The sequence below is a fragment of the Melozone crissalis genome, unplaced genomic scaffold (assembly GCF_028551555.1).
Source record: "Melozone crissalis strain CALT ecotype California unplaced genomic scaffold, PUWL_Pcris_2 ptg000002l_1, whole genome shotgun sequence".
NCBI lineage: Eukaryota > Metazoa > Chordata > Aves > Passeriformes > Passerellidae > Melozone > Melozone crissalis.
In genome coordinates, this window is record NW_026535780.1 from 7,658,725 (window position 1) to 7,906,239 (window position 247,515).

Below are 247,515 nucleotides of genomic sequence, written 5' to 3' on the forward strand. Positions count from 1 at the left end.
TCCTTTCACCCAGCTCTGCAATGACAGAAGTGTGGTTTTTGAGTGACCTGTGATTGTCTGGTTGAAATTGGTATGGCCTGTGCTGGGTCCAGAAACCACCTCCAGCAGCTCCCTTTGCATCTGCTGTCCTTCCTGGTGTGTGAAACAGGGGAAGGACAGCTCAGATCATAAATCCCTCAGGAATGGAACAGGAGCAGATAGAGTAGGTGGCAAATCTGCTTCTGAGTCTGGAAGGGCTCTTGGGTGTTTTGGCATCTCTACAGGAGATACCAGGAAAACTCCCCCATCTGGAGGAGGAGAACCTCCCATGAAAACCACCAGCAACCTGTAAGGCTTTGCATTTTATTTTATTTTATTTTATTTTGTTTCGTTTGAATTTTATTTTAAAAAATAATTCTATTTTTTATTTTATATACCATTTTATAGTCCATATTATTTTATCTTTATTTAATTTTATTGCATTTTATTTTATTTTTAGACCCCTTCTATCCTCCCAAGGTGTAGCTATGAGAACGCCCAGCCCTGAAGGCAGGTTTTTACACGACAGCAGCGCTCAGAGGGGATGTTTCTAGCGCGTTGTGGAAGAAATCCGAGGGCACCAAAGGTGTAAGGCACACAAAGCTTGTCTCTTCCCTTCTTCCGTACAGCCTACAAACGGAAAGGAAAAGGGTCCGCGCTGTTGACCACATCCCGCCCGGTTTTAAGCCCGAAGATGGACCGGGGCGCGGTTCACAGGGCAGAGCGGAGCGAGGGGAGCTCCGGGGTCGCAGGCTCGGGGTCTCAGCTGGGCTGGGACCGGCGCCGCTCCCGGCAAAGCCTCCCGGGAGGGCACGGGAGCGGCATCTCCGTGACAGAGCCGCGCTCAAAGGCGCTGCCCGGTGGGACCGGGGCTGCCCGGCCGTGCTGCCCCAGCCCGGCCCGCGGGCGGAGGCTCCGGCTCGGCGCGATCCACAGCGGCCGCCAGCGCCTCCAGCCGCCCACTCGCTGCCTCTCCCGGCATCCCTCATCCCCATCCTCCGCTCCTTCCTGCTTCGGCGGTGGAAGCAGCCCCCCGCCGGGGGCCGGGAATGCCCTCCCCTCCCCTCCTCTCCCTCCCTGCAGCCGCAGCGGGGGAGGGGGGCTGTGATGCTGCAGGGGGATCCCCGGGAGCCGAGCGGGGTCTCCCCTTCCGCCGGCTGCCGGGATCTCCCCGCTCCGCGCCGGCGGCGGCTGCTGGGGGGCGGCACCCGGGGGGTGGGGGGACACGGGGAGGGGGGCAGTGCCGTGGCGGGGGGCCGGGGCCGGTGTCCCCCACACCGCGGATGACTCGACAGCCGGGGCTGGGGGAGCGGGGGGCGGGCGCCGGGCTATTTGCTGGCTGCATACAATGGGCCACTCCCTAACGTGAGGGCTGGGGGGAGGCAGGAGCTGGGAGGAGGAGGAGGAGGAGGAAGAGGAGGCGGGGTGGGGGTGGGGGGAAGAAGGGGCTCGGGCATCGGGCTGGTAAATAAACTCCGCGATGATTCCCCTCCCTCGCGCCGGCCCAGGTGCGCGCCGCGCTCCTGCCCGCCCGCTGCCCGCCGGCGGGGGTGACCTGACGGGGATGTGACCGCCTCCCCTGCCCACCGCTTCTACCCCCTCCCTCCAGATATATATATATATGTATACATATATATATATACACACACAAATACATTCACAGATGAATATATCTATATAAATATATAGAGAAGTCATTTTGGGGGGAGGGACGGGGAGCTCGGATCATGGCCCTGGGGCTCCCGGGGCTGTCGCCGCCGATCTGCAGCTCGCCTCCGGGGCCCGACCATGGGGCTGAAGGCGCGGCGCGGCGCGGCGGGCGGTAGCGCGGCCGGCGGGGCGGCGGCGGCGGCGGGGCGGCGAGCGGCGGCCGGCGGCGACCCCGAGCAGGGCTCGCTGGCCCTGGGCACCGGCGGCGACCGCGACGGGACGCTGCTGCTGGAGGGCGGCGGGAAGGAGGAGGGCGGCAAGCGGAGCCCGCCGGGACTGGGGCTGCTGGCGAAGACCCCCCTGAGCCGCCCGGTGAAGCGGAACCACGCCAGGTACCGCCGCATCCAAACTTTGATCTACGACGCCCTGGAACGACCCCGCGGCTGGGCGCTGCTCTATCACGCCTTCGTGTGAGTACGCGGGGCGCAGAGCGGGGCTCCGGGGGCGCGGCTGGGGCTGCCCCGGGGGGTTTATCAGCAGCGTTTTGCTTTATCATCCTCGGGGTGAGGCGCTCCGGGTGCCTGGAGCAAGGGTCTGCTACGGGGTGTGCTGCTGAGCGGTTTTATTTCTCTTATGTCGTCGGGTTTTCCAAAAGGAGCAGCTGCTCGTAACTCTGTGTTTCTGACTTGCCCGTACCTCCACGTTGCCTTGGAGTGGCATTCCCGAGCCGGTGTGTCTGAGGCACCGGAGGAGGGATGCCAGAAAAACCCAAGCTCCGGGCGGGTTTAAGGCTCGAAGTGCTCCAGGGAACGCGGCCAGTTCAGCTCAGCCCGGAGCGTGAGGCTCAGCTGCTCTTGCAGACCGCGGGCGAACCGATCCCTTCCGTAGCTAAAAGCGTCAAATGAAAACCATCGGGTTTCGGTCCGATAAGCATCACCCCGCAGTGCATGAAACCCGAGCATTGCAGCGCTGTCAACCAGAAAGTTACACTGACCACAAGTGAACCGAGAGGAAATAAACTCGTTTTATGGCCCATAGGTGACAAGTCAAGAGAATGACAATTGGTTTGCATTCCTAAAAATTCTGTTGCCTTAAGTTGTCGTAAGGAATATCAAAAAGATCATTCTGTCAACATCACGGAATGGAGTTGGCAGAGTCGTATTAAAATAAATGTTTGTTTTAGTGTTGTGAATGTGTTTGAGTGATCACGGTGATAGTGTTTTTCTTTGGCACTAGAAGGTGTGCAGAGCTCTATGTGACAGAGGATTTAAGCAGTGATTTTTGAAATTGGTTTATTTGCCAAAGACAAACAAAGCTCTCTAGGCTGCATGGGTTGTGAGCCTGGCTCTCGGGAAGTACTGATCATTGGTATAGTCCTTGCACCTGCAAATAAACAACTTGAGTGTAGAGCTGTGATTTTACCTTCAGGCACGTTTTTATTATGTTCACAGTGTTTTAGCCCTGAGCAAGAGTTAGAAGGCAACCATCACTACAGAGTGCTGCTTGCGTACCACTCATTCACTGCTGCTCCCCTTTTTTCAGTGTTTATTCATCAAGTATATCTTGGGACTCAGGTCTTGTTTTCCAGCTTAAAATCTGAAACTGGAAACTGCGACACTTTTTTGGTTCTTTCACCTCTTTTTGCCATAGGAAAACTCATGCTAGCAAGCAGGCAGTGGCAGCACTTGAAGTGTGTTTTGCTGGGAAGGCTCTTAGGTCTGGAGCTTGCTGTTGTGTTCAGTATTGCATAATCCTGCTGGAGAAAGTGACAGCTGGACAGAGGGACACCCCTTTCATCCTGCCTTGGCCAGCCCACACCCCTCAGTGAGGCTTTAGCACACAGCAGAGCATTCCAAGCAGTTTGCAGCCCTCTGTGATAGCTGGGCTCATGTCTGGATATAAGCAATGGGACAGTGGATGTGTCTGGAGAGGCTCAGGTGAGCTGAGAGATTCAGACAATTGACAATACTGTAACTGAATATTGAATTCATTGAATTGAGTTGAATTGAATATAATATAAACAATTGACATTTATTTACAGTGCTATAAGAATTTCCAAGTTAGAGCATTCATTTTAGATAACTCTTTAGATGTGTGGTTGACCTTAAGGTGCTTATGCAATATGGATCACAGAATGGGGAAAAAATGATGACATTTGTAAGGTTTGATTCTTCTTAGGAGTGGACCTGACACTGTGTGGTCAAGTTCTCTTTGATGACTACTCACTCCTGCAAAACTGAAATGTCAGTCTGACTCACAAAAGTCAGTAACAATCTTGTGAAAACCATCGGTGCCAAATTCAATATTAATGAAAATGAAACAAAACACTTTTTGAAGTCTTTATCCTTACAGGAAGTAAAACACACAAGTTGTCAGCCCAGCATAGACACTCCATCCCTCCCCAGGACATCCAGAGGATCTTGCTGTCCAAATTGGCCCCACTGAGTTTCTGTTCAGTCTCAGCTCCCTCTGAACTCAGATGAAGCTGTGGGGTCTTACCTCACTGTAGGATCCAACCCTACAAAAGGAATCTGGTGAGAGTGATGGAGGAGTGTGCTGGGATGTGGCTGACAGAGCTTGCTCCTGCCACTGGAGGAGGAGGACCTGCTTGAGAGCAGGAGCTGTGGGGAAGCAGCATCTCAGTTGATACCCAAAGTCTTTATTCTTGCCTTCAAATGGATTGTCTTTTAACCTTTTTTCCTTCTTTAAAGGAGTCTCTCTCATTTGGAGGTGCTGCTGTGACACAGTGTAGTTCCATCCCAGCAGTCTCTCCGTGTTTCTTTTCACACTAGAATAGTTTACACTTTTCCTTGGGAAGGTGAGAGATTGCCAGTCTTCCCATAAAATCTATAAATTTCATCTTGTTTTAATTTTCAAGAGAAGTCCCATTTATGTTATCTTAATGACATATTATTATTTGTCTCATCTGAGTAACTTTGCAGTAAGTGCCATGCACCCAAAATTAACCAGTAAGATTGTTGCTGTCAAATACAAATAACTAGAGAATAAGCAGCTGAGGGCCAGAAGGGATTTGAGGATGGCTGGATGTGATGAATTCCTTGTAGATCCATGCATTCAGAGGTGTTTAAGGAAGAGATGATGCAAAGCACTCCAATATTGTGTGTATCCCAGGGTCTGGGAGGCAGGGAGCTGCTGATGCAAGAGGGTTGAAACTTTTCCATCCTTGCTGAGGGTGTTGTGTGAGGGGCAGGAGGGGGCTGTGGCAAGCTCTTGGTGAAAACTCTGCATGCCACAACTTTTGAAAGAGTGGCACTGATGGGATCTCGTTAAATCATGCAGAGATGCACATCTGGCTGCAGAGGGGTCCGGATCCTGTGTGGATCTCACTGCTGTAATGAGCACACAAAGGAGGCTCCAGGGTCCTGTGTGGATCTCCCTGCTGTAATGTGCACATAAAGGAGGATCCTCTGTGGATCTCACTACTGGAATGTGCACATAAACAAAGATCCAGGATCCTGTGGATCTCACTGTTGGAATGTGCACATAAAGGAGGCTTTGGTTGCCATTGGGTGCTCTGAAATAATTCTGTTTGAGGAAGTCATTCAAGGAGAGCTCATAAATGGGATCAGGCCCTGCCAAGCCCTAGGGACAGAGGTGCAGTGGAGAAAGGGAGTAATTCCTGATGGAAATTATAGCATTCAGCTTTCACTGGCATTAATTAAGAGAAAGTGTTGTGAGATACTTTCCTTGTGATTCTTCCTTCTTCTTTGTTCTGCACAAGTGAATTTATCCAAGCCTGTCCTTGGGGATTTGGTCCCTAAAGAAACCAGCCCTGTTTCCTTCCCCATCTGAAAACATTTGCTTTCTAGTAGCTCTACTAGACAAAAGATTTATCTTTTATCACTCATGATGTGCCCCTTTGCTGGGTCATCAGGGTTCTTGGTGTTCTTGGCAATATGGCAATGTCTTAGTGGTCCTACTTGGTAAGAAAAAAATGTTTTTCCCCATGAAAAACTTCATGTCTGTAAAGCTAAACTCTAGCTGAACATTTTCAGTATAAAGTAAAATAAAATAAAATAACCTGAGATTCTGAGATATTTAATTTGGAAATGTCTCTTGGGAGTTGCAGGTCAGGCTACAGCCTATCCCTGTTCTTTTCTGAGCTCATGTCACTGTAGGTACAGCTGATGTTCCCATGATATTCTGTATTTTCCTTTGTGTTAGGCAGTGCAATATTTTGTAGGAAACCCCTGCAGTTGTGCCTCGTGGGATGTGTGCTGTGGTCAGGGAGACAGACTCAAGACCTGTCTGCCTCCACAAACCATCCAAATGCTTTATTTATGCACAGAAGCATTAATAAGTAGAATGAAAAATTGAAACAAGTAAGATTTTTTATTTTTCCAGTGTTTTTTTTAGCTGTAAGCACAAAATATTCGGTGGATAAAGGGCAGAGTACAGAAAGGTAACATAATACAGATTGTTTAGAATTGCAATTTGTGGAAAATTTTTAACCTGACTTAAAGAGAGGATGAAGGAGAGGTAACTAGGAGATATTCTCATTTTCATATCATCTTCTGAGACAACTACAGCCTTTACTTTCACGGAAAAAAAGACTAGATAAAGGTTTGGGATTAGATATTGCTTTTGGGGAAGTGTGCAGCATCACCTGCACTCTGCTGGTGTAGATCCCCACGATGGCCCTGCTGATGTGAGGGGGAAGCCATGGGGAACATTAGAGAGCCCTTCTCTGTTTGCCATGCCATCTTCTCTCAGTTTTGCCTAATACCTGGAATAAGAAGAGGAGGCAGAGTCATGAGATCTATCAAATCAGCGTTTCTGGGAAGCACCTCTTGCCTGACTGACTGTAGGTGGGCTGCTTGCAGGAAAGAGTGTCATGGGATTGGGGAGCAGGGTGAAGGTCTGGAGGCTTTCCATTATTTTCCTCATCGCCCTTCAGGAGATGCTCCATAAGATGTGCTCTCCCTCTGTGAGCCATCTGGAGGGAGATGGGAGAAGGTTTGGGGTAAAAAGAGGGACAGCTATGAATCCTTTCTTGGCTTTTTTGGCTTGGACTTGTATCTGAGTGAGTCCCTTGGGCAGCAGAGCCAGCCTGGTCCATTAGCAAGTGCCCTTTGCTTATGTGTGTGCCAATATGAGTTCTGCTTTAATTATTGATGCTAATTCATCATAATGCATGGATAAATATTCTGCAGTATACTTTGTAAAATCTAATGAAGTCTTAGTCATTGGAGACCTCACCAGACACCTCTGCTCCTGCAGCTCCACCGAGGCTTGAGGAGCTGCCCTGGGATTGTGAGTGCCCTGGGGGATGTGGCTGTAGCTCAGCTGCTGGCATCAGCTGGCACAACAGAACAAAGCTGGGATTTGCTGGGGGAAGGACAAGGGGTAGCACAGCCTGGGGAAAGCAGTGCCTGGGTAGTTGTGGGAACTCAGCACATCCCTTCGGATGTCCAGAGTTGTTGAGAATCCTGTCAGGGGGCTCAGACACCCTGGCATGCTGCCTGGAACACCTAGTGGCTTGATTTTGACCCTTCCAATGAATTGCCAGCCTGGTGTAGGGATGTCAAAGCCACACAGGTTTGAATGGTGTAATAATAGAGTATTCACAGGGTGAAAATATAGATTTTAGGATTTTTGGTATAGGGGTTATGGGAACAAGATGGAGGAATCAGGGCGTGTCTAGTCCTTCTTTCTTCTTCTTGTTCTCCATTTTCTGCAGTGATGTTGGCACTTGGGGATTGGTTTAGAGTAGAGGTGCACTGTCTAACATAGGTGATAGGTATTGGGAATTAAGAGTAAATATGGTATACGTATTATAGTTTGTAGTATAAAAAGACAACACTGCCCAGGGGCAGTCAGAGTCCTTGTAGCTGCCTTGCTTTGCAGACCTCGGCTGGGCAAAAAGAAAATTTTGTAGATAAGAGTTAATAAACAACCTGAAGACCGAGAAGTGAAGAGTCCAGACTCATTCTTCGAAAGCATGGGCTGCTGCAGAACCATCCTGTGCATCTCGGGGCAGAGAACAAAACAGCCCGCCCGAGAGGTAATGGGTGGCTGGTGATCCCCAGCTGCAGCTCTGGAGTCCCCTCAGCAGCTCACAGGTGCCCAATGCTTGTTTAACCATCCAAACTTCCTTTGAAATTATGGACCAGGCCCTTTGGTGGGAATAAGTGTTCACCTGCAGCCCCAAATCTTTGTGAAAGGGCATCAGTGCTCAGAGCAAGGCCCACCCCCCAGTGGGTGCCCCCAGGTTGGATTGGTTTGCCCTGTAATCCATGGTGCCATTACTGCACTGTCCCTTGCCAAGTTTCTGTGCTGCCATGGCTCCAGGGCTGCCTGGTGCACAGGGTGTGCCTCAGTGTCCCCCAGGCCCTGCAGGTCCCTGAGCACCCTGCTGCAAGTTTGCTCCCCAGCTCAGAGCAGCCTCCTCTGGATGGGCAGGGGAATCCCTGCAATGTCAGGGGAAGCAGCACTGCCAGTGCCAGCAAACACTCTGCAGCTGGGCCTTCACTCTGCCAGCTCAGCTGAGGAATAGCTCCTCAAATAGAAGCCACAGTCCCTGGTGTTAGGTCTATAAAACTGAACAGTCCCAAATTTAATCAGTTTGACAAGCAATGATATAGGATAGCCACTGCAGCAGGCAGAAAATCACTTTTTTTTTGTCTTTTGAGAGACTTGGTGTGAGGAGCAGCAGCAGCTCAGTGCCACCCCAGCAGTTCTGGCGACACTGTCAGTGGGAAAGCCCAGGACCAGATTTATCTCAGGTTCTCCAGCCTGGGCTCTGGTCAAAGGTATCACTCCTCATAAAAGCCATCCCAGCCTCTTCCCAGCCTCTGTTTGTTCCTTGCTGCAAACAATGGATCATGGGAGGGCACAGCAGGGTCTGGGACAGCTGCTGGGTGCAGAGGACACCTGAGCTTTACTTCTTGTTTTCATCTGAAAGAGAGATTCGGGAAATGGTACAAAAATGAGCAGGGAGAGGCTTTCTATGCTTGTTTTGCTCATTTTGTTGTAAAATGTAGGAACACTCAAAACAAATTTAATGGAAATAAATAGGAACTAAAGCCTAATTTAACACCAATCCATCTTAACAGCTGGATTAAAAAATAATACATACATATAATGCCAGTCATCTATCAGTGTGCTTTTGTGTGCAGGTGAACATGAAGGTGCCCCAGCCATTCCTACTTCTCCCAAAGGTCACCTCAGAATCCACTCAACCAGCACATTTCTTTTTTTTTTTTTTGATAGCCCTCATCTTCAAATATCACTTGATTGAATAATTTTTATTTATAGCCTACCCAACATGCAAACCTGTGCATGTATGTAGAGCATAATTCTGTATCCCTTGACTGTCAACAAGTCCTTTGTGGCATTGAGATGCATGTGGAAGGTCAGACAATGGCATATTCAAGGACAATGCATATTCTAAACAAGGTCTGAACTTGAGGAATTTGATTTAATAGCTGGAAGAAACTTTCTGATCAAAATTGATCAAGTGAGCCTTAAGATAATTTATATGTTGTTTACAAACATAAATGACTGGTGACGCTAGACACAGCCAGGTGGCTGGGTGCTACCATGATCAGCCTTGCATGATATCAATAAATAATAATGTTTATTCTTGTGTTTAATAACATTATAGTCCCTTTTTTACTTAAGAATGCCATACTCTCTTGTGCATGAAACTTTACAGAAAGAATGGAGCCATGCATCTGCTATTGCTTCTGGCAGATCCTGTATTAAATGGGATAACTTAAATATTAATAGTTTTGCAGGGAATAAGCTCTACGAGATCTGTTAAGTGTCTTAGGATGGTAGCTGGGAAACTTAGCATTTTCTGTGGAGAGAGGGACATGCCCTGGGATATTTAGGTTTTGGTAACCTACTTGGAAAAAGGCACTTTTGGAGAATTTCCAGGCTGGAAATCTGTAAATTGCCTTCCCCAGTCTTAAGTGAGCACATTGCTTAAATGTGTGTTTAACTTGGAGCAAATATAAGGTCCCTCTGAAGTCAGGAGGAATCTGTCCAAGGTGGCACTGAGATAGTCCAGAGCAGAAGATTGTGACTGGGATTTGGTGGAAAGCAGCATGAGGTACCATCATCATCTTCCTCTGTACAGCCAGCTCATTGTTCTGCTCAGGCCTGGTGGAATCCTCCTGAGCTGCAGTTCTTCACAGGATCCATCACCCAACTTCAGCCTTCCCACAGCTCAATAACCACCTCTGGCTGTAGTCACCAGGACACCACCTTGTCCTCCTCAGTGGTGCAAGCCATGCAGAAGGGAAGCTGTAATATCTCTAAATATTACACCACTATTACACCAATCTCTCTGCTAAATCTCTCTGTGGAGAGATGCTGAGACCCTGACATGAGGCACCTCTGGTGTCTCTTGAGATGGCTTTTGCTTTGACTCCCTCTCCCTCATGATCAGTCTTGCCAAAGTCTTCCCTGCTTCGATTTTCCTCAGTTGCTGGTGCATGGAGTTGCAGAGATCAATTGTATGGCAGTGACAGAGGGGGAATCCTCATCCTCTCTGGGTTTCTGTTCTCTTTTATTTCCTTTGACTTCCCACACTTTATTTCATTCCATGGATCCCTGGATCTCACTTGTCCCCATGTTTCCAGAGCTGTGGCTGAGAGCTGCAGGAATGTGCTTTGCACTCCTTTGGCAGCCTGAGTTAGTTTGTGATTGTCATGTTGACTCTCCAGTGGTGCTTTTTTAAAAATCTCAAGTGCTTTTATATTTACGTTATTCTGTTCTCACTAGTGTTTTGATCACCTTCTAGATTAGTACCTCACAATTTTGCTAACATTCAATTTAGTTCTTTTTCTAGATCATTAAGGAAACAGTATGGCCAGAACTAAAAAACACAATTCAGCATTTTATTAAATAATAACTTCCCTGCTTCCTGGCTAATACAATGTAATTTGTTAGGGTTTTATTTATAGCTCTGGATCCAGTTTTTAGTGTCATATACTTTCTCCCAGTCATCTGAATACTGGGAGAAACTTAGTACTAAATACTAAACCAAATACTTAATAGTTAATAAAACTAAATACTTAATAGGAAACCAAAGTTTTATGACATATTGCACCTGTGTCAAAACTGCAAATATTTCCTCATTTATTTTTGTTCAAACCTGAGTTTCAGGCTATGTTTATCTGTTTATTTCTGTGATGTGCTTTTAATTGTTATCTCTCCATCTCAGATTTTTCATGCTTTTGACATGGTGTGTGTATCAAACAGCAAAATAATTAATTGTTCCTGGTGCCATCCACCACTGGAGTAGAGATAAAGCAATGCTGAAAGCTTAAATATCCCAAACCATCCAGGTCCTAGCCTAGCTCTTCTATGCTTTATAGGAGCCATTAGAGTTGGGCCATACCTAACTTTGGGTCAATGACAGAGATGTTAATCTTAAACCAGAACACTCTTTACAGGACATTCTCCACTGACTGTAAATTCAGAGTGTAAAATTTTCAGCTTTCAGTGGGGATGGAGGAGAAGCAATGCAGCTGCTGAGAGGCTGATAGTGAAACCCCCAGAGCTCCTGGTGGGGAGCTGCCCACGAGTTCTCAGCAGTGCAGAACCAGCTCTGCTTATCTTTGCTGCCCTCATGCCTCTCCATGCAGGCTCAGAGGGTTTATGAGGAGGGATTACACCTTGAGGAGGGAATGTCAAGAGCAGCTGATTGAAATTGCAGGGGAATTTGTTTAGGAAGGTAATTACACCAACTGGAATTTGCTCTTCCACCTTTGCTAGCACTGTTGCTCCTGTGAGATGTGCTGTGAGAATCTCAGTGCACACAGCTGGGGCTCCCTGATCACACCCAGACTCCTTCTGTGCCTGCACCAGGACCAGCCCTGCTCTGCAGCTATGGCAGCAGCTCTGCCCATGCCCAGAGCAGTCATTGCCATGTCTTGGCTGATTGTCAGAGCTGTTCCGAAGCAGTGACACACTCTGGCTGACAGCAGGACACTGCTGGGTGGTGGATTTGTTGGTGACTGAGTGACTGAGCACAGCTCAGGTGCTGCCACAGACCTGGCACCGCTCCCAGGAGGAGTCTGGGGAGCTCCCTGCTCTGGAGGTGAGGTCAGAGGTGTGGACACTGCTCGTGCCAGCTGGCCTCAGGGACACAGAGCTGGGATGAGCATCCTTGGGTTAATAGAACAGACATAATTCTTATATGTGAAATCTTACCACTTTGAGGTTTTCCTCCTGAGTCCATGCAAAAAGCCACTTTTGGGATAGAATCTTTGTTGGAAGAGACCTTTAAAAGTCTAGTCCAGCCCTGCTGCTGTGGGCAGGTGCACCTTCAGTTTCAGCAGGTTGCTCAAAGCCCCGTCCAAAGTGGCCTTGAATGTTTCTGGGGATGGGGCATCTACAACCCGTGCCAGTGTTTTATCACTCTCATTTTAAAAAAATTCTTCCTTATATTTAGTCTAAGTTGATGCTCTTAGTTTCAAACCATTACCCCTGGGATAAGACCTTTCACTTAGACAAAGGCCTAATAAACCCTACCCCACTGAAACAATACAGGTTGCACCCTAGGTGAGTGTTCAGTACCATATTTTACATTCTGCATCTTTTCTCCTTCCTGTTCATGGGACTTTGCCATGGCTTTTGCCTCTTCTGTTTCAATGCTGCTTGTGCTGCTCAAACTCCCATGGAGGTTTCAACACTTCACCCCCACATCTTGGCATATTAACAAAAAAATACATTTTTGTGGTAGAAATCCAGGAGGAAGAGCCCACTGATCATTCATTAACAATCTTCTGGTGTAAAATGTGAAGATGTTCCTAGTTGTGTGGATGCTGATATTTGGATATTTCTCCTGGTTGTATCTCACTCATTATTGTAGATGTTGCTCCATTACCTTGTCAGGTCCTGGGTGCAGAGATGGGATCTGGCAGAGGCTCATGACAATTCCTGCTCTCAGAATATGGAACTATCACACAGTACAGTGTCAAATCCACTGCTCTCTTCAGTGTTAAATTCCTTCCACAAACTGCATTTCCCTGCTCTTCCTCAGGGCTTGAGTGTCAGTCTTTCCACAGTGGGATCCATCCATCTAGCACATTATCTGAGGTAGCTGTCTGGAATTCTTTCATAGCTGCTGAAGAAAAACAGGAAATGGAAATTTCTGGAGTGCAATTAATCTCATTCTAAAGACAATTTGAAAATGGGTGAGATTAATCACATCTTGCAGTGCCTGAAACTCTTCCCTGACTGCAAAGGAGACCTCATGGGACTAATTTAAATTTAGGGATTTGCACTGAAAACACCTGAGGAATGGGAAACTTTCTACCTGATCTGAGGGGCAAGGATCAAAGCTAAATGTAAATATGTTCATGTATAGTTCTGTGTGTCCAGTAGGTATTTAGCTTCTCTTTATAGTCAGTGGAGATTTAGTTAATGCAATCAGTAGATTTTAGGGTGGAATTCATCCAATCAGATGTGAGGGTCTGCTTTACATAGAGATTAATCACAGCTTCAACTCCACTGAGCAGCTCTCCCTTGTCTATAGCAGGAACTGAGCTTTGGTAAATGTCTGCAGTAAAAACCATGTTCAGACAAATGATTGTACCTGTAAAGGCAAGAGGAATATGATTCTTATTATTACAGTTTTTTAATTTTTATTATTACATTACAGACATTTCATCTTAAGCATCCCAGCACAATTACTGTAGCTGCTACTACTTCTGTTGTGTTACATTATGATCTTAAAAATACAATTAAGATACAAGTAAATCTCCTTTTCCTGATTTAATTCATTGCTCATTTGCTTATCTGTTGCTAAAATTAAAAAAAAAGAAAACCTAAAAAACAACAACAAGAAAACAGCAACACCCAAACCTATCATATTCCTGGCTATACCTTGCAGTCCTACTTAATCACCAGACAAGAATATACAAAATCATTGATTTAGCCCGCATTTTGCAGCTAAGATACAGTCTACAGCTGTCTTCTAGAAAATTCTCCAAGTTTGGTTTAAAAATGACAAGTGGAAAATTGATAATTTCTTGCGCTAATTCTTTCAGCAGATTTCTGATCTGCTATTAGGCCTTATGTATAGCCTGAATTTATCTTGCATCACCTTCCAATCATGCTATATCGTCATTTATGCAATTAAAAAGCCCTCTAGTAAAACAGAAACTTCATCTTCATAGCCTGGAACAAACACTGATGGAAATCTCAGATTAAGGCTAATAAACACATTATCTACTTCAAGTTGCTGGGAAATTAACTCATGGTAGAGTAAGTGAAAACGAGCATTGCCAATGAAGATAGGTTTCCATCTGCTCAAAATCTCTTTTTCTTCACTCCTCCTAATGATGTTTTCTTTAGAGTTACTGTTTCCAGAAAACTATAAGGTATTATTCTATAACAGCAGATTTTCCCTATGGTGTCCAAAGAAGCGCTGCTTTGGAGGTGATTATGTCCTTCTTTGGTCTCTGGAAAAATGTTCTTTCTCATCCCATTTGCTGGGGAATGTGGTGACTCAGGCATTCAACCCTGGCTCAATTGCTACAGAAAGTTGCTGTCCATTTATTGCCACACCAAGAGCTCCCATCTTTAATTTCTTGGTCATCAACCCCAGCAGCAAATGGAGCTGCAAACCAGGACATGGTGTTATCATCCTGACTCTGGGAGCAGCAGCTGCAGCTGTGATACCAGCTGTGCATGAAATAACTGCAGGTCATGGATTATGCTGAGCTCCTAAACCACTTCCTCCCACCACTGGGACCAGGGACAGACATTAGTCCCACTTGTATCCTTTCTGGGAAGATAAATGGGTGTCCACCTCCACTTCTTATTCCCTCTTCCTTGAGAGAACAGCTGAGTCACCCCAAGGAAGCTGTTACCTCCACAGGTCTTCAATAAATCACTTTTTCCCAACACCATCACCACCCCTGGGCAAAGAGTGATCAGGAACTGTGACTCACAGGTGTGTGGGCCTGGATCCCAACAGCTCTGTGAGCTTCTCCTACAAGGATTTGTTTGTGTAGGGACTCAAAAAGCCTTGCCCAAAGTCACAGGGGGCCCACTGGAAGGACCTCACCCCTGGATACCATATTCCCATCACAAGGTGATTCAGAGATCATCTTGCACCTAACCTACCTTGCTCCACATGGATAAAGGAATTCTTGATGAGTCCTGACTCTGGGGGAATAAGGGCTCAGTTTTAATCCTGACATTGGTGAACTCAATGTCAAAATCCAAAAAGTTTAAAAAAGAGGGGTAGAAAAGATAAAAAAGTAAATACAGCTATGTATGAGTAAGAGACAACTTGACATGTCAGCTCCATCACCCTGCTATCAGCACTTAGGTTGAGGGATTTTAAGTCAAACTCAACTCTGCTCTCCCAGTTTGGTAATGTAGGAAAGGCAGAGATGGAAGATCCAGTGATTGGTGCTGTTCTTCAGTAGTGAGGTGATGAATGCCACCAAGGAAAAGAGGGGAGACAGGATTGAGTGAGGGACAGGGAGAAAGAGATGGGAAAGAGAGAAGGAGTTGTAGAGTTGAGACTGAATGATTCTTCTGAATGATGAAAAAATGGTGGAAATAGCAAATGACAACATTTGTTAAAAAAAAAAAAGTCATTGGGAAAGACTTCCTGTCTTCAATGAACTCTACTGGTTAATGAAAACTATACCTAGCATTTCCCAGTGTCAGTACCCCAAACACAGACAATACTGGTTTGGGCTAGCCTAGAGACACACAACTTCCTCTGTAGATAAATATGAGCATTGATTGCTCTGCAGTGGCCTCACCTGCCCAGCATCTCTGTCTAGATGTTACACCTCACTTCTGTCCATGCATACTGAGGATTAAATGGAGTGGGGAGGAAGAAAACTCTCCGTGATTCTGGGCCCAGAAGTCTGCACACTATGCGAAACACATTAAACAATGTATTCTGCAAAGAGCAACCAAATTTATTGTTCCCCACAATATAATGGAGTTCAAATCTTGGAGATGCACAAAACTCAACTGGAAACAGCCCCGAGCAACCTTGTTTGAGTTTGAAGTTAACCTTGCTCAGTGAACTGGAGAGGAGACCTCTAAAACATTCAATTTTAAATGGTTTTATGGTTGCGGTCACCAGCTCCCTCCTACAGCCCCAATATCAGACATGACCTACACCAAGAATTCTACACAAGGCTGTGCAGAAACACAGCCCTTTATTGCACAACTTCCCCACCTCATCTGCACTGGATTTGTCACCCAATGAACTGGGTTTATGAGAGAGGAAATAATTCTCTCTCATCTTTGAGGAGCAAGGAGGGAAGGAAAGCCTCCATGTTTGGATAAACCAGCTCCCAGCATGAAGGAAACAGGCTGTGAGCACCAGGGTGTGAATTCTGGCAGCTATGGGATGGGTTGGTGCTCACTTGGTATTCTGCCAGGGGATCTCCATCTCTCCTATCTACCTCACTCCTCAAGCTGTCTTACACTACCGGGAGGACAAGTGTGTTGTGTGCAAGACCTTGATCCTGGCCTCTGGCACTAGCAGAATATCCATAAAGATAAAAAGATTTTGTACTGGGTCCAGAACAAGCTTGTGGTGCAGCAGCCAAATCCAATTGTTTCTCTGACATGACTAAAAGCAGTTGCTGGCTCAGTATTTCTGCAAAAACAAGCAAAACACAAACTAGCAGCTGTTCAAGGAACACACCACCACCCAAATACACTTCTTTATGTCAGGGCATTTGCATGCATTCAGATTTCATGCAGTTTTCCAGTGATTTTCAACATTAGGTTCAATTACGCTGGTGTCCTGCTTCAGCTGGTGTATGAAAGTGAGCATGCCCTTGAAAATACTGAGTGGTGCTTGCACATCTGCAAAGTCTCCAATTTTATACAGAAAACTGTAGCCCACAAATAAAAAACTGTACGGGCCCACAAATGACCCTCATGATCCCCCTCATTCACACCAGGTCATTCAAATTGACCTTCCACACTTGTTACAGGCTTTAAAAGGACAATGTTCAAGACACCCTCAAAATGTTTTCTAATCCCTAAAAGGCCCCTAGAAAACAGTGATGCCTGTTCATTGATTTTGGGAGGTAATTTTGGGTGATGTAGTCAAGAGGACCAATGCAAATGGACTGAAATTCAGGAATAGGAAGAAGGAGGACTGATGCTGGCAAATTCCCAACACAGCAGCTCCTGTGCCCAGGTAAATACAAGAGACAAAGGGAAAACCCAATCAATCACAGCCTTAGATGTACAACAGGTACTGGGTTTGAATATGACCTCAAGATCAACTGCAATTACCATAAGAAATCAAAAGCAAATTTATGTGAGAGCTCTGGGAGACAAAGCCCAAGGCAAAACAGAGAACAAAAGGAAGGTGGAAAGTTAAACTCAATAATCTCAACTAGAGAAAGACCTTAAAACTACTGAAATGTTATTTTCATTGGCATAATGTCAGGGATGACTGTAGGCTTGTCATGGCCTGGTATAATAAGTAGTAACATATATAAAGCTCTTGAGGAGTGAGAATTAGAACTAATATAATATAGATATAACTAGAATTTGTATAATAAAAGTCTATGTAATAATAAGAATCATATTCCTCTTGCCTTTACAGGTACAATCATTTGTCTGAACATGGTTTTTACTGCAGACTGTAAATGTCTAAATGTGCCATTTCAATTTCCTCAGATGCTGATATAAACCATGGCCACAGGAGCATTGCTGATCTTGAGCTCATCCTGAAGTGAAGGAGACAGTGATTTACCCCACTCTGATTGTGCCAAGTAAATAGGGATCCCTTGACTGTAAGAGGAGCTTCAACACATGGCTTAGGTGTAGAAATCTACATTGCAAACCCTGAGGTGAATCTCATCCATATCACGTTGTTGAAAGCCTTGTGAGGATTATAACTTTGTGAAGTGCTCTGGACACAAGGATAAAACAAGCCAGCCTTTTTGGCCTTGAGGTGACTTTGCCAAATGCTAACATGCCATGCAGTCTAAAATCTGAAACACCCTTCTAAAAGCATGAGAATGCATGAACCAAGATAACCAACTTTCTGCAGTGCTCAATTCTGACTCAGTCTTGTTCCTAAATCCTTTTGTGATGCCATTTAGGCTCACCTTATGGTGACCTCTGCTGATGTCCCCCTGGTTCCATGAGCATTCAGAAGGTAAATCTCATTTAACTCATTATCAGGTTTGCAGGACTGGGTTCAGAAATTGTTGTTGGTCTTTCTGGTCAATGTAGTCCCTACCCTGATGGCCAAATAATGATTGCCAGAATGTGGTGTTTTGGTTTTATTTTTTTTTTCTCATTGGAAAGGGCTCTAAGTCAATGTTATTGTATTCAGAACACAAACACCTAGCTGTATCTCTTCAGTTACTTTAAAAAGCAATTGCAATATGGTGATTTCTTCAGCTGTCAGCTCTCTTGAAGAGTGGGATGTAAGTTTTAGGTGTCCATGCAGTCTCTTTGCTGCTGATCCTCTAAGGAGAACAGATGGACCTGTCTGATGTCTGCCTTGTCCAGAGGGAGAAAATAATGATTTTCAGCCCACTTGGGTAAAAAAAAAAAAAAAGGCAGAGGAAAAAATAAGCAATAAAGCCCATGTTTTTCATGTTTTTCAGAGTGAGGTAAGACAAGAAGACAGCAATAGCTCAGGGAAGAATCCAGCAGCTTTGAAAGCAGCTCCAGTGATGGTGACAACACAGCAGCTGAGCTGCAGAAGGAGGCAAGGGAGATGTTGGAAACAAACTGGCAAAAATGAGAGGCAAGAGGAATGACCTCATTGTAACATGAAGAAGACAAGGAGGAGGGGAAATAAGGCTACTCTTGTAGATCAACATGTTAGAAGCACTTAAATGAAAGTGCTGCTTGTACAGAGGAAATGACTGAATTGCCCACCTGGTGCTTTGGGGGCTGTTTTAGGCAAGTTCCCCATTTTTGTCTAATCCCAAAGTGTTTGCAGTGTGCAGCCTGATGTTGCTGTTGGTCTGCAGGAGACTCTGTGTGCTCTGGGTGTGCTGAGAGCAAGCCCAAGTGGAGGAATCCAGCTCTGTGCTGTTTGCACTATTCCTGCTCTGCAGAGAGCCAGGGCTGTGATTTCATTTCAGGGTGGCTCCACTGTCCTTGCACATGTCATGGCTGTCCTCTGCTCCTGGCAGCACAGGGCTGTGAGCTCTGTCCTGACACCCCAAGAGCAGGAGATTGAGGCTTTGTTGGTTATTCCAGTGCAGAGCTGAACGCTCAGAGCTGATCCTAGGAGACAGAGTGTGCTTGTGGCAATTTGGGCTGTCCTGGAACAGGAACCTCCCTGTCTGCCCTACAAGCTCATGGGTCAGCTCCAAGCCTGGGGAAAGTGTGAAGAATAAAGAGAGACACCAAAGCAGCTGCATCTTCCAGGCATGGTAAATGTCAGATAAAAGAGGAATAGCTTAGAATCAGTCATTAAGGTTAGAAAAGACCTTCAGGGTCACCATTCATTGAATACCACCATGCCCCCTAAACCATATCATGAGGTGCTACATCTATGTATTTTTCAACATTTTCAGGATGGTGGCTCCTCTATTTCATTCTCAAAACTGACCTTCATTCTCAAACCTGAGATTTCTCAGGACTGGGAGAAGCACATAACGAGGTGATGATTTCAGCTGTTCTCATGGCCTGACAACAGTTCTCTTCAATAAATTTCAGTTTCTTTACTTCTATGTTTCATAAAATGCCCTACCTTGCAACAGGGCTATCAGGGTGCAAGATCTTTTGTAATTTTCTGTTATTGCTTTTATAAAATTTGACCACCTGCAGAGTGGTCATTGTTTGTTGGGTTTTTTTATATTTTTTGTAATTTTAAGATGAGGCAAAGTCACTGGCCTCTCTATAAGTCAGCAAATCTACCGTAAAATTAGAGTTTTAGTCTGAGATTAATCTTCATGTCATGGCACCCTTTTTAAGCTCCCAAATAATTTTTAGTGGCAATAAAGACATTATTAGCAGTGTGCAGTCATGTGATAAGTGAAAATGAATAGGAGGCGAATGTGATGGCACAGGTTATGTCTGACACACCTGTGAATGTGTGTTTGCAATGGTGTAGTACCACACAGCCACTGCAGCCCCTACTCCTCTTTGGATGTAGCAAGTGCTTTTTTTACTAACTCAGAAATTATTTGTAGTGTATTTATATATATTATAGAAGCACCTTCAGGGACAAGCAGGGATGAAAACCCTTTGGGATGTGCATCCTTGTACTCCCAGAGTATCCCAGGTATCTTCCAGCCCTTCTAGGTCCCACCACAGTGCTTCCATGAAATCTCCAGCCTCCTCCTGATGAGGTGTGAACACCCCTGCCCTCCTCAGAGATGCTGTTCACCCTGCCCAGACATCCCTTGGGCTCTGCACTGCCCAGACAGAGCAAAGAGGATCCTTGTCCCAAGCTGGGGCCAAATTTGTACGTAACAGGACACAGAAAATGACTGTGATTACCAGCTGGGACAAGTATAATTCAACAAGAAAGCAGTTGTACTTACTGTAATAATTGGTATTCCCAGTGCTTCAGTATTATTATTAGTGTTTTTCATGTGTGGCACAGAGAAAAACATCCTGCAAGGGAAGACTGGAAGGAGCATAGTGCTAGATTTTTTGGCTCCCACAGGCTGCTCCTGCCTTGCTCAAATGACAGAGAAAAGGACAGCCTGAAAAAAGTGGCCAGTGAACAGGAGAAGATGGTATCTCTGGTGGAAAAGAGAGTGGTGTCTCTCCAGAACCAGCAATGGTTCAATATTAATAAATGCTCTTTGATAATTTGGGATTAAACCCTTCATGGTTGTTTTGGGAAGATATTGGGAGTTAAAGTTCAGGGATCACTGGAAAGACTGTCCCCTCTAACTGCCCTTTAAATGATGTTCAAAGTACATCTGCAAGGCTGGCATCCTCACTGGCAGTGTCTTCCCTTATGCCACAGATTAAATGACTTTCTGAAGGCTCCTCTGCTTTGTCACTGTTCCTGAGGTGGGGCTCAGTGAGAGTGCAAGTTGTGGACACACAAATTGCTGATAATCCTGCTGTTTTCACTGCCAGGGGGAGAAGACAAACCAGCTAAAGGCTGTCATATTTCAGGGCTAATTCAGCTTCTTTTGTATCAATTCAGCTCACCATGGATGAAGGAGCTACTGACTTTGGGACCTGAGAACTGCTTTGCTCATAGTGTGAAGAGACAGGAGTGAATATTTGATGACATTAATTCAAGAACATGCATTGTTCTATGGCTGGTGTGTCACACATGGTCAGTCTCCCAGCTGCATTCATATGCAGCTAGCTGCTCATACACAGCTTGTGATGGGGTGGGATATTTTGATTAATCCTCCTCTTTGCTGAGTGGTTGGGTTTGTGTTTCTGGAGATCCCATCCGTTTTATTCTCAAACCATGTTTTTCAGCCACAACTAACTCAGATTCATATGCAAGCTCCTGGTAGATTAGGTAGATCTATTTGATTCACTTAACCTGAAATCTGTGGTTCCATCTCATTTTCCTTGGCCTATTGGAACTAGGAGAATGGAGGGTTTAAAATTGCAGCCGGTGTGCATCCTCTGCTCCTACCTGTGGACTGTCTCAGCTCTGCCCTTCCTGCAGTGACCCATCTCTGATGGAAACGCAGAGGATTTAGGGAGGCAATCAAAAACAGAGACTCATATCACACTGAGGTTTTCTCCCTTTTCTGGGCCACCCTGAGCTGTTGAACTGTAACCTTTCATGGCAGCTGCTGCTGCATTTTAGTGATATATGGACTAAATCTGATGTACAAACCTCAAGGTGGGTTGTGATCCTTCGGCTGGCAAGTGCTCATGCATGTTGTTTTTATTGTTGATTTATGCAGACAGGCTGAGGTTGGCTTTGTTTCTGGCAAGTCTGGAAAGCAAACCCTGTTTTTGTGTCTCTGGATCCTGCATGTGGTGCTGCTGCAAGCAGGGAAGGGGGGCAGAATTGGCACATTTAATGAAATTCTGGCCCATCCAGCTCTCCCAGTCTGCATTGTCTCAACAAGTGGGTTTTGCTGCACAGTGTCTGGTACAACTGGGGAGGAAAGTGACTGTGAGGAGAGAAGGGGGCTGGAAGGGTTGGAAAGGGAAATGAGGTTTTGTCATTGATGCTCAAAACTTCTTGAGGTGACAGCGGTAACTGCAGCCTGGAGGGTCAATGGCTGAACTTTGCTAATTTTTCTGTTATTTGGGAAGGCAGAGCAAGCAAGGAAAATGGAAGGCCTGTTCGTGGGAAGTAGCACTTAAAATATTTGTGTGTCAGCAGTAGCAAGAACCTAGTTATGGTCTGTGATTTCACTGCAAATGCAGATAAAAACTGGTCTTTGCCCAAAGACTTTACAATTTTACTGTAATGGGGGTATTTACAGGTGGATCCAGAAGAAGAGGGGTGAAACAAGAAGCATTAGCTTCTCACTAAACTCAAAGTTTGCCCTCAGTATAAACTGTTAATAATGTTGTATATACTACAGGAACAGCTTCTTTGGAGAAAAGCTATTAGAAAAGTCAGCAAGGCAGCTTCATGCATCTTTGCCTCTTCCAGCTTATGCCAGAGCAACTAATAGATTTGGGGTGAGTGCAATAAAGATCTGGCACAGGATCAATAAGGGCTGGCACAGATCTGTGAGGAGCTGCTGTTCCCAGCAGGAGGAAGGGAAGGCACAGCAGAACCATGACTCAGGGCTAAGCCAAGGGGTTCTTGTAGTGCTGGGGCTGGGCTCTGGCACCAGGGTGAAGCCCAACCCTCAGTAAAGCTTTCCTAAGGACAGTGTGCTGTGATTTAAAAAATTGTGGGTGCTCCTCATGGAGCTCCTATGCTCCACATCAGCTCCTCAGCCTTAGCTGGAAATACCAGGAGGTAGATCCTGGATGAAACTTGCAGGGTCCAAAGGGCTTCCTTCAATAGCAAACAAATGGGCACTTTCTGCTGGAAGGTTTTTGTCGTGTCTCAGGGAAAAAAACCCAACAAACTATGAGCCCCATTAGCTCTCTCAGTTCAGCTGCAGAAGGATTTTCCAGAAGGATCCTTTTCTCATCTGTAAATACATTGGAGGTTATCCCTGACAACAGGAAAGAAAAATGAGTGAGCAGCTCTGAATAGGGTGCTGGAGGCTCTCAGGAAACAGTGTGACTTCAATGTAGCATAAGCTGAGCTGAAACTTGGCTGAATATTCTGGTGAAGATGAAGGGAGCTAAAAGATAAACTGGCTGAAGAGAGGCTTGTAGTATATAAATGCCAAAAATACGTTTCTGGCAAAGCTGTAAGACATCATGCCTGTCTTTATCGTTCAGTTTTGTGTCCTTTGGCTCTGCAGCCTGAATACTCCAGGGAGGAGCAGAGGTGGGAAATCAGAATTATAAGTGTGCAACTAATTTTAGAAATGCTGCTATGGCACATCACTGCTCACTGATTTATTTAAATCTCTGGCTAGAAAATTGCTGGTTGTGGAGGAATGAGCTTATTCTGGAGACAACAATTGGAAAACATTAAAAATGAGATGGACAAAATGTCTTTCGGATTTCCGTAGTTTCTCATTGCAGTCAGCTATTAAAAACCCAAACAGCTTCCTTCAAAAACCCCAAAAGATTTCCAAGGTGCAGACAGCTTGTATGCTACAGTTCTGAGTTGGAGAACTGTAGAGGAGCCAGAAGAAGCTGCTCAGTGTCTACATACAACATTAACTTGGAAGTCTGACCATTTTAAATGTCACTATTGATTTCACAAATGACTCTGTTGATATTGAACAATGTGGCCAGATAATACACAGATTATAAACAAGAATAGTCTCTGGTTTTTTCTCCATTTTGGTGTTTTAAGACAATGTAATTTAAGCAGCCATTATTTCCTGTTGCTCTGAACATGCCGTTGGTAGGATTTTCCAGGATTATAGCACAATGCTGATATCTGTCAAAGGACAGTGACTATCAGACTTATCTCTCTGGTGTGTAATGCACTTGTTCAGGCACTGATAGCAACAGGGGCACTCCTGTAAACCCAGACCTGCAAGGCACAGGCTCAGCCCTCACAGCTCAAAGGGAGAGGTGTTTCCATGCTGTAGCTGTTCCTATTTCTGCCCTACAGTCACCTCCCAGGCACCTCTCTGGCTGTGCAGGGGAGGGAGATGCGGTGGCTGAGCCAAAGCAGGGACCTGGTGCCCCTCAGAGGTGCCACATCCTTGGAGTGTGTCCCTGAGGTTCTGTGCCTGCAGCTCCAATAAACCAGGGAGAGCTTCCCTGTGAGCCTCAGCTCTGTGACAGGACAGTGAATTTAATGGCATTGTTGCCATGGCAGGGAGAACTGAATGGGTGCTTACAGCACTGGTTAGGCTTTGCTGCCTCTTTCCACTTTAGGTAATCCTAGTCTCCAGAGCAAAGAATATTCTACCCACAATTTTTATTTTCTGCTTTAAGTTGTCAGTGCCTTTTCAAACAGAGAATTTTCTATAAATTGATTTTTTTCCTGGATACAATCAGTTTTTGGACATGAGGGGTTTTGTTTGGGAGGGAGCTTTCCTTGTCGTTTTAGGCAGCACAAATCCTTGGATATATGAGCTCCTAAATTCATTGTAAGGTACTGTATTGTTAGCAAAAGAGATTGATATTCCAAATTTTCTGGACTACCTGGGGAACAGTAGTGAATAAAAAATGCAGTTCCAGAGGAGGAGAGGAAAGCCTGTAATGGAGCAAACATCTTTCACTGTTGTGAGCTGAGTGGTAACCAAGGCAGGTAGATGCTGCAAACAATCAAGTGTAATTGGTCTGTTGGCATTTTAATAAAACCTTTAAAGCAATAAAAAATGTTTTTATGAAAAACAGGTTTGGGCATCTTTTTTTAAGGAGGTCTTTAGCTGCTGGTTTAAATGTTAATTATGGTTTTGTGCAGCATCTCCTCACAGCAGGTGAGAAGCAGCAGAGAGGAGGCCTGGTGCAATCAGCCCTGTCCCTTTGGAGCTCGTGGTTCCACTGTGGGTCCTCCTTGTTTGTGTCCATGCTCTTCATGAAATTTGGCCAGGGAAGGTTTACAGACCCCTCCTGCAGACTTCTTGGGGTATTCACAGTGTGTAGAAATGTGAGGAATCTGTGAGTTTGCTGTGTCATGTGAGTGAGGGCTATTTATAGCCAGGGAAGCTGAAAAGGTAGGTATTGAAAATAAGCAGATTATGTAAAAATCAGTCAAATAGTCATTTTCCTTCAGGTTATAAAACAGCCTTTGTTAAAGTAGAAAAGCACAATCTTTAAGATACTTTTTTTCTGGCATTGCCTGTATCTTAGTGTTTGGAGAAAGCACAGGGATTCTTCTACAAAAATAACTTTCATAGATGTTGTTGCTAGCGCCGTTTTAGGAGTTAAAAATTGCAAAGCCATTTACAAAGAAATCTTTCTTTTGTATCTGCTTCTACTTAGGGAAAAAACCTAACCCAACCAACAAAAACCCCTTTAGACCTATATTGTCTCTATTGTCTTATTAGGCAAAAACACTATAAAAGCAACTTAGATAAATTTGTTTATTGAATTTTGAATTCAATAGCCAGGTGACCTGGCTATCTCTTAAAAAAGGTCTCTGAGTGGTGGTGACTCCCAGTTTGAGTACCAATCCTAAGATACTTGCAAAGTTTCTTGCAGTCTTAACCACAAGGGGCCTTTTGTGACAATTATAGCAGCTTTTTACATATATGTTAATCTTCTTTATTTATTCCTTTTGCCTTTGGAAGGTTTACGTTACCAGGCAGTCAGAAAGATGTAAGTGAATGTATCAGCTTCCCAAAATACTGGGAACTGAATACTTCCAGCTCTCTCAAATTTGCTTTTTTTAAAGAAAACTTTGATAATATAGAAATCATAAACTTCTCATTTCTCTTGAGGGCTCGGTTCTGATTTTGCCAGTGAAAGTCTGCTGCTGTTGTATCTTTCCAGAAGAGCAGAAATGCAGTTTTTTTGAAACATAACAGATTCCTAGTCTAAAAAAATATAATGGTGTGTGTGAGATTAAGAGGGCAAAAGAAGAAATAGCTGATACAGTAAAGTGGGAAAAAGTGACAAGTCTGTTTAGAAGGTATTGTGTGAGCCAATATCCCATTTACCTGTGTGGTGTTACAAGTGCTCCTGGTCAGTGGGGACTGCAGTGGGCTGCTCATTGCACAGCCACGAGGTAAAATTGGTCCTTCCCTCATAAGCTCAGGCATCTCTGCCTGGGCATCAGGAGACACTTTATAGCTCTCAGACCCCCTTGGCAAGCTAGTGACAGAGGGATTTGGAGGAAGGAGTTTTTAATTTGTTTCTCTGAAAGGAAGCAAGCACCTGTAGAAGAATCCAGGACAGGAAGGAAATCTTTGCAGGGACTGAGCTCTGTCCTCTTCTGTCTGAGGCAGGAACATTATGTGGTCTTTTCCTTAAGTGGGTAAAGTCTTTGTGAAGGCTCATGAGGGTCTGTCCATACTGGGCTCAGAGCAGGAGTGCGGTGCACCACTGGGCTGGCACTGGTTTGGGATGACGAGCTCAGGTGTCAGGAGCAGCTGAGAATGGAGCTCCACGGGGACCATGAAGGAGGCTGAGAAGGATGCAAAAGGCTGGAATACTCAGCAAATTACCCCAAACTGAGGCCCATGTTTCTGTAGCCAGGCAGTTCCCAAGAGTGAGCAGTGCTCAGAGAGCCTGGGCACATCTGCACATCCCTGCCGGGCGCGCGGATCCCGCTGCTCTGCTCCCACGGCTGCTATTTGAAGCCTGTTCAAGGCTTTTGCTATTTTAGTGGCTCAAAACCTTTCAAATCCATATCTATATTTATGCACAGCCTGTGTATATTCATTTCTGTCTTTTGCCAATGCTGGTTTTCAGTTCAAACAGCTCTTCTGCTTCCCCCATTCCTCACTTTCCCAGCATAATTAAAGGGAATAGTCATCTTCTATCTTAACGGCTTAGAAACACAACGTTTGTGTATCTAAGGGGAAAAATACCCTAAAAGCAACCTTGGGATCCTTTTTGGAATTTCTTAGCCATTTTTTGTGACCTTGTTTTATAATATTTTATAATATTTATAAACATGAGGGACCTTGATACTGGATGTACTTCTCTTAAAGGTTTCTTGAAAATATTTAAATTTAAACTTGGGTTCTTTTTGTACCCTTATGATTTATTACAGAAAAAATAATATAGACAAGAAGAGTGCCTAAAAATATACATATTGCTTTTTTTCTTACTTTATATTTTAGAATATTGGAAATGTCAAGGCTAATCTTTGTTATTATGGAGGAGGCTCTGGCATGTGTTGGAGCCCAGCTGCTGGAAGCTCCTGAGATCTGTCTAGCTCTGTTCCCTGAGCACTGGGAAGCAGAGCCAGTGGCACTAGAGAGTCCCTTGGTGGCCAATGCCTCACTGACACCTCCCCTGCATCAGCAGCAAAGCCCACAGCCTTGGCTCAGCTGCTTTACAAGAACAGGCTGCAACACTGATCCCCTGAGGACCTGTCAGTGACTTTGCCTCTCTGATTAGCAGTTCCATTTGAGCTCCTTATGAATTCCCATAATTTTCCCTATGAATTTCTCCAGACAGATTGAAGATACTCCAGGTATAATTCTGGTGATGTTTTGCACTTTGCTTAATCAATTTCTTTTAATATCTCCTCCTTAGGTAGGTCTGTCCTTGATTTCCACTTCTCTATATACTTCCTAACAGATTAGTATTTCCTCTAAATGATAACCTTAATGGGACAAATTAACTTTTAAATTTTGATTTAACTTCACGTATGAATGATTCAATGCATGGGACTGTTCAGTGAACCTAAGCCCCAGCATTAGGAAGGGACCAGTCAAACAGATTATCTTTGCACAGATGTCACATTTATAGTCTTCCTTTACCATAAACTGCTAAATTGACTGCAGACATGGGCTCAGGTGTGACTGAGCTTCACTCTTGATCCATGGTCAGAGCAGTCCAGGTTGCAATGAGCTGCTGTGTCAGTAGAGGCAATGCCACTGGATGTTTGTGACAAGGCGGGGCCCTGGTTTTACAGCATTGGGTTCAGGTGGTGGGAATGCATTAATTGCAGAAATCTGCTCTGTGATTTCTGGTTCTTGTCACAAGGTAGTTGCAGAGGTGGGGGAAATGCATAAATCATTTTGCAGGAATGCTGAAGCCTCCCATCAAAGCTTTCACAAGAGCAGTGAGACAGGTGATGGGAGCAGTGCACAAAGGGGAAGCATCTGACGCTGTCTCCAACAGCTTTTGTTTTTAAAGCTGTGCAGATAAATGGTGACAGAGACAGCAGATAAAAATGGTTGTGATTGACTGGCCCCTTTGTGTTAAGTTTGGGGCCAATGATTTAATGGAGAGGGAGGAGGAAAAAACCCCAAGTAACTAATAGGCATCCTGGATATTTTAATTTTTTTTAATAGCTTCTAAAATTTCATTAGAATCCAGTGGATGATTATCCTGTGTTATTAATGAGCTTCACTAGATGTCATGTGGAGTTTGGGAACATTAAAAAGCCACTGTAGTGATATAGGCCTGGGAAAAAAAACATATCAAAAGTAGCCTTTTCTCTCCTCTGGAGTCCATTTTTATTAAACTACCTTGGAGGGTAATTTTTCTACTTTGTAAGGGAGGAGGCAGAACTTTGTGAAGAAGGCTTTTTGAAACCTCTGAGGTTTTGCATTTTTAAAGCACTGTCTTGAACTCTTCCAGTCTTTTAATGTTCTTCTGACATGGAGAGGACTACACTACCAGGTATAGATATAAAGATAGATACCACCAAATTCAGTGTAATCTCAAGATTGGGTGGGACCTTAGCTGGTCATCTTGTCCACTGCTAAACTAGAAACCAAAGCACACCAGCATATCTGGGTCATTTGTGAAAGGTATTTGTCCAATCTCTTCTCAAAAGTCAGAAATCATGTTGAGTGACTAATGCTTTAGACCATTTACCTCTGTTTCATTATGTTTTCTGCTGGACAGCTTTCCTCCATGTCTATTTGGAACCCATTTCTTCTCATATTTGTCTCTCTACTCACTTTTGTTTGATCATCCCCTTTTTATTACTGCAGCTAGAATTCATGTCATGACCATAATCCATGAAAAATTTCCATCTGAATCACCTTTTTGGGGTTAATGGTTGACTTTTTAGCTGTGGTAGATGGTGGTATTTTGTAGTAGTGGCTTATTGTCCTTGCTTTCTACCTCCCACCCTGTGCATCACTTCAGGCTTCCCTGGTAAAAGCAATCTGTCAGTCACCAAAGAGCTAAACCAAATTTCTCTCAATTTTTTGTTAATATAGTCTAGAATTCAGTTTTATATTATTTACCCAGGATCAGAATTAGCTTGGTTAGTTTGTAATTCTCGAGTTCATCCCTTCTATACTTTTGAGCATTCAAATGATGCTGATCATCCTGCAGTCATTTGAAATTTTGTTTCCTAAGTTTTGTTGAAATTAACTTTATCATGAGTTCCTCATCCCTTAAAGGCTCTTGGTGCAAGATATGTGTCTGTTGTTTTTAAAAAATGTTTAATTTTAGCAAATGCTACCTCACATCCCCTTTTCATCACAGATGGCAACCTTTCTGTTCCACCCTCAGTATAAAATTCCTGCTCGGTTTGATATACAGACAAAAATATCTATCCTCTGAAAATTTTTACTTTTTTCTGCTTTCCTAAGAACAGTTTTTGTGTGTACCTGTAGCAATAGCTCATGTTGAAAAAAATTGCTGTAATTATTTCTGTCTGTATTGGTCATTTAATTGTTCCCTTCATTTCCTTATTATTAGTCAAATGTTTTGAAATTATAATTGTCATTTCCTTTCCATTTTCTTCCTGACTCTATAAATATATAAAAATTAATGCTTACTGCTATTTCCATATTCCCTTTCAATATTTAAGAAGATTATTTATTTTCTTTGTAGAGCACTGACATGACTGGAGGTTTCTGGCTTTTGGAGTCTCCACCAGGAAATTTGAGAACAGTTCCCACTACAGTCTTCTTTTAGGATTTCTTCCTTTAAATTTCTGTTTCTGTCAGTGATGCTTACAATCCAAGTTGTCCAAAATCAGCCCTATCAAAAATTCTTACACTACTGGTCACTGGTGTTTTCTGTTTGCACACAATAAAAGTAAACAGATTGTCCCCATAATTTTCTGTACCTAAGCAACCACTCATTTTTAAGTCATAATTGATTTTTCTTTGTCCATCAAAATGAGGTCTAGTATTAAGTTACACTACGCTAGGTGGAAAATTTGCTCTTCCAAGAAAATACCTGTTATTTTTAGAATGTTTGGAGAAGTTTAATTGTTGCTTGCACTTGTTCAAAAAAGGGATCTCGAGTGAGGTCACCTGTAATGAATACAAAGCCCGTAGATCAGGTTTCTTAATTCTCCAGTGAGATGGAGAAACTGAAAACAGGTAGTATCCAGTTCTCCTGCATCTGTGAAATTGTGATCCAAAGTGTTGTGTTTGTTTTCCTCAGGAAGTTGATGGCACATTTAGGTAAGTTTACTCCTACCCTGTCACTGTGCTCCACCTAGGAAATATCAGAGCGCTGAAGTGAGGGCTGTGGCTGCTTCTGGATTCTGTGTGTTATCAACCTTCCCCCAGGTGAGGCTCAGCAGCTGAAAGACTTTACCCCAGGTTTCAAAAGATTGGAGGTGCCTGTTTCTCATGGCAGCACGTGGCTCTTTAGCTCTTTTCAGTGCCTGGGAAATCCTGAGAAGATGAAGCCCATAAACTTTTAATCTGAAAGTCTTTTTTTCAGCCTCCTGAACATCACATACCTCTTTCAGGTATCACAGCAGCATTGTGTGGTTCTTGCTTTCATTGCTGAGTGTTCCTTCAGCAGGAAATTGGAGTTACTGCAGGCACTGGGGGCCTGCTGAGCTATTTCCCTCTTGGTAGCCTGTGTGACTCCACATTTGCTGTAATTTCTCATGTTAGGTAAATATTCATTCATTTGAAGATGACACACTTCCTTGAGAAGCAGCAGCAAACCAGTGAAGGATTGAATACCATGAGTTTTTGGGACCTGAGGTCCAGAGATGACAGCTGGCACATGACATAAGATTAGGCCTCAGACCTGTTTTCTGAAGCATCTTGAGAGTTTGGGGAAAACAGGAGAGATGGAGCTCAGTCTTGGCGTCTTGTTGGCAGCTTCAGGAGAGGTTCAGTGTCAGGAGAGACTCATCCGGGGCAGGGGATGCTGGGCTGGGTGATGCTGCTGAAGCATCAGCTCTGCTGGAGCCCTGGCACCCCAGCTGCTGTGCTCTGCAGCCCCTCTGTGTTTGGGGCTGTGGCTTAGGGCGTTGTCTGGTGGATCCCAACCTGCAGGGCAGGACATGTCCAGGGTCACACAGAAATTTACCCCAGGGCTTGCAGTCACACCCAGGTCTCTTCTTCCACATTGGCACAATTTCACCCTGGAATCTCTGCTCTTGTACAACACAGCTTTCCCTGTCTGTGGTACACAGCTCACACAGCTGTATTTGTGTGTGCATTTTTTCATGCCACTCTGTCTTATCCTTGGTACACCAGGGGTGGAAAAGCAATTCTGCTCCTCAAGCTCCAAATGAATATTGAAACACACTTATTTATTTGTAGATGCTAATGAATATTATGGATAAGGGATTCTAGGGGATTTGGGGAGGGAAATAATTTCAAATAAGCAAATTATGTAATTTAAAATTACATTTACTATACATAATAATGGACAGCTTTCTTGTGGTGCTTTGCAACTTCAAAGTACTTTGCAACTATTAATTAATTAACATGTGCATTTTTGGAGGTAGGAAACTAATTATTAACAGCTCAGTCTTTCACACAGAGAACTAAATGACAAACATTCATGTTATTTAAACAATTTAGCCATTGTAGTGCATGCTCAATTTATCTCTGCAAGTACCACTTCTCCATACATAATGTGGATTAATGCATATGCAAATGAAAAACTTAAACAACTGCATTCATACAACACATTATGATCATCATGAATAATGCCCAGTGATTTGCCCAGTGTATTATATCTTAGAACTCCCTTAAAATGACAATTAGTCATCCTTGTTTGTGTTCCCTGAAGGTCATTTGAGTGGATATTTGTTCCCAAATGGGAGCTGAAAGATGACCAGGAGCTGTCTGGGAAGCTGTCCCAGATGTAGAAGGTTGTGGAGAAAATCCTATAACATGATGGGAAGAAAAACCCCTTAGACTGAAGGTGTTGTTGCACACAGCTACACACACTCTTGTTTCCAAAACTCCCCAGTTCAGTCCCAGTTAGGACAAAGGGGGAAAGCTCAGTAGAAAATCCAGGCTCATTTTGCTGGTGGCAGAGCAGAGACGCAGTGGCTCAGTCAATGTACCCAAGCTCGCATTGCCTGCTCCTTGTGGTGCTGTTCCTGTAGGCAACCTCAGCCAACCCTCATTTTAGCCTGTGCACAAATCCTAGCAGCCTTATGGCAGAGAAATCTCGGAGCAATTTAGGGAGCCTTCTCTGCCAAAAATTGGTCCAGGGACAATGCTGTAAAGATGGGTGGGACAGATGATCCTGCTGGAACGGGAGCTGAGCACCAGGCTTGTGCCTCAGCCAGGAAACTCTGCTTCTGTGGATCATTTGTGGAGGGTGAACTTGCATTTCATCCTCCAGGAGCACCAGGTGATCACCCAGAAGTTTGTGCAATGTGGACAGGCAGCAAATCTAAGTTGAGGTTGCTGCTGCAGAGCAGCCCTGACAAAGCTGAAGAAGCAAAGTGACCTCCTTAGGGTCCAGCACTTACACACTTTAACAAGTTATTTAAGGCAGGTTGATAATTTTTCTTCCCCAATGTCCATTTGGGGTTGGAGATGCTGGTGATGAGAGCTGATTTTCATCACAGGCACAAGCAGACACACACAGCTTATCCTGCAGTGCTGCCAGGAGCAGAAGGCAACATGGAACTTGTGATGATCTTCCCACCTCTCCCTGATGAGGAGAGAAGCTGTGCCAGGGAGATTTAAGACTCCCTGAAGAAAACAGAAAGGACATAAGGAAAGCTGAGGAAAGCACCCTTGGGAAGGCACAAAAGGAATGCGACAGCTGAGGCAGGAGAAGCAACTGCTAAGTAAGCAGGAGTGTTACCAGGCTCAGACACTTGGAGAGCTCAAAAAAGGCAACACGAATGAAGCACCTGGGAGTGTGAGAGAGCCGGGGGGATCTGAACGGAAGTGAATCTGTGCAGACCCTCCTCAGGCTCCCAGGACACCTGGTCTGTGGGCTGGTGAGAAATTTCCAGCATGGTCTTCTGATCTCTGCATGGCTGTGTGTGTTCCACAAGGCTTTCTGTGCTGGAACATGGACTGTCCTTATCTCAGCTCCTGACTGTTCCACTAACAGTTTGCTTCAATTTTCCTATCTGTCAGTAATCTGATTTCCTTTTTCATAGTCTTTTAAAACTCAGCATTGCCTCTCTGTCATCCTTTGCCTTCCCAGCAGCTTCCACACCCTCTGTTTAACCCATCCCAGATAGAAACCCAGACACACACAATTCATGACCCTTGGATGACACTTGCATCTCTCTTTGCAGCTCTACTGCTACCTGCTGTTCCTCCCCCATATTTTTATGCCACTTCTGATATTCTCAGCTTTTTCTGCTGTACACTGTCCTGTCCTCTTTATACAGCTCCTGGCATACTTATTTCTGTTCCTACCTCAAGTCTCTAGGCATTGCCTTCATGCTATTAGCAATAATGACCCTGTGGCTTTTTAATTTCTTGATGCATTTTTAAGAAAACCTATGTTTAGCTCTTAATCCTGGCATAGACAGCATGTTCTTGTAGATAATTGGCCTATTAGGTTATGGGTACAGCTGAGTAAATTCCATGCTTATAAAACTGCTTGAGCAGGCAATGCATTTAGCTGACTGCAGACTGGTATTTACCTACTTTCAGGAGAGTAAATAAAGCTTTGGGTGGCCATCATCATAACCTTATTTTACCTCCCTCCTTCCTTCACTCTCAATTTCATGCAAAAGCCCAATCTCATGAACAGTCTCATTCCTCCAAGAGGGTGTTCAATTTCTTGAGCTGCTACCAAAATGAATGGCACTGGGAATGTTCTCTGCCCTCCAGGACCAGGCTCCAATTCTCAAAGTGTAAGCAGTTATGAGATTGTTCCTAATGTCCATTCCCACCACAACTGATGACGTTCAGTGCAGAATTGGTAATGCCTTTGCCTGTTGAGCTCCTGTTGTGGATTGTACTGATCCCACTCAACACCATGTCAGGGGAGTGTTTTGGAATGCTGGGCAAAATTGAGATTCCACATTTTTTTCTTCTAATATTTGTGGTTGGAATAACTTTTCTGCTTCTACTTTTCTTATCTTGTAAGTGATTTGCAAATAAACCTTTTACAGGAAATGTTTATTCTGAATTCATTAAATAGAAGGCTACAGCCCCCTGTATCCCCCAGGAGAAGTCTACGTGCTTGTTGCTATTACTGTCTGAATGCCAGCTCTGTAAAACTCTCAACATGTGCATTGCCTTCTTTCAGTTTTAACAGTTTAGGAGCATCAAATCATGGCATCACTGAATGATTTAGGTTGGAAAGGACCTTAAAAATCCCCTGGTTCCAGCCTCTTTGTCATGGGCAGGGACACCTTCCACTAGACCAATTTGTTCCAAGCCGCACCCAACTTGGTGCACTTCAGGGATGGGGCAGCCACAGCTGCTCTGGGCAGCCTGTGCCTCACCACCCTCACAGTAAAGAATTCCTTCCTAATATCTGTAATATAAATTGACTTTCTTTCAGTTTGAGACCATTCCTCCTTGTCCTACCACTCCCTGCCCTTTTAAACAGTTCCTCTCCACATAATGTTCCTTTCCAGAAGATTTATCTAAAGATGCATGAATGGACCTCTTCAAACTTCTGTGTAGGTTTGAAATTAAGCACAACATTGTAATCAATGTCATCTAGGTCTGTGTCTCCAAAATGTTGTCCTAAGCAAAAACTGATCAAGTGTGGTTCCCAAAATAATGAAATCTATCTGTTTAATAGAAACCCACCATTTTTTATGATATAGGAATTACCTGTCTTGGTACTTAAAATAAGCTGATATAGGCAGAAATGAAAGCACATAAATGTACTAAAATTCATTAAAAGCAGATTTGTAATGGCAGTCAACAGCCTAATTATAAGAGACTTAGAAAGATATGGAGAGTTTCTGAAGGTAATGAGACCCTGGCAGCTGCTGGCACTTTGGAACAAGCCTTGTCTATTCCCAATGGACACCAATAACTTACTAGCTGATACCAAAACAATTGCCCAGTTGCAGACATACAATTTGCTTGGAAAAATAAACTGAAATTAGGTTGTTGTGTCACGTAAGATGCTTGTAAGAGAGTGTGTGGAGCCTGAGGAAAAATGAGAGTCAATCAGTCCCTCTGGAAAGAGGAGCACAGCTGGAAGCAGAGTGAGCCTACAGAAACAGCCAAGAAACCAGATGAATACATGACAGCATGAACTGCATCTTAGCTGGAGATTACAGACACTTGATTTTATGGTCTCAGTATTTCCCAGCCCAGCACATCCTTTTATGAGGATTTCCTCTGTCTTTTACCATGTTGCACTAAAAGTGGAGGTTTTTTGCTTTTTCACTGCAAATATCTCTTTCTCTTTCACTTAAGCAAAAATAACTGACTGGATTGCAGAAAATTTGTGTGTCAATTTCTGTGTTACACCACGAAATCAGGGCAGACAATACTAATGGGTCCCCCCAGATTTGCCTGCACTCCCCCCATTATGATCAATCAGCCTGGCCTCTCATGCCATGTGGATTGGGGATTGCACAGTGGGGATTTTCCAGCAGCAACCCTGTCCCTTCTGATCTCCAAATGGATGCTTCTCACTCTCCCAGGCTGACACATGGAGACAGTTGGTGCTTGGAACAGAGTAATCCAGATCTCCTCACTCCCACACCCCTGCTGTGGTGCCGTCCCTCCGGCAGAGCAGAGCCACAGGCAGCAGAACAAACACATGGATCAGCTCTTCTGGCTCCAGAGAGCTGCTGGTTCCTCTTGGCTGCACAGGCTTAGAAAAGACAGGGAGAATTTTTCACTATGAATTATTTAAAATGAGCCTTTTTGACCTCATTTTCTATATGCATCTCCTAGCAGAAAGTTGAAGCTAAAGTCATTTGTCACGGCTGAGTGTAAATCCAAGGGGAGCAGATGGGGGTTTCCCTGCCACGTAGCCATGCAGGCAGTGTGTGCATGAAAATGGACTGCCTGGGATGAAGCAGGCAAAACCTCCACAAAACAAAATGGAGCTGCAGCTAAATGCTTCAAAATCAAACCCCTAAATTTATTGGTGGGACTTCATTCTCCTGTGAACCTCGGCCAGGTTTTGGTCAGCCTGGAGGCAATGTCTTCATCAATTAATTCAACATCTTCACAGATTTTTTTTCACTTTAAAAAAAATTGCTGTACAATAAACTGTTTTTCTTTCTGGGATGTGCTGGTACTGGCTTTGTAGCATACTGTGGAAAGGGCTGAGGAATTTTCTGGGGCTCAGTAAGAGTGTGGAAGATTCTCTGTCATTTGAAATCTTTACATGCAGCTTAGTGCCTTCTTGTGCTGTCATGCATTTACAGACTTGGTGAAGGAATTATTATCATATAATCAGTGGGTTCCTAATGGTGATAGAACAGCTTTCTCACTTCCAGGGAAGCCCCTTTTCGCTTTCATTACTGTGCAGAGCTGCAGAGCCTGCCAAGGAGCAGTATTGATTCCTGCCCTTTGGGCAGATCAGGGCTGGGTTTGTTGTGCAAATAACAGCCCAGCAGCAGCACTGCAGGCACCAGGAGCAGAGTGAGACTCAGGTCTGTGTCAGGCATTTGCATTTATTCATTCTGCCTGCTGTTTGCAGTGCAGCATGGTGAGCTGCCTGAGTCTCCACGCACGTTTTCCATACGAGCTCTTTGCACTGTGGGGACTTGTGGCTGTCAGCTCTCAATGGAGCATGCCCTTGGAAAGGCTGGCATGAGCTCTTAAAGATGAATTATTTAGACAGCTTCACAAACATATCTGAGCCAAAGCTGGAGATACATCTGCTTGTCATGGGCAGTCATGAAGCTGTGATGAGAGCAGAGGGGTTTCCCCGTGCCCAGCCCAGACTGTTGCTCTCTGCTGCAGTGCTGCACAGCAGGAGGAGCAGGAGCTGTACGAAAGGGAATGCTTTACCCATAGCAGGGGTTTGCACAACAGGAGCATCAGCTGAATCAAAATGTCACACTCTCAGACCTGGGTTTTGCTGAGTTTCTGGCTGGTCAAGTGCAGGACTGGTTGGTACTGGGAGCTGTCACTGGTGCCACCCCTAAGGCAGTTTGCATGTACAGGCAATGTATTTAATCTGGAAATAGACTCTGCTGGGGTTTGCAGCAGTGTAAGCCCTGCCTCGAGCCAATGCAGATGACTGCATTATAGATTTTTCACTGATGTGGTCACATTGTAGGGAGTTTCCTCAATGCAAACACAGCCCTAATGTCTCAGGCAAATAATTAAGCATCCTGTTCTCCTTTAGCTCTCAGAATGACAAGGTGCTGCCTGTCTGCCTTGGGTGATGAGCAATTCCTTGTCATTTTAGCTTTGGCTTCCAAAGAACGTGAGGTTAGAACAAGAATTTCCTTTAGGTTGTATTCCTCTGTTCTGGGCAGCTGTGAGATTTCTGATACCTTTCTCTGAACTCTCCTGTGGGAGATGAGATGCTGCAACTGAGGAGACCTAAGGTTGAGCTGAACTGGCACTTCCTCCCCTCCTGCTGGTCTGGGAATTAATTAATATTTTTATGCTACGTGCAGTCGTGCAGTGGGAAAGTAAAATTATTAGTGATTCATCACTAAGCTTGTTTTAATGATATTTCTTGGTGCAAAACCTCTTTTTGACTGCTCAGAGCTGTATTTTGAACTGCTATGAAGCCTGTCTGGAGGAATTGTAGTAGTACTAATAATAATAATGGTAATAATAATTTCTAGCTCTTGTATAACCCCCCTTTGCAAGATTTCTGGAAGTGCTTTTACAAGGAGAATAATGTGTTAACAAAAAGAGAAAATTATTTTCTTTGGATCCTTTGAAGCTCATGTGATACAGGTAGGAGTGGAAGTGGATTTTTTAGGCTTTGTATCCTGGCAGGCACCACCTCTGGGGACACCAGCTGTTGTAGGTTACTCCTAGAAATTGAAATGAGGTGTCTGAATTGCTGGTACAGTGGGTTTGGACTGTTTGTGCAGGCTGCAGTGGGAAACTGGGGAAAAGAATTATAGATGCCTCACCTGCAGGTTTTAGGAAGAGAACAAAAGCCTCTGCACATCTCAGTCTCTCTGCCCCAGTTTTCTTCTCTTTTGCCTGGGTTCTTCCATAGCTTCAGTAATTAACATCCTGGGTGGGAGGCATTAAGTAGAGCGATGATGACTCTGATGCCTGACTCAGTTTGACATTGAGTGTCAGGAAGTGGTGTATTTTCATTGGGGAACAATGAAATCTAAGTCAAAGTTAGTCTTAGGTAGGAAACTTTAGGACCACGTCTCCACCAGTGCCAGGACTCAGGGTTTAGCCCTGCCAGTGCTCCTGGACTGAAAAGGGCAGTAGATTACAGGAGCTTTTGCAGACTAGCAAAATACCAGAGGAAGAATCAGGCCTACTCCTCATTCCAGGGATAAAAGCTTTATCCCATGGACAGGTACCTTCAGAGCAGAGATCCTGAGGGAAAATAGCTGCAGGCAGAAAAGGGGGCATGAGGCAAGGGAAAAGGGGCACACAGGGACAAGCACAGGAGGAGTGCTTGGACCCACATTGTTCCCACACCTCTCTGGGGCTGTTAAAATGGCTCAGTGTCTGTCCCAAAGAGGATTACCTGAGCTGGTGGCTCCCTGAAGGAGAATCAGGACCTTCTGGACATTAATCAAAGTTAATTCAGAGGTTAATCTCCTGGAGAAATGTGATGCTGAAAGGCAAGAAGATTGAATTCCCCATTTTGGTACCAAGATACAGAAATTCTTTGAGGGGATATTATTCTGTGTACAATTTGAGAAGAACAGCTGAATTCAGCTTTTAGTTAGATTTTCAGTTTTATTCAGTTCTCACTCAAATGTTGTGTATTAAATGCTGTGTGCAGGCTCCAATGCACCATGAGTCAGCATTGCCAACAGGTGTGCTGCAGGGTTCATGTGCTGTTCTCATGGTTTTTTAAGAGCTGTTGCTTCTCACAGGAGCAGCACATTCTGGTGAGATACATTTCCTGCCTGTTCACAGAGAAAAAGAGAAGATTTGAGGATTCTAATTTATTGGGAAGATAAACAGTTTCCGGTTAGAATCTTAGAGCTTCTTTCCTATTCAATTCCAAAATACATATGCTTTTCTTGCTGTTGAAACAAAAGATGAAATAGTTGCTGGGAAGATTGAATATGTTATTTTCAAAACCATTTTGTTTTGATGTTTTGAGGAACAGGGAGTGTACATTTGAGAACGGTTTAATTTTGTTAGAGAATACTTTTGTTTGTTTGATCTTGCTTTTTTTTTATTAGGTTATTAACAATCTTTTGTTATGCATTATTAAAACAGATAAGAAGATACAATTCTTGCTCCAGGGTATTTTCTATCCTCACAACTAAAGGCTTTACAGCTAAAGAAACTACAATTAACAGGTCAGACAAATGAGGGAAGGAAAATATTATTATCTCCAGTCCTGAGGTGGGTAGCAAATTACAAAAGATTTAGGTTAGCAAAACTCTTAAATGCATATACCATGCCTAGATCCAGTCCACAAAGGAAATGAGGGTGTCTTTAAGTCTTGTTGATCCTGGGTGATTTCTTAAAAGAGCCATGGAATCCAAATAGCACAAACAGTCAGACATGAATTTGTTAGTTAAAGATATGCTTCTGGATATTTGAACTTTATTATGCAGCCTGGGATTAAACACATGCTTAAAATGGGACTGGATTGGGTTAGACCTTTGGGCAGGGATTAGATGAGATTAGATCTTCATCGAAGATTTCAGGTTCTGATGCTATTTTTGATGGTTACAGTGTGAGTGCTTCTTCTAGGACCTCCTATTTTCTTGTCTCATCTGCCAATATGGACAACTTTCCATCTCAGTAATGTTTTTATCTTGATCTAACACTTCCTGTTACTCCTTTGTCCACAGGAGATGCAGTTTCATTCTTTTGAGATGTGCTTCAATGTGACTTTAAAATCACTATTGATACAGATAATTCCCTTTTCAGGATAAAATAATCCCTTGTAGTCTCTTGGCCAAGCAGCTGAAGGGTAGGTCAGGCATACTGATTTTTTCAGTTGGTCAATCCTAGATATGTGTTCTATCTACTCTCCTTTTTCAAATCCTTTAAATCTCTCTAAACATGGTTTAAAAAAGGCTGTACTATTATTTTTTTTGCATCCATCAAAAGACAAAATTTCCCCTGGACGCTTTCTGCTCTTGCAGTCAGAGTCTGCATTGAATTCTGCCTTTGTTGTTAGGTCTGTAGATTTATTTTCTAAGCTTTTATCTGCTATGCAAGGGATATATCAGCTGCACAGCCTCTGCTGTGGCCCTGGCTGAGTCATTCCTGCATTCACACACAGTCTCTGTCCTGCTGTGCATTGATAATATCAGTGCTCATTGATGACCATTGCTGGGGCCCCTGGATCTCTGTCCTGTTGGTGCTGTCCCACTCTCCTTTCAGGCCCTGCACAGTAATTCTGAATTTTCCTCTCCTCTGTGCACTTTGGGGTCTGACCTCTGATGAATTTTCTTCTCCAGGGGATGGTCCTGCAGTGGTGCCTGGTGGGAGCCACATCTGGACAGATGATGGGAGGAGGTGTTGACAGCACACAGGTGTCATTGGATGGTGCTGCTGGAGTGGGGGAAGTGCTCCCCACCTTGGAGGCACCTCCTGACCCTCTGCCACGTGCCAGGCTTCTCTCCTACCTCCATCCAGCACATTTCTCTTGAGGCCTTTCCCTTGCATGCTGGGGACAGCTGGCAGATGGCAAAGCACTTCTGCCTGTTCTGAGATGTCTGGGGACATCCCTGGTCTCACCGTGTTAAATCTTTAAGGTCAGTGTATTCATAGGTTCAGTATCAGTGGTGACCGATGGCTTTTAAGGTCAAATCAGGTTGGTTGATTTCATCTATCATGTAGAGGATTCGTAAGGACGGTAAGGCAAGCATGACTAGAACTATGGCTGGGAGAATCGTTCAGATGAGTTCGATTACTTGTGCGTCAGCTGTGCTTGATGATAATTTTTCTGTGAGTGGGTTAATAGGTAGAGAACTAGGCTGCAGATTGCTAGTGCAACCATTAGGGCGTGGTCATGGAATCCTATTACTTCTTCTGTGGTAGGTGAGGAAGCGTCTTGGAAGTTAAGTTGTGAATGGTTGGCCACGTTTGGGTAGAGATGTGCTGGGCTTTCACCTGCAATTTAGTCTTGACAAGGCTATGTAATTATTTTACTAACATCTCTTTATGAGAAAGAAGCATAAGTGGTCTATGTGGTTGGCTTGAAACCAAGGAGTAGAACCAAATATGAGGGTTCTACTCCTTCCTTTCTTGGACTTGGATGAAGGCAGGTTCTTCAAAGGTGTGGAATGGGGGTGGGCAGACATGGATTAATTCGTCATTAGTGCTTGTTAGCTCTGGCTGTAAGACTTTATGTTTTGATGCAAAGGCTTCTCAGATGATGAAAACTAGTGTGATTATGGCTGTCAGGGAGATAAGTGATCCTACTGAGGAGATGGTGTTTCGTAGTATGTAGGCATCTGGGTAGTCTGAGTATCGTCCTGCAAGGATGTGAGGTGCAGGCGTTGTTTGGAGAGGGGGCAGCAGTTGTGTGAGCCCTGTGCTCTGTGTTTAACCTCTAAAGGTCTGTGGGACAGAAAGGTTTCATTTTCTTCATTTTCTGCTCGACCTGAGGCACAAATGAGGTCTGTCCCAGCCTGGCAGTGCCCTGTTGCTGCACACACCCCTCACAATCCCTGCTGGGCTCAGTTTGAGGGATGCAGCCCTTGCTTGAGCTCCACACTTGTGCACCCCTTGCTGTTGCTGCCTCTGCTGCTCTCAGTTAAGCTCCTGCTGGCAGTGACAGTTCCCAGATCGCTTTTTAGCCCAGAGAAATTTGCTCCTGAGCACATCCCCTGCAATATTGCCTCAGGAGACAGAGCCCAGCAATCCTCCCAGCTTTGCCTTTTGAATACCTTGATTTTTTACCCTATCATAGTCCTCCAATCACAGCATGTGACTTGGGCTTGTGGCCACTCTTTTAAGATCATCCATAAGTTTTCTCAGCTTTTATCTCCTTTCCAGAGCTAGAATCAATTCCTGAAGATGGAGTAAGTAAGTGAAGCAAGCTAATTTCAATGTGTCCTTCCCAATAACCTTATTTGCACAAAAATAGCTCAGATATTGTCATTAATCATTCCTTTATGCAATCACTTGGACAGCTGTTTTCTTTCTTCTGTTTTCCTGGTCAACAGTTTTATAACAGACTGCTCAGCTGAGCAGCCTGGGGCAGGATGAGGAGGGGAGAAGTGGGGAAGGGGGTACCTTGTTGCTAAATCTCAGCTAATTTGTCCTGCTCTGTGAATGACAGGGTGGTGAAGGGGTTGGTTAAAACTTTTGCATCCTGTAGTGCTCCAGTGAAAGCTCTTTGCTCGATAATGAGCATTTCCTACCTGCAGATCAGACACCTGAGCAAATATTTTAACAGCCCTGGAGGGTTTAATAGAATCCCAGAAGATTTTGTGTTGGAAGTGACCTTAAAGATCAGCTGTTTCCAGCCCTCCTTCCATAGAGAGGGGCACCTTCCACTCTAGAATACTGGGGTTGGAAAGAGGCTCAGAAAGGTCATCAAAACTCACTCCTGACTCCACACAGGTGAACATGAAAGTTACACCAAGTATCTAAGGGGGTTGTCCAAATGCTTTTTGAACACGGGCAGGTGTCGCAGACATATTTTCTGAAAAATCCTTTTGCCAGGATCTTTTCTCCTGAAAAGCTGAGAAGCTTCAGCTTCTCCATGTTTTGCTGCTTTGGAATGTGATTTGGAGAATTGTTTACCCAGCATGTGAAATTGTTTTTACTTGATGTCCAATGACAGCCACCTGTGTTGAGGCTGTGAGCAGTCACAAGATTTTATTATCATTCCATTCCCTTCTATTCCTTGCCAGACTTCTGATGAAGTCCTTTCTTCTATTCTTTTAGTATAGTTTTAATATATCATTTTCTTTTAATATAATATATATCATAAAATAATAAATCAGCCTTCTGAAACATGGAGTCAAGATTCTCATCTCTTCCCTCATCCTGAGACCCCTGTAAACACCGTCACAGGCAGGCTCTGGGTTATGACCACTTGCCCAGGGACCTTGTTCAGTGCTCATCCATCTTTTCAGTGCAGCTCACTCTTCAGAAGAGCTGTGTGAGAATCTAAGCAGAGGTTTTGAATTGTACATTGCTGGCTGCAGTGGTAAAAATATATTGAATTATATTAAATTCCTGATTTAAATCCTATATTAAATAGATCTGATTTGCGAGAAAACACAGAGAGAAACACAGAAGCAAGGCTGCTTTATTTTTTCATGAGCTTTAAATGCCATGCAAGTGATAACTAAGATTACTAGATGCTGTCTCCTTTTCCATAGTGAAACTTTTTGGTAGTAGGATCTTTCTTCCAAAAAAAAGACCTTTGGTTTGTTAAGGTATCCTTGTTTAGGTGCAGTTGCTAATGTCACTCACAATGAAATTGTATTTACAGCAGAGCATCTTACAGTTACTCTACAAAGGACAAGACTCTCTACCCAAATTTGTCCCATTCCTGGTCCTGCACCAGGATTTCACTCCTTTGCTGTTTGAGGTTTGTTTACCTGCTTGGCCACTTCCTTCCCCACCAGTGTTTCCCTTCCCAAATTCAGACCATGATGCTCAGCACCCTGTTCGTCCTGCCTTGAACACTTCCAGGGCTGGGATTTGCCTCTCCAGTTGGAGGGACACCATCGCCATTAGGGATATTAAATTGGGTAAATTGGGTGCAAAGTGTGAAGAGAGCTGTGCCAGCACTGATCCTTGCACAGAGCATCTGAGGCCAGGGGAGCCGGCTGTAAATAGGCAGATTTTTGTTTTTCTTCCCTGAGTGCAAGCACAGAGGTTTGTTTTCTCTCATTTATTTGCATAATTCCAGCACATATTTTGACAAATATCTTTCCCTCTTCTCATTTTAATTAGATTATTTGTGGGAAATGCACAAGATTTCCCAGGCTGTTGCCATGTGACGTGTGCAGGGGATAACCTCTGCATCTCAGCTCTCCTGTTGCCATTTGAAGCTCCTTCCTGGTTTCCATTCAGCCACAGACACAATTAATTTTTAGCATCTGGCTGTAAACAGCATTTTGTCTGGCTGTGACAGGCAGGCAGGGAGCCCAATTAACACTGCCTTGAATATCTGTTAGTTTGCTTTCCAGACCCATTTCTATTCTGTGGCTTCTATTCTATTAGAAGGCTTAAAGCTTAGAGCAAAAGGAGAATAATAAATTCTAGATGCAGTACTGTCTTATTTAATATTAATTTGTGAATATAATATGATAAATACTGTTGAATTCATTAAACAACTCTTTCTCTTTCATGCAATAGTGGTAATTACATGTGCAGAATGCAGTGAAATACTCCCCCCAGTGAATTGCTTTCAGAGTCATTTGGTGGGAATTCTTAGCCAATCAATAGATAACAGGGAGAATAGGATCCTGAGTGTAGGAGTAGGAGAATCTTGAGGAGGGGGCTTAATTTGGTGGACACTGCACTGTATCTAACTTTAAAAGAGCTTGTTGAAAAAATAAGAAAGGTTTTGGTAAAGTATTACAAGACATATTTGAGGTTTTCAGAATGTCTTGTTGAAAAACACATCTCAGAATATGGAAGTATTTAATTTATCCAGGGAAGGTTTTTTAGTTTTGTCCTAAATTTATTTAAGAGTAGTTTGTGGAAACCTACATGGGGCAGACATGGCTGGGAGTTGATGGCCGTGGCAGAAAAAGCAAAAGTGAGACAGTGGTTAGAAACTGAGGCAACTACTATGAAAAAAGACATAGAGATGATATCTTGTACTGAAAATATCTTAGTGGATGTGATACTGTTAGATTGTCCACTGGTTTTAAAGTTGGCTTGGATTATGTTTCTTGCAGAAAACCAGGCACAATATCAGAGACAAGGTGGTGTTTTAAGCAAGGTCTGTGGGGAGGAACCTGCACAACCTTGAAGTTACCTCAAGGCTTAAAAACTCCATTAGTCAAAAACTCCACTAGTGTCTAAAATATTGTTTCTCTCAGAATGTGTTTAATCAGACCAATAGAGCATTTTTGGTTGTGGTGCCCTCAAGAGAATATCTGTAGAAACAGAAACTTCCCTTTTCCTACTTTGTATGTTTTCCTGACTGAATCACACGAGTTTTGGACTGTAGTGTGTCCACTTCAACCACTTTAAAGCTGTGAGTAATCATCAAAAAGCCTGGACTTGATAAGGGCATTTCAATACTCTGACTTTCATCTCCAGCCCCAACAGGGTTTTTTTTCAGGGTCCATGAGAGGAGAACACAGGTTGTCTACTTTTCAGTCTTTCTCAAAATAATGCAAATATTCAAATAGATTCAATTATCATAAACAAGATTGTTATTTCAATAATTGAGACCTACTGACTCTCCTGAGGGTGCTTTCCAGGATCTGGATCCAAATAAAATTCCTGCCGCTTGAAATGGGATCTCAGCACAGTAAATTGTGTCAGGATCATCATAAGGGCTCAAAAGGAACCTCTCAAGCTTTGAGGAGTCACATTCCAAGTGGAAAAATGTCCCAAGACTTCCAAAAGTCAGGAGATAACAAAATGTGTGGCTGTTCTTCACCTGTATTTGAGCCATCAGGCTGCTCTGGCTTTTCAAGAAGCTGTGACAAAAGCAGCACAGTGAAGATTCATCTCAGAGCAAGGTTCCTCCCCTTATGTTTTCATTGCCATCAGAAATTATAAAATGTAATGGAAGGTGCTAAAGTCATCTCTTTGGCATGGGTAAGAAAGTGCCTGTGCTGCAGGACCAGACCCTTTAATTGCAATCTCAAGTCACAGAGACATTTTTCCATTTTTAAAATATATTTGGACACTTACAGCATGACCCTCAATACTTTCTGTTGAATTTTGTAAAACTGATAGACCTAGTGGAGATATTTCTGAAATGAGCAATTTTCATGCAGCAGAAGGAATGTTTCATGGAGAATTTCATATTGAAGGTCATTCTAGAAAAAAAATCTGGTTTGAACCTTTCTCAGCTGTAGGTGAAAACAGCAGCTTTCTGCAGGCTGGTGTAGAGAAGTGGTTTGTGCAGGAATAAAATGGACTTACTGCAACATCTGCCCCACTTCCCACTCACTGCTTGAAACCTTTTAATCACAGACTGACAGCTGAGTCTTTTCTGGTGACTCTTGTTGGTAGAGGAGGCAAATGCATCCTGATACACAACTGAGTGTCAGCAGTACTGTTATGAGAAAAAGAAGAGAAAAAAAAAAAAGTATGTTCCGAGATTGCTAAATTCTCCATCACCTACTTTTCTGCCAATTGCTAATTCTTCTTCTGGGCTCATTAGCTATTCCTTAGTCAATTAATGAAGCTCATTTTCCTGAGCTAAAACCCCTTTATTCTGCTCATTTGTCTTATACCAAGTGATATCAGTAGCTGAGCTGAGACAAAAAACAACCCAAAACTTGGTCACTATGACAAGTTTTAATGTTTTTGTGTATTTACCTATAACTGGAATGTAGAATTAAAATTATATTCTTGGCGTTTTTTTAGTTGTGGTTTGGGGGTTTTTTTGGTTGTGTTGTTACAATTTTTTGAAAGTGCTCAAGAACATTTTGAATGGGAAGCATCAAAACAAGAAGTATCAAGTTCTTGGACCAAACCAAAAAATATAATTGACTCACCACTAAGCATTTGAGATGCTGATTTGCAAATGACTTTTAGCTGAAACTGATGTTCTTGAATTTAAATTTCTTTGGGTAACTTAAGGAAGCACATTTGAAGGAAACATAAAATGCTACCATATCAGTTTTATTTTGCTTGTGTCAGTGTTCCCAAAGCAAAGGGTTGTGTCTCAAATTTCCTCTTAAGACCTTAAACGCAGATTGTGCAGAATGCCACAATTCCCCAGCTGAGATTCCCAAAGATAACCAAAGCACAGCTGAGGAGCAATTCCAGCTGATGCATCTCCACGGTTGCTGGGCTTCAGGCTGTGGCCAGACAGTCTAAAATCTGATCTTTGGCTAAAAAAAAACCCAAACAATTCACAGAAAATAACTGAAACACTGGGGGGTTTCTGGTAGGAGGGAGACTTTCCCAGTGTGATCCAGTCCACTGATGCTATTTTAGGTCCATGTGGTTTGAGAGAACCTAGCAGGGGTGTGTAGGGTGGAATGATTGCATTAATGCCTGAGTTTTTGCCCACACACACTGTCATATTGATTACCTGTGTCAGTCTCTAATATACAGCATCTAATATCTACTTTAGCATCCCAGCTTACTGCAGCTGAGAGAATTGTATTAAATACTGGTTTTTGAGAGAAGAAGGAGCCCACAGACAGGATGGGGGAGAAGCCAATCCTTAGCAGCCCCTCAGAAATCAAAGTTGAGCCAAACTTAAGGGTCACATCCACGCTGCTGTTCCAGGGGGTGGTCACCAGGGCATAAAGTGTGATACTAAGCTGTCTGACAATATAAATGTACTGGAAGTGACCAATTGAACAAGAACATTGAAATTTTTGTCAGTGTAAGCATTCTGTGTGTCATTTGGATGAAAGCAATACCCACCCTCCACCTCCTGTGCCCACCTTCCTGCTCCATTCAGTCACGAACAGGGCACTGAGCAGATGCAAACAGCTGCCCCCACACATATCCTGTTCAAGATTTACACTATCAAGCATTAACATATTTTAATAAATCAGTAGATTAGACTTTTCTTCCCACCTCTTCCCAATAATTGACTCTTAGATCTAACTGTTGTCTCTGAGATGGTGGAGGTAAAAACCTCAGTTTACAAAATGCAGGACTAAATCTGGGATGTTGTGCAGGCACCTTTTCCCCCTTTCTGTTTGGGCACCCTCCACTCTTTACTCCCTGTGAAAATGTCCTAGTCTAAATTAAAATATAGATGGTAAGAGTAAACAGAAGGTTCTTTCTGATATCAGCTAGAGTACATTGGAGGCACACTGCCACCAAATAAACCCCAACAACTCTATTTTAAACAAGTCTTCTTCCACTGCATTAATCCCTTAATATCTAGGGAATGTTCTTTCCCTGAATATTCTCCCATCCTTTGCTAGAGCATGCCATCTGCCTCCCCATGTGGAAAGTGGATGTACAAGTGGAGAGGCATTAAAACATTAACATTCAGAGAGTTGTGGTGCAAGGGGATGCACATGAGAATGGCTGTTAAATCATGAGAGGTGAAGGACATTCTCTGAAGACTGGGCACTGCACAAATTTAGCACAGGTCCATTCTTACTGAGATATTCTGTTCAATGGAGTGTTGATGTTTAAGCACTCATACTCTCATACTGAGTAGCCCTTAATGCAAACCCAGAGGTCCTCAGGCTCATTAACATAAAAAAAAAAAACCATGGTAAAATAAAAATTAAAAAAGTAAAAATATTGCCAGCCAAGCAGTGCAGCTGTGCATCACAGGGCAGTGCTCAGCCTGAAGGAGCAGCTCTCAGTGCTCAGCTCTGCCTGTGCCCTGCCAGCTTGCCCTGAGTGTGGCTTGGCTGCCCCAGTGATGGTGGGAGATGGAGCTTTAGTTTCATGAGTGCTTCAGATGAGCAGATGAAGGAGCTCTGTGGGAGCCCACAGAGGAAGCCCTGGCCCTGCAGGAAGGTGGGTGGGAGTTGTTTGCTCAGCCTGAGCTGGCTGTGCAGCAGCCCTTGCTCACGCTCCCCTCTCAGCAGCTGCTCAGCTCACGTTTGTGCAGGGCTGCTCTTACTCAGCTCCTGTTTGCCTCAGGCTGAGCAGAGCAGTGTCATACCTAGCTGGGAAAGCACTGACAAACCCACACTGCTTCGTGCCATAGTGCTCTGAGTGTTGCCTTTGCTTAGCACACTGTGAGCATGCAGCAACTTGCCAGCAGCCACACACAAGTTTAGATAAACTTTTCACTGAAAAGGTGGCCAAGCATAGGAACAGGCCACCAGGGAAGGAGTGAAATCACCATGCCTGGAAGGGTTCCAAAGACATATAGATGTGGCACTGTAGGAACATGGTTTAATGGTGGATTTGGCAGTGCTGGCTAATGGTGGGGCCTGATCTTACAGGTCTTTTCTAACCCTAAAGATTCCACAATTCTCAGAGCAGGTAATTTCAATGGGTTACCTGACTTTTCAGAACCCTCAAGCAGATAACATTTTTTCATGTATGTTACTGTTAACTCTTTTGCAGTTCCCTTTTCTAATGGTTTTAAGGTGCATGAGAACCTGTCCTTGAGCACTTGTCCTTCCTAATCCCAGTCCCCTTTCCCTTCAAGGCTTAGGAGAGACTCACCTTTGCCTGAAGTGGCAGCTGGAAATGATGCTACAGCTTTTAATGAATGAGCTGAGTCCTGACTGCCTGCAGAGGAAGTCCCACACTGAATTTTGGGGTGGTTGCATCAGCAAGAGCAGCAGGAGCCAGCAGTGCACAGAGCTGGGATGCTGCGAGGCAGAGCCAGCAGTGGGAGCTCACCCAGCCCTGGTGCAAAACCCTCCTCAAGTTTCTGGTGCCTTGAAAATCACATCTCAGCTGTTCTCCTGCTCTTGGCAGGTAGTAGGAGAAACAAGAGACTCAGTGAATAGAGGAATTTGGTTTTATGAAGAAAAAAATTTTTAAAGCTGCTGCACTTTTGTATCCCTTAGTGACAGTAAGTAGGCAGATCCTTCTGCATCAGATACAGGCAGGACTGGTACTGATGTCTGTCACTAACAATAATTAGACAGGACTGGCAAAATTTTGACCATTGTCCTCATTTGAAAATCTGATACTAGCCTTTTAAAATTTTCAACAAAAAACAGCAAGCTATTTCAGAAAATGAAATCAGGACATATTTTTTGTTCATGCTAAAAAAGTATGCTACAGTGAAACTTATCAAATTTTTATGACTGTGGGTTTAGCACTGGTTAGAAGTATTGCCTTTATGTTTGGGATAATTAATTTGCTGTTCCTGTAGAATTTTCCATATGTGAAGAAATTATGAACTTTGGAAAATTCTGGTTTGTTATAAGAAACTCATTGAAATTTGGCAGCTGTCTTCTTCCGAGATACTCCCAGCTCTGATTCTGCTTAAGGTGGAGGGTCTTGGCTGGTCTTCCCTAGAGAAAACATCTTCCCAAGGACTGTCAGAAGGTTGGAAGAGGAGAGTTGCCTTACTTTCCTCCGTGATGCCCCAGGGAGGAGGAGGAGGAGGAGTGGGTGTTCATGTGGGAGGAAATGGGACAGCACTTGTGCAAGTCAGAAGTGCTCATCACTTCCAGCTGCAGCCAAAGCCAGAGAGAGCTGTGCTGTGGACTGATAAAAACCTTGAGAATAGAAAAATGAAATATGGTGTCCTTATTCTGAGATGTCAAAAATTAAATTGTTCTTTTGATCCGGTCCTCCCGGCCTCGGTTCCTCCCTCAATAAAATAAATCCAGGATTGCTCTGATGTCACAGCAGATTTATGAGAAGGAATTTGTGTGTGTCTGGAATTTGTGTGCAGGGGTTTGCCAAGTTGGGAGTGAGGAAACCAATGGTCTTATTTCCATCAGGGTTTTGAAGTATGCAGCAAGGTTATACCCAGTGCAGATACAGGGTGCAGAAAGGAGGAAATCTATTCAGAGCTTTGCCCAGCATCCCTCACTCTCTCTGTGCCTTGAGTTGTGAAACCTGTAAAAATAATATGTGCACTAAAAATTAAAGGCTTCATCATAATGCATGAGTACAGGGGAGGAAAATGAAGGTTTGTGCAATCATTGAATAACTTTCTAAATTGCAGCATCTTGCTAAAGCAGCAGAGGTTCAGGCAAATTTAGGGAGTCATGGAAAAGGTCTAAAATATTCTTCTGTGCAGGAGTTGCCCCCTGCAACATGATTTCATTTTCTTTACTAAGACTCGGTTTATTTACTTCCATTTTTATTTTCTGGATTCAGGAAAGGGAATCTGAAAATATTTCTATGGTTTTTTGCAGGGCAGAGACCACTTGCTGCTTTGCAATTGTACATTACATGGCACCAGGGCCACCATTCTTGGTGGCTCTTTGGTCCTGCCCTATGAAACATAAGAAGTAATATTTTGAGAGCCAGATTGCAGTGTGATTTGATGTTTAGGCATATATCTAAGCTCATGTGCTCTAAAGAGTGCTGTACTTTAATTTACTGTTATGTTTTCATTTAATGGCCACAGTTAAATGGAAAAAAAATATTCTTTTAATGGAATTTTCTAACCAACTTTTTCTCAGGATGTATGTATAAAATTGGATAGTGAGCCCTTTCCAGAATCTCAAAACTGAGTTGCCTTTACCTCAAATAAGGACCATTTGGATCAAATTTCTATTTTTGTGTGAAGACATTGGAGAAGAGAAATAGGAGTGACATCCTGACTACACATAAAATTAATTTCTGCACAGCTTTCAATGAAATTGGAATTTTGCCTTAAGTATAGGGAAGAGCATTTAGCTGTAAACATTAAGCCTTTGTTTGCCTTTCATTCCCTTGAAAAGGTGAATACAGATATTTCTTAGTCTCACCTGTGTGTATTTATGTGGCTTCTGAAGTCGATGCTTTTATGCAAAAGCAGTACCTGCCTCCCATTTTTCTTGCACAGAAACCTCTACAAGGCTGAGATATGCCTGAAAGAATAAACTAAGAAAATGCATTTACAGTGGAGGGAGCTGCACACTTGACTCCCTCTCACTCTTTAATATCCCCATCTGTGCAGAGCACACCATAAGATCAGGTACTGCGTTCCTGGACTTGCAGTGGACACTGGAGGGGTCAGACTCTGCTTCCAACAGGAGTATGAAACACTCAATACTGTTTTTCTGGAGCATTTAGGAGGCCTGGGCAAGGTTGTGGCAGCATAAAACAGTTTTGTGTTTGTCTGGTTTTGTTCTGTGTTTGTTTTCTTGGGGTCTGAGAGGAAATCACTGTGCTGAAGTCTCCATTTTAGTGCAGGTGAATTGGGTGCAAATGCAGCAACCGCACAAAAATTCATTTGCTTCTGCAGCAGCTCAAGTGCCCCTTCCCTGGAAATGTTTAAGACCAGGTTGGATGGACATTTGAGTCACCTGGTTTAGTGGAAGGCAGGGGCTTGGAACTAGATGGTCTTTAAAGTCCTTTCCAACCCAGCCCACTCTGTGATTCTATGAAAGCCATTGTGGGTAACTTTCCAAAAGGATTTTGATCCCTGACACTCACCTGTCAAGTTTCTTTCCAAATCAGCTGAGAGAGAAACCTGAGAAAACTCTTCTGGGAAAACGTTAAATATGGACAAATTCTGGTGTACCACCAAGATAGCTTGCCATCCCCAATATGGGAACAAGGCCAACATGAAAAAATATGGAAATATGGAATAAGCTTCCATCACCCCTTGTAAGGCACATGAGATGTTTCACACAGGCAGTTTTATTACATTACCCTCTGTTCTTATTTTCAAATTGGAGACAGAAAGAGCAGCCCATGACAGAGAGGAAGATGACTTTAGGATGCTTGGCAGTGCTGCTTGGATTCATTGCAGTGGTGCCCAGTGACCTTTCTCAAGGATAAACTGATCCACTGGTCAGTGTGGAAACTGTAAAATATTCACCACAGTCTCTGTCCAGGGAATCTCACAAGCCATACATGACCAGTGGTCAAAGCAGGGAGGTGAAGAAAAACAAGAATTAAAGTTAAGCAGGACCTTTCCCTGGCAGCTGTTCTAGATTACAGAGGTGGGCAGTTCCATTGAGGTGATTTTAAGAGTCTTTGTGGTTTTTTGCTGGATTCTTGGTTTTCCTTTGTTGCAGGACATGTCTAAATGTCAAGAGAAGTTTGTTCCAACATATTCCTTTCCTTGGCTTAATAAACCAATAGAAAGATAAGAAATTTAATAATAACATAATTTTATTTTTTGAATTCCAGAGGCCCAAAAATCTAATAAGAGAGGAACACTGCATTTCATGTTATTTATTTATGTTCGACCTTTGCTCCAAAGTAACTTCAACAAATAAAACCAGAACAGCATAAAGGCAGAAGGAGCATCCTGTAGAAAAATAAATTGATGATCTGGGCACAAATCATATTTATTAGAATGATTAGGGTTATGGATTTTGAGAAAATACAACATTAAAAGCAAGTTTTCAGTCTGTGCAACTGTGAATGGTGGTCTTGTTGGAGAGAGCCTGACCTTAAATTGTGCAAATGGGCTTGCAGATAAGAGTCACTTTTTAGAAGCCAATTAAGAGTATTAGTGCTCCAACCATGGGATTATATTATAATGTCAGTTTAGACAGCAGAATCTTCAAATGCCCACACATAAGCACTGCTATGCTTATTAGGGAATCATCTGGAAGCTTATTAGGACAAAAGTGATCTGGAAAAGAACTGGAAGCAAAAAACTTGGTTCTGTCATTGAGTCTTTCATTGGTTTGTTTGGTGTAACTTATCTTTTACCTCTTTGGGCCCCAGTCAGGATGTGGGGACTCATGAGAGTAATTGTGGCGCAGAGGAGATGACAATGCCACCAGAATCTCCTGAGTGGCTCAGGGTCTGTTATATGGAAACAAGCGGGATAGTGACTCCTACCAAGCAAAATAAACTTTTTTTTCCTCCAAACCTGAAAATTTTTCAGTCCCAAGGTGACAGAAATTGGGAAAAAAATTGCAAGAAATGGCTCCTTGGTAGATTGAAATCCATTTTGACATCAAAATGGAATTTTGGCAGAAAACCTCCTGGCAGCTGCACCTCAGTCTCTTTGGAAGGAGCAGGTGGTTCTCATGAGCAGATGTAGGTGGCAGAGAACAGTAAGTAGGGCACAATCATCTGTGGGCTTCTTGTGCTGGGCTCTCTCAAGGAATTCCTGCCAAGCCTGTGCTCTGCTCCTCCTGGCTAGCACAAATATCCTGAGGCATGTACATGTACACTGAGAGCAGAGACAAATATTGCTTCTGAGGTAGAAGATTTTCAGAGGCTCTGTTGAGCTTCCTCTCTGTAGTTTAAAAAAAGGTCTGATGAAATTAAAGCATTAGTTGTATCATGATATTAAATTCTTTTTCATTAGTAAATTCAAGAAGTTCTTAAGTTGTGTGCATGGCTGAGAATGCTTTAGTGGTTGTTTTTATTTCCATGAATAAGATCCACTTTAACAGTAGCACAATATTTATTTTCTCACAGAGGGGTTAATGTGTCATAATATAGTGCAACTTTTGTCACATTGCTATATTCATGGCCAACTATATCCTGATTTGAGATAATGTATAGAAGTACATTGGGGAACATCTGATTTTATAGCTTTTAAATTCAGTACAATAAAAGCTCAGCTCTCTTACTGAAAATTAAAGTCCTTGCAGGACAGAGGATTTTTGAACAAAGAACAAATCCATTATTCATTATGCAGAGATCCAGACATAGTGTTTTCCTTTAGATTCATTGCCTTTGTGCAATAGTGTCTTTATTTGAGAAATTTCGGGTTTTTCTCATAATATGAAAGTAACTTCTCTGAGTAGTGATTTTTATCTTGATTTTTTGTTTTTTTTTTTTTTTTGGTTTGGGGATCTTTTCCTTTTTTTTTTTTTTCTTTTTTTTTAACCAAAATGTTTCAAAGAGATTTATTGGCCGTGTTAGGTGATACTGAGAAATCAGGAGGAACATGAAATCTGAGTCCCAAACTCTTTGCATGTTTGAGACAAATCAGAAATCATGGATGTACTTTTCAGTGTCAAAGGCAGTTCCATTGTTTGCTACAGAAACTCTTTATGTTATATCCAGGGACTGTCTATTAAGTAAATAGTTCCCAAATAATGAGCAGTAAATACTATCAACCTGTGAATTAATTAATTCCTGAAAGAAGTGTTTAGGAAATGCAATTTAAGCCTGACTAAATACAAGTTTTTATAACCACATCAGAAGAATTAAACTTTTAGGAATCAATACTAAGAGCAATCAGATCAGTGAGGCAATTCTTATTTGTGGGATCAAGACTGTGGAGCTTGGGGAAGGAAGTGGACACTGATTCTGGAAACTTCAGCATGAATTAGGTAAAAAATGCTTCTGCAAATGCATTGCTTTGTTTCCTGTCTAGATCTGAATTAAATAATTTTGATTATTATTGTGCCAGTTTTGTTTTTCTCTCTGGACCAAGATCTTGCTAGACCCCAAGAAGAAGCTATAGGCTGTGTTGTCTGTTCCTTAGCTTAGCAGGAGCCCTCCTGTCAGAGAAGGGATGTTCTTTTCTCCCCTTCACCAAGCCTAATCATGAATTCTAACCACTTGTTCTTGAATGGAACACAATGTTTTTCAGTCTGCCTCATCATTCATTTTGTTGCAAAGGGAAAACTAATGACTCTGAGGAGAAACCTTTGTGAGGAGATGTGGCATTTTCTGAACTAACAAATAGTCAACAACTTCATTTATATATTTCTTTCTTGGCTTGTGCTTATTGCTGATGGGATGTAGCATCAGAGTTTGTTTTGCCTCTTGCTGGCACTCCCACATTCATTTCACTCAATTACTCATACACATTGCCCCTGTATGTTTCAGTGTATATTGAGGTATCTTCCCCTTTTAAGTGACTAATAAAGTGCATGGTGACCTCTGATCAGATGCCTTTGTAGGATGTGACGGTATTCACAGGGGTCCCAGGATGAGGGAAGAGACGAGGATCTGACTCCATGTTTCAGAAGGCTTGATTTGTTATTTTATGATATATATTACATTAAAACTATACTAAAAGAATAGAAGAAAGGATTTAATCAGAAGGCTAGCTAAGAATAGCAAAAGAAGGAATCATAACAAAGGTTTGTGTCTCGGACAGAGAGTCCGAGCCAGCTGACTGTGATTGGCCATTAATTAGAAACAACCACCATGGGCCAATCACAGATGCACCTGTTGCATTCCACAGCAGCAGATAATCATTGTTTACATTTTGTTCCTGAGGCCTCTGAGCTTCTCAGGAGGAAAAATCCTAAGGAAAGGATTTTCCATAAAAGATGTCTGCAACAGTAGGGAGCCTGGAAACAGAGAACAAGTTTTGAGCCTCCAGGTTCTGTTATCAGAGATCACAGATGTGCTGGCAGCTCCTTAACCACCCTCACATCCATTTTCCCTCAGATCAGAGAGCAGACATGCAATCTGCAATGCAATGGCATTTGCAGCACACAAACATTGGAGTATGGGAGCTTACCTGTGACAAACTAGAAGGAAATGAAGTTTGCAAAATGTGAACCCCCTGCCTTTGGATACACAATGGCTTGATACTGTTTTGGTACTTGCCAGTTGGTGGAAAGCTTCAACAATGGCTTTAAATAATTTTCCTTGCAATTATTATTAAGTACTTTAAGTGAGCTTCACCTCCTGATGTATCTGTGATATATTTAAGGACGTGTTTTTTTCCTTGAGATACCAAAGGGAAATAGAGAAGTCTTGGTACTAAGCTGGAGAAAATAGCCTGATACTGATCATTGACTATAAAGTGCTTTGTGGACCAGTGGCTGACAACTTACAAATGGCATCTGTGTTGCCATGACTGTGAAACTCATTATTTGGGAACTGCCTATTTAATGGACAGTCCCTGTCTGGTTTGCTGCAATGTCCATAAATAACAGTTGTAACCAAAAGGAATTTTGTAGCAAAAGGTAGAGCTGCCTTTGACCCTGAAAATCTCATTTATGAGGTTGGTAGAGATCAGTTTGTCTGAATGTTGTTTTAGCTGAGACTTAAAGTAGCTGAAAGTTTATTGAAAAAATTATTTTCACAAATCAAGCAGACAGTTGAAGTCATTGCTGTGAATTCAGTGGGCTCTGGAAGGAAACTTTTGTTGTTTTGATTGATCTGAAGGGTTTAGAGAAGCATTTTCTTCCCACAGTTTCCCCCCTTCATTTTATCAGCAGCTCTGCTTTCTCCTGTGATCCCCGCATCTGTTTCCTGTTCTTTCTGGTTCCTTTTCATCACTGAAAAAGAAAGGGTGAGACAAAGAAAAGAGACATGATGAAGGTAAAGGGATGTTATTAGTTTAACATTTTTTTGGGAACCTTTTTGATTTCAACTGAAGGTATTTTTATTTTTTTTACACCCAAAGGAAATAGTTCATTTTTACCAGCCTGTCTTGCACAGACTAGTGCTTTCAACTTCTGTGGAAGATAAATGAAGTGAGGCTCATCTGCCTTCTTTATGTGTGAATATATGTAACTAAATTCACACTGCCTGAAACATGAAAGGGCTCAAACAGAAAGTTTAGGAATAGCTTTGCAACTGGCTTTAGTGATGACTCCACTGACCAAGCATGCTGGAGTCACCATTCATCGCTCTGAGCCATCAGAGCTACCTTGGGAGATCCAGGCCAGGCTCCAGCTGCCTGTCCAGAAGGATGTGCCATGCTCAGAGGTCTCAGATACTTCAGAGCATCTAGATGGCACTAGCAGCCTATATTTGGGCACATGGATTGAGCCCCAGGGCTATGATTCAGAAGTAGACAATTGGATGTCTGTGTTCTCTTGGGGTCTACACTCTCATGCTGAGCAGAGACCCAGGTCTGACCGTGTCTACACAAATCCAAAGCCCTAAAGGTATGAAATGTCCAGGAGCAGCTCTGTGGGGCTGGCAGATGCCAGAGTGGGTGAGCTGGGCCCTTCCAGCTGCCCTGGGTCCCTGCATGTGTCTCCCAGCTCTGCTGGAGATGTTTCCATTGGGAATCCCAGCCTGGATCTGGCAGCCCTGGGGGCACCTGGGCTCTCCCACCCTGCAGGCTCAGCCAGGAGCAGATGGGGAAGAGCTGCAGAGCCTGTCCAGGCAGCAGCTCCGTGCAATGACAGCCTTGGCTCCTCCTTTGACAGCTGATCTTGAGAAATCAAGGCACAGAGCCAGGATGCCTCAGCCTGGGTGGGAGGAAGGAGCATCACTGTTCCCTCTGACCTGAGAGCTGATAACAGCCATGGCCAAGTGACTCCCTCTAGCTCTGAACACCTTTTCTCCTGCTGCTGATCTGAGTTTGGCAGGCAAACTGATCATAAAAGTGATTTATAAGGGAAGAGGTCACAGGAAATCCTTTTAAACGCAGTTGTGTATAACTAGGAGGTCAGGGCAAATGTTTGACACATGCTCCCAGGCTACTTTTTGGAATGATGAGTGGGTAAATGTGCATCATTCTCTGAACTGGACTGAATTAACACTGCACTGGGAAATGATCTCATTGTGGAGATTCTTGCCTGACTCCCTGAACTGTATCAAGGCTAATAGTTTCAGGATCACTCTTCTGAGATATAGGAATGTTGAAAAATAGAGAAAGTTTGAATTTTAAGTAACTCAGAAAGTTACATTTGCAGGGAGAAAAAAAAGTTACCTGTATATCCAGGTGACAGAAAACCTTGAGAAGTTATGCAATGAACCCTAAACCACTTTTTTTTCCCTTGTTTTCTCACACAACAGATAGGGAAACTGAGGCATGGTACAATTGCAATTCCTCAACTGGAAAGGCTGATGTGAGCCTCACATGTGCATCTTTACATTGATCTCTTCTGCCCAGGAGTCATGTTGGAGTGTTATGATTCTCCTCTCTAGTAAACCCCAAAATGCCCCAGGAGAGTGTGGGCAGTTAATTACTGAGCTCAGTTTAAACTTTTCTAACTAAATCTCCATAGTGAAAGTGCAGGAGCACTCCAGAGTAGGAGCCCTAATGAAGGAAATTCATTCCTTTTCTTAGAGAGTGAAATGAAGTGGAAACTTCCTCATCTCTTCACTAAATTCTTGATGAGGAAGACTCAAGACTAATTTTGCAAGTTCCCAACTGTGAAATATTACACACTTAATATTTTAATAACACTATAACCCTCCCACACAGGGGAGGAATAGATTATAACCCTCCTTTTCACAGTATGCCTGATTTATACCCATGTGAGATGAGAGACTCTGGAGGTTCATCATAAAAGTGATGACCCAGCAACTTGTGGGGCTGTGATAAATATTGCATGATATATCCATACATGAAAAAACTTTTATAGAGCATTAATCACTGCTAAGTTAATGCTGTGGGATGTTTTACTATTTTGTAAGTACTAAATGATTCATTAAAAAAGCTGATTTACTCTGAACTCTGACCCAAACTTTTGGAAGGGTCAGAACACAGACATTCAGCAGCGCCCAAACTTCACTTTGCATGTGAGTTTCCTCTCTTTTTTTTCCTGTCCTTTTTTCCTTCCCATAATCTTCCTGTGGATTTCCCACCTTAATGTGTGGGTGAGCTCACATCCCACTTAGAACCACAGAGTGTGAACACTCTCTCCTTTAATTTATAATGCTGGACCTCAGACACTGCAGCAGCACTTCTCATTTTCCCTTGCAAACCTTTATTCCTCTTGGTACTTTTCTCTTGCCCCAGGCTTAGCCCAAGCCTTAGGCAAGATTCATCAGAGTGAATGCAAAGGCAGCATTCATCTCTGCAAAGGCAGAAATCTCCCCTGACAAGTGTGTCACCTTGAACTTGTGTCTCCTCAAGCCTTTCTGCAGCTAGAAGGGGGATGTAGAAAGGAGCCTTCACCTTTATAGCCGTCCCCAGCAAATACTGCTCTGCTCAGATGACATTATGTTCTTGCAGTTGAGAAATTCCAATTTTAGCTAGGCTACCCCACATCTGAGCTTCCCATCTAATCAATGAAGAGAAACAGGTCTTTTGGGGAATATTTCTCTCACCCTAAAATAGGGCAGAGAAGCTGTGAAAGCTGTGATCTGCATGCACCTGCTTCTCTTCACAGTCTTTAAAAAAAAAAGCCAAGGCAATTTGCTCAGACACAGACATTTATAGATAGATGAGGTGATCTCCTCCCTCAGCATCAGTTTCAGCCATATGGACCATGTGAGATGCTTTAGAGCATTGTGGCTACCCCCAGTTTCCCCTTTTGGAAGATTTTGATCCTGTCCTTCCATCAGCCAGTCCTGCAGCTCTCTAGATTATGTGATCTCCCTTGGACATCTCCAGTGGCACCTGACACCCATATGTGGGTAAATTAATTGAGTCCTTGGTATCATTTATTTTTACTCCTCCACATACCTTACACAGTGCTTATTTGAATTAGCAAAATAATCCCTCTTCCACATTTTAATAAAGACATTATTTTTACAGAAACCTGCTGCAAATGCAGCAAAATAGAGTCAAAGTTGAACTGCTGAATTGTGGTCTCCAAAAATCAGGCTCCATTTTACCACTGCCAGGCCAGCAGATCAGCAGCTCGTGCAGTCCAGGTGCAGAGCAGTGGTGTCCAGGCTGGAAGGGTTTTGTGGCTGGCTGAACAGATAACAGACATCTTCAGCATCCTCTGGACCATGGCTGACCTTCATGTGCTTGTTTCTTTTCTTGGCTGACCCAGTTTATTTCCTTCACTCAGTTTGATTTCCTTGGCAAATGTGGAAAGTTTCTCCTTGCTTTTCCTGCTGCCCCGGCAAGCAGCACCTGATGAGCTGTGGGCAGCTGCCAGCTGCAGCTCTGGCACAGGCCTGCCCTGTGCAGGTGTCTCATTGCACTCTCATCTTACAGCTCAACACCTGGGTGGCATCAGACATTCAAGGATTTATGGAAAGCAGGACAGTATCTGTATGGAAAAAAAAGCTTCTGGTTTCAGTATTCTTTTTAATTTTTGATGGGAGAGCTTGAAACAGAGAATTTGGGTGTCTCCTGGGGGCTCAGTGGGGCTTTGCTTTTTTTCCAGAATATCCTTGCTAGCAAACTGTATAACTAAAACAACAGGAGTTTATGACTGCACCAGATTAGGAAACACACAGAGAGGTAGGAGGAACAGAGCAGACAGAGTAACTTTTCTCTTTTTATAAAATGATCAGTGCATGTCACAATTTAGACTTGATTCTTCATACTGAGTATAACTTGACCACAGCAAACCTTTAACACAGACCAGAATGCACAGATGTCCTTTTATTTGATTCTGGGTAAAGTAAGTTTTAAGATAGAAACCACTCCAGCTAATTCAGAGATAAAAATACAGAGAAAACCTTTTCTTCATTTTAGCAATGCTGGAATGTCTATCCCTTTTGTTGTAGACTTTTTCCTGTCAGTGTCTGTATTTTTGAATTATCTCAATATCCAACCACACAGAAAAACTCATACTTTAGGTTGGCTTAAAAGAAAGGTAACCTTGTAAACAATTTGCTGGAGGTTTTAAATGTTGGTGAGCCAGAGTGAAGCTCTTGCTGTGGGCAACCCATGCATCCCTGAGAAGTGCAGACAGCAAGGAAGGGGAATCACAGAGGATGGTATAATTATCTGTAATGGGCTGGAATTACTGAAGGGGAGATTTGGGCAGGTTTTAGGAAATGTCTGTGAGCATTGCTATGATGGGGCTGTTCTCTGGATTGCTTGGACCAGCACTGCTGCAATGGGTAACAGATAACCTGGGTAAAAGCCAAGGAAGTGTCCCATAAGAAAAAGCTGTGCAGCAGCAAAATACTGTATTTAAAGAGTGGTTCTCTACATCCAGGCAGCTTTTTTGGTCCTATCCCTGCAACGTGATAATTTTATATCTGGCAACATGAGAAAAGGGAAGTGAGGAGCTGGTTACCACCACTGAAACTGTTAATTTCTCTGTCTGCTCTCTGCCTCACTCCAGAATGCTCTGAAGGACAAAGTTAACCAATCATTTATTGCTCCTGAGGTCAAACCAGGACTCCTGGTGCATGTATAATGAAAAAAATGTGCATTGAATGTTCAGTAAATTCAGCATTTCTAGGATACCTTAAATTTACTGAAGAGATTCCCTGTGTTGTCCCTACACCAGAAACCTAACTCACTCAGAGGAGGAGCCATTGCACAGAGCTTTTCATACCAATGCATCTTGATGAGCAGTCCTTCCCAGACAAAAAACTGCATCATTGGTCAACATTAGAAGTTTTAAAAAGAAAATTCTTGTTCTTTGAGATGTTTTCCTCTCATGAGGAGAAAGGAAATAAAAAAAACTGTTTAAATTTAATGTAATTTGTTAAACAAGAAGAAATTGTGGCTATTACTAGAGTAAAAGAAGTGGTTATGTTCATGCAAAATTATAAAAGGTTGGAAAGGACATTGTGATTCTGAAGTCAGACTGGACTGAAATCTAATTGCTAACATCATTCTAGAAGAAACTAAAGCTATTAAAGAAGTGATTTCCCACTTGGGAAAAGTGTGTGGAAGGCCAGACTTCCCTGCTTCTTATCACAATTAAAGGACCTTTTTAGAGACAGAATTTTCTCAGGTGATGAGAGTCAGGACCTGAAATTCTTCCTGCTCTGTCTGGTTGAAATCATGGGCCTGACCTCGAAGCTTTACTTTCTTAGGTGAAAAAGAACCATAAAAGGAGAGTGAAAATTACCCTAATCTCCATGTGGGAGCTGTGGAATCAGTCACAGGTGGTGTGACAGCACCTGGGGTTGATGGGGAGTGAAAGAGGCCATGGCAGCAAATGCACAGCCTGTCCTTTCCTCCCCTCTCCAGGTCAGCAGTGGTTGGGAATGCAAAATGGAGCAATTCCCACAAGAAGTTCGAGAGGCCAAGGAGAGCCTGGTTGCTGGAGGGGGTTTATAATCCAATTTCTTTGTGCTGTCTCTCTCTGCCTTTTGCATTTTAATCAAATGTTTTGTTTCTGTTGAAATTGGTACAGGCATCCCTTAAAAATGGCCCCATTGTGAAAGATTCTCATTTTCCTGCCAAAAGTCGTTTTAGTGGGACATGCTGGAAAATCCTTTTGTTTGCTGGCAATCCCTCCCTGTGGAAGGGCAGCTGCTCATTCCTGGTAGCAGAGCAGGTATTAATTCCTCAAGGGCAATGCATTGTCATGGACAAGCCCAAAAACAAGTCCCAAAGCCTGGGGAAGCCACTGGGGAGGATTGCACAGGTTTAAAGACAGAGATTTTTGATTTTTGGCTGCAGCAGGGTCTGGTTTTGCCTAGGACATGACTCATGACCTTGTGGCACTGTGCAGGGCACCTCCTCCTCTTGTTAAGAGCATTTTTGGCCATGCTGGGCCCCATCACATCAGCCTGTGATGCTTCTTTGGGCCTTTGCCATTTCTCCTCCAAGTCAGGAGCTTCTGACTGACACCCAGTTCAGCCAGGTCTCTAGAAGGGGCTGTGAGAAGCACACCTGGGCAGAGTGGCCTCATGGGGACACAGATGGTTGATGTCATCTGTCAGGAAATCAGTCAATAGTGTACAAAACTCTGAGCACTGCAGACTTATTGGCAGGAGTTTCAGAGGCAGACATCCTACAGGCACCAATGAGCCTATAACACCTAATAAGACAATTTTCTCACCAGGGGCTGTTTCATTCCTTTTATCTAGTGTCTCTTTTCCTGGCTGCTCTTCACTTCCCTCTTCCCTCCCCTCTCTTTAGTCAAAATAAGCAGAATTAATTTCTTTCCTTTATTATAGATGTTGGTTGTCTTGGGAAAAACCTGCTTCATCTGTCTAGGTAATGAACCCTCTGTTAAGAGCTGTGGTATTTTTCAGAGTTGCTTGCATACATAATCATGCTTTGCATTGCCATGTATTCTATAACATACCAGATTTTCCAACATTGTCAGACTCTCTCTATTTCTTCACTGATAAATAGGCATGTATCTCACTGGCAGTGATGATAAGCTTAGCTGAAGGAGCTACAAGAGTAGAAATCAGAGCCCAAACATGACTTTTTTTGTATCAAAAATCCTATTTTCCATCATTGGGCTAATGCTGGGTGAGAGGCCCTAGACTTACTCAGGGGAATTTGGAGAATATAGATTTTTGAGAAACTAAATGTGTCACAGACAGTGGCAGCAGCTACCCTGCACTTAACTCAGTGAATGCTGGACTGCTTTGTCTCTGAGAGGAAATAGCTCAATTAATAAATAGCTGTATGCCTCTCCAAAAATAAGCTCTAATCTGCAATTAAAGTGAAAGGTTTCCCTTTTGAGGGTGTGGGGAGCTATTAGACAAAATTATAGGAGGACCAGATGTGAAAGGTACTATTATTTAATATATTTAACAATGAGGATAATTAAAAGAAATGAAATGTATAGACTCTGCCTTTAAAGGGGAATGCATTTGTGAGCTCCCCTGCTAACATCTGTATCACTGGGGAGAGTGGAAGGACTGGCTGTGCCACATGGCAGAGATGACTAATTACAGAACATGCACACACTTGGATTTCCTTAATATAATCATGAGAATTTATTAAGCAGTGGCAGGGATCAGCAAGCTCAGTGCTGCAATATTATCATTATAATTATTATTATTTATTTCTGTTACAGTGCTGCACATAGGAAGGAATGGAAATGGGAATGCCCATCGTGTTGGGTGCTGCATAACCTCAAATTGGGTGATTGGCTCCTGCAGCTTAAACACTGCTCTCTGTAGCCATTCCCTGTGAGGATTAGAGCTCTGAGGATAGGTAGAGCATTTAGCTTTTCCACTTTGACTTGTGGGAATCAATTTCCCATTAGGTGTGTCAAAGGTTTGACCAGTTGAGCTCTAGCAGAGGGATCACGTAGATCTGAGGGTGTACATGAAAGGGTAGAAATGGAAGGTGCATTGGATAAGCAGGCTGGTAGCACAGGCATATAAATTAAACTATTCATAAACCCTGGGTGAGGAGGTTGGATTTTTGCAAGAACTGCTTATTTCAGGGAAACTTAGAAATTCAAAATTCCTGTGGCTTCCTGTGTATCCCAGAGACTATGAAATACCTAACAACATGCCTCCATGATGTAACCAGATCCTAACCCTTTCTCTTTTGTTGAGACAGGATTTGCTCCTCCTCCTGGAAAAGAAAGGGATTTGAATAAAAAGGAGCCCTGGACCAGTCTAATCCCAGGTGATGGGCAGGAGACTCAGATTCTTTTCCCCATCCCTGTCCCCTGCTTTGGGAGCACAGGGCCAGGCTCTCCCTGCTCTGTGGGCAGCCCTGCAGAGGCTGACAGCAAAAGACATTTCAGAGGAGTCCCACTGGTTAAGGCTCATTCCCAGTGCAGCCCTGTCCCATAATCCTTCTGCTGCCACCTGTGAAATGAGACAATGTGCAGAATCTCACCTGTGAGGTCACAAATATATCAAGAAGTTTGCCTGCAACTGAGACATCTGTCAAGGGGAGAAATTTTATTTGGATGGTATTTCCTTACACTAGGAAGTCTTGGGTCTCTTGCAACCCTGCTGATTTGCAGCCTGTGATGTAGATTGTGTAGAGCAATAATTGAGAAAAGAAATCAGGACACATTTAGGTCATTACTGCCACCAGTATTTCTTTGTTTCCAAAGGACACTTGCTGCATTTATTACACTTGCACTTTGCTAATCTAAGAGACTTCATTATCAGAAAATATTTAGAAGTTCAGGATCTTCTTCCCAATCCTTACCTGAAATAGATGCAAAGAAAGAGATTAAGGATAACTATATCCTGATCTTTCCCCAGGATCTTTTCCCTGTTTTCTAAGACTTTTGGCTCTGTAATTTCCAGATTATTTTTTTTTGTAAAGCCCATCTGTTTTTTCTCACATTATATAATTGATTCTATCTACAGCCACTTATAAGCATGGCATGTAATGAATGATCTCATTTTTTCTTAACCTGGTTTAACTTGCTGGTCTTATGTTATTCCTTTTATTTTGTTGGAAAAGGCAGCTGGAAGTTGTTCAGCCTTTCACTGTCTCTTATGTGAGACAATTTATGACATCACAGAGCTTTTTCATATCAGTTGTTTCATTTCCAGGCAAGTAAATGAAGTAGCTCCTCAAATGGAGAGTATAAGTGTACTTTGAGGTGTATAAAACTGTCTTGGAATGAATATTGTTTGTTGGGAATGTAATAGATTTCCTTTGTCACTAACTGGAATGTGTATGTAATCGGGTTTACTTTGGGAAGTCAGCAGTGATCAATATCTTTGGTCAGGATCCAGTATTGACTCCATAAAATTCTGGAGTTACCAGCACTGCCTCAGCATGCAGTGCAGCTTGATGGAAATGGTTCAGCTTCCCAAACACAGGTGTGCAGTGTGGGAAGTCCTGGGATATCCAAGGTAAAACAGGAAAAATGAGATGGGGTCTAAAGGGAAACTGAGATGCTGGAATCTGCTCTGGGCTTTCTCAAGGCCAGTGAGATAATCCAGGACATTTAGGTGATATATTATGACTCCTTTTATCCAAGTGGTTCTTCTGTACACTATGGACAGCAAACCCTTCTTTATGAAGGCACACACATAAGGAATTAGGTGCTAGCTTTCAGATAATTCAGTTTAAGATAGTTATTGCCATAATTCTCACTTACAGACTTTTTTTATCCTGATCTATATGAATAGAGGGAGAGTTGCTGTAAGCAACTGTTTAATGAATCCACATTTGGTTAGCATTGCTGTCATTTCTCTGGATGCTCTTGTGTGGCTTGCTTTGTATGTTCTAATTAAAAGAACTTAGAAGCTCTTGCATGTCTTTTTTATTTATGCATCTTTTAATTAGAAAATTCAATAGTTAAGAACTGGGGCATGTGAAGATTCAGCCATTTCATCTCCTGCTGTGATCTTGTTACATGTCCCGAATTAATTGATACCAAGCCAAGTTAGAACTGGATAAAAATGCCATTAGGGATTAATCCTGGGAGTATTTTCAGGTCAGGCTGATGATTTAATATGTGTCAGCTGTAGAAGACTGCTGAGTCTTGCATTTGTTCTTGTCTTGTGGTGCCAAACACCCTTGTCCTGGAGATACACACTCACTCAACACCCTGGGGTGCATTTTCCAGAGGAGGAGGTTTTGGTGTGTATGGTCCAGTCCATTTCCAAAGGCCTTGTGGCATCCAGAGCTGCTGTCACACCTGTGTCAGAGGGACATGGCTCTCCTTTGTCTCTGCCAAGGCCAGGGAGCTCTGGGGCCAAGGGAACTCTGCCAGCTGAAATGGGCACAGCCATCTGGTCCAGCTGGGTGCCACAGATCTCCTCAGAGGGACCATCCTCCACTCCCTGCAGATAAATAATCACCTAAATCAATTGGATCCATGAGAAAAATTCCTTTTAAAAGCACACATATGATGATGTCACTCCTTAGAGAAGATCTCTGTGCCCCAATTTGTGGTTGTAGGAAGGAAAAGCTGCTTACAGCAGTGTTTTGGACACTTTTATCTCTCTGTTGCCATGGATGAGTGAAAGGAACAGATCTCTCCCTGCTGCTGTTTGCCTGGAAGGAACAAAGATGTGGACAAAAGACTCAGCTGGTTGAATACCCACTCACTCCTGGAAGTGAACCAGTATTCAAGCAGCTGTTTGGATGGCTGCAAGGGTAAAAGGGATCAAAGGGCTGGGGACTCCCACAGGTTCCCAGCCTGCTCAGTTTCTCAACCTTTTTCTTCACTTGCAGCCTGTGAAAAGGAAACACACTGACAAATATCATGAAAGACAGCATAACTCCACAGCAGTTTTCCTGCAGAGAGCTGAAATTAAGTTTTTCACCTTTTCTCTTGTGCTGCCCCTGAAAACAAGGACAAAAGAGCCATTGTTTCTGGCAAAGCTGAAACTTTCACCTGCATTCTCCTGACAGTGATTCTGTGTAGCACAAATCAGGAATTATGCCAGAAGAATGCTTTGATACTCTGCTATTTATATGTATGCAATACTAAATGAATTAGAAGCTATCTTAGATGATTATAATGTGTCAGCATCTTGGAAATGATAGAAGTGAATGACACCCTTGCTCACAGACAATACTGAGGAAAAGGCTTGAATGTGCAAAAAAAAAAAAAAAAAAATGGGATCCCCATTTTCCCCAAAGGAGAGAAGGCTCAAAGTAAAGGCCATTGAGGCAAATCCTGCATCATGATTACTGCTGCTGTGTCTCTGGACTTGATTGCAAATATTGTTTCCTGTCAGGTCCATTTCCCTGGTATTCTTCTGCTTAGTGTATTCTGAGTTCTGCCTTTGGCCAGCTTCTCATGCCATTAAATAAACAGTATATCAAAGTTATCTGTCCTTCTCTCACTCAAATACCTGTAAAAATGACAATTGAAATTGATCAGAAATTCATGGTTGGGGTCTCACCACCAGTTTGCACACGCTCATAATCTGATCCTAGTGCTGTTTTGTTTGGTTTTTAATTACTTTCATTTGATTTGAAATCTCTTTCTAAAGCCTTTGTAAACATGTGTTCTTTAATTCTATTTTAAATTCTCAGTGGACTAAGAATGTGTCTAATTTGTCCCTGCATAATGTGGCTAAAAGAATGCTTTTCAGTGCTAAAATGCTTTATAGAGAATTTTTAAAAGCCTTTCTGGATACACTAATGGAATTTTCCTCCTTTCTACCCAGTATTCCCCTTTCTAAAACTTAAAAAATATACCAAACAGCAAAATGTAGAACATGAATTGTTTAAAATCAGGCATCTTTCCTCTCTCTCCTTCCCCCATGTAAAGCAATTTTCTTTTTAAATGTTTCAAAATTTGCAGCTGTGCACATCTAACAGGATGTCCTTAGCTATGGAAAACATATGAGCATCTGTATGCTTTCTGACTCAAATTTTTTTAATTCAATTTTAGTGTACACTTGATGTGATGAATTCAAGTCATGTAACTATTGAATAGGCATTGGGGAAGATGGATGGAGATGGGGAAAAGTAATGTGTCATCAAATGACAAATTTTCTTCCACCCTATCTCAATGTCAAGGACATGAAAGGGAATGAGTTGGTTTGAACAAATGTGCTCAGAGATCTGTATTCTTTTATCTGTTGCATTGGTCCCAGTTTGAATTCAGACTGTCAAGGATGCATCTGGGTACTGAACTGAAGATTTACAGGGAAGAGGTAGGAGCCAAGGGAGAAGTATGAATAATGGGGCTCTTGGTGACCTCTCTGCAATGTTTTATATTCACTGGAGTTGCCAGTGCTGCCTTTCTCCAGGTTTCCTTTGAAATGATGAAGGATGATCCCACGACCAGACTGCTGTCAGCCAGGGAAGCCCTGCTGCCTGTTCTTTTTTGTGTCACAACATTTCCAGGTGATCTTGGGCTGACCGCACAGCCAGGCTTTGGGCACAGTCCTGGGAGGGATGGGAGTGAATCAGTGCAGCTCAGTGCATGCTGGGCTGCCTGGCCACGTTTGTGATTTTGGCTGCCCCCAGCCCCTGCCCCAGGAGGGGCTCTAGAAGCAGAATCTGTGTTTTGTGTCCTGTCACCACTGAAGGGTCATCTGCAATGTCATGGTACATAATAGGTGTGAGTAAGAATCTGACAGTACAGTGTGTTCAAAATTATTATCTATTGGTTTTAAAACAAAACTGACAGAAATTTAGTTAAACTCATCCTGATTTATTAATTATTCAACAGGACACTTCAGTTCCAGTAAGCGAGGGAACAAACTCCATATTTCATCTTTTGAGGGACTGGGGTCAGAATTCTGATTCAAGGAAGATTCTGGTTGTTTAATATTCATATTTAGAACCTAGTGCTGCTGTAAATACTTCCTGTGTTGGTTAGTTAACTGGTGTTTTGTATTTCTGATGTATTGATTGAGAGATTAAATTAAATAGCTTCTGTTAGATTAGCAATTGTTAGAGCATGGTGTAAATAATGCTAGGGTTATGGGATTGGTCTCTGTGAGAGCTGGACTTGATCCTTGTGAGTCCCTTCCCAATGGATCCCCATTGGTCCACAAAGGCAGACCTGGTGTTGTGATGGATATGCAATGAAAGAGCCTGCCATGTGTGCCTCCCAAAGTTTGGACGGAAAAGCTTCATAGGAGGGGAAACATGGCAGGGTAAGAGCATGAATCTTCACAGTTTCTGCTTCCAAAGGGGTCAGGAAAGCAGTCATGACATAGCAGAGAATCACTGACTGATGGCAATGTGTGACCACTGCCAAGAAACTCCAAATCTCAACAGCTTTTCCCTCTATGAATTCCACTGATTGCCTTTCTGAATATGATGGGTCTTCATCTGTGCTTTGCAAAGTGCTTTGCAGGTCTTCTCTGAAATGTACAAAATGCCTGATACTTGCAGGACAGACTTGCTTAGGAAGGACCTGACCTTGGGCCACCAGCAGCTTTCATTCAAGGCCTCTGTTCACTGACAGCAGAAGTGACCTGGTTCCAATCCAGGCTTGGCTCAGACCAGGTTTTCTCACAGACTTTTTTCCATACCACGTTCAGTAATTATTTTGAATAAGTCACCTGGTACCTCCCTGAATCTGTTGGGGATTTTGTTTTGTTCTATTTTGTTTCTTCAGCAGCGATGGATGGGGGTTTTGAACAAAGCTGCTCACAGCAAACATGTCAAGTTTTCCTGTTCCTCAGCACACAGCCAGGAAAGCACCTCTGCCAAGAGGCACCTGGCATGCAAACAACACCCAAAGAAAGGGGTGGCCCCAAGCAGAGCTTTCAATGCAGCTGGTTTTTAATGCATGTGAATTAAGGAGGCTCAGGGACGCATTGCCACCCTCTACAGCTCCCTGACAGCGGGTGTAGCCAGCTGGGGTTCACTCTCTCCCAGGTAACAGTGACAGGACCTGAGGAAAAGGCCTCAAATTGAACCAGTGGATATTTAGGTTTGATATTAGGAAAAATTTCTTCACTGAAAGGATGGTTCCACATTGGAACAGGCTGTCCAGGGCAGTGGTGTGATCACAGCCCCTGGAATCAGAAATGGGTGGGTGTGGTGCTTGGAGATGGGGTGGGTTGGGCAGGTGGGCGTGTAGGGTCAGTGATTGGACTCAATGACCTTAGAGGTATTTTCCGTCCTTAACAATGCTACAATTCTATTAATTGCGATATTACCTGGTCTCAAAACAGCACAAATTTCCCCTCCCTTTTCTCTATACCTCAAGCCAAATCCCATAAGCCAAATCTGTCACTCCACATAATTCTTGTAGGTATTTCTTAGATAAACCCAAATCAAATTGCTCCCTGTCCAAAACCAATTGCTTTTTTTAAAAAAAATATAAACATCTAATATATCAGTATATGTTGTATACTAAGGAGATAACCACAGTTATAAGGCAATCTGATTTTTGTCCAGAGGAAAATTACAGACTTAAAACTGTGAAATACCACACTCCTGACAAAAATAATGATAATTAAAAAAAGGCCAAGATCTCCAAAGTGGAATCAGATTTTAGGTATATACTGTGTTCAATGGACAAGTATCTGATTTTTTAGATTGCTTTGAAAGACAATAATAAAAAAGGCAAAGAGCTCCTCAGAAGTTCACCATTAAGATGCAAATCTGTGGGCAAGGGGACGTGGTTTGTAATTATCTGCCAAGTCAAATAATAGGGACAAAGCATACCTGAAGAGAATTTGGATTCGTTGCAAACCATGTTTTGTCAAGTCAAAATGGTTAAAATTTTTTCTATATTTATATTTTTTCCAATGTCTGGAAGGAAAAAACTGAAAAATGTCATGTATTCACCCAGGAAAACCCTATACTCTGCAGAGGCTGCATTTAGCAGCTCACAAAGTGATTACTTCATCCTTTCTCTTTCTCTCTCTGGGCTCATTGTGCCATCAGATACTTTTCTAAGCCTCCCATGATGGTGTCAGCATCTCTTACACAGGGGAGCAGTTTTGTCAAGATAAAATATGTGGTATTTTAACAGCACTATTGTGTTCTAAAGAAGTTCACAGCCCTGTCTGGGTTCTCCCCACCATGCAGGGCTTCAGCTGCACTGTGGATAAAATGGATGAATTTGCTGCTGTGGAAAAAACTGCTCAAGCAGGCAGCTGGGATTGCCTCCTCACTGAGGTCCCATTCCCCTGCTTCAGGCTCCCTCCTGCCTTTGCCACCCAGAAATTTGCTCTTACTGCTTCCCATAGCACCCCTCACCCCTCTCTGTCCCATTAACTTACTGCACCTGCAAAAATTTATGTTTTTCTTTTTGCTGAGGTTCACTCTTCAGCCAAAAAGCTCAGCATTTGCAAACTTTCATAGATGCCCTCCCTGGGGTGAGGTGCACTGGGGGACTCCCTTGTTTGCTCCATTATGAATTTCTGAGCTGGGAGAGGCAATAATTCAAAATCTGTATTTCAGCATTTTTTTCTCCCTTGAGTTCTGTGTTATTCTGAGGACTGTCCCAAGCCATTTGAGAAAGCAATTTACCTGTGTGCAGTTTTTAGTGAGATGAATTGTCCCATGTGTTTTGTGTCAGCTATTATGCCAGATCAACTCTCTGAGGACTTTGCTGTTCCTGTTAGTGGCAAATGCTGAAAAGTTACCTCAGTGACATAACTTGATTTGCTGAGGAAGCTGCTAAGAATTGGAGTCTTGTCTATTACTGAGCCCATCCATCCTTTTTAATTTTGTGCACAGTGGCATTTTCTTGTTATATAAGAGTTTGCATGCCAAAGAGGTCAGCTTGGTAGAGACTACAACAGGGGATTTGAACACCTCTTGAATTTTGTGGAAATAGAAACCAGACTTTGGGGATGCTATAGAGCTTCAAGTGAAAGTTGGGGACTTTTCAGGTTTTAGCCTTTCATAACTCTTTCCTTGTAAAGATATTTTGTTGTTTTTCTGCTGATTAGCAGAGGAAATTAATCATAAAGAAGAGCAGGAAATTATGGGAAAGTCTGCTTTCATGGCATAGCATAAATAGGCATGAAGGTTCATCACACAAGGAGTGAAAAAATCCCTAGAGGGTGAAGTTTAATTAATTGAGTAACAAAACTCAAAAGAAATTGAAGAGCACCCTCTGAGGCTGAGCTGGTGGGTGGAGAGGACCCAAAAATTGGCTACTAGATAAAGCCTTGGGGTCATTCTCCCAAGAGAGCAGGAGTCTGTCAGAGTTTGTGATCTGAGCTTCTGCCTGTGGCTTTTGGTACCTGCAGCCTGGTGATGGCTGGGCACTGACAGGTTTGGGAATTTTGGAATTGTGCAGTACAATTTCAGCAGGGGAATTCCTATCACAAGTTTTCCTCACCAGAGAAATTCATTCAGTTCTTTGTCCTCTTTCTGGACACCAGCAATCAGGAATCTTGTGGGAATTTCTGTCTTTAAGGTTTTCTCTCCCATCTCTGAAGTGTTGGAAGAAGGTTGAAATGCAAGAGGAGAAAAGGGTAGAGGGAATCAGACTAATATGTGGGAATGTGATAATGACAGCAACGTTTTCAATGTAAAAAATATAAATATTAGAAAGATAAATAGATTTAAAAAGATAATTGTCCTAGCAATAGTATGTTTTTCTTTTCAGTCTTGTACATGCTTGCAGACATCACAGCATTTTTGTAGTTATTTTTCTTTCTTTTTGCTTTGTTCCTTGCCTCTAGCACATTTACTTTTTAAGCCTAGCAGGTTCTTGGTGTCTCAACTTTGCAGCAGCTGCATTATTCCTTTATTTTTTTAGAAAACAGACACACAGCTGAAGAGATGGGAACAAACCTTTTAGCAGGGCCTGCTGCAATAGGCCAAGGGGTAACGGGTTTAAACTGAGGGAAGCTGGACTTAGCTTAAATTAAAATAAATGTTTTTTAGAATGAGGATGATGAAACCCTGGAAGAGGTCTCCCAGAGAGGTGATGGATGCCCCATTCCTGAAAGCATTCAAGGTCAGGTTGGATGGGGCTCTGAGCAATCTCTCTAGTAGAAGGTGTCCCTGCACTTTGCAAGGAGGTTTGGGCTTTTTAAAGTGGGGATTTAAATGTCCCTTCCAACCCAAATAATTCTGTGATTCTAAGATGCTTCAGATGGGCAGCACTGGGCTTTACCATAGACATGAGCATTTCTACCTGCCTTGTCAGAAGATACAAATCTGACTGCAAATACTGCAAAAGGAGGATTCAATGTGAGTGCATGATCTGGTGAAAAAACCCCACCCTGAAATCATAAAACGCATCAATGCAAAACTCCCCTCTAATGCCTTAAAACCAAAGTTATTGCCATTACCATGCTCCAGCTGATGACTTTTCCACCAGGGCTCCACAAGGGAGCCTTGTCCCTGCTGTCCTGGTGGAAGCAAAGCTCAATGTCACCTTCTGCTTTCTCTTGCCCCTCCTCTTCACAGTCTCCTTTCAGTGCAGGTCTAACCCAATTCTGCTTAGTTTGTAAAGCTTGACAAGATCCCTGCTCAAGGTGCTAAGTTTGTAAGGTGCATTCATTTTTCATTTCAGATTTTGCCTCTCAAGCTATGTGTAGTTCAGCATTTAGGCAGCACATAAAGCTGTGGCTGGTGAGCTGAGCAGAAAAAAGAGATGATAAATGAGTTAATACTGAGTTTGTCACAAGGCAATTTGCTGTATGAATTAAAACACAAATTGGCCCATGGGTTTAGGGTTTAGCAGCCCTGCTACAAAATATGTTAGTGCAGAAATCTGGTGATAGTGTGTTTGAAGGTCTATCTTTGTTGGCTGCCCTCTCCTTCTGGCACAAAGTCAAAAGAATAGAGAAGAGCCCTGTGCTCATATGAGTGATGCTTTAAAAGGGGAGTGTCATATACATGCATTAAATTAATCTCCTCTGGTCAGGGGAGCTGTCTGCTGAGCAGCATCTGTCCATAAAGTATTATGTACTTGTGGTCCCATTTCCTGAGGTCTAGTGCTTTTTTATGTTTAATGGTTCTCTGAGCTGGCCTTCTCTTCTTTTGGCAGGCACAGTGACCATTGCTGTTCATTAAAGTAGTACCAGAGGGCAGGACCCCGTGCCATGGACCAGTCCATTCCTACAGCTCACAACGAGGACAACCTAGATCTGTAGGAGAAAGGATTTAACATGGGAAAATGATAAATGCACATTAATCTCAATTTTTAAAAAATTTGATGCAGTGCAAACATGTCTAAGAGGGCAGCTCACCTTGCACTCCCTCTCTTGCAGCCTGAAGACATCAGGCCTGGGTCCCTGAGCTTTGTGCTCCATCACAGTATCCCTCCATCTCAGATTGTCTCTGAAGGGCTGCACTTTCCAGCCACCGTCTGGCTTCACTTGGTGACTAAAAGTCATTTTATCCTGTGACAGCCTCTTCAAAACTAATAATTTCCTTTTCACCCATGGCAAACTGAATAATGAGGAAAGGAGCACACAGCTGTGTGTAGATTTGGTTAATGCCAACCATAAATGTCCTAATGAATTCTCATAAATCCCAGCCAGTCTGGGAAACTCCATCTCAATGCATGAGAGTCTGCAGTGACATATTCTTCCCTCTTTTACATGTCCCATGGGCTCCATGTGCCTGCAGCGCATCCACCAACACTGAAGTCTTTTCACCACAGGGCAGCTGTGGTAAAACATTCCCTAGATCCCTGCTGTAAGCTTGGGAAGAACAGGCTGTGGAGAACAGTAGGACCTTTCCGTGAGCTACACCACCCTCTTGTTTTTCCAGGAATTGATCACTGTTAATTTATTAATTTTTTTTTTTAATTTACCCAGCCATCCTGGGCAGTAATGCATACATGTAAAATGAAATGCTTGTTTAAAATAATATGCAGGACTCCCTCAGTCTCCTGGCTGCCTGTTAGGTTACCAAGCATGCTCCCAGTCATGGTGCATTTATTTTCCCTAACCTGCCTTCAGATCAGGGAGCACTGCCTTATCTTTGAGAGGGGAAGCTGAAGCAGAGTGGGTAAAGCCTTGATCCTCAAAGATGCATGGGTGAAATGGGATCCAGAGGAAAGCAGCCATTCTAATGATGAGATTCTTAACTAACTTGAAAGTTTTGGGCCTATGAGACTTCTCAAATTGTCTGTGCAAAAGCAGGGAGCTGAGCCCAAGGTTCTGTGTGCTGAAACAAACACTTTGTGGTGATCCAGACTTGATTATGCATAGGAAAAGGTAAGTAGCTATTCAAGTGCTAAATATTCTTTTTTCCTGAGTGAGTTTGTGAGGAGCTTTGTCCTTGTCAGCTGCAAATGTGAAGAAGATTAAGCCCATGGAATGAGGGTTCTTTGTTAGATGTCACCCTGGGAAGTTTTCTAAGCAGCAGATCACAGAAGGAGGCTTTCCTGCCTTGAAAGGCAGGTGCCAGCTGTGGCTCTTAGCTCCTCTTGGGGTGTTTCATCTCTGAAAAATTGCCTGGATCTGTCAAAGATCTGAGATCTTAATTTCTGTGGCCTCCTGGAGACTGAGGAGATGAATTCTCCCACAGGTTCTAATTATGTTAAGCTCCATCCTTCCTCTGCTTCTTCTGCTGTGTTGTTGTGATTTGCATCCAGCCTGTACCCCGTACTGCTGAGTCAGTGCCAAAGCAGAGGCCCCTGTGTTCCTGATCTTTGACACTGCTGTTTGTTTGCAAATACTCAAAAGCAGAGTGACAAGTGTTAGTGTTCCCAAACCCTCTGATTTTGTTACCAACACAGTGTAGAGAGAGAGGGGAAGAAGCTCTGTCTCACCCCTGGGAGGGCTGGGTGTTAGGGAAAGTTGTCAAACAATTAAATTGTTTTAAACAAGATTTCCTGGTTAACCAGAGGGCCACCTGCACAAAGTTGATCCTCACTTAACCTTGAATCATATTTTTATTTAAGAGTGGCAAATTGTAATTTGACCCCAGTGGTCCTCCTTGATGAGGGATGTAACACTTGGGGCTTGGGTTAAGATGAAGAAAGGTCAAGCTCTGGGATCTTCAGCTGAAATCTGTGGGAACTGGAAACAAGATTTATGGACCTGAAGTTACTGGTGAGTTAAATGTATGAAAATCAAGTTTTTTAGTTCTAATTGGCTATGATTCAATGATCCTGGGTGGAATGACAAGGCAGGAGATTCCTGGAAGTGATCAAATTGTGCTTAGATAAGACACTTGTGAATAGTAAACAGAAATTATTCTTGCAAGTGCAGAATTGATTATATGGGCCAGTCCTTTTAGTGTATTTATTTTGGAAATGTCTTATATAAGGTTATGATATATAAGTAGTAATAAATTATGTTTGCTGGGATGTTCACATAGAATCACAGGCCAGCTGGAATATAGAAACTGAGCAGAAGAGCCTTACCCAATCCAGATGAAGATGTCATTGCAAGGATATTCACAACAGATCCCCACCACCAGTGGCAACAAGAAACTCCATCTGTTTGAGAGATTGACCCCTCACATGTGCTGTCTTGGGCCAAGATCCCAATAAACTGCTCTCCTCTTCAACAAACACTGTCCATGAATGTCTGTGGACAGAGGTGCTACCAAAATGTCCCAGAAGGATCAATCCATGGACATAAAACACCGGGCTCTCAAAGCTAATGGTGTGTTTAACAGTATCTCCCTCAGCCCCAGTTCCTTGTGTTTAAAATAGGGATGTTAATATTCTTGAAGTCCAATGAAAACAGGTCCCTCTTGAAGTGCATAAGACAATCATGATGAACTCAGAAAAAAGTCAACAATGAATTCAAACTGTGCAGAGTTTGAATAAGCCATGACAAAGATGGTGTAGAGCTGCCATTGAGCAGAGCCATTGAGTTGGAGTTTTGGATACATACCTGGTCTTATGTGCAATGAATGGGGTGGGGGCCCAGTGGAAAAACACATCTGTGATTAAGTCATTAAAGACTTTCACAGTAACCTTAAAGAATTAATAAAAGGGAATGGAAAGTTACATGCTTGTTCCATTTTTGGTATTTTCTTGCCTATTTAGTGCTTTGACTGTAAATCTTTCTGTTGTGTCACATACATTTCTGGACGTTAGTGGTAATAAAAATCAGTTCATTAGGGCCAAAAAGCTCATTTACCATATTCCCTTAGAACTTCTTGATGGAATACTTTGTGTCCCATGAGACTGGCTTTATAAGAAGTGGAACATTTCTTTTTCTTTTCATAAAGTTTTACCATGACACATGCAATAACAAACACTGTGCTATACCAGGGTGTGTTTGTGTTTACTCTGCCTGAGATTCCCCATCAGCCCTCACTACTGTTAATAATTCTGTCAACGAAGCTGAGATTTCCATGGGAAGCGTATAGGCAAAGTTAAACAGAGTGAAGGACTAAGGAAAAACAAGCAAATTGCATCATGGAAATCTGTCCCTGCTGTGTGCTAACAGCATACCAGCATATGGAAGAGTTGCCAAAAAAGGGATTAGGGAGCTTCAGAGTTCCTTAGAGAGGAACCAGGGCAGACAGACCTCGCTAAAATGTAGATTGTTTTTTTTCTTGTGGATGCAGATAATTCTTTTCTCTGAGCTCATTTCTGTCTTCCTTCATTCAGTGTCACTCGGAGTGTCTTGATGTATTTCTATATTTCTGTCTGAGCTACCCCATGATTTTAGATTTATTTTGGCAACATTTTATCTGAGCTGATATCTCTGCAACAGCTATGTTTAAAAAAAAAATCAACAAACCATCAAAATCCCTCACAAAACCCCAAAATACCAAGCGGTGCTAACGTCAAGTTTGATTTAAGAATCAAGTGGACATACCCACCTCGAGCAGGCATAAAGCAGTCCATAGCCTGGAAGTTACTGCTACTGTGAGAAAAAGTAGAAACTTCCCAGATATTAATGAGCACCTTGGAATTGCAGAGTTCAGGATTGGCAATGAGATATTTGTAAGTAATGCTGTGTTAGTCATGAGTTGCAGCTTGCAATTGTTTTACAGTTAATCCTGAAAGACAGGAAGGGATGTATTGTCCTTGCTGTGCAATTGTGTTACAGAGGTTCTTTCATTAAACTCTGCAGTGGCAGCTGAGCACTTGTTGTGCAGTGGGTGCTTGTGAATCTCAGCAGTGACCCTGCTTTCAACTGCACTTCAGGGGACCAGCAGGAATGGGCATTCCTGCACATGCAGCACAGCCATGGCAGAAGAGAAGAACATCCCAGAGAGAGACACTTCTGTGCTTCTGGCTGAGTCGTCCAACCCTGTTTGCCCCAGAGCAGACCACAGAAGAATTAAAGATCAGACATGTTATAAGTGATGTGTCCCTGTACAAGACACCTCTGAGGCTGGTGATGTTCTTTGCCCATCATCAATCACATAATGGGAGTGAGCCCTTGCTGGGCAGCAGTCTTTATCAGCTACTGAGTTTAGACCCAGCAGCTGGGTGCATTGCAGGTGAGATCATACTGGATTACAGAGATGCCAGCCTAGAAGAAGGCTCATCTTTTAAAGTTTTATGACATTGGTTTGATAGGGGGAGTTTTCTCCTCCATTCATGCTGAAATTCTAGCCAACACAGACAGGTACTTACCTGCTCTTCAGTCAGGTTCTTTCCCAGTTCCTTCCCCTGCAAACATCATAAATTCACAGGATGGTTTGGGTTGGAAGGGACTTTAAGGATCAACCACTTCCAACCTCCCTGCCTTGGCAGGAACTCCTTCCACTGGACCAGGCTGATCAAAGTCTCATCCAGCCTGGCCTTGAACACTTCCAGGGATGGGGCATCCACAGCTTCCCTGGGCAACCTGTTCTACTGCCTCACCACACTCACAGGAAAGAATTTCTTCCTAATATCTAATCTAAACCTATTCTGTTTGGATTTGCCATTTGCCATTTGCAAGCCATTGCCCCTTGTCCTGTCACTACATGTCCTTGTAAAGAATCCCCCTCTTGCTTTCTTTTATGATTAAAGTGGTTTTCCCTGGTCTGAGCTAGGTTGGCTTGTTAGGACAAGTGCTAAGGATCAGGAGATGTGAAAAGGGTTCAGCCCCCCTTTGCGGGCTGGCTCCTGATGAGTGCAGGGAAAGGAGCAAAGCAGAGGAGATCAAGCTGTCTGACATTGCATGTTCCCATCAACCTTTATCTGGGCAGGCTGAAGCCTGCCAGCTATAGCCAGGAGTCAGAATAAGCTTCCTAGCTGGAGCTGTGCATTTTAATTAGCTGATGTGCACTTGGTGGCTGAGCAGTGACATAAAGCAGCTTTTTTGGCTGGATTTTTAAAAGCTTTGAAAAGATACTTTACAGAGATGATTTTCTCATTTTATTAATTTTCTTTGGGAAGGTGCAGAGTCTCTTTAGGTAAATATTTCTTACAACAGGAATGTTAAATTTTTTATGTGCCAGATTTTGAGACACTGCACACCAATACCGTGCTGTTGAAGCCAGGAGTTATTCTGATTTATTTCAGCAGCAGATGCAATCTGCTCAGGAAAACGGGGGGAAAAAGTAAAAAAAAAGATAGAATAGGGAAAGTGAAAAGGAAAGAACAAATTCTGGCAGTTTGCTGTTTTAATTAACTTTACTTTTCAACCCCCAGAATATTAATTTGGCCCCATTTGCCCTGCTGAAGTTGGAGTGTGATAGCTTACAGGCAGTCATTGAAAAACCTTTGGCTAAGCTTGGTGGAGCTGATGGAAAGGTTTGCCTCATTTTAGTGAGTCTGAGGGTAGACACTGGTGGATGTTTTCAAAGAAATACAGACCTTTATCAATTTTTTTCTCCTGCTGTGCAGGGGAGATGTCTTAGGGCTGTTGTTGCCTTTGTTCCTTCACAATGCTCCTCTGCCAGCCTCAGTGCTGTCAGAGGCTTCTTGCAGGGGAGGATTCCAGCTCCGGAAAGTGATTCCCATTTCTTTTATTTTTAGCATCAAGATGTCTTTTATTCTGGCTGAAGGACAAAATCCCTTTTCAAGAGTCTGCTTGAACAGCAGAAATGAGTGGCTATTAAAAGAAGGCTTACTGTAAAATAGGATAATAACCTAGTTATTTTGCATTTCTAAGTCATTCTTGAATTGATATTTCCTTTCCTACAATGTACACCAATTAAAAGCCACTGAGCAGTAAAAAAAAAGCAGTCCATGCAATAATCTGACAGAGAATCATGAGCTGTGAAATGAAAGAATTATTTTGTTGCATTAATGTAAGAAACCATAGCGAATTCTTACAAAGCACACTTTGTCCTGGACTATTGCTACAAATGTCTTTTAAGTCTTGTAAATATCTTGTATATTTTAATGCCTTTTATGTACAAATAAACATAGGTGACACATTAGGTTTCAAGGACAGCTTCTCTTCTTGCCAGTCCCCTCAATGCTCCTTGAATGTCCTTCATACTTCCACTTGAGCACAGGTACAAGGTCTGTGCAAGGCTCTCTTAATCCTGATGCATTAGATCAGACAATACAAAAATATTCCACTAGAATAAGGGGGGGATTTTTTTTTTGAGGGCAAAACAATGACTAGGAATGGATGTAGCAGGATATTCTCTATTAATTGCTAATAGTTAAGAATGATGCATTTGAGTGCCCCTGAGGTTAATGGGAAGGTTGGGGCAGCCCTCGGTCAAGCTGTTTAGCAAATATCACCAAACCCCAGCCGCAACTGCGCTGCAGATTGGGATGCAAGAGTGGAAGAGGACAGATGAAGCTTGTAAACAGACAAGGCACTCATTATGCTAACTTGATTGTAGCTAATTAAAAAGGGATATTAGCTGATTGGATTACAGGGGATGGAGCAGAATGACCCTTTGTTCATGCCTGTGCTTGCATCAGTAGGATTCTCTGTTCTGTCCAAGAGCGTGTCTGCATTATCCTCATTCCCGTTTCTTCTCGCCTGCTTTCAGGGACAGATGCTCCCTCACAGTCTGCTCTCCAGAGCAGCATGCCAGGCTCCCCAGAAGCTGCTGTGCCAGGCTGGCTGGTGCTCTGTTGCTGTGCTGTCAGGCCGTGGCAGGCAGAAGCTGCCACAGCGCTGTGTTGCTCGCGGTGTCTGCGTGGGTGTGCAGAGCTGCCTGCTCTGATCCCAGCTTGGAGCAGAGGATCAGGAAACCACATCCAGCACCTTTCAACACCATGCCAAGCAGGGCCCTTATTTCTTCCATGTTGTTTGACATCCTCAGTTTCCATAACAGGATCTTTTGCCACATCCCTGTCAGCGTTCAAGGCCAGGCTGGATGGGGCTTTCATCAAGTTGGTCTGGTGGAAGGTGTCCCTGCCCATGGCAGGGCTTTGGAACTGGGTGGTTTTTAAAGTGCCTTCCAACCCAAAACCTGCTGTGATTCTATGAAGTTTCTTGTGCAAACTTTATAGAATAATTAGATGGAATTATTGTGCACCTACTCCATGTGAGACAGACACTGTCATTCAGGTTAGAAAAGCAGCAATAACAGAATATGAATTTTGGAACTAAATATGATAAAAGCTTAAACAAAGCCTGACATTCCTGTTTCAGTTCTTCATACAAAATAACAGGATACCATTGCATAATCTTTTTAGTTCTTGACCTGTGAAAACACAGCTCTTAGAAATGCAGTCTTGGCTGTGTACTAATTCTCTTGCCTTTCAGAGGACTGAGGTTGTTATGATTTGCCATGACTGTCTCCTGTTTTAAATTCAGAGCAGAATGGCAGACAGACAGAGCTGCCAGAGCAGGCAGCAATGTTAAGAAGCCTGAAGAGAGGCTTGCATATATACTGGGCAAGGAGAGAGGGATGTGAAGTCTTTTTCTGCAAAGAGATGAGCCAAGCAAGGCTATTTCCAGATTTTCTAGCTGTCCATGCCCCTCTCATTCTGTTAAGAAGGCAGACACAGAATCACAGTATTGACACTAGAAATTGCTCAGCTCATTGATCATTTGAAAATAGGGTGACCACCAGAATTACAAATATAAGAGTAATGATAATTAAAAAAATTTGGCACTGCTTATTTATTGATGAACCAGCATATCTTGGAGCTGGAACCGCACTATGGCTGATTCACTGTGCATAATTGTTTGTTAAAAGCATTATTTTTACCCCATTTGGTGTTTCTGTCTGTTAAAGTCACAGAACATCAGTTCAGATCTCATCTGCCCCATCTTTATCCCTGTTGATGGGCAGGTCCCCAATGTGCACAGCTCATTTAGGCCCATGGGACAAGCATGGAGAAAGGCCAGTGCTTTCAGAGGGCTGGGATCTCAGGACAGGTGTCTAACACAGTTGAACATATTCTCTTCTGGAGATGCCCTTCTCCATAAACTGCAATTATCAACCTAATGGCTTGGTACAAGGACACTCTTAGATATCCAGGGTAAACTTGGCTGACAGAATCTTTAGGTATTTATGATCTGATTTGAAGATTTTATGAGACTTTTGTTATAGTCAAGGCAAGTAGAGTGTGACAATCATCTGAGGTCTTCTTGAGATCATCTCAGCCTGTGTGAAGATTATTCCTGTAACTCATAGTTTGTACGAATAATAGGATTAATTTACTAGATCTCTTCCTAAATTCCACTGAATGCCCTAGTTAGGTGTCTGTTGACTACAAGGAAGTTTTTGGTGACTTGCTCAGATACAGACATTCCCAGTTGTAGATCTTCTTGTGAAATAAGAAAAATGCTATCTCACAATTGATCTGAAGTTTCTTATCAAGAAATGTGTTGATCACTCAGTAGTGAAAAAGTTTGGATTGCCATTATCCCATTGAGAGATAGAAAAGTTGTCATAGTGCATGCAAACATCAAGATCTGAGAACACAAACCCATGATATTTTCATTTTTAGATCACAAATATGGTATTTGATTTTAAGGCTACTGGTTATCTAATTTTGCCTAGGAAGTTTAGTTTCATTCAGGGATCTGGAAATGCAGAGAGAAAAAAGAATCCCTTTTAATAACAAAGCATCAGGACCTGGTATTGAAAGAAAACCTTTGATATGAGGAGGATTCAAGAATGATCCAAGAGCTGTTAAGGGAATCTCAGTCAGATTCCAGAGATGCTCCTGGCATTGTGGTTAGAAATGAAAGGTGCTGACATTATTACTCCTCTGAATCCTGGTAGATTAGATTGGTAACAGCATACCCTGATATAACAAAGTAGGGCAGACACAGCAGGGAGCAGGGCTGCTGAACAGTGGATTTTTGGCTGCCCTAGGACAGGTGAATAGCAGCAGGTTTTGTAGTCAGAAAATAGAGCACTCTTACTGTGGGGGCCATGTGACCCAGCAACAGCAACCTTGTTTGAAGGTAAATGTGGTCACTGATGTCACTCCAAACAGCAATGCAGGCAAGGGAGGACATGGAAATCTGCTTTGAAAGATGGAGATTTATTTTTAAAGTGCTTTGGCTTTTTGTTGGTTTTTTCCTTTATTTTTTTTTTATTTGCTGGGCTTTGAATAAATATTTAAGCTTTCTGCTTTGTGTGGATTGGTGCCTATTTCATGTTGAAAATACCATTTAGTTGCAAATCCTGTGAAGGCAAACTCATTGCTTTGTTGCCTGGATAGTTTTTTGTTTCACCTGCAAGGTCTAAATGAGAATTCTTCCACAAATATCTCTCTCTCTTCAGTGAGAAAGTAGTGATAAAAGAATTAATATACAAAACCTTGATCCAGAGTTCCCTATTCTGCTTAAGTTCTGAGTAGTGTCAATAATGTTGCTTTGGTTTCTCACAGATCCTTTCCAAGTTTGCTGTTTAGAGTTTTTACAGTCTGTCTAAACTTACATGAAGTTCGTGTCCTCTGCTCTGAAATGGGGAGAATTCAACATCTAAAAACATTTCAGTAAGGCATTTTAAATTCAGTAAATGTGTTGATTTTAAATTTTAAAGTTCAACTGAAGGTGAGGACCTTGGAATGATTGCTTTGGAAAGGTAAAGTAGCCTAGCATGAGCAGCTGACACATCTAAATTATATATTTTACTCTTGAATGCTGTAATTGGAAGAAGTTTGGATAAGAGTGGATTTTGCTGCATGAGTGTACACAAGATGCCCCTTTAAAGACCTTTGCCATCCTATTTTCTGTGATTCTCACTGTAGAATGAATTGGAAAGTATGTAAGGAATTTGACTGAAGAGTTTCATAAACCCCCAAACTTTCTGAAGGTCATTTTCTTGACTGAGTGCCTGGACATACAAATTTGGACCACACTGACAAACAGATTCCCCTGAATATGGGATTGAGATAGAATGGCTATAGAACAGTTTAGCTACTTAAATTCCAATGCCTGTTTCCCACAGCTATGAAAGTCATCAAGTATCTACCCTACACTATCCTTCTAAAACTTGAAAATAAAAATTTCCTACAATTCCCTGAGAAGTTAAAAACAATAATGGGTGACATAATTTCAGAATATTCATCATGAGAATAAACCTTTGGTTTAGGTTATTTTTGTTGTTGGATTTATTTGACTGTTGTTTTCTTTGGTGATTTTTTTTTCTTTAGTAGAAATAGGTGAGATGAGTTGGTACAATTTATTTCATCCTCCTGTTAATGATAACCGACCTGTCCATCTTTACCTACATCTCATCCAAACCCTGAGGTTTATTGATTTTGAGAAATGGTCCATGTTTTGTTCTGGAAGTGAAGTTATTGTCAAACCATACTGAGAGGCTGGATATTTGATGGCTCTAAGAATTCTGTCTTTAGGACATGCCAGAAACCTTTTCTTTCTTTTTTTCTTTTTTTAAAATTTTTTTTTTTGTCTGTGATTGACAATTTCAAGAAGAACTACAGCTTTCCACCTTCCTTGCAGACATTATCTCAGTGAGGCATCAGTTGTTATATTTTCCTTTAACTTTCTGTGAGTTATGTGCCATGCTTCCAGTGGCAGAAGAATCATGCCCCCAGATGTCTGTGACTGTGAATCAAAAACAGCTTCTCCCATTAATGGATTATTGACTAGGAGAGCCTGGAATTGCTGTATGATTCATTTTGCCATTCCTGTGAACACTGAGCTTCAGTGTGTCATTTGACCTACATACTAACCTGGGAAACTGCTCTACAAAAGACATTCAAAGTCAGATTTTGCCTAGTTTATGTTAACAGAATTCCCCAGAGATTTTTATCGTGCAGTTGATTAATTTATTACTAGAACACATTATAGGCAGCACTGAGATCATTCTTTTAATTTACTTCTTGTGACCCATTCTGCCCTCCTTCTATTTCAGTAAATTTTATTCTCTGTCTCTGATTAGTAGTTTCAGCTTAGGTTCATAGAGTCTGCATTTGAAAAATAAGTATTAGGTCATCTAGGACAACTTTTGTCATTACTAAAGCTGCTGTGTAGGTAACACATGGGGGCATCATCAAAGGCATTTCTGTACCAAGGATGTGTCAGAGTGTTTGGCAGTGAATTCACATCACAGGACAGAGTTAACCAGACTGTTTTCCATCCCCTGCTCTTTGCTAGGTGCCTCTGCCTTGAATCAGTCACAGAGTGAAAATTCATCTGATCCTCTGATTTGACCCATATTGCTTTTCTGAGCTACCTTGTAGTGGATTTGAACACAAATCACACAATAAATGGCTGTAGAAATAAAAGAAGAACCCAGGGATCTGGGTGAATATAGTATTTTGTGAGTCATTAGATCTGTCTTTTCTGTGTGATTCAGGCACATTTCTTGTCTGCCACATTTTGAGTCTGAGTTTCACAGAGTGAACTTGTCTCTCAATAAAGGAAGCAATAATATTCAGCGTCATGCATTACTATCAAAAATACCCTTCAAAACAGCTAAATTCTGATCACAAATATCTTTATTCCTGGTGAAGAGGAACTAGGCAGAAAGGTCACAATTTGACTTTCAGATCTCCAATTATATCTGAAAGGCTGGCATTTGGTGCATGTGTGTGAGATCATTTCACTTGCAAATCGAGCATATTTATTGACGGATTCTCCTTATGTCTGCCTCTTTCATACATCTCCTTGTCCATCTCATTCAGACATTCTCAGAATAAGGATTACATTTATGCACTGGAGGGGTGAAAGAGAGTTACCAAATGCCAGTTCCAGAGCTGTCATTTCATACTGCCACTTACTTGAAGATATCAAGCTCAGTCTGAAAATATTTTAAATATTTCACTCTCACAAGTTCAAAATTAATGTTAGTTATTGGAGTACCTGATATTTAATAACCTTTGTCTATATGCTCTTATTCCCCTTAGCTTTTATCAGTGTTGGTTTATGGCTTGAACACTTCATCTTGCTCTCTACTATTTACTTTCCTGATTAATTGAAAAACCCTAATTTAGCAAAACTGACCAGATTTTTACCTAGTACTCTCTTCTTAGATGAGCCTCCATTTTCTTCTCCATGCCATTGATCTGTGACTCACTTTAGCATGGACTGCTTTTGCTTGAACACCAGTGACCCCACCTAGACATGTTTCAGAGGCAACTATACCAGTTACACACCAGTTTGCAGTCAAACAAAAATTGAGAACTAGTATCTAACCCATATATTCAATAATATATTGAAACAGCTTTTAGAGCAATCCATCCTTATAAGGGAAGAAAATAAACAGATAGAAACCTTTTTTTTTGAGACTCAGGGGAATTTTAGTAGTGTCAGGTGTTCAGTCTCTTACCAGTGCATGAATAGAATTAAACAGTAATATTGATGTGCCTTGGCACTTCCATCTTCAATAACCTTTGCTAGCTATCACTTGTTCTTCACTGCATACATGAAAAGTAAAGAATGATGATTTCTTAACAGAGACACCCTAATTATAACATCAATGAAATAATTTGGCTATTTAAAATAGAAATATTTCAGAAAAATGTGCAGTGACAGAACATAAAAGAAAATTATATGCTAAAAATTCTATATCCCAAAATAAGAATGGTGAACACCTTCCCTGAATTTTTAATTCTTTTTTTGAAACATTACTAAATTAAAAAATTACCAAAATGAATAAAAAAGCCCCTAAACTATTTTGAGACATTTTTTCATAAGAAATATAATATTTCTCTTTAACATTGGTGAAATGCTGCAATAGTGAAGCAATATTGATGATGGAAGAGTATGACCCCATGATATCAACTTGAACCCAGTGCACCCTTTGACTCCCCAGCTCTATGCCTTAAAACAGGCAGGAGTTTCAGCCGTCCTGGGCCTGACTGTGGCTCCTTCCATCCTTTTAATACTGGTCATGGATTTATTGATCAGCTGGCAGGAGAGACCAACCATGCTGGAGATGGAGACCCTAATGCCTCATGTTGGGGTCACTTGGTCGCTAACTTCTTGGGGCAGCCTAAGAGCAGCTTCCAAACACAAACCATGCTTTTTCTTGTCTCAGAAGATCCAGATCACCTCACTAACCTTGAATCTGAGGATTCTTGGGAAGGGCAAGTTCCTGTGAGATTAATTAAACAAAAAAAGATATCTAAAAGTCAATCCCTGGCCTCAGCTTGGGTTTGAGCTATTATCTGGATCTAAGAGTCTTCGCTCATTATTAAGGTATGCAAACTGTTCCCAGTGATGATCATCTCAGAACAGCAAGAAACAGGGAGGAATCCAAAGCTCACTGGGTCAAACAGGCTTTGCCAGTGGATTTTTTCAGGGATAGCACCATGGTGTCCTAAATTAGATATCAACAAGTCTGACTCAAGTTGATCCGCAAGACTACAGCCAGATTGTAAACCGTCTGCTCCTGATGGGAACAGATACTTCTGAAGAGATTTCAGTGTGCTCTTGCTATCTCTTTTCTGCTCCTTAATATAATTCCTAGATCAGGTAGGATTTCTGTATATATTCCAAATTTTCAGATAGAAAATGATACCACCAGGGTTCAGATGGTTTCCTAGACCATGGAGGAACATACAATTAAATACTTCTGTAGAGGTCTAGACTCAACAGCACCCAAAGTAATTAAAGATTGATTCAGATTGATACCAGAGATGGTTCAAATGTCAGCAAGAGCTGAAGACAGATCACCTATATCCAAATAGAGGTTTATGGATGCCAATTAAGGACAGTGCTGAGACCCTGTTTTGTAGACAACTGTAGAGCTGGAAATCAGTAGATTAAATTGGTGTATTGGGAAATAGGCCTAACTAACAAAGAATAAAATGAGTCAATGGGACCTACAACATTTTTTCACAGAATCATGGAATCGTAGAATACTTTGGGTTGAAAGAAGCATTTAAGATCATACAGTTCCAACCCCCCACCATGGCAGGGATGCCGCCCATGAGATCAGGCTGCCCAGGGCCCCATCCAACCTGGCCTTGAACACTTCTTGGGATGGGACATTCACAGCATTCCTGGGCAACCTGTTCTGGTGCCTCACCTAACAAGGTTTGTTGGGCTAATTTGTTTGACATTATATGAGTGATAACTGAAGAAGAGGTGGAAAGGATCAGAGTCATTCCTTCTGTCTGCTGAACTCCAAAAATCATTGATGTTGCTGAACGTTCATATATTCACTTTGAGAGATGACTGGGCAAATTGGATGTGAAACATGTTTAGCTTTTTTTCCTTCTTTGTCAATTGGCTTTTGCTAAAGCTTGAATGGCTCAAGGTTATACAATCTCTATCTTATCTTCTCTTTCCCTTTCTACACTTACTTTTTCTCTTTCCCATTTTTTCTTGCCATGTGCTTAAAAATGGATCATGTTCAGAGAACATTTGGCTGTGAACTCATCACCAAAAAGGCAGCTAAATAGCAATGTTCTAAAGAGCACCACAATGACATAAGTTTGCCAGGTCTCCAGGTGGCCTGAAAGTATGTTGTGTCTGTCTGTCTCCTACAGTGAGCATGTTTACAAGAGTTAGCACCAAAATCAGAAATGGCAGGTTTTATCCTTGCTGTTCTTTTCTCTCTCCTATGTGCATCCTGTTGTTACTCTGTCCAAGGAAACTGCTTACAACTCAAATAAGAGCAACAGAGATAATTCTTATCTTATTTTTTTCTTCCCTAAAGGCAATTGCATTTGAGGTCAAAGGCTCTTTCTTGCTATTACCTGCAGGAGAAAAACTGGGGGATGCTGTTTTTCCAAAGAAGAAATTTCAAAATCTGGCAACAATTTACTATGAAATATTTGCATTGCTTTCCCCCTCCCCTTCATTCTCTCCTTCCTCATTTTCCTGAGGTCCAGCATTGCTCTGAACCAAACTATCAGTCCTGTAAATTTTAGTAATCTGGTGATTATAGGCTGTTATGAGTGCACTACTGGAATTAAAGAGTAATGCTGACGTGCCTTGGCACTTCCATTTTCAATCTTCCCAAACCTGAGATTGTCCTTCTTCAATCACCAGATTTCACAAGGAAACAAGCTTCAGGCAGAATCCAACCACATGAATAAAAAAGAATGATTCACAATGTGAAATCTGCTGCTGACTTCAAAGTAACAAGATTTCAGACTTCCTGAGCCATCCCCTTGCTTTTTGAACTGATGGAGATGTTAATGCTTGTGACTAATGCATCACTGCCCAAGGCTGGCTTGTCCTAGTCAGACTGTATATAAGGGTGTCTCTGTCTCCCAGTTTCTGAGGTGAAAGCACCATTTTAGATGGAAAAAGCTTGTTCAACTACCTCCAAAATCAGAGAGGTAAAAGCAATGTGTTTTCCATTCTGGGGTAGCCACCTGTACAGGCTCTTCTCTTCCATGGCAAGTCTGAGTTTCAAAAACCTGATCCAGTGCCACAGGAAAGAAAGAAAAGTCTGTCACTGACTTCACTGCACTTTTTGTCAGGGTCTGAGTGGGTCAGATGTCAGTGGCCCTTCTGGCTGATGTCCTTTGGGAAGATCAAAATCAACAGCCATAAAACACAAACCCAGAAAGGGGCACAAATATGTCTAAATGTGAAGTGATTTCATGGTGTTGTTTTTACCTTTAGCTTTACCTGGTACATAAATCCAAGGCAGAGCATGCTGGGCTGCTATTGAGCAGTGAATTATGGTGGTTCTTGAGGAGGAGTGTGGGACAGATGTACCTGTCTGATTGCTCTCCTGTGACTCAGTGTGGGAATGAAAACCTGATCTGACATCAGAGCTAAGGATGGAGCATTTCCCCTGGTTAAGCTAGAAGGAATCTCTTTTCTATTGCTTACTCTCATCTTTTTATTACATGTTTTACATGGTGTTTGTCTTCAGCGTTTCCTGAAAGTGTATGCTGGGAACCTGATCCTTTGACATGAATAAGCCTTTAGAAAATTGACTTAAACCCACCATATTGACTCTGCCATTCTCACTGCTGTTTTGGAGTCTTGAATAGTCTTGAACTTTTGAAGTCCCTCATCTCATTAGTTGTCTGTGGCCATGTGATGTTCCCTTTGCCTTTATGAAATCCAAGTACAATATAAAACTCTTGTTCACTATTTGCACACACGCTCTCAGCCAGTGTGGCTGCTCTGTTATTTCCTATTACATGGAGAACCTGCTTGGCAACATCAGCCTGACCAAAACTTGTCTGAATTTGTGTGCCTCACAGCTGACCTCCAAGGAAATTGTTGTTATTTTGGATGCACTCAGTGCATCAGCATCATTTACAGCAAGGGAGATTTTCATTAAGAAGCTGTAGATCTGAGAAATGTCCCTTCAGAGAACAGGAGATCTCTCTCTCTCTCACACACACAAATTTCTTATCTCACCTGAAGCACTTAGGAATAATACTCATATTTTCACTTACAGTATTGCAAGTGTGCAGAAGGCCAGAGAATCTTGAATATGCAGAAAAATATTCTACTGTTCTGGCAAGTTTTATCACAGAGCAATGGAGAAATAACTTTCTCTACTTTACTGATACACAGAATAAAGTTTTCAAATATTGATGTGTCAGCATTTGAAAAACTTAAAAAAATTAAAAAATAATGTTGCTGGACATTTGTTCTGAAATGGAAATATGAGAGAGCATTTCACAGTTTTCTGCTGTATTCACTTGCACATCCCATGGGTTTTTTGTGATTATATCTACATGCAGACTTATCTATGATGCAGGAAATACAAAAATATGTAGACATTGAAAGCTTATGGTAAGTAGAAATGTGTTTAAATCTTATCCTAGACATTAAGTCTGGAGAAACTTGCCCTCAATAGCTTAAGCTGGAATAAGTAATAATATCTGAACTAATAAACTAAACAGGGGTTTAGTTTATTAGGGGTGTAAGAATTGTCCAGACTGTGCAGTGTCACCTTGCTCCTTGGTATGGTTGTGACCAGGGCAGGTTCCTCAAATATCACACCCTCAGGAGCAGGGATGAGGCCAGCCTGTGGCAGGGGTGCAGAGAAGTGACCATATGGGGCAGAGAATCCCAGAATCCCAGAAGGGGTGTGGTGGGAAGGAACCGCAGTGCGTTACCTGGTCCAACCCAGAGCACGTGGCCCAGGATTGTGTGCAGACAGTTCTGGAATATCTCCAGTGAGGGGAGACCCTCTCTGGGCAGCCTGTAATGCAGTGCTGTAACCATGCAATGCTATGCCAAGGTCCCATTAGCAAGAGATGCCTCTGCCCCAGTTAAGGTGCAAACAAGACCGTACGCTAAAGACAATAATATGGATTTTATTTAACTGTGAATGCGAGGTAAGGAGAGGAGAGGAGAGGAGAGGAGAGGAGAGGAGAGGAGAGGAGAGGAGAGGAGAGGAGAAGAGAGATGAGATCAGGCAGAATATTGTCACCATCCATGGATCCAGCAGTATACCATTGGTCCTTCGTCACCCTGATCTTCTTACTGGTTTGGGTCCCAGAGTCACTCTTCTGAGGCTACCACCTTTATACAGTTCAATTATGGGTGTTGCTGGGGTGGTTGTAGAAGCTGTTCCCTTGACTTGGAGTGATATGTGTAGGAGCAGTGGTTTCTTTTCCCATACTTTGCCACAGTGGGAATTTCCATCTGGATACGTTAACCAGGAAGCACTCACCAGATCTTGGCTTCCCCAGGCCTGAAATTTGTGCCTCACTGTTAGAAATTCCTCCCTTCTGTGCTTGTCTCCAGTTCCTGCTGTGGTGGCTGATCTTATGGCAAGTTCCTTCTGTGGCTGTGATGGTGTTTGAGACAGTCAGTGTGGTCTTTGAGTCCTTGCATGAGGGGCAGCTAATGAGTTCTGGTCCTTTTGTAGACTCATACAGATGTAGCTAGTGGATCCTCATGAACTGTCTGGACAAAACAGGTGTCTAATGGCAGCAGCAGCAGCTCTGAACTTCTACTAATGAAAACCCTGAGACACTATCAAAAGGACGTACTGGAGGAGCAACCTAAGCACAGAGCACAGAGAGGAGCTGCTAAGTGGCTCCTGCTGAGCTGAACACATCAATTAATGCCTCCTTGGTCACTGAGGGACTTTGCTCTGTGACTGACAGACAGAAGAAGACTTCCAAACCCCTCAACATGGTTAGTTTTATTCCCTTGAACAGCAAGGAATTATTGTTTCTTTCATCCATTCCTATGGGCCATGTCTTATTTGAGAGCAGCTTTACAACCTCCTGCTAGAGTTAAGAGGAGGTGAGGCTACTTTGAGCTCGGTGTCCAAACTGAGGAGCCAGGAGGCTCATCCAGTGCCACAGAAAGGGCTGGATGAGGATGGGAGCTGGAGGGCATGGTACTCTGCACTGGAAACTTGTCAGAGTGCTCCAGAAGTCTTGCTCTACCAGTGGGCAGGGTAGATGTAAGAGATATCAAAAATGTTGCAGTGATTGAGGGCTGGACTATGCTTGAATTCCTTGAAGAGATGTTGAATGGAGTCTGGGACCTGAAAGCACCAGAAAAACAAAACAGGGTCTGAAGGAACACTCCTAGCCAAAAAGAGGAATGATCAGCATTTCCCAATTAATTTTGCTCTGTTCTTCCCTCTCAGGGACTCCAAACAGCACAAGAGAAGGCAAGAAGCTTAAAACTTTGGGTTTCCACCTACTGTCAGGGTAAGCAAGCGGAGCCCAGCTGGGGTTGCTGTTTGTGGGGTGCTGCTCTGCAGCAGCTTTGCTGCACTGCTCACAGGGGTGTTTTCTTCTTGGTGTGCTGCTCTCAGGGATAAACAACATTATTCTCCCCTCAGCTAGATGTTATGAGGAGCATTAGTCTTACTGTTTCCTTATATTGTCTCTTTGTTTTCCATCTTGATATTGACAGCTCTGATGTGCTCAAGGAAAGCAAATGCTCCTGCTTTGGAGCCCTTGTTTTAGGGAAGGTGCTTTGTGTCCATGGACCCTGTGCTCTGAGCCAGGTTTCTTTGGCCAGCAGCGTGGTTGTCTGTCTGAACCAAGGGCCAGGCTCCTCTCTGGGGAGCTGAGGTGTCACACACCATCTGCACAGAGAGCCTGAACCAGCCTGGAGAGAAACCATGTCCAGCCAGAGCTGAACTGCACACCTTGAAGATAAGGAAACCAAACAAAATGCAGAACACACTTCAAACATCTTTCTTGCCTTGCCTTCCTTCCTCAGTCCAGGCTATTCTGGGCATTACACATGTGGGCATTACAGATCTCAGAAGTAACCACATTTCTAAATCTGGACAGTTTTGGATGTTTTTCTGTCCAAGCTTTACTGCATTTGGCAGAAGACAGTAGCACACTCATTCTTGGTTTAGGATTTGATTTGCTTTTTTAGTACATAGGCATTAAATTTTAGCCCTCACTGAATCCCTCAGGAACTTCTTATTTTCCTATTTATTCAAAACACACAAATCACAAGCACTTTCCCAGCACAAATGTAACTCATTCTAAATCCCTGCTAATTCAACAAGACACCAGTTTTCCTAATTGCCACCTTGATTAATCAAAATGGAAATAATTTAAGATGCCATCTGCTTCCAGATAGACAGGTCATTTAAATTTGTTTAACTGAGTTTGAAATACAAAATTTGGCCAATGTCCCTCTATTAATCAAGCTCATATTGTATATTATCATTTTGCCTTCCTGATTACCTCTTCAATAGGATCATATGGTTGTGTTCATGACTTCAGCAAGGATGGGGACTGTTGCCTAAGGCCTATCATCCTTTCTAGAGGGCCCAGCAAACTGAAAATATTATTCTGCTGGCTATCAGTGTAAGCTTTTAAAAGACCCAATTTCTTTAGTCCCATTGGAGAGTTCAGCTCCAATGTGTTTAGATCTCAAAAAAACCCAAAAAACAACAACAACAACAAAAAAAAAAATCCAAAAGAAACCAACAAAAAAAATCCCCCAGTTTAGTTGGGGAGATGAGATTTGTCACCATCACATTGGGCATATACCCACAGATACACTCGGGGATGGGAACAGCAATTTAGAAGTTTTTGGAGTTCATCTGTCCTGCAGCTCAGGTCTGACAATGCAGTCAATCCCTGGGAGTGCTGGCACAGCTCAGCACCATTGATTGGTGACACAATCTGCCTGCTCCAAAGGGAGTGTGGGCACATCACTGTGCCAGGATGGATCTGTTCTTATTGATGGGAGTAGTGACACATTGCTCCCTTATAAAAATTTCAAATGAAGGGTCACATCAGGCCATAAGCAATCTGATACACAGCCCCCGGATACAGCTGGTCAGACTCCTGCTGGTGTTTGTGGGGTTTTGGGGTGTGTTTCTTCACAAGAGGCTGCTGTGTGAAAGAAACAAGTGCTTCATTAGTTTCTCCAGTGTGCACTGGGAGAGCTTTAGGGTAGAAGCTGCATTTTGACAGCAAAATTCTCCTATTGAAGTATCTTTTATGTACTTTGATCACAGTGCTCAAAGGATGTGTTGGCTTTGGTCTTATCTCTTACTCTCTTCCACACAGGCATTAAGTGAAGGATTTAAAGCAGTCACCAGTGTCTGTTTAACAGGAATATTTTCTGAACTGACTTTTACAGGATTTTAAAAATTATTATTAAACACTAGGAATATCATATTTGACAGGTCAACAGATTATTGGGTTTTGGCTTAAATATCAAAAGCCACAATTCTTGGCACATTTCAGCACGCTGAGGAAATGCTTGAAATTCACAGCAAATAAAATATTTAAAAGCTGATTGCCTAATCTTCTGCAGGGAGACTGATGGGGAGGCATGCTACAACTTGGCACCATGTTTAGCTGAATTTTTAGCTTCTTACTTACTGATCCACTTTTACAAAATGTATGTGGGAATAATGTCTCATGTCTTGGAGACTTCAGCAAACGTGAGGGTATTTCAGGCCTTTCTATCTCTCTGTCCTCCTGCTTCTGTTGGAAGGGACCTTAAAGATCATCTAGTGGCATTTCCAGCATTTCCATTTTCATGGGGATGTGTTGTGATGAGGAAAATGCACAAAGATTATCCACCTATCACACTCTTCCCAGGAATAGTCCAACAGACCACTGCTGTGGTCTCTGCCTGCAGACTCCTGTTCAAAGAACATGAGAGGCAACTCACAAAACAATGAGAGAAATGGGATGAGACCCTGCTAATTTCAGATGTACAAGATCCACTGACTTCTACAAGCCTGGAACAATTTAATTCAGCTGAGGAGTTGCCTTAACATCAGATATTAACAGTGACAGTCTCTTCAAGCCTTTTCCACTGATCTTTGTGGGAAGTTTGCCATTGCCTCTATTTCTTGGCTGCTGGACTGGAGTTCAGGCACATTGACCAAGATTCACAATGCTCTGGTCTCCCATGAATTTCAGTGGGATTCAGGCAGTGAAATTACTTTATGAATCTGGGCCTTCATTCCAAGAAATTTGGAAATTTGAAGAAGCTTATTTAGCACACACTGTCCTCAGAGACTGTGGGTCATTCTATTTGTTTGTTGAAGCCAATCACTCTTTCACACAGCTAATGCACAAATAAATGGGATTAATGGGCACGTACCTTCTCCCTGGTGTCAGGGGACTTTAGATACCATTGCTGGCTCTCCTGTTAAAAGCACAGAACTTGGCTTTTGGCATAAAATGTTGGTCAAATCTCAGAAGCAGAAGGTCAGAGCAAGGCCAGGTGACAGGTGAAGAACCATCCTGGCAGGAGATATAGTCACAAACTCCAACACCACATGTACTTCTGAAAACTGTTTTTTCATGGGTTTCCCTTTCTTTTTGAGCTTCTGGCAAATCATTTAGGTGGACTGATGAGCAGAGTGGGGTTGAAACCCAGGGCTTCTCAAATTCCTACCCAGCATCATTAGTTACCCTTATGCTCCCAAAGCTGGTGGGCTTCAATGATGCAGCTTGCCTTAAAATGGGAGAGAGGGTCTCTGTGACTGACATATTTCTCAGACAGTCTTTCCTGTTAAATCTGATATTTTTTTCTGATGCATGACACGTACAGAGGTTTCTCTGTGCAGTTGTCCTCACAGTGTAGTGGACCAAGACCAGTACACATCAGGGTGGCATCTTAAGGGATGCATCAGAGAAGGAAGCAGCTGGGTAAACTTCTGAGCAAGGAGTTTGGGACCTGGCTGTAACCCAAGGCTTTTCTCTAACCTTCCTGCAGCCACTTTAACAGGGACAGATAACAGGGGAGAGATCCCATGTTCATCTCTGCCTCAGCTCTGCCTGGCTTTCTATTCCTGATTCAGTGTAGAAATATGACATATATGCTAGAGAAGAGCTGCCAGAAACAGGATTTTCTCTTTTTGGCTCTGCTGGCCCACCTTAGGCCCTTCAGACTAAAGGAAGGCTGGAGAGCTTTTACCTATGCAGGGCAGCAAGTAGGGAAATGATGCAGTGGTTTACTGCTCTGTAAAGACAGACACCCCAGGGAGAGCAAAGTAAAGATACCCTGGATCATCCCAAATGACACTGGATAAAGGCCCACATGGACTGAAATGAGCCCATTGTGCCTCAGGACCTCACTGCTGTCCCTGGAAGTGCAGTCAGTGAGGCTGAGACAGCCCAGAGAGAATTCAGCTCACCCTGGAATGGGCAGCTGGTGTCTGCATGGCTGGGTCACTCCTCAGGCCCCATCAGCTGTATGCACTAAAGATCTTTGCTGCAAAAGGAGTTTAAAATAACCAGCATTTAGACAGGTACCTCTGAGGACAAATGGGTTTCTTTACTCTTGAACTGTCTTCCACCCAAGACAGCTTTGTTTTTTTCCAGGTGAATGGTTGAGTTCAAATCACAGGCAAAACTTCAGCTGTGAGCTCAACGTGAAAAAACAATTCACGCCAAGAACTTAGTTTTATGTATGGGACAGGTATTTATACTCCTTTATCCCACCTATAATATAAAAAAAAGAACAAAAGTTCCCTGAATCAACACATTTTTTGTGATGGATTTTAATTTGATTTTAATGCAAGCACCTTAATTGGGAGCATAATTCCTCTTTTGGAACTGTTAAGTCAAGGAATAAGGACTTTGTTTTTGACTAGGTGAGACAGTAACACCAACACAAAGATGCACTCAAAAGACTTAACAGCCCACATCAAAAACAAACAACAGAAGGAAAGGAAAGATGGTGTTGGGAAATCAGTCTGGCAAAACAGGAAACTAAAGGCAGTGTGTTTCAAGTAGGATCTAGGCAGGGTAGGGATTAACAGAGAGCCTTAGATGAACCTGGAGGGAAAGTTTTGATTTTCAAAATATGGCATGGCACCTCTCCCAAGGTACTGGTATGACAAAATAATGCAAGACCTAGACATAACTGATTTGAGAAAAAAATGCTTGAACATCTCTGCACAACAGCCTGGAGAAAGTTACAAAAAGGTTTTATTATGAATGGAAGTCTGCACTGGCCTGTCTATTAGTGTTTTCACTGAAACCCTGGAGGATGGAATAAGAAACCTACTTAGGCAGTTTGCAGGTACCACCAAGTGGGGTCTGATTAAATCTGCTCATGGGTGGTTAACTTCATTCAATAGGAGTTATCTGAGAACTTTTTAAGAAACTGGAGACATTTCAGTGCAGAAAAGGTTTCAGACATAGCTCTTAGGCAGAGAGTCTCAATTATACAAATAAAAGTGGGAGAAAACAGCTCTGCAAGAGAATTTCTGGAAATTGCAGTGGGTGAGAAGCTGGCCTTTGCGTAACCAAACTCATGCTCCTACAGTAAAAGTGGACACAGGAGGACAATAATCATCCTATGAGAACGACCTCAGTCTGAGGTTTTGTGAGGACCACATGGAAACAGAATTTGGGGAAAGCTGGGGAAAGCCCAGGGAAGAGCCACATGTCAGCCTGAGACACTGTACTAGTGACATGCATTGGGAGGTGGACAGCACTGGGGTTGCTCAGTCTGGGGAAGACTGACAGGTGTCAAGAAACAGGGGTCAATATACAACAGATTGCTGCAAAAATCATCTATTTTCCATGTTCATTCCATGTGGGACTTGATACAATGAGGAAATAACTCAAAGAGAAGACTTAATTTGGAAATTAGAAGAATGGTTTTTAGCAGTGAATCTAGCTAAATAAGCAAAAAGAATGTGGGAAGACAGGAAATGTCTCTTCCAGGAGGCGCAGCATTTGGTAGCTGTCTATGCAGAACAGATTCCAGCCTGGGACTGCCAGCTGTTTGCCCCCTCCAGCCTCATTTCACTCTAATTCCACAGTGCTGTAACATGGGGATGGCAGAATTGATTGATGTTCATCAGTAGATCTTGACAGCCTGCTAATGTAGCACAATACCACAGGCAGCCCAAGGATCTGCCTGCATACAGGAAATTCAGTAGATAATTTTGAAAAGAGCTTAAAGCTTTAAGGACTGTTCATTTGTTTTCCTTTAGATTTCATTTTATATTTTATGCTGGTTTATTTGTAAGCAGGATGCTCCATGAAGGGCAGCTCTGTTGTGTCCCACAGGCTGATGTCCCTGTGGTTATTCACCCTTGGGTTTCTTGGGACTGTCAAGTCAGTCCTTTCCAAGAGGGTTGAGGGCAGACACCTGCAGGTGTTGCCTGCACTCTGCCTTGAGTGAGGAGAACCTCAGAGAGAGCAGCACAGGGTGAATGAGGCTGTGTAGGAACGAGTCTGTGCTGGAGTTTTTGGTGTCTCATCCAGGGTTGGCCCTGCTGGGCATTGCCAGGGATGGCTGACAGCACGAGCCAGGCTTTTACCAACATTTAATTTAATGGACCTAAACTAACACAAGTTTGGGTATTGGCCAAATTAACAACCTGAGGAGTAGGTTCTAGTTCAAGCAGGCCATGGAATTTAATTATCTTGCTGTCTCTTGTCACTCCTGCAGTTTCATTAGAGGCTGTGTACATGGATCTGGCTCTTACTCACTTCCTAATGGGAAGAGACAGAAAGGCTGAAAAACCAATAAGTATAAAAAAAAAAAACCTTAATAATTTTCCCAGATCTGCTTTATCTTCAGTTTAGACTGTGTTGAACAGACAATCTCTGACTGGCAAGAATAATACACCCATAATCCTGAGCTCAGGCCAGTAATAGAGCTTTTCAGTAATAAAGCTTTGGTGAATTGATTTCCAGCTGCCTGCATTACCTTTCAGGGGTCCCTGTCTGGGCCACATTCAGCTCTTGTTTAAAAAACACCAGGTGGGTAAGGTTCTCATGGGTCAGGAACTGAACTTGGACAGGTGTTTATGGGCTCCTGTGTGTGTCTAAGCCTAAATCACCCCAGCTGAAGCACTACAGAGCTATCTGGGTGTGACGGTGTTCACAGGGGTCTTAGGATGAGGGAAGAGACAAGAATCTGACTCCATGTTTCAGAAGGCTTGATTTATTATTTTATGATATATATTACATTAAAACTATACTGAAAGAATAGAAGAAAGGATTTCATCAGAAGGCCAGCTAAGAATAGAAAAAGAAAAAATAGCAAAGGCTTGTGGCTCGGACAGAGAGTCTGAGCCAGCTGACTGTGATTGGCCATTAATTAGAAACAATCAACATGGGCCAATCACAGATCCACCTGTTGCATTCCACAGCAGCCGATAATCATTGTTTACATTTTGTTCCTGAGGCCTCTTAGCTTCTCAGGAGGAAAAATCCTAAGGAAAGGATTTTTCATAAAAGATGTCTGCGACAATAGGGAGTCCATCTATGTTTTCTGTGTGGTCTTTGCCAGAGGGTGAAGGATGCCCTTGGAGCCAAAACCAAGCCAAGTGGATGATATGGGCTGATAAGAGAGCCTAAAGTGACTAGATGCTTATTTCACATTGTGTAGATGGGTGCTTAAAGCCACCCAGGTTGAGTCCTGGCCAGATCTGTTCCCTTCCTCCTGTGCTGCTTTGAGCCTTTCCCTCTCCAGGGTGACTGAGTCCTGCAGTGGCCACCCACACCAGGATGACAAACACCACTGGGAATGCCACTTAGGCTTTTTGGATCTCAAGACAGATGGAGTGGAATCCCAAGTCATCCCAAGTGGGATCCTAAGGGAAGTCAAGTCCTTGAGGAGGAACTGGTGACATCAGACTGGGAATGGAGATTTCCTCCACAACAGGAGATGGAGTCAGAAGCAGTGAATGTCTGCCCAGATCTTCTCAACAATAACCTAGGAGAAGGGAAACCCCTCCCCTCAGAGGGACACTTTTCTTCTCTGGGTAGAAATCTGCCTCTGACATCCGTGCACAGGAGGGTCATTGAAACCTGGATTGCTGTAGGACTGAGCCCTGTCTCCTGCCCCTGAGCATGACAGGCACTGGAGGCATCTCTGTATTTATGTTTTTTCTCTCAGTCTCAGCTTTCATTTCTGTCTTTCCTGTACACAGCAGATAGCACCAGGCAATACATTTCTTGAGCACCACATAAGGGGAATCATGCACTAGAACATGAAATGATTGCATTTCTTGACTTATGGTCAGCCATTTGTGCAATTTTTCATTCCAACAAAATAATACAGAGTCTTGAACAAAAGAATATAGGTAATGTGCCTCAATTTGTCAGAAAAGTTTGGAAACTGTCAGGTCCTGCCTGTGACCTGATAGAGTAAAAAAACACATGATGTGTTTTAAAATTGGCATAGTTGGTCATTCAGACAGGAGCTAAACAAAATTTACTTCTGTCCCAGTCTTGCAGAAAGGACAGTCTTGCAGAACTGTCCCTGTGTTTACTGGGTAAATCTGGAGTCACCCCAGGCAGATTATGCAGATACATATCAGTGACTAGAGGGGAGAAATAAACACCTATCTTGGTAGCAAACTAAAAAAAAAAAATCGTTAGCAACTGCATGATTTTTTGACTGAATTCTGAATTTTGTTAATCAGTATGTTCTGCTAAAACTTGAATCTTCCTAACGTTATCTTTGCTTTTATGAATTAGCTTTTGTTACAATTGGTCTTGTTGCAAAAAAAAAAAAAAAGAAAAGAAAAAGAAAAATACTGGTAAAAATCTTTGCTTCAGTGTTTACAGGGCTCTGCATGTATAAGACACTTGTGAAACCATTTTCCAGTGTAGAGCTCATGAAATGGCAGCATTTTATACAGCAGTGGGTAATTAAACCTCAGAAGTCAACACAACCTTTCTAAGCAGGCTGAAATTGCAGTGGGAAGTCTCATTTCTCTTTCATTGATAGTAAACAAGTGACATTCACTTGGGTGAGGTGGTTATCTACAGCATCCACACCTGAGCAAATGTCCTGCTCCCCACTGTGTCCAGGGCAAGAGCTGGGCAGGGACATCAGCAGAGTTCAGGATGAATTTTCCTTGTCCTTGGCCTCCTGCCCCTGGTCCCTGCTGACTCCATTGGTTGGATTCTGGCCCAGTGCTGGAGATCTGAGGTAGCTCAGGTGTAATAAAGCTGGGAGATCTTGGGTCTGTGTTTGCTGTGTCTGAATTTCCCAGCAGTGGGACAGAAGGAATTTTGAACATATTAAGTGGAGAGAAGGCACCTGCATTTACCTGAACTCAGGAACAAACTCAGGTTTATTCCAATAAACCAATGACCAATAAACGTGGTCAGCCTGTTCCAGAGCAGTCTGTAGCTCTCACAGATGTGGGGAGAAGTTCTGCAATGCCCTTCTGCACTGCACAGTGACCCCCCAAATCTGCTGTAAGAGCAAAGACATTTCAGAAATAATTAGAAAGGCCTGCAATGAGCTAAGGCAGGTTTATTTCCCTTTGCATCAAGAGTTTATTGGCTTCAGGGTGAGCTGTGGGTGTAATTCTAAAAAGGTCAGCAGCATAGCAGAGAGAGTGAATCACTATAATAGCTAAATAAAGGCTGACAATGGCCATGGAATGGTGCTTCCCAGCCATGAAGGAGTGTGGTGGCCCTAGATGTATGGCTTTGGTGGGGATTGATTGTGAATCCATCCTTGCAACTGTGGAGGCTGCCTGGGACTTTGCTTTGCAAGGAAGGAAGATGGAATGTGCAGGGAGGAGAAAGTGGCTTGCAGAGAGGACTGTAATGCTGCAGAGGCAGGTAGAAATATGTCTTGGGCTGCCCTTGAGGCACCACAGCTGTAAAGAGGCAAAGGCAAACTGAAAAGTTCGTCAGAGAATTAATAACCAGTGATTGCTTCAGCTGCCCTTCTTCTGACACCCCAGACCAGTACCTCACTGCTGTGACTCTGGCCTCTAGACTCTGTCTGCTGTGGCTAGAAGTTAATGGCAGGAGTTCAAAAATATTGTACCTTTACAGTTAAGCCAACTGGGATCCACTAGTTCTTTCTTTTTTTTTTTTCTTTTCTTTTTTAAATTTTTAATTAAAATTCTGTCCATCTTTATAAATAATTGGAAAATGTTAAATAAAAATAAAGAGGTGTTAAAAGCATATTGGTAACAGAAGTAGCCATACTTTATGCGTGGTACAATCCCATCACATTAGCAAACCTGTGGACCTCTTAGATTATTAACTGTCATACCCACTGACCAACCATTTATTGACAGTCATTAAGCATTTATTATCTCTGCTTGAATTGTTTCTAAATGTTTCAGTAATATAAAATTTTCTTTCAAAATTCAGTAATGCAGTTGAACCTTACCTGCAGTGCTGTCTTTGCCCAGCATTTAATATGTTTAAAATCCCCTCTGAGTAAAAAATTTCAGTAAGAAAGTCATTAGAAGGAGAGTGTTCTTTACCACAATAATCCCCCATGCATGTTTCTCTGTTAATTGATCTACTTTTCTAGACAATGTGGTAATTATAGCTCATTGAAGAGCATCAAAGAGCTTCACTGTTATTTTACCCTGACATTTTCCCCATCAGTGTGAAGGCACACCAGAATAATAGGGATTTTCTCCTTTGAATCACAGGGCACAGGTGGGAACTGTGTTGTTTTGTCAGTGAAGGGAAAGTGTCATAGGCACAGGCATTTTTTTGCATAAGATAATTTTACACAATCCCTTCCACCCATGCAGGCACAGCCCAGACCACACTGAGCTCTGTGATTGTGAGGCACCTGCCTTTGACAGCAATTCTGTGTATCAAAATCGCCAAATGGATTAAAAAAAAAATCTTATTGTTTTTATCTTATGATATTTTTAGATCACAGACATGTAACTGTGTTTGCAGAGTGGGATTTCTCAAGTGGTGAGCCTGACTGTAGAGTTTGGATTTCCTTTTCACGTAAGACAAACCCAGCCAGGATGGGTTTGTTCCTGCTGGAGGCAGTGGTTGGACCCCCATTGTTCTGGCCAGTGACTGTACAGGGAATCAGATTTAGCAGGTGCAGCATCTTTGGTTTCCTGAGCTTGGAGCTGTTCTGCTTCACAGATCAGAGACACCACAGATGAACATCAGCAAAACACGAAAATCAGCTTAGTCAGAGTACAGGAACAGGACATGGAAACAAGACTTCATGTTGAGTTGTTTGAAATGTTTAACATGTGAGTTGACTTTTGTGGTGATTAGTTTTCCTGTTCTAATAATTTACTTGATCATTAAATCTGCTTCTCTTCCAAAGTTATGTAATTCTGGATCTAACTTCTGGAGAAAAGCCAACTCTTTGCTTATTAATCAATAGTCACCTCTTAACAGTATTGGGTACTTGTTAAAACTTATTTGAGTAATGTACATGCATGGAGGAAGTTTGTTAAGTATATATTGGATAAGAGTTTTGAGGGAGAGAATAGATCAAGTCAAGTAATAACAAAATAATTTCAAAGTTAATTAGGTAAGGGCCACAAAAGTAATCATTATTTATCAGCATCACTTCAAAGCATATCTCCAGTAATTCATGCTTCTCCCATTACCATAAAGAAGAATCCAGAGAAGAACTCCAAACTCCAGCAGGGAACTGAAGCCAAATTAAGGATGTGGTGGCTAAAGGTTGTTGTTTTCTAATGGACTGTGTGGCACATACTGAGCTGGATCCAAAGTGCTGCTATTAAACACACGGTGTAGTTGGCAGTGTTGGTGATGCCCATAGAGAAGGGTTTTTGGATCTGGATGTTGGCCTGAGCCTTTGTGAATGTCTGGCAAAGCTCTCTGGCACCTGACAATCCCCTCAGCAAAGTAGGGGACTGAGCAAGCTCCCCATTAGAGCTGACTGTTCTGACACAGCTTTTCCTTGGTCTGTGCTGTGCCTTCTCACTGCTCCCTGCGCACCCTGCCAGGGCCCATCCTGTGCCTTGCACTGCTTGTTTTGGTAGCACTGGCTGCCAGCTCCTTGTCCTTGCAGAAATGCTGCAGTTCCTCAGGCACAGCTGGGCCCAGATCCTGCAGAGCCCAAGGAATTGTGTTGTGAGCTTGCAAAAGAGGCTGGAGGAGCTTGCAGAGCTATCAGCCTTGTTAGATGAGCCAGAACTCATACAGCTGCTGTTGCTTTGTAAACTGGGAGCTTTCAGCCCCACAGTAATTATATCTTGCTTTAAATTACTTTGGAGTGGCTCTCAAGATGTTGTCATCAAGGCTGTCATCTTAAGGGACGAGCTCAGGCACCAGAGAAATAAGCTAAAGTGAATCAGACAATGGTGGTGGCTGAGTTCATTTCATGGAGCTTCTGCAGTCATCTTGACCTCTATAAAAGTTCTCCATTTCAATTTCTCTCTGCTGAGGAAAAAGCTGCATCCTTCCCCTTCTGAACTTTTTCAAGTGGAGGAAAAGTAGGAAAGATGTTTTTTTTTTCTTTTAGCCAGAAACAAGAGAAGCCCATCAATGCTTTGACAATAAAACCCCACTTAGAATTTCTTGTTGTTACCTGCCAGGTAAATCAAATTTCATCTTACCACTCATTTCATCACAGAGCTGACAACTTTTACCCTTTCCTCTATGGCACATGTGAAGAGCAGTGTAGAGATCTGATATTTACTGCTGAAATTTTTACTGTGGAAGTAAACATGATTTAATTATTGCTCTGGCCACTGCCCTTTTAAGCTGCATCTTGGACAGGATGCTGTTCAAATGCCCTTCTGGATTCTGTTTTGTAACTCTTCATCTCTAAACAATAATGTGCTTAGAAGTGAGATCTGTCAGGAAAGTTCTAATGATGCATAGCAATGGTAAGCAGCCTTTAAAAAATGTATTTTCTAATGAGATACTAAGGAACAAAAATAGTATTCTGAATCTCTGATGGTCTTGTAATTGTAGCATTTAGCTCAAAAACAAGACAAAAATGAACTAGTTTTGCTCCATTATACTTGGTAATTTGGCCTTTGCAATTAGAAAAATCTGGAGTAGTGTATTTTGTACCTTTCTGTTATGAAGGATTATAAAGGCTCCATGAACATACACAAAAGGAGCACTACAGTGAGTGAATTTCTGCCTCTGAACATCTCCCTGTATTCAGTCTGACAACTGAAAATATGAGGGTCTCTGAGGCTGCCACTATGCTCCATCATGTTGATGATCCATGGATAAGGAACTGGCACAAGCACACTGAAGAGCTCTAAAGGAGCTGTAATAGCCTACCTTGTCAGCAGCCAGGGGCTGTGGATTAAACAGGAGAGCACTGAGCCACACAGACTCCCTTGCTTGTCCCATGCTCTTCACCTCTTAGGATGGGAAGCTTGTCCACTTTTGGAAAGATGGTCATCAACAACTGTTGGTGAAAACTGGATGCCTTTTTGTCATAAGAACTTATGTAGGCCAGCTAGGGAGAAAACTCTTGCTAAGAGTGATCTGGTGGTGGTCTGTCCATTGCAAATGGGTTTGTGATCACTGTGTTGCTGTTATGTGGCCAAGTGCCCCTTCCCTGGTCACCCCCCTGGGCTGTTCTCCAGCAATGTTGCCAATGACAGTCCCTTGCCAGGTCCCTCAGCCTGCCCAAGGACAGCCATGCCCCTGGCAGGCTCTGCTGCAGGCACCTGGGGAGGGAGAGGGAGAACAAGAGAATCTCCAGGGCTCGGTCCAGGTGGCTTTGCACAGAGCAGCTCAGATGCTGAGCAGCACTGCTCCCTCTGCTCTGCCTTCCCAGTGTTTCCTCCTCTGGGACAGCAGCCTGGCATTGCAAAGGAGCAGGCTCTGTACATTTGTGTAGTGGTACCTACCCCTCTTCACCATTCTTTGGGGCTGCAGGGGGCTGGAGTGACCAGTGGCTTTACAAGGAATAATCCAGATCCTGCAGAGCTGCACCTGAGCACTGATGAGTCCTGCAGGACCCAGAGTGACTGTACAGGGCCAGATGGATGCAGCTTGTATCTATATCACCAGTTTCTTCTGTTAGTGAAATTATCTGAGCCCACCATCACCCTGGATAAATGAGGGTTGGTCTTTAAGATCATAACCTCAGTGTCATGGCATTTTCAAGACATTTTAGACTTAACCAAAGGAATTAGGTGAAATAGTAATTGCTCATTAAAGTTTTATTGGGATCCACCTTAGAATTTTGTAATGAAACAACATTTACCTTTGGCCACTACTGACCTGGAGCAGATCCAGGACCAGATCAATGACCTACATGGGAAAATATCTATATCTATTGCTGAGCATGAGCCAAACATTCCCTGCTGCAGAGGATTTACAGTCCTTAATCCTGGAAATAAATTCAGAGCAGCAGAGTTTTATCACAAGGCTAACACTTGTTGAAGGTCTGAGGTTTCTCTGAGAAGAAGCAGGGACCACAGTCAGGGCTTTCAGGAAGAGCATCATATCTGTGTCAGGTAAATCCAGGATGCTGCAGAACACTGTATGATCCAAATCTCAGGGTTTTCAGGCACACAAAGTCAGAACTATGCACTGCTGTATCAAAGTTTGATCTTTGCCATTTATATCTTAGTCCCCTCCCCTCCTCTTTTTTATCTTCTCTTCTTTTTCTGAAGTTTAGTGGAAAGACAATTTAATTCCAAATTCATAGCAGTTGCATTTTTAATCTCTTCTATTTTTTTATTTTCTAATTTATGAGACACTGTTAAATTAATGCTACCTCCATTAATCTAGCATCACTTAGAATGTCTGTATTCCTTGGAGAAGATAAATAATAGTCACTCTATTATTGCTATATTTTTCCTCATATGCACAGTTGTGAATGTCAAGACCTGAAAGGATCCTCTGAAACCTACTACAGAGGGAGAAAGAGATGATCTTTCTGCAGAGGGAAATCCAGTCCACCTATGTTAGTGATCTGTGCCACTGCTTCATGTTAAGATGTTTTTTGTATTATTTCCAGTCAAAACTTTCTGGCCAGCTTTAGAACCCTTTTGCATTTTTCTGATTATTAACATTTTCTTTTTCTTTCTTTCTTTCTTTCTTTCTTTCTTTCTTTCTTTCTTTCTTTCTTTTTCTTTCTTTCTTTCTTTTTCTTTCTTTCTTTCTTTCTTTCTTTCTTTCTTTCTTTCTTTCTTTCTTTCTTTCTTTCTCTTTCTTTCTTTCTTTCTTTCTTTCTTTCTTTCTTTCTTTCTTTCTTTCTTTCTTTCTTTCTTTCTTTCTTTCTTTCCTTCTTCCTTCCTTCCTTCCTTCCTTCCTTCCTTCCTTCCTTCCTTCCTTCCTTCCTTCCTTCCTTCCTTCCTTCCTTCCTCTCTTCTCCTCTCCTCTCCTCTCCTCTCCTCTCCTCTCCTCTCCTCTCCTCTCCTCTCCTCTCCTCTCCTCTCCTCTCCTCTCCTCTCCTCTCCTCTCCTCTCCTCTGTTAGTTCCACTATGCCTTGGAAACCAATGCACATTTACTCCCCTTCACATCTCTCAATCACATTGCAGTTACATAAGAGATGTAACTATGGTTATAAAATGTCTTGTACTCTGAAAGAAGGAGTTTCAGTACAATGGGACTGAAAGAGACCTTGGATTTTTATATAAAATAATTTGATTCTGTACTTTTTGCACTCCAAATCATAGGCATGCCCCATGTTTTTGTCTCCATCACCCCTTTTGTAAGACTGTGTGAGAGCTGCTGCCGCATCATTGTTAGCTATTCTGTAGCCTAAAGTTTTCATGGCCAAAATTTACTTTTTTTTTATTTCAGTTTTTGGAGAGGATGGTCTCTTACCCCAAACAGCTTCTTTTGCTTATCATTGTTTCTACCTGAATCATTGTTTTCATCTCCCTTGTTCAAGGAGATTGATGGTTTCTTGTATCAAACAATGCAGGTTCCATCACATTGGCATTTATGAAATGCCAGTACTGCAGTGTCAATGCAGGGAAATAGTTCTGAAATATGGTGGTTTTGTGTGTTAGATACACACCCCTGCCTCTGTGCAGTCCAAAAATTCACTGTCTGTAATGCCTTCATCCCCACTCAGCCCTTCTGTCCCCACAAGAGGTGACCAAGTGCATTGTCCACTTTGGAAGGGGAAGTCTGGGGTCCCAGAGGGAGTTCCCCATGGGCCAGGCAGCCTCAGCACACAAGGTCCTGGCTGCAGGAATATCCTCCCTCCCTTCTGAAGTTTTCCTAGTCACTTAAGGGATTTCATTCTCAGTCATCATTAAATTGCATGGGATGAGGGCATTCAGACATCTGAAGTTTGCTCTGAAAATCTCAGCTGTAAAAGGCAGCTTATTAGGCCATTTCCCCCATATCTTACAAGCAGAAAAAGAAGAACCATTGTGAGTGAAAGAGAGAGACCAGTACATCATAATAAATAAGAGAAATATCTACTATTTTGTAATTCAATTGTATCTTCCTATTAAATTTAATAATGCATACAGTTTAACTTCATTTTGTTCTTATTAAGAGAAAAGAAATTGGTCCAGGGAAGCAAGCAAATAATTAAATAGAAATATTTAAAAATGCATGAACACTGTAGAGCTTAAACATGTATCACTTTTACAGCAGCAATGATTTAGAATTTGAGTCCCTAAAAATGAAACATTCTTCAAGCTTTTGAAAGCTCTCTAGGAATTCTAGCATCAGAAATGAGCTTTCACCATGCCAGTACCTCTAGAGACATGAGGTTTCTTATTTTTCCACTGTGCCCAGCATGGGCTTTACTAAACACAGGAACAGCAAGGGAAGGATCACACCAAGAGATAGAAGAGACCACAGCATGGCACTGGAATTACCTGAGCTGCCTTTGAATCACCTGGGATATTTGCACCCTGCTTCTCACTAGGCTGGTGGAGGACTTGCTGTTTTCCAACTGAAGCAGCAACTTCTCAACACAACAAAAATCCCAACAGTGCCCTGCAGTGATTGCCTGATGGAGCAGCCCTACCCAAACAGACCACAACATTCAGAGTCTGAAAATAGAGACATCAAAAAAGTCACTGAACAAAATTCCAGGGCTCTCTAAGGGGCTTCATGCTAAGAGGAATTTGCCTGAAGAGCTTGAAGGGCAGCCAATGGGGCTCATTTCAGGCAATTTTATCTTTATAAATACATCTAAACCTGACCTTTTTTAGGCCAACTCGCATTTGCTGCCAAAGGATTTTCCAAACGTCACAGATATCCTTTTTCACATATATTTCTTCTTCAGGCAGAAAGCTTTCTGTCCCCACACCTGACAGATAAAACAGACAAAAAAAGGACAGGAACAATTAAATACACATACAGAAATACCTACTTAAGCTGATTGGCCTCTCACCTATATGCCTGTTGAAAACTTTCTTATTCTTTAAAAAAAATATCCATTTGCAGTAGATAAACATTATCTGGATGTTCCAGATCAAATCACTGCCAAAAAAAATTAAGCCTTGACATTGAAATGACCAGAATTATCCTGTTAAGGAGAATTGAACATTAATTCTTTAATAGGCCTCGATCATCTTTTATATGCAGAGTACAAGAAATGCTGCTGCAAGGCCAGACAGAAAGGCAAGGCACAGGAGAGGGAATCTTTGCTTCCCCAGTGCTATCTCTGCAATAAATGTTCACCTTGATGGTTGAAATAAACTTTACAGTAACAATATTCCTCTTTATTTCCTTTCCTCTGCTGGGGAACATTACACTGCATCATTCTACACTCTGATTACAAGTCTCTGTGGGAAAGGACAAAAACCTATGATTCCTTCTGCTTTAAAATAATTTCTGTTCTGCTGCCAGTGGCCCTGTGTGGTATCCAAGCACTTGGGGGGAGCTGTGTGAGCTTTGCCTTTGAGTCTTGTTTTCCTAAGGGGTTTGTGGTAAGGTGAGGGTCAGCCCCTTCTCTCAGGCAGCTGGGAATAGGATAAAGGGAAATGGCCTCAAATTGCACCAAGGGAGGTTCAGGATGGACGTTAGGAAGAATTTCTTCGCTGTAAGAGTGGTTAGCATTGGAACAGGCTGCCCAGGGCAGTGGTAGAGTCTCCGTCCCTGGAAGTGCTCTAAGAATGAGCAGACTTGGCATTTGTAATGTGGTTCAATTGGCAGGTGGTGTTGGTCAAAGGTTGGACTGAACAACCTTGGAGGTCTTTTCCAATCTTAGTGGTTCTATGATGGTTTGTAGACATGGCTGTGCTGTTTTGGGTCTGGAGGCATCCCCCTGCACATAGAAAGTCTAGAAGGCTTTATTTTAAATGCCAGGGAGTGTAAGCACTAGAAATTAGTGACTACTAATGGCCTTTAGTGTTGTTACTAATTTGTGTAAGATGGAGTCATTAAAGGCAGCTAATACAAGCACCATAAGTGGGTCAGGCAAAACAAACATCCAAAAAAGCCAAAATAACTCAATGCTTTTAGGGAACCCCCACAGCAGACAGGGAAGAGTGGAAGTATTGATCAAACTTAATGCTGCACAAAAAGGAAGAAAAGTGGTGTGAGGTCAGAGCACTGAAAGGGAGGTGTGTGTCTGGGTAAAGACTTGCTCAGCAGTGGAGGTGTCTTTTACCAAGGGAGGATCTGAGGAGCTGTACAGGCAGAGCCAGGGGTGCTGTACATTGCACTGCACAGCTGGGAGGCAGATGGGGTTTCAAAAGAAAATGTGTGTCCCATTTGCTAAGGACAGCCAGAGCAGCAGGCTGACCACTGACAGAGGGGAGAGTCTAATTTTGAGGTGTCAAGGCAGAAGCAACAGGACAGGCCAGAAAAAAATATCAGTGAGATTGCTGTAACTAGGGGTGAAGTTAAAAGCCTTCCCAGCCCTTTGTTCTGTTGGGTTATTTCCCTCAGTGACACTGGGCTTTAATGCTGTAGGATGCACAGTTTTTGCTGGCTATTTCCTAGTGAGCACAGAGGTTCTGGGAATAAAAAATAGTTTTTGATTTTGTACCAAATTCTACAAATCACTTTGAATTTCCAAACAGGTGAACATTATTCATGGCAATACATGGCCTGAGCCTGAAATAGAGCAGGACATGGCTTTGTTCCTGTCTCAGTCTTGCAGTGGGGACAAACCACATGAGAATGACACAATCAAAGGTGAAAGAACAAAAACATAAAGCCATGACTCCAGAATTTCACAGCCTGAAAAGCAGATCACAGGGAAATCCTTTCTAACCATCACAGCAGGAGCAATATTTGCCTGTCTTTTATCAGCCCAGTGAGAAAATCAGGACAACCTCTTTGCCTTGGCAACCTGCCTTGCCACCACCTAGGGCTGTGGTTGGCTCAGAATAGCAGCATGTTTGAAGCACTCTGCAGAAAAGCCAATTTTTAAATTACATAGGGTCAGGCTCCAACCACCCTAGAATAAATGGAACTTTTATCTTATATTTAAGTGAGGTTTAGATTAAGACAAAGAAATGTAATTAATTTATCCCAGAGCTTTTGGAAACCTCCATTCAGAGAAAGTTTGTCAATGAAAGTTCATTGATAAAGAGGACCCAGAGAACTGGACTATTGGTTGAATAAACTTCTTTATGTACTTTGAGGTTGCTGGTAGAATATCTGGTCTTTTGAGCCCACATTCAGGTATTTATTTTCTAAAGAAACTCATGGTTTTTATTATTAAGAATTACTTTTTTTCTGTAGTTTGTGTCATTATGAGTCCAATGTTCTCCCTTAATGTTGCAATATACATTTTAAAATAGGGCAATATTTTAAAATATTAACTTATCGACGTTGAAGAATGTATTAGTAAGAGACACAAACATATATCTTTATGGGAGAATTAAAATTATAATCATATACCATTTTTGCTATGTATTCTAGATTTAGAATGAAGAACAGAGATATTCCAGTTTGAGGTGCAAACTAAAGCATCAGCAGGATAATTTACTGTGCCCTGAAAAATCAGTCATATTAAAAAATAAACTGGAAAAAAATTCTGAGTTATTTTAGAAGGCACTTGTTTTAATTTAAATAAGAACAACTTAAAATTTTTTAAGTTGAACTTTTTTAAGATAGAAGTATCAATAATCACCTATGACTTATGAAAAGATATTTCCTTTCCATTAGGCAGAGAAGGCTGTGATGACGTTTGTTGCCTCTGCAGCTCTGGCAGCAGCAAGATCTGGAGTCAGTGTGTCTGGTAGCTCTGGCAGCTCATAGGGACATAAATCAACAGCTTGCTGACCTCAGAATTGTCTGTCCTTTAGCCATTTCTATGCCCTTCACTGATTTATTCCTTACCATATTTTGTCTGGTCCAGACTAGCTGCCTGTTCTGAGTGCACTGGTTAAATATGAGTCTGATTCACAGCCCAGCAGATCCTTGCTTTCCTGATTTTCATTCCATATTTTCTGTCTCATATATATTGTTTTCTTTGGCATTTCCTTCACCCACCATGCTGTTTGTTTTCTCTGGTAACATGACAGATGCACTTTTATAAGGTGCAGCTTTGTAGTTAAATGCTGCCTAGATTTACACTGGATTTTGTCAGTGCAAGCCAGGAGCAGCACTGAGAGTCCAACCCACTCAAGGATTTAATTCTTTTTCCCACTGAGTCCCTGTCCCACTGGAGCAAGACAGTAAACAATTGTGTGTTAACAGTGAGTTCTGATCCTCCTCTTCTCTTAGATTGTGCTCATCCAACAACTGCAGACTCAGATTTCCCAAGTGAGAGGATAGGGACAGCCTCTTTCATCCCTGCAAACTCATGGGACTGCCACAGTCCTGTCTGCTTCTCTGCCATCAGTGATGAAGGGGCTCATTTTGGTTTTTTCGGTTGTTTTAGTAACTTCCTTGATTTAAGATTTAGCTCATGCTGGGCCTAACAGAAGAGACAGATTTGGAGGTCTTAGGTTATGCTATAATTTTTTATAGGTTGTGCTATAACTTGTCTCCTTTCTATAAGAAGGGGTGAAAACAGACAGCAGTGCAGAGTCCTTAAATAGCATAAAGAATTATTATAATTTCTGATTTAGATGTTAAAGGGAAATACCATCAGTGAACTACCAGTGCTTCTGAAAGAATAATTTGATATAGCAGTTTTTATAAGACTGAGATTGCAGCATTTACAATTGTGATTTTTCGATAAACACTTTATCTTCATCCTCACACCTTGCTAGATCCACAGCCCTTTTCACTCCCATAATATGGGCTAAGCTTTGTTAATCCTTAAAAATGCTTCCAAATAAGACTCTGGTGAGAGCTACCTGGTATTTTGGTATTTAGGAAAAGCAATCCAAAAATTAAACATGTACAAAAATCTGCAAGAAATGTATTTTAAGTGAGGGATTCTGTAAGGAAAGCTTGGTGATTGTAGAAATTTCCAACTCTGCTGCCAGCAATTATTAAATCTTCAATTGCTTTGCTCTATTCAAGGCAGACTCAGACAAGGAATTATTCTAGTTATGAGTAGATGGATATTGCCTCATCTATTTTATCAGAATGGGGTTATCAAGGCAAAGCAAAACAGAGAGATTCTCGTGGGGATCAGAAATAGTGAGTATTAGAATCTATACAGTGTTAAGAAAATGAAAAGCATGTCAGGTTCAAATGTGAAAAGAACAAGGGATAATCTAAAAATTGCAAATATCAATGCTATATTCTTAATTTTCTATAAAGCAGGAAAAACATTTTGCATTCAACTCTATTAAATAAGTTTCACCACTTTCAGCTTTTGACAGCTTATGTTCCAATGTAATGTAGTTTAGATTAAAACAGAAATGTTTGACAGATTCATTCCAGTACTTGAATGTACAGTGAAAAGTCTCTTGTGCCTTTGCATATGGTGAGGTTTGGAAGAAATAATTTATACAGAAAGCAATTGAAACTGCAAAATATCTGCATTAGCAATTGAAACTGAAAAATATCTGCATTAAGCTGGTAAATTAAATAAGGTCTGGATACTGCCATGCAAAAACAAGTCCAAAACCAAGTACAGGCTGTGGGAGTTACATTTCAATATGACAAAAAAGGCAGAGTTTTTGTGTTTCATTTCTGTTACGTGGTTGTATGTCGCTGTGGGAACTGGACTAAGTATCCTGATGGACATTGTGCCTTCCATGCAGACTAGTGGATCCAGTTGCTCCAGACCAGATCCTACATCTATTGAGAAAAAGCTTGGAAGTCGATTACAGTGGATTTTACCAGGGATATAGGATCTGCTTCGTGTTGTTTTTCACTGCTTAATTGCACTGAGCAATTAAACCAAAGTGTCAACTTAAGTTCGCCATTTTATGGAGTTTGGGGGAGATTTAGTCTGGAAATGAGCACACAAACAAACACACAAAAAACCCCACAGTCATAGTTGCAAAAATCTGCCCATGCTCCAACAATCATCCAAGTGGAAATGAAGGCTCTTAGAAAAGCCAATGGAGTCCTTTACCAGGATATGATGTAAAATCCCAGCTGTTCATATGAAGAGCTTTCTAAGACAGATGTTATGATTCTGATTCTTGACAAGTGTTTCTGGAATTCACCATTTGAATGACAACAGACTTGTGCCTTAAAAGCCATTAGCGTGAGCTAACTTAGAATTAGAAGCCTGTTCTTTCAAAATATATTTATTATGGAAAATAAAAAAATAGGCAAAGAAGGGAAGGCAGAGGTGGTAAGAAATGGCATCCATGTATTTCAATAGGTAGCTAATCGAAAGGTGAAATATTACAGTCTTGTATCTATAATTCAGTTGACCTTACTGTCAAACTGGCATCCCTCCAATTTAATTCTAAAACTAAAATTTCAAAGCCAATGTTGAGTAAAAGAAAATGAACTATTAGTCATTACCTCATGGATTTATTTATAACTGCAGTCAATTTTCCAAATATATGGCAGGCAAAGGGCGAACCCCATCCTGGACTGCATCAAACCCAGCATGACCAGACAGGCAGCAGAGGTGATTCTCTCACTGAGTTCAGCCTTGGAGCCCTGTGTGCAGGGCTGGGCCTCACCAGTTCAGAAGGATGTGAAGGTCCTTGAATGTGTCCCAAGGAGGGTAAAAGAGCCAGTGAGAGGGCTGGAAGTCATCCTGTGAGGAGCAGCTGAGGGCTCTGGGCTTGTCTGGTTTGGAGAAGCGGAGGCTGAGGGGTGACCTCGTGGTTCCCTACAGGGAATGGAGGTACTGAGGGTTTCTCTCTGAGGTTCAGTGATAGAACATGGGAAAATCACCCAAAGCTGCATCAACAGAGGCTCACTGTTGATATTGGAAAGCATTTCTTTACTGAGAGGATGGTCAAACAGTGTCACACAGTTCCTAGAGACATGATCAGCAGCCCAAGTCCATCACTGTCTAAGAGACATATGGACAATAGAATTAATAATAAGCTTTAACTTTTGGTCAGCCCTGCAGTGGCCAGGCAGTTGGACTAGGTGGTTTTTGTAAGTCCACTTCCAATTGAACCATTCCAGTCTACTCCATTCCATTCCATTCCATTCCATTCCATTCCATTCCATTTCATTCCGTCACAAAGAATTTCAATTACACAAAAGGACCTCACAACTGGACAGCCAAAGTGAACATTTTTTCTTAAATTTCTAATTTTGCTTCTTGTTTCAGCTGTTTTTCATATGAATGGCTTTCCACTTGGAAAGTGCTAACTTAAGGTTTGCAAGCTCCAAACCTGCAAGAAAGACTGTTTTTTTAAGATGGAGCAGCATTTGAATTTAAATTGTTCACAGTCCCTGGAGGTAATAGCCTCATTCACTCTGTAACCATTCTGGCTGTGGTACCAGCATTGCAATGTGATGCATAACACTGGGTCTGAAATACTAATGGGCACCGAAATACTGCCCAAGTCATATTTCTCTTTTGCAGCAATGCTAATAAAGCAACTATGGAAGGTATAAACTGCAAGGGGGGGAAAGTTACAACTGTGCAATGTTTCAGTGAGGAATTTGAGATGGCTATAACAGTTCCACAATCCATCAGTCATTTCTGTAAACAGGAAAAAAATCAAAATCATGATGATATGTTCTGAAGATTAAAAAAACCTCTCAGTCTTGGGAGTGAGCAGTAACCTTTGCTGCTAATTTGTCTGCCTGGCAAGTTTATCAGCCTGCTGCGGCTGAAGACTGAGACAAGCAGATCTTTAAGGAAAGGTTTTAATATATTTTGGGTGTTCATTGCTTTATTGACAGAAAGTTCCTACCTTTCTAGAGCAGAGAGAGACAAGGCTGAGACTCAGTTTGTGCCCTAGAGCTGCTGAGCTCTGGCTGGGGCTGGCTCTTCCTTGGGAGTTACTGCACCCAGACAACCTGCAGCTCCTGCCTTGCTCTGCAGTAGTGTTGCTAGGCAGTTGCTAAGGCTGTTTTTGCTCCAGGCTAGATGATCTACCTGTTTACTGCACTAAACTCTGGGATTTAGGCAAGGAATATTATCCCAAGCCTGGGTAATGAGCCCAGGGCACTCTTGTGGATAAGCAGGATGCCTGCTTGCTGTGCCCTGGCAAAGGTCTGCATAGCTCTAACACCTCTCACCTGGGGTAGGGGCCAGGCTGCAGCAGGAGACTCCCAGGGCCACAAGGAGGGATTTTCCTTGTGGATTTGCTCCTCAGGATGAAGACTGGGATTTGTTCCTCTGAGAGCAGCTGTCACAGGTCAGCACCCATGTGTAAATCAGTGTCATGTAACAAGGATCGATTGTTCTGCCTGAGTTTTCCTGGGAGTCATGGCTGATTTTGTTCCTCTAATGTTTTATCCAGTTGTTCTAGTCATACCCAAAGCAATTTTCACTTAAATAAGCAGAGGTCTTTTATGCCATAGAGAGTAGCTTATATTCCTTTAGTGATTAACAGCATTTTCTGAAAAGAATTTAGAGCAGGGCCAGGTTGGTCAGATCTATGTTCAACCACTGATGACAGCACTCGTTTTTCTATTGCCAAGGCATTGCCCTGGACTTGCATCTGCCTTACAGATAGATAAATGGAATGTGACTATCCCTCAGTCCTGCAGTCCCAGTAGAAGTTTTGATAAAATTTAATCTGACAAATTTGATTCAAGACATCTGGGATTAATTCTCAGTTCAGGTTTTGCTGGATATCTATCAAATGAGCCTATCAGGCAAAGATCTGTGCACTCTCAGGTAGCTCACTTAATCCACTTTATGGTTCCTCCTCAGTGAAATAAGGCCAGTACCTTATAACTACCTTAGCAGAGGAGTCAAAAAGCATTACTGAATATGAACTGTTCAGATGTTTGGAGAGCTGTGAGGCAGAGAGGAGAGGATCAGCATTTTTTTCTTATTTAGTACTGTGATATTTTCTAAGGGAGTGTTCAGTTATCAAATTTCATTCCAGAAGAAATATTTCACATGGCCAAATAATTCTTTATCAAATCAATTCTTTATAGTCCCTTTCATGGAAGGCTCATTTTACAGAGCTTTCTCTGTTCCATCTCTTAATGTAGTTGACATCCCACTTGGTGCTTCATCACTTCTCCCCACTCAAAGTTTTCAATTAGTTTTCGTTTCCCTGGTGAATTATCATGATCACCGCTGAAAGATGAGAAGATGCAACAAAGCAGAGATGCTTCCTCTTTTCCTTAAGCCACAAGTTTGCATTTTTTTTCTTTTCTATGTGATTGCTACAAAAGTTGATTCAATTAGAAGCAGAGAGAAAGATCAAGCACCTATGTGATAGGAAGTGAAATGAATGTTCACAAAATTAGTACTGCAGGGGCTTTTGACAGATTTATGTAGGCTCTCTGCATCTGGGCATTGTCTACTTCAGTTTCAAAACATTTCTTTTACAGAACCCATTGCAGCTGCTTTACTGAGCTTTTTATAGGCTTGTGAAAAGAGCTGGCTGACAGCTCCAGATTGCATCTTCCTGTCCCAAAAACAAGTGTAAGATCAGCCCAGGAGGGATGCAGAGATGTTGCCTTGGCATTGTTATGCCTGAAGGAAGGCTTAGCATCACAGAAACTGTTTTTGACTTGTCCTTAGCCGGCTTCAAGTGATGGAGATGGTCACTGGCTGTGAAGCAGGTTGTTGGGTACCAGTATATTCCTGGTATTGGACATCTCTGCTGGTGGGCAGATGTTGTTTGCTGTCATTCTCTCTGTCATAACACCATCCACATATCTCTACCAAATTAATTATTAGGGTTAGGCAGGCAAGAAATTACTCTTTTGGGAATTACTCTTTTGGCCTTTGTGCTTTGATCACTAAGAATACTCTAATTAGTTTCAAAGAGGATAGCAGTAGCCTTAATTTACAGGATTATTAGCCAGTAACATCTCTTTAGCATTTTCTGCCCATGTTGGTGCCAAGCAATTGGACAGGAGGGAATGGGCAGAAACTGATGAACAGAAAATTCCTCCTGAATATGAGTAAGAATATGTTTATTGTGTGGATGGCGATGCACTCGCACAGATTGTCCAGAGAGGGTGTGGAGTTCCTCTCACTGGAGACATTCCAGAATTGTCTGGACACAATCCTGTGCCATTCCTGTGCCATGTGCTCTGAGCAGGGAGGTTGGAGCAGATGACCCACTGTGGACCCTTCCAACCTGACCCATTCTGTGATTCTGTGAAACATCAAAGAGATATATCTTTGGGACTTGTTGTATTTGCTGGATACACACCAGGTAAGCCTAATGTAGAACTGTTCCTGTTGTTGGACCAGATATGACAGAAGTTTCTTTGCTCATGGCTTACAGGTGACAATTATTCCTTCTGCCAGCTCCCTTTCTTCTCAAATGCTCTCCACAGACCTTAAAAAGTTTTCTCTCAAGTAGAAGTTTTCACTTTTTGTTTTTGTCCCCCATCCCAGTCACATCTCTCTCAAAAGGTGGAGATTGTTCCTGTGCCAGATTCCATGTTCATCCTATAGATGCTTTCTTTCCTAGGTTATTTCAGGGGGGCTTTGTGTTTGGAGTAAACTCCTTGCACTGGAATGGCTTTTGCGTATTATGGAAGTTGGTCGGAGAAAGAGTTCCTGTTATACTCACTTGTGAAATTCTGGGTAAATGAGGAGAAAGCTATAAAAATGCACATAGGTATGGAAATACACGTAGGTGTGGAAAGCCTGAAGAAAGGGAGTGATTTGGTGGGCGTGAGAGGGGGGAAATTAGGGAGTAATCAAGCGCCACTGAGAAATAAAGAATTTAAACTGACTGTTGATTACACCAGAGTAGTTCAACAAAAGAAGCAATAGAAAGTCTGCTAATCACAAGCAGATCATATCTGACAGAATGTGAGATAATGAATAAATTTGTTTATCTCCTTGCCTGCTCAGCTAGAATTTATTCTCTCTAAATTAAAGCATAGAAAATGGGTATGGCAAGAACTATTTTGCTTTGAGCGCCTTATATTAGTCAGAGGAGAGGTAAAGATACCTCTGGAATCTGCAAAATTGGGCAAAAAGTGGGCAGCTTCCCCAGTAAATGGGCAGAATATACCCCACAAAGCACTTCTTGTCCTTCATTCACTGTTAGAAGAGCCTAGGAAAATTATTCATTTTGACGCAACCTACCAGATTAGGGCCAATTTACTTGTATGACCCAGCACCACTGTACCTCAAATCCTTACCCATCAGATGTGCCTTTTCCTCATGAGAGTGAAAAATGTTTTTAAAGCTCTTTTCTGGCAAGGTAATTTGAACACGTTAAGGATGATTCAGCAAAGCCCTTAAGTGAATGTCTCAGCCTATCCCTAATTAGCAGAGATCTTAAATTCTTGTACCCTCCTAAGCATATCCTTGAAGTTAACTCAGGCAGATACTCAAACTGCTGAGTATGCCTGGGGAAAGGCAGGTAAGTTGAGCCAGTGTTTCAGTGTTTCAGTAGCAGGCCATGTAAATGGCCAAAGATACTTGATATCTTTGGTAAAAACAACAGCTGAACCTAGAGCACTTGAATTTCTTCTTTATTCTACAATCACAAAATTACTATTCCTAAATACTTCCTAAAACATCACCTTTTTTCACTCTTCTACTGCATGGACATGAGTTTTCTCCATCTTCCAGACACTGGAGCATTGTCTGCATATTCCTGGGTGTTTTGTGCTCAAGAACGTTTTGAAATTCAGAAGTATGAAATATCTTTGAAAATCTGTTTCTTTTCACTGCACTTTATTGAACTTGACTGCCTTGTGTTGCACTCTGAGAATGACTGACTCTCTTTTTCCCAGGCTTCTGGAATTCACTTTTTCAGGGTTGGGAGGTCACTAGCATTGGCTTTTTCCCACCTCAGAGTTCCTGAATTTCTGCAGGAGAGAACACAAAGTTTTAATAGTGAAAATTGCTCAGTATTGTCTGGTGTTCTGATGGATGGCAGTATCCTTGCTCTGTGTCTCTTGCTACAGCAAAACACTTCAGCTGAAGAGGTTTTAAAAATCTATTATATCTGCTTGAATGCATGAGTTCTGTGGTAATGAACAGCTTTCTTACCAAGGTCAAATCAGACTAATTGCCACTAAGCAGATTTGTTAGTGAAAACAAGGTTGTATTATTTGATAAAAGAGTAAGGATTGGAGTTATCCTGCATCATGCTTGATTTGGTATACATTGAGAATTTTCAGGAAACTGGGAGGTTTATTCCTCTTTCTTTTGTCCTTCCCATTGCCCAGTGTGGGCACAATCTGCATCTTGTACTGGCAAAGGCTCTGCCATCACCATTTATACAAATACCAGATCCATTTATACAAATCATGGTCAGGATGCAGCCCAGCGCTATGAATAGTCCTGGGACACCTGAGTCTCAACCAGCTTTTAATTTATTTATGACATTTATTTTGTTCCATACCCATACTCTGGCTGGTTGCCTATGACAAGTACTACAGATATCCTCCACCCTTGGTCTCCCAAACCTGGATGTAATTTGCCTTCATAGAAAAAATTGTCACCTTTATGTAAAACTGCAGAGACTGGCTATGGCAAGAGATAAGATGATGGCCAGAACCGCACTGCTGCTCCTACAGGCGCTAGATTTTTTTTTTCAGAGTTCTATTCATTAACATGGCTTAAAAATGACTATCAGATATATGGTTTAGAGGGGTTTTTTTCCATCTTGCATGATTAAAACCTGGGGAGTTGTTTATTTTTTCTCTTTTGTTGTTTCTGTAGCTTAGAGTGTAATCCACATCCTGAAAGGAAAGGGTATTTTCACTTGAGTGCATTTGCAATTGCAGGAATGATCCCCTCGACCCTTCCTGTTCTCTTCCCCTCCATTGTGTAGTTCTGGTCATTCTTGATCCTTTGTACATTTACATTGCTGTGGTCTGCAAAGATGACTTGAGCTGAGTTGTGCTTCCAGATGAAATGTTTCCAGATGAAATATTTCCAGAATTTCCTGCAATCGCAAAGACTGATCTCATCCATCCTCTGTTCCCAGTGTACCTACATACCCACCCAACAGGCAAAGAAGCAAAGTTATTTTCAGAAGTCCCTTTGAGCATCCTTGCTTAAACTCTGCCAGTGTAGCCTCAACCTTCATCTCTGCCTGGGTAGTATTCATTTCTGTCATTCTAGCCCTGGGTAGTATTGCCTTCACTGCCCTTCATTATGTGTCATACAAGGGAATTCCTTACACATTAACAGTACAGACCTTTGACTGGGACAGGAAAATGACTGCAGCCTAATTCTTGGAGTATTTCTAACAAAACACTACATAATTGTCAGAGCTATAGTTGCCCAGCCAAGCCATCCAAGGTGAGTTGTTTTAATGACAGGGTTTTAAGCCAGGGATGTTTCCAAAATAATTTTATTTAATGAAATGAGACAATCTGCTCAGGAGACTAAAGTCAACACTCCACTGCTCCTGAGATCCATGTGGCATGAGTGAGTTTGCTTTTGAGATAGATCCTAATCAGCTGGCATGACCAGAAAATGCTTATAACTCTGTTTTTCCTGGGTGACAGGGTGAGGCTCCATGTGTTGGCACCTTTGTGCAGCTCTAACACAATGGAACACTCTGGTGATAATCTCTGGTGGTTTCTCTCCTTGAACTGCAGTGATGCTCATGGCAAGGAGAGCTCTTTCAATATACTCCAGTCTTTCCTGCCTCTCCTCCCAGCTGGGAAAGTGATTTTTACAGAAGAAAGAATGTCTATCTTGCAGAAACCTGTGCTGCAGGCCTATTCTTCTTGCTTTTTGATTTTGTTTGGGTTTTATTTTTAGTAAAGGCAATTCAGAATTGAGTCAAAGCAGAACCAAACTCACAAGGATGGGGTAGGGGATGAGAAAGGCACAGTAAGAATTTACCCAGAGAAAATTAATTTGAGCATCTACCTGAAATTAAGTAAATGAACCTCAGAAATACTGTGGAATTAAATTACTGTAAAATTTCTTCAGGCTTAATCATTAAAGGTCTAATTAAAAGAACATTATTTGGCAGTATAGTGTCCCACTACCTCATCAAATATATTAGTCTGGGACTTCCTTCCTTCCTTCCTTCCTTCCTTCCTTCCTTCCTTCCTTCCTTCCTTCCTTCCTTCCTTCCTTCCTTCCTTCCTTCCTTCCTTCCTTCCTTCCTCCCTCCCTCCCTCCCTTTCCCTTTTTCCCTTTTTCCCTTTTTCCCTTTTTCCCTTTTTCCCTTTTCCTCTTAGTTCCTTTACTCCCATTTCTTGCTCCCCATGTCCTTCCATCCCTTAGTGTCCCACAGCAGCCTGTGCAGAAAGAAAAATAGTTTTATTTTGAATGCAGAACTGCAGTATCCAGCCTGGGGTTTGCACACCCTCAGGGTTACTTGTAAGAAGGGAAAAGTACAAAAAGGAACTAGGAAAAGCAAATTGAGGTACTAAATCCTTGTATGGTAGCTATGCCCCTGAAAATAAAATTGGACCTTCAAAAAGTAAAATGGTCGGAAGCTACAAGTAAAAAGGGAATTGTTACAAGAAAAAACATCAGGAGGTTTGGAAGGTCATTATGGTCAAATATATAGTGTAGGTAAACTTCAGAGGAAATCTGTTCAGTGTTAATACAATTTTAGATCAAAGGAATAACACAGTGCCTAAGCTGTAGACAGTGGAATTAAACTTTTGAACCTTTTTAAGACTTTCCTGTCATTTTATATAGCCAGTAAAAAAGAAAAGTCCTGGTTCCTTCCCTGCAGTTAATTTACAGAAGTTCATTAATGAATCTGAACTCAAATATTAAAGTTCTGCAACACCATGCTCTTGCTTATGTAGGAACTTGGATTCAAGTGGAGCCTAAAATGATTGGTGGACATGCATTTCATAGGGCACAGGTGGCATCAGAAGTCACATTCACTCAGCTGTATCTGGTGCGGCCATAAATAACTTAGCAAAAATATTTAGGTAGAATTTTTTAAGAGCTTTACAAACAAGTGATTTGTTTACAGAACAGTAAAACTGCACAAATATACCAGGTCTGGAAGTGACAAATTCTTCATCAGGTAAAGGCACAAGGATGCAGAATAAAAATTATTTGCAATTCAAGTAATTGAAAAGAATAACAGAAGCATTATGTAATTAAAGCTCACAGGCTTTAGTCAGGGGAATCTTTGTCTGCAAAACTGTCCAGCAGTTCTTGGAACAGGCCACCAGTGTCCCAGCTGTTTGTCTAAGGCACTGCAATTTAATAGTATTTGCTCTTGAGAAAAGGTCTCAGGCTCTTTGCACAGACAGGTTTAAAGGAACCACCTCCCCAAAAAGAAAAAAAAAATTACCCCAGAACAAAATCCCAGATCATTTCACTGCAGATGTTTGCCACCCCAGGGGATGGCAAAATCATTGTCTGCATCCTTCCTACCCTTGCCCCTAGGAGTGAGTTAAATGCTGGCTAGCTTTAGGGCCACAGATTTTAAATCATTTTGGATTTAAAATCTAAACCCAAGCAAAGTCACCAGCTTTCTCAAGTTGGAGCCTTCGTGTCTGATTCTCTCAGGATTTTTCTGTATAGCTGTCACATCAACAGATAATTTTTTTTCTTTATTTTGCCCAAAGCAGAGATTCTTGTGTAATCATATAACTCAAGGAGCTGGGGCTTTAGAAAAATGCTGAATATTATGTTATACTGCTGCAATTTGTCAGAGGAATAGCTTCTCCAAGCTATTGAGATCTGCAAGGTTCAGTTTAGATTATCCAGAATAAATTGTCCCTTGACTGACAATCCAAAAGAATAGCTCTGTGATTAGTTTTGGGACAACCTTAAAGCAGGATTTCCCTTCCTTTGCCCTTGCCCTGCAGGCAGCCTCCCTCAGCTCTATCCAGCAATCAGTTAATTTCTTTACAGAGATTCCCCCAGCCATGAGCTGGGCTTCACAGGGGTTATGGGAGCACAGTTGCCTGCAGCAATGGAAATGTGTATAAGGAAATCAATATTGTGTTTTCTGAAGCACAGTCTCAGTAGCTGTACAGAGTGATCACCTTTGGCTCTTTCCTATACCCTCAATATCCCTGTTGGGCAGAGCCTAAATTTGGAGCTGGGGAGCAGTTGCAGAGGGGTGTATTGAAGCCAAACCTCTGACACTGCAGTGCCAGGGAACATTACACAGGGCCACTTCCACTCTGTGTTAACCATTTTTTATCCTGTCAGGGCAGCAGAAAAACCCTTCATGAAAATCAGCCTCTTTCTGTGCAATCCCAGCCCTGTTTCCAGCTGCACAGCTGAAGACTTGGTCCACTCTCCCCATCCAGATCCCCACTGACCAGACAGAGAGAGCCCAGTCCATCATGAGAGCCTCACCAGCCTGCAGACACTCATTTATTTGCCTGCCAGGACCTTTGTGTTTCCAAAGAGGAGGATTTATACCCAAAGAGTGCTCATATCCCTCCAGTGGGGAGCCAAGACTTGTCAAATCCGCTGCCGGCTGCTGGTGACTCATGAGATGTCCAAGACAAGCAGCTTAACTTTCTTTTTCCTCTGTTTCTGTTTTCAAAGAAACCACTTCTCAGCTGCACACCAGGGGGCTGTTGTGAGTTTGAATTAATTTGAGGCTTCCAAATTAAAATTGCTGCAATACAGCAATTCATTTCACCCTGTGAGGAGCATCCCAGATCCGCTGACTCTTCCTGTGGAGGCACCTGCTTCTCTCCAAAGCCAGCTCAGCTAACAAGCTCAGGCATTTCACTGACTCTGATGAGCTCTCTCTGAGTGTTAACTCTTCTCTTTGCAGCTCTTAGGACCCCACAGGCAGGAAACAGAATCCTGACTTGCATCACATGGGAATTTAACTGAATATTGTGAGCAGAGCTTATTTCCAGCAAGCACAGGCCTGCTGCTGTTATATTTATGCCTTGGCTTAAAAACATTCAATTGAGGATGCCATTAGGGGGTTAATGGAAGCATTGTACTCAGAAAGTCTCTCCGTGAGCTAGGCTAGCCTCCTTACCTTGCTGTGTGATCAAACTCATTATTTTCCAGCTCCTGCTGGGATTGTAAACAGCCAGATTTGAGCAAATGAGCTGCAGATGTATTTATATCGGACAATAACATCAGGGGGGTTTGGAATAGCTTGCTATGGCCTGCTCAAGAATTAACGTAATTAAATTATTGTTTACAGAAAGAAAACTGGCACTTCTGGGTAGATGGTTTTTTTAAACTTTCTTGAAAAGAAACTTGAGTCTGGAAGATCCTTTAAAAACAGAAATTAGAGGTCAAACACTGGATGAGAAAGCAAGAATAGAGGAATTTCATCTCCAGAACTTGATTAACAGCACATGCACATCACACACATACAATTATATCTTGCGTTTGTGCAGATCTTAGGTAGAATGAGACCATCTGTACTTTCAAGGCATCCTTCACTTAAGGTTGTGTGAGCAACTACTAAGCACACAATTTCCCAAACTTCAGGAGACTGAGTTTGCCTGAACTTGACATAAAAAATGGGTGCAAAATGTCAAAATAGTCTCCTCATTTTATGAATGAGGGAATGCATTGCTCAAAGTCTTTTTGGTTTTGTTTTTCTTTCATTTGGGGAGGACTGGAGTGGGGCAGGGGCACACAGGACTTTGGGAGATGGGGGCTACTTTTATTTCAATATATTGTCAACATGTAAACAGCTGGTGACATTTGAGATGGCCCAGGTATCAGTATGAGATGCTAAGTAGGACACAGAGAAAATCTCCCATTACAGCACCCTGTCTGTGCAAGCAAACCAAGCCCTAGATCTCCAGGAATGATAAGGGGAAATGTAGGCACCTTGACTACACATAGGTGTACACATGTGAGCACAGCCTGTGTTAAGTCTCAGAATTAACCATGCCTTGATGTTTGTACTTTGTTTGGGATTATTCTTTCAAAGATTGATCATTTTCATACTCACAACTCTCCTGACAGCTGGGTTACTACTGTGAACAGGTAAATAGTGCTGAGTGACTTTCATGGGCTCCTCCTCACTGCCAGTTCTCCTGGTTTAGTGCTGTCACGACACAGGGGAGGTGTGCTGTGACCATGCTTGAACATTGAGCAACTCTTCAATTTTCCTATTTTAGCTTCTGTACAACATCCTGGACAATCTCTCCAACCGTGGATGCCAACCCCCAAACACTTGACAGCTTCATCTGATGGCATTTTGTCTGAATTGAAACATGTGCAAAGCTTGGCCTCCCTCCAGAGGCAAAGTAGAGAGCCACCTCCACCACCACAGGCTGTTTGCATCTTGTTCCTGTTTCAGGAGAAACTTGAAGGCCAGGAAAAACATGTAGTCTACTATGCAGTGTCTATGCCACAGCTTCTGCAGCCCAAACCACCCATCCCTGTTGTGCCTGTAGCAGCTGGGATTGTGAACCCTTCTTTCTTCACCACACTTCATCAAGACCATGGCTCAAAAATGAGTCTCTGCTGTAGGTCACCTCCTATCTCCATTCACATTACAACATCACCTCTAATATTTATTGACCTTTTCCTCAGAAAACATTTGGATGTGCCCCTTTTTTTCTTCCCAATCTCAGTTTGATCAACCCTCCAGTTTTCATGCTCAGATTGTGTTTTGCTCCTCAGAGTGGAGAGATCCAGCACTGCTAACGCAGCAGTTGTGTGTGTTGGAAGAGTGCAGAGAGCAGACTGGAAAACATGTTACATTCTTAATATTGCTCCTACACAGCTCCTACTCTGTTTCTGGAAAAAGAACACCTGGATGGACCCCTAGTTTGAGCTAGCAGGACACTTCTATGATATCTCTTTTCCAGACTGTTGTATACTCAGGTGGATCATGCAGCTTACCTGAAAAAGTTTTCGGTTTCTCAAATTGCAGACAACAGGCATTGTAATGAGATGTGTCAGATAAGGAGGTTAATGGCTTTTTCCCCACATCAGCTGAATTCCTACCTCCCTCCTTGACCTGGAAATCCACACTTTTCCACCAGGGCTGGTGGAAAAGATGTGTGATAAACTCGTGCCCTGTTTCTGTTAAAATGACCCCCGCTAGAAAAGACATTCAAGCTATCCTGAGCAATCTAACACCTCTCAGCTTTCCTTCCCAAAATTAAAGCAGATATTATCAATTGGAGAAATCACAGCAGCAACTGAGAATACTGTGGGCAGGTTCAGAGGTGTGGTTTGATCCTCAAGTCTGCACAGAAGTCTGTTCCCATTAAGGAAAGAGGTGGGAAGGAGACTGAGAAGTTGTTGTGGTTTAACCCCAGCCAACAACCCAGCCCCACGCAGCCCCTCTCTCTGACTGGGGAGAGTCAGGATGGTAAAAGCTGGAAAACTCGTGGGTTTGATAAAAACTGTTTAAAAGGGAAAGCAAAAGTCAAGCACGCAAGTGAAAAAAACCCCAAGGAATGAATTCTCTCCTTCCCACAAGCGGCAGGTTCAGCTATCTCCAGGAGAGCAGGACCCCATCACATGCAATGGCAATTTGGGAAGACAAATGTCATCACTCCAAATGTCCCCCCTTCCTCCTCCTTCCCCCTCTTTATACACTGAGCATGGTGTCACGTGGTCTGGAGTATCCCTCTGTCCTTTGGGGCCACCTGTCCTGCTGTGCTGTGTCTCCTCCCAGCCTCCCCTGCACCTCCAGCTTCCTCACCAGAATGGCAGTAGAAAAAGCAGAAAATGTCTTGGATCTGTGTGGGCCCTACTCAGGAATAACAAAACCATCCCTGTATTATCAACCCCCTGTTCAGCACAAGTGCAAAACACAGCCCCACACCAGCCACTGAGAGGAAAACAGGTTTTCCTCAGAGGTTTCATCTCCACCCCAGATGAAACCAGCACAGAAGGCAAAAAGGGAAAATATCCCAGTGAAATGCTCCTACCTGTGGCAGGTGTGTAGACTGCATTTCACATAAAGTCAACAAGTATAAAACATTCTGGTTAAACAGAGACATTTCATTCTTAAACTAGAACAGAGCTGCTCTCCCTCATATACTGGGGAGAAAATCAGCTTTTAGGTTTCTGCTCTTTTTGAACACTACTAAAGAGGTTTCACAGTTCTGAATGTGCCAAAATGAAGTAGTATATTACATTTCTGGTTCACTCTTCAAATGGAAATTCACATGTTCTCATACTTGAATTCCTTAATTTTGGAAAAAGGATCCTTCAGACCACTAGTATAATCAACTCCTATAATGACAAGAAGGCTCACAATGTCATTCTGCCTCCATGGAAAAATTCTGTGAATTTTGGTTTTTATCAGAGCATCTTTTTTTAAGAAAGAATCATATTTCATTTTTCACTAAATTCTGTGAAGGAATATCCAGCATAGTACTCCCAGTATAAAAAAAGCAAGCAGGAAATAAATATTTCTTGTCCTTTATAACCAAAATGCATTTAATAATTTGAACACCTTAGATAATTTATTTTGCTTTTAAATTGATACTTTGGCCTCACTAAGTTTTCAGAGAATGCTTGATTCACTATCAGAAACTGAAACAGGGACCACAAGTCCTGATTCTCAACCCCATTTTAGATCTAAGGGAACCAGAACTATCCCTGAGGAAAAGTTAAATGAAAATTAATTTCTAATGCACTCCAAAGGGCACAGTTCTGTGGCTCTCTTCATCACTGGATTATTACTGATGATCTGTTCCAATTTGGAACAGAGACAAGATGACAATTTTGCTTCCTAACAAGTCTTGAAATAACCCATCAGCTTTGAGGTACTACAAGAAAATTCTCTTTTCACATATTATTATTGGCTGGGAACATCAGGTTCTAATCCCATTTCTCTGCAACTATCTCTTTGCACCAAATTCCAATTTCTTACTTAATTACTGAGCACAGAGCCACAAAAAGCCAAAACAAAATACAAAATAAATAAATGATAGAGGAAGTTATCAGATCCAATATGGAAAAAAAATTCAAAGAACTCTAAGAGAGACATTAAGGAGAACATCATACTCTTTGTCCCAGAATCCTGGCAAACTTGCAGTTGATTGTCATAGGAGTGTTTTCAGTAAATCTATCAAAGGGATAGAGGAAAGCCAGCATGTTACCTGTAGTCAGATGGTGAGAAATGGCCAAACGGTCTGTGCAGAAACCAGCTGGCACCCCGGGCTCAGGAGCAGACAGAGCTGTAAGAGTTACTTTTTTAAAAAAGACAGAGGAAAACAGAAAATATAATGTGACTGTGAAAGAGTTAATGCACTTTTAAGAGACTTCAGAAGTTTTTTTCCTGGAGAGGGGAACTATTGCTAAACACTGCAAATGTGATTTTTTTTATTTGAAGTCCACAGAGAACTCATAGAAATTGACCAAAAGGCAATTCAGAAAATCAGCTTTGCTTTCCAGAGGCTTGCAGGCGCTTGGAAAGGATGCCCAACTTCATTCAAAAATTTCCAGAAAGGTAAAGACTGAGAAAGCTACGGTCCATATCTGTGTAACAATCTGGCAATATTGGGAGCAGAGAAGTTCAAACTAGATCAGGTGCAGAGGTGGACCATGGGATAATGACAAAATTGAGAGATTATTTTCTTATGAGGAGAAACACACTGAGTCAGCTTGTTTAACTTCAGCAAAGTGGAGGCTGCAGAAATATATGTTGTCTGTCAATACATCAGTGTGTGATCACTGGGGAGGCAAACAATTGTTAGCAGACAGGACAGTGCTGGCACAACCAAATGTGAAAATATTGCTCATGATTATTTTAGGCTGAAAAGAAGATGGTTAGACTAGTTGAGGAGTAAGATTATGTGACACACTTGCATCAGAAGCACCAGAGGAGAGATGATCACAGCAATGGAGATGCAGCCTGACCTGCTTTTGCACAGGATTATGTGACATCCTATGGTAGGAGGGATGTAATGACCCAAAGGATTAATTTCCCTCAGTTGTTTTGTTTTTCTGTAGCTTGCCTCACTGCTCACTGGTCTCTTAACCCCATAACCTGTCAGACTGAAAAATGCCAGTACCATCAAAGTTAAGAAATTTTCTAATCAGTTTAGAAGCAGGAAGACAGGGCTAAACCATGTCACTCTAGAATGCCTTGGACATTGGTAGATGTCACAGACTGTGTAGGTGAGGACTCCCAAGACTATTAGACCTGTTACACATTCAAGCCACCAGAAATCCTAAAAATATGTGATTATTCAGTCAGAACCACCAGACTTGCCTTCCATCCTAGAAAAGGAGGGCCAGAATAAACAGCAGACTACATAATGGGCAGTGCACCAGTCTCCTTCCCTGCATATTTTAATACTGCTGACAACATCAAAGATCCCTTGTCATGGGTGTAGCAGAATCATAATATTAAAGCAAGTGCTCATTAATATAGTGGGACAACTTAAAGTTAGAAAGATAACAATGACAGAACATACAGTTTAGTTGAATATGTGCTTTTAAGATCTCTTCAGCATCTCCTCACTTGAAAAATTAATCCATTCAAGCTGTCAGATTTTGAAACATTAGGGAAAATCAGCAAGAATTTTAGAAGCTTTCAGGAGACAAACAACAAGCTTTTATTTGCCATGTTGTGACCTAATCTGTTGATGAATCAAGAAGTGTTGTTGTGTGGCTCCTTGCAAGAAATGAAAGAACATTCTGCAATCCCTCACACTCCTCCTTTGTGTGGGGTGTTTGCTTTTTAGGGTCTGATTTGCAAAACAGCTATTTGGTGACATATCAGTTTGTTCACAGGATACATTCCCTCCTTATTACCATAAATTCTGGGAAATTTTCTGGGATAAAAATAGACATTTGTCTTGCTTTACAAGATCCTCTAGAATCATACAGAATCATGTAACTCTGGGTGAATACTCTGCAGGTTTCCTCTCTCTAGGGGTCAGCAGTAGAATTTATAACTGAGTTTTAATTTGAAGCCATTCATTATTTCAGCTCTCTTTCAATTGCCTCTTTTCATATTTTGTTGCCTTGGCCTTTCCTAATGCAGCTTAACACCATCCTTGTGGTTGCCCAGCACAGAGCACTGAACAGATGTTTTCTTTGAGCTGTGCTCAGCCATATCTAGGCCCTTTCCCTCAGTAATTACAGTTAATTCTAGGAATCCTTAGTGAATATTAATGGTGGAAATGGTTCATCAAATATCCATAACAGTACACTGAATGCTCTTTCACAATGCAGTGCTCAGTTAGGCAGATGCATTACATCATCCTGAAGTTGCATGTACTTTTTTAATGCTTAATTAGATTGAAAAAGAGTGCCTGGAGAAATGGGGGAATGTGCTCTAGCTTCCCATAAATCCCTAAAGCACATTATACCCCACACTCAGAAATGTCTTTCCCCCTAGTGTTCCCCTCTATTTTTTGGTATTTTCAACATTTATCATCTAACATGATATAAAGGAGCTGGTTGCCTAAAATTTCTAAAGGTTTTCCCTCCTGCAGCTGCTCAGTTTCTCCTGTTTGATCCAGCAGTGAAAATGAAGATCTGCCATCATTACAGCCAGACCAAAATACTGCCTATAACTGTGTCATTGACTGTCATCATCACAGGCTTAACCTGTGACTTCATCCTGGGGCCAGAGAGGGGAGTGGGATGGGAAGCAAAGGAGAATTGGCTGTGATTAAGTACAAATCACCAGAGCAATTGGAGAACGTGAGCAGACTGTGAAAAGCACATGGAGACATCTCTCAGTCTGATGGGTTCACAGGTTTTTTTCCTACTTACAAAAGCTTATTTTTGATGTTTGCCACCTTCTTTGCTCCCACTCTGTTTAAGGAAGGTTGGCTGGGCATAAAGGAAAGCTACAGAGGCAAATAGCCTGGTCTTTGCATCTGGCAGCTGCAGCACTGTACTCATGGTGGAGGGCAGAGGGACAATTCTCTGGAGTACACAGGGCTCTCTGAAGCCCACAGTGCTCCCTGAAGCCAACAGGAGCATAGCTCTCTGCCCTCTGACTCAGGCAGGCAACTCTTACAGATCTCTCTTTACCGGCCGATTTATTAGAAGAAATCTCTCATACATTCCTGTTGGCTTCCATTACCAAAAGAGGCACTCAAGAAGACATGGTTCTCTTGCAGTCAATGCAGAAATTTGCTCTATAAAGCTGGAATCATAATGTATGTAATTAGCCCTCTAGGTAATTGTCCATATCTTGCAGTCAGTCATTAAGCAGGACTGAAGACTGCACAAAGTCTTGTGAAAATATGACTTTCCTTAACACAATAAAAATTTGACTTATGATGTTTCAGATCAAAGAAAGAAAGATTTACTCTAAAGGATATGAAAGAAGCTAAGGAATTAATATATTGCAGGAATTATATATATTATATATTGGGATGTCAAGCTGTCAAGCTGTCCAGGTGCCTCTGCAAAATGTTGCATGCAACAATTTGGGCAATATTTGGGGTACCATGAACATCAGGGTAATAATTTCTTTTTGTGACAAAAGCAACCAGTGCCAAGTATAATCCTTGTTAAATGGCACAACCACTCCAGGATGCTGTTGCACTCATGCTTTTTTAAAAAGAGAAGAGAAATAAACCCAGTGGCCCAATGCTGTCCAGCAAAGTGCATGCAGCTGCATTCAACTTGCATGCATTATGTTATAGGTTTGGCTTTCTCATAAATATTGATATTGATCCTTGAGCTCATTTTGTCCAAGGATCCCAAAGCAGTTGACAAGTACAAATTACCAAAGCTTTGCAACACCCAGAAGAGGAGGGTAACTGCTCCATCCTTTTAACACTCAGGCATAAAATGGCAAAGTGAGGTTAACAAGCTTGTCTGGGGTCAGGCAGTGAGTCAGAAAGGGAGCTGGAAAGTGGGACCCAGGGATTATTGTTCTGCTGCTGCTGCTGAATATACACAAGAAGAGGAAATTGGGGAGTTGCCTGAACAGTGTTTGCTACAGCTGGTGCTGAGTCTCACTGTCCCTGATCTCTGTGCATGTGCCCTCAGGAGCTGAAGCACAAACACTCTCAGCCCATATGCCCAGGTGATGGGAATACCCCAGAGAGCTCCCACAGGTGCTGTGAAGAGGATTCCTCTGGGCTGATGAATGCAGAGAATGATTTTAAACAGTGTAGGGGTTCAGTATGGAAGGAGAAAGGCAGGACTCCTTTTTGCAGCAACTTCTTAATTTCTGTTGCCACAGTCCTCCAGTTAGGGAAAGGTATAAGGAATTTTTTGTTTGTTTCATTGTCACTTTTGTTTTCCATACTGCATTGCTAACAACAACAATAATATTGTTATGTTCCTGATTTCAAGTTGCCGAAATTGAAATCATTTCACTGGTCTGAAATGTAGTTAAATCATAGAATTTCCATTTCACTTAAATCATTCCATTTTAATCAGATGATTAATTGAGGCTAAGGAAGTGCATCTGTAGTAGAATTAAGAACCAGAAATCCTTTAGTGACACTGGACAGTTTTCCTTTGGTGGCTACAGGAAAGTTTTATGTACATACATGTTAAAAATTCAGATTAATCTGCTGAGATACTACCCTGTAGACTGACATTAAAGACACTGTCTAACCCAGGGAACAATCATTAAAATCAAAAGATCATTACCATAATTTCCAGCCCAGGCAAAGCTATTACCAAAGCCAGAGCTATGGCTGAAATCCCCGATGGCACCATGGTTCAGAGGTTCCTGCTCTAAGCTGGAATGTTCTATTTCACAGCTGCAGAGGGCTGTGGATACATGGCCACCTACCAGGCCCAGCTGATACCTGTTAAACAATGATGCACTGATTGCTTTGGCTTAAGCAATTGTTTAGACTACTGGTCTGAATTTTGGCTACATTAAAATACCCTTCATCTACCAGGTTTTTTCTCAGTGTAAGTGGGGTTTTTCCTGTCCCACATAGGCACTAGGCAGTGGCTGCTTTCCTGCTCCTGTCAGATGGCCACTGGCAATGGATCTTCCACTCTGTGTCATCCCAAAATAAATTCTGCCTGAGTGAGCTATAAATCAGTAGTGGTCTTTGAGGCACAGTGGCTCTGTGTTGCTCAGCCTACGCTGATACAATGGAGGGCACAGTGCCACTATCCAGCTGTTGAGATATGAATAAACGACAAGGAATTATGTACAGACAAATTTAAATACTGCTGACTTAGGGGAAATAAAATCACTAAGCACTGAAGGATGCTGGCAGGCTTGAAGCCAAAATCACATTTGCTTTTGTTCTGCTCTGACATGGGGTGTAATTGGGTAACAGTGAAAACACTGAAATAATCTTTTTTTTTTTTAAGGTGAAGAACACAGTAACACTTCTGACAGTGGTCAGTAGCATGTGAACAAAAATAATTGTTCATCAAGAATCAGACCATTGATTCATCAGTATCACAGAATCATTGAATATGCTGAGGTGGAAGGGACCCATCAGCATCAGAGAATCCAGCTCCTGGCCCTGCAGAGGACACCCCAAGAGTGTCACACCATGAGCCTGAGAGCATTGTCCAAACACTTCTTGAACTCTGTCAGGCTTGGTGCTGTGACCACTTCCCTGGAGAGCCTGTTCCAGTGCCCAACCACCCTCTGAGTGAAGAACTTTTTCCTGATATCCAACCTAATCCTGCATTGACACAGCTTCAGGCCATTCCCTGGGTCCTGTCACTGCTCACCTAACAGAAGAGATGAGTGTCTGCCCCTCCTCTTCCCCTCATGAGGAAGCTGTAACTACAATGGAGTCTCCCCTCAGTGTCCTCTCCTCCAGGCAGAACAACCCAAGTACCTCAGCTGCTCCTCATAGAGCTTCCCCTCCACATCTTTCATGTGGTCCCTCCTTCCCCATCTTCATAGCTCCCCTTTTGGTACTCTCAAATAGCTCAATATCTTCAGCTGTGGTGCCCAATGCTGGAGGTGAGGCTGCCCCAGTGCAGAGCAGAGCAGGACAATCCCCTCCCTTGCCTGGCTGGCCATGCTGATGTCCCCTAGGACAGGGATGCCCCTCCTGGCTGCCAGGACACTCCTGGCTCATGTTCAACTGCCCACAGACCAGGACCCCCAGGTCCCTTCCCAGAGCTCTGCTCTCCAGCCTGTCATTCCCAGCCTGTCCACACAACCAGGGCTGCTCCTGGCACTGGCTGTGCCTCTGACTGTGACTCTGGCTGTGGCTCTGGCTGTGGCTCTGACTGTGGCTCTGGCTGTGCCTCTGACTGTGGCTCTGACTGTGGCTCTGACTGTGGCTCTGACTGTGACTCTGGCTGTGGCTCTGGCTGTGGCTCTGACTGTGGCTCTGACTGTGTCTCTGACTGTGGCTCTGACTGTGGCTCTGGCTGTGCCTCTGACTGTGGCTCTGACTGTGGCTCTGACTGTGGCTCTGACTGTGACTCTGGCTGTGGCTCTGGCTGTGGCTCTGACTGTGGCTCTGACTGTGTCTCTGACTGTGGCTCTGACTGTGGCTCTGACTGTGACTCTGGCTGTGGCTCTGGCTGTCGCTCTGGCTGTGCCTCTGACTGTGGCTCTGACTGTGTCTCTGACTGTGGCTCTGACTGTGGCTCTGGCTGTGGCTCTGACTGTGGCTCTGACTGTGGCTCTGGCTGTGGCTCTGGCTGTGGCTCTGACTGTGCCTCTGACTGCGGCTCTGACTGTGGCTCTGACTGTGGCTCTGGCTGTGACTCTGGCTGTGGCTCTGACTGTGACTATGACTGTGACTCTGTCTATGACTGTCACTCTGGCTGTGCCTCTGACTGGCCTTCCATACACTCAGCCACTGGTCATTACAGTCAAGGTCATTACAGTTTACTCCACTAAAGTACTAAAACCAACAGAAACCAAACCCTCTAGAATGGGTGTCCAAATAATATTTTTTCTTTTTCTTCTTTTTTGTTTTCCTTTTTATCTTTTTTAACTTTGGATGAAGTTACAAAGCAAATAGTAAAACATGCAGAATATATAAAATTGGTTTACTAGTGATGGCTGCCCCAAACTTTCTAAAGGAAAATATGACCTGAAAGCACTTTCCCCCACCTTGAGAATGGGGCTGTGGTTGGTCCCACAGCCCCTCTGGGCTGCTCCTCCTGCCTCTCCCTTCTCCCTGCCCCAGCACAGGCCATTCCCTGGGCTGCAGCCCCTCAGTGGGGAGCTGTGCTCACAGGCAGCTGGCACAGCTCCCTGGGATAAGCAGGAGAGCAACAGATGGCTGAGACAGAAAATTGTGCTGAGACTGGAAAGGAATTCCATTATTTCCAAGCCCTTGGCCTTTACAGTGCTGGGAATGGGTTTGGAGGATAGTTGCAATTCTATTTTTGGTTGTCTGGGTTGGGGACTCTTGGTTTTGCCAGACTCACAGAGCACCAGGCACTGTCTGCAGGAGCCAAGGCAGGTCCAGCTGCATCATCTCTTGGAGCCAATCCACCACTGCAAGTGACAACTTCCAACTATTTCACTTTGACATTTACTTGGCTCATGCTATCTCACCATTGACACAATTCTGGAGCCTCCTGGATAGATACACAGGACAACAAAAAGACCTTTAAAACACCTGTTTCAGCCATAAAATTCCATGAGCTAAGGGTGAGTTCCTGTCACTGAGTAACAATGGTCATTTCTTCGTGCCTGCACCGTGCCCTTGGCTGTCCAGCCTTTCAGACTGAGTGGCTCACCCTGGGCTGCCTGGTGGCACTGCTTTTACCCTTGTGAGCACTTGCAGAAGGTGTTGAATTCCTACCTTCCTCTGCACAGCTATTATTTATTAATGTATCAGACCTTCCCTCACTATATATTGTTGGATTTAGCTTTCAGTGAGATACACAGATTTTCAGCCTGTTCAGCTAACCACCAAAAGTCAATAAAATGCTGCAACCCGAGGAGGGAGAGAAGTTGCACATTCAAGGGTCTGAACCAGTCCACTTGAAACCACAGAGTGTGTCTTTCCCAGTAGGATTAGAATGGTGATTATCCCAAGAGAACTGGTAGGTGAGGGCAGACTTCATCATTTTAAGTGTTTAATCTCTCAGAGTCAGAAGACTGTATATTAAAATGAAAGATAAATGGATAAATATTTAAAGAAGACTAGGAAGGATTCATTTAGAATGCTTTGAAAGGGGTAGCAATGTTTTGCTAAGATGAGAAAGGAGTTGCTAGACAGATATCTTGTTTGTTTGATTTTTTTTTTTTCCAGAAAAAGGTTTTGTTTTGTTTTGTTTTGTTTTTTGTTTCTAGGACAAACTCTGTATCCCTTTGTAGTGTACAGTGTGTCCTCAGGGTGGGATGGAGCAAGCAAGATATTTTAAAAAAAAGCAATGGGCAGTTACAAGATAAATTTCAAGGTCTTTTGGCACTGAAAAGCCTTAGAGGGAAAAAAAAAAACCCCACATTAAACTGTCTTTTGTGTACATCCCAGGAGAATGTTTTCTTCTTTGGTGTGTTGAATCTGTGTGTTTACTCATGTATTAAAATTGCTGCTTGGTCTGCACTGTAAAGATAACATAAAATGAATCCTAAATGCCAGATATAGGTTTACAGGCTGAGCTGCTCTCTAGAGTTGTCATCATTTTTGGGTTGTGGCTGTGATGGGATGTAATGTTTTATGCTCTGCAGCTTCTGGACAAAGCCAAGGCTAAAGAGATTTAGAGAAACCAGCCAACAGATTCAGGCTAGGAGACTGCTACAGAAACACTCAGCAAGTAATGAGGAGTTGCCAAGGAAGAGAAACCTCCAGAGGAACAAGATTTAAAATGTAGGCTATCACCTTGCAGGGTTCATCCTGCCTCTCTGTTTTAAAGCTGTGGCTGTGCACTGGAGCTCAGGGGGACTTGGAGACACAAGTGGGTCCCAGACTGTCATGGGGAAGAGGAAGGGGAGCAAGTCACAGCCCTCAGAGAGCAGAAACTGATCTCATTCCTTCAGCAAGGTCACAGCAGCCACTGTGATGGAGTTGTTTTGCCTCTTATTCATAGAGCCCAGATCACTTCAGTGGGGCTTAGAAAGGCCCATCTCAGAATGCAATGGCACCCAAGGGTGGTTGTCTGTGATGTGGTCCTCCATAACCAAAAGTAACTCAACTTTTGTTCTGATGAAATTCCCTGTGATATTGTTGCTGGTGTCACCCTTTACATACTCACAGCCTGGGAGTCTGCAGTGCTGGAGAAATGAACTTTGCCCAAGGAGAACCTTATTCTTTGTCTAACATGCCATGTCACATGTCCCAGAGATGATTTTTACCCCATTTCTTGGGAGGATAAGTGCACCTAGAAGTGGGACAGGAGCTGTGACCATCAGAATGGGCTGTGTTGGTGAACACCATTTGGGCCAGGTGACATTTGGGGAGGGAGCAGGGGGGAGAGGGGACATTTCTCAGTGCATACACATGCTCCTTGTGCTGTGAGCCAGTGGCTGCTTTATGGCAGGGTTTCATTTGTGATTAATGAGCTATTATCAGCATCGTTAGAAAATCCACCATGGCTGTCACCAAATAACATTCATCTCCTGCTCAATTTCTGCTTTTGGCTGTCAGACTATGGCTGAAATCACACACTAAGGTGGAAACATGGGGAAGCAATGGATGGCTTCAGTTTAGGTTGCATAAAGAGACCAGTTGCTCTGTGAAAGCCCACCAGTGTGTGTTTGGTATGATAGCATTAGTGCAAGGTAATTAATATTCCAAGGTTGTAAAACTGCTCCAGATTCAATAATATGTCCTGCAAAGGAAATTACCAGGACATTGTTTCTTAAAAACAGTGAACAGGCATTTATTTTCTTAATGGATTTTTAGTACTAGCCTCACAGTTCAGCACTGTCTCAACAAGCCTCCCTTAATCAAAGTTTCATTAGCACAAGGGGTCCTTGAAATTTCCAGAAAATATTTGATCTGTAACTTTGTGAATTTGTACTTCCTGAAATCTCCTTCAGCCAAACTCTGGATTTGTGCTGCATGCTGTGGTTACCTGTGTAACTCAGTGGAAAGCAGCTCTAGGTGTGGTCTGATATCACCCAGGAGAATTGTGAGGATTGCAGAGTTAATTTACTGGGTTACTGTTACCACAGCTCCAATATAAACTTTGTAATAGAAATGTTATCTCCCGTGTTTTGGATCCTGCCTCTGTGGAGTGTTTCAGAATTATGAAATCACAAGACCACTGCCAGACTGCACTGAGAGGCTGTGCACAAAGTTACCCCTTTAGAATAAAGAATAAATAGAATAAATTACTGAGGCACAGTGCCTTAAGTATGCTGGCAGTCAGACATCAGGCTGATATCAGAAAGCAAAAAAAAAAAAAAAAAAAATCATAATTTTAAGAAATGTGATTAGAGTCAAGCAGCTTCTTTGAATCATTTTGAATTCAATTGTGTGGACAGTATCCCATACTCATAAGATAGAAAAGTGTAACAGTAAATCTTCTGGCCTGTATTTATGTGACAATTTCTGTTCCTGATTGAGGTCTCTTCCTTGTCATCAGCAAGCAAACATCAGGCAGGTGAAGTTACCTTCTGTCAGGCTGTGGAAAGCAGCAGGGCATGCAGCACACAGAGTTCAGGTATGTCTTCATCAGCAGTAGGGTTTGGATGTTTGGAACATGGACATGTTGAATTAATGCAGCTGTTTCATTTTGGCACCAGGCTCTATAGAAGCCAGGGGCTCACTCTGAATTATCTGCTGGCTGTACCCCACTCTTCTGTCCTGTTCCTCCTTCCTTCCATCATTACCTGCAAGACAGCAGAGACCTTACTCAGCTTGAAACTTCTCACCACAAATATTTGTATTAAAGAGGAATGCAGAGACAGCATAACACTGAGCTTGCATAAGGATGCCTGCCACTTTCTGGTTTTAAATAGTTTTCAGGTCCCCTTAGCAACTGGGTTTTGCAAGAAAGTGTTTTTCATGAGTGCAAATCATCAGATGTTGGTGCCCGTGCTGGAGAGTTACACTGATGCCCTCTTCATGCTGCAGCTGATATTCAGAGATTTGCTCACATTATATGATTTGATCAAATGATCCTCTCTTTAACATTTCCTTGAGGGTGAATGGAAGGTTTTACTTAAGAAATAATTTTGTTGTTTGTTTTTCCCTTAGTTTGCTCTAGCTTTGAAAACAGACACAATTTCAAATCAGTACTGATACTGATGGAAAACTTTACTCCATTAATTTGGGGTGGGATGCTGTCCCACAAACCTATGAAATGATCCCCACTGTTTATTGAATCACCACGTTTTAAATTAATTGTTTATTGCATCACCACATTTTAAATTACCATAAAGCTTCATCCACTTATAAGTAGCTCTTTTCAGCAGGTAATGCCTCCTTCCTTGTTACTTCATGGTAAAACCTCCACTGTGTTGCCAGACAATTTGATCCAGAGCTTGATTTTGCAAAAAATAACCTGAAACCTCTTATTTTTCTAACACTGCTCCCTCCCCACTTTAAGGTAAAATATTCTTTCTAGTCTTTAACTGTCAGTTGCCTCCTAGAACAACAAGTGCTGATTTTTTTAGAGAATTAGTTAATGGAGGCAGAGAGGAGAGCCTACAATGCTATTTCACATTCTCCTGCAAAGGGGCACTGAAGTATCTCAGGCTTTTAACCTTGACTTGGAAATGGTTTTGTAATTATGCCTTCTTAAGACAGTAGGTTTTAAAGTCTGCTCATCACTGGCTGAGTGGGAGAAGGAATCTTGTCATTCATGATGGCTGATAGCTCGCTTGCCAGATCAAAATTAAGAATAACCTTTCACCAGCAGCTCTAGCACAGACATCATCCTTTCTGACTTCTCAGTGGGTACCAATGAGATTACAGCCAGATTGCACATGACAAACCAAAAATATCCCCAGCAGTCTGTTAAAATTTAACTCCCCCAAAAGATTTACATCCTCACAAGCTCTGCAGCTTGGTGTAGTTCAGCTGATCAATGGGAGCTGAATCATATGCTTTATTACTTCAAAGTTTTCAGAAATCTCAATCAGAAAAGAATTTGTGCTGCAAACATGGAATGATGTATCAAGGTGCAACATCCAGCACAGATTGCACAGGAAAGTCTTTGTAGGATTAAAGCTTCAGGCCTTCAGAACTCACACTGTAAAATTCAGAAGTAATTCTTGTAATAAAACCTTAGCTAAATCCTGCCTGCTCCCTTCCCTGAGCCTTTAATTGCTCTAGTAGGTTTCTCCTGTTCTGTTGGAAAACACATAAAACTACAGCATTAGCTAAAGGCACCTCAATTTATTGCCCATTCCAAGTCATTACAATGAAAAGAGATTTTTTACAGTTGTAAAATCCCTCTTTAAGACTTCCCCCAGTCACCAGAGACATAGGTACTCAGAAGTGGTGGGGTAAAAATCCCCGAGCTGACAGCTAATGAGCTGAAAAAATAAAAAGAGAAAACAACAAAGAAGAATAAACAGCAACTTTGAACGTCTTGAGCTCAGTGCACAGTGACAGCAGGTTTGGGGTCATCTTCCCCAAAGAGGTAAATTACCAGACATGAGAAGTGCTTAGGTCATTGAAGTGTGGAGATTTTCACATGAAAGGGTTTGGCTTTGGGCTCTGCTCTCTGACTGTCACTATTTCTCTGTGCCTACTGTCTTTCATCACTGCCCTGTCCTTTTCTTCCCTTCTTGGGCTCATGCCTTGAGCTCTGTTTTTTTTTTTCACTATTAAAGTCACTAAGAGTTTTGCCAGTAATTTCTAAAAGCATAAGATCAAGCTCTTAATTTTCTTTCATACTCTTGATTCTTTCTAGACTTCATTCCCCAAAGCACAGGTGTTCATTCTGCCTCTCTTTTGCCTTTTTTTTTTTTTGGTGAAAGACTAAAAACATTTCAAAAAAATCAATTAATAATTTGATTTGTCAGATTTTCCCAAGAATTCTGGGAAATTCTCTTTAGGATACGGATGAGGATCAAGGTAGTTTAGATTTCATCTCTCCTTGAAATAGCAAACCAATGTCTGTAGGGTGTTTAGTTGCCAGAAAATAAATTCAGAATACACACGCACATGCTCACTCCCACATACAAACTTTGCCGAAAGTAATTTGGTATTCATGTTTTAAAATAATTAAATAATTTCTGGTTGCTCTCATCTAAGCCCTGTGAACAATGTATGCAGCCAAAGCTGCTAAATTAAACCCTCCTGACTCCATAATGCTGGTACATCAAGCAGATGTGTTCCGGAGTGCTACCCACTGCCTCCATATCTCCTGAATAGCTGCACATAAAGACAGAACATTCATGTAACGCTGTCTATAAATACAGCAGCCAGAATACACTCCAGAGATGCTGTGAGGGCTCCAAAGTTAAGTTTGGTTTGAGGTTTTGAGCTCAAATCAGAGCTAAAACTGATGTTATAATGATTGAATACACTTTCCAGATTTAACATCTTCATAACCCTATTTAATTTCCTGTAATATTTTTAGCTCACATGAAAAGATGTTCTCCCTATTCATCAAAAATTATTTTAAACCTGACAGGAGGAAAATGAAGTTACTGATGTCTGCTTCCTTTATTTAATACTTTTCACTTACATCCTGTGCTCTCACATCAGTTTCTTACATCGGTTCTGGGAACTGGGCAGAAGAGCTGGTCAGTAAAATTGTAGGAAGATAGAATAAGGAGACAGATGTGCATCTTGGACCTGAAGATGTACTAAGTTTGGTGATGATACAAAATTGGAAGGAGCTTTTGACTCCCTTGAGGGCAGAGAGACCTCAACAAATCAGAGACATGGGCAATCATCAACCAAGTGAAGTTTAGCAAGGGCAGGCTCTGGATTCTGCACCTGGGACAAGGCACCCCTGCTTGTGTGGGGAATGAGAGGCTGGAAAGTAGAGCTCTGGGAAGGGACATGGGAGTTCCTGGTCAGTGGAGAGTTGAACATGAGCCAGAAGTTCCCTGGCAGCCAGAAGGGCCAACCCTGTTCTTGGGGACATCAGGCACAGCATTGTCAGCCAGGCAAGGGAGGGATTGTCCTGGTCTGCTCTGCGCTGGGGCAGCCTCACCTCAAGTCCTGTGTGCTGTTTTGGTCACCACAATAAAAAAAAACAAAACCATTAAACTGTTAGAGAGCATCCAGATGAGATCATGAGGTGGTGAGGAGTCTTGAGGTGAAGCCAAAAAAGATGTAGCTGAAGTAATTTGGATTGTTCAGCCTGGAGAAGAGGGAAGACTCCATTGCAGCTACAGCTTCCTCAAGAGAGGAAAAGGAGGGGCAGATAGCAACCACTTCTCTCTGGTGACTCAAGGGAATGGCCTCAAGCTGTGTCAGGGGAGGTCTAGGCTGGATAATAGGAAAGGATTCTTCACCCAGAGGGTAGTTGGGCACTGGAACAGGCTCCCCAGGGAAATAAGATAGCAGCACCAAGCCAGAGAGAGTTCAAGAAGCACTTGGGCAATTCTCTGAGTCATAATTCTTGTGGTACCCTGTGCAAGGCCAGGATCTGGACTTGATGATGTTGATGGATCCTTTCCAACTCATCATATCCTACGATTTCTGATCTTTCTGATTTATTTCAATGGTCTTCTACTGCATGTGCAAGAGTTACAGCCCCTTCTGCACCTCTGACCCTTCATAGTCAGGCTCCAGGATATAAAGATGGGGTCCTCTGTTTTATTGCAAAGGCTACAGGGACCAACAGCTTCAGTCACATGCAGTTACATAAAATTGAGTCTTTTCTGAAGATGATATTGGAGACAATCTACTTATGCACTGCATTCATCACCATAATGACAGTTACCTCTACAATGATCCTGAAACATTGAAAAAAGAAAAAGGCCTGTACTGAAGACCAAGTGTTTCAAGAGTGAGACACTAATTATTTCCTGCTACAATAAATAGTCCCAGATTAGCCTAAGAAATAGACTATGCCTTATGTTCTAAGCAAACAAAAAGAAAATATCCAGGCCTAAGCCAATGCTCGATGCCAGAGTGAAATGAAGAGATATCCCTCCCTGATGCCAAATCTGGTGCTTGGCTTAAGTCAAACTGTGGAAGTAAGATCTAAGAAGTGTGTCATCCTGTGCATCAAAGACTTCCTGGATTTTATTGCACTTCTGCTCAAGCTTCCCTTAAATGATGGCCTTTGCATATGTACTGCTTCTAAGAAACAAAAAGCACAAATATGGAACAGATTTCAGTGGGATGTTGAAATACCTGAGAGCCTTCTTTACCCAGGCTACAATGATAATGGGAGCAGATTAAGTGTGAAAACACAGGATTTTCTGCCCTCATACTCATTAATTGCTTCTTAGTATGAAAAATTAACCCATTCCACTTCAGTTACCTTTGTCTTCATGCCCTTGGCAGACTCAATAATTCTGACACTCTCATAGTAAAACATTGTATAATTAAGTAAGAGGTACTAATGAGTAACTGTAATAGTATGGCTTGCTGTTTTACCAGTTCTGGTTCTCCAATTTAAGGTAAGGTTTTAAATGTGTGTGTACACAAACTTCTTCTCAGGGACCACAGTAAATTTATTTTTTACTCACTGGGATTGAAATCCCATTGCAGAGTAACCAGAGGGATGTCAATGTAAATGTGATAGCTTAGTGAAGACTGGGCAATAGATTCACATGGCCTGAGCTGCCCCTAAACCCAGTATTGCCTAGGTGATGAGATCCAGCCCAAAGGCTGAGGATAGGGTGGAGTTATCTGAATCTTTCCAGTTTAATATTTCAAGATTTCTCAGTTCCCATTGGGCTCCAAACACTGACAGAGAAGAACTTGTCATCTTGCAGAGGTGGAGTGGATGAAGGGGAGAGGAGAACCTGAGGGCAGGTAGAAGCACACAAACCACACCGATGCATGCTGACTCTAAAACAGGAGCTGGTAGCTCCCAAAATATAGTGATATGTTTCATGTATACCTGTGAAATCAATGTGTATTTTTATGTGTGAATCATAGAAAATAATCTATACTTTATTTGTTCCCAGATGAATGGAGGTAATTATGGAAATTCATGCATGCAGAAAATGTCTGATCTGATGCACTGCTACCTTATCAATTAGGAGCATTGTGTGACTCCAATCTAGCTAACTTGCTGTACCATAAAAGCAAGTGGAGAGGAGCCAATAACCCCTGAATTCAATCTGGTTTTTGCTGTTATTTTTTGTTTCTCCTTTTATCATCTAACTCATGAAGTTTGGATCTGTGGGCCATCAACTGACTGATTGGGATTGCTGCTCAATTAACTGATGAAGTCATTGCTGGATCTAATCGTTGCAATTTAAACGCTGCTTTTGAGCAGATAATGGAAAGGTTAATGCTGTCATGAAGGATGAAGAGACAGACATGTGCCATTTATTCTCTGCTCTGTAAATTAGGGCACTAATAAAAAACCTGTTCTGGAAATAAATAAACAGATTAAAAGAAATGAATAAATAAATAAAGCAGAAAAACCAGAACTACTTCCAGGAGGTGAGAAAACATTTCTATATGACTGCATCCTCCAACATATAGAACTTCCACATGTTAAATAATTACAGAAAGACTAAAACTGATGTGAGTTTAAGCAGTGGAGCAAGGTTGAAAGATGCAACACCATGCACAAAATAACAACTGCAATATTAATTTCTACTGTGCAGGCTCAAGGGAAAAGCTGTTCCTGCGTTTGTGCACAGTGTGACATTTCTTGCATAAAGACAGTGACTCAAAATTCCTGGCAAAACAATATTTGTATTTGAAATGTTTCCCACACTTTTGTATTCTTCTGTCCTGTGAAGAAAAGAACATAATGATCCTTGCTGGAAGAAGGAGCACAAGTTCCCTCAAGGGTCTGGAGGGTGAAATATTTCTTAGCCTGCCCCATAACTCCAGTAATGGTGTGTGCAGACCTTAATTACATGCTTTCTATTGTGGGAATGTTGAATCACTTGGGTTAGATGAACAGCATCCACATTACATCTGTCTGGTGTACAGCTAAAGCAGGCACCTTGAGATGTATCTAATAACTTTACAAGCAAGCTGAGTACATCCATGTGCTTTTATTTTAAATGCCACAGTGTCCAAAATAGTGTCAGTAATTTAATGGGAAGCATTCACCATGAAACTCTTTTGAATTTTGTTCTTGTGAGTAATTAGCTTTATCATTAGACTTACCACAGCATCCCCAGAATTCAAATGACTTGAAAACTTGTAGTTATTAGGTCTTATAATTCTACTGGCATTACAGTACTTGGGTTGGGGTTCTTTTCCTAGCTATAACTCTCCTTCTCAGGAGAAGCTAAGCTTTCTTTCTTTGGAAATTCTTACTTTTATAGTTGTCTTGTCTGTGAAAAAACAATAGAATTCATCTACACTTGAGGGTAAAAATGGTATGGGGATGTATTTCTAAGAACAATTCATTATTAATTCTGGCTCCCCAGAACTGCCTGGGACTGACTCCTTAATTTCCTGTTTAAAAAGAATATGGATTACTTTGAATATAGACCAGAATCCTGAAAATTTTTGGGACTACTGCTGCTGATAAGCAATAGAACAATCAATGTACAATCAGGCGTGAGCATCTTGATCAAGATTACGCAGAAAGCACTCCTGAAACAGTTACAGCCTATGAGATAAATAATTAATCAGTGTTGACAACAACTTCAAGCCACTAAATAGAAATGTGTAGCCAGTGCTGTAGATAGCCAAGGCCAAGATCCCTGTTTAATCACAAAATTGAGGTACTGGAGGGATTGTCTGAGTCAATAGGTTTTTCACCCAGGAAAGAGTTACAGTCTTGTGCTCACCTACTAATGTTTTCTGTAGCCTGTGGAGTTCAAAAGGTTGTTCAGCTCACTGAGTGAGCTTTACTGGCTGGCTGGCTGGTCAGATCAGTCATGCTATACCTGAAAATGGATTTAACTCTCCACCCTTATTGATTCATTATTATGCTGAAATACTAGTCACCCTCTGCACTGATACCACAGCAGAAGAATGTGGCAAAGCTTGAATTAAGAATAGGGATTCCTGTTCCCATGGATGTCAAGTAAGAATAGGAAAGTTATGTCAAGACTGAGTCTCACTGTGCCCAGTATTCCTCTGTTACAGACAACTTTCCTTCTGTAAAATCAGCTCTTCCATCCAGGAGACACACAAAGATTCACAGGTTTTGAGGACACAAACATGAGGACACACTCTGTCCTAACAGAGTTTATTAGCACAGGCTTAACTGTTTTCTAGACTGTATTCTGCATGCAGGACTTCTCATTACTGCATTTTTTTCTATTTTTCTAAATGTACTTTGCATATGCTGAAATCTCTGCCATTTTCAACTTATTCAACTCATTTGATTTCTTTCTTCAAATAAAAACAAAAATCTCTCATTCCGTATTGCCATTTTTCCCTGAGGGTTTGATAGAATTGACATTGTTTGAATCTGTCAGGTTAAACAGGGACAATGAAATCTGAGACATTAACAAGTCAGTTGAGCAAAAGGACCATCATACATTGTGTTGAGAAGCCTTGTTGCAGATGCTGGTGAAACATTTCAGGAATAAAAATCGGACAGGTCTGGAAAAGACTGATAACCTCCTCCAAAGACTTCAACTTCAGGCATCAAATGAAATGTTACATGCTTACAGATGATCCTTCTGAATTTTGAATGCTGATTAATTGTTTATGGTAATGCAAACCAGCAGAAATACTCTAAAACATCATCAGATTTACATAGGTACAAGTTCTGTGTGCTAATGACACCGTTCCATTGTGTCACTCAGAGTCCTGATGGTACAATGACCTCCAAAGAGCTTATCCAAAATTCACCTCCAGTGAGGCTGTGATTCATTTGACATGCTAACACAACTCATCATTTGCTAATGAATGTGAGCTGGAGATGGGAAAGGAGCACAAATAACTCATCTGCTCCTCACACTTCAGCTGTTTCTGTGTTGGCCTCCAGGCTTCATCAGCACCATGGGTCTGCAGCTGCAGACCCTTCAATGCTCTTTCCTAAGGAGATGCAGATCCTACAGAAATTCCACATAACACAGCCTCTGTAAGCACCTTCGCTGAAACACTTAAAGTTATTGACATAGTCTCATCAGTTTAAAGGCAAGATGTTGAGAAAACCACTATTATAAATTTAAAGAACTGATCATCCCCCTCACATTTCTATCCAGACCACATATCTTGTCATGTGTTAAACCATCAAGGCAGCAGCTGACATTTTAGGGTCAAAAGTCACTTTTTGTCCCTCTTTTATTTTCCCAACAAATAGATATTAAAAAAATTTCCCGGTGTTCTTATAGAAGTATCAGAGAAGAGAAGCCCTCAAATATATTTTGAAAGGCAGGTATTAACAGACAGAAGACCTGTGGCAGTGGTTTGATTGGTGTGAGGCTGAGTTACAGGGAGTGGTTTTATTTCTGCACTGAGAGAAAGGGCCTGACATCAAACATCTTGCCATCTGGGGAAGGTGTGACTGGGAGGCCGTGCTCAGGTTCCCATCTCAAAGGGATTTTCATCCCTGTGACGCTGTGCTCAGGGCCAGGACTCTGACACTACTCTTGGATGATATAATGGAGCCATCTCCTTCAAAATCACAAAAATTCTGGGGCTTGGGTCATGCGTACCAAGTGCACTGTGAGACTCCATACAGGGCTGGAAGTATCCAGCAGAACCTAGGGGAGGAGCATGTGTTTCCCCATGGAGAAGCAGCATGGGAGTGGAGTTACATTGTGGTGTCCATCATTACTGGAGAGAAGCCCATTCCTTGGGATCAGACTGAGATACGGCTCCTACACTTGCTTAAAAATGCTTAATTTGCTTAAAAATGGCTATTTTATCTGAGATAATCTAGAGCTTCTGAGACATTCCCTGTTCTGTTCCAGGGAGTGACTTAAGAATATCCTACATTCAGTTGCCTTCCCCTGGCTTCCAGATAATGCCATTCTCTGAGGTATTATTCTGGAAATGAGCTAGAGCTGTCAACTGACTGATCAAGAATGCCAAACTATAACCTACTATGGAGGACAAAGCAAAGGTGAACAGTCTGGTGCAAGAGAAGGTTTATAGAAAAAGCATAAAATCAAACTGGATTAAAAATCTGGTTTAATTTCCAGTGGAATTTGGTCCATTAACACAGTTTTGCCTGTGTCAATTTGTGTATTCCAAGGAAAAGCATTCCTCTACACCACCACTGCTGTTTTTATCCACAGCTCCTGTGACATAAAGTTTAGCCTTTGCATCTTTGAGCACAGATCCTTTCTTCTCTTCTTCTCTCCCTGTGGATAAAGTGAGGGCAGCTCATCCTCTTTGCATTCTGAACAGTAAGAAATCCTTCCCTGACTGATTGATGTTTGTTTTGCAGCCCCACTGGATCTGTGAATGGGTCATAGTCTGCAAACAGATTGTTAAGAAAAGCTGATGTGCAGTGTTGTCAAATAACCAAAACTGCAGTCATGACTCTGAATTCTTCACTTATAGAAAAAATTCAGAAAATCTTCCTGGATTTAAACAACTGGATGGTTCAAAGTAAAGATCTGAGACATTTGTCTGATTTTGTCCAGGTCAGGCAGTGGTTAAACACTATGGGGAAAGATCTGTCTTCCATTCTAGCTGCAATACTTCATGATTTTAGCTGGAAAAGCCCTGAGTCAAGTGTCCTGTGTCACAAGCACAGCTGTGAGCACCTCAGGTGCAAAATGATAGAGCTCACTGTGGAGTAAATGTCCGAAAATCCAGAGATCCTACTTAATCTGAGAGAACTGAGCCATATGTCTGGCTCCGCAGGAGCTGCATTATCAGGACACTTCATTGCCCATAATGGAAAACCCACTGAGCTATACCTGGACCTGGAGTGCACTGGCAGAGTTGTGGGATGCAGGTCATGTGCAGCTATGCACCTCTTCCTCACACAGCTGCAAATCTTTGTCCAGGCTAAAAAGTCTACTGGGATTGGCACCATGCAGCTTTTCCTCTGAATGTCCCACTCCAAGTGAGAGCTGAGATCCTTGCAGAAAGTGCTCATGTTCTCACATAAGGATGACTGTGTCATGAGTTTGAGAAGGCACAGGCAAACAAAGATACAGTCCCAGCTGAAATGTTGTGGGTTTTTTTTTTCAATTGGCAGTCCTATATGGCTGAAGGGCTACATTGGGTTGGAATCATTGGTATTTTTGAAAGTATGGGGTTTGCAATGTATGGTCAAAAACAGAAAAAACCCAACTATCAGTACTCCCAAATGGGTTGAAGTCTTGCATGAAGAGCAAAGATTCTCTTTTCAATTCATTGTAAGAATCTGTCTGACCCCAAATTATTATTATTATTATTAATATAATAATAATAATAATAATAATAATAATAATAATTTCCTACCTAGTAACTCTATATTGGAGACTACAGAGGCTTTTTCTGGACACTACTGCTTCCATATTAGAAATTCACTTTCAGCTGTGCCAGCTTTGGAGGACCTAATATATTTGATGTGTGTACCTGCAAGAAAAGGCAGTTTGTTCAGGTGGAAGAAAGGGTGGGTGGGCTCTTTGGGTTTTTCTGTTTGTTTTCTCTGTCTGCTACAGTCTTCTGATATTTACTGATTTCAAATGGGAAGGTAGAAAATATCATAACACTGTGTTCAATCAAGGCAGACGTCACAACTGTGTGTTCAGAAGTTACTCTCATTTGCATTATTTTTTTGAGATTTGTAAAACTTTATTCAGAGGGTATAATCCATTTTTCTCCTTTCTAAAGAAACAATGAAAGGTTTGTGGGGGAGATTAGTGAGAAATCCTAAATCTTGTGTACCCCTGAGATTTTGTCATGTTTGGAAGTAGACTCCTAGATCTTTTGTCCCTCTGGACACAGCAGTCTTGGGTGACATTTGAAAAGTTACCTTCCTAGAAATTTTTCTCCAGATGTTTAAGCATTGATATAGATGATTGCTAGTCTAACCTTAGGCTCTTTCTATAATCTAAATTCACTTCTTTACAGAGTTTGCAGTAGTCTGTGCACTTAACTACTCAATTACAGGATGGCCTTCAAAGGTCCAGCACTTTTATTTTGCAAAATTTAGAAGAAACCAATCTTAAGGTTTACCTTCAAGTGGCTCCACACCAAATTTTTAATATCTTTTGGACAGTGCCCTGTCAGAACTCATTTGATTTGTGGTTTTTGCAGCTGGGGCTGCTGGGTGATGTGGTTTGGCTCTGTGCTGTCCCTGCTCTGCTGCACTGATGGATCACCTTGTTCCTAGTCTGTGTGTCTCAACTCAATTAGCAGCTTGCTGCCAGCCAGAGATAAGCCCATGGATAGGCATTCTGGGCATGGCAGATAAAAGTCCCCAACAATAGTTCAGTCTGATATCCTTCACTTGATATAAAAATAGAAATTAAAACCACTAATGAAGCAATTCAGGGTATTTAGTTGCAAGTCAGAAGCTTTTGCATCCTTATTCAAGCTGCAGGGGATAGGACACATGCAACCCCTTGGTAGCTAATGCTGTCATTGCCTCTACTTTGCTTCTGCCATCTCTCCCCCACTCATGTGAGAGGATGCCTTGGTCTCTCATGTGCCAGGAATTTTGGAGCACTTTTGACACTTTTTCCATAGGGAAATAGGATCTTGGTATATAACTCTTGTCTTCTAAGCTGAGGAAAAACAGGCAGGGAAATGTAATGCTCTGGGCTGTTTTCCAGGCTCATACCAGCAAACCTGGGAAATGTGTCAGGCCATTCTTCTGACAGAAAATGCAGATTGATGGTATCTGTGCTATCTGACACTGCTGACACAAAATGTCATGCCAGACCCCTTGAGAAAGATGGCAATGGTGGTGAACAGGGCTCAGAAGAAACAAGTTTTTAGGACTGGGCCTGAAAAAAAGCAAGACAAGGGAGCTTTAACCTGGTTTGGGTTGTACATGGAGGAGAGGAAAGAGGAACCATCTGATATAAAAGCTGTTCTTTTGTACCCTAAATGCCCTGCTGTGAAGCACAGCTTTCCCCTCCCAGGTCTTGATTTTAAAAGCTTTCCAGACTCATGGACACAGCAGTGGAGCCCATTCAAGAGGCATTCCTGCCAAAGAGAGTTCAAGTCATCAAAAACCTGGCATGAATAAGGGTTTGGGCTTTTCTGCCTCAGCTTCCTGCTGTGCCAGGGACAATGTCTGTCACTTTGTCACCAATGGACAAGTGTCATTCTGGGCTACCACCTCAGCACCTGCCAGGTCAGCTTGTATGCCAGTTAGACCAGGGCTCTTTTGGGGACCTTTCCTTACTTCCTAGAGTTTCCCTCAGCAACATGTGAAGGGCTTTTTTCTGCCTCTGCTATCAGCAGAGCAAGAATGCAATCCAGCTTACTGAGCAAGGCATTTCTGCCCTGTCCTTGCTGTACAATGGCAGTGGGACAGGGATTTCTGCATGGAGCTGTGGGTGTGCACTCTTAGAAATCTGTGGATGCAAGGAAAGAGGAGCCTTAGAACATCCCTTCTGCAGGACTGGTTGCTTTTCTCTTCCAGGACCTCCACTAAGTTTCTCAGTGCTTTTCCAGGCATCTCCAGCCCTTTTGTAGCCTCACAAAATGTTTGGATTTTTCCTGTCGCCCTCATCTCAGTACTGATCTCTGGCCTATTGCTTGGAAGTGCAGAGATTCAAGAATTTAAATATTAAACAGTGAGTATTCCAGAGTCTGTGGAAATCAGGCATGCATTCCCTTCTCTCTGAAGAGCTGTTCTCAAATATTTGGTAATGTCATTTTTTTTAGTGTTAAAAACCCTGACTCAAGTTTCTCATTAGCAACCATAAAGCGATCAGTGCAAGATACTGCAGATGTTCTGTGAAAAATGAAGTTCTGAAGAAGAGAAAAAGATGATGGGTAGGAATATAGAGCAACTGAGAGAAATGTGAGAAAAGATGCATTTTAAATCCTTATGGGTAAAAGCCAATAGCTGAAGAAAATAAGGTTTTTCCAATATGAAATTTGGGAAACTGTGTGGGAATCATGGTTTAGAACCATATTGCTTTGGATACCCTAAACCAAAAATTTAGCAGAACACTGTCAGATTTTCCTTACATATCACAGTCTTAGAGAATTCCATTAGCATTTACCAGGTGGCAGAGCATAATGAAACCAGTGCACAAGCTTTAAGGGAAGAAAATAAAATACCAAATGAAGTAAAGCCGAAAAATCTGAGATTCATAAGAATATTTGGAGACAGAAGAGTCCCAATGTCTTGCAAGAACCGGTATTGAAGATGAGAGAGCAAAAAGAAATCTGTGCACTGTTGGACTGGGGTGATTTTTTACTAGTAACTGTTCAGTTAGAGGCTGGAGGCTTTCTTACCCAATGCCTGGGTTATAATTTTGTAACCAGGATCCCTGACCACATGTAGATGTGATACCTAAATTTGCAGCAAGGGATTTCAGACAAACCAGAAATGCTGTGGCTGGCTGGCTAATTTCTGTAGCAAAAATACATAAGCGTTATGAAGAGGTGGTGTTTATAATTATATCCAAACCAAGGGTAAACATAAGGGGTGGCATTCAGCTGGTTTGCACTGTAAACCTCTCCACAGGAGCTCATCACCAGTCTGTCCTTACAGTTAAAGGGAAGAAATATCTTCTCCAAGTGCTCCTGACCAGCTTGAGATATTTGGTTTAAATCAACCTGAGCTGTACACTAGAAGCACACATTCCTCTCTCTTAACTAAACCTCACTGAGGCTTAACATTTTGTCCCACAGAACAAAAATTTGTCAAAATTATACCAAATACAAATGTAGTTTGGCCTGCCTATGGCAGATCCATTGCTAAAAACAATTTCATAGGGAAGCTGTTTTGGAATAGATCACAGACAAATTACTACAGGATTGCTTCTACCATTTTGAAGGAAGGGATGGTGAACAGAAATGTGATGAGCAGATGTAGATATAAAACACATAAAGGTTCTCAGCTAGATCTGTGTTCTATTGGCTTTCAAATGAAAACAGATATAGATGAAAAACTGAAAGAATGGGGAATAGCAAAATAAGTAAAAATTTACCAAACAAAACAGTTCTGTGATGTTCATGCAAGAAACATTAGATTCATGATCATGCATAGTTGTAAATTACTTCTTCTTTTCTGGGAAAGAATTTTTTTTTAATACTCTTTTTAACACAACAAAATAGTGCAGATCAGTTAGAAAATAGGACTATTAAATATGTAATTTCTAAAACTAAGAAAATATATTGACCTGAATAATATGTTATTTGTGACAGTAACAAAAAAGCACTGCCATTTGGTGGTCTGGAAATTATGCATACAGCAAATTAAAGAGATTTTTAAGGCATAATGCTTCAAATAGGACCCATATAATATGCTGTGAAAAATTATGTAAAATAATGGCAAGGATGATTCTAAAAAAGCTGAAGAGCACAGTCAGATCCTCATTTGGCATAGGTGATATACATTCTTGAAGTCTGGACTGCCACCTGCTGAAACACAGTTTAATAGGAAGCTTTGACTTTATAGGATTGAGTTTTCATTTTAAAACTTGATTTTTCACCCTATTTCTTTCTTCCAACCCTTAGTGCTCTATATCCCATGAATCATTATAACTGTGAGTAAATCTCACATTTTCTCCCCTTCTGTCCCTTGATTCCCCAGGTCAGTGGCAGTCTTCCTCCTGCTCATCCTCTGTGATTTCAGCAGTTTCTTACCCTGTGATTGTCCTGTTACAATTTTAGACCCAGACTCAACCGCTCAGCCCACACTGCTGCCTCTACAAAATGAAATTAGGCAGTGCAGACTCAGGCATTGTCCTGTTGCCAATTCTCTTTATGTTTGCATGGCCACCACATGGGCATAGGTGTGCCCAAAATAGGGGCAGTAGCAGCAAGGGGAAGATGAACCTTTTTATCACTGCTGAGCAAGGGGGACTGATGAAAGAAGGGTGGAATCTTAGTGACATCTTCCATAGAAAGAGGACACAGGAAGACTTGCAGGCTTCAAAACCATCAAGATCCAGACCAGAAGAGGCTGAACTGCACAGCATCAGTGCAGATTAAAGTTGATGGCATGCTCTGAGTTGCAGTGATAATTATTGCAGAGGCTGAGGAGGACTGCTGAGATGTGAGCTCATTAACTTGTGGGTGTTTGCAGCTGGTGTTTACCCTTCAGCAGTGGTGCAGCAGGAGGAAAGCAGACCCTTCCAAGATGGGTTATGGGCACTACCATGGGCTTTTCATCCCTTCTTACCCCAAGTCCTGCAGGAAGGAGCCCGGGGTGAGGCTCTGAGGGCTCCGTGGGTTTGGGGCCTGCAGCTCCCCCTCAGCAATGGTGCCTCTGAGGGGCTTCATGCCCTTCTTGAAATGGGGGGTTCAGGCCACAATCTCTTCTCAGATTTGCCCTCAAGATTACTCACAACGACTTGTGGTCTTCTTGCAATCCTCTCACCCTACTTTTAGTGGGTGTTTTGTCCTGCATGGCCTCTTGTCCTCACGGGTGGGCTCTCACTGGAGCTGGGACTTGCCGTGTGCTTGGTGCCACACAGAGGAACTGAACAGGCAGCACCCCCAACAGCACTGAGCAGCTGTCCCTTGGTGTCAACATCTGGGATTTTTATTGTCCAAACTCTTTTACCACTGTAAGACCCCTTTCCTTGTATCAAATACATAGCTGCGACCACCTGAGCATCTTCGAACTGCTTTGAGCCTGTTCCAAGACGAGGGAGCTGCAGCCCCTCGCTCTGTGGAGCACCGGTACCCTCTAGTGGTAAAATTGCAGGCATTTTTATGCAAAAAAAGATGATTTCACTACTAAGTTATCTTCTGTCTTCCTTTTGGACAAAACTCTGTACATCATCTTTAATTGACAGCGATGTTTTTTTTTAATGACATTGTAATTTCATGCCTTTAGTTTAAGTACCTATGATGTAATGCAATGATGTAATTTCCTTGGACTGCTCTCAGTGTGTTTCACCTTTCATTAAATCACTAAAATTATACTTGTGAACTGATGGGTGACCGAATTTTCACATGGTATAAAGAAGTGGCTGTAGTGGAAAGTACCAAGCAGCAGCTGCTCAAGGCTTTAAATGGGGTGTTGGTGATGCTACCACTCTAAAGGCTGTAGTGTGGCAGAGTATAGGTGGCTTATAGTTAATCAAAGAGATCATGTTGCCTTTGTTTAGTTTTCTCTTGTTTGCTCTTGGAGGTTCTGGACAGCTGGATCATGGGTCTTGGGAAGCTAAGGAGACACTGGTTTTATAACTGCATTGAGGGGACAACAAGATATTGTGTGACAAAACTCAAGGGCATGGAAGGAGCACTACAAAATTGCTACGTGAACTGCCAAATGTCTTGAGAAGCAGTAGTGTGGTTATAGGTAGATGCAAAAGACATATTTTGGTCTGTTTCCTACCAACTACATAACCCATGCTCTAGAGCAGGGCTGAGGAGTAGAAAAAGGTGAAACTCGCCAGAGAAATCCAAAATTATTTAGCATGAGCAAACACATTTACCTCTGTTCTAACCTTGCTCAAAATGGCTGATCTGAAATTTTCCTGGCATAAGAACAGTGAATTTCAGAGAAGCCACTGAAAAGTAATCCTTCAGGGTTTGCTATGAAGTGTTTCACTGTTGTCTTTTCCTTGCATGTAGGGTGCTAGTGGACTCTGCTTGGAGGAAATTTCCCCAAAAACCATCAGGAGCTATCTGGAGCTCACCTCTGTCCTTTCACTCCAGCTGCAAATAATTTACACATTCTCAGAATACCCCTCTTTAGCCCTAGGTTTTCTCAGACATGAAGGAAATGAAAACCCAAGGTTTTCATGTTGCTGAGCTGAGTCCCTTGTCACTGCCTCCTCTGCAGGCTCTGTCTCTGCTCATTTCACCCAGTGAAACAAAGTGGAGTTTTTCTCAGCAAGAGATGAAATCACACTACAGGAACCAGATTGAAATTCAAAGCAGGTAGTACACATAAACACAGCTTGATTCTTCACAAGCTTTTTTCCCTGGGGGATTTCAGTACCTAATGCCTATCATTTCTTTGATGTACCCTAGTTATGAAAGCAGAGCATCCAGAGCTTTTACAAAGACATCTTTCTAATTTATTCATTAAACTCAAAATATTTCTATGGCCACCTGCCCCTCTGTTCCTGTGGATCAAGTTTTGGAAACACATTAAAATGCCCATGATTTGGGTACATGAAGTACCAGAATATGAGTTTGCCCCTTTGCTTCACTTCTATAAAAGATTTTGAATAGCTTGAACCTGGGAATAATTTTGCAAAGCAGATCAATTAGACTGAATTGGATTTGCCAGCAGTGGGAGTTAAATTTTTAGTCAAATCTCTGTGTTCTGGAGCCTCACAGGCAGAAAATAACACAGGGGCAATGATTTATCATATACTTTGTTTACTGGAGAGCAGAAATTTATCCTCTCTTGTTACTCTTTCAAACCTTTTTGTCTTTTCATCTGCATAGAAATGAGGGCAAAAAAGAGAAGAAAAAAGAAAAAGAAATGAAATGCAGTTTTCAAGGGAGGATTTGTTCCAGTGCTGCCTTGTAGTGAAACATTTACTCTTTCCCAGGCCTCAGGGTGTGCCAGAGAGATCCATTGGCAGTAACTGCAGTGCCATTCTGGGCAGCACACAGCTTGGAATGGACCTCCTGAGCAACACAATCCTCTGCATATCATGCAAGCCCTTCCCAAAATGTACTATCACCCATCTCATTCCTGAAGAATGTGGGTTGATTAAAGCATGTCTGTCCCAGCAACATTCTGACTCTGGATTTTGCTATGACTGCCAATTCCCCCTGCTCCAACCTGGTTGAAAACTTCTGATCTTCATCAGAACCTACTTCATTCTCACCAACAGGGAGCAGCCATCCCGTGGAGATCTCTACTCATGATTTTATAGGCAATATCTCCAGTGCAAATAGAGAAGGGATTAAAAATGCTGCACTTTTTATTTCATTTCAGGTTTCTGATTGTCTTGGGGTGTTTGATCTTAGCAGTCCTGACAACTTTCAAGGAGTATGAAACAGTTTCTGGAGACTGGCTCCTCTTGCTGGTAAGTGAACTGTGGCTGCTGCATCACCCTGGTAATGTCCTGGATGAAATCAGCCCCATCAGCAGGGATGGAAACTTGCTCCCAGCTGTGCATGCAGTGAGGCTTCTGCTCCTGCTCCTGGAGCAGTGACTGTGCACTTACATATTGGAGAGTTCCCAGTCCATTGTCAACACCAACTGAGTAAAAAGTAAGTGAGGTTCCTGAACAAAAAGAAAATGACAGCAAAGACCCTATCCTGAGGCTTTTCAACAATGGCTTTTCAGCATTTGTCTGACAGTCCTTCCATCAGATTATCAGGAAATTTCCTATTGCCCATGCCAGACCTAAGCACACTTGAAAAATATTTTTTGGAGGAATCTTTCAACACTTTTGATTCATTCTATAGTATTCTATTAATCCTAGTATTTCTTTCAAGGGAGGTCATCAGAGTTGGATTCATGTTTTTGTCCAATAGCAGCATAACTGAAATTGCTGCAGGCAGTGCCTTTGAGAGAAAATATATTCACAGCAAACACATTCCAGATTGCTTGTTCTATAAATGCTGAAGTTCATGCTCAAGACTTTATTTCAGCAAGGCTTCCCATTTAGCAGAAGAATTAAAAAATAGAAAAAACCCTCCCTAAATATAAAATTACAAATTCAACATTTTATGAAAATGACCCTAAAAATGAACTTTCTTTGCTCCCATAGCTATCATAAAATACAGGGCACAATGTCTCACTTACCCTGGCCTTGTTTAAAGTATCCCTAGGGAAACTGCACACTAAAATTAGTTCCAGGATCTCAAATTCCATTTCCCCTTGTACCTCCAGAGACATATAGATTCAAGCAAGAGCTAAATGCCAAAAGGAATGAAAGGTGAATTCCTCTTGCATGTTCTTTGTCAAAAAGTGCCTGTATGAAAACACCTTCATCCCTCAGGGAATGGGACACTTGCTTTTGGTCTCTGTTACCCTGCTTAGGCCCATCTTTCACATTTGAAAAAGCCTGAGGTTACCTATCTTTCCTTCTTCTGTGCTTGTTTTTACATGGCTCTCAGCAGCTTTTAGAAGCTGTGGGCAATGAGCATGAGGAAAAGTCTCCTTTTCCTTCTTGCCAGCAATTCACAGAGAGGAAGAGTAACCATGTGCCCCAGGCTGCCCTTGGCACCCCGCCCTGCTGAGCACCTCAGAGAAGCTCTTTGCTCCCCATTCCCTTCCCATGCTTAGAAAGAGTCTGGAGCAAGATGGAAAATCCCATTCTTTCATCCACCAGGAATTTAAGGGAACAACATATGCCTTAAATGTGTCTTACATATGTCTTTATCACTGCTTTAAAGTTATGACCATGTGAGTATCCTGTGTCCTGCCCTGTCTGGACAGATGTGGCTGCATGAGCTGCTGGTGGCTGGCCCTGGGGGTGGGCACAGAGTGCCCTGGAGACTCTGCAGTCACCCCTCACATACATCTCCTCATTTTGTGTGGAGCAAGAAGTCTTTCTGTGAAGTGATTCTCCTTCCAGAGTGAGCACTTCACTTTTACCCAACAGCAGGGGCAAATCCTTCCTGCATGGTACTTAGCAGGCTGGAAAACTGTGTCCCCTCTTTGCCTTGCCTCTGCCATCAATCTCGATTCTCCTCCACTTTTTTCCTCTCTCTTACACATATCCTAACACTTGCACCTCATCTGTTTCTTTCAACTGTATCCTTGTGTTCAAAATTACTGCAAAACTTGTGAGACTAACAATGTTGTTTGTGTCTCGATACAGGAAACTTTTGCCATTTTCATCTTTGGAGCAGAGTTTGCCTTAAGAATCTGGGCTGCTGGCTGTTGTTGTCGCTACAAAGGATGGAGGGGGAGACTCAAATTTGCCAGGAAGCCTTTGTGCATGCTGGGTAGGCACCTACTCTCTACTACTGTTTGCCTCATTAAGGTCCCTTTTCCTTTTAAGCCAGTTTGGGGGATATCAAAAAACTGGTGATTGGCAGTGCAAAGAGCACCAAAATCAGATCTGCCCTTTATGCCAGGACTTCTGTCCTGCTTGGAGCAATTATTTCAAGTACCCAGAAATAACTTGTAGTTAAGAGACACTTGGCTACCTAGTAAATGAGAAAAAAAATGAATCCTTCTACTCTTTAAATACGTTTTTCTTGTCCTGAGCCCCATTTCACTTTTCTTAAACTCATCCTCACGAAGACTCTCTGCCTTCAGTTTCAAACCTGACTCTATACCATCTTCCCCAGCTCCCTTTCATATTTGTGTTTTGTTTTACAATTGTATTGTTGTCTGTATTTACAAACAAGTATCTTTGTGATTTCACCCATGTTGTCTTTCAAGCTTGGAAGGCACTGCCTATAATTATCCACACAATTACTCATTATTCATGTTTGAATACCCTCCTGCAACTACTCATTATATCCACAAACCAACCAGCCAACATTCAGGAGCTCAGTCTGCCCTGAACACTGGTCATCCCCATTCATTCACTGATTTTAGGATACCCTCACTTGTTTCAACTCTCTTCAGGCCAAGCACTGGGTTTTTTTCTTTATTTGTATGGCACATAACATTCTGAGCCATGGTGCTGCATGAATACAAGCCTCTCCTTTTGTTCATCTCATGGATCTAAATGGTAGGCAAAATTGTGACAAATTTTCTTTGTGCATCTGTGCTATCCTCAATTTAGTGATGCTCCTTTGGGTGCTACTGTTGTACAAATACTTATATTTTTGTAGGTTTGGGAAGGCAGCAGATGTGAAAAAGTGGGATTGATCCTGTCTCATTCCTTCTCAGTAACAGTGTCATCTCACTCCTGAGTATGAATCTTCATTGATATGTGGGTAAAAACCAGAAGATATCCTGGATTTATTAAAATCATCTCTCATTTGCCACTGGTACAAGTTTGTTTTGAGAATGATTGGAAGTGAATAAATCTGAAATCCACTTTTTTGGCTGGAAATAGAATATAAAGACAATAATCAAAGACTGAGTGCCCAGAGCATGTTTGAAGCTGTTTGGTACCACTTCCTTCTTGTATGTGTATATAGGATCAAAAAGCAGAGGGAAACAAAAAAAAGAAAGAAAACAAAAATAATTTATTCACATTTCAAACCTCTTTAGTTATCAGCAAATTGCTCCTGTGAGCATTTTCAAAAAAAATAGTAGTACTGATTGCAAGATTTGAGTGGGAAAACTCAGCCAGAAGAATAAAATGGTAATGGTACCATCAAACCTGAATTTCTCATCTGCTGACCTGTTCACTGTGGTGTTCCAGTGGCACAGATGAAGCTAAAGCTGATTTTCTGTCAGCATTAGGACACTGTTCCGTGCATCCCTAAGTGAGCTCAGTGTCTCAGGTCCAGTGCATTGATCTGTAAATAGATCCCAAAGCTTTCCAGGGGGTTCTGTGCCTGATACTGATGTGTGGCAGCTGCAGATATCTGATTAATTGGCAGGAGAAGGCATTTGCAGGCAGCTCTGAAACTCGCCTAGGGAAATTTGCAGCACAGCCAGATGGGATTAAGAAGCAGGTGATGGGGCCACTTTTGTTGGCAGACTTTGTCCTTTTTGCCTTGCAGATATCTTTGTGCTGATTGCTTCAGTGCCAGTGGTTGCTGTTGGGAACCAGGGCAATGTTCTGGCAACATCTCTCAGAAGCCTCCGCTTCCTTCAGATCCTCCGGATGCTGCGCATGGACCGGCGCGGCGGCACCTGGAAACTTTTGGGATCAGCCATTTGTGCACACAGCAAAGTGAGTGAGGAGCTTGCAGGGCTCAGATGGGGCTTGGGGGGAAGATTAAAAGGAGAGGGGGTGCACAAGTACAGCAGTGCCTTGGGGTTATGTTTAGCAGTTCAAAATGCAGTTTTGTTCTTTCAGCTTTATTCCCTTTTCCATTCTCTGAACCATTTTGCCCTTTGTTTTACCTGTCTGTGCTCAATAGTGATGCTGGGAAATGAGACCATGTTCATTCCCACATGTTACAATAATTTTGCCTTTACTGTGAATGGAAAGCAGGGACATCCCTTTTGTAGTGAAGGATGCTGAAATCCTTGACAAAAAAAGCCTGGGAAGTTGCAACATGTTTGTAGTGGTGTCTCAGACTTGTCTGATCAACAGATGGAGTAGGTCTCTGAAGGGATGGAAAGAGGCTGAGTAGCCTGAGAAATGTGCACAGAAATGTGGTTTCCAAGGGGGCTACTGGTAAAATTTTTCTTTGGAAGCTTAGGTCAGACAATACAGAGATGGACACAGTGGGAACCCAGACAGGCAAAAATTCCTGAAGTCATCTTTGCTTGGCCTAACTTGATGCTGTAGTCAGACACACCATCTTGCACCAGACAGGTACTTGTGTTCGTGCATTTTCACAAAACATTATTACAAGTCAAAAACTATCTGCTTAAAATCTCTGTTTAAAATATCTGCTATCTCATCCTCTAGATGAGATTTCTCATCTGCACAAGATGTAGAAAAATGACATGTACTCCACTACATACTGCTTTTTCTTACCCATGAATGACATTCCTGACATCTTAGGGGGTTTTGAAAGCTAAAATGCCAACTGGCATAGCATATTTAGACTTTACTTCTGTGCACAGACTAATGGGGATGCCCACCATGCTTCATTTCTTATGAACTTCTGCTTCTTCCTCATATAAACTTTCTACAAGACAGGTGGCAGATAAACACTTGTGTCAAAAATGTTTCTCAGGAAACAGATCGTGGAAGAAATCTGTGTAACAAAAACATTGTTTATAAATTGTTAAAGGCTTAATGATGTGGGATTTCGTTCAAGTATTCCTTGTTTGGTTTTTCACCATGCACTTTTAGACCTCCGCTGGCTGAGGGACATTAGAGGGTGTTGTGAGAACTTTGATTTAGTGGAGACCATGACGAAACAGTTTTGCTAGCAATTTCCTGTTGTGACTGCACACCAGAAATTAGCTAAGAAAGTTTTTCACTTATTTCATAATTCAATTATAAAGTTATCAGCTACAACTTTTTTCTAATTTTTTTTTGTCTCAATACAGTGAATTGAATTGGATGAATGGCTAATATGAATTATAAAAATGAATTGGAATACTGATTTTTTTTGACCTCTGAAGACCTTAAAAAATGTTTCTCCCTTGTTTCATATATTCTGGCATTCTGGGATTTTAACTTGGGTGGCTGCATGCCCTACCTCTGTGGGGCACTCCACTTTAATCATTCTCTCTAAAACAGAAAGTTAGGGGTTTGTTTGCACACTGAATATTTTCAAGGTCTGTTCTTATTGCATAAATTCATTATGAAAACATCATTCATGATGGGATCAGCATTGATATGGCTGAAGAGATGGAAATGCATCCTGCAGCCTTGGCTCTCTGGAGGTAGGGAGAGGGCAGAGCTGTTGGTTTGTTTGCCAAGACCGACCAGGCCCAGGGGCAGCAGGAAAGGAAAAAGCCAAGGTCAGGGTCAGGGCCCTGCATCCCCCTGTGCCATGGGTGCAGCTCAGCCCTTAGCCCAGCTTAAGGCAGAGCCACAGCTGCAGATTCCTCCAGGCTGCTCCTAAGGAAGGTTCTGTGTGAGGGCCAATTCTTGTAAATCTCTGCATTATTTCCCACTAAGTGCTGAGCTGGGCTGGTCGTGGATGTGACCACAGCCAGCAGTGACAGCTCTGCTGCTACCCTCTGTGCTTCTCTCTCCTCCTGATGTTTACTCTGCTACTGTGGATATTGAGGCTCTTTTCAGCCCCTCTCTGTTCATCTGTTTCTTTTGCAGGAGCTCATCACTGCTTGGTACATTGGGTTCCTGACGCTCATCTTATCCTCATTTCTTGTTTATCTGGTTGAAAAAGATGTTCCTGAAAAAGATGCTAATGGGGTGGAGATGAAAGAGGAGTTTGAAACCTATGCAGATGCGCTGTGGTGGGGGCTGGTAAGTGACTCCAAAATTACCTTATACACTTCTTTAAAACTTCATGTCCAAGAAGAGATAAAGTTTTAGGGATTACAGTACAAGTGCTGCTGTATCTGGGTGAAAGGCACATTACACAGGAACATTATCAAAGTAGGGGTGCCTCTACAACCAATTGACAGAACCTACAACCCTGCTGATTTTCAGGTTGATTTTCAGAAAATGGCCCTTAGGTGCTTAATTTCCTTCAGAAATCAACCTGTGTTCCTGGTGCCTGGGAAATCTCTTTTAGAGGAGCATCTCTTTAGGTGTAACTGCACTATGGGAGACTGAGCTCTCATGCCAGCAGTGTCCTGCAGTGAGAGCTGTGTTCCTCAGAAAATGGCAGAGCCAGAGGTGCCCAGTGGATGGGTCTGTTGGGTTGTCAAAGAGCACCAAACATTTGGGCAGTTGAGGAAGACATGCATAGCAGGTTTAGTTCTTATGGAGGCAGTGACTGAAGATATCTCTGGGTTCAGATGGAGGAAGTAAAAAAATATTTCTGGAAAGGTTAACATAACAATTCTCATGTCTTACATGCATTCCTCAAAGATCAGGGAGTGCCATTAGTGGTAAAATGCTGAACAAGAGGGACTTTTGATACATCTGTTCTTGTCTCTTCTGATTTAGAGAGGAGTATTGGTTTGCACCACTTATTCAATCAGATATTCCTGCCATTCCAGAATTCATGTTGCTTTGTTACTGATAGTTGAGGAAGTCTATGTCATGCTGTGACTTAAATTCAGCAGCATATTTTTTATTCAATGTAGTTCACTCGTAAATATAAAATACTCCCCTTCCCCCATTATTAGTCAAAAGATACCAAGTGTTGCCTAGAACACCTGGATGTTTCCATGTCCTTTTATATCCAGGACATTTAGATGGAGTCTCAGTGGTGAGAAAATGTGCACAGCTGGAAATTAACAATTGTGCCAGAAAGGAGAATGTTTTTACAAAGACATCTTTGTTTTAAAAACACCAGGACTTCAGGTAGAGCTAGTTCTGACAGGTTATTAAGGGTCTGCAAGCTGTTAAAAGTGGCAAATCCCATTCCTGACTGTGTACTGATGGTGAGCAGGAGATTTATGTGGAGTTCCCTTGCAGCAAATGCACCTGAAAGAGGCAGCTGCTTTGAGACCAAAGCCATTCTGCATGCAGTGCCTTGGGATTATGATGCCACCAAAAAATTGGTTGACTCATCCTCAAGATCCTATTCCACCAAGCTGTGCATGAGCATCCTCAGGGCTGAGTTACATACACAGCTTTCATGGTGGCATTTACACAGAGCTGTTGGCTTTGTTTTTCTCACGTTAAACCCTGGTTCTTGTGCCCACAGATCACCCTCGCCACGATTGGATACGGTGACAAAACCCCTAAAACATGGGAGGGACGGCTGATTGCAGCCACCTTCTCTCTCATTGGAGTGTCCTTCTTTGCTCTTCCTGCAGTAAGTACCTTCCCCTCCTCTGTTAGACACAGCCCAGCTCTGTGCACTTGCAAAAAGAAGGTAAAGTTAATAAAATCACCAATGGAACCAAATCCCTTTTAAAGAAGTACTCCAGATTCTTGAGTGGGTCTGTATCAGGAAAAGGAACTTGTTTCTTCCCAACTTTGCACAGAGCCTATTGGGAATAATATGTCACCCCAATACTCCTCAAGTCATTATGTGGGCATTGCCTGACAGTGCTAGTTGGATAGGACAGAATTAAACCAGCAAGTGAACAATCTAGGAAATCACAAGGCAGTTCATGAGACTGTACACTGGCATTTGGTAATTTACTGGTACTTATTAGCATAACCCCCACAAAACATATTTTCAAAGGATTTGGGGCCCACCAATGTAATAATTAGAATTTGACCCATCTTACCCAGCCCTTTATTTCCTTTGTCTGCAATGTCCTCAGATAAGAAAGAGACAAAATCTGACTGAGATGGGCTGAATAGCAACAGAAACTGCCCCAGTCCCAGATTTTAGGATATTTTTCCTCTAGATCCAGACTTGGAAAGAATTTCACAAAGGATGACAAGTCCTGTGCTCTCAGATCCAAAGCATGGTATAGCACAGCCCTTGTATCATGCAAGCAGAGTTTCAGTGGAAATGGAAAGTAACACAGCAGCTGGAAACCACCAGCTTGGGAAGGCAGTAGACATTCAAGAAGCCTCTTGAGGACCTTTAATGGTTTGGTGTGGCCTGTGGTCCTTGAGAGGATCATGACAACCTCCTGTCCCATGAGTGGAGCAACAGGAAAGGCATGGGAACTGTACAGAGACTCCCTGTAGCCATCTCCATCTCCACCCTGTATCCTCTCATCATTAATCCCTTTTGTTCTGAGTAAGAAAAGTCTAAAATCTTGCATCACTCTATGCTTCCAGGGCATTCTGGGGTCAGGGCTGGCACTGAAGGTCCAGGAGCAGCATCGTCAAAAACATTTTGAGAAAAGAAGAAAGCCAGCAGCTGAGCTCATTCAGGTTTGCAGCCCTTTCCTCTTCCTTGAAAAAGTGCTGTGCATGAAGAATACTGCATCATGTTAGCAAGGGTTACCACTTTTCCCCTGCCCAAATTCTCACTTCCCTTTGCAGGAGGTGAGAATTTTTGTTTGTCAGTTGAGCTGGATAATGCAGAGGCCTTTGCAGTTTTGAGGAATCTCTCAACTCCCAGAATAACTTTCAGAAGAACAGTGTCTTGCAAAGAAAGGATCTCATCTGCTAGCTTATATAAACCAACTGGCTTCTGCATCACTGCCACAAAATCACAGGAAGCAAGCTGTTGAAAACACATTCTTTACAAAATACAGATTTTTTTTCAGTTCCCTTGAGAAAATGCTTTTCCGTGCAAACAGTTATGTTGTTATTGATGTGAAAACAGCAATAGAAGTAACACAATAGACAGTGACAATTTCAATCAAGGCAAATAATATAAATAGTATATGTGGGGTTTAAAAACTAATCTGCACCCTGTATCCTTTGTTATGTCATTGGATGATCCAGAAATTCAATGGGAAGAGAGCCCAGTTATGGCCTTTGTTATGAATTCAGGATATTAAGCTTAAAATCATTTTTCTGTATGCTGACAAATTTGAAATTATTTATTCTTACTAGGTATGGAGCACATCCTGAGAACAGTTAAGTAAATGACAGCATTTTCACAGAGGGACAGAGAAAGTTTCTGTGATAACAAATGGAAGCATTGGAGCTCAGGATTGAGCCAGTCCTCAGGAGAAATAGGCTGAATGGCATTAAAATTCATGGCTGTTCTCATTAAAAACACACTTTAGCAAACAGAGGGGCTGCAGGCATGAATTGTGAATAGAATTTGATGGAACTTAATTTTAAATTAAAGCATCTCCACTGATCAGGTAGCTTATGCAGCTAGTGGGTTTCAGGTTGGGGAAATTTTTGGGGGGGAATTTTAATTTGAACTAAATGCTGAAGTAGAAAATTGCCTAGCAAAATTTCTTCTGATGATACATTAGGAGGCAAACTATCTTAAGTATTTCCAGAATTACTGGACAAGTCCAGAAGTGCTTGAAGTTCTTTTAGACATACCAGACGGGACAATAAAACCATTTTAGTCTAATGTAATGTCATGTTCTGATAATGGTTCTCTCCATGTCCTGTCTCCTTTAACAGCCCTCCAAGATCAAAATTCAGTGTCAAAAGCTTTTCCATATAGTGGCACTCATTTGGTATGGCTGATTAGTAATTAATTTCCAGATAGTGACTCAGGTGCATTGTTATGTACTTTGACAGTGTATGGCTGCAGTCAGATGGGAAATAACTTCACCTAACACTAATTATTTCCTCTCCCTTGTAATTTAGGCTGCCTGGAGATACTATGCTACTAACCCCAACAGGATTGATTTAGTTGCTACCTGGAGGTTTTATGAATCAATTGTATCATTTCCATTTTTCAGGTAAGTGCATTGTCCACCTCTCCATCATCATTTTCTGTGAAGTATCAGTCAGGATAGGAAACACAGACTTTATATATATATGCATATATATATCAGTGAAACTTTTGTAGGCAACAGATGTTTTCCAGAAAACTCTTCTGAAGAAGAGGAATCTTTTCTGAGGCAGTGGTTTAATTTCAGTCACCACTTCTGAGTTCAGTGAAAGTATTCCATACATAAAGACATTCAGATAAAATGGATGCTTATCTGTTTATGGCTATTAGATTGATCCTCACTCTCCTTGCCTGTCCAACAAGCATCTTTCTCACACTTAGATCTTAACATTTTAAAGAAACATTTTAAAATTTTTTTTTTTTAAAAACCTGTATGGCCCTATGAAAAACCAAGACCTTTAGCTACAGATTATGAGCTGATAACGATGAGCATTACATATCCAAGTTAGTGCTTTAAATGTTCCTCCTGCTCTTGCTGCTGTGCCTCACTCTGAAGAAAAGTGCCCTTAAACTGCTGTTCAACTCAGAGGTCCCATGCATAGTTGTGCTTACTTTACCTGATACTGAAGCTCCAGCTGTTGCTCAAGACTGCCTTGAAATGTTTCAGACTCCTGCTTTCACAAGGGCAAATTACAAATACTCACCCTTTCTTTGTTTTAGGCACAATACATTTTTAGAATCCATTTCATGTGCTTCAAAAAGGAAACCTCTACAAAAAAAAACAAAACAAACAAAAAAAAGAAAAAAAAACCAAAAAAAACCCCAAACAAAAACAAAGAACCCACCAAAAGTGTTTAATTAAGGCTCAGAACATTTCTTTCCTTTTCTTCATTGCTTTCATTTTCTGTCTATTCCCACATTTTCCATTACAGAGTAATATCTTCAGGATTTCTTGACTGCAGGGTTTTTCAGAGAATAATTCTCAGATTCATAAGGAGTCTGGACTCATTACTGTGACTTCAAGCTAGCTCATTTTGTGTAGGTTCTCCTGTGATCCAGATGCAATCTGAAATTTAATAGGTGCTTTGCAAATAAGATCCTGGGAAGGAGGGCAGGGAAGATCACTGCTCACTAAAGACTGGATTGCCAATCTAAGCAGCACAGACTGGTTTCAGAAATCTATATCACTTCTTTTTTTGTTTTATAGCTAGTTGAAAATGTAGCTTTTACTCTGCTTTTTCTGTCAGTTATGGTCACAGAACAAAAGAGGAATAAGGTATTAGCAGTAGATTAGCAATTTATATTTTAAAAATATGCTGAATTCATGATGTGATTTTTCTCTCATTGCTTTCTTGTAATGCATCCTCTCTTCTATAAAAGGAAAGAGCAATTGGATGGTACTGCCAGGTATGTAGCTGTCATTATTATACATATATGTTTTAATGCAGCTGTTGGAGGATGCAAGCTAAATAGTTCTATGTGGATTCATGAGCTGTTAACTAAATCATGCTACTAACACCACAGGTAATCATTAAAAATTATTAACAAGTCCATTTCCTAACTGCTTGCTTTTTTCCCTAGTTTAACAACACAGCTAAAATGCTAATTGTACAAAGGCAGTGTTGCTTGCTGATTGTCTGTAAACAGCTTTATTGTTTGTTATGACTAATCATGGTCTAGATTTCTCCTGATCCATGCTGCAGAGCCAGGGTTTAGCATCCAGGCTGTTCTGGGGGGAATTTAAGACTCTGGTTGCTGTTGTTGCTTCACAGTCTTGCACAGAGCAGTGTTGTGGTGTGATCCAGTGGCAGTTCACCCTGTGAAAAGTTTTGTTGACAATAAATACAGGGATGAGTGTCTAAGATGGAATAGCAGGATAGTCAGTCTCTCTGGTGGTACTGTAAAAGTGCATTAGGTTTGAGGGCCTGGTGCCACCCATGCTGAATAAAACAGGAAAGCTCCCAGGCTCCCCATCACACCGGGGTATTCACAAGCAAAGAGAATGAAGGAATCCTCAACCCCAGCACTGGCCAGTCACTGAAGAGCAGCAGAGCAGCCACTGTCAGTCAACCTGCAAAGTCTCAAATGGAAATGATATCTCTATAACCCTCTTCAGATAAGTAGAAGAGTCAAATGCACATACAATAATTGTAACTCAAAACTTAATGTTAAACCACTATCAATGAGTCACCCACATGAAATTCAATAGCAATTAAAGGATAAATAGCTCCACAGTGCTGAAGCTACTTCAGTTTGCTTCACTATTTAGAGCACAGAGAAAAGGAACAAAATTGTAGCTACATTTGAAAACTGTGAGCCAGAGGTCAGGTCTGGAGTTCTAGTCCCTGACTTGATGAAAAGTTATGTTTTTATTTTTTGTTTTTTAAATATTCCATGTAACAGATGAGAACTTCAATATAGGAAGTTGACCAAAAAAAAAAAAAATTACACTTGCTGTTCTTCTAGGAACTTTTGGGATTCAAGCTTCATTTAGCAGAGAAGAAAAACCTATCTCAAGTTTTCTTACAATACAGGGAAGTGCTCTAGTGACAGATTATTGGGAAAGGATGTCTTTGTCCTCTTACCATCAAAATCATGAGCCCACTTGCACCTCCTCAAAGATGACTGGGTGGGAGGTACCCAGTTTGTGAACCCCCATGGACCTCAAGTACTTTAGAGCCATGGCACTCCCCAGGCTAAGCAGTCATGAGCAAGCTCAGTTGCATTAATGCAGATGTTTGGAGATTTTAGTCATCTCCAGTCTTGGTAACAGCTGAATTTTGGTCTTTAATATGTAGGGAAGAACTTAGGAGCTGAAATCCTTTTGAGTATGTAGTTCCTTAACTTGAGTCAAAATGTTCTGGCTGAGATGCAGCAGCAGATTAAAATTAAGTAAGAGAATGCCTGCTGCAGTTCACTGTTGATCACAGCCCCACTAGAGAAGCTCCTGCACCTGCAGCAGTTCTGAGTTACTGGAGCTTTCAGGCAGTAGAAATCATTTGATGTCAACACACTGAATTAAAAATGGAAAAGTATGACTCACAGCTCAAAATCTTTAAAGCTATAATCCCAAGGCCCCTCATTCTAGCTGGATGTAATTTGGTTTTATTATATATATAATAACCCTCAGCAAAATCATCAGTACACCTGCATGGGAGCCTTCATGCTAGCAGAAATGTGTTTATGGAATGAGGCATTCAGTTAAAGGGATTGGAAACTCTCCAGGTAAACAGACATATGATGGCACTTGTGGGAATATCCACTGACTTCAGTAGAAATGTGACTGAGCCATAAAATCTGGTTGTTTTGACAGTACCACATCCCATCTCTTATAAAACTCTTATTTAGAAACAAGATAATTAAAAAAAAAAATCTTCTTCCTTCTGCGGGGATTTGGTATAGAAACTATTCCTCGTATTCCACTGAAGTTTGTGCTTTGACTGTATTGAAATAAATGAGCAATAAGGGAATGTGGGCCTAATGGGGAGAACAGCCCATAAGTGTCCTCAGTCTTGAGGTTCTTCCATCAGTTTAGTACTTAAAGAGAAAGTAAATAAGTAGTAATGCTGCTGTAGTAATCAATTGCATCATCTGATCCATGGTTGACTAAGGAGATAAGACAATTGGTCCAAAATTTTCACAGAAGCTTTCAATAAACTGAAAATGAGGCCTGGCTGTGTCAAAATTTGAGGACCAGAAGTGCTTTAAGTTTAGAGGTTTTAGTAGTAGAGTGAAAGCTCTTTAGGAACTCCGCAGTTCTAGAGTTGAACTCCAAGACACATCCTTCTAGGATCTCTCCTGGATCAGGAGAGAAGCAGGAGCTGGCATGATGACAAAGTCACAGATAGATACAGGACCTTGTTCTTAGACCATTTGTGAAGAACACAGGGGTCACAAATGAGTGGAAAATCCATTTCAGAAGTTGGATCCCAAGGCAAGGCTGCAGGGAAGGACTTTTCACAGTGGAAAATCAAGCAAATTTTGTCAGCAATCTAAGGCTTTACTGAAGCTCCGTTTAAAATAAAGCTGTGAAGATGTGAGATATGATGAAGAGGACATTGGACAGGAGCTTGACTCTGTCCTGTAAAAAGTAAAGGCAAGTGGTAGTTATGATGCTGCTCTTAAGAAGAGCATATTCCCTATGTGTAGTCCCCCAACCCAGGAGGAGCTGAGCTGTGCTCTCTGTGGCTCACTGATGAGGAGTTTACTGACCTCATGCCAGAGGTGCCACCAGCCTTTTTTTCCTGAATCAATGCCTAACCTCACAGCCCCATGAAATCTCAGACAGCAACTGCTTTTCTCCCTGTATTGCAAAGCTTTTCAATTTGTTCAGCTCTCCAGAAGGGAGATTTATGAGGATGAGATACTAATGCTCATTTCTGCAGGCATGCAGCGAATCATTCAACAAACATTTGGGAGCCTGACCTACATTTAGGATGGGCATTTGCTTGCCAGATGTATTTTTATTCTGAGCAACTTTTTATGTCTGTCTTTCAGGAATTAATATTGGGGCCTGATTTTTCAGTGCTGTTATTAGCAGCCGTTCCACTGACTTTGACCAGAGTTTAAACTTGCATGTACAGGCACTTTAGTGAAGAATTTTGAACTTTCTTCTAGGGTATTACTCCTGATCCTCATTGTCCAGCTTTAGAACTTGATATCAGGAGAGCATATTCATTCCAAGATCTATTATTATGTGATTGCAGAAAAGTCATTTATCCCTGTTTCCCTATCTCTATAAGATAAATAATATTTCTGTGCCTTTGGAAAGTTGATTTGATTTTTTTTAAATGGCATAATGAGTACCTGTCCTTCCTATTACATGAGTATGAAAGAATTCATGAAATATGGTACATTTTTGTATTGCCAATGCTGACAACAAAATGAAAATAAAACCCTACTTTGCAAGGTGTAAAATTTTGTTGTAAGCTATTAATCCTAATACATCTGCCCAAAACAGGAAGGAAAAAAGGCCACTCTAATCTGCACACTGCATTAACTACAAATGAAAGGCTCCCATTCTTTTTCACAGAGCTTTTCATGAGTAATCATTAATGTCTCATCTTAATAACTTTTCTTCACTTTACAGTAATGTCATGATTAGTAGGGAGACATTCTTTGGATCAAGCCTCACAAGAAAACTTAGGTATATATGTTTAAGTAACAGTTGAGCATTATTCTTTTCATATTTCTTGCATGCCATTCTCTGCCTGCACTTTCTGTTTTAACTACAGTAATTCACCTAACCACCATCAAAAGTAAGGGACAATCAGACTGAAAAGTTATTAAGCATAAAAAGAAAGTTGCATGACCTTACAAATAGTTAATTGTTCTACTGTTCAGAAAACATGGGACATTATCCTAGCTCTCCCAAGAATCTGCTTAGAAACAGGTGCTTTTCTCTGTTTCTATTGAATGGAAATTAAACTAGCTTGGTCTGCAAAGAATTTTGAAATTTACTGTGAGAAAAATATACTGTAAGAGCTAAACACTGTTCCTTATGGGGTCCCAGCCGTGCCAACACAATTCATGCAAGTTACTTTGAATTTGAGTTCAGTGGAACAACATCTTTGCCTGTGTATTTGCAGGTTCTGGTTCAGCAAATGGAAAACAAGTGGATGCTTTTGGCCATCTGAATAAAGTTAGTGATATGCTTAAATATCTTGCTGAACTGTGACCTAAGACCTGGGGCAAGAACTTTACCTTCCTGCAAAGAGACATAGACATAGCTTGTGGCGCTTCAGGAATACAGAAGACACATCATTAGAAATAATATTTTGGCTGAATTGCAAAGTGTTTCACTCTATCCCACACCTTGCTGTCATTCAACTTTATCTGGTTGTTCTCATTCCAACTTCATTCCACAAACATGAAACCATCTACCTGTAACTCAGCTTTTCTAGCTGGAGCTCTTCTGCTTTTGGAGAGCAGCAAGTAAAGCACTCAATTTTTTCATTTGATGATTGGCCCATGCACAATAGTGAAGAGACTTTGATTTAGCAGTTTTGATTTGCTTTCTAGTGCTTGATACATGATATGTTCACTTTGAAGCAAAAAGTGGGTCAGCATCCATTTCTACCAACAATGGGTGCATCCCTTGGTGAAAAACATCCATCCTGGTTTCACAATGAATTGGATTTGGATTATTCTTCCCATAGATTTATGTGACATTATTTATTTTCATCCATCTTCAGTGCCTTTAGAAAGTGTGAGTGAGAGAAGGGGCTAAGCAAAGGCCTTTAGTGCATGTAAAAGCTCTTTCTTTTTCTGAAGGGCATCAAAGTTGAGCTGAAGTTTTGATTTGTGCTCAAGTTTGTGGGCAGATAGTCTAGATGGTAGTTCAGTCTGGATTTTGAGTCATACTCACCCTTAAATACTGGTGAGGATGTACACCACCAAGGAGTGTGGAAATTTGTTGACTTAGAATGGATGTTTCCATGTTTCCTCCTCACATGTTAGAAACTTGCAAATTTAGGCCTCAAGATTCAGGGTGCAAAGCGAAGTCTTTAGTTTTCAGGAATCTGTAGTCAGCTATTTTGGGACAGAACATTTTTGTGAGATCCTCTCTGAAGGAAAGAATGCTACTCAATAAAAGGGAAAGTTGATTGGCTAAAGTTTAGAACTACCTCAGAAGTGTGGAATGTTCTTTGTTTAATCTTAAGAAATCCCATGGACTGTCTGAGATCAGTTGAACAGGTTTACTGCAGAATTCATGTCTGTCATAACATTAGTTTGGTGTTAATTTCTATTAGGAAGTGTTCAAAGCAGAATATGGGATACTTCTGGAAACCTCACTCAGAATGTTTGATTTTCCAAAGCTAAGTTCACCCATTTCAGTTCATTTGATAAGGTACAAAAATGCTGGAGTAAACATGACTTCCTTCTGCTTCCAGTTACCTGAGACCAATTACATCTTGTGATTTTAAACTGTAAATAATATGGAAAAATCTCCTGATTATCATTTGTCCTTGTTAGGTGAAAGTGGTAAATCCATGGCAGAGGGCTGTTTGGTTCACTCTTAGAATTAATTCACTGTTTTCCTCCTCACACACATACCATTTGTTTATGAAACTCCAATAATAGGAAAAGGATAGAGAGGAGAGTATCTGGCATGCATGATGGGATGTAAATGCATTATTTCTTTGCATGACTGTTTCTGGAAAATATATCTAGTTCAGTGGTTCCCACTCTTTGTTCTGAGCAAGGGTAAAACGTGCTGCAGAAGCCAGTCATCTCTCGTATATCAAGCCACAAAAATAATCTCTCAGGTGATCCAAAATAATTCCCACTGCTCTTGAGGAACAAAAATTTAAGAGCTGAATTTTCTTTAGGTAGAAAGAAACTGCACTGCTCTCGCTTTCCTCCCTTTCTGGTGATCTGTATCTACCACAAAGTTAAGGAATTCTCATCCTGGGTCCCATTTCAAAGACACAGGGTTTGGAACCCATGAGAGAGAGGATCTAATAGCATGCAAGACAAGAAATGGTGATTTATCCAAGCTAGTCAGAGAAACTACTCTGGATTTTTGTCAGCATGCTTGGGATGGATTTGTATCTCCCCAGTTTCTGTAACTGTGCTGGAAGTTGAGAATTATGTTTTCTTGAACATAAGGAAGCCAAATGAAGTGGGACCACTCTTCCCAGGGGAGGAAGAGTAGCTGACATCAGAAGGGGGAGTCTGAAAGAGGAGCAGCAGTGCATGAGCCCGTGGATGGGAACCACTGTCCTAGCCCCTCTCATGCAGGATGCTGCGGTCGGCGCATGCTTCACGCCCGGGACTGAGCCATGCGCATGCTGCTTTGATGAGGAGATCGTGTCATGAGAACAAACATTCCTTCAGTACTTTTAAAAAGATCAATGAAAACTACAACCCCAGCAGACCCAGATTTCATTCCTTGGAAATGAGAATAAAGTCCATTTTTTTTTTTCCTGATGACAGTTATCTGGAAAGAAGCTTGGGTTTTGTTTGGGGTTCTTTTTATACACATGGTTGAATATTTTGATGTGAAGCTGATGAATTATTGTCTGATGATTTTACTGCTCTGGCTGCCAGATAAGAACACAATTGTCTATATTTGTTGCATTTACATACTGTCATAAATCTGAATGTTACTTCAAGGGTTAACCTTCAGGATTCCATTAATGAGGAAGGCTTCAGCTCAGGTAACTTTAACTTAGACTAGAGACCTGCTTTTTGGATGACTTCTCATCTAGATCTTTCCATAGTCAATAACAAGAGCCATGTCCCCCAAGTATAAAGTCATCCCAAACTGAACCACACTTTCCCCACTCACTGGTTAGAGTTGCTGACTTCCCACTGATTACAGAAATGGGTCTAAAGAGTAGTCTTAGACAGGAAGTTTAACTTCTTTAACAGCTTAAAAAAGATCAAATGAGTTCTAGCTCATAAACCTAAGATGCTCAAGCAACAGTCTTTGGAGAATAGTTTCTTCCTAAACTGACTCTTATCAGCAGGGATAGCTGAAAAACTCTGAAAAGAAAATCTGAAAATGTTTTCAGTTTGTACTATCTACCTTAGGTCCCACCACACTAAAAAAACACCCAAAAACCCCACAAATGAGCATGCCAACATATGCAGAGGAAAATGTCACTGTAAATAAGTAGGGTTTTGTGCTGAATGCAGAGGAAATTTTTGTTCTGATTTTATCTATGAGGAGGATATAAAATCTTGTTCAGTCCCAGTCTTGCACAGCTCTATGACAAATTTCTGCATATCTTGCTGATATTGCTGTCCTATACTTTAAAAATGTCACTAGATTAATATTTGGATACTTCGCATCATCTACTGAGCCTTTTCCTTGTGGTCTGATCCCTACAGGTCCCCATCTCACTTTATGCCTCCATTTTTTCTGGTATGCAAGGCAGTTATCACAGGACTTTTAAGGGGCAAACTTTGGGCAGCTGGTTATGTATTTTAAAGAACTAAGCAAGTTTCTGGACAGGGATATAGTGACCACATGTAATGACAACTGTATTATTTTAATGTAGTACTAAACAGCATTTTATAAACAACAGCAGTCTTTTGCCTCACCTATTTTTCTGCTTCTTTGCCTTTCAGGTTCTGTTCCTTAAAGATGTTTTTCTCTTGAGAGTTTCTCCGTAGTGTTACTAACTCAAATCGTGTGACATTTAGTACATTGCTCGAAGCCAGTGTGTGTTGTGTGACCACTTGACTCTTCCTTTCATTTGAGATTCATCTTTCAATTATCTATTGTCAGTGACCTGCAATCCCCCCACCTAGAGAGTGGTGATCTCCACAACAAGCCTTTTGCACAATTTTTTCAGACCCAGAAACAAACTTTGTCGTTTTATTATCATGGAACAGATCTCCTCATCCTAAAACTGCTTTGGTTTCTCCTTTTTTGTATCTTATTCCACAGTCTCCTTAAGTCTGCACAGATAACACCAGGATGTCCATACCTCATTGCTCTTTTTTCTTTATAATAAAGAAATTCTCACTCTCACAAGCTCATTCTCTCTAAAAACTTCAGGCCCATCAGTTTATATTGCCTGGCTGACTCTGTTATCACTTAACTAGATTTTTGGTGCATTTCTTTGGATTAAAATTCTTTTCAGTGATGTGCCATGATTCTATACTCCTCTTGACCATACTTCTCAAAATTAATTCCTCCTTCAGACTTTGATTTATTAATGAGACATGAGAATTTATTTTCCCTACTTTACCTGCCCAAAAATCCCACATGCAAATCATTCAGTTGACTTTTACTTCCTCACCTTTATATTTCATGCCCTTTTCAAACTTGCTCATTAGTTTTCTTCTCCTGTATATATTTGCCCTATGTATGGCAGCTGACTGCTTGAAGAATCCAAATTTCACAGAGAATTGAAATATCTGACTTTTAAAGCAGTACTACTCTTAAAAGTGGTCAAACAGAGAAGGGAAAGTGATGCAGAAAAGAGGGTGCAGGATCTCCCTAAGTTAGTAGAACACAAATCACATGCTGGGACTCTGCATTCACCATCACTTCAGTGTTGACAGATCCTTGGTGGGCAAAGCAGATCAAGATTCCACCCCAAAAGGAAGAACTATGGAAATAATTTTTAAACCTATTTTATATTTTAAATAATTTTAAAGAGTTCTTAAGCTCAAATGTAAGATTTTCAGAAATGTATTTTGTCACAAATGTCAACAAGCAGCATCTTTTTCTACAATTTTTACTCCATACATTTGTCTTCGCTTTTTGCATCTTACCCCCGTGCCATGAATTCTTCAGGAAATGACATTAAGGCAAAGTCTGAGTAATATAGACATGATTCATTTAGATTATTCTAATTCTTCACTCAAATCCATGCTTTATCTCCTGGAAATGCTCATATATCAGGACTAAATCTGTGCCTTTGTACCCAACTTCTCCTTAGTTGCCACTTCAGTACTCACATACACACGTGTACTTCATCCATGCAATGATAGGGCAAGTGTCTGGACTTCCCTGGCTGCAGAAATTACATTCTCAAGTATTTTCATATCAAAAAGGAAAGTCAAAAGGGTTGGAAAAACTTCTTACACCCAAAGGTTTAGTGCTTGCAACTTTTCTGATAGGGAATCCCACAATTCATTACTCCCTGGGTCAGAGATATATTAATCAGGAACAGACAGTAGAGATGAGAACTCCAGTAATTCATGTAAACAATCCCCCAAAAAACAAAAACAACATAAAAACTTGCAACAGCTGTGATGCTGAATGCTCAGATAACACCCATTGTGGTGGGATACTGCAACAGACAGAGCTCTGAGATAGAAATGTGAAATCTTTCCCACTTGCAAGATTTCCTTGGCCTCGATGTCCTTGCACAGTGGACCCTCCTCATCCTTGCCTCTGCTGCCAGCAGGTTTAGTGGCTGCAGCTGAGCATCCTGCAATGATACCTCACCTGTTAACTCCTTCTTCTGGTAACCATGGCTGTTGATCCTTCAGCTCTGCTCTCACCTGTGGCTCTCAGAAAGCTGCCAGCTATAACAGCCTCTTCTCTCCCTGCACTCAACTTACTTGATCTGGTGTCCCACACAGAACTGCCTCTTGTTCATGTGTGCACAATTCACCTCTCCCTAGACCTGTCCCAGGAATGTGTTAAAAAGCTTTCTTCCCATGGCTTAGCCCTGGTTTGTTTTTTTGGTTTTTTTGGGGTGTTTTTTTTTTTTTTTTTGGTTGGTTGGTTGGGGTTTTTTTAACAAATGTGCAATTAACAAACATTTGAGCAGCAAAGTGAACTAGCAAATCAAATATTTGTACCATCCATCACCTACAAAGTGTTCAGAACATATATAAGCTGATGAACTCCCTGGCAAATTCCTTTTCCTGTTTCTGCTTTAGTGGTATTAGTGATTACCTTTAAGATCATTGCAGTCATCACACTGTCAGGAGGGTTAGTGGTGCTGGTAGAATGGCAGGTAGAGGAAATTCTATTTCTGTGTTGTCACTGAAGGACAAATGTATTCGGACAGTAAATCTCTAAGAGGACAGACAGTACAAGGAATCATCAGAGGAATAAAATTTGTCACTTCACTAGAACTCCTGTAGGTCATGGTGGAGAGAAAACAGGGTATCCTCCCTACCATGTCCCTAATCAGTGCTTGGCAAAGCCTTACCAGAATATTGCTGGTGATTTATCTGGTTCACAGCACATCTGACTTTATTTTATTCCTTAAAGTTGAGGAATAAAATAAGAGAGTTGAGGTTGTTATGTTTGGATAAGAAATGGCTCTGAGGAGACTTTAGAGTACCTTCTAGTACCTAAAGGGAGAATGCAAGAAAAGAGGAGAGGTGCTTTTAACCAAGGTGTGTAGTGACAGGATGAAGAGGAATGGCCTCAAGCAAGAGTGCAGGTTTAGATTAGATATTAGGAGGAAATTCCTCACTGGAACAGGTTGCCCAGAGACATTGTGGATGTTCCACCCTTGGAAGTGTTTTCCACCCTTGGAAGCTGAATAGAGCTCTGAGCAACTTGGTCTAATGAATGACATCCCTGCCCATGGCAGTAGTGTTGTTTCATGTCTTTATAATAAAACTACTGCTTCAGGTGTGCTACATGAGCTGAAGCACTGTGACACCTTGCATGGAGAGGATAGCATGACCCTCTGGTAACATTTTCAACATTGATACCAAAAAATGCTCATAAAAAGCAGTTAATTACCTGTGGACCTTAACTGTTGCTTACAAAGACATTGATAATTATGGTAGCCCCAGCAGTGTCCTTGCATACAAAACAATTATTTAGCCCATTATATACTTAAAGCATCATGAAAACAAGTTAATGGTGTACAAAGGAGGAAAATGATTACTTTTGCTTATTTTGTAGCCAAAAGCTGGGTCTCTTGGATCGGGTTCGTGGTACCAATACTAAAGGAAAGCTATTTACCCCTCTGAATGTAGATGCCATTGAAGAAAGTCCTTCAAAAGAGCCTAAGAATGTTGTCTTGAATAATAAGGAGCGTTTTCGCACTGCATTCCGAATGAAAGCGTACGCTTTTTGGCAAAGCTCAGAAGGTAGCCCATCTGTGTTGATTTCTTTCTATGCATCCCCTGTTCTTCTCATTTTACTTTGTTCTTCTGCATATTCTGTTGAAGGTTTGTGACTTTCTGGGACAAGCATGTCTAGCACCTGGTTTTGTGTAGTACATTTGGGGAAGCCCAAGAAAAAGAGTCCTGGAGCCCAGGCAGCACGGTGCTTGAAATCAAACACCAGCCCTTCTCAAAACCAAAAATTGATATGGCATAAAGCCAGTGCTGGATTCAGCCTGTTTGGCCTGCAAAAAGTGGGCACACTGGGCAGTCAATCTGTATTCCCCAAAAAGCACACAGCAACACAGCTTGGTTTATGAGCAAGGACGCTAAGCTGAGATAGCTCCCTCCTGGACTACATCCAGCCCTGCAGCAGCCTGTGAGGGTATATCTCAAATATGCCCTCACTGCCATCTCATTAAACCTCCTTTAGAGAGTCAATGTCTTTTTCCCTCCTCCTCTCTCCCCAAGCCTGCTGCCCCTCAGAGGTTTCCATTGGGTCTCCATGAAACATTGTACGGCATTTTTCCTCTCAGCTTCCCTGAGCACACATTTCCCTCTTCTTGCCCATAACACCAAAATGGTCTTTAAATAACAGGTTCCCCTTTCTTGTGCCACCTGGCACCAGTGCATGCTGGACATTCTACCATGGGTGTAGCCTGGATGTCCCCACCAGGAACTTGATTTTCTCCTTCATGAAGGTACATGAGCTCCAGGCAGTGCCAGTGAGAGGAGAACTTGGCCTGTGGCTTGTACAACCTGTTTTAGCCTTTATGTAAAATAATTTGGGCAAAGATCTATTGGAAAGGAAGACAAGTTCCAAGTGTTTCAGAAATGCTGAAAGGAGATCCTTCAATAATGTGTCTTACAGATGTCCCAAAATAATTAAATCACTTTCAAGACCTGACCAATGAAAGAAGCTGTAAGAGATATTTCTTTATTAAATTGAACTTAATTTATGTAGTGCTTTATTCAGTCAGACACCCCTCTAAATATTGTGTGGTGAGATGTTCACACATCCGGTTTTTTGACCTCCTTTGCAGATGCAGGAACAGGAGAACCCATGGCAGAAGACAGAGGTGACAGTAGTGATTTCCCTATGGAAGATATGATCCCCACATTCAAGACAGCCATCCGAGCTGTCAGGTAAACGTCGTTTTGAAGGATGATAGGAAATAACATTACCATGTTGCTACGTGTGGATTCACTGTTTCTGTTATTACTTTTTTTAGATGCAATAGATGAGATAATTCTAGTGTTTTCAGAAACATGAGACAGACCCTATTCAGTCTGTTGAAAGTATGCAGAAAGGAGAAAGTTTTTAATAACATTTGCCATGTCATTTTGAGAAATACTCCACAGTGTTTTTATCATAAAATAATATTTTGTACTGTTCCTTGTTAAATGTTATATAAATATATCTTTCTCAATTTAGTGACTAATATTTGTATGAAACTAGAACTTTTGCTTAACCAAAAACTCCGAGCTGACTCAACTCTTTATACACAATTATATGAATGTGCAACCTACTTTTCAGCTGTCATATTTTAATACATGCTGAGGTCTCAATTTCAGCAGTTTTTGTCTTGTGACATGTGTCACCTCCATTTTCAAACCACAAGAGATATTCCCTAAAGTTAGAAAACTCCAAGTAAGCCTTGGTTATGTGTTTAGCACATCAAGCAAATAGAATTCATTCACTGATGCTCTGTTACTCCTCAATGCAGTACTTTGTACTCTCCTCCCTTGAAAAATGCCCCCATGGGAAAATACTCTGCTTTCATTGCAATTGCTGTTTATTCCAGAAGTTGTTGATTTTGGGGCCAGGGACTTGCCACCTTCCAGGTGAAATACTGCAAGTCTGAAGTGTCTCAGATTTATCTTAGAAGAACTTCAGGGAAGATGGTAATAAAAATATAACCATATATTTATATCTATATAACCATGGAATGTACTCCTGGTTCTTTTTGAATTGGGTGCAGGAGAATCACTTTGTAAAAAATTCCAAGTTTTCTAAAGGCTGCTGAAAGCCAATTGACACAGGCTTTGCTCATGTTACCCATGACTTCTGCCCTCCCACTGGAAGCTTCTTCATCCCTGTCCTCCACAGCTTTCCCCTTCTTACCCTGATACCTGCTTGTTTTCAAACATGTTATTGTTACTTTTGAAAAACTGCTTCCCCACATCCTGTCCAAATCTAATTGATTCATGCAATTTCCCTTTAAACTCAATCAGGAGTCAAGATTTTTTTTTCCTTGTGTAGTGTACCCAGATCCTGAACATTAATTGAGAGTAATTCTTTCAGACAAAGCCACTTAATGGATTTCAGGGTCATGATCAAGGAGATTTTAAATTAGGATTGCTAACATTGTGATCTCTATTTTTCCCTTAAGTCTTTGAATGTGTAGTTTTGCTGTTACCATACCTAATTTGGAAAAAATAGGCCCAGCTATAATTTTGAAACCTTGAAATATTTATAAGCAACAGAGTTAAAGACAGCCCTTAAAAAGTTGTAATAGAATTATCTTTGCTAAATGAAAGTTTATACAGACTTTAAAAACATTTAAAATCCCACCAACCTTAAATAAAAGACAAGTTCGAATCTTAACATATGACAGCAATTTCCCAGTTCAGACCAACAAGTACCTGGAGACTCTACTGAGAAAGCAAACATCCAGAACCCAAGTCTAAACCAGATGAAGATAAAGATTTCATTGTTTAAATGAAATGTTTAAATCCTTCTATTTGATTAATCTACACATATATATATATATATATACACACAGATATAAAAATAATGTATCAACAGAAAAGGGTGAAAAATGAATGCCAAATATTTTTCAAGTGCTCTGGCCAGCAGTGTTCCTTGTTATAAGAATTCTGTTACTAATCACTAGCTCATTTTGTAGCAATAGCAACAGTAAGAGCAATAATATTATTATCACTACAACAACAATAATGTGATACTGTTGTTTTTTTCAAGGACACTTCAGGCAGTTCTAAAAAGTTTTCCCCTCTTCACAACCTGAACTGCTGCTAACTTCTTAACTTCCACATCTATATCTAATTATCATTTCCTATCCAAAACTTTCCCAGGTGCAAAATTAAAACCAAGATGAAAATGATTCATCAGTGCATATACTATAAATTTGCTTTATAATAGACTGAAGAATAGAAGCAGCAGCTTCAGCTTCACAGCTTCAAAATCTCCTGTGACTTGTGTTGCTCAAATTCAAGCTCCAACTGTGATTCTGAAGCTTTAAACCATTTTTAAGACTATTAATTATGCAAAGCCAACTATTACAAATTTTCAAATTTAGTGTTTATGGTGTTATAGATTGTAGATGATGTTATAGATTCTTTGTTTATATTTTATTGCCTTGTTTAGTAATAACATGCTCAATTTACAAACAGACAGAATTCATCCATATTTTGAAAAAACTGGAGATTTTCATAATGGAATTTATATAAGAGATTAATATTTTTTTCTGTTTATTATGCAGAATACTACAGTTTCGTCTGTATAAAAAAAAATTCAAGGAGACTTTGAGGCCTTATGATGTAAAGGATGTGATAGAGCAATACTCAGCAGGGCATCTTGATATGCTTTCCAGAATAAAATACCTTCAGGCAAGGTAAGAATCTCCTGGTAAATGGGGGAAATGTATAGCTTTGGTGGCAAAATGAAAACATTGGCCTATCTGTGTACAAGGCCACCCAGAAGCCACACCTTTGCAGGATCTAGCTGGTCCATGAGAAAACCTTTTCCCAAAAGCAAAAGGCAAGAGAGAGCTAGCAGGGATAACTGCAGGCAGAGACCACTGGCTCAGATTTAGAACAAGGACATCGGAGTTTAAAAATCCTGTGAATTTTCTTCACTATTGCCTTATTTGATCAGGATCAAATTTCTCTCCTCTCCCCATTTTACAGATGATTAGTAAAAATAAAAGCTCTCCCTGAGCTTTTCTTTGGGCTGGATTCTCTGCTGATGTGTGCCTAGTGAAACATCCCATAAAAGTGCCAAAATACATCAGCACAGAAGGCTTCACTCAGGTGTAATTGACCCATCTGAAAAAAAGTTGGAATTTCAGGCCTCTGTGATTGTTCAGGTGCAATCTGCATTCACAGCTGTTTCCTCTCAGAAGGGGTTCATTGCAATGTGATTCTGAGGCACATCTACAGAAATTTGTGCTTCTCGTCCCCTGATCCATGAGCCCAGGTCAGAGCTTGGGGCTGGAAATTCGTGTGGGCCTGAGTGCACATGTGTGCAGATGTGTGTCCAGATGTGTGTCCAGATGTGTGTGCAGATGTGTGTGCAGATGTGGGGAGCTGTCCTTGCTCAGTCTCTGCACAGCACATTCCCTGAGGCCCTCAGTGACTCTGAAAATTAAAATACCACACAATCACCTTCATTTCTCTCCCAATAATGGGCTGAGAGAGTGCAACCCTTCCTGCACATTTGGGCCTTGTCTGGACTCACCTTGGCTTTGAAAGGCTGCTCTGATCTTTCTGCTGGATTTTGTAATTTCTTATTTCAAAGGGATTTTCCATGCACTGGGCAATCTCTTTTTCAAGTATTTAGCATGTCTGTCAGCAATGCCTGGGGATTCAAGCCAATATCTAGCTAGCTTTGTGAGGCTTGCCTGGAGCTTTTTCAAGTTCCATTTTCAGAACTCTATGGGGCACTGTGAAGCCATGCAAGGCATCTGCATGGATTGTCCAATAATACAGATAACTGGTCTGTGGACTAGTGCTGATTGATATGTGGCCATTTTGGGGGTGAACTGAATAAACAGAGACTAACTTGCACCTAAGCAGTTGGAAATGACAAATAAAAGAATATTTGATATAGTAAAAGAGTACAATTACATGCATTGGAGCACTCCAAACAATCTTTCTCCTTTTGTGCCAAATAAAAAATCGAGTAGACTCCTTATGCAACTTCATAAAGTTATGTTTTTAAAGCCAAAAGAATAATTAGTAAAGACTAAAATATTGCTGACAATTAAAAACAACAACTGACAGAATGTTATTGGTTTGTTAGGAATGTCAGCAATTCCACCTTTTGCCAAGTTCTGATTTTTGTTACCCTGCACAAAATCTGATGGGTCTCCTGACATTTTTAAGAGCAGCTGCTCTTGGATATTTTTTGAAAATCATGCTGTTTGGCTCCTCTGAAGGAAAAGAAGTTATGTTTCAAATGTTGAAGTTTGGAAACAGTGAGCTAGAGCATTACTTAATTATTATTAAATTACCAGGTAATTGCAATTCAGTGCATTGATTGTGACCCAAAAGAGAGCAGACACATCATGAGCATCAATATATTACCAAATCAACATGTGCTTCCTTTTTGAATCTTTGCTTCAGAGATGCACAGCATATTCTGTCATGTGTTAGCATTTGGAGATGGACTTACACAGTTGCACTTTTCTTTTTTTCAGAGTAGATATGATTTTTACACCTGGACCTCCATCTACTCCCAAGCATAAGAAATCCCAAAAGGGAGGAGCTTTTTCTTACCCTTCACAACAGTCTCCCAGGTGAATTCTTTTATATCTAGTATTCAGCACAGCCCAACACAGAAATAAAAAGTTAATTCATTCCAATAAGCATGATCTTTCTTCATCCACTGTTAAAGTAATGATACTGAGAGGATATGTTGCTATGAGATACATGTAGATAAACACTGAGCCAGAAAGTCACTCAGAGCAATGTGTGATGGAAATCTAAACAATGGCTTCTTAATTGTCCAGCTCAGCTTCTACCCAGTTTGAAAATATGGTTTTAAATTAAATGCATGCATTTGATTGCTGATGTGCTAATTTTCTAACATTTAACTTGTAAGCCCACTTAAAAGCTCAATAAAAACCACTAACAGTTTGAAAGTAAATTAGTTCTCTTCCCGAAGTGCCCACCAAATGGCAAGCAGAGATTTTTAATGCTGCAGCATTTAAATCAGTGATTGGTGAGAGATACACAAAACAAATTGAAATAACAGATTTCTGGGTAAAGATGCACCATATTATTGTATTGCTGCATTCCACATAGAAAAAATTCAATAATAAATGACATTTCTTCTGTTGTTTACAACTATCAATCTGTCAATAAATATCCATCAAGAACCACACAAGACCATCAACAATCTGTCCCCAAAGCTGTTGTGGTTGCTCAGAACAAAAGCAATCTTACAGAAAATAAATTATCCCACACAGAAAAAATTCCAAAACCACATAAATGTGAAGAAAGAGACCCAAGTACATGGAAGAGGCAGTGATCATTTGGGGAGGAAAGCAGATTGCAAAAACTGCATGAGCCCATATCACCAGTAACCCAATGTGGAAAATATGACATGTTTTAGGTATAGATTTTGCTCTAATACAATTTATTCACAGCTGTATTTTGGATTTTGTCAGAAAAGAGAAGAACTGGGCATGTCAAAAGTCTTAGAGTATATTTGTTCCAAAACATGTTAAAGAGCAAGTGCTCAGAAATTGTTTTTCTAGACTTAGGCATAGGTTATGGGAAGATATTGATTCCTTTGACATCAGTTTGGAAACTGTTTGATAAAGATTTAACTTGATCATGAGAATCCAAAATTCCATGAAGTTATAAATAAAACACCTTAGTTACAGATCATCTTCTTACCTAATGAATTTGGTCCATCTGATGGACAGGCAAGAGGAAATTGCATAGATAAAAACTTATTCTGGAATCAGCTTTAAATCTCCAGACCAGACTGTCTCTTTTCAGCATTTCCAATCTCTGACACTTACTATTTGATATAATGAAATTGAGCAAAAAAACATACTCATCCTTGAAGCTCAGATTCAGTCTCCAAAGACACTAATTATAATGAATTAGATTTAAAAACACATGGCCATCTGTAGACCCACTAACTGCACTGTCTCAATAATTTTCACAAACCTGAAATTATTCCAACAAGCTGGAGAATAATTTTAATTTTCTTTTGAACTTCTGGTGCTTTTTAATCTTTATTTTAAACTTGAAAAACAAAACATTAAAAAATTTAAAATCAAGATTATATTTTTTTATGAATGCATTGGTATCACATAGAATAGACTCTCACTCCTGTTTGTATAAACAGCAAAAAGGGCTCCAAGGATCAATATGAATAAATCAACAAGATGGCAATTCTGTTTTCTGATATAAATTGCTTATTGTGATGCAAAGAAATATTGAACACTAACAGAGTTATTAATTCTTGGCAGAAATGAACCATATGTAGCCAAAGCATCTACAGCTGATACTGAAGACCAAAGTATGATGGGAAAATTTGTTAAAGTTGAGAGGCAGGTAAGTAATTTCATGACAATGACAGAGGCTGAGGTGCTTGTTCAGAAATGATAGAGCTGATATGACTTGTGCATGACTGTGGCTGACCCAGGCAGAATTGTGCAGGTGGTGATGAAGACTCACAGAGATCTTGTTCCAATGATCACAAAATTCTGTTGCTAGTTTTTCATGAAAGAATTTGCTTACCTGAGAAGTGTGCCTTTTGAAACTTGTTGAATCCATGTCACTGTGTATGGCACAAGATCCTAACCATGATATTGAAGTGGGACTTTTTAATTCCTGTAGCTTCAGTACTCATCACATCTGGTGTTTGGCATGAGCAAGGCCTTTTCTTGCAGGGACTGGACTGAAAATGATTGTCCACCCTTGGGGCCTATGCAAAAGAGAAAGGAAACTAGTCCTGATATGTAACTCTGATGTTGTGGGACTGTTAGTGGCCATTAGGTCATAGGTTGGACTCAGTGATCTCAGAGGTCTTTTCCAACCTAGATGATTCTGTGATTATCAGTTAGAGATCAGGTCTGTATGCAAAGGTAATTCCACATACTGTGTTTTTGTAATAGCTATTTACCACTGGTATCAAGATTTTGTCATAACATTATAGTGTCCTCTTGGATACTGTACTGTTAAATATCCAGCAAGACTAATAATTTTTTTGGCACAGTTCATAGGGATGGGGCTTTTTATTCTGAGGTGTTAGAGGATCAGCTGCCATCCATTTCAGCCCGGCTTTGAGAAGATCACGGTTATTGTATGAACCTCCATGACCAATAAAAATGGCAGCACACCATGGAATCATAGTCTCTTTTTGAATAACTGACTTGAGGCAATATCATGACATTGGTATTTTTCAGGTAAATGACATGGGAAAGAAACTGGATTTTCTTGTTGATATGCATATGCATCACATGGAACAGCTGCAGATACAAGTTGCTGAGATAAGTCCATTGAAAGAAACCGCTTCTCCTGCAAGGGAGAAGAGAGAAGAAAACAAATATTCTGAATTAAAAACAATAATATATAAATACACTGAGCAGTGTTCTCGTGAAACTCCCTACAGCTTCCAGCAGGTTCCAGTCAACAAAGTCAGCCCCTATGGTTTCTCAGCACGGGGCCACACGGCTCACTCCCAACCTTCATCAATGGGTGGGCAAAACTCTGGCAGACTGCAAGCCACACCTTCCTCAACTTCATATGCAGAGAGGCCAACGGTTCTGCCTATATTCACATTAATGGACTCCCAGGTTAGCTACCACTCCCACGGAGACCTTCAAAGCCCTTACTCAGACAAGGTGTCCCCGAGGCAGCGGAGGAGCCTCACGAGAGACAGCGACACCCCACTGTCCCTTCTCTCCGTCAACCACGAGGAGCTGGAGCGCTCCCCGAGCGGCTTCAGCATCTCCCAGGAGAGGGACGACTTCCCCTTCGGGCCCAGCGGGGGCTCGGCGTGGATGAGGGAGAAACGCTACCTGGCCGAGGGGGAGACAGACACAGACACAGACCCCTTCACGCCGAGCGGCTCCATGCCCCTGTCCTCCACGGGAGATGGGATTTCAGACTCAATATGGACCCCGTCAAACAAGCCAGTTTAAAATGTGTGTGGGGGCAGTCACTGGCTGACTTCTCCTTGTAATGTAAGCATACTTTGTATATCTCACTTACTCTACACCCAAAGCTTACTAGTTCAAAACACCAATGGCTGCATAAGATGCATGTGATATTAGTGGTAGTCATTCTGCACCATTTCATACAATTTACTGATGCAGTTTTTTTCATGCTTCCAAAACTAATGAGCTTAGTTTTGAGCATGGTTTGCATGACTTTGCCCTATATAAATGGTACAGCTGATTTCTTCCATGATACATATCTATCTGGTACTCTTCAATACAACAATGGTGAATTGATAACAGACATGATACAGTGGTCCTTGCTACATTTTGTAAACAGAGCAGCAAAATAAAAAGATTTTTCAGGAACTATATCCCTTTGTGGAAACATAACGTCTAAATCATTTTCCGTTATAAGCAAATCAATCTCTAATCAACCAAGCCAATCAACCAAGCAAATCAATCTCTAATCAACCAAAAGCAGGGGAAAAGCTGAGTTAAACTATGACCTTATTGAAATGCTTTTGTGAACTAAATGTTTCTCATGTGATCTCATATAATTACTCCTGAAAAACAATATTGAAATGAAATTAAGGGTAGGATTTTAAATCATCCAAGTCACCTCCTGGGATTGATGATAGGTATTTATTTATTGTAAAATGTAAATAGAAATCCCTCAAAATACTTTGAAAACCTTCACTAGTGCTTATAAAATTGCTCAAAGTAGGATTATAATGCTTTTTTAAAGAAAATCTTTTGCTAGGTCTATTTGCTACTTATGGGGCCAAATTTTCCTTGTTACAAAAATAAAGTTGTTCACTGTAGAGAACTCCAGGTTTATACACTCCACTCTTCTATTGACTTAGGTGCTGCTAAGTAAGAAGCATAATGTAACTCAGCGTCAGTTTCCCAATCTGTTAATTGGGAGTTACACTTCCACACATGATCACAGGTTGAAAGGCTCAATTGTCTAATATTTGTCAAGTGCTTTGAGCTCCTCAGATGTGCAGAAAATTACTGTTCTCTTCCCTGCAAGTTCTACAGTGTAAGACGCTGCGAGGATCTGTTTCTCTCTGTTTACCTTTTCTCTTGGAAATGGAGTGCTCAAAATCCATGAATGTGTGCTATATTTAGGATTAATGTACGAATAAATAATCACCATTTTTGTCATGTGTCCCTGAGCAACAGAGAGATAAGTATGCTCCCTAGGCCTCAGCCAAATATTTTTTAATGAAAATTGGAAATTATTTAGAAGGAAGAGACCAGGAAAATCACTGGATCACTGGAAGGAAATGAATCCAAGATGTCACCACTACAGTGGGAATGTAGTACCTATAAAGCTAGTGAAACTAGCATTTCCAAATACTGGTGTCAGTCAATGTGTCCATGAAATAGCATCCATGGGATGTCCAGCTTGGTGGCTGTACACTCTGTACAGCTGGTGGGAAATGAAGGAGTACAGTGAGCACAGGGTACAGCAACAAAGGCACACATCAAATTCAGGATGAGATCAATCTCACCTTTAACTCAGTTATCTACAATGACCAAATGTCTACCAACTTCAAAGAGAGCAGAAGGTGACTTGCTTAGATGTCAGATGATCAGAGACCACACAATCAGTGTTAATTGTCTCACCAAGGTGCAGACTCTCTGCCGTGGCTCATCCCCACCTCATGTCCAGAGCAATCCCGGTCACTCCGCACAACAACTTCCCCACTGTGGCCAGGGCACTGACCAGCAGAGATGGCAGGATTTAGCCAAATAAGGTGTTAGAAAAAGGACTTTCTGTAGAGAGTGCTTCTATTACACTGCAGCTGCATAACTGAGCATCTTTGGCACATCCAGTCTGAGTCATGAACACATTACTGGGCTTCCCAGTACTTACTGGGAATTGCACAGCCCTGGATGGAAATGGACAATATTTTGTTGGGTTTTTCTGACCATAGTAAACTTTTGGTTTCATTCCTCAGCATTGTTGACATTTCATAGCAGTCATTCCATCCAGGGAATTCTGTTCTTTCCCAGATGTGGGCATTGCCTTCATCTTCATTGTTTGTTCTCTATTGGAAGAGACATCTAAAGGATTAGGATCTTCTTACTTCATCTGATTCTTCAGCTAAATCATGTTTCATCCTTCTGGGATGGATCTTGGAAGAACAAATTGCTGTTGTTACTGGATTAAACTGCAGAGCAGTTACAGCTTTTGAAGACTGGGCTGAGTCCATGGAGCTGTTCTGAAGCCAGTAACTATGATGGTATGAGGGTATGAGTATTTTGGAAATTACTTAATTGACAAAATAGCATTGACTTGAAAGATAATCTGTGTTTGGCACAGTTTTGTGGCTAAATTTACAAAGAATAAAATGAAATTACCAAAATGTAATTCGTTATAATTTGGCATATTGAGAATTCTTTGGCCCCTACAATTCTTGGAAATATCTGCATTGTACCTGTTGCAGGCTTTCTGAAATAGTAATAGATGTGGCAACTTTTGAGATTTAACCCTCACAAGACAAGAGAATGGAAAAGAATGAAAAAAATATTTTAACATTGCTACACTTCTGAAGTGTATGTAAGTACGTGTTGGACAAGCCTGCTTCAGTTTTCTTGTATATAAAGGGCCTGTTGTTCCTACTGATTTAATCTGAATTTCATCCTTCTTTAAATGCTTCCTAGAGCTAAACAATCAAAAGTCAAGGCAGCCAAAAAGCAGGGGCAGTCTGATCAATTTGTTTGTGACTTTCTTTGACAGTGGCTATGCCATGCAGTTCCCTGTCCAATTCCCACTGAAATTCTTTAGTTCAGGTTTCTGTTATTTTCCATGACAGGTCAAATAAAAGGAATCTTTTCTCAGTATTGAACCTGGTTGAAAATCCATGAACAGCCTCCTTATAAAGTTATGTTCTTTCCAAGAGAAGATCCAAGCAAGGGCAGAGACTTGGAAGAATTCAACTGCACACAGGGTACAGCCCCAGAGAAAGGATTTGTGCTGCCCTGCACTCTGCACACTTAGCAGATGAACTATCTTGAAGTTAGTGTTTTCTCTGGCCTGCAAACACAATATGCATCTTTAAGGTGTCAGGTCAGGTATTTGTAGCCACATCATGAAATATTTAATGATGCCAGAAAAGATCTGCCTCTTCTTAAAAAGCACTGGTGATAAACTCAGCAAGTCCTTCTGCAGTAGACATCTGTGGGTCCTGTGAAGGAGATCCAAGAAATGGGACAGACAGATCTGGTTGGCTTATTTTAATATTTATTTTTCTTTCTTAACACTGAAACCTGTCACTGCTCTGTTCATAAGGGTGCTGTTCTTAGCAGCTCTCTGCCATTTATATCATCAGGGTTAAAAATCAGTTCTGCTGTCTGTGATAACAACAGGTCTCACAGCAAGGTGAGATCTGGAGACCATCCCAGATCTGGGATTTGCACACAAATTCATCAGACTCCAATCAGGGTGAGTCCAGGGAGTGCATCCACCCTGGAACTGTGGTTCATGTGCCAGCCATAGGTACTGGACAAAGCAAAAAAACTCATGTGTGATCCCAGTAACATTAAGAATGTCAAGACCTCTCTCCACAAACAACGAATCTCTAGTCACAATTTCATTTGAGAAGGGCATCTGGGTCAATAATAGTCTTTGTAATTGGAGTTAATTAGATTTATACCTTCTTCTGCATGATGTTTCAGTTAAAGGGTTATGAATTCTCTTTGGGTCAGATCTTTCTAGCATCTTGACTGACACTAGCACTTTGTTTGCATGTACTCAACATTAAAAGGTATTAATGACTTTGATGGCTCTCATCTCATTTCAGGCCTTGAGATATTATTTTGTAATTTGTGGAGCTTTTCTCTGCTCTCCTTGAAGTAAGATAGAAACCTTCTCACAGTGATGCACTGGGAGAAGGGCTGGGTTCTAATCTGCCATTATTTATAGATTTTCTTGTGAAGGACAGCACTGATCTGGACACATTTTTCTTGGCTACATTTTGAGAGTGATTTTCAGTCCCTAAGAAATGCCAGATGTCTGGAAGTTTTCAAAAAGGTGAATCTGTGTTTACATTGTGTGCCTCTCTTTGCAGCATTATTATCAATTAAGCTTCCTCATTTTAGATGCAAACTGGGACTATTTGATTAAGGCAAAAGTGAATACTTTGTTGAGGTATGAAGGCATGATAAATGTGGTTCATGCTCTACTTAGAGAGTTGGCAATTTAAAAAAAATCTAGTCAGGTAATGGCTGTTGTCCTTGCCTTGGCTTTTCCCTGCCCTGAATTTATCACTCTGGCTCCTATCTAAATAGAAAGGAATTCAACCCATGGAGAGATTGATTAAAAAGTCCCTACATTGTCTTTTGGCTATATTTGCTCTGTTTTTATCTGTAACATTGCTGCATTATTATGGTCCAGAATGGAAATAGTTTAAATTTTTTCTGCTTCAAATGGTGGCCCATGAGTGCTGCAAACTAAAGCCCACCTGAACCTGGGGGTAGCGGGGCCTTGTGACCTTCAGGAGAGCACCAAGGTCCAACCAGTTTGCAAGATCACAGCCTAAAGCAATCAGAAAATGCAGAGTGAGGAGCACCCTCACCCCTGCTGGGCTCCCAGCTGCTGCAGAGGTGTCACATCTGCTTAGGCAGGAACTGAATCCCCCCTGGTTTCTGCAGAGCCTGTGAGGAAAGAGCTGGGTCTGGATTCCCTGCACCCCACAGCCCCACCACTGAGCTCTAGGTGTCTAAGGGCTGCAAACCTGAATTTCCTACAGCACCTCATGAATTTGGTGGGATGTCACGTTTTCAGGAGCACAGCTGGATCTGAGTGCTCCATTTGAAGATTATTTTAAGAGGTGCAGAGGAAAAAGGGGCATTTTCAAGCTGGGCACTCTGGGAATGAAGACCCTGGGTATCACTTTTCCTTCTGGTTTTTTAGGCTGTAAGATTTGATCCTTCCCAATTCAGCTTTGAGTAGCTTCCCTTTGAAGTTAACTGCAGCAAAATAGTGAATATGGGCTCCTATTTCCATCATAAAGAACACTGAGACTGAAGGCTACATAGCCAACTGCATTTTGTTTTCTAGTTATGGCATCTTATTATTACTAGTATTTGTGCCTTGCTCACTGAAATCTTCTCCATGCTACAAAGATGCTTTTCAGATTCTGGCTGACAAGGGAACACAACTTTTATACAAGTGGCCTTTAGTGCTCTTTATAATATTATTTATTGTAATTTTTAAACTGTATGTGTAATTTCTATTCTGGCACTGTCCAATATTTGAACAAATTTAATATGTTTATTTCAATATATTATGCAAACAATACTTCTTAACTGATTTTTTTATGTTCTGTCTTTAAAAACTGCACCACTTATTAATAAATAGAAATTTCAATTATGATGTGGATGGATTTATTTTCATTTAGATCTTGATATCTTCACACATATTCAAAGAAAACATTGTCAAATGTACCCCCAGCAGAGACATTGGCAAAGATCCTTTTGACTTCATCTGGGCAGGACTAAACTCTGCTGCAAGCTGCTTTTATGTGGCTTCCACAGCCAGCCCTGTCAGCACACAGGAGATCCCATTATTTGTGACACCTTTGATTTTGTGGCCATGTAATTTATATCATATATTATATATATGGGTTTGAGCATATGTGAAGGGGAAAATGAAAAGTGGGAGAAAATGCATTCATACTAGAAACATAACATGCTAAAATGTTATGAAATTGCAAACAAATATAGAGAGAACACAGTAATGGTAGAAGAATGATCAGAATATCCCCTGCAGGGAATTTGCTTGAGTTCTGCCCCTGGTTCTGTTGCTGCATTTCTGTGTGGTTCTGTGTCTGAATGAGACAGGAAGAGAAACACATGAAACATCAACACTTCCCAAAAATTTAGCTGGACACAGAGAGGTATTTTCAGGCATTCTCTGTGGCTTCAATTTCATGGCTGTCACTAAGGAATGAGCTCTGCTGAACACTGGAAATACAACCTAAAATAAGGTTTTTTAATTTTTTGTGGTAGATTAAAAAAATATTCAGCATTTATGCCATGTCTTGTCCCACTTCTAAACCACTGTAAAGTGGGAATAATTAAAAGATCCTTTAGTACTGCAACATTAAGTTGTAGTGCCTTTGAGTCTATTTGTTTTAAATGATTCAATTTAAATAAATATAACTAAAAAATAAATAAGGTGAATGTCATGCCCTTACAACCAAGTTCTATTCTTTCCAAAGATTGAGAGTTTGTGTTTTTCCAAACTAATGCACCAGAGTGTGGAATTCTGAACCTTTTGGGGTGCAGGGTTTTTTCAAGTGTCTCCACTTTTACAGACATCTCTACCCTGCATTATCATCACTGCCTCAGCCCTGAATGTCCCAGCCTGAGCTGAAGGGCTTGGGCTGAGCCCTGCAGCTGCCAGGCCCAGCAATGGCATTTCCCTGAGCATTTCACAGGCACAGCAGGTGAAACACTGAGCTTTGGTTCACCTGCACTGAAAGGTGTTGGATTAAAATTTCCCCTTGGCTGTCACCCTAACACCAGAACCTGACAAGTCATTGGATGTCAGTGAGGCATTAGGTCTGATCCTTTAAGAAATGGACTTTAAAATAGGAAGAAGGTGTGATACCTATTCTCAGGCAAAGCCCTGCTTGTATCCAGGGGTGCAGCCTGTGCTTACCTCTATATGGGACTTTGGGGATCACATACAATTGGCCTCCACCAAAGTAGAATAAGACTTAGGGTTAGCAGTTTAGAAAGGATAAAAATTGAAACAGTGTCAATCAAGAAACAGCTTCAGGAGTGGAATTTTCTTGGTGTGCCCTTCTGTTTATTTGTAGGTTGCTTTGCTTTTTAAGACTCGCCAGGGTAAAACGGTTGCTTGACTAACGCAGAGCATCCTCTTGGAACACAGAGCATCCTCTTGGAACACAGAGAAGGGATGGAATCAGGAAAGCCAACTCCTATGGCAGAGAGCATCAGGGAATCTAGACAATATTTAAAGAAATTGCTCTCTAAGATAATACTGTCAGGCCAGTGGGTTTGGGACAGCACCACAGCTTTTCTCCTGCTTCTTTGTGTCAGGTGCAGAATACAGAACAGAGATCATGGGGGAAAAGTGTAATATATGCTATGAATATTTTGGCAGATTTGATGGGGTCAGTTACATCTCTGACACATCCTATCAGAAATAAAATCATTGGATAAGTCATTAAATGTTTTTTTAATGTAAGTTCTGGACTGCTGAAATTTCTCAATGTTTAATCAAGGCTTTACGAGGATCTATGTTTGAAAATGCTTTATCACAAACTAACTTCTTTGGAAACCCTCAAGAATCAGTGCAGAGTATTGTGTAAAAATCTCATGTATTCTAACTCACACACAGATAAGAAAACCACTAGAACTCCATGCCTCTCACCACTTTTCATGATGTCCATGGTCCCTTTTTTTTACTTTTTCTTTTACTCCCTCAAGAGCGTACTTGAGTTCAAAAAAAGTTTCATAATATCAGACACTTCAAAAGAAAGTGTTTCCTACTTTAGTAAATATACAAAACACGCTTACTGAAAACTCTACAAAAATTTTGTAGAGTTTAATGCACATTCTGTTCATGAAGTTTTGTGGTGTTAGTACCAATCTTAGCAAAACGCTGATAACAAAATTAAAGGAAAAGTTATATAAAGGACAGAAACTATTTTTAGCTCTAAATACATGTTCTGAAATGGGAAGGAAATTCTATGAATGGGAACAAATACATGTTTTTATATATAACTATGTATTTGAAGTTTGACAAAGCAAAGTCCTGGGTTCTGCACTTGAGTCAGAGCAATCCCCTGCAGTGCTCCAGGTGGGACTGAGTGACTGAAAAGCTCCCAGTGGGAAAGGCCCTGGGGTGCAGGCTGACAGCAGCTGAACATGAGCCAGAGTGTGCCCAGGTGGGCAAGAAGGCCAATGGCAGCTGGCCTGTGTCACCAAGAGTGTGGCCAGCAGGACCAGGGCAGGGACTGTCCCCCTGTGCTGGGCACTGCTGAGGCCACACCTCAATCCTTGCTCAGTTCTGGGCTCCTCACAGCAGGAAGGGCATTGAGGGGCTGGAGTGTGTTTGGAGAACAACAGAGCTGGGGACGGGTCTGGAGCACAAGTGTGAGGAGCAGCTGAGGGAGCTGGGGGTACCCAGCCTGGAGACAGGAGGCTCAGGAGGTGTCACAACAGGACACGAAATGAACAACACACACAAGCTGAAATGTCCAAGGTAAAAAGAACATAGCTTATTTTCCAACTCCAATACTTACAGACTTTCAAAAGTGACCATGGATTGGAGAATGAAATTGCCACCTCTCCAGCCACACTGGCCAAACCAACAGTCCATCAATTTTCTCCTCCTCCAGAAAGAGATGCAAAACAATCATTATTTACATGAAAAGTGCATGAGAAACTCCATTACAAAAATGTAAACATCAGAAAGCTTAGAAGAATTTAGAGGAACAGTGAGACAGGAGAGACCTTGTCAGTCTCCACAACTGCCTGACAGGAGCTGCAGCCAGGTGGGATCAGTCTCTTCTCCCAGATAACAAGAGACAAGAAAAAGAGGACATGGCCTCCAGTTGTGCCAGGGGAGGTTCAGATTGGATATTAGGAACAATTTCTTCAATTGAAGGGTTTTCAAGCACTGGAACAGGCTGTCCAGGAAGTGCCCCAGGAATCACCATCCCTAAAGGTTTGTAAAAAATATGTAGATGTGGCACTGGGGGATGTGGTTTAGTATGGACTTGGCAGTGCTGGGTTAATGGTTGGACTCCATGATCTTAGAGGTCTTTCCCACAGGTAGTAATTCTGAGTTTCTTTATATAATTTTTCTTTTAGGAGATGAAATGTTATTCTACTGAAAATAGATTGACAAAGAAACAGTATTATATTTAGAGAGTTGTCCTTAATAAAACTTGTGCCAAAAGTAATAGAAGGATATAATAGAAGGATATGGGTAAAATCTGAAACAAGGGCATTTCTTGATAAAATAAAGTAAATATCTTATAAAATTGTAATGGTAGAGGACTAACAGAGAAGTGTTGAAGTTCAAACAGTTTTTTCAGAACAAATGAAATTTACGCAATTGATACTTTTCTAAGCAAAATTTATTTAATAATCATTCAAAGATGCTTTTATGGAAATATTTGACACAGTAAAATGAAGTGTAACTGAAAATAAAACTTTAGGGCTCTGGAGTAAAATTGGGTTAAGTTTGCTTCTTTGCACTCTATTTGAAAGCAGCATTTCCTTCTCTCTTGCACACCAGCATTGGGTAAGAGAGGGGCACAGCTGGATTTGTGTTTTCTAACCAGGTAAATCAGGCAGGTTTGTGAGGTGCTTTAGGTGCTACAGTGCTCCAGGTGCCACAGCTCCTCCTTTAGGGCAGAGCTGGTTCATAGCCCAGCCTGGCTGGAGGGTGGCCACACCTGGGGATGCTGAGGTGCCACACCTGAGGACGCTGCCACCCCAGGGGCACACGAGGACAATGAGCCACTGCCACCCCCGGACAGAGCAGGTGGCAGGGGACACTTCATGTCAGTGGCTGAGGTCACAGGAACGAATGTATGGCTGCAGCTCTTGCAGTCACTTACACATATTGCAATTTCTACAGAGAAATGTGTGCTTTTAACGACATCTAAAGGCCTAAGGAAAAGCCAGAAGGAAGAAATATTTCATTCTGTGCTCTTAGCGCCACAGAGAGATAGAGCTCCAACAGCCAGACTTCATTTTCTCCCTCCCTACCAGAACATCACACCACACTGTCTCCTACAGATAAATCCCAGGCATTTCCTTGGATTTCTGTTTATTTAAATTGCATTAGCAGGGCCTTACCCTGTGCAACCTTCAGCAAATGGATGCATTTAAGTAATTTATATGAATTGTGTGTCTATGCTGTGTTACTAAGAGACTCTAAAAATGTCTTTTATTCCTGTTCTGGATTTTGGGATGCTGGTTATGGACACAGTGCTGCCACACAAAGGGATGCTGGAAAAAGGAGGCATGTAAAGACTATACTCCTGAGAAAGCTGCTTGCCCAGAGGGATGTTCTGAGTGAGAACACAGCATTGTCCCCAAGAGTCAAAGTTGGGGCTGAACAAAAGCCCCCTCCCAGGTCACCTGAGCATTGCTCAGCAGCTGAGGAAAGTTAAAATTACAGAGTCCCAGGGCAAAACACAGCATGAGGCAAAACCTGCTGAAAGTCTAATTATCCTCACAGGCAAATATCAAACGGCTGGAACTGATCCCAGCACACACATTTTCCTGGCTATACCTGGTTTTGTCAGCTGTTACAGAGAGGACTTTCATCCCAGCCTTCTTGATGTGCTATTGAGCAACTGGTAATTAAGTCAGTAAAAGTAAGTCTTGTCAAAGAAAAGGTGCTTCCATATTCCTCCAGCTGCAGCATTCAGTCTCAAAATTTTTCCTTTTTTCACAGCAATAAATTCCATACAGAATTAAATAATACTAGATGCAGTGACACCCCACCACATAATGGTTTTTTGTGAAAAGCAGAGTAAATGAAAACAAGGAAAAATTGTGCACAGACGTGTGGGACTCTTATAGACCAGCTACAGCTCTGTTAAATGTGGCTGCAGCTGCCTTGCAACATCTGAAGTTCTTGGTTTAGACAGGATTGTTAGACAGACAGAGACACAGCTCAACCACACACATAAAATGGTCACTAAAGCACTTTTTGTTTCATAAACTGACTGTGAACCCACTTAGATTTCCTTTATAAATGGCTACAGCATTTTGAGTGGTTTCACAATTAGAAACATTTGGTGAATTGTGATAAAATTACTGAATGGATGATCACTGACTTTTAACCATGCTGCATCTAAACTCAGTGATTTCAGAGGAATTCTTTCCAGCCTGCTGGAGTAAATGGTGGCAGAATTTTACTGACTGTTTCCAGCAGTGATCTTCCCTTGGATACTACTGAACATCACTCAGCAGCACTGAAATTGCCATATGTCATTGCTCTGACCAGATCTCCCTTCTTCATCATCTAACCATGATTCCAGGCAATTTTTCCTGTTGTAATTCACATTTTATTCCTTTTGAGGTTCCACACTTAAGATACATTTCAGGTGTCATCTCTGCCCTCTTGGCAATGTCCCTTGTTTGACCTGAAGGATGGCTAAAGCTTTACCAGAGGGGCTCACCCTTGCCTACTTCTCACCATCAAAGGTGCCATGGGTCTAATTGCAGTAAGCAGAGCTGTTCCTTTAAAAGGGGAAAAAAAAAAGATCCTCCACAATTCAATTCTACTGCCAAAAGGAGCTTCCAATCCCCACCTGATCTGCCACAGAGCCTTTCCATGCAGCATTCAACAGGCACTTTGTGTGCTCACGATTGTGTTACCTCTGGTTAGTCCTTCAGGGATTAGGATAACAATTTTCACAGGATTTTAAGGAAAGATTATCAAGCCTGTCTACTAAAAGTTTTTCACAAAGTGTTTATTAACAGCTGGCAATATCTTCCAGTGTTGTATAGGCTCTGAAGATAATAATTTTTGTCATGAGAAATCAGGTAAGTTGATGTTAACTATTACAGATATTGATGGTTTTACTTGTACTTGGAGGAAACCTTTTAATGCTCAGTGCTGTTAATGCTCAGTGGAAATGTAGCAAATTAGATGATTTTTTTTACTAAATGTATATTTATTGCGTTATATTACATTCTCACACAAATAAATCTGATCTTAAAAAGTAATTGTATCAATGTAATGAAGCGTGCAGTTGTAACACGGGCATATTTTCACATTAACTTGAAATATTTCTTTAGACTTGGTGGATGATGGTGTGCTTAAAATGAGACATGACCTTTAGATGTTGCAACTGAATGAAGGTAAGGAAATTTGTACTTAAGGACTTTCCTCTTCTATTTCTTTCTTCTCTTGATTCCTGTACTGCTCTGTTAAGCGTGAAGACGTGAGGAAACTGCTTGATACTGGAGTGCAGTACGTTGGTACAAGAAAAATGGAAACTATTTAAACTTCATGGTTACCTGCCACATTAAAAGGAGTTCTACTGAAGCATAGCTAATAAACACATTGGTTTAAGATTGCTGTTAACCCAGAGTAACAGAGAGGGATTTAATAAGAGGTCTGCATGAGTGTATAAAAGTAATTTGAACTGGATTAAAATCTCCAATTCAGCAGTTCAGGGAACTCTGGATCAACAGTTCTAAATAAAATAGATTCTACTAATATCATTCAGCTTAAAATAAACAGAGGAGGATTGTTATACTAGTAGAGCTAAGGAGAATTTGTAACCAAAGGCTTGACCCTCAGTCTTTATCAGACAAATGTTTGGAAGGAAAACCTTCTCTGAGCCAGTTTATGGGATTTGTCTGCCTGCTCGGGGCTGCAGGCACCTGTGGATCCCAGTACAGTCTGGAATGGAAATGGTGATTTTGGTCTGGAGGACAATGAGGGTTTCGTATTTGCAACCTGGACATGTATTTCAGTCATCACAGTGGAGTCACTTCAAGAGATATACAGTTGCAAAGTCATAAAGGCTTGTCCCTGATAAATAAAAACTGGATATTGAATAACCAGAGTAACGCAAATGTGACGTGTATTACAAGAGTTAATATTGCTAATATCTACATTGCTGAGAAATAAGATATTTCAGGCAACAGTTCTAGGAATAGTTGTCACACATGGTTTTGAAATTTGGTTGGATAGCATAAATTTCAGGGAGTTAATGCTGGAAAAAGATTTTGGGAAGCAATTAAAAGCTAATGCTTCAAATTTAAATCAAGTCTCTATCCAATAAGGAGCAAGGGTAGTCCATTTTGGAGTGATATCCCTGGTATTAAGATTTATCTGCAATTTCTTTTTAAGCATTTTGTGCTGGTCAGGGAACACACCAGTGCTAAAAACGGCATTCATGCAAAACAGCACTCTCATGAATGGAGAATTTTCCATCATTTTGTAGCAACAATACTCAATATTTCTTTGCTAGAAGTAGAGGAAGATTTGTCTTACTGTGATCCATCCTTCCAGGTTATGTTTGCCTGTTGTCCTTATCTATAGATGTTTTGCTTGGCTGAGTCTGTAGTGTGATATGGCCAAGTAATGCCTTTCTCTAAATTCCTGCTGTAAATCAGCACTGTGTGTGCAGAGAATTGTTTGTGTTGATTAGCACAGAGGAGCAGTTCAGTGGGGAGGACAGCAGGGAACTGAGAATTCAGGTGAGCAAGAAAGCTTCACGCACAATTTGTCTTGCTCTATTCTGTTTGAATTTTTACAGCTTTTCTCTCTCTCCTAAAATAGATGATCCCTTCATGTGTCAATCCTCTTGCCTCTTCTCTCTCTTTTAGGAATGTGATCTCTCTAGACCCTGCTCTCACTTGCTACACCAAGTCCTCTGTCAAATGATTTTCCCTTGTCCTGCTGCCATGAACAACTCTGACCAGTTTAAATAAGTCAGCACTAAGTGAGATTTCTGATAGGAGATTATCTGCTATCTACCCTTTTACTTATGAACCTTTGTAAAACAGTTGTGCTTTCACATCAGTCTGTGAAATGCTCTCCCCAAGGATTTCAGTGCCAGTGTGATTCCCTGGTGACCCGGCAGAACCCACATTCCTCAAAGCAGGTCCTGGAAATCAAGTTTCCTTATGGTGGATGAACACTGGCCTTGATCTGTAGGGACAGACTGAAAATGGGGCAGGGCATGCCCTCTTCTCCCACCTCCTGGGTCTGGGTCTTTCACCTGCCATGCAGCCAAATCCTTGTGCAGGGCAGAGGTGTGGGGCCATTCACCAGTCAGGGCTGCAGAGCCCCTCAGGCTGGCCAGCCTTGCCCCTCCGGGACAGCCCAGTGGCAGCACTTGTGCTGTCTGTGTTTCCTGCTGGTGTCCCTTGGGTTGGTGTGCACAGGGACAGCACCAGCTGAAATAAACACGGGCAGGAGACCTTTCTCCTTTCTACCTTTATAAAAGTGGTCAGCTCAAGCAGGGAGAACCAACGGGTCTGCACACACACTGCCACTGCCCCCAGGAACACCAGAGTAAAGGAAGACGAGGAAGAGTGCAGCTTTGTCGGCTAGATCTGTGTGCAGAGCTGGGGTTTCTCTCCTCATGAGAGCATCAGAAGAGTCCCACTTTTTGGTTCAACATTCAAGCTCCTCCGTCCAGCTGACATCCTGTGAGGTTAGGGTGAGGAGTAAAAAGGGTCTTAGCAGATACTGGATTCTGTTCCTCACGTCTGGTCATCACTTTGATTCATCAATTTTGTGTTGGCTCATTGTTTTAGGGGTTTTTGGCTAGGTTTGGTGAGGGGTCTCTCCCATTGCATGCTGATTCCGAGATCACTTGCATGCTAACTCCGAGGTCACCTCCTGTTCACCATCTGGGTGCCATCCTCCAGGAAGCAGCAGGGTGTCACTTGACAAAAGGGTGAATTCTTAACCATCAACGACAGGTAGTTAATGAAAACGACAGGTGATTATAATAACAAACAGTTAGAACTCCAACCTGGCAGCCCAACCTGTGAACTCTGCAACCTTTTTAAAAAATAGACAGCTTTTCTACTCATAACACTGGCTCTGCAGCCTGGTCACTCCTGTGTGCATGGAACAGCTCAGACGGGCTGTGGCCCATAAACACTGGACCATCATCACAAAGCACAACTCATCCTAATGCAGATTTTGCAGAGCTAAGGTGACACTTCTCATAGTACAATCAAAATTCATGAAGTTCTAATAAAAGGAGCAAATCACCCCACTTCTCACCTCAAAGACACAACCCAATAGATCCCCTTTCATGGTAGACTTGATTATCTAGATGCACCAGCCACCACAGACCCCTGCTCCAAATCACATGCAGTTACAAACCTCCCTTTACATGATCACCCAACTCTCCACCTCCCCAAGCCTGCTCTCCCCAACAGCCACGTCCCTGCTGCTTTGCAAAGCACCATTGTCTCACACTCAGCTCCACAGAGGAGCATCTCTCACTAACTCCTCTCTATTTCATTGAACCAAACCAAAGACAACAAAAAAATTATCAGAATCCAGAGATGTGGGTTGGTTTTATACCAATCTCCATGCAGAATACATCTCCACTGCTTCCACCACATCAACCTGGGAGCAGGACTGAGCTAACACACTGCTCTCCCCTAATTACAGAGTCCACAGATACATTAAAAAAAAAAATAAAAAAAAAAAAAAAAAGCTGTTACCAGTTCCAGGAAGCTTCATAACACCAGAGAGTGAAAGAAGGGATAGCCTTGCCAGAGTCAGGCCCTGGGATTTTCATGACAGCAATATTTTCATAGTCTGTAGTCTAGCAGTTTGCCAGATTCCAAATATTGTTGCAAGAAAAGCCAGGTTTAGGATTTTCGGTGCTAGACTTGTCCATGGGATACTGGACTCTGTCCATGCATAATTCCTCCACAGAAAGGTGATGGAGAATGAAGTCTGGGAATGGGATTTGGCCAACACTTTCTGCCTCAGTTCCTTTCTTCTGAACATGCTGTGCAGAAACTGTGGATGAGTCCAGGCTTGGGTCTGAGTAAAAAGGATTGGGCAGATGGGCTGGATAGGTAGGATGAGCTGCTTGAAGGCTCTCAGAGCTTTGCTTGGATTAGCAGAGCTGGCACTTACGCACCTTTGTCTCATCAGACCAACAAACACAGACATTTCCAACACAGAAATATTTAGTATTGTTCCACCATCCCAAGGAAGAGTCTCTTTAGAGCCACTAAATACAAATAAGCCATTTTTTGAATGTTTGAATTCTCTAGTGACTTCAAGATGAAAAATATTTTAAATATGATGATAATATTTTCCTAATCAAACAGTATTACCTTCAAGATAATGTTTTTCCGCATACTTGTAAGATTAGCTGCTCCAAGAGGATATTAAAAATTTTTGGGCTTTTTTTTTATTTTCATATCATCCCTTATTTTCTGACAACTACAGAGTTATTTGACATGTTCTGATATTACAAACACAGGGGAAACATGAAAAGAAACCTTTTTTTCCCCACATCCCTAGCCATCTAATTAAATCTTTGAAACCTGGAAAGCAGCTCATGGTCTGAAAGGCAGAACACTGTTAGTCCTTACCAAGCAGGTAGGCAAAGCAGCACAGGACACAACCTGGTGACAGTAACTCAGAAATACAAAACCAGGAATGATCAGAAAAACAACATCTCTGTGGAAGAGAACTTCATTTGGCATTTCTGGTCTGAAACTAAACATAAGCAGATTTTATCTTGTTTTAGGAGAACGGCTTTAGGCAGTTGTTGTGTCAGTGCACAGCTCATCCTGCCAGAGAAGAGGGTTGTGTTGACAACCTTACCAATTCCCCAGAAAAGCCAGTTAGGTAGGACTCAAAAATCAAGAGCATATCCTAAATTCACGGCACCCACAGGCACAGAGGAAATACTGATGGTGGAGTCTCTGCTCCTTTGTTATTTCCAACCCAATCTTTCTCTGCATCACAGAAATTGGATATTTTTCCTGTGGTTACATCATTCTGGGACAAGGGCTGGACAAAATTGCTCAATGTTAAAAATTTTACCAGCACCAAAAGAGCATTTCTCTCTCCTAGAGCAGCCAGACCTGCTGGAAGTCAGCATCCATGATGCAGGGGCTCTGCTGGCAGGTGGCAGTGAAGATGAGCCTGGGATTCCTGTGTCTCTTTCTGGTTTTCAGCACAGGTAAGGACAATGGGCTGGTGCTCCCCAGGGAATTCCCCAGTGTATTCCTGCTGCTCCCACAGCCCCATTCCCACATCTGTGGCAGGTTTGGTTCTTTCCCCCTGTGCAGGCAGCACTGAAGGGCTGGAGCTGCAGGGCTGGTGTCACTCAGCAGAGCAGAGCAGGGGATGCCTGTTCCTAAATCCCATGCTGAGAATCTGGAATCAGAAAGGTTTAAAAGGAAAGAGAGGGAAGGGTTATAGAAGAGCTCCTACCACCTAGATTGTCAATCCAGATTTAACTTTGACTAATTGAGAGTTCTTAATACAGCTGATTAATACAACATCACAATTTATAAGTCTTGGATTATACACTGCCTACTGGGAATTTTTCCTTTATAAACATACATAAAGGGGAACTTGGATGGGCTGAGAAGCTGAAGCTTCATAGGAACATGGCAGATTAGCATTTTCTAGCACTGACGCTTTTGGAGAGCCTTTGGGATTACTCTTAGGAGGCACTCAGCTCTCCTCCAGTGGGATAGGTAACCTAAATCTCAAACACACATCTTCAACTTGTCCTGCAGTCTCTCATTTATTGCTGTGCACATCAGCTGGTCACCAAGTGATCCCAGAAACCCAGTCCAATCTCCTGAGCCCAGTTTCAGCCCATTCCTCCTGAAACACAGCCCTTGAGGACAACCCTCAATTGCATGACTGCTCTGATTAACAAATATACACAGAGAACAGAAGATTTATTTGCATTTGGCCTTATTTTACTCTTTACCTTGCAGAAATTCTTGGTGCAAGCCTAGTGAAGATCTCTGCAAATATTCACTACTATATTTTTATTTTGATTATTGAGGGGCAAATTCAACAGGGAAAACTGTTTCTCAGTCTCTTTCTTCCCTTTGCAGCTTCGTGCCTAAGAAAAGAAAACAAGAAAGAGAAGCAATTGGCAGTGCTGGCTACAGCAGGTAACAGGCAGCGCATCAGGAGCCCAGAGTCAGGGTGGTAATGGGATGGGAGGTGCTGTGCAGATGGACCCTGCTCCTGCAGAGTCTGTGAGCCCCAGCCCACCCAGTCCAGTCCCTGGCCATGTTAACAACTGTGCTTCCCAAAATCTGCTCTTCTCTTTTTCCTTTCTCTCCTTCCCAGCTCTCCATTCCCTTTTGTTTTCCTTTTCTCTCCTCTATGCTGTGGACAAGTGCTGCTTTCAGCCCTGGGGTGCTTCAAGCTGGTTATAAATAGTACTGATGTCATTGGAAAATTGCATTTCTCCCCAAATTCAATTTTGTTCTCATCTCAGCTTTCTGTGCTTCTTTTTCTATGCTGCTCTGTTCTTCCTCTCTCTGTCATGCTCACACACACCTTCCTCCCTCACACAGACACTGCACTGCTCTTCTTCTGCATGACTTTGTGGGAGGGAAGCAAAAAAAAAAAACCTTCAAAAAGACTTGGGAAAAGTCAAATAAGCAACAACAACAGAAATAAAACATGTTAAGATAAAAAGAGTGATTTGGCTACAGCAAAATTTTTCTGTTGTAGCAAGCAGTATAGCCATCAATGTAGCTGAAAAACAAAAATCTATATTTTCATGCAGGTTTGGGGAAGGTGGAACCTTTCTTAGGCACTTCCTCTGCCTTTTGTGACCTGCATGGAGAGATCTGCTGCTCTGTTGGCAGCAAACACCCATTGCCCTGCAGGGGAGGGCACCAGCATGCCAGGGCTGGCAGGGTCCTGCAGCTGCTCAAGGACATGATCAAGGGCACAGCTGGCAGACGTGAATTTTGGCTCACCATTTTACTGCTGCTGTACTTGCTATTTACTAGACTCATCTCCATGGTGGAATTTTACTTTCCCATCAGTGTTTTTCGGTACGCCCCAAACGTGCATAATCTGCTCATTTTGGTTTTCCTGTTCTGGCAGATTTGTAGCACACATGAGCAGTGGCTGCACAGCTGTTTCCTTGTGCCTTCATGCACCCCTTTTCTTTCAGAGCTGCCTGCAAAGTCCCTGGACCTGGCTGCCATTAACCTGACAGAGCTGGTGAACGGGATGCTGAGCACTGCACTCAGAGGTAAAGCGACACAGCTGGCAGGTCACAGCTGCAGCCCAGCAGAGCAGGAGAAAAGGCACCAGAGGTGCTGGCAGGAGAAGCTGTAAACATGTGCTGTCAGCCTCCAGAGTTGCTTCCAGGAGCATGTTACCTCTGTGCATTTATCATGCAGATGGCTGTCTACCCCAGAGAACTTGGAAATTAGTGTGGGTTTATATATAGACACAATATATTTACTTGTGGGGCGCCTTTCAAAATCACTTTCTAATCCAGTGTACATTTCAATTAAAAAGAAAACAAAATAAAAAGGAAGAAGCAATGCAAATGATCCTTCCTTCAGTGGAAATGAGAATGGACTGGGTGTGAGGCAGCTGTATCATGCTGGCACCTTGGGAATCCTTTAGACACTAAATGAGCAGAGTCAAAACATGCTGTTCTCACTATTTATTCCCACCTCTAATAGCATGGATCTGTGTCTCTGCAGGTACCAAGAAACTCTTCTCTTTGCTGAGCATCACCTCTTACAGCTCGTTTGCCTTCCACAAAGTGTCAGTCACCATTTACAACAGTGAGTGTTGGCTTGCTCAGCTCTGCAGCAGCTTCTCTCCCACAGCCTGGGCCACAATACACTGATTTTATTTCTCTGTCTCTCCCTCCAGTCTCTAATGCAAAAAATATTGACCCTGGCAAGTTCCCTATGCACTACTGCTACTGTGTGAATAATGTGACAAATGACTTGACAGGTGGGTACACAAAAGAGGTTGGCAATTGCATGTGCTTAAGCTGAATTATTTCTTTTGGAGCTGAGAGCTTTAGTTTGAATTCTGCAGAATTCATCCTTATGATTGCCACCACCACACTGAGGCCAACAGCCATAACTCACAAGGAGTGGCTGCTCTAATCCACAGCTTCAGGTGGCTGCAGCCAGTCTGGGATGGAGTCAAGTGACTGGAGTGGTTTGGCTGGCAAAAGCCTCCCTTTCCTCCTTGGAAATGCACAGGAGAGACAACCAGCAATATGTGGTACCTCACCTTGGCCACTTCTTCTCTCCTGAGAAAACCCAGAGGAGATGAACAAGGGCTTCTCTGCACCAACAAAGAAACTTCCAGTTGTTATAGTAACTTCTTTGAGCCAGGTCTTATAAGCTCTTAGAGCCTATAACACACCCAAGATAGCTCAGCTACCCTTGGAGGCATAAAAATCAGCAGGATGGCTTCTGTTGCAGTGTTGGAAACAAAAAGGTTTATTAAAAGGCACAATAACAAACAGAAAAACCAAGCCAGGTGCTAGATGTTCTTGCTCCTGTTAAAACACTTTACAAAAGCCCTTGGTTTCTTTATTCACGTCCTTTTCTAGTTAATTGTCCAGGCAAGACTTTTTGGCTTCTGTCTAATTAGCTATCTTTAAGTTTGAGGTGAAGTCTCCTGGGTCCTCTGAGGTGTCTTTTCACTTAATTGAGGAGAGAAACTTCTGGCCTTCTTTCCTTTTAAGGGAAAAAAGGATAGTTTTGTCCCTCCATCAACAAGAGGCACACTCCTCCATCCAGTAACCTCAATGAGCCCAAGAGAAGGGAAAAACAAGCACTAACATCTTCATAGAACTGTTGAATGGACTACAAAGTACTGTTGGGCAAACCCTTCACCTGAAATCCCTGATTTCACAGAATTTAACATTTCAGGATGCATCTGAGTGTTTGGATTCTTCAGATGGTTAATGCAGGGGATCAAGAGTAGATCAGCAGCTACAGACCAGACTCCAAACCCTCTATGCCACACGTGTGACCCTGCACAAGCCACAGTGGCTTTCATGGCTTTCTCTGGACCCACATATCCCACAAGCCTTGATGGATAATTACCCAGTTTGCCTGGAGAATAACAGAGAAACTTTAATCTTTGTGCTGCAAATCCTGACTATCTTGGGGATTGGAGCATTCTCCAAAGCAGTAAAAATTCAGGGCTCAGGTCCATCACTCCCTAAATGAGAACAGTGACCTGTTACTGCTGGGAGGTACCCCTAAAGCACCACCAGCCATTCCTTGGGCTGACATCTGAATCATCAGGATGTCTGAAGCAGACCCCAGAGGAAATAATCCAATTCCTATTGGAAGGTCCTACACAGCAGACAGGCAATTACAGCAGGCAAAGCTGCAGGGCTTCAGATCTCCTTCTGCATTTAAGCAGACTAAATACAGCATTGATTTAAAATGTTCTCTTGAACAGATAAATTCCACTTAAGTTTGCTTTTAGACACACATATTTTGGATATCATCTCTGAAATATACTTCTGAAAGTATTCTCATGGTTTCTTCCAGTCCACTCCAGGAAAATATTTTAAACTTTAAAATATTTTAAGCTTTGTCTTGTATGAGCATATATCTAAAATATCATCACATACAAGAGTAAATTTTTGACTTGACATACATGATAGGGAATGAGTTTTCAATAATAAACTTTCTCTATTTGTTGTCTAGATTTTACAGCTCTACTTGTTGATATCATTGGAAACTCCACCAGTTATCTCACAGAAATTTTCAAATCCACTTCTATTCTCTCAGGTTTGCATTTCCTTTGAACATTTATAATTGTGTTATCATTTACTCCTTGCATGCAAACAACCATAAAAATGTGGATACAAGCCTATTGCTCTTACCCAACAGCATTTTTCTTGCAACACATAGAACAAGATACATATATAATGTGAATGTGTGTAATATAGAGATGTATCTGTTTCTATGTTATGTTGTTTGAATGTTTTATAATTAACTACTAAAGATTGGTGGGTTTGAGAATTATTATTACATACTGATATTTTGAGGAATTCTGATTCACAGAGAATAAGTATGGGCTATTTTAGCTGAAGATTTTTTTCCATATAAAAATGCTTGTAATTTAGAATTTTAATTAGATAGAAACTTTTTCCCTGAAGATACAAACATTTGGATTTGATGGTAGTTGGATATTTTTGTCAAAAATTAGATCAGAAGGAACATATTTGCTCAGCTGCCATAGCCACATGCCATTTTTTGTTTGTGTTTTCAACTGTTTAAGATAATTCCATGTAAGGAAAACTGGTAACAATGATATTTTTTATGTTTTTTGCTTTTCAGTGCGTCAGAGCAATGACTCTGATTGCATCTACATCTGTGTGATGGCAGGGCAGACAGGTACAAGTTAAAATCATTCCACCCAACAATATTATCCTAGTTTTCCTCAGTGATGATTTATGCTGGAAACAAGACTTTCTTGATATTTGTAAGCATTTCTATTTGCAGGGAAAAATCTGTCTGATTTTTTGGAAATACTAGATAAGTCTCCTGTTATTAATTACACATTTTCCAGTAACACATCATCTGACCTGGGTAAGTACATCCTGGGGAATAAAAGGAAACAGGAACCACAGTGAAATCATGTCCAGATAGCTCTTGCAATAAGAGTACTTCGTCCTCACTTCCACTACTACAAATATTATTTTATTTTTTATTATTTCTTCTATATTTGCATAATTTTATGTATTTGGTTATAGTTAGAATAATATTTTATATTGTTGAAAATGTAATACAGTAATTATATGATAAATGTAAGTAAATTTTACAAATCTTTAAATTATTTGTTACAAGGTCTTCTGGTGGAGGAACAAACAAAACCTGCTGGGATGAGAGCTTTTAGAGAATTCAGCATTGGGCTGAGGAGGGTCTCCAGTGCTCTTAAATCTAACTGGGTGCCTTCCATAGCTCTCAGCACAAATGAGCTCCTACTTTTACATGAGTTACATTCAGAGTGGAGGTGAACACATTCAGTCACTGTTCTGTGTGGCTCCTCCACCCAAAACTGCTTTAACTGCTTTGCCAGTTTGAGCTGCACTTCAGGTGCTCACCTTTCACTGTTGCCCATCACTGTCTCCCATTTTCAAGGACAAACTGAAATCAGTGGCAAGTTGTGTGTGCTGAAAGCTCTGGGATGTTTCTCTTTTCAAAACCAAACAAACAAACAAAAAAAAGAGATGACACTTGGCCAAAACCCCTTTTAATTAGAAACAACAGCTGCTTCTATGGTAGCAGAAGCTGATTTCTTTCCTTTCTCTCACACAATATGCTGTGGATAGTGAGTGCTCTAACCTTGTCTTCTCATACCTCCAAGACCTAGATTCGATTTTCTCAACTTTTGTGAAGTTGCAGGAAGACTCAAACAAGACACTGGATTCATCAGCAGAACATGTGTGGACATTTAAATGTGAGCAAATATTGTCAGACCTAAATTTGTGTTCCCCTTGATGAATGTCTTGACAAGTGATGTTAGCTCCAAATAAAGGGTAGCATAAAATTTCTCTGAATCAGCACATGATGCCAGTAATGCATTGAAGAGCTGGAGGATAGAGATACTCTTGTGAAAAGCCATTTTACCAGAAAAAATAAGTTTTCTAAAGAGGCAGAGAAGAAGAGAAGAACTGATTGTTGGTTTGAAACCAAAAAATAAGATTATTTAGACTATTTCCTCTTATTTTCTATGGGGTTTTTTTCTGTATTATTTTCTATTTCTTTATATGACATTCAGTTGTACTTGAGCATTTCATAAACTTTAGTACATTTAATTTTGCTACAGGGCTAAAAGATAGAAAAGTGCTGCTCTGCCCCATTTTGGAAGCCAAAAATCAAGGCTTTGCACCTGCTAGCTTGTAGTAGAAATCAATAGAAATTCTGACCTTGACTTCATACATCCTTGTCACTGCAGCTGCATCCCTCTCCTACAAAATGCCTGCATTTCCTGTAGGCAGTCTGTTGTCCTTTATAAATATTTTTAATTTCCTAAACCACATGCCCACCTTTGTTATCTCTCATAGCCACGAGCGTCAGTTCTCAATCTGCAGCATCTGCCCTCCAGTACCTGCCTGCTCACCTTCAGACAGACAGGACCTTTCTCTCTTTCTACTGTAGTGAAGCAGTTCAGGAAATTAAGCACAAATTATGTCAAGAAAAAAACAAAACCCTGCAGCAAAATTTCTGTTTATTTCTTTCATGAAAACTCATCCATTAAAATGTTCTCAATTAAAATTTCCAACATTATTGGAGCTCCCTGCGTTTCCATATTTAAAACGAAATGGAGAAGTGCCTGCTCGAGTGCCAGAGAAGCACTCAAGGGGTAGATGGCATTTTCTGGGTGTATTTTAGATATTATTCTCCCCCAGTGTGTTGGAGTTGCTGGTGCCTGTGATGGTGTTCACAGGGGTCTGAGGATGAGGGAAGAGACGAGGATCTGACTCCATGTTTCAGAAGGCTTGATTTATTATTTTATGATATATATTATATTAAAACTATACTAAAAGGATAGAAGAAAGGATTTCATCAGAAGGCTAGCTAAGAATAGAAAAAGAAAGAAAGAATAACAAAGGCTTGTGTCTTGGACAGAGAGTCTGAGCCAGCTGACTGTGATTGGCCAATTAGAAACAACTCTATGAGACCAATCACAGATGCACCTGTTGCATTCCACAGCAGCAGATAACCATTGTTTACATTTTGTTCTTGAGGCCTCTCAGCTTCTCAAGAGAAAAAATCTTAAGGAAAGGATTTTTTAGAAAATATCATAGCTAGAGGTGCCCTTTCTCTGTCTCTCTCTCCTCCAGCTACCAGGACCCCTCTCGCCCAGAAAGGAGCAGGCATCCCCACCGTCCCCACCACGAGGTTCCCGCTGTGGCCAAGGACAGCTGGAGCCAAAGGCTCGTGGTTTCCATCACCCCACGTGGATGGTCCCAGGCCCCAGGGCATGGCCAGACCCCCCCTGAGCCCTGGGGGGAGCCTGGCCCCACCGCCAGACCTGCAGCCCAGCCCCAGTGAGTATGGCCAGCAGCCCTGGAACTGCCCTGGGGCTTGGCAAAGTGTCTCTGAGTGGAGCTTGGAGAGCCCTTCAGGGACACCCACTCTGGGTTACCAGTGAGTTCATTACTTCATTGCAGAAATGCCAAAATCAGCTATAGGTTCCATCCTGTAATTTCTTGTCTTTAGGGGAAAAAACCTGGTCTTGCTTCCCACAAACACCTCTGCCACTTGGATCTTCCCCCACATTTAGCTCCAAATTTGGTGAGCAGACCTGTGAAAAAGCAATATAGAAATGCTTCTTTTGCCTTCTTGATGCCTTTTTGAAGCCCTGCCCTTCCCTAGTCCACAGGCTATTCAAGTTTTAGTCAAGTACGGATTTTTCTTTTTTATTTCATCCTGGCATTTTTGTATGTCACTGGCAGTACTGGGTGAGGGACTCTGGCTGCTGAGCTGTCTCATACCTAGAAATTCTTCTCAGTAGACAGATAAATAATGAATAAAAGGAAAGGTGTGTCTCTGTTCCCGCAGCTGACACGTCCATGCTTTGGATGCAGACAGTGTCTCCACAAGAAGCCAGCAAAGTGATGCAAACAGAGCCAGGTAAGACTGATCTGAAATAGCAGCAAAGTGTGTTTTCATAAACACTCTATTTATGAAATAGAAAGTAACATATAGAAATAGATGACTCATAATGTGTTTAAACATCACTGTCCACGGAAATGTTTACTAATGAACTGTGAGTTCAGGGTTGTATTTTTTATTCCTTTTTGCTGTTCCTTCAATCAACCTGCCTTTTTGTTTTAAGATGCCAAAGCAAGTTCTGTTCTTTTCCCTCCCCCAGATTTGCCCTCCACAGTACTGTCTCTGCCACCTTCCTACCGACCTGGTGTGACACTGAAACTGTACTCAGCTACCAGTGAGTAAATGCACCTCATGCACAGAAACAGTAGTGTGCTTGCAAGTCATGCAAATAGAAACATTCCCAGGCACAAAAAACATACATGCTTAATTAGCTTGTGATAGTTTATGTATGTAAACCACCCCAAATGCCCAAGGGACTGCTTCCCATTTACTTGTGAATTGTACACAGCTGCAAATTCAAGACATAGATTATATTGTGATGATAGAATAACATGGGTACTCTGTGGGGCAATTTTAGCACTGATTGGTTATCAGAGAATTCATTCTTATGTCATTCCAAAAGAAAATATCATGCTTTAAATCTCGTCATAAACAAAATTATGAAATCAGCTCATGCCACATGAAACCCCCAGAATTGTTCTGAATTTACAATACTGCAAACTCCTTCCTCAGCTAAAAAAGGATCATCATCAACTAGATTTTCATGAAAGCTCAATTCTCATCTGCTTCTGTTTCTGTGTGGTGACTGTCCAGGAGAAGCATGGATGCTGGGTAGTGCAAAGGTAACATATCAGCCTGGCCTCCAGGGGTCTTCAATATACTTTAGGCTTGGTGTTTTAGATAAAACCAGAAGTGTCTGAGGAACTAAAATGCTGGGCAAATCACTCGCATTTTCATGGTCATCTTTTTAGCTCTTATAATGCTATTTAATTCTGAAATCAGTTTTATTTTTTCTCTCATCTTACTTCTGTTTAAAGAGCTCCAAACACCAGAATCCTCCTCTGGTGTGCAGCACTAAAGACCCTGGAGAGCCTAGGATGCTTTGAAAAGGTGGGAAACATGGATTTCAGTGAGATGGGTGAATTGGAGTCGTCAAATGCCTCTGTGTGAGCAGCCATGGAGGCACAGGCTGCCTGCCTGATTCTAACAATCACACATTTGGGGAAATAAATCCAGCAGTGGGACCCTTAAGTAAGAAAGGGCATTCACATTGTTCTGAGGGATGACTCATGATTCCAATAATTAATTTCTTTAATCACAGAAGTGGGTGCCAACTAATAAATCATGTACATGTGCATTTTAGAGCGTGCAGGGAGGGATATTTTGAGTCTGAATCATTCACAGTAACCATAACATTGGTCTTCACTGGCAGCAAAATTTAATCTCAGTGTCACAGGGATGTGATATTGAATTAATAAAAGAGCTATCTGTTTATTGCAAAAGTTGGACACTTCACTGCTCCTGACAATAATGTGGCAATTTGAAACACACAGGAGGAAATCTCTGCACAGGAGCTGTGGTTCTTGCCTTTTCTGGTCTCTTGACTAATTCAATCTCTTAAGAAAGAGAAGTTTTAGAAAAGAAAGTTCTGAAATAAATTCCTACTTTTATTTATCTTTATGAACTTTTTTACTGAACACAAAAAAATACATTTCACAGTAGATAGTTATTACAGAAGAGGTATAAAGTTTTACTATGAATGGGTGAAAATTTAAATTTCAATGATATGATGTGAATATACTCTGCAATAAAAAAAATAAGTAGAAAATTAATTGAAAATTATTTCATCATTAAACAAATACAGTATTATGCAAATACAGTGTTAAAGTGATTGCCAAAAATGAAAACCAAATCAATTTCCTTAGCTTTCAGCATTTTTGTTTGACTTCTCTTTCCCACATAGATGACTTCAAATTGAAATTGCCTACATTCAATTTGCAGCTAGATAAAAGTGAATTTCTGGTGGCAAAACACATGGCTTGAGTGAAGCATTTAATGCCTGGTTAGCAGGATAGGAGGACCCACTTCTGCGGAGGCCGAAATTCGTAGGAGGGTGGCCTTCAGCAAGTTTTAATTATTCATCAACTTTTTTATTTCTCATCAATTTTAAGACAACTTTTCAGGGACAACTTATATTTAAACCTCATTGTCCCATGCTCTGATATTTGGTTTTAACATTAAGTGTGTTTACATAAGCAAGGAATCATTAATTTTTCATTCACTCCATGTAGGAGAATATCAAGGTGTGTCAAATGCTATTAAGGGGACAAAGCCTAATGACATTTAGTGAAATTGCTGAGGTGAAGAGAAATGCCCATGTCTGCTAATCTCACCTGGTATTTGTGCAGTGCCTTTGACACAGCTGGCTTTCAGAGCAGCCTGTGAGTTTGGAAGCTGCCAGGGTCTGTGCCCTGCTCCTCACATACTCCTGCTATCTTGGTCAAGCACTGCCAGCAGAGAAATAGTTTCATAGCAATGAAAATGGTTTCTCTTTCAGGTTGGTAGAGCCCTGATTTTCCTCCTGCCCAAGAATGCCATTCTATATTAAATTTCTTGTCAGCACTGGATGACTCAAGCTTATTTCAACAGAACTTCATTAGTCCAAATTTAACCTTCATAACCTGTGCTATCACATAACATAGCATTGCCCAGAGCTATAAAGTGTGTGAGACATGTGAACCTGGAAATGCAATTACACTGTCTAAGGGGATTATACTCAGCAGGTAAGGCTGGTTATCCACACATGGCCACAGCCTGCTGCTACTTACACAAAAATGGAAAAAAATAGTTGACAATCACACCAAGGCTGCCCTCGCTTTTCTTTCTTTTCCTTCCTCCCTTCCCTTCCCTTCCCTTCCCTTCCCTTCCCTTCCCTTCCCTTCCCTTCCCTTCCCTTCCCTTCCCTTCCCTTCCCTTCCCTCCCTCTCCTTCCTCTTCTTCCTCCCGCCCCAAAATGTCATTTTCAGGGACATCCCTTATTTGTTGGAGTAGGGAAGCCATTTCTTTGGAGGCCATATCCCAGACCAGGCAGAGCAGGAGATGTGGTGGCCCAAGCCTTTGTGCTAGCTCAGAGCTGTGCTTTGTCCCCAGGGTGCCCCCAGGCGATGCTCAGAGAGCCCCATGTCACCTCCCCTCCTGTCACCCTCCTAGTGCAGAAGATCAACCCCTGTGTGATGGAGCTCTGCAGGTTCTTTCAGCTGTGCCTCTGTGTTGGTCACAGAAGATATTCCAGAAAGGAAGCCATGAGGTAAAACCTGGCACTATTTTTTCTTTCTTGGTCTGCTTAAAATACTCCTTTGGGCTTTTTGTTCCCAAATGACAATTTTCAATCACCAATGATTATTATGGAGGGTCTGTGGCCACTGGCTGAGACCCAAATGTGTCCCAGGGCCCTGATCAGTACCTGATTTGGCTTCCGTATTCCAGCTAAGGGAAAAAAGCCCAGTTGCATCTTTCCAAACATCCAATGGCATCACTGAGGTTGGAATCTAGCTTTTTACTTCCATATTTAGTAGTAGCAGCATGATGTACTGTGCGTATCATGGAATCATAGATTGCTTTGAGTTGAAAGGGAACTAAAGACCATTTATTCCTACTCTGCTGCCATGGGCAGGAACTCTTTTCACTGGACCAAGCTGCTCCAACCCTAATCCAACCCGACCTTGAGCACTTCCAGGGATGGGGCATCCACAGCTTCTCTGGGCAACCTGTGCCACTGTCTCACCACCCTCTCAGTAAAGAATTTCTGCCTACTATTTAACCTGAACCTGCCCTCTTTCAGCCTGAAGCCATTCCTCCTTACCTTATCACTCCATGCCCTTGTCCAACGTCCCTCACCTTATGAAAGATAACAAGCCTCTTATCTTTAACTGCATCTCCTATCTGTAACTCCATCTTCAGATACTGTGTTGAATACTATTCCTGGTTTGTGAAAAATGCAAGTTATGTCTGCGAAAGAGTCAAAAGGGTTGCTTACTCCCACAGTAAGTACATTTTCACTTTATATCTCTATATCTCTACACACCTTGTTATGAAGATATAACAAAGATTTTTGCATATCCACAAAATATTTGCTGTCATCAGATAGCTATTTTATCTGATAATGATTTTTAAGGGATTAAAAAATTATTTTACCTTCATGCATGTTTTAACATTTTCTTGTAAAACCTCTTCTAACTAATATTTTCTTGTGTTCTTCCAGCATTAAAGCAAAAATGCCTTAAAAACATCTGTACATCAGTTTAGAGCACTGAGAAATTTTACTGCAAGTTGGAAGACTGGTGGCAGTTTTAGTTTTCTTTTTGATTTCTCAGAAAGCAACATGTTATTTGTAAATATTTGAAATCAGACAAGCTATTAACCAGATGTTAACCTAGAAATGTCTCCTCCACCAAGTCATTGTAAAAATAATGTCTAAAAAACAGAGATTTTTATACAAGTGATGTAACCGCAATAAAAACATTATAAGTCTTTTTAAAATCTTATTTTATAAAAGATATTTACATGGCTGACTAATGAATGCAAACAGTTTCTATTTATTTTATTGATATTTGAGACACAGTAATCAAAATTAACAAATGCAAAATAATTTAAAGGCAACCTGAAACATTGAAGACAAGCAGAACTCTCTGGTGTTAAACACATGCAGATTACCTTCTAAATCAAAAACTTCCATTACTTTAGCAATTCCTGTTGTGCCAACCCAGGAAGTGACAGAATCTTTTGTACTCGAGATGAATTTGTGTGAGCTCGCCAGGATTCACAGAAACATGGAATTATAGAATGGGTTGGGTTGGAAGGGACCTTAAAGATTTTCTACTTCCAGTCTCACCAGATCAGGTTGCTCAGGGCCCCTTCCAACCCAGCTTTCATTTCCTTCATATGCAAGTCTGGTGAACCAAAAAGCAGTTCTAGAAAAAAATGAAAGAATAACCAAATCAATTACATTATCCCATAGTTTTCTATGCTGCAGCAACATTATGCTATCAGAGTATGTCATCAAGCCATTAATACTGTTTTTAAATAAGAAGTTTATTTGCACTACAGCTGCTGCACATTGATGTTTCACTGAAGAGAGATGTTCAAAGGCAAAGCCAAGGAGGAAAATAACAATATGAGCAATGCTGACCCCCGGGAGAGGTGGGATGCAGTAGTTCTCTTCTAAAATACATTTTGCTGTTGTGCTTAATAGTTTAAGAGAAGAACTTCTGTCATGTCAAAGAGCAGGACAGATTGGAGTGGTACCAATTTCAGCAGATATTGAAAGTTAGGCCAATGGAATAAACAGGAATGTCAATACAGTGAGCATGTGCTGGGAATAAGACACGCTGCTATCCAGAAGGACCTCAACAGGCTGAAGAAATGAGCCAACAAGAACTTCACAAAGTTCAAGAAGTGCCATAACATGTCACTGCCATGCTGTGGGAGGTCTCACCTTGCTGCAGCAGCCTCAGCCTGTGCCCATTGTCTCTTGCTGTGTCACTGGGCACTGCTGGACAGAGACTGGCTCTGTCCCACTGCACCCTGCCCTCGGGCGTTTACTGGATTGATGAGATCCCCCCAAGGCTCCTCAAGGGAAGAGTCCCAGCTCTCTTGTCCCCTGAAATAGGAGCCTCCTCCAGCTACATCTCATGAGCTCTTGGAGGTCTATTTCACAGCTAAAATAGCTTAGCTACCTTAGAAGGCATAAAATCAGCAGGATGGCTTCTATTGCAGTGTTGGAAACAAAAAGGTTTTAATAAAAGACAAAATAACAAACTCTTTACAGAGAAAAACCAATTTAGGTGCAAGAGGCCCTCCTGCCCTTGGTGAAACACCTCACAAAAGCAACTAGTTTCTTTGTTCTCTTCTTTTTTTAGTAAATGGCCTAGGCAAGAATTTTTGGCTCCTGTCCAGTTAGCTATCCTTAAGATTGAGGTGAAGTCCCCTGGGTCCTATGAGATGCCTTTTTCTAATCAAAGAGAAAAACTTCTGGGCTTATTTCCTTTTTAAAGGGCAAAGGATAGTTTTGTCACTCCATCAAGATACACATTCCTACAGCCCCCTCCTCATGAGAGATGTTCTGGTCCCTTCATCATCTCTGTGCCCCTTCTCTGAACTGTCCCAAGTTTTTTCATGTCTGTCCTACACTGGGAAGCCCAGAATTGGACACAGCCCTGCAGATGTGACCTCACCAGTGCAGAGCAGAGGGGCAGGACCCCTCCTTCAGCCTTTAGGCAGCACTTTGCCCAATGCAGCACATGCTGAGCCCTCTCTGCTGCAGGGGCACACCTCCCACTCCTGTTCAACCCCTGTCCAGCAGAAGCCCAGGTCCTTTTCTAGCAAGCTGCTTCCCAGATAGGTGGCCACCAGCACATCTTGGTGTGTGAGGCTGCACCTCTCCAGATGCAGGACTTGGCACTTCTTGTTGAACTTCATGGAGTTCCTGCTGAGGTCCTGGATGGCAGCATGACCCTCTGAAATGCCAGTCACTCATCCCATTCAGTGTCACCTGCCAGCCCTCTGAGGGTCCATTCTGCCCCATCATCCAGGCCATTCACGGAGATGCTAGGCAGGGCTGGATCCAGCACTGGAATGCACCACCAGGCACTGGCTTCCCAACAGACTTTGTGCCACTGGCCACCACCCTTGTGGCCTCACCAGTCCATTTTCAACCACCTCCCCAGGCACATCCAGCTCAGACATCAACAGCTTCTCCATGAACATCTCACAGGTGACCGTGAAGGCCTTCCTGAAAACCTTGTAGGTCGCAGAGTCAAAGGGCCTTTTTCTCATGTAAGAATTTTTACAATTCCCAATTGTCAAACTTCTCACTTCTCCATGCTGCTGTTCAGTGGGCAGTTTGTCTCTGTTGATGGACTCTTTGAAGGGTAGCTGTGTCTGGGCCTGGCAGAAAGCACACCTTCCTGATGAAAGGCAGCCTGCCCTAAGCTCACTGAACCAACCTTCTCCTGCATTTCACTCAGCCTTGGATCAGAGCCACTGTGGATGGATTAAAGAAGACTTCCCAACCCTGAGGAATGCCAGTGTTTAAAGCTGTGCAAACTCTCACTCATCTTTCATCACCAAACACTACCTCTTGCTAAGCCATTAAAGCCACATTCACATGCCCAAGAGATTCTGGGAGTGATTAATAACAATGGGATGTCTGTTATTTAATTACAGCCAAGAGCATTAGGGAAAGTTATTATATGGTGAAAGCACCAGCAGAAGAGACTTCCCAGTATAGATCCTTTACATGGCTGGAGCCATATTACAGATACACTGGGCATAAAGACTCCAAGGAATCTCATGGCAGAATTAATTAATAAATGTTGAAGTGGGTTTGATAAAGGAAGGGATCACATGGGTGAGGTTTATATCCAAGTGGGTATAAATAAGTTAGTACTGGCTTTGCTGATATTCATTTGTCTTCCATCCAGCTGCTTTGGGATAACATCCCTCAAGGTAAGTTCTTCTGGATGTTCTCTATAATAAGGGAAGCAAGAAGAAAACAATGTAGAATAAGCTATTTGTAACTTTGCAGTAATAGACAAAAAATATAGGGAAGAGATTTGGGAAAATAGACTATAAATTTTTAGAGCTGTTAGATATATAATCTCACTTCCTGATAAAATATTACAAGATTTTCTGTTAGAAATTAATTCCATATTTGAGTTAAGAAAAGCAGATAATAATAAGCAGGTACATATATGTGTGTGTTCATTTTTTTGTTCATTTTAAAAAGTCCTATGCCTGACTTACTTGCTCTAAATTTAAAGTAATTTGTGATTGTAGTTAAAAACCAATCTGTCATCTTCCATTTAATGAATACTAGAGCAACACATTGACAAGAATTTCTTACACACATATCTTGAAGATCTCCAAATAACATCATATTTCTCATTAGGAAAAATTACGATATATTAGATGAGTCTCAACATAGATTAGAATAAATGTTTGACTACAATTTTTTGTGATATGAAGCAAATATAATGGATTGTGGATAAACTGAATTCCAATAGATATAATATCAGAATAACTTCATTTACACAGTGTTTCACAGTATCTTCATTTAAACATAAGAATTGTTTGCACATTGTATGAGATGAAGGAAGATGTGAAAACTGTTTGCAAAACAAAAGAAACTGCAAGTGCACCATTTTATTGCTACATGGCAACTTTATAGTCTCTTGACTCAAAGCAATACCAAAATTAATATTGTTAGTCATACTTTTAGACAACATTGGTAAAATAAGGATATATAAGGTTCATCTTTCCTGTAATATGTGCATTTATTATGATAAGGGTAAAAACTGAATTTTATCAAGCAGAAATATATCCAGGCTACAAAAGAATGATTTCCCAAGATGGTGTCTTCCTAATCCCAGACTGAAGTGATAACATTCTGTCTAATATTTTACTTGACTCACCAGGCACACGAGTCTGCTGTGTGACTTTTTTCTTGTCTTTGGATTAAACAAAAAATGATTGTAATTCTGCTGGTGTCTATGTCCATGGTGGTGTATAGTGGTAAGTGGCAATGTATTTTTATGATTACTTGACATTATGTCAAAATACTATTTTAAGTATGAGCATTTGGAAACAGTCCCTTAGAAACACACCTGCTCTCTCCACAAATGTTGGTGTTCAACACCTAAGTGCATTTGAAGACATTTCTTTATGAAGTGCTTATAAAATATTTTTCTCATGACTTGTAGTGAAGCAACAAAATAAGTAGTGGGGTTAAAAATACAACCAAAAATTTGCAATTTCTTTTTGCTAGCACTTTGTCATTATTTAAGCCATTAAGACTCCAAATTTATAAGTTCCATATAAAGAGATTCTACTCATTAAATACATTTGAATTATCTTAATTCTCCAAACTGTTCAGTACATCCTGAAATAGAATCCATGTCCACCTAAAGCTCCTCTTTTGAATTTTATTATGAATAGCTTTTTCTTCATATAACTCTTTGGATTTTATTGTCATGAGTGAATGAACTTCCCTGAGTCAGGGATGGACAAACACCTCAAATTTCTGCAGTCTCTGCACTGTGTAGGAATGTCAGAGAGAGTTACGATGTGCAAGTGAAGAAAAGGACTCTTAGAAGGTCTGTCACCATTTCTGGCCAATCCATGGGGACATTTCTAAAGGGAATAGAAAACTCAGGACCCCAGCACAGAAAATTCTGCACCGGCCTTCATCAGCTTCACCAGCAGCTTCTCCTCTGAGGGGCTGCTTGCATTGCAGTTCAGAAATTAAATGGGTCTAACACAAAACATACAGGCTAAAATTATGAAGCTGAACCTTAACACTCCTACTATATAGAGTGAAACCAGAGAGAATATTCACATTTCCCACTGCAGTGATAGCAAATGCCCAAATATCTGCACTATTTATTTATTTTAAAAATATATATTTTTATGTTGATACTGCACTCAAAAATATCTGGACAGTCATACATTTTTCTGACAAAACATTTGAAAAAAGTCCCCCAAACCTTAAAAGGCTGTGCAGCAGTGTTTAGATTCTTTCCCTTTAGCTAAATACAATGAGAACATAAATATTTAAAGTGTTACCACGTTTAGGTTTGGGGAGGATTATTGATTTATATTTCTGTGGGATTTATTCTGCTGATCTCTGCTTTGAGATTGAAGCAAATATCTGTGCATGAAAGAGCATCTTTGAGAGGATTTAATGTGATTTACCTTGAATAAATCAAATAGTTTGGGTTTTCTGCACCCTGATTTTTTCTGGCATAGTCAAGGTTTTTGCTTCCCAAGGATTTTAATGCATCCATGCCCTGATTTAGGACATTTCAGTGAGCCATGGTTGAAAAAGACAACTGGAGGTGCAGTGATGATTTTTTGATGGGATTTTTTTGTACAACATTTCAGAAAACTGTTGTCAGGTAGGAAAATCACAGATGCAGTTCAGAAACAATTTTATGTGTAACTGGACATTAAAAGAAATTTCATGGATAAGGTGTACAATGGGAAAGCCCAAGAGCTGATGTATCATACAGGAGTCTCCTCAAAATGTACTGAATTTTTTAACAGGTTTTAGAGAGAGGTGAGACAAGTTGGCATCCCCAGGGTCTTCTGAGATTTGAAGGATTGATTTTTGTAGTGAAATCTTTCACTGCCTCTACTGGGAATTACACAGAACAGTGTTTCAAAATACATGGTACCAAAAGAGGAAAAGAGAATAATTACTCCAGAAAGTATTTTCTCCTTGTTCCTCCCACCCCCAATTTAAACAAAAGTAAGCAATCTTGTAAGCAAACATTGGTTCATTGATCTTGACTTGGTGGCAAATAAAAAAGTTTTTCTCTGTAATTATAGGATTAGAAGAGCCAATGGTTTACCAAAGTGCTGACCAGACATTCCTCTCCAGGGGAACTTCAAACATTTATGTGTTAATTGGGTGTCCACAGTTCAGTTTGCCCAGAAGAACTAATAGCAAGGGAAGGATAGTGGAGCAATCACAATTCCAGTACTCCTGGAATATGGTTTTGTCAATTTTCTCCTCTGACACATTTCAACTCTATGGAATTTTCCTGTTTTCCAAACATTTTGCTGAAAGAACCAAATAATTAATGGCTCTTCTCCAACACTTAGTTTGAGCTGTGGTGTTGTGCAGTGTGTCAGACCTGGCTCCAGCTGCACGTGACAGAACCTGGCCCAGGTGATGTTTGTCATTGCAGAGGAAATACAGGCTTTAAGCCAGAAAATAAGGGTTAGTTTTTCTCTAGCAAGCATGTGTACAAATATAGCACTCAATGCTGGTTTTCTGCAAGGCATGCCATTATTTTGCCTGAAGCTGAATTCCTCTTGGCAATGAAGCTTTCAACAGACATGTTACAGTTCTGTGAAAAGATCAGCCTTTATTTAGGAGACTTTTTCTGGCTTGTGAAAAGCAATTTTCTCCCCTTAGTCCTGCTGCAGAGAAGGACACTTTTGATGGATTACTCCTTATCTAAAAGCTTCTCATTGTGACCAAGAATTTCAGGAAAAAGAATAACACAAGAGAGGAAGAACCTCTTCCTGGCTCACTCAATCCTATGCCCATATTCTGCAACTGAACTTGAGAAATTATTGCTGGGAGGATATGACTATCACCATGAAAATCTTGTTCACATCACAAAGTTGTGGACATCCTGAGAAAGCACTTATATATGATCTTTAAAAAAAAAGAATAATCCTAGTTTTCTTAATGCTTTACTAAGCATAGAGTTAAGCCTCCTGTCTAAAAACCCCATTACTCTGCTTTACTCTTTTACACCTATATTTATTGCATGAAAATGTAACAGATGAGCAAGAAAACTGTCAGCTCTTTCCCAGAATTTTTTCAGACAAAAAGAACAGCTTTCCTAATGCCAGTTATTCTGAGACATAAGTTATGCCATGAATTTAACACCATGGGTTTTTTCAGTTTTAAATATATAGATTCTTGAGACAGCAAATACACTTTACTTACTACATTTTTTAAAAAGCCAAGGTTAAATAAATCCAAAGTAATACACAGTCTTCTGAAATCATGCAGAGGGAAAAAAAAAACAGGTTAAAAATGGGAAGGGAGAGAACAAATGTTAGATTTTACTCTAATTCAGAATTTGGCCAACAGAAAGAATGGAAGTGTTGAAAATACACCAAATATACCACGTCATCTTCAAAAGGAAGAAAAGATAATTAAGTTGAAATATGCAGTCATAGGAAGAGAGACAATGAGGCAATAAGGCAACAGGCCAAGATTGACTTAGAAAAACCAGATCACTTTAAATAACACTGCTTCACATTATAGCACAGGGTTACAGAGTGCTTGGGACATAGGTGGGCACTAAAACAATTTTGTATAATTCTACTAATTTGTCCCTGAAAGGGCTACTGTTCAGATGAGACAGGAAGACAAGGGTTAGCTCATCCCCAGCAGCAATTCCTGCTCAGCAGAGACTGGGTTTTGAATTGAAGTACACACCAGTACACACGAGTCCACACCAGTACAATTCTGGGCTTCCCAGGGTGGGGTGGAGTTGAGCAAGTAATTCATATCTTTGATAAATCAGTTTACCAGGGTATGAAGATATTCAAAATGCATGCAGTGTGTCATAATGAAATATATGTTGCTGGTTAATTGTGATTTTTTAGGTTTTTTTTTTGTTTTGTTTTGTTTTGTTTTGTTTTGTTTTGTTTTGTTGTGGTTTTTTTGTTTTGTTTTGTTGTTGCTGTTGTTTGTTTTTTGGTTTTTTTTACATTTAAACCTTTTTCTTCTCAAATTTATTTGCTGAGGTAGGTGGCCGAGAACTGGAGCCACCACCATTCCTGCCAGAGCTGCTTAACACACCTGAAAGAATCTTGAGTAAGAAAGGTTTAAGCTTTACTTTCTGCAACTTTGCATGGCAGTGGGAATCCTTGTACTCCAGAGGCATCACAGGGAAGTGTGAGCAAATAGCCAGGGACTCATCTCAAAATGGTTTAACAACTGAAGTGAGACTAGGGGAAGGCTGGTAGGGGAAGAAAAAAAAAATTAAAATAAGCATTGTTTGTTTGCTTTTTTTTTCATTTAGACAATGCCACACTCTTCAATGGAATCTTTCAAAATGTGGAAAGCGTTGCATTATTTTTTGGTACGTACCTGTTCCAATTGTACTTTAGCTATGAAGAGAAATCCTGTGGGGTTTGTTTTTATATATTTATTAAGATGAAACAGTGATTTTTGTGGATGCAGATCTCCCCAAAGGCCACTGTAACACCAAGCACTGTGAGTGCCAAGCACTGCCCAATGTCCCTGCCTGGTCTGGCCTCTGTGCTCATGCAAACATCACCCACACCTGCCTCACCTCCACTGACCAGGTGCTTTATGGCTGTTTTCCTTCCAGACTGCCTGGGCTCTCACTTCACCTGGTTACAGTCCATCTTCACCAACTTCCCTGCCCTTCTCAACTTTGTGAACAGAATGAAGTGTGTCACTGGGTTTTGCCCCAGGGATTTCGAGGACTACGGCTGCTCTTGCCGGTTTGAGATGGAAGGGCTCCCAGTGGATGAAGCTGATGAGTAAGTCACATCCATGAGAGGTCCTTTTCTGCCCTGACTGGCAAGAATTGCCCTCCTGCTCTGATTACCCAAAGCATAACACCTGTGTAAATTATTTAGAAACAGTAAAAAAAAGATAGATTTATTTCGGGGTAAGTAAGACCCACACCATCTGGCTCTAGTGAGAGAAAATGTAATCTCAGGACAATCAAATAGTTGTTTAATTGTATCAGCAAGAGATGGGAAAGGAAATTCAAAGAGAATCAAGATACATCCATGTCTGTGAAGAAAATGGGTTTTCCAACAGTGTAATGTATTCATTCCCTGAGTGAAGACAGCAATGGCTCAGAAAGGGCTAAGCCTATAGATAGGTGGAAGTTAATCCATCCACTCTGAAGCATGGGATGGCTGGGAAAATGGAGATCTAACCCTGCTACTGGAAATAAGCCATGGAACTTCTCTGTGAAAGGTTTTCTGAACAATTGTGATGACATCCTGAAATGGGAGCCTGAGTCAGTTCAATGGATTGATACCCCAGAGCTGAGCACCTGGGCTCTTGCTTCACTCAGCTCCATTTTAGTGCAGAGCAGCACAAACCCAGAGACTGCAGAAACATCCATCAGCAGGTTTGTCCTGAGAATCACCCACACAGCCAGTTTGTGTTTACAATTTGTTGTGCAGCCCTGGGGTGAGGTTTCCCTATCAGCACAGAATTCCTACTGCCATGGCAGCAAACAGAGACTAAATTATTGCTTTGCCACTGACAGAGATGTGCTCTTGCTTCAAGGGGGCCTCCAAACCAGTGGCTTGCCTGTTTCTCCCACAGACAGTTCCCACAGTGTTGCATTTTTTTTTCACTGATTTTATTTCTTAGAAAATAGTTTTGCAAATCTTGGGGCTTGTCTGCACCATTTCTGTTCCATAGAAAAGGACTCAATGCCTCACAGCAGGTTTTTAAGGCATGGGAAAGTACTAGTGCCTGTGAGAGCAACCTTTTCCCATTTCCAGAGTAGCTTGTGGTCATATCTAAATTAGGAGTCCCCACAGACTCTGTCAAAGAGAAGCAGGCCCAGAAGACAATCCATGTCTTGCAATGACAGGGAAACAATCCCTTCCCTGCTTGCAAAGGGAAACTAACTGAACTTTTAGATTAACTGTTGCAGTAAATGTTGATGTTATCATGAATCTCTAAACAAACAAGAAGTGCAGAGTTTGTGTTAGATTTCCTATGCAGTTAGAGGAGCTTTTAGAAGCTAACACCACACTACACCTCATGTAGAGTCAGAGGACTGTTGAGACATCACCAGTCAGGTGTTCAAAACCCTGTTCCTGGTGGAGCTCACAGATTTCAGCCTCATCTCTAGAACAAGGCACAGTAGAATTTATGGTGCAGAGGAGCCATCAGGCATTTCTGCTGAAGGCTATTTGCCCTCACTTTTTTTAGATACATTCCTTGGACTCCTCTGGTTGTGAAGACAAATAAAATATTGTGATAATTATTTATTAATACAGTCAATGATTAAATATTAAATTCTTTCTAAATAGAGGAGGGGAAAAAGTGAAAGTGCATGTGTAGCATGTGCAGAAGGGCTCCATAGAAGGGAGCCTGGCAACGAGCAGGTGTCAGCCTACCTGGCAGCAGATGCTGGGTCTGGATGTTCATGTTGTCCTTGCCTTTTCAGCATTGTCCAGGACAAATGCAACTCAATAGTGGAGGTGTGTTTTGAGTCCATTTCTCTGAAATGAGGGTATTTCAATCTGAATCTAACAGCAAGACTGTTTAATCTATGTAACAATTTTACCTGGGGTAAATTATGACTGTTTTACCTGGAGTTTCATTTACAGCTGATGTCAGTGCACAGAGATGTTGTGGAGATGATTTATCTGTACAAAGAGCTGAAGAGAGGAGAGGACTGAAGAAGAGCTTGTTGGTTTAGTTGACTTTTCATTCCTACTCAAAGTGAAGTGGTCCTGTAGGCAAATTGATTTTGGCATAACAACAGGGGTGCAGGAAAACACAAGGTTTCTGATTGCCTCTGTTGTGTAGTGGCAGGAGAAAACTGTTTTACTCCAGTGTGAGAAAAATATTTCATGGCCCTTTTCCATGGCTAAATTGTGCATTTCAATTGTGATTGTTGCATAGAAGTACAAGAAATGGAGGACAAAACTGCATGTATTGATATAGGCCCAATGAGACACAGGAATTCACATTGCAGAGCCCTTAACCCTCCCTGAGTGCCAGGTTCAGTTTAGTTCTCCAAATCTGCAGTGAGGAAAGTTGGGACAGGACTGGATCCAAGATCTCTAGGGCTGACTTGTGGGGCTTTGCTTGTGAGTGAGCTGACAGTGCTGAGGGGAAGTATTTATGCACTGGCAGTGGATTTCTTATATGAAGTGCCTGCAAAGTCCTTGCAAGCACCTGGGAACCACAGCAGGACAGAAATGTTTGGTCACCCACAGCAGGCAGACCTGCTCCCACCATTCAGTTTTGCATGCAGCCATGGTTATCCTGCCACTCTGACTCAGGGAAAGGCAGCACTCAGCCTTTCTTCTGTCTGGGGATCAAACTGAATGGTTTGACCTCTCTGTTATTTCCCCTTTAAGATGCTGCTTTCAGCACCGCAGATGCTACGAGGAAGCGCTGGAGATGGAGTGCACGTGGGACCCATCAAAGATCTCTGCAGATGTCAGCTGCTCTACTAAAAACCTGACCTGTGGTGAGATTCACCTGTCAAAAGAGCTTGACACTGGAGCTTCACCAGAAGTTCATTCTGGTCTACCTACCAAAAGTCATAGAGAAATTATTCACTCCACTTCTCAGAGCTCCTCCAACAGGCAGCCTCTTCCTGGGCTTTCCCTTACTTTGCAGGACCGCTAAGCATTGCTGGAGATGTCTCCACACATCAGAAATGCAGAAGATGTTGAGGAGAGACCTGACAAACAATCTTCTTTTGAGGCATCAAGGCCTGATTTTTCTGCACCTTGAGGGATCAAATTCTTTGTTCAGAGGGTCACACACACTCCTCAGCTACAGCTCTGTCACCAGTGAAGGCAAAGATTGTGTGTTATAACAGGAGCTATTCCATGCAATGCTGGTACAAGCCTGACAAGAGTGGGGTTCGTTAATGCCTAATAACATGTAAAATAATTTTTCATCTAGTTTTGGCTCTCAGAAAGACTAAATGCTAGAACATGGCTTGAGGATACCAGCAAAGAGAAGCAGAATCCCCAAACTAATACCCTTATGTCCTATTTAAGCAACAATCTGATTCAATTTCAATTTCTTGTTTCAAATTAAAACCATTTTTGTTATTTAGGCCAATCTCTAATAGTCCAACTGCATTTAAGCATTAATAATGCTTTTTAAGCTCTTTCTGTATAGTCCCCATCACAAATACAAAATAGAAGTGTGACAGCTATGAAAAGTCAATGTTTTTTAAATTCTGAAAGGTAGGAAATTTTGAAAATAGTATTTCATGGGGAACTGTTTCCTATCCTTCGTGTTAGGAAGAAATTTTTAACTTTGAGGGCAGTGAGGCACTGACACAAGTTGCCCAGAGAAGTTGTGGATGCCTCATCCCTGGAAGTGTTCAAGGCCAGGCTGGATGGGGCTTTGAGCAACCAGGTCTGGTGGAAGATGTCCCTGCCCATGGCAAGGGGTGGAATGACATGAGGTTTAACACACCTTCCAATCCAAGCTGTTCTAAGGTTCTCTGATTCTTTTTAAGGAGCAAATCACATCTCACATGAAAGGCTTGGATTGTGGACTGTGACCTCTTGGAGTTAGGAGGAATATTTTGATGCAGTCTGTGAAATGTTAAATGCAGCATCAGCTGGATTAGGTTTTCCATGGAAGAATAGAGCCTTGCTCTGTAGTCCTCAATACTCTGCAGACACAACCAAAGAGGCAATAACTTATTGACAGCCATGCCAGGCTGCATCAACTGGTGTTTAAAACAAGAATTGGACTATGAAGCTTGTCCATGTTTTGCATGGAGAAGCTCAGTATAAATAGGTTTGGACTAACAAAATACAGACACAAACCTTACAGGAGGAAAAAGCAGAAAGTGGAGAGGATTTTTCAATGGTGCCTTGTTTGGATTTCTGTTTTATTTCCAGAGTCTGTGGATCCCTGTGAACAGTTCCTCTGCACCTGTGACAAAGATGCCATTGAATGCTTCGTGAATGCCCAGATCAACTCCTCCCTGAATGGGCTGGATGTCTCCTTCTGCCCATCTCCAGTTACAGGTAATAACAGGGATCTGACCGAGTGCCCCCTCCTGCCAGATTTTCTGCTGGCACCCAATGTGACCCAGCGAGAACGAAGCAGGAGCTGGGTGCTTTCCTGCCATAAACTTGGTCTCAGTTTCATGTGTCCTGACCATTTACTGCTACTTGGGTGAGTACCAGGAGAGAAGGTGGTGGCAGACTGATTGCTGTCCTGGAGCAGGGCCAGGAGAGGCCTCTGGGGTGGGGAAGGGGCTGGAGCCCATGAGGAAAGAGGAGAAGGCTTGGGGGGATCTTTTTGCAGTTCTCAGTGAAATAAACACAGGCAGGAGACCTTTCTCCTTTTTAATGCCTTTATTAAAAGTGATCAGTTCAGGGGGGGATGGGTCTGCAAGTGCAGCTTTGTCCACTGGTCTGTGGGCAGAGCTGGGGGTTTCATCCTCAGGAGAGCATCAGGAGATACCCTAAATTTCTGGTTTAATATTTGAGGTCCTCATCTAGCTGACATCTCGGTGGTTAGGGTGAGGGGTAAAAAGGGTCTTAGCAGATACTACATTCTGTTCCTCACGTCTGGTCATCACTTTGATTTTTCCATTTCATGTTGGCTCGTTGTTTTTAGGGGTTTTTGGCTAGGTTTGGTGAGGGGTTTCTCCCGTTGCATGCTGGATCCAATGCTATTTGTATGCTAACTCCGAGGTCTCCTCCTCTTCACCCCCTGTGCCATCCTCAGGAAGCAGCAGGGTGTCACTCGACAAAAGGGGGAATTCTTAACCATCAGGACAGATACTTAATGAAAACGACAGGTGATTACAATAACAAACAGTTAGAACTCCACCTTGGCAGCAACTGGCCCCACCTGTGAACTCTGCAACCTTTTAAAAAAATGGGCAGCTCTTCTACTCCTAACACTCAGTACCGAGTGGAGTGTGCAGAGAAGATGCAGCCAGACCTTCCTGGAGGTGCACAGGGTGCAAGGAACACAACTGCAACAGGGAAATTCAAGTTAGATGTGAAGAAATCTTTTTCTTCAGGAAGCTTCTGCCACCTGAAATAAATGAGGGATACTTGTGATGATGTCACTAGCAGAAAATACTAAAAATATTGCTAAGCCAAATCTTCCCTTAAACCATTCAAAAACTGACTGGAAAAGCAAAAACAGGCTTCCTCTGTTCAGTTACTTGGTTTCTATTCTGGAGGGAAATAAACCCTGCTAAGGATGAAGGGAGGTTTATCCCCATGGTCACACACTGATCTCTGCTCTGCAGCTGAAATCACAGCTCTGCAAGACCAAATGCCTGCCCCGTGGGAGCAGGCCTGGATTAAAAACTTCATTCATATGGATTGCAACCAGAGCATGGCAGGGGCAGGAGCTCTGGGTTCCCAAGCTGAGGGAGATGTGAAAATCAGCATTAGCTGTTCTAATACTTTGGGTCACAGTCACTGCCTCCAGTGCTAAGGACAGACAGACACACACCTGAATCACAGCCTGGATGTGTGCACACCCTCCTGGATGCATCAAGGGAGAAGAAAATGCCCCAGGAAGGTTTGCATCAAAGCCAGCTTGTGTCTTTTTTTAAGACAGTAATCTTCTACTGGGATCAGATGTCCCTGATATACAGTATGGTAGATCCAACACACCAAAGGTAAAGGGGAAATTGTTCTTTGCTAACAGGAAAATCATGCTGTTTTTATCACTGCTGATAAAGACAGATTCTATTTGAGTTCACTGGATGCCTCTGCTAATATTAGGTGCATGAAACATTTTCACTTAATGTTCACACATATTATAATCCTTCTGTGTAGCTGTTTTGTCCAGTTCTAACTTTGGAAAAAAAAAAATCCCTATCTGATGAATCCATAGGCAAAGGATTTTGGTAGGTCCTTTATTACAGAGAAAAAATTGAGTGAAATGGGCATGTATTTAACTAAATATTTAATAGGAATACATTCAATGGGCTCCTGATTTGTGCAGTTCAGACCAAACAGTGAAAAAATCCCCTTCTCACACTTTATGAGAGACTTTTCTCTTTCAGAAGCAACCAGCAAGAGAGAGCTGACAACACGACACATGGAGGGTAGGTCACCCCTGTAATTCTTGTCTGGAATGTATTGAATTGAGACCAGCTTATACTCAAAAGAATAAGCTGAAGAAATGGGAATTTAAAGAATGCTGACTGCCAGCCAGTTCCTCTTGTTGAGGTTGAAACTCTTTGGGATTTTTTTTTTTATTATTATACTGCATGTAGCTCAATAGAATTGAGTATCAGCAGGGTATAAATACTAAAGCAATATTTTAATACTGCTGCTGTAGTCAGAATAATATTTAGAAATAAGTTCCTTTTTGATGACTCTGATCATGTTATTCCAGGATACAGTCTAAGGAGCATCCTAAGCCATGAGTTTCTGGAGTAAAAATTTTTTTCTTTTTGCAGCATTGGTTCATCAAGGGAATGATGAAACACTGGCTGTGACTGCATCTGTGGAAGAAGGTTTGCAACTTAGAGTGAACAAAGCCCTGCTTGCAGCTCCCAACAGCTGAGAGAATACAATATATTTGCTTTCTTTCTGCCCTTCTAAAAGGACTGCTGTAAAACTAGATGTAATGTTTTGGTGATGGAGTTCAAGATTGAATGAGAAGGTGCAATTTTTCAATTTGCGCATGTAATGTGTTTAGCCAGTGTTTATAGTGAGTTTCCCAAGGGCTGAGAATGAACACTCTACAATAAAACCTGTTTTCATCAAAACAGCTTTTTTTCCCTGGGAACACAGGCTGGAGCAGGTGAGCTGTTTGGCAGAGATGCCCTCTGTGGGTGCCAACCACTGGACCCACCGCCAATTGCATATTCTTATCTTTAAAAGATATTGAATTAATTAAGAGCAAGCAGTAGCACGAGGAAATTCTGAGCATGGTTTGTGCCAATGAGCCACCAGTTTTTATTTTATTTACTTGTAACAAAGAGATCCAGGGCTGAAACTCCTCACTCTGGAGCCTTGGTGAGTCCCTAAACAACAACGCTGAGTGGTTGTCATGGAAGTCTTTTTTTTTTTCTGCTACGATCAATGATTGTCTTATGAGGAGTGGGTAATTGCAAAACCTCACTGCTGCAGTGAGACTCTGTTCTCTTGCCTGCATGGTGAGCACCACCACGTGACAGGCCAGGGACAGAAGCACCCAAAGCCCTTGGTAGCTCTGGGAAGGCCAAGATATGAAGTTGAGAGGGAGACCAGTCTTGGACTCTTACCCAGTTTAGTACTTTTGTTTTGTGGCTCCATCACAAGCAAAGCCACACTGCTGTTAAGGTTGAAATGGCACCAGAACTGTTTGGAAAATGGCCTGGGGGTGCTGGTGGGTGCACAGCTGCCTCAGTAGGAGCCAGAAGGTCAATGGCACCTTGGCCTGTGTCAGCAGCGGAGTGAGCAGCAGGACCAGGGCAGTGATCACCCCTCAGCACCAGGAGGCCGCACCCCGAGTGCTGCACTCAGTTCTGGGCCCCTCACTTTAAAAAGGACATTGAGGGGCTGGGGTGTGTCCAGAGAAAGGCAACAAGGCTCGTGAGAGGACAAGAGAACATTTCTTATGAGGAGTGGCAGAGGCAGATGGGTTTCTTTGGTCTTGAGAAGAGCAGGCTCAGTGGAACCTCATGGCTCTCCAAAACCACCTGACAGGAGGGAGTGGTCAGGTAGGGGTTGGTCTCCTCTGCTGTGCCTGCAGGAAAACAATCAGAGGAAATGTTCTTAAGATGAGACAAGAGGATTCGGATGAGATATTCACAAGAAGTTTTTCTCTGTTCAGGCACATTGGACTGCCCAGGGAGGTGCTGGAGTCACCACCCCTGGAGGTGTTTAGGAGGAGTTTGGATCTGACACTGTGCAATGTGGTTTGGTGGTTTAGGGGTTATAGAGGCAGGGCTGACAGCTGGCTTGGGTGATCTGAAGGTCTCTTCCTACCTTGGTGATTCCATGATTCTGTGTTCTCTGACCCCAAATCTGCCAAGCACAGAGGCAACATGCACTGGACATGTGCAACCAGGCCACTGCTTAACCCAGAAAATCACAGAGGGGTTTGTGTTGGAAGGGCCCTTGAAGATCATCTCATTCCAAATCTCCTGCTGTGGGCAGGGACCTTTCCACCAAACCAGCTTGCACAGGGAAGGGTGGAAAACTGGATTTTTTTGAGAATCTGATTTAGACCTTTAGTGTGCTCCTCTGTGTGTGCCATTGCCCTAAGGGTGAATCTGGAATAATGAAAACCACATGGATTTTTTTTTTTTCTTTTTATGAAAACAATGTTTCTGACATTTAAAGGTTTGTAGGTTTATTTGGTTTTTATATTTTTAAATAGCAGCACATGCACAAGTGTAGGTACCTGAAAAGGCTTTATGCTGAATGTAAGGGCTGGCTGTTCCTTCATAGCTCTCCTGGATTATCAAAGTAGTTTTTTACAATATTTTTCATTCTCACCTAGCAGCAGCTCCAGTGTTGGTTCATGTTTTTCTGTCTGCTTCTGGGACACTTTGTAATAGAAAACAGAACTCCTGAAGGAATGAGAGCACCTGTATTTGCACTTCTGAAGCAATGTTTTATTTCCTGAAAAAACAACTACTCCTGCTCCCTAATGAGGCACAGTCCATCATAAGGTTCCAAGAACAAAAACCTGTATTAGAAATTTTAAAAAGCTGAAAAAAACGTCGATTCAATGTAGTTCTATTCTGTCTTTGAAGGAAACAATTGGAGAACCACTTACTATTTAACCAGTTGTCTTCCTCTTTAAGCCCAAAGAATCTTCAACATTGACAACTGTGGAATCTTCATTAAACCAAAGCTAAGTATCATTGAGAAACTTATTCAAAGGATTTAACAAGTTAGTCTTCACATCACGACATCCTAACAACACAGAAAAAAAAATGTGGAGATGATTTTTTAGATCATTTGATAGCTATTTTTATAATTTACCAAAAGGCAGCTGACAAAAGAAAATCATTTTGTCAGGGCAAGAAAACAAGTTAGAGGTCAGGGAGGTATTTGGACTTATGGCTGCCCATCCATACCTGACTCTCAGTGCAGGCAAACACAAGGTGTTCACAAGGAGCCCAGCATCCTTCTGTGCACAACACTGGGATGCCAGACCTAACCCTGTTTAGTCTCTTTGTCAAATGGACCTTATATTGAATTTCCCAATTCAGCCATATTTGCACTTCTTTCATAGAATCCTGTGTTAGTGCTATGTGCATTATTTGCATGCAATGAGATTAATTTATGAGTATCACTTTGTCTACAACCATCACTACACCACTGAGAAAAACAGGCAAATGTCTCTCCATGCTATATCTGTATCCTCCTGTTTTCAGAAAAAGCTCTTCTCAGCAGAGACTGTTCATAACTGTGCTGGCAAAGTGTTTCCTGAGTTTATATTTTCTATTTTCAACAGTGGCTTCTTTTGAGCCCCGTGACAGAGTCTTGGCAACTTCCAAAGCCAGAGGTAAGAGTCATTAAATTTTGTTGACAAATTTGGCACTCTTGACTACAGGTGAAGATGGATTTTCATTTGTGAAGCTCTGTGGTGTCACAGTCAAAAATCTTCCGCACAGGATTTCTGGATAATATTTCTTCTGCTGACTTGCACATCCTTCAGCAAAACACTTTGCTTCTCCTAATTACCATCTTTATAAATCCAGGCTGTTTGGTTAAGCTTTATAATGCTTTAAGTCAAAGTAATTTCAGAAATGCATGGCAGAAATTCAGCTGGCAGGTCAGTACCATGATGCCTCTGTTTTTTGTACAGTTACCTCAAGTGACCACAGAGGCACAGCTCCTGCTCCCCCCATCCTCTCAATTAAAGGTCAGTGACCCTCAGTTTTTCTTTGGCTGACACAGCAATTCTTCATCTAAAAGCATCACAGTTAAAACTCTGTACATGGTGGCAACAGGGCTGCCAGAGAATCACATTTAGATCAGGGTCAGATAGAAGATACACAAGCAATAAAACCTGAGAAGCATTAGCTGTTCCTTGCCTCCAGCCACTCATTTGCACTCCTCATCCAAGTGTTTCCGAAAGCCTCTTCACATAAGGTTTAATGATATAATGGTTGTTTCTGTAAATTACATTCACAGCATCTGCTGCCAGGAGGGTTTATTTTGATTTTGCCTCCTCCTTTATTACAGATAATTTCATGGAACTCTCTCCCAGTGTAAAACCTGTTCCAGCTTTTGCAGGTGTCTGTGCTTTGAGCACAGCCTCACCAGTAGGCACAGCTGAAAATGGAGCACCTTGGTAGATCTGGAAGTTTCCCCTGGCCCCTTTTGGGCAGAAAGGATTATCCAGGCAGGCTGAAATCCACCAGAAAAATGTCAGAGAAAACTTCATATGGAGAGTAGAGAGCAGTCATTTTTTGACTCTGATTACATTGTCTGAACAATGTAATCAGAGTCACCCACCCCGATGAATTCAGCACTGCTGTACTAAGTCAAAATCACTAAATGCTCTCCTACATTAACTGAATGCACCAGAAAATCTGTGTATTGTGTTTTAGGTCTGCACAGCTCCCAGGAGATTATTTGTGATATCTATTCTTAGCTAAGTGTAGAATTTCCAAACTCTGGTTTTATTTTTTACATCCAGCAGGAATCACTTTTATTTCAACATTCCACTGCCAAACAAAGTGGCATTAAAATGTGCACCATGCTGAGCTATCAAAACCAGTGTGTGACTATTGATCCCTTTCTGCCACCTTTCATGGGCTTTGCTGTGTTCTTAGCAGTGCTTTAATTTCTTTTAATCTGTTCTCTTATCCTGTGACAGGTTATTTTCAACACATACTAAAACCAGAACATCAGAGGGACAAACTTAATGAATTTGAGTTTAGTCCAATCAATAAATTCAGCCAAAGAATTCAAAAAGAAAGCTTTAAAAATAGGAAAATACATGCCCATGAGTATTTTAAAAGTGTCTCTTTTGTGAAATGCCACATGGTTCACATTGACATTTAGAAAAGGAAGTGAAACCATTTGATAAGTGTTTTCATTAAAAATTAGATTATATAAAAAAGGTATAAAAAGATTTTAAGTACCTCCAAATTCAACAAAACATTCCTGATCAACAATAAAGTGTCAGATAATCTAAAAACAAATAAGATCATCTAAAAACAAATACCAAAATATTTTTTAGGATAAAGAATCTTCTGAAAATAATTATTTTTCAACTTATTTTTGCCCTCAATATTTCCTTTTGGTTACAACCAGAAAACCCTTCAGTCACCCAGCTCTGCATCAATCAAATAATTTCTTCTTTCACTGATGTTGCTCTCAGTTGTAGAAACTTCAGGTAGACAGACACTTTTAAAGCAATTTACTCAGCAAATGACATCTCACTTGTACTTTATCTCTCAGTACAGCTGACTAAGAAGCAAATATGATTTTCAGCACCTGACAAAGCTCTTTGTCTCAGTACATAGAGAATTAAAAAAAAAAAAAAACCCAAACAATCAGCAGTTAAATTGGATATAGTTAACCACAGTCCTTTCTTCTGAAAGGCAAGAGATGTGCATAAATGACCAGTGTGGATACTCTGCTTTTCCAATTTTCCTCTCAGATACTCCTTCTCTGTGACCATCAATTCACACTGGTTCTGCCTGAGGACATTACTCTCACCAGCTATCTAAAATTAAAATCTTGCTGTTTATTTTCTATTTCTTCTTCTGCTTTCTTTTTTCTGCTTATTCAGAAGCAGATGGATTTATGGAAGCTTTGGTCTCAGTGGAAGAGATAACCACCTCTCCAGCCTCATTCCCAGGAGACAGTAACTCAATGCAAGTCAAAATTGTCTCCACCAACAGGAGTCCTGCAGGCACACCTGCAAGGACAAAAGCAAAAGGCAAGTGAAAAATTAATTACACTTTCTCTAATTTAGAGCACTCTCCTATTCCTGTTTCCAGCTATGTGAGGAGCCAGCATTTTTCATGGATATGTAGAATGAAAGTATTGTATTATTTAAATCTGGAGGTTGCATACAACACAGGAAGAATAGCACCGACTGCCCTGGAAGGGCATCTCACTGCCACCTGACCAGGAAAGCTTAATTAACCACTAATAAACAGCCTTCCACTAAGAATTAACACATTTTAGGAGACTGCAGTTGATAATAGTTTAGAATGTGCACTTTTGGACACACTCCTGAAAGAAGAGTCATTCTCCCTTCACAAGTGTAATCAGTGCATTTGTCTCCTCCAGAGACAAGCCCTGCAAAGGGTGGCCTGAGCACAGCTTCCTCTGGCAGAGCTCTGGACCTGGCACTGTCTGAGAGAGAAGATGCAAGAAAAGGTAAATAAAGGGATTTTCCCCCATTACATCTGATGAAATATTCAGCAGCCTCTGTATTAAAAGCAGGTATGTATTACATATAAATATTATAAAGTTATTTTAAACCAGTTAAGCACAAATGTATTGGTACTTAAAAGAAGAGGAGGTGGAGACATCTGCAAAAGCTTCCATCACTTTAATCTCTTCTGCCAAAATGCTGTCAGCAACACTTATAAAAACTACTAATTATTAGCTTGTAAGGAAATTTTTCTCATATAGTGCAGTATCTAAAATGAGCTCAGGGAATGTTTCTCCCTGCTTTTGTTTGCTGGAAGTAATTTAATCACATCTTGAAGTTGCTTTGTTTTATAAGCAGCAGCAGCAATAGGAATTTTCCTGCTCTTCATTCTGACCTTTTGCCACAGTCTTGCCATTGCCAGTCAGACTTTTTCTCATCATTTCTGATTCTGTTCCAATTCCTGCTCAGGGATCCCGGAGATCCTAAGACATTTTACACCTGTCCTGGCTATAAATTCACACTCAAGCATTGTTTCATCCATCTTTTTAGGCTTCCCAATGGAGAAGAAGCAGCCCTGGAACTGGAAAAGAGCAGAAGAATCAACCCCACCTTTCACTAAAATGGAAAATACAATTTTAAAATACCAGCTTTTAGAGAGCACAGATCAATTCCCTGAGCCTGTGGTTTATTCTGGGATTTAACATGAATGAATCAAGACCCAGGAAGGCACATGGGCAGAATTTCCTGTTGGAAACAGTAATCCAGGATTGACCCTGAGAGGGGCAGGGAATCAAACTAGAGCTGCAGAGTGGGAGATGGGATTCCTTTTGGGAGAAGGGAGGATGCAGAGGGAACAGAAGCTCTCCCTCCCTCCCTCCTTCTCCTGCATCAGCCTCTTACATCCTTTCCCCAGCAAAGTCCCAGAACAGGTCCCTTTGATGTCTTCTTCCTGATATGGAATGTTGTGTTTTTTCAAATCTTATGAATAATTCCAATAATATCAGCTCTTCCTGAGTAGAGGGAGCCACAGAGACATTAGGATTGAGATTTGGTGATGCCAAACCCTCAGCAGAGCAATAGTCATTACAACAGATCACTCCTGCATTTGGCCTAGGGGCACTACAGCTCAAATTGGACTCTATTTCAAATGAGAACAGAAAAAAATATTGTTTCCTTCAGCCAAACATGGTCATTGCCCAGCTATCACTGTGGAAGCACAAGAGGTTAGGACTGTATTTTCCAAATCAGCAAGACATAAACCACTGAATACTCAGCTGAGTTTGAATATTCCAAAAGAAAAATTTACCTTTGAAAGATTACAAAGGACTGCTAAGTATTCTCATTGCAGTCCAATTTGACTTGTGGGTTCTATCTTCATAGGAATCTCTCTCCCCTTTAAACTGCCTTGCCTTCTTGCTGTCTTGCTCAGTCAGCAGTACTCTAAGAGCTATAATTAATGGACTGAAGCAGTAATTTAGAGGTGGTGAAGTGTTGGCCTTCAAAGTTTCTGATAGCTCTGGAAACACTTCTGCCTTCACAAGAGAGCCCTCAAGCAGTGAGAGCACAATGTCAAATAACAACTTTGCTTTGCAGTGTGCGAGCGACTGACCTTCCTGCAAGAGAGAGGACGTGGAAGAGTGGAGAGGGAGCTGCCCCAGCTTGGAGAAATGCTGTTCTGCCTAACTGGGAGATGCCCAGAGGAATTTGAGTCCTATGGCTGCTACTGTGGCCAAGAGGGAAGAGGAGATCCTGCCGATGCACTGGACAGGTGAGGACTCCTCTGTGTGTGCCATTACCTGTGGGTGGTACTGTGGTGCCCATGGACCAAGGAAGATCAGTACAACATTTTCTGGGCATTGTACAGCTATGGAGCAGTAGTCAGGGCACATTCTGGGGAAAAAAAATCCACTTAAGTACATAAAACACAAAATACTCTCATGTGACTAAACCACATCCTATTGTTGTGGCAATGTTTTGGAGAGGACTTACTAACTCCACATAAGAAAGGAGAATGATGGGAGGTGAGCAGAGCAGAAGGAGGAGAATATCAAAGGGATGAGGATAAGGGTCACTTGGCTCAGAGGTGGCTTGAAAAGTGACTTATGAAGAGAAGAATTAACATCCACCCAGGGCACACTGTCCTCCAGAAGGGAACAGAGCTGAAGCAGAGTTCTGTCAAAGCTGGGGCAAAGTTCTGTCAGAGCTGAAGCTAAGGGCCAGCAGGGCTGACCATGAGGGGCAATGCAGACAATTCCACAAATAAAAACACATCTGTGAGTGCTGTATTTACAGCTAAAAGCCTCCTTCTCTGAGGAAGTTAATAACAGTTGGGGCACATCAGGTCCAAGCAGAGCACACTCATACACAAACAAGACAGCCCAGGAATGAAAAATTTGATAAAATGATGGCATGATCTGAATATCATGATGCTATTTTCAGATTTCTAGCCAAGATTTGAACACTGGAAGACACTTTTCATGGCAGATTAGGTAAATTACAATTGTAATTATGTGTCTTGAATTTAAAATACACCCCTCTTTAAACACATGACATGAAAAGACTTAGGAAGAGGAAAGTGAAAATAGGAACAATTACAGGAAGAAGGTGGGAACAGCTTGGGTTGTTTTTTGTTCTTCATAGGAAAAAACATTCCAGGGTATGAAAACTAAAATTTTTTTGTTTTAATGGGCACTGAAAATAAACACAAAGAATTGTGAGAGTTCTGGGATTCAGGAAGAGTAAGTATTTTCCATTTATTTCTACTCTTTATTTAGATGCTGCTTCTCTCATCACTGCTGTATGGAGCAAGTTAAGAAACTTGGATGTCACGCAGAAAGAAATTTGAGATCTGAAGTTATATGTTTTGATCACACACCAAAATGTAAGCTTGTGTGAGAGGAAACTCTCATGTCCTGATGACTGTATCAACATGATAGACTGATGACACTATGACAGAGCTGCTAGAGCTGAGTATGGAGACAGAAATATTTAGCTTACAAACAATTAGCAATGTTTACTATAAATTTAAACTTTTTTCCTAGTTGAGACAAAGGTTATTACACTGCTGCGTATGTGAGCAGTAACGTGGCCTCTGCCAGGTTTCGGGGTGTCCCCAGAGGGCTGCAGTGGATCCGGATAGCTCAGTTCTGTTTGGAACAGACTGTCCCAGTTCCCAAGCAGTCCCCAGCCACTGGCTACTTTAGCCAGCTTAAGTGATATCAGCTCTAGTGATTATCAGGTCATTTGTGATTTCAGCTCTCTGCTTGCTAGGTGCCTAGGCAGATGCAGAGAAAGGAGAAGGCTGTGTGAGGTTCCACAGGAGTCTTTATTGAATATTCTGTGAATGTTCTCAGGGACAGCTCTTCTGCTGAGCTGGGCAAAAGTAAGGGTTTTATAGGATACAGGGGTTTTAGAAAGTGTCCAATACCAGGGGTCAAAAGGAGAGTGACCTGTAGTTTTACAGAGAGATAAGCAAGGGTCTGAGGGGGAAAAAGGGGCTTCTAAGGTCCAGTCATCATGGCTAGGCATTTTGTATCTTAGACTGCTGAATGCCATGGGGGCATTGCAGGATCTAAGCCTGCTACAGACCAGGTCAGGCTGAGAAACTTACATTCAGACATTTTATAGTTATGGTACAAAGTCAGCTACTTGTGTCTTTACATTCACAAATTCAACTAAAGCCAGCAGAACCTTCCACTGCCCAGCACCTTGGTGCCAGGCTTTTGTTTAGGTAATTAATAGTGACTTTGGAGACTAAAATTCATGGCAGATTTGAAAATTTTATTTTCAAAACCTCATCTACCCGTGGCAAATTATACAAGAAGTAAGTTCAACAGCTTTCAAAGGTGAATTGTGAAATTTCTCTTTCAGGCATTGGCCAGAGCACGTGTGAGAAGCTCCTCTGTGCCTGTGACGCGGCCGCGGCCGAGTGCATGGCCTCTGCTGCCTTCAACGCCAGCCTGAAGCTGCCCCACGGGCACGGCTGCCGGGAGGAGAAGCTCTCCTGCCCAGGGGACTCTGCTGAAAGGGCTCCAGCAGGCACCCACGCAGGCTCACAAACAGGCACAGGGGCTTCCAGCTCCGAGGAGAGCAGTGAGGAGGAAGGAGCCCGGCGGGGAGGACTGCGGAGAGCCAGGAGAGGGACGCGGCGTCACTTGGGGAACGCCAGAACTGGGGGGCACGAGGGCAGATAACCCTGAGGGCAGAACGCCACCCACCTCCAGGGGAAGGGCCAGGACAGCAGCCAGGCACTGAACACCTGCCCTCCTCATCCTCTGCACGCTGCCTCACACTCTCCAGCACACAAATGACATAATCATAGGCTAGGATTAGGTGTTAGGCTGTATGAACTCCTTACTGTGGGGAGGTCAGCACTATGGAGCATCTGTCTAGGTCAGATATTACCTTAAATAATTATTGGACAGTGTTCTATATAACTTCACTTGATTTTTTAATGTAAAAACTGTTATGATCAGACTGACTTTTGTTAACTGTGCACTTGGTTCAGACTGGATCTTGCTGATAGTGTCCAAGTTTTCCAGGTTTTTAATTAAACCAACCTGCAACTACTCCAACTCTCTCTGTGGACATTTTTCCTTTACTGAGCTTAGCAGGAAGCACCCAGAAGCTAAGCTAAAGTAATTGCATGAAAGTTCCTTTGTTCATTCCTGTCTATAGCTGTGTGACTCCTTTCTGAGGACAACAGGTCCAAAATGCTGGACTGACCTTCCTCTTAGGGAGGCCTCTTCCTTCTCTGGGGCCCAAGTTAAGGACATGAGCAGGAAACTTTCCAGCCTGGTACAGCCCTTGGACAATTATTCTTCCATGTTGGGGTGATGAAATCACAATGTGCAGTCCAAGGATGATCAAAAGAGACTTCAGCACCTTGAAATGGCTGATAGGAAATGTGGAGCATAGGTAATTTTTCCCCCTATCCTTGCAGGAGCAGACAGACTCAGTCTACCAGTACCTGGCCCCATGGCTGGGGTCACAGCCAGAATTTGGGGTTTTGTGGTAATAGGATCATCAGCACAACACCAGAGCTGTTTGTGTCAGATGGGATTCACATTTCTCACATTGCTCGTAAGATATCAGGGCTGACTGACAGCTTTAAAACAGACTTGAAGGGAGAGAGGTGTAATATCAGGCCATGGCAAACCTCTAAAGATCCCTTCCAACCCAACCCATTCTATGATTCTGTGACTCACCAACACTTAATAGAACCAAAAATGATGCTGCAAACTTCCCAGTGATTCATTCAGCTGCTCTGAAAGGTCTGGATTTCTTCTCCGTCATCTTGTTCTACAGGACTGAACTGTGTCACTAAAGTATTCTCACAAACCAATGACTGTAGCATGTATCCCGAAAATCCAATGACTGTAGCATGTATCCCTAAAATCCAATGACATTATCCATGTACCCTCATGCTGGGTGCAGAGATGCTGCCTGTGTTCTTCCAGATCCTGTAGCAGTTCACTGAACCCCAGCATGTGATCCTGTGTGAACTGAACAGTGTGAGAAGAGCAGGTGAAAATGCCTGTGAATGTTCTTGGATGAGCAGTTTATATTGGATAAACTTCTGGCTGGTGTTACACCCCCTTTTTCCTACATTAAAAGTGCAAAGGATTACTACATTTAAAAACCCCCCAAACAAACAAACCCTAAACAAACAAACAAAAAACCAAACATTATCACCCCCCCTCCCCAACAAAGCACAAACAAACAAATCCCACCACACAAACTCCCAAAATAAACCCCAAAGGTATTTAGTCACGTGAATCCCTCTGGATCTCAGTGGCTTCACCTTCAGCCCTAGTGAAAAAACTTTCTTTAACAGGTCAAATAAGTGATGTGAGAAATTCTATTTGCAGACAAGATTTTAATTAACTCCCCCTTTATGCTGTACAGAAAAAGGACATCTCAGAACTGAAGCAAATTGCTAAAACTGCAAGATGCCCATTTTTGTCCTATGCTGAGGATGAGATCTGCATTACACTGCAACTTTTATCAGCTTTTATTATAGGGATGAAAAATTATTTTACATTTCACAGAATTTATAAATAAATATTGCAATGAGAAAGTGAGACAAATGGTAAGGTGAAATGTGGAAAACTGGCCTGTAAGCAGGGGAATGAATTGCATTGCAGAGCTGCAATAACATCAGTTCATCTCTTTGACAAGAGTGGTGCTGCTGCTCTGAACACCTCACCTTAAAATAAACTCCCATTCCTTTCTGCTAATTATGACTACCTTCATGGTTATGCAAACATTCACTCAACTATGCTGAATTTTCTGACTGCAGAGATAGGGATGGATCATTTAGTCAATCAGGTGAAAGAGAAATAACAAAATAAATACGCTTTTGTTCAGGCAATTTGTCATTAATTCCTTTGAGCTTTTTTCCCCAGTAACTCTATTTCAGGAAGAGTTTAACACCCAAGTTGTGCCCTAATTACTACCACATGAATTGTAATGATAAAGTGAAGTCTTAAATAATCTAGTCATGATTAGCTACATTTATTTGTAATCAGAAATCATTGCTAAAATAATTTAAAAAATGACAAGCAGATTAAAAAAAAAAAATAGCATAGCTTTTTTCTTTCTTCTCTCACTCTCACAGTCACTTTACACCATATTTTTCATAGGCTTGGGGCACAGCTGGCCAAAACCTACATGTTTC

At 41.8% G+C, this 247,515-nt stretch overlaps 3 protein-coding genes across 6 annotated transcripts; all 3 read left to right on the forward strand.

The window, feature by feature from the left end:
• Positions 1–1,487: 1,487 nt before the first annotated feature.
• On the forward strand, positions 1,488–191,118 carry KCNQ3 (potassium voltage-gated channel subfamily Q member 3). 2 transcript variants are annotated; one of them, XM_054269560.1, is made up of 16 exons: positions 1,488–2,138; positions 158,782–158,872; positions 160,619–160,745; positions 162,429–162,601; positions 164,609–164,764; positions 166,119–166,229; positions 167,156–167,251; positions 168,602–168,696; positions 170,010–170,036; positions 173,719–173,775; positions 180,967–181,154; positions 182,213–182,315; positions 184,673–184,804; positions 186,611–186,709; positions 188,399–188,483; positions 189,338–191,118. In XM_054269560.1, the coding sequence occupies exons 1-16, from the start codon at positions 1,807–1,809 to the stop codon at positions 190,073–190,075; spliced, it is 2,610 nt and encodes an 869-aa protein (XP_054125535.1). In that variant the 5' UTR covers positions 1,488–1,806; the 3' UTR covers positions 190,076–191,118. The 2 variants fall into 2 exon arrangements, with proteins under 2 accessions (XP_054125535.1, XP_054125544.1); XM_054269569.1 differs by lacking the exon at positions 173,719–173,775.
• A 10,402-nt stretch (positions 191,119–201,520) lies between these two features.
• On the forward strand, positions 201,521–219,721 carry HHLA1 (HERV-H LTR-associating 1). Of its 3 annotated transcripts, XM_054295626.1 has the most exons (16): positions 201,521–201,649; positions 201,905–201,967; positions 206,685–206,793; positions 207,689–207,748; positions 208,771–208,851; positions 209,315–209,398; positions 209,490–209,573; positions 211,301–211,384; positions 211,937–211,993; positions 212,102–212,188; positions 212,967–213,059; positions 215,168–215,239; positions 215,481–215,555; positions 218,372–218,528; positions 219,182–219,264; positions 219,483–219,721. In XM_054295626.1, the coding sequence occupies exons 2-16, from the start codon at positions 201,962–201,964 to the stop codon at positions 219,524–219,526; spliced, it is 1,176 nt and encodes a 391-aa protein (XP_054151601.1). In that variant the 5' UTR covers positions 201,521–201,649; positions 201,905–201,961; the 3' UTR covers positions 219,527–219,721. The 3 variants fall into 3 exon arrangements, with proteins under 3 accessions (XP_054151601.1, XP_054151594.1, XP_054151610.1); XM_054295619.1 differs by having other exon boundaries at positions 219,182–219,721; XM_054295635.1 differs by having other exon boundaries at positions 206,690–206,793; positions 219,182–219,721.
• Positions 219,722–223,746: 4,025 nt separating this feature from the next.
• Positions 223,747–245,029, forward strand: OC90 (otoconin 90). The gene is made up of 15 exons (XM_054269582.1): positions 223,747–223,792; positions 227,556–227,621; positions 227,830–227,889; positions 228,142–228,316; positions 230,900–231,012; positions 232,415–232,543; positions 234,556–234,597; positions 234,955–235,011; positions 237,951–238,001; positions 238,305–238,361; positions 240,243–240,392; positions 240,749–240,838; positions 242,430–242,604; positions 243,611–243,717; positions 244,707–245,029. Exons 1-15 carry the CDS (start codon positions 223,747–223,749, stop codon positions 245,027–245,029), a joined length of 1,641 nt encoding a protein of 546 aa, XP_054125557.1.
• The last annotated feature ends 2,486 nt before the right edge of the window (positions 245,030–247,515 follow it).

Bases quoted from the DNA above. Each gene is read 5' to 3' on its own strand.
- KCNQ3 (XM_054269560.1), top strand. From the start codon at position 1,807: ATGGGGCTGAAGGCGCGGCGCGGCGCGGCGGGCGGTAGCGCGGCCGGC. The intron at 167,252-168,601 runs GTTTGCAGCCCT...CTTGTAATTTAG, and splicing joins CAGCAGCTGAGCTCATTCAG to GCTGCCTGGAGATACTATGC. The intron at 168,697-170,009 runs GTAAGTGCATTG...CTTCTATAAAAG, and splicing joins GTATCATTTCCATTTTTCAG to GAAAGAGCAATTGGATGGTA.
- OC90 (XM_054269582.1), top strand. From the start codon at position 223,747: ATGATTGTAATTCTGCTGGTGTCTATGTCCATGGTGGTGTATAGTG. The intron at 238,002-238,304 runs GTAAGAGTCATT...TTTTTTGTACAG, and splicing joins GGCAACTTCCAAAGCCAGAG to TTACCTCAAGTGACCACAGA. The intron at 240,839-242,429 runs GTAAATAAAGGG...TTTGCTTTGCAG, and splicing joins GAGAGAAGATGCAAGAAAAG to TGTGCGAGCGACTGACCTTC.
- HHLA1 (XM_054295619.1), top strand. The intron at 206,794-207,688 runs GTAAGGACAATG...TTCCCTTTGCAG, and splicing joins CTTTCTGGTTTTCAGCACAG to CTTCGTGCCTAAGAAAAGAA. The intron at 215,240-215,480 runs GTAAGACTGATC...TCCCTCCCCCAG, and splicing joins AGTGATGCAAACAGAGCCAG to ATTTGCCCTCCACAGTACTG.